This window comes from Agelaius phoeniceus, chromosome 15, assembly GCF_051311805.1.
Source record: "Agelaius phoeniceus isolate bAgePho1 chromosome 15, bAgePho1.hap1, whole genome shotgun sequence".
Classification (NCBI taxonomy): domain Eukaryota; kingdom Metazoa; phylum Chordata; class Aves; order Passeriformes; family Icteridae; genus Agelaius; species Agelaius phoeniceus.
In genome coordinates, this window is record NC_135279.1 from 11,458,957 (window position 1) to 11,747,314 (window position 288,358).

The window sequence follows — 288,358 nt, forward strand, 5'->3', positions numbered from 1 at the left end:
CAGATCCACTGCATGGATCACAATATTAAAGGAAGCACAACATCCACTTCTAAAGCAGAACATCTATTTCAAATTCCTACCAAGCATGTGCCACATCATGCAGTATTTAGTCTTTAAAAAAAGGCCTTTTAATTTTTGCCCCAGCATAGCAAATTTTCAGGGCTCTTCTGATTATTTGTGTCATGGAATGACCTGTCTCCTTTCCCAGTTCAACATTGCCTTCATTGAAAAACAAGCAACATATTTCCCATTGAAGGTAGAAATTATTTTTTACTGCCTGGATCTTTCATTATTTGTTTTTATTTTATCAGATTTAATTGTTTTAATTTTAACAGCATAGTTTTTTTTTTTGCCAGTTCTTACCTTTTTAATAAGCTTTCTGACTTGTGAATCACATTTGTTTGCTGATCAATCCCTCCATTCCCTACAGGCTCTCTGCATAATTGTGTTAGGATTTGTTATAAATAGCTGTGGGGGTTTAGGTAATTCTCTGCCTTTTGCCCAGGTCTCTGGCGGTGGGCAGGAGCTTTACTGGGGTGGCCAGCACCCCAAACCCCACTGTCATTTGCAAGTTCTTTATTAATGGCTGATTTGGTCTATTGTAGAATAAATTATTTATGTAATAGACACAAAACTAACAGACATAAGACATAAAACAAACTAATACTACACAGGAATAAAGAGAGAAGGAAACCACTAGTAGGTAAATGTCTTTGCCCCACTGCTGGCAACAGCCAACACATTAACTGGAACAAATCCAAACCATAAATAACAACACGTAGAACCAATAACTTGCATTATTTTACCTAATAACCTTTTGGCTGCAGCAAAATATTACCTCATCTCTCACACCTGTGATCTTCTTCTCTTGAGCAGTCATTCACCCAGCAGGTTTGAAACTATTTCCTGCAAGAAATTCAAAAGTTTGTAAAGACAACTCTGGGAAGCTGTGCAATATTGATTAATAACAACAACCTCAAAAACATCAAGCCTCATTGACACTGAAGAGTTTGAGCTCTTCAGCACAGCTGAATTCTCTGATGAGCTCCTTTAATTTCTCAAAGCTCGCCCTTTTGAAATAAATAAAAAACTGTAATTAGTAATCCACTTGGTTTATTTCTCTATTAATTTGAAATGGACTTAACTCAGGGTCACTCAATCTTGAATAATTTCCTGGGAGCAGCTCTTTCAGTAAGTTATCTCCCACCATTCAGGCTGCAGAATTACACAGCCTGTTCTTGGTTCAGTGCTTAGTAACAAGTCTGTCATCTGGCACAGTCAGAAACTCATGGGACCCAATACTGTCAGTATTTTGTCTCCAAGCTATACAGAGAAAAATTAAGTGCCCCACAGTGAAACAGTTGCATTCAGAATAATCATTTGTTTGTACAAATATTAAATCAGTCCTGAAGTTTTTTAATAACAATATAACAGAGATATGCCTGTGGCATATTTCAGAATTGTATTTTAAAGTAAACCTAAGCTTGAGGGTTCAGTCTTTCAGGCTCAGTCTAAAACTCTGTGCATTTAGTGTCCAAATGGTCATGAATATTCCTCATCACAAAAGACACCAAGCAAAATGTACCTGCAGGATTTCTTTTCTGCTCATTGTTTCTCTAGCTCACTTATGGTTAAATGTTGTGGTCTGGTGTGTACCAGTTGAGGCTTCTGAGTCATAAACTCGAGGCAAAATATTCAGCAGTAATTAGTAATAGACTGTCACTGAAGCAAACCCATGGAATCTCCCATTCACATCAATGATATCTGTTCACTGTCATTTAAAGTCACAGGTCCCCATAATTTACCATAAACTTGTGAGCATACAGCAGAGAAATTGAGAAAACTACACGTCTCTGAACTAATTTCACTATATTTCATCTAGAAAATTACTCTTTTAATGGATAAGAGTCACACAGACTCAAACATACTAACTGTCTGTATTTGATTCCTCTGCAGCAAAATGGTCTCCTAATATTCATAAAAGGCCCTCATCAGCTTTGGAGGCCTTTTCTGTCATGCACATTCAGCCAGGAATCAGATGTGATGGAATTAATGGATTTCCAAAATTCCTATGGAACTTTTGAAAATTCCATTGAAAAACCCTGATTTAGTCCCCAGCCCTAGTAGTCTGATTTATCTTGATGAGAATACACAGATGATAAGGGTACCAAGCTGAAAAGGGATACAAAATTGTACTGAAAACCTTGATGTTCCCTTAGAGTAACTTCTTAGATAACACTTCTCCATGTGATAGAATTGCTAATGAAAGGATTTCACATTATTAACTAAATGAATATTAAAACTGAGATTTATTTTCATCTAGTTCTCATTACTTTCATGATGAGATATTTGCATGCATATGCATTTGTGTGTAGGATAATGTGCTACACATCATGACTTAAGGACAGATAAAATGGTAGCATGTGTGTTTTCATGCTGCTTGGGGTCAGGTCAAATATGATGGTCTGGATCTATGAGCAGGTTCAACAAGCAATGGAAAACAAACCAAGAATTGCTTAAGAAAAAATGAACTATCAGAAATGTACAGCATATCAGGGTCAGTGAAAGCACTAAGAAAAAGACCTGTGGCAATATGAACAGTTATCCAGTCAAATGACAAGGAGGATAGCTGATTAAGACAGAAAACTTTTTAGTATCTATTATTTTGAATGAGATTTAAAATTATTTCTTACCCACCACTTCAGTCCCTGCAAATCAATACAAAACAGCCTATTGTGTGGCTTGGTGCCTCTGCTTTACTTAGGAGTTAAGCTGCTTTTTAATACCTTTTTTTTTATTATTGGATTGTCAGTGTTATTCAGCTTTGCATAGCCAAGAAGGTTCATTTAAACCTATTTGCATTTAATTGTAAGAACACAAGTAAGTAGAGCTTAACTTTTTCTTAATTAAACTCCAAACAACAAATCACCATTACTACGATACCCTGCAGGGACAGAGATTAGAGGTTCATACCCAGACCTTAAAATCTGGTTTTGTGCCTGCAATGCAATATTTACAAAACTATCAGAACAGTTTGTGTGTTTTTTAAAAAGGCAAGAATATGTTAACAAACTATGTAAGAGTAAGTACTTTATGCAGTTCCATGTTCTCCTCCCCAGGGAAAAAAATCTCCTGTCAGGAAGCAGCAGACACGGCCAACAGTTACATTGCCTACATTGCTAATGACACCTGACCTTGAGTTTGTCCTTCCCTGCTCAGGGACCGTCAGCACAGTCTGCCACTCAAGGCTGGGGGTCCTGGTTCCAACCATCCTCTCAGGTCTGCCCAGCTCTGAGGTGTGTGCAGAACAAACTGCCAGCACCAGGTCCTGTCTTGCTGATAGGCAACTCTGGCCATCTGTGATTAGAAACAAATTCAGGACAGGAGCAAAAGGGTTTCAGGTTTATTTCTGCATTGCCTTAGCTTGGAGCGGTTCAAAGGGATGTGTTCTACTTTTCATTATCAGAGGATGGAAGGGAATCATAGTCTGAGCATTTCAGTGTGGGTCAATAAAATGAAGAACTATAATTTATATGGGTCCTGCTAAGAGTGGCTGCCAGGCAGTGCAGAGGACCACTGGCTTCCTCATTACACTGCATCTGTTTGGCCATGGACATTCAGGTGCCCAGCCTGAGGTGCCCTGGTTGGTTTCTGGGAACGAAAATAAAATAAATACTAATGAATTGATATAGTTGTATCATCAATATTCCACTGAATTATCATGAGGTGCAACCTAAAGATTTCTGAGCATTTATTAAAGACTACAGTTCCTTTCTTTTTAATTTTCTTTTAAACCCTCCATCATAGAGGTTCAGGTCACATTTTCAAAGGTTCATTAGCACTGAGATGTCAATGACCTTACTTATTTTTCATTTTTATTTATTTTTGGAAAGTTGATACTTTTAAATAGCTAATGGTACTTGAGTTTTAAGGCAAAAAAAGACACGTTATGAGTGTCTGATTCAGAATTCACAGGATCATAATTAATCACATTCACTAAAGTGAAGGACTTGACCTGCAAATAATATCTCTGCATGATGGTGTTTGAGAGAGGAAGATGAGGAGAGACAGATAGGTGGACACAGATTCTCTAGCTTGAGCCAATTGCAGAAAGTCAGGAAGCAGAGATGCATGTTTTAGGATTTTCCTGTGAATGTTTTACTTGTGAACTGTTAACTATTGGAGTCTGCCCCCTCAAATTAGTCTTAATGTTCACTTGAGATTAACAATTCACAAAATAGCAATTCCTGCTAGTGACAATCACACATGAACTTTAAAGCAGATTTTCCCTTTCACTTTTATCTTCTGCACCTCTAGAAATGCTTCTGTGTATTGAATTCAATGCTAATTAAAGAACGTGGAGACCATGATGGTACCTGGGGATAAACTTTTCCTTTGGGAGATCTTTTGCCATTATTTGTGAAGAGTTGAGTTGATTGAAGTCAGCTATCCAAGGTTTTAGTTTATTTTGTTTTCCCTGCATTGTACCTCCCGCATTCAAGAGCTGAGAAGTTTTATCTCTTTAATTGCTGCCTTATTCAGTACAGCTAGCTGTAATCTAAGCTTTTGCTACAACTGCCTTTGGTTTATTACTCCAGCTGATTTGTACAATTCATCAGGTTCTTGTTTGCTCTTTCCTCCATTCTAACATTTTCTTTTCCTTTTGCTGGCTTTAGCCCCTCTTACCAGCTGCTTACTTGAACAGTGACCTGCAGTAAACCATTCTGTATTTCTTCTCCCAGTGTAGGTTTTGACTGAAGGCCTGTGTCTACCACATTTGAATTTCAAGTGTGTTATTTTAAGGCATGCTGGGCTATCCAGAAGAGCAAATGGAGTCTCTGTTTAGGAAGATGAGACATCGAGTCACACCTTGTTCAACTTGTGTTACTTGTACTTAAGGGATATTGGCAAACGTGCAAGCCATTTATCATCCATTTATTTAAAACATTTCTGTTTATGAGTTAAGGAGATACTTTTAAGGAACCTTTGATACTTTGCTCCTATGTATAAGATGGTTACAGATGAATGATCTGCTGCAGTACTGACTGTGAACAGAACCTGAATATTGCCTGTGATAATGCTCAAGCCTAAGTCAATGTTGTTATTGCTGAACTAATATTAAATTCTGTTTTGGGTGTGTTTCATATGACTCTTACAAACTTATGTAAATGGTAAAGTTGTTAAGTATGTAAAGAATGTATCACTAATAAAAAAGTTATTATTGCTATTCTATCATTAGCCCTTATGAATCTTATCCTATAGGTCAAGCATTGTTATTAAATTCTGTTAATGATTTTAATGTTTGTTGCACTTAGGCATTTTCAAAATTGGACTACTTACCTTGCAAAGGCGGGCAGACTGAGCCAGAGGTATTTTCCTCATGCCATCTTAAAATACGATGAAAACATGAGTGATGAATGCATATATTTATGAAGCTCCAAAACAACACCACTCTTTGAAGTCTGGAAAACATCAGAAGACAGGATTAGAACAAATTATTATATTATTGAAGCAATCTTTTATTTATAAATGCAGGCTCCCTGTTTGTCAATAGGCAATTCCTTCAAAAGAGGTGTTTGATCTCAACTAGGGAAAAATCAAGAATATTGCACTTCTGGAAGAAAAGCAAACATTGTGGGACATAGGAAAACCAAAGTAATCAATTCACTGCATGTGGTACTTGTATCTCAGCTGCAGACTGTGTCTAACTTAACCAATAGGTAGAATGACTGCAGAAAAATCCAGGGAATGCAAGAATAATAAGCAACCTGGAAACATAAGATATAAGTATTGTTTGAAGGAATAGAGTTTGTTTAATATAGGGAGAAGAGGTGAAGAATAAAAATTCATATACACAGCAAGTGCCTGAAAAGAATAAGAAAATAATCTGTTCTTCCTGTCAACACAGATAAGATTAAAAATACCCCAAAGGTCTTTAGCTGGACAGGGAAGACAGCAGGGATTGCTAAGCACTGAAACAGATGGCCCACATGGGCTATGAAATCATCCCCCAGCTAGCCTGTTTGGACTTTTAAAGTACAACTAATGAACAAAAGGACAGTTTTTCTTGGTATTAGGGGAAGCAAAAATAACCCTAAAAGTGACGCTGCTGTAGTATGCTCTGGCAGTAGGACATGAGAGCTCTGTGTGTGTGTGGGGGTGTTGTAGCACTCAGAAATATAGGACAGCAGCTTCACACATTTTCCATTGTGACTCTGGAGCTATGTAGTCTCCACCTGGTAGCTCTGAAAAGATCACATAAATTTGTGACCAGAAAGCAAAATACAGATGATTTTTGCTGGTATTTATTTTGAATGGATTAATATTAACAGAAGAGGGCAGCTGGACTGCAGTGACTAAATTGCTATGTTTATGTGTTTTTCTATTTTGCTATCTTTTTTTATTGCCTTAATCCTGTGTGGGGTCATTCAAGATAAATTGATGTAATTCCTCTTTTTTTTTTTTTTAATCGATTCTCTGTTATGATACAGCTAGACAACATAAAAAACCCCAACCCAAAAAAACAAACTCCCCCTCCCCCCCGATTGCACTTAAAAAAAACCATTTTCAACAATTTGAACCTGTCAAATATCTGATTAACTTCAGTTTTTAGGGATCAATTCTGCAATGGAACCTTAATGATTACCTTAATGATACATTGATGAGCTACATCATCAATGGAGAACTCAAACATCTCTCTGCAAGAGTGAATTTCCTGGTGCAACTCTCACCCTGATGATTCAGGAAGGACAGACTGCATTTCCATGCCAAAGGTGCAATGGTAATGGTGCCTTAGGTAATACAGGACATTGATGGACATCCTCAGAATAGGCTCATTCATTCTCCTAGGCCTTGTTTTCCAGACATTTCAGGTCTTTTTCATTCAACAAGGATACTTTATTTCTGCTTTAAATGCCAACTGCTGCCTTAATGTGAGGTAGTGGGAAATAAAGGCAGAGGGGAAAATGTGGGCAGCTCTCAGGTCCAGTCTCCAAAGGGATAGGACACAGAAAGGGGAAGGATAGAATGCTTTCTATTTCACATACTCTCACCAGTGGGACAACTTGTTTTCCAGCATCAGATGAAATGTTAAACAGCCTCAAATAATCTGCTTTTCAGACAGGAAAAGAAATGAGACAAAGAGATGTATGTTCTTTCCAGACCTGTAATTCAGGTTGGAGTAAAAGTTGAAAATTCAGCCCCCTCCATTCCCAGGCATTTGCTCACACAGTGGACTGGACATCCTGACTGGACAGAGGATGTAAAGCTATGTTTCCATAGATTGAGGTGATGTTTGCAATTTTACGTGTCCACAGAAGCAAGAAAGAAGAAGAAATAAGGAGTAGGAAATTCAAGGCCTCAGCAAAGTTCTAGCTTTTTACCTCCTGTATGTTTATTACTTTCAAACCTGATTAAAATGATGTATTATCCAATCTCCATATTTTATTATTTTACCCTACTTACCTTTTACTCAAGTCACTGACCATAATTCCCTGCAGTCATTCTGATAATAAAAGAAGTCTCTTGATATGATTTCCTCCATAGATAATATAATATTCATCAGACCTAGATAACATAAATGATTTATATTGTGAAAGTGAAAGGAAGAAGCCTTCAGTTCTGTTTAAAACTGAAATTTTCAGGTATTTTTAACAGCATCTTATTATATCTTTAATATGCCAACTGACCCATTTTGACTTCAGATCAACAGGCAGAAAATGAGCTTTTGGTGTAACTAAGAAAGAGGTGAAACCAAATTATAACTATTATGTAATAATATTGTCTGGTCATAATGCACTTTCTTCATGTAGGTCTGATTTCATGAGGGCAATTTGATTAATATATGAATGGGGAAAAAAGGGTTTCCATAGAGTTGAAACTGCAGAATTAAATCCTGCTTCTGTGGAATTTAATGAGGACAGAATTTAATCTCTCTCCTCACATTTTCAAAATTAACCTCCTAAAAATATTTAAAATATTTAGGCCTGTTTAAATGCTGGATCTAAGTTCACAAAAATCTCCTCACTACCTTGAAAAATGCAACTATTTTAAATTCATGCTATGAATCCATTTTAGAGGGAAAAAAGCATTTACTGGTAGGAAAAGTTTTGGACTTAATATTCTTCCTTAGATTTAACAACACATAGCAAGGTGATAAAACTTATGGAAATAAAGGAGAAAGCAGTGGAGATGTGTGCAGGAAGTGATAATGGAACTCTAACTCTGGAAGGCTTCCTGAAAGTAAATTTAGGAAAAAAAAAAAAATCTAGATTGGACTATTTCATCAGATAGTAAGGAAGAATAGGAATAATCTTGGCAGTTCTCTCTTCTGAGCTCTACTTCAAGTGGAAAATTTTCATTTCACGTAAGCCAGAAATGCATGTGGCATCTCATGTTCTTATCTTTCATTGAATGCTTGAAATATTTGAAACTCTGGAAAAGAGAAAAGGGGAGTTTTTTGATCAAGTACCCTGAACAATGCCAACATTTCTTAGAAAAAAAAAAAAAGCCAATGCCAAGAACTGAACAAATTTACAATCTGTGGGCTACGTTCTGAGAAAACCCACTGCAATTATTAAAGACGAAAAATTAAAGATAAATATATGATGTACTAAACATTTACAACTAAATAGGAATTATGATTTAAGTACCCAGAAATCCAGGAAATCAAGACTTTGCAGCTACTTTAAGACTTTTTACTAGACTATAAAAGAATACATCCCTTTGATAAATTTCAAATTGTATTTGATAATTTGATACTATTAAACATCTAATCCAGCCAGTACAATAACCAAGGTTTTACCACACATAAAGGAAAGAGAGGGTGGCAAAACTCTTGCTAACGATCCTAAGGCAGAGAAATTGTATTTTGTAGTGAAGATTGTTCACTTGATCTCTAGAGCAAATTTACAAGCAATTTTTTATTGTGCTTCCCATTAGGTCACATTATATCTTGGTCCCTAGACCCCATTGTCTTTAGATATTCTTTTTTTTATTAAGTGTAGATAGCTAAATTCAGCTTTCTAGTAGACTGGCAAAATAATTAATTTTAATTTTTTGAGCACATGTTAAAGGAGATTTCTTTTTAAATAGACAATTTTGCTATTTTTTAGTTGATTGTCAGAAACATTTTGGAGGCAACAACTTATTTTTTCCAGTTTTGAATAAGTGAAAAATTTGGTTCAGGGAAACACTCACTGACTCTTAAATGTTCTTCTTCATAACATGTGAGGGAAGAAAACCTTCGAGTCTGAGTCTGTGCAAGGCTCTGTCCTTTATCAAAGTATCCTTTATCAAAGAACAGCGACTTCTGATGTCCTTAACACAACATTGGGCTACAGAATGAGCAGAATGCATGCAAGGATTTTCATTTTAAGAGTAAAGCCTGGCCTGAGATCCTACAACTCCCAAGATCACTCTCTGTTGTTCTCATCACCTCAGAACTCATTCATTCACCAGGCTGAATGAAAAGACTCAATCTATGCATTCAGTTTAAAGAGGGATGGCTCAGACTCGTAACTCATTCACCATCCAAGGTTACAGACATGGATTCCTGGATTTGCTGTTTTATATATGCAACTCTAAGAATTAAAACATTCTTCTTTAAGAAATCACTCACATCACTGGGGGTTTATTATCTTTAACTGTTCACCAAAATGTATGGGAAGAAACATCACATAAAAGGCTGTTGGAGGAATATTTCATTTTCCATGTCAAATACGTGCAGCAAGGTACTGAGCATGGTGTTTTGTATGAAATGTCTTACAGCATCTTTCCCAACCTCCTCGAGCAACTGCACTTACCACTGGTGTAGTAAAACCTGTAAAACAAATTGGAAGGAACTGTTATTTTGTACCCATTGGTAAATTACACGACATTTCTGCCAAAAAAGCCTCACAAACTGCCACACCAGCTGGAAATCCTTCAGTTTAGTATAACAAGTGCAACCCTGAAGAGCTTTTATAGATATGACTAATTCAGTTTAGCTTCATTCTAAATTAATGCATTGGGACAGCCAATAGTAAAGCTATTAAAAGAGTGAAATGCTGGTGTAATTGTCAGAATTTCTCCCTTAGCCTGCATTTAGGAAGACAGTTTTAGCTACATGGGTCTCCAGTCAGTAGCAGAGACAGGCATACATTACATTCAAAGTTACATGAGATTTTTGGGGACAGGACTTGAGGAAAACAGTGCTGCCCACTGAACAGCACTATATGCATGCATATGAAATTTATTTTAGTTAACATGACAAAAGGGATGACACTGAAATTAGACAAGGGTGGCCCCCTGTCAGGCAAAAGCCTGTCCAAGCAGATGGGCTCTCCAATACACTTGAAGGTCAAGAGATTCTAAATCACCAAGTGTGTCAGTAACTGTGGTAGTTTATAAATCTCTCTCTGCTGTAGCTACTGGATCTAATCTGTTCATGTCTCAGCAGTTAAAAGATAAGGTCCTGAAAGCAGCTATCCAAGCAAACTGAAAAAGAAACCAGATCCTCTTTTCTGAAGAGAAAAGAAATCTTGTTGGTTCTATTTGGATCATGATAAATAGGGAAGTTTATTGCCACTGTGGGCTTTCATATAAGCAATCCTGTGAGAATGAATTCTCAAAGACACAGCAGTCTGTGCTGGTTTGCAAGGCCATGTCTGCCAGGGAAGGTGGGAACCTCTCTTAGGGCCCTGGGTTCTCCTCTGGGGCACCCCAGGGGATGGTGAGGGCCCTTTCCAGTGAGGTCAGGGCTTGATAAGGTCCAACATCTGCTCTTAAAAGCAAAGGCTCACCCACAGCAGGAGAAGCATCAGGAGGACAGAAGCTCTGCAGTGGCAGCAAATCCTCTGGGCAGCATCAGGCACCAATCCCACCAATCCCACTCCAGTCCCGAGAGAGAGCGAGGAGCTGAGCCAATCCCTCACCACCAGCCCAAATCTCTCTGCCCTTTCTAAGAGAAAACTCCTAAGCTAAGAGTAGCCAGCTGCATTCTTCCTCCCATCTTTTGGTCTCTTAAGTACCCATTGTTATCATCTCTTAAGTAACAAATATGAGAAAATTCCCTGAGAGAAAGAAAAGGAAAAATCCTGACCTCCAGCACATGCAGTGGATATTTAATCCCAAATAATGATGTCTTAATATTATAGTACAAATAAACAAACAAAAATGCTATGTTTTGTTGTGCTGATACAAATCTTGCATAACAGTATTAAAATAAGTGACATTAAGTCTATGTAAAAGCCATAAATAAAAACATAATTTAAGGTTTTCATGGAAAAGTTCTCCAGGACTGAGTAGTCAAAGGATATCATAAAAGTCAACTACTTTAAATTGTAGTGGCTGATAAACCCACATTATTCATATACACTTTTAAAAATCCATATCTTCAACTCAATTTCCTTTCTGCATTTTCTTATTTTTTATCTCTGTCCCTTGTGTCTTAAAAGACTGCATTTGAGCAAAAGCACCTACAGCCACTAATACTTAAGTCTGTTGCTTTCAGTGAGGTTCTCTTGCCTCAGTCTTTCCTCTTGATTAATCTGTGTTTACTTTCTCTTTACCCACTCTTTCTCTCCTCTGCTTCTTCAAATGTTCTTCCTTTGTTTTGGAAGAAAAAAAAAAGTTCTTAGAATAACTGAAAACAAGCCTGAATTCTCTGATAAATTACCATCATCTAAAATTCAATGAAGAAAATTTTAATCACCTGGAAACACTCTTTCTTACCCTATTAATCAAACCCATTCTTACTCTTGTGTGGTGCAAGAACATAGCAGGAAATGATTTCTGTTTCTTCACTGTCTGAAAGGATGTTCCCCACCATTTCTTCTCTCAACATGCTTCTCTTTTTGTCACAGGGAATCTTTGAATCTACCAAGCTTAACTTGGGCGTGTTAAAGAATGCACACACACTCCCACCCCTTCATCCCCCCAACATGCCAGATGGAAAATAAGGGAGTTGTATTTAATTAAACACTGGAGACAATATGACTCACTCAATCTTCCTAGATGTATACTGACCCTACCAGACCTTATTCCTGATTTCTTTCCTAAATCTAAAGCTACAGTTTGTTTGAGAACCTGAATGTCTGTCACCAGTGTTCTTAATAGCACCCTATTTTGGGATTCCATTTCCTGTACTAACCCATAGTACTAGCTCTGCTCTCTATTTCTTTGTCAAGAAATACTGGAGGGATTTATGTTTTAGAATAATGAAAGATGCCTCTCTGCATACCCAATATCACTGCAAGTCAGAGTAAGGACTGATATTCTTTAAAAGACTCATCCCTGCTGTCAACTCAGCACAAGTGTGCAGTACAGTGAAGGGTTTCAGCCAATAAAATGTCAGTTTTTTTCAATTTAACAAAATGAAAAGTTTTGAGCATTAAATAAATAAATAAAAGAGCTGATGGCAAAACAATATGCATGTTTAGCACTTCTAAGACATGTTTATAAATTCCAGTCACCCAAATGAAAAATATTTTACAGGAAAAACAGAAGTGCGAGGACCAGGCTGACAAGGAGACTATACAGGAGACTATACAGCTGAACAGTAAATGAATTGGAAACTACTGTGGTTTGGACCAAATCTGGTTAAAAACAATAGTAATTCATTAGATCAGCACCACCATCAGATGCACCATATGGTCATGCAGGCACTTGTGCCAGAACAAGTGAGAAAGAAGCATGGGGACAGGGATTAAATGAATGGAAGGATACTGGGATTAACCTTTCAGGGACAATGCTGGCTTTAAATGTTTGCAAAACAGCAGAGTGACTAGATCATGACATTTCAACTCATAAAAAAAAAAAAAAAAACAGCTGAGGAGAAATATAAAGAATGACAATACAAAAATTTCATAACTGAGCTCCTACATAAAATTCCTCAAAAATCATGAAGGTGACAAATTCTTACTTCACTTCATTCTTCAGAATGGGTGTGTACCAATTTAAAATTATCTGGCAATCCTATTTGTACAACACAGCAAAATTATTCAGGCATTATCTTATGTTCGTTAAAATGTATTAATCCAGCTACTTCGAGTACCAGAAGTTTTTATAGACAATTGCTTTCAGAGCTACTTCAATTGTGTTTCAGAGCTACTTTAAAGGACTTGAAATTTTTTCATTAATTTGGTCACCTCTGTGACTAAAAAGGAAAAAGTAGTTTCAGTTTTTTTCTATAAAATTGACTATTTAAAAAAATATTTGTGTTTTTTGATCTACGTCTTGTACTTCTATTTTCTCCCTTGTTAGATCATAGTGAATGAAATAACAAACTGGAATGGATAACCAGAAACCCATAACAGATATTATCTGCAAGTTTCTTTCAAGTTCAAATACTGACAACTTTCTTTTATCCTTCCTCTACAAAACTAAAGGGGTAGTTTACATTTAAAGTTCCATCCGTGACAAATTCCATGAAACACACAAAGGTGTTTAAGCTTGAACATATTTGTGATGTCTATTAAAATTTGAAACTTGTTCTTTCTTTCATTTATTACAGTGCTTTGTTTAGTCACAGGTCATATTAGCAACACTTTTTGATATCCTCCTCATCCTAGAGCAGGGCAAAGACAATGTTCCAGTTTTGCCAAGATCATTATGTCTCCAAAAGCTTAAATGAGAAGAACATTTTCAAAATGAAAAGATAGTTTAGAAAGCAGTTCATATGAGCAACCATTATAAAACACTGATTCTCACAGAAGCTGACAATTAATCACAGTTCTAAATTTAGTTCTGAGTCTTGAAATCCATTTTCCTTATAGTGTTCCAGGGACATTTTTGTTCTTGAGGGAAAATAAACTCACAGCCCATTTACAAGCTAGCACATAATCCTGTGGCTCTCAAAGAATATAAAATAAACAGCACTAAATCTCCTTCAGCTCTTTATCTTTCCCACTTCATTAAAAAAAATTTGCTTCAAGTGAAAATTGTTAATAACTGAGGTTCTTCAGCCTATGAGAAGTTACATAACAACTCAGGGAAATCCATATGGCAAAAGTTTCAAAGTTGAACCACAATTGAATTTGAATCACCAGAGATATCTTTAAATAAAATTAGTGTAGTGAGAGAAAGATTAAGTATTCCAGAGGGCTATTTCTGCTTGGTATGATTCATGCTGGAAAACAGCTCTCTTTGAAACTAATGAGGCCCAGCACAAAGCCAGAGGAATTAGGCACCATCCTGCTGAAGGAAGGCTCTCACTGGCTGATCCTGGTGCACCTGCATGTTCCTGTTACTATACCAACAAAAAAGGAAGTTGAGCCTTATATATAAGGCTCTATTAGCAGGAAGGAGTTTTCATATTATTGCAGAGTGTCTTAGTAAAATAAAGGTTGTTTTTTTTGATTTGCCTGATAAGTCATTAAAACCTGTGTAGGGATCCAGGGGCAAGTGTTGCATAATACAGAAAAAATGCAAAAGTCAGCATTCAGAAGATCCAGTAGCAGACTGAAGTGTGCAAAGCTATAACAAGGGAATTGGTTGACAGTGAGAACATTCACTTAGGGCAGTGCCACACCTTCACCAGTGTCAGAGCCACTCTCATGCTCTGTGCATCTTAGTCCTAAGCAAGATGCAGACCTGAGCTGCATAAATAAAATCCAGAAAGCAAAAGAGTGAAATGTTGTAAGGTAACTTTTAGTTTCTTGTAAAATACTAAACAGCAGGTTTCAAGCTTGTCTGTGTACAGAGAAAACAACTAACTGAAGTAAATCAAGGTGTATTTTGTATTTCTAAAAAAAAAAGGACAAATTCCAGGGTCACTTACAAAAAGCAAAAAGAAGAATAGGAAAAAAAAAGACTAGGACTGTTACAAAGAATTAAGTGATAGGATCATATTCTCTTGTCATTTTATGTGAACAATTTTCAGCCTCTCTGAGTTTTTATAAATGAACTATTTTTCCTCTCCCTTGAATTGATGTTACACTCTGTTGAGAGGATAATTTGTATTAAAACATACAATCATTTTGTACAGCACTAAGGCCTCCCCACCTCTTACTTCATGTTTCATATACTTTTACTGGCCCTTCCTCACAAACCTCTTCTTCTGAATTAAACACCCAGATCTTAAAATCTCTCTCAGAAATGCATGAGCATATTCCCTGGCAGCATGACTCACTCCAGTGTCTTAGCCTCATTAGTAAGCAAGGCAGATGTCCAGATTCCAATGCTGTCTGTAGCACATATGTTTTATATAACATCTCATTATTTATATATAAATGTACAGTGCCTTATCCTGGGAATACAGCATCAATTTTTGGTTGAACATTACTAAGATTCACACACAAGTGTCTTGTTTATTTTAGTCCACTTCATGTTTTTCTTCTTTAAATTTTGCCATGAATTATGCTTATTTAGGAGAAAGCAACCCTCTTTTGGGATATTTTCCCCTGAATGCATTGCATATTATAAAATGTCAGTGGCAGAATCTCTTATGGTGTAGCAGTTGACAGTCTGCATACTTTAATCAAGATTTAAAGTTTTAATTATACTGCTAGAGGCACTGCATTTACATTTATTTTCTTTAATAAAGACTCTGTGAGAAATTTAAAAAAATAAAAGAGTAAAGGTAGAGTTCCTTGGGAAAAAAGAGGATGTCACTCCTCTGTTTCTTAAACACAGACAAATCTGAAGAGTCTCTATTAAAGAGTCATTGAGTGTTTTAGGTTGGAAAAGACATTCAAGGTCATCAAGCCCAACCTTTAACCCAGCACTAAACCATGTCCCTCAGCTCCACATCTCCAGGCCTTTTAAACACCTCCAGGGATGAGGACTCAATGACTTCTCTGGCTCCTGTTCCAGTGCTGGACAGCCCTGAGGGTGAAAAAAGATTTCCTCATAGTAGAGAATCATAGAACATCCTGAGCTGAGAGGGATGCACAAGGATCATCAAATACATCTCCTGGTCCTGCACAGGACACCCCAAGAACCCCACCATGTACCTGAGAGGGTTCTCCAAAGGCTCTGTGACCTCTGGCAGACTGGTGCTGTCACCACTGCCCTTGGGAGCCTGCTCCAGTTTCCAGTGAACCACCTACAGTATCCCACTAGGAAACTTCCTCTGGCCCCACTTCAGGCCATTTCCTCTTTACCTCTTGTACTATCACTTGTTACCTGGGGGAAGACACCAACAACCACTTTTTTCCCACCATCTTTCAGGGAGCTGTAGGGAACAATAAACCCTCCTGTGATATTCCTTTCTGCCCATGCTGAACACCACCAGTCCCCTCAGCTGTTCCTTGCAGGGCTCTCTAGGCCTTCCCAGATCTGCTGCCCTTCCCTGGACCTGCTCCAGCACCTCAGGCTCCTTCCTGAATGCAGGCCCAGACCTGGACACAGCACTCGAGGTCCCTCACAGTGCCCAGTGCAGGGGACAGTGCCTGCCCTGGTCCTGCTGCCCTCTATTGCCATTGTCCCTCACAGTGCCCAGTGCAGGGGACAGTCCCTGCCCTGGTCCTGCTGCCACTCTATTGCCATTGTCCCTCACAGTCCCTGCCCTGGTCCTGCTGCCCCTCTATTGCCATTGTCCCTCACAGTGCCCAGTGCAGGGGACAGTCCCTGCCCTGGTCCTGCTGTCCCTCTATTGCCATTGTCCCTCACAGTCCCTGCCCTGGTCCTGCTGCCCCTCTATTGCCATTGTCCCTCACAGTGCCCAGTGCAGGGGACAGTCCCTGCCCTGGTCCTGCTGCCCTCTATTGCCATTGTCCCTCACAGTCCCTGCCCTGGTCCTGCTGCCACTCTATTGCCATTGTCCCTCACAGTCCCTGCCCTGGTCCTGCTGCCCTCTATTGCCATTGTCCCTCACAGTGCCCAGTGCAGGGGACAGTCCCTGCCCTGGTCCTGCTGCCCCTCTATTGCCATTGTCCCTCACAGTGCCCAGTGCACGGGACAGTCCCTGCCCCGGTCCTGCTGCCCCTCTATTGCCATTGTCCCTCACAGTGCCCAGTGCACGGGACAGTCCCTGGCCTGGTCCTGCTGCCCCTCTATTGCCATTGTCCCTCACAGTGCCCAGTGCAGGGGACAGTCCCTGCCCTGGTCCTGCCCTCTATTGCCTGTGCAAGGGTGGGCTCCAGCCTGGAGCACTGCAGGGGCTGCTGTGACCCCAGACCTGTCACTGGGGCTTGTGGAACCTCAGACCACTGCCCTGAGCCCATCTGTCTGTCCTGTCCAGGGCCTTGTGCAGAGCCCTCCTGCCCTTCAGAACATCTACACACCCAGCTCGGGGTCCCCTGCAAACTCTCTGAGGCTGCACTCAAAATTCTACTCTGGACCATTGATAAAGGTCTTAAAATGGATCATTGATAACGACGTTAACAGCCCCAATGCTGAGCCACAAGGGACATAATTGTCACCTGCCACCACTCTATGGGTCTGGCCAGCTTGTTTTTTACTTATTGAACAGTGCACCCAACCAAGCCATGAGCAGCCAACCAAGCCATGAGCAGCCAATGATATAATTTGGGTTTTTTTACACCAAGGAAGAGAAAATGGTATGTTTGGTACTATTATAATGCTTTTGGATACTATAATTGTTCTAACAATAGCAGGTCCTTTAAATAAAATTCTCCTCCCTCCCCATTTCCCTTTTTTCTGTCTTCTGGCATTCAGTACAGGAGTGGGCAGCCCCATGCAGTTGGGAACTGTGCACCTGAACAAATACAGCTGTAAGAACAGCATGTGCCTTGCCCTATTTAAGCTCACCTTGAACAATTGTTAAGGCAGGGGATTTTAGCTTGGGAAATATAATGTCTTACCAGATGCCTTCTTTAGGAAAGAAAGGCACCATTATGAAATATCTGTTGGCCTTTGAAATTGATTAAAGAAAAAAAAGCAGAAGGACCCTGCTGTCATCTATTGAAACAGAATTTCTTCTCAGAAGGACAGCAAAATTTCTCATCAAAATTTGTTTTAGATTTAAATGTTACGCTATCATCACTGAAGTCACTATGTCAGATCTTGTGGAATTGTATTTTTAATATATATGTATTTCATTAAATAAATTTAATTAATGATCTATTTTTCACAGCCTGTATGTTTGGGGCTGAGTTCATAATTTACCTTATGGTGTTTTTTTTCCCCAAGGATGAGCTCATTAGCCATGGGGTTCCTGATTTCATTCCAAATCAGGTAGTTCTTTCTCTACAAATTCTCTTTAATCTTCATTTGGATGCACTGTATTTCTCTCCCTAGTCTCAAAGTACTATTTGTGTAGCTTTGCTGTTAGAAGCTTTTCCTCATTATTTCCACACCACAGGTATCAAAACTGTAACAGTGAGATAAACAATCTATATGGGATGAATAATGGCTGGAGGTTACAAAGAGAAGATAAATTATATATATAGGACTATTAATGTATGTCACAGTATCAAGATAAGAGATATTTTGATTAAAACTGCATTTAAATACCAGATCAGGTTTCTTCACAGTTGTCTTGTTTGACTGAGCAAATAAATACAGCACATGTAAAATGTTTTAATCACCCCAAACCAGATATTCCAGCTCAGAAAGGATTTAAATGTCTAATACATAAATTACATGGAATTTGAACTCCCAGATGCAAAGACACAACCTTGAAACTATGGATTACACAGACTCTAGGTAGCATGAAATCAAGAGGGAGTTCAATATAAAAGTTCTTCAGATAAAAAAATCTCTAACTTCTCAAAATGATGACAAATAACTAATTCCTGAAAGAGTTAAGTGTCATGTACCTCACTGCAGATGACTAACCTGCATTTCTCTGCCTCCCCTTCTAAAGAACTTGTGCCAGAAGGTTTTAAAGCACACTGCAGACTCATTTCCTCTTAGAAAAAATTCCCAGAAAGAGTTTTGCTTTTCAAAATGACCAGAAAAGGAGTGAGATTTTCCTTTCCCTTGCTTTTAGACTAAAGCTCACTCTTTGGAACAGTGACCCAGGGTTCATTCTCTTCCTGCCTTTAAAATGCTGTTCAAGCCTATGTAATTGCCAGATAAGAAATTGCACAGAGGTAAAGACAGAGGTGCTTTCAAGCTTCCTATGGAGGCTGTGGCATTTTCCATATAAGAATCAGGCACTGCTTGTTGGGTATTTATGGGAAGGAGAAAGGCTGGGTAGTATTCCCTGACCTGGGAATAACAGAGGGCAACTGGGGAGGTGGATTTCTAGGCTGACCTACAGAATAAAAAGATAAATGTAATTCAAAACATTAAGGAAGACAATTAAAGGAAAAGGGATCTTGTTTGATTGTTATCCATCTCTCTTCTTTTACTTTTGGTTCAAATGGAACAAGAAGAATTCCCCATTCCTCGTGCTGTGCTGATTCCAGCAGCAAGTGCAGTTTGTGACAGTGCAGTGACAGCCTGTGCAACACCAGATCTACAACTGCTCCTCTCTGGAACACAGGTGTCCTCTTGTGAGATTTTTTTGGCTAGACAGACAGCATGATAATTTTTTGGAGATCATCCACAGCCATTTCATAAAGACAATTGTACATCTTCTCTGCCACTAATTATAGTAATCATCTTACTTAATAACAAGCCAGGAGCTTGCGCCAGAACAACTAATTTTGCTTTTACTCCCAATTCCCAATTCATGCTACATTGTTCAACCTTGTCTCAATTAAAAATTGTCTGAATGTTTGGTTGGACGTAAAACAGAGGAAGGAACAATATTTCCTTCAAGATGTAGATTGGCTTCCTGACATAGATTGTTAGGCAGTACTGTATTAAAGTGTGCAGCAGAACAAACCACATTTTGAAGTGTTTCTCAGGGAAGTGGAGAACAGTTATTTTACAATACCATGTTTACAAAAAAAATACTCTTTTGGGTTAAAAAGTACCGTTAAAAGCACTGCCTATGTCAGTGACAACATTTAAAGCAGCCCTTAATATTATTTCAGTTTTGAGATGAGAAGGAATAAATAAGTCAGTTGTGCCAGCAATGTAATTCAAGAAAGTGTCAAAAGTTTTATGAATCTCTTTGAAATTAATGCTCAGCATTCTGAGAGCCAAAGAAATGAAACAATGGGATTAAATTGATGATGGATATACTTGGTAAAATCCCTGAAATAATGACATTTTAAAATCAATAGCATTCAGATAATTCTCACACAAATGCCATGACTGATCTGAAATTTAGCTGTGACATTGTAAACTAAAATATATGCAGGAATATGTCAAAAGTTGGAAATTATTTAGAAAAATTTAAATACTGATAATATAAAATATTACATAATTATTGTCTCCTGTTACTTCCTTATGTGATTTTCTGTATTTTTAAGGATAAACATATTTAGTCTGACCTGTAGGCATCATATCCAAAGTCTCCTTATCTTAGTTCTGTTCCGTACTGAATCAATTATAAATATTTTGTAGGTTTAAAATTATTTATACCTATGCAAAGGACACATTTTCAAGTAGTATTGATCATTTTGCCTCTGCATAGACTATGAGAAAAGGCTGAATTCTCTGTAGCCTGCTGGAGCTACATTTCTCTGTTTACTTGGTTAGGAGCTTAAGTTTTGAGCTCAGAAATTATTAGTTAGACATACAGTGAGGGACTGATGTGGCTTAACTCAGCCATCTGAATGCCAGATTAATAAATCTGAACCAGTCACACCCAATCCCTTTCCTAACTGAAGAACAGGCATCTTTAAATGTTTATAATTTGGTCAGATAAATTGCATATCTATCTTTCTCTCTCCCCCAGCCCAACAATTTTCAAATGAAATAATTATTCTTGAAAACTACACATGTGATTACCTTGAAATGATTAAAATTTTCTGTGTCACCATTATGCAGTGCTTTGTTCACAGCTGGGAGGGCAGTGAGAGCAAGAGTTTCTTCAATGATGGTTCAGTATCTCCATATCTTTTCTGTACTCTTCAGTGTTAAAATCATGAATTTACTAGGTTGCAATGGAACTTCAGTTGTCATTCTCTGTTTCTTCATAGCCTTACTGTCCTTAAGTGTTCTTGAGAGATTAGGACAACCTTGAGAACAAAAGAAAAAGCAGAAGTAATTTATTGCAAGCAGTACAACTGCAGAGGGGTTTATGTTGATAAGGGAATAGCCCTGGAACATGACAAATGCAAATGAGGCAGGCAGTAATGTACTGCATGTTTAAGAACCACTTATATAATAGGTAAATACTGAGGAACCTATTTCATATTGAGCATGGCAGCTTTTGATATATTTAGTGAACACCAAAATGCCATTCTTAGAGATGAATCACTGCTTATCATTCCTCTGTCCCTCAACACATAAATACATTCATACATGTGCATTTGGAAAAATTATTAATAAAACCAAGCAAAATCAATTGAAAAAAAAATATATTTTGAGTGTGTCCTTATGAGTTTTAAGTCAGACAACCAGCTCAAATATGCTACAAATTAGTGCAACCACAAAAGGTAATCAGAACAGTTTAAGTACAGGTATGTAACTTCAAAAACATTCAGAAAAAAATCCCCCATAAATTTTATGAAGTCATAAAATTAAAATGGGAAAACATGAATGTTTAGTAGCATAGGGTTTTGCTTAGGGGAATACAACTTTTTCTTGCTCATGTTCCACTGAAAACATTTCAGAACTTTCAAGAGTAGCAAGACATTTCATGGAGCTAATGAACAAAGGGGTTCCATTCCATCCTAAGTGGTGTTAAGCAAGCAGGAATTAACACAAAATAATGAATTCAACATTAATTTTTAACCTTTTTACTCAACAATCAGATCTCCTTTTGCCTCCAGCTGACTGTTTCATTGTAGTGTGCTGGACTCTGCCATGTACAATGTTTTGATATGCAAGGAAGCAATATTCTCTAAAAAGACTTGAAGCTTCCATTGGTTTGCCTGTTACAAAAATCTGCAGGCTGGAAAATAACTCCCATGGGGCACTCTTCTTTAAAACTTTTAAATCTAAAATGTTATCCTTTTCCCCTTGTTTATCTGGAGAGCAGAACTGCAGAACATGCTAAGGTACACATTAGTCACTTCTTCAAGTGAGCTAGCTAACAGAATAGGAGACATTCAAATTGTACAAAATGCACAAAAATGCCTTTCAGACATGTTATGAACAAAGACTGATTGTCATCAAAGCCAAATATTCAAAGAAATTTGATCCAAAGTGAAATGTTTCGCTCGACAAAACTGCCACAGAAGAAACATTTGAATTTCTGTGTCTGTCAGTGATAAGTTCACAGTGACACTGAACATCTCATCCACATCAGTCAGCTGGAACTTGTGACACTTTCCCTGCAAAATCAGGAAGGAATTCAACATGAACATTTAGTAGATTTGGAAACAAAGAAATTTTGTATTTGGTCTTCCAACTAAAGATGAATTGCTCCAGATTTTTGTTTGAGCTGATGACAGAAGTATTTGTCAAAACAAGAAACAGTTTCCTCCATCTTGCACAGAAAAAAGTTGCACTTCTGTAGCTATTCCACATATTTCTACTTGGAAGTCAGCCTGGTTTATCCTATTTTATCCAAAGAACTGGTATGCTCAAATCCATGGTTAAGTTACTGGCATTTGTCACAAAGAAAGAATGAAATCCTTGATCTTTATAATAAAAAAATCTTTGTTCTACTGGCCAAAGATTTTATTTCTGCTTCCTTACAAGTAAAAAATTTAAAACATTTTCATATTCCTGTCTCTATTATCAAATAATACCAGATCTTCTGGATATTTTTTTTAATTAAAACTGCTTTTTGAAACTGACTTCAGCTTTTCAATCAGAATGAAATCACATATTCTTTAGCTTTTCACTTTGTATTTAACAGAGACTTTTCTTACTTTAGATATTCTAATTATTTTTGCTTAGTGAAGCTAAAGCAGATTTGTACAGTATATAAAGATATTGCTCTTTGCTCTACAGACTTGTACCTCAACAATGAAGATATTTTCTAACAAGGCATCCATCAGAAGTTTAGAGACTTTGCCAAAGAGTGTCTACAGGTGCTAATACACAAAGAATTCCAATGCATGAGCTATAAAACTGGGAAGAACTTATTGTTTTCCTCTCCTATTCCCTGGTATAAATCATCTTTACCATACTTATTTCCATATACTAGAATAAAAAATCTTTTCTTTCTCCTTTTCTTAAAATAAGAATATTTTGGTCCACTTTCTGACAGTTTTTGGCTACAATCCACTCACTAACTTGGAAGTAATGACACCCTGGAAACATTTTATGCACTCTCTACTTTTGGTTTTTCCGTTTTTATATTTTTTGGATTTTAGCTATGCCACTGCTTGTTTCCTTATCTTGTTTACAGTGCAGTTGAATGTGTGTGGGCTGGTTCTGAGGCTTGGGGTACTGGGGGATGTGAAGCCCTCAAAATGACTGCTGAAAATGCAGAAAACTAACTTGGGTATTTAATCCCTCATATTTCCATAGTCTAATTTCTGTGTAAGAAAGTTTATGTTGAACAAACTGTGGCTATTGATATTTGTATTCCCCACACTGTCAGAGCACCCTCACTATCGAGCTCATTACAGAAACTGCCTTAGAATGCCTTCAGTGTGAAAGGTGTTATTATAGTATCAGATTCTACTCTAGTCTGAATTTCAAATTCTTGATTAAAAAAGCATTTTGGGCTAACAGGTTCTCTATTAACATCTCACCTATATACTTTACACTGAATAATTCTAAATGATTTGTTACAGCTAGGAAGATTAAGGCTGTTTAAAATAATAGTCTGCTATTACTGCTTCAAATGAGATCTTTATTGCAACAGTGGATTCAATATTATAAAGTACTATAATCTATCAGCTACTGCCAGTGAAAGAAGCTCCTAAACATCTGTGGGGAGTGGGAGCTATAAGGCTGAGATTAGCATCATACACTGGTATCATTAGTTTGCTGAATATACAAGTGAAGAGTAGATCAAGAATTAATTTTGCCATTCATAGCAGAAATAAAACTGGTTACACAAAACTAAACATGCACAGACTGTCTGAGAAGTAAGTATCATGTACAGGTACAAATTCAAGAGATCCTGGTCCTGGCCATATTTTACTTATGGGAACCTAATCAGATGCACTGCCTTAACATATATATGCCCATTAAGGAAACCACAGAGATGGGTTTAAAAGAATTTAATATAAATTCTGGGCATAGAAAGGCATGGCCTTTTTGTGCACTTATGTCCATGATTTAGCACCTCTTGCTGAGGCTAGAAACAGCTCAGAACTGAGGGAAAGGACTCCAGGGCTGGGTGGGACAGCCTCAGGGCTGCCTTGTGGCCATGTCCTGCCACAGATTGCATCCCACTCATAAAGTGTGGCCCAAGAGACAATCATGGGATCTCAGAAGAGTTTGGGTTGAAGAGGCCTTTCAAGGTCATCTAGTTCCAAGTCCCCTACCATGGTCTACAGAAGTTCTCCCTTACTGAGAGCACAAAGTCTTTTATTTCCAGGTAAAGCCAGATTTGCAGTATCTCCCAGGCAGGGTGAGGGTGATGCACCTCACAGAGTCACTTTGTGTAGGTGTAGCTGCCAGAAAATGCCTTGGTTACATTTCTGATCTTCTCTGTAAACAGGAAGGCCCACACCCCCCTGGAGTACAGAAGTAGGAAATCACTGAACCTGCCTCAGGAGGGTTTGCTGCTCAAGCCAGTGAGTAGGCTGAGAGAAAGACAGCTTCAGAAGGGATCTCAGAAATTAGGTCAGACCTAGTTACTACCAGGGTATGCCAATTCCTCCAGTGACTCAACCACTCCTGTAAAATACTTCATCAAAATACATTTTTGACATGCTTACGTCCAGGAAAAATTCTTTTTACTATTCATACAGTTGATTTCCAAGTCAAATCAAATCAAAGGTCAATATTTTTAAAAAAATACATGAGTTTTAAAGGAGATTACTTGTCTTCTTAATTAACAGGTGACAGAACCTCAAAGGAAAGAGTTACCAGAGCTGCAGGCTCATGTGTAGGGGTGGCTGGTAGGCAGGAAAGGGCAGCCCTGGGGATGGCCCATGGTGGAAAGGCTGTGGAATTGCACCTACACAGCAAAGTGCCAGACACCATAGGAGCAGATCTAGAGAAAGAAAAATCAGACACAGATTTAGCCTTGTAACACAACCTAGTTCAGTAATCTTAGAAAATACTGCAGGAATGCATCAGAGAGGTTTTCATCAGCATCTGAAGGAAAACAGCACTGACACCTGAAAATCTGTAACAATTTATGGCAGTTCATAATATTCCAAAATCAACTCTAGCATACCTTGAATTATATTTATAGTTTCAGAAGACTTTTTAAATTAATTAACCCTTTTAAACATTTTACATTATATTTCTCTGGAGAACTGGGAAGATGGTTTTTCACTATGCATCTATGGCAAGGAGAACAATTTGCTGCAGGGTTAGCTGAGTAGTGGGAGAAAGAAACTGAGGACAACTTTTTAATAAAAATTATCAAGGAAAGCAATAGTCTTCATTCAAGTAATCATAAAATAATCAATCAGAATTCAGTCAGAAATCAAGTTCTAGTTTTAGAAAGGCTTAAGCTAACTATTCTGTCACGTACATTTCCTCCATGATAAATCTGAAGTTTGAAATCATGGTTTCCCCCTAGTGATACCCAAGTAATCAGAGTATAATGCTTCTTTAAGAAAAGTATAGAGCAAAAAAATTTCAGCATTAAAGAAAGTTAAAAAAAAAGAACAACTTTTTTTTTACAATCTCAGCCTCAGCTCTGATGACCTTGCTCTAAGCACCTCACAGACTTTGAAACAGAGAACACAGCTTAAAAAGAATGACAAATAAGTTGAGTCCTGTTGAGGTTCAAAGTTTTAAAATTAATATCTTTCAATACAAAATGAAACTTTGAAATGTACTTGGGTTTGCCAGTCATTCATTGTAATTCTCTCAGCATTATGTTCACTATTCATATTTTCTGTCAGAGATCTTCAATATGATGAATTTATCTATGAATTTGAATCACAAGCAAGGAAACTATGTTCAAACAATAATTCAACCCAATCAGATCTAGTTCATCTCTCATTTTTAAGGGGTAAGGAATTTTTGTCCTCTCCCTGACTCCCCAGGTGCTGCACAGCAGTTAAAGTCTCAGTGATTCATGCTCCCCAGGCAGGCACCTTCTCCCTGAGTGCCAAGTGCTGACTGACTCCTGTGCCCTCCCTTGCTCTGAGTTTGCACTGAGTCTTGTTTCTATTTTGGTCTGAAATTCCAGTGCAGCCTTGTTTCCTTGTACTGAAGGAAACAAGGCCAGATGCTCATTGTGCAGCCCATGCACAAAACACAGCCCAAGACAGGCCCAAAGGAATCAAAGCTGCTGCTCTGAGAAAACAGGGAAGGAACCAGCAGTGAAATGTGGTGATGGAGAGGGAAGGGCTGTGATCTGGAAAGGAGGGAAGACACAAAATGCATAAGCCACCAAAGAGAATATAAAATACTGTGAAGAAAAGAAAACTGGTGGGCTCAGCACACCATAACCTCAAGAGTGATTCTGCAAAGGAATCAATAAGCCTGAGAAAGAGAGCCCATGAGTAAATAGTAAAGAAAACAGAGAAAGACAAGCTGAGGTAGAGAAGATATTCTAGAACCAGAATAAGCTGGACAAAACTCATGCAAGGGAAAGCAGGAAAGCCTTTGGCTGTGAGACAAAACTCTTTGGAGTCCACATGGAAGCCAAGATTCCTGACACTTTTGGTTCTGAGCTCTAGCACAGCCATTAGCTGTGCTGCTCCTTCATCACATTTAGTGCTAATGAGCACCTACCAGAGCCATTATTGCTGTCAGTAATTTCAGTTTATTGGTCAAACATCTACTGGGTAAATATAATGGGTTCCATACATCCAATTCTTGTAATATAAAATTAATATATTTTTGTAGTTTTAGTGCAGGTTGTGTGTGTACAATTTGTTATGTTATTTTAGTAAATGTTTTGCTTATGTCCTCAGTGATATAATGGCTAGAAATAAGGGAAAGGCAGCACGTCTGACTACATGCTTTTGAATTGTTGTGTAGGATTGACCAAATCCCTGTTGCTTCATGTTGAAACTTGTTGGAAGGTCTGTGTAAAACTGCAGAAATTGAAGCACTGTTTTTAATTCCTTAATAAAACATCATTTTAAAACCACAAAGGAAAAAGACAACTTTACAGCCAGTAGAAATCAATAGAACTCAATATTCTTTCTGATAACCTTGGGAATGAGCTACAAAAAAATCTGTCAAAAATTTCCTGCATGTCCAGTGAGCCCTCTAAGCTAAGCCTACAGCAAATGAAATTACTTTGCTGTGGACCACAGCTCCTGCATAGAGCATGCAGAAGCACACGTGGGTAACTTGGGAGAGACCCAAATTTTAGAATGCAATCAAGAGTCAAGGCTCCCATGACTGGCTTGCAGTCTTTGCCATTCTTACTTGCTTTTGTGATACCATTTTACATTTCATGTCAGAGAGACAAGGCTGAGATCCCCCTGTACTGACAGGCAGCCCAGTACCACATTTCCCAAAGGTAAATGAGATGGGTAAATGCCTGCACTGGAACTAAACTCAGAGGTTGATGGTGAAACAATATGAATGCAAGAAATTGGATATGATCTATTTCAGGTAATCAGTCCTTCAAATCCTGATCATGCTGATTTTTATCACTTCTATCACTTTGAGTAATTTCTAATGTGTTAAAACTTAAAACCATCCTACTCTGTGTTTCATCCTAATCTGTTTCAGTCCTGTGGCCCACATATGTGATGAAGGCCTCTGTTGTATTTTCCCTTTGCTGTGCAGCTGTGGAGGGCAGTGGCAGAGAGGCTTTGGTGGGTGTCTGGCATCCAGCCAGGGTCAATCACTGCAGGAACAAAACTATTGCCAGTTATTGCCATTAATCTGATTGGAGAGAACTGGGGGAAGCCAAAGAGCTGAAGATTACACTGTGCAGAAGGAAGCAGGGCAGGAGTTGTATTGCCACAGACAGTGGAAATTTCAGAATATTCCCATTGTATATTATACAACAAACTATAGCACTCTCAAAGCTTTTCCTGACAAAGGGAAGAGGGCAGAAGAGGAAGAAAAGACCAAAACTACTTTTGTAGTTACTGTTTGGATGCTCACTTAGGCTGTAGGGAACTTGCATTGTGGTTTTCAATCTGCTGTATTGAGAGCAGGAACTTTGAAGATATTTTTCCTTTCACAGGCACACAAAGACTGCGGGTAAGAAAATTCTTTGTTTTACTCAGAATCAGTCTCTTGGCTGAACAGAAATTACCCTCAGGACAGGAAAATGGCTCTTTGTAAAGATAAGAAAGAAGTGTACTCCAGTAGAATGTTTCAGTTTTTATAAACTTTTCCTTATTGAAAAAATGTATAATCAGAAAATTCCTACTTACCTCTAGGAAAAAATCTTTTTTGCAAGCTTTGTCACTATAATTAAATTATTTGTTTCCTGAGATAAATCTCTTCAAGAAACTAGCACTGTATTTGCATTTCCATTAAATACTCTGTTTTCATGTTATCTTGAAAACACACTGCTTATATTAACAGCATTTACTTTTTCTGCTGTTTGTTTTGAAGGCATAAGATTTTCTTGGTACAGATTGCTATGAAACTTTTAGTAAGTAATTCAAATGTTTGGTTATTAAATGAAACAGTTTCTCATTTCAATTTAGAATTCAATTAGAATTTGTTCATTTCTCTGGTTCAGTGTTTGGAATCAATTTGCTCTGTGCTGACACACTGTTTATTTTAATACTCAACCTTAAAAAAAAGGTTTTTGCAACCATAAATCTATAAAATAAAATGTTTAGGAATATAACCTGTGTTTCAAAGTTTGCCTTCTTCCAAACATGAATGCAAAATTCACACTTCTCAGGATCAAACACAAGCAGTCCAGCTGACAAGGTGTGATATGAAAACTGGCTTACCTTACCACCCACCTCAAGCTAGGATACTTGAAATATTAGTGGAGTAAGAATGCCTAGACATAAAAGCAGAGGTGAAGTTATTCAAGTAAATTTCTACCTTAATTCTTCTACAATGTAAGCACAACACCAAATTGTCAAATTACTAATGAAGACAGCCACGTTCTTTTTCTAGGCATTTTTCTTTAGTCATTCAGCTATTTGCAAGATACTCTACACTTAACAAAATTTCGTTTTGTTGATTTTCAGGAATTGTAGTCTTTGAAAATTCTCAGTTATTTGCTAAATAATATATGTGGCAGAATTTTCTCTCCACTGTACTAATAAAGATTAGAGGGAAATAGAGCTCCTGTGATTAAATTTGCTTGTAAGAGGATAATATATTATAAATCAGCAGCAATCATGGCCTGTTACAATTAAAATACACGAATTAAATGACCACTTTATGACAAAACATTTCAAAACCATGAAAAGTAATCTCATTAAGAAGTATAGACTTAAAAAAAAGAGTAGAGCTGCATATGCCAAAGACTTCACATGATTTTAAAGTCAATGTATAAAAGCAGTTACAAAAATGGAATTTTATACCAAGTAATTCAAAAATTTAAAGGGATATGTTGTCATGTATTAACATAATTTGTATTAATTCCTGTTGTCAAATATAAATAAATGTCAATAGTAATTTAAGTCTTTTGCTAATACTTTAACTCAATCCTTGTACCTTAAAAAACTCTTTATTGAAAAAACCCCAAACCTTAATCAAGTCACACTGGCCTAATTTACAAATACTTAGAAGAAGAGCAGGGAAGGTGTTAATGACTGTAAACTGGTGTGAGCTGACTGCAGGATGTGAGATCACACTGTCACACATCTGAAGATGTGGCCTTTGCTTATTTTCCTTTAGGAACTGTGTGTGATTTACCTTTTTCTGATGAACAGCACACAGGTCTTGGGCTTTCTGCTTGCCAGATGCAATCTAGAATTCTAGAACTGAGTCAGAGACAGTTATTTGGGAGAAAGCAAAAAAGAACAAAGACAAAGCTTCACAAAGAAAAGGACATTTCTGTGCATGCATGTGCAGTTAATCAGCTGTTATGGCCACCATGTCTGACAAAAATCTTAAAGCTAAAACATCCCAGGAGACTAAAACTGGATCTGTGGAAACCAGGCAGTGAGGAGAGAGAGGAGGAAGGTGGTGGGAAGTTCATAGGGCTCAGAGTAGAGACTCCCCTCCCCTCCAAAAATGCACTCTACTCCTATCCATAGAACTTTAGTCCTTTCACACCATCTTCATTTCTGTAGAGTAAAAAAATGCCATGATTTGAAAAGGTTTTGAATGTTTTTGATCAGGTATTTGCTTGTAAAGGAGAACATTCACAATTGCCATATGTACTTTGTACTCTCTTATCCAGACTTCTTAGTCTGGATGTAGAGGACAAGTTCCATACTGTATTTAAATGTAGGGTTACTCAGCTTCAGAAAATAAGTTATTTTTATGTATTATCTATCATGATTTATAAATTATTTATCATGAGAATTGCTCTTCTTGGCAACAATATCCTTTTATTGGTGTAATAAAATAGCTCAGAGTAAAATAAATCTCTCAGTGCAAAGTACAATCATAAATAGGATAAATATTACTCCCTTTAAATAAACTAGTCCTATATTTCCCTCTCTCCAAATAATTTTTTTTCCTTTAGATTTAAATAAGATATAGTTTTTCTCTACAATATATTCTAACTCTGGGTTCACTTGAATAATTTTTTTCTTTTATGGTCAGTTTCAGTGAGATCTTAGTGCTCTGCAGATCCTCCTGATTTTTCAGGTGAATATTTTAGCAAATGCCAAAAACTCTTTCTGAGGTTTTAGTCACAGCAATAATATCAGCAGCAAATCAGAGATAATCCAGGAAATTCTTGTCAATGATCTGGTCTGCCTTGAAGGTTTGGACAAAGGTGAAATTGTGGTCGGGACAGTGTCTTCCTGTCTAATATGTCCAATTAATTTTCTATCTGAATTCTCTTGTCAAGTGCAAAAGTTGTTAGACTGGTCAGACTCAGTTGAAGTCAGTTTAATTTACTTTAGCTTTATCTTGCATGTTTTACACACAGAATCTCAACTGGTGCCTGAATTTAAGAGTTACTTACAGCAACTTGGTGACTTTCTGTTAAAAAGAAATAAACCTCAATGTCAGCCAGTGAAAATTCATGGTATCTCAGTGGGTACTGAATATCTCCAAACCAGATTATGTGCTTTCTCTGAGGGAGAAAAGTGTTACCAATCCAAGATGAAAGAAATGGAAGTCTATGAAGAAAGTGTTCAGTTATTTGAAGACTAACTGCAAACAATAATTCCTGGAAATGGTGTACATTGCTTTATTTAAAGAAATGCCTCCTAATTAAGTATGTTTCCATATTTGTCACTTTTTGCCATTTTAAAACATGAATAATCATAAGTAATCATAAGGGCTTGTTCTGGAAGACACTATATCTTCATTATTGTGTGGAGGACTAAATAAACCTAAATATGCAAGGTAATGCAGACAGTTCCAAGTTAGCATAAATGATAAAATCAAGGCCAGTGTTCTAGAAAACATTCAATGAAAACTAAAAGACATGAATGTGCTTATCAATCAGTGTGAACTAACTAAATGGTCACTTTCTAGAAACTTTCCAGTAAGAATACTTGTGTAAAATTTTGATGCCACATGGCTAAGTCTAAAGCTAAATTTATCATTTAAACTTCAGGAATAATCTTTCTGAGAAATTATGCACAAATGCAGTTACTGATGCCAGAAGATATTGGTATTATTTCTTAAATCCTCAAGATAAAAGCTTCATTCATAAATTATTGTTTGAACAGTTCTTGAATGAATGTGCCTTAAAGTGAATTAATCTGTCACACAAAACCCCACGTGGAATGAACAAGTTAATACCATTTAAAGAACATAGCACTACTTGAAAGCAGAGCCATCCCTCCTAGGTACACATTCCCACTTTTATATTAAAGATTCCTTTTTAAGTGTAATAGAATCAAGAGAAGACTGGGAAGTGAAAGAAGGAAAATGGTTGTGATTCCAAGTGCTACTTGGATTTAGAAATGAAATTATTTTAAAATTAGGCTGTGACTCTGTAGAAGAACACATGAGCTAAAGCACAGAGTGAAACAAAGATTTTGCTGGGAAAATCTGTCAATTTGAATAATTAAGTGGTTCCACCTGTTGGAAGAAAAGGACCTGGGAACTGATTTGGCAAACAATAATTTACCCTTAGTGCCTGGGTAAAGAAGATCTGTAATTTCCCCCTAACCTTAACAATGAATGTGGCTCATATAAACAATGAGAAACATACAAAGGATTTTCCTGTTTTCACAGGTCAGTAGAAATTCTTCTTTTTCAATATCTCTTATGCATCATCACTATGGGCAAAATAGTTTTTTTAGACCTGCACTGTTTTCCATGAATTTCAAGGATACCAAGTACCCTGCAGATCTGAGTGAAGGATTTGTACATTTGAAAGAGGAATACTCTTCATCTTCCTGGCTTATGCAAAACAACAGGGGAATAAGTAAACAAAAAGTATTTACATCTTATGAAAATGTTGTATTGGTATGCTTCCCAAAACATCTGAGAAAAAGATGGGCATATTTTGGACAAGTCATCAGAGAAAACATGAAGAGATGTTAGCTGCTCAGATATTTGGGTTTGGAAGGTGGTAAGTCTGGTTACTGGTTAATGAAGGAATATAAATGTCATAGATTAGATCTGAATCCTTAGAGCTTTAGTATTGCACCAGGGCTTCAACAAGCAAGGTTTTTAATGTGAAAAGACTTTATCAGCATCATCCTTTCAGAATCTCATAATTTAAAAGCAAATTTGGTTTCATGGGCTGGATGAAAGGTGATGTTTCCAACTACTGAGGAGGAAACATTGAAGAGTGGGCTTGTGGAATTTAGGCTTTTCTGAAATAATGGCATTCAGCAAACAGTATTGCTGTTAGAATCCAATAGGGTGGAACAGGTGAATGGAGTGGAATGTTTTTCAAAAATAAGGAAATAGTTGATCTTATGAATATGCAGAACTCAGTCAAATAATTAACTTTTTTCCTGTCTCCCCAGAGACAATCTTCTGGTTAATGCCTGTCACTGCAAAACATTTCTGCAGCTATGTTAACCTGGAATGACAGGATTGCAAGTTACTGCCACTTTCTGAAAGAGGCTCCCTGGGAAGTGAATATCCAATTTCAAGAGGTATCAGCCAGCTGAAACATTTCAGGGTGCTTACAGAGCACTCAGATCTGTTTTGCATACTTACATAGAAAGATCTTCTGCCTGAATGTTGTTTCACCGGCCTAAATTTTGATGAGGATCCCCAAGCATCTGTGTAGCTGCCCTCTTCTGGAAGTCTGCCTCACATTTTCAACCTGACCCCACAAGGAGGTGCTGAAATTCATTAACTTGAAAATTAACACAAAGTACATGTTGGAGCAGTGCAATGTGATTATTGTTTGCTTTGTTGCAACTGGCAATGTAACACATCATTTTGGAATGACCAGATATCCTGCAAACTGTATAAGAAAGGCCTCTTACCACTCAGATGTGAGTCCTGAACAAAATATACCAAGTACTTCAGGGTAGCTTTGTTTTGTTGCTGGGTTTTGCTTTGTTTTGCTTTTAATTTTTAATCAAAGCATCTTCTAGATAGAAATCAAGCAGTAATTATGGGCCAATTATATAAATAAAGTTCCATTAAATAACAAAAGCAAAAAAGAAAACATAAATTACTTTAAGGCAAATCTGTCAGTCTTTCACTGCAGGGTGCACACTTTAGCACCATGTTTGATTCTGCATTAATGCTTACAATTTTTGTTCCCAGGAGACAGAAGTTTCCCTACTCTAAGCAAAACAGTAACTAAATCAGTATTCTGTAACATATCAAACCCATAAGATACTAATGTTTAAGGGGAAAGGAAGACTTTGAAAAAGAGGGGGGTAAAAATCAATTCGACTCTTCTGGCTGGGTTTTTGTCCTCCAGCCAATGTCCATTTTTTAATACCCAGTTAAAGGCTTCCCACTGCTGTTCTTGCCTGGACCACCTGTTCCCATCATGCACTCAAATCAGCAGGGTTTGGCACTGCATTGGACAGTTCACAAAAATGCAGTTCAACAGCAGGCATTTAGGGTGACCAGCCTAGATCCCATGAGCTGAGTGCTGTTTCACTTCCATGAAAACCTAAAGGTTATAATTAGGAAGAATAAATTTGATTGTAGGTCAAGCTGGTGTAAGTGAAGGAAAAGAGACTTTGAATAAAGGCCTCAAGGACATTTGTAGCAACAGTGCTACAGTGAAGGGAAAAAGGGACAATGAAGAGTAAGGAATGTAGACCATAATTTCTGGGGTTAAAGGGATGCAAATGATGTTGAATAAAGAGAAGGGAGAGGAAACTTGTCTATTGATGGATTAGAATAGGAAGAGCAGGGGATAAATCATCTCACATAAAGAGGAAAATGAGTGGTGTATAGAGGAACAGAGATGAGAAGAGAAGGTGGAGTGGTAGATGGCTTGGAGATTCAACAGGCAGGTTAGTTAGGTAAATAATTGTTGGCTGCCAGTCTTAAAAGCTCTCTGAAATTTAAATTTTAATTCAACCTTCATATCCAGCCTCTCACAAAACTTTTTATCCATAGTTATATATTCACATCTGGAAGAAAAAAGCCCTGAAACACAGTTATAAGTCTCTTCTTTTATCTCATAGGAAACTTTTCTAGCTGCAAAGCTGGAGCTTTCTGGTTCCTTTAACTTCCTCTCATTGCTACAGACTCTGCCTGACAGCTGACATGCCATGGAATTAAGGTACTATTGCCATTCCAGGAGGTGAGGAGGAAAAGGAGCTCCTCCTCCTTCTGGAATGAAGAGCTTTTCATTCACTCCCATTACAGTAGCAGCCTCAGGCCTCAATCCTTGGACTTTTTGAGGAGAAAACACTTTATTCCAGCTCTTGGCACTGTGGTGTTCTTAGACACTCAGATAATCCATGGGATGTTATCCCACACACAACACCACACCGAGGGAGAATCCCAAACCTTTAAGTAAACAGCACTAGATCTCAAACATTTTATCCACTAAGTCTGAAATTATTTTTACATACTTCCACAAGTTGAAGCTGAATGTACACCCTGACCAGGTCTGTCCCCAGTGCATATTTCCTGGTAAAATGAGAGGCTTGCTTGGATAGAGGCTGCTTTCTCTGCAAAGAACATGATACTTTGCAAAGAGCTTGAAGAGGGGTTGAGAGACAGGTTAAAAAGTCAAAGTCAAAGGTTTCTTTGTATGAAGTTCAGGAAGGTAGAAAAAATATTAATGATGGAATAGAATAAAAGGTTTTATGAGCAATCTTGTACCTGGTGAGGCTGATGCAGATCCAGAGCCAACAGTCTAATAATCTCCTTGCTCATTCACTCCACTCTCTGCTTGGAGCCTTACAATTATGGGTAAATAGTGGGTTCATTACAGCTGGGTATACAAAGAACTGGCTCAGATCCATGGTCCTCAGTGTTTTCATAATGTACTTAATGGTTTCTCCATACACTTTAAAAGCTTTTGCAGCTCAAATATTTTCTTATCCATAGTTATCTGCAATGCAGAAGATAAGAGTTAAAAATTTGATATTTTAAGACAGTTAAACCCAGTCTTTTTATCCTAAACAAAGCAGAAACTTGTCAGAAAACATTTAAGGAGACTAGCACAACATGAATGCAAAGTATTGCAGTAATATAATTCCTGCTTCAAATACACACCTTCCTCTGGGATTCTGCCCATGTCAATACCACCATATTTTCTTTTTTAAGATTTTGATATGCATGTGAAGTGGTGTTAAGACACACTGCTGAATTTAAGAAAAATTATTGAAAATCTTATTTGACTGAGGCCCAGCTGTCACACAGTTTTTTATTTTGCCCCACCACAGAGAAGTTGGGACTTCTGCCCCTGTCTTTCCCTTGGTTCACAGCTTTCCACTAATTCTGAACATGTGCAATTTCCTACCCTTTTTGACATCATCAAGCTGGCAAGTGTCTCATCCAATTTGCTGGCGCAAACCAAGGTGCTGGCATGGCTTTCTTGAATGGTAAATATCATCACTGAGTGTGTAACAGCTGAGAATTGTGCCTCTAGCATCTGCCCACATGCTGCAGGATTATCTGGCCTATCCACAATCTATCTGCTAGCAGGAGAATAAATTGAAACAAACAAACAAACCCCAAAGAAACAAAAAACCAATACAGATACAAACCCAAGTATTCAACCCTAACTGAAGCTGTCTCTCTTGAACAAATACAGAAATATGACATCTGCTTCAAAAAGTAAAGTTAACAATGAGATCACTTAAGCTGCCCACACAGTGCCTCCTGCAAAGCAGCAAACATGATACAGACACAGAGGAAGAAATTCTGTCAAATTCCATGTGGTTACTGTTGCTTGGGAAACCACTTCCTTGGTAACTACAATGCATTCTCAGCACGACTCAGTATCAATTTCTCTCTGGCTCTGAGACACAAACCTGCAGTATAGTGTGAAGTGAGGACCAGAAAAACAACAAGCCAATAACAAGAAAACCAACCTGAAGAAAAAAGGAGAGAACGAGCAGAAGATTTCTTGTTGTTGTTGTTTCAAATGTGCCTAAATGAAAAATACCATAATCAGAAATCTATCTGGAAGTTGGTTTTAATATTTTTTGGAGGAGAAATCATTGATATGTGTCAGAAAGTGTGTCTTGAATCATAAGTGTGAGGTTGGAGACAGGTTCTTGTGTGGGTCTGGAGAATTGGCACTGAGCCTGAAGGTTGGCTGTCACTGTGTTTTCTCTGCTCCAGCTTGTCAGGACATTTGTTGCTGAATCCGCACTGTAGAATGCAGTTTAGGGAAAGATCTGTTAAGAATAACTCACTAGTATTTTAAACATAATTTCTGAAGAAAATTGTCGTAAAAAGAAGACATAAACCTTAGAATCCTATCCCATATTGCTCCAGGAGAGTGGCTCAGTGAAAGTGCTGCTAAGCCACTGACAGTTTCCTTCCTGCAGGAACACAGGGATCTTTCCTTTAGAAATATTGATTTGAGCTCTCTGCATAGAATGCAAAATTTGGAATTGTCAATGTTTCACACCAAAATCTTGTCTTCTCCTTACCTGGACCTCCACCTTCTCTTTGGCAACAGGCATGTAAGCAGCTAAGCACAGTTTTTGTTCATGGACTACATGAAGGAAATTTAGTTTTTATATGAAACAAATAGAAGAAATGCTGTAGTTATAGCACCAGAAATTTGGGGTTTCTTTTCAGTTTACCTTTTTCTGGGCTTTCTATCAGAATCATTATTTTGTTGTTCCAGTACAGAACATGTGTTCACCGGATGTTTCTTTTCACATAGCTGGAGATTATTAGGGTGGCAAAAAGGAGGCACCATGAGCTCTCTGCTTCTTCCATTTGTATTAAGTAACTTAGCACAGAGTGACTCTAAAAAAGCATGAAAAATAAATAAGGATACTAGAGAAATCATTTAAGTCACCCTCATTCTCAGTGCAATGAACTACTCCTTTTATGTATGTCTATTTAAATATATAGATTTCTATCTGTACATAGACATGCACTTGCCTTTTCAAGGACAGTAATAAATAAGTTTTCTACTTTTTTGCAGACAAAAAATTAACTGGTTGAAGCTATTTTGTTCTTACAGAGGGAGCATCAGCAAAAAACATTAATAGTGTCATTTTAACACCTTTAGCTCAAGCATGCCTTCCACCCACACTCCAAATGGCAGAGGATATACGTAAAACACATCTCTTCCAGGAATTCAGGAACTTCTTGAGTCAATGCAAACACTGGTGCTAAACTGCAATAATATATGTACTCAGCCCATTTCCTGGTGCTGTTGCCTGGATTAAATAGAGGGACAAATCAAGGAATCTGAAATTTAGAAGAGTTTATAATTTGTTCTCTGAAAATACAGGAATTTGTATATCTGCTCTGGAGTATGTGGCTGTGGGGAGAGGGCAGGGGGATATCCCTGGAATACTAGAAAAGGTGTGATGGAGAGCTGGGATAGATCTGGGCAACAACAATGGAAAGGGCACTCTCTCTTTTGGTGCTGACTACCCAGGTCAGCACTAGTTTCTCTCCAAGAATAGTGTCTTAATTCAGAAAAACAAATTAGGGGGTTCAGAGGACTTGAATTGATATTATATTGTGTTACTATGCTCAGGTAGTTGAAATACTTCTTCAGCATATGTTTACAGTGCTTTGAGATGAAAAACAACAGTGGGAAATGCCAAGTCTTCCACATTGCTGAGGTAGCACTTAAAATGTTTTGGCAGAACTCCTTCCCCTCCCTGTGAAATTTAATTACTCCATCCAAAAGCACCAAGTAGCCATTAGGATCAACATTATTTGGACACTGATGCCATGAAAGCTCTAAACTTGAATGGGAAGTTGTAGGTCTCATGGTGCATAATAACTGTCTCCAAACTATTCCTGGAAGAATAGCAGGAAGTTATATACATATAAAAACAAGTCAGACAAAACAATTCCAACAAAACTCAAAGCCAAACGCACAAAGTGATTTGGGATAAGTCAGGTTTTCTGTTTGTTCTGGTGGTTTTAAAAGAAGTTTTCAACAGTTACATAATCCAGAAATGCATATGTAATGCATTTCTTCATTCTTCTGCTGTCATAATTGCTGTACTATAAATTAAATACTGCAGTCATACTACTTCCTTAGTTTAGAGGAGAGAAAAATTCTTGAGTATATCATGTTTACATGTGAAAGTTTACCACTGTGATTTCATATCCAAATTTGTATCTTGTAGAACAATTACATATTTTTCAGACCATAATGTATTATTAATGTATATGCTTTCCTACGTAAAAACCTTGCTTCTGTGCCTAGAGTCTAGTGAATATTTTACCATTGATGTCACAATCAAAAAAAATTAAGGCAAATATTAAACACATGTGAGAATGGGCATCCAGTGCATAGGATGTCAGGCTTGCACTTTGTGGCCTGTTTCAGTAAGCACCATGAAAAACCAGTAAAACCCAGGGGGAGTCAGGCATTTCACATTATCAGTTCCTAACTCAATAAAGTGGGCTACTAGAAAATCAGGGTTCCAGGCTTTGCTGAGCCATTGTCCCTCAGGGTCAGTGTGTGGGATCCATGGGCTGTGAGATGTGGAACAAAATCTGATTCATGCCCTGTGCTGAGGTGATTGCATCTGTCAATTTGCAGTGATTTGGAAAACCACGTTTAGAGAAGTATTTTATCCTACCTTCTCTATGTAGCTTCTAATTCTAATTATAATTTTAGCTTCTTCCATTCTGCTGTTTGACCAAAAAAATAATGTTCTGCAGACTGCAAAAATTCATGTAAGATAAACCAAATCAAGACAGTGTCTTTGAAGTCTCTATACATTGACATTTAAGTAATACTTTAGACAAAGAAAAGGTTGGGGGAAAAAAGAAGCCTGATTTCTAAAAAGACTTTTTTTATTATCTCATAGGATCAGAGTCTCTCTCTGTCACTATGCCTTTAATTAGATAAATACTGCTGCTTCTCACATATTGTTGGCTTGATTCAAGGAAAAGACATCTAGCTTTTTAAAAGTCAGAGTTTGTAGATTTGATTTCTCAGAGGATTCAGTTATGTCTACAGTCTATGGGATTGAACTGAGATAAATATTCTTGCCTTTCAGGCATTCATTTGCAGGCACATCAGGTTTTCAGTGAATTTTTAAAGTATGTTTGCCATACATCTGAAGGAGGAATTCTTTTTACATGGAATGAGTAACAAACTTCCTTTTATCTCTTGCCATGGTGCAGATCAAGGTACTAACTTGTTACCTCACTGTGTGAGAGATACTGGATCGTTTGTGATGCAGTACAGTGTGATTAAACCTATTTCAGGTATGGTTTCATTACACAATTTTGTCAGTTTTTGTCTGTGAAGTGTTCCAAAGCAGTCTCAGAAAGCTTTATGGTTCTTCAGTATTAGAATACATGGATAAATTTTCAGAAGAACTGTTTTCAATATATGAGGCTCCTGTAAACAATTTTTGCACAGACAAACAATTAAGAAGTGTTATTCAGAGAAAACCTGCTGGAATATCAGAGACTTGTACTCAAACCAAGGATTTACACAAAACAGGAACAAATATCCATCTTTCTTGTACCTTTGGTTGAAGTCCTAATCACTGGGATATTGGTATTCTGTGCCATTTCTCAGACTTCTTTAAATATGCATCAAACTAATGAAGGCTGATTTGGAACATCACCCATGACGTTAATGAATCAGGAAGAGCAACATCTCAAACCTTGGGCTCCCAGCAGCCAGTCCAGGGCTGCTCTCTGATGTCTTCACAAACTTAATTTGCATGGTCTTAATTTGTTTCAGTTCAGAATAAAGAATAATGTTAATGTAAATGTCAAACCCCTCTAATTTTAACAGAGCTTCCAATTCTCAGGCAGGCTTCCCTACCATTTCTGAAGGCTTTTCCTCACAAGGACTCACATTGTCATAGACAAAATCCAAACACAGTCCCATGAAATACAGCTCTCCTCCAGTATAAACCAGTACAAATGAGCAATTTGTCTGAACTCTGGTTAAACCTTTCCCTGGGGCTGCAGGGAGCCCAAGCACAACCAGCTCCAGGCAAGGATTGATTTGCAGAGGAGCACACTGCCCTGTTTAGGCCAAACCAAGACCCTGTATCTCCAAACATCCCTCTAAACCCCAGGCAAGCAGCACAGGTGGCACCTTAAGAAAAGTACCAGGGAAAGTTCAGAGAACACCGGTGGGAGCAGCTGTTACAGTGGTAAAGCAGGGAAGCTCCAAGGAAATATTCAGACTCTTAACAAGACTCATTATTTCCAGTCCATGGCCTCAGCTCTTCTGACACTTCCCTTCACCCCCACACCACATCTCTTCTCTCATACCTCCCCAGTAAAATGGATTTTTGTATTTCAGCAACTGCCTCTTAATTCCCTTTGGGTTTCTTCCCACTTACAAGCGTATGTTTTATCTCCCTCATTGGATAAGTTTAAGGGGAGGAAAATGTAGTTGCTGTCATGTTGTCCTCTTCCCTTGTGCTTTTCATCCACCACTCTATTCATTACCATAACCCCCATGACTGTTAGTAAGTAGAAGTATCTAGGGTTTCTGCTGCCACTCACTGAAGAGCAACTGAACTGGTGTCACTTTTAGCAGACAAGTTTCCAAAAAATAGTGGCAAGAGATTAGCTTAAAGCATTAAAAAAAAAAAAATAAGGTTTCTCCCTTAATGAATAAAAATTGACACCCCAGCTGGCAGAACACCCCCTGGACTGAGCCACCTGACCATTTCAGCCTCCTCTCTCCTAATCACCAGCATATTCATGTGACCACAGCCTCAAAGATCATTCCAGTGCATATTTGTGTCTCACAATTTCATATCCAGAGGGGTTCAGACCATCACAAATGATCAAATAATTTTCTAAAGCAAATACTTTAAAGCTATTGAAAATAAGGATGCAGCTAAAATGTTGTGTCTAGCATAAGGTTATTTGCTTTTTGTTCTCAGCTTGGTAAATAATAGTGCTCCTATAACTGACATTGTTTGATACTTCTGCTAACAATTCTAATACAACCAAATATGAATGTACAGCCAACAGTCAGAGATCTTCTCATTATTCAGGTAAAGAGAGAAAAGAAAGGGAGATACAACGGAGATCTATAAAATTGTGAGTATTATGAGAAAGCTTACCAGCAATATTTACTCTTTGTTGTAACAAAATGACTAAGATACAAATTCAAACCAAAATTAGAAGCAATTTCACACAAACTGAAACTATGGAGATTATTACTGATACATGGCATTGACCCAGTTTATATGGATTCAAAAAGTACATTTATGAATTTATGGAATGAAAATTGGGAAAAGCACAGCTTTTCCTTTACTATCCTTAAAAAGTGGCAACTCTGTGGCAATATATTGACAGACAAGAGACCTGAGAGGTAGCCAAGACAGCAGTTATTAAGATGGAGGACAGCAGCTGCCTGAAAAATCAAGTAAAAATTGATTCTTTTATGCAGCTTCTGCCAAAACAAGAGCAAACCACAAAGCAATGTGTTGCTTGCATGAAAAAGCTGTCTTGACATTTAAAGCCTAAATCCCCAGAAAATGCACAGTGCTTAAGGATCTGATTCACACTTCTGCAGATAAGTAGGCTTTTGTTTCATGTAATGGAACTAAATTCTTGAACTCAAGAGTTTTTCCTTAAATGTAGCTTATTTCTTCAAATAATATAAATTGTTCCAGAGACTTCCTTTTCTTAACATTGGGATGACATTCAATTCAGATTTTCACAAAATTGAGTAAAGAGACAGCCTAGTCAAAAATAAGATTTTTTTCTTGGTTATTCCTCTTATGCCACAGTAATGTGACACTGTAAATACAAAACATACCCATAACTTTAGGAAGTACTTATATGAACAATGGGCTTAATTATGTTGCTTGTATTGAACTTGAAGTAATCCCAGTTGCACTGAATTTTCTATACCTTTATCAATGAAATGAAAAAGAGAAATGGAGCAAAATGAACAATTTGATTTTGGAGCAATAGTTTATGAGTAGACCACTCCTTTTTTTTTTCCTTTTTTTTGTTTTGTTGTTGTTGGTTTTTGGGTTTTTTTTAAAGAGGACTTTTTAACCACCGTGTGTTGTTTAAACAGAGCCATCATTTGCCAAGAGAGACTTTCCCCTTTAGCTGTTGCCTCAAGCCTTGCTAGTCCTGCCCAACATACAAGTGGTGTCACAGCTGCAAGGTCACATCACAGACCTGCCCTCAGCTGATTGTCCCCAGGCCACCTTCTGCAAAGCTGATGCTTTCCCGTGGTAGGAAATGAATACTCCCAGCAAAAGTGTGAATATGAACCCCAAATTAATATTCTCATTTGCTTTTACAGTACTGAAAAGGGGACTATTTTAAATACCTTCTGTGGAATCATCAGATTGAATCAAGAAATTCTGGTGTTCCCAAGTCTGACAAGACTTCTAATTAGATTGTTGAACTATTTTCCTATCCAGGAGTAGCCCAAACAAGAACAAAAACCAGTAAGTAATTGCAGTCTACATTAACCTTTACCATTCAAAAGCTAACCCATGAACACTCTGGTTCTTCATTAAAATCAGTTTTAAAAACCTTTTTTTATTATTTACAAACCTCCAGGTTATGCATGAACTTTCGTGAGGTCCCACTGATCAAGTAGAGCTTATTGGCTTCCAGACTCCACACAGCCTACAAGGTTCAAATTTTAAAGCCTCAAAACCTTTTGCCCCAGACTCCTGACATTTTCACTAACTTCATTTGAAATGGTGATATGTATGCACATTTCTTTGACCCTCACTTCTCCCCAAAATACTCTAAAGTCAAAAGAAAGTTGCAAACAGCACTGCATAAACAGTTTTTTAAAATGCAAGCACAGAAAGGGCAAGTTTAGCAAATTGTCTGAGCAAGAAAAGTATTTGTTAGGGAATATGCCTTAGTGTGTGCTTTAGTACTACTTTAACTCCTCACATGAACAAACCTTATTTAGCCCTCACATTTTGAAAATGTGGTTTAATTTTAATTGAAGGCAACTCTTCCTGTGCATTGCTGGTAACAAATGCAACTAATTTAAACCTATTTTAAAAATCAGGAGACAGGACACATGATGTAAAAAGATCAGGATAACCATTCTGAGTTTGAAATTTTAAATTAAAACATTGGGATATATGAGGTTCTCTCTTCTGAATAGTGAAACAGCAGAAGCATTCAGAAACAGTGAGGGGTCCTTCCCCTGAATTCCTTAAGTAACTCTACAATTCTCTTCTGTTTTAAAAAGAGAGATTATTACTTACTTAAGAAGGACTCCAAGAGAAGGAGAGGTAAGAGCAGGGACAGCTTGGTATTTAGTACTGCAAAAACTACCACTGTACCATAGCCCAAAATTCAACAAAATATAATACATGAAGCCAAGACACCTGGAGGAAGAGAACTTCCACCACCCATCTCTGCCTGTCCATACTAGTTTGAAAACAAACCAGTGGGAGATCACAAGTCAGAACTACAGCTTAATAAGAAAAATGAAATAAAGGCTGAAAACACCAGCTTAAACTGACAGAGTCAGTATACAACCTGACGTCCTGGTGGCCAGGGTGGTGGTGACAGTCCAATTAAATGGTGGCTGCAGTCCTGTTGGAATGATGAGTGTGGTTCTGTTGAAGCTGTGATCCTGTGGAAGGGCCTGGTGTCATATTCACAATCTCTGGAAAAATCCCTTAGCCCAGGATTTTTCTCCTGGGAAGCTGAGAAGCCTCAGAGAAAAGTGAAACAATTCCTATCTCATTTGCTTCTCCTATGTTTTGCTCATGTGGAATGTGTTTGGAGATTGTTTACCCACAGGTGATTGTTTCACTGGTTTCTGGTGTGAATTGTTTTGACTCATTGGCCAATCAGGGCCAAGCTGTGTCAGGGCTCTGGAAAGAGTCCGGAGTTTTCATTATTATCTTTTTAACATTCTGTAAGTATCCTTTCTGTATTCTTTAGTATAGTTTTAGTAAAGTATCCTTTAATATATTATAGTATAATAAAATAATAAATTAGCCTTCTGAGAACGTGGATTCATCATTCCTTCCTTCGTCTGGGGGCAATGCAAATACAATAGCCTGGTCTTCCTCTGAGGGTCCAGTGGTGGTTACTGAGCTCTTGTCCTCTGGGAACCCAGCAGGTAAAGGCTGCCTGTGGTGCTCCAAACCTCAGATTGTATCCAGGCAGGAATGCTTGGCTCCTCCCCCTGGGAGGAGCATCTCCCAGCGGGATGATGGAACTCTGTGAGCGATGCAGTGAGGCTTGATGGCCCATTGGTGCCCCTGGACCCCAGAGGGAGTTATCAGGCATGAGATAAGGAGCACTGCCCCGTCTGTTTAACAACTTATGAAGATGGTGACAGAACACACTCTTGTGGTTACATCTTACACTGTAACCTGAGACACTGTCCAAGAGTGGGAACGAAGTTCATGGCCCAGAAGAGTTCATTATCACAGCACATCAGTTCCATGCTTTTCAGGGCCAGTGGATGCCATGCCATTTTCTCAGGACAAAAATGAATTGAAGTGAATTGAACAGAAGAGAATCCTTCAGTTAGAAGGGACCTACAGCAATCATCTAGGCCAACTTCTTAGATTGTGTGCAACCACTCAGGGCCAAGGAGACATTTTTGCCCTAAAAGGAATAAAATTGTTAGTCATCATTTTTGACCATCGTAAGGTGATTTAGAAAACATCAAACCAAAAAATTTTCAAATTTTCTTGCCTCTTTTCTACCCTATGTTCATTTATAAATTTCTACGGAGTGGAATATATTATCAACTATTTAACTGGCAAGAAGCCATATCAATTAATACCATAAATGTCTTATTGTATATTTTTTTAATTATAAATAAATTTTATGGCAGAATTCCTGTGGACATCTTGTAGATAATGATTTATAGTACATAGTGTCCTGAAGGCATTTTAAGAGTTATTCTGCTCCCTTTCTCCCCTCTAAGAGGGTGAAAATTTAACATGGAATCAGAGAGTTATATTTGATTTTAAAAATGTTGTTAAAAACAGGGTGGAATTTGAAGGATTCTTATTCTCATAAAAAAAAGGCAAAAAAGCTTTTAAAATTGTCTCATAGGGCACATTTGAAAAGTATACAAGTAAACTGCCATTATCTATATGTTAGGATAACTTGTGCTTTAGTGTCTTTTCTGTCTATTTGCTGTGCAAACTGCTTAGGAGCAGAGGAAACCATAAGCTCCAGGAGCCAATCTGCCACTGTTGTCTGTTTATGTAGTCTGATAGAATTTACATGGGCTGGCAGAAAATTTGCCCTTTGCATGCTTTGTCTCTAGGGGAATTTGGAAGTATGTCCAAGTTTTATAAAATAATGATGATCACAAAATACACCAAGCACAAATAACAGATTTTCTAAGGCCTTTTCTAAGCAAATTAAGTCTGTGGACAAACAGAAAATAACAGATAATTCCTTAAAAGAAAAGGAAAACCAACCCATTTATGCATCAAAGTTAAAGTGGGTCACTCTGCAACATAAAGCACATTTTTAGTGGATATAAATTTAGCAGCTCTCTGCAGCATTATGCATGACAGCTGTCTTGTGATATTTCAAGTATAGAACAGGTCCCTGGAGACACCATGTAATTTATAATGGACTAACCATAATGAACCATAGCAGCCAGAAAGGAGCTGGTTCCAATGAAATAAGGAATGCTGGTTTACTTGTCTTACAGGAGCGTCATGTTGAAGATCTCACTTATCTGGGATCAGACAGGAGCAGTGGGGAGGTCAGTTTATTGGTCACTAGAAAGGAAAAAACCAAAACAGAAAATCTCCTGTTTGTCTGGAGTGAGAACTTAAAATAAAGAAAACAAAGGATCACAATACACTTTTCCAGCAGACTAATAACTAGCAACCCTTTTCTCCAAGTGCACAGCAAATGCCTTTCTGCTGTTTGTGCTGGCAGAGCTTTATCATAATTGGTGCAGTAACAAAATCCAGGGATACCTGCAGGGCCAAGGGCTCTGCCTTCCTCAGCTGTGCTGCACATTAATTAGGCCCCAGCTGTCTACAAAGGCACTCCTTATTTGTGATGTATCTGTTACTCCATTTTTTCACAGGGTCCTTGCAGGTAGGCTGAGGGTGTCTATTTGTTCTGTTCATGGCTACCAGGGACTGATACCCAACAACCTGCACAGAGTGTGGGACATGGTAAACAGATTAAAGGAGCTCTTTTCCAGAACATAAGGGGATATTTAGCATGTCCATTCAGTGCAGTGACCTGTAGACCTTGTAATTAATGAAAATTTAGTTTTTCAAGGCCTGGAAACTTAATTTCTATATCCTAACTTCTTACAAGACTTTGATGACATGAGAAATTATTAAAGATATTATTAACGTGATGAGAGTTTCACTTAACATTCTCCCATTCTGTCACTTTTTCCTTCAAAATAACAGTAACAAAGTGCTCTAGTTACATAACACTTTGCAATTATCAATTAATGATATAATTAAGGCACAGGTATAACAATACTACTGATGTGATAGTTAACATCTAATTCAACTGCAGTGGAGGTAAAGCAGAGAAGAAGGGGGATGCCACATGGGAGGCAAACCTGAGGCAAGTCCCAATCTGACAGCAGGCTTGCTGCCTATCAAACAAATGTTTCTGGAAATCCCAGAAGTCCTTTCCAAATTCACATTATGCAAAAGTTTTGGTAATCCTAATTTAATTCCTCATAGCAAAGTGTCAATTCCTGCACACAACTGTCATCCTGTTCCAGAGCTGGGTCTCAAACATAGAATCTAGCAAGAGGCATTCAGTGTCTGCTAAAGAATGATGCAGGGGCATTACAGTTTGACTTCTTCTATTTTCCAATGTCCATATCATTCTGTTTCATTAGAATGAAAATAAGTCTCTTTAATTCTTGCAGAAATGAGCAAAGCCAACTCTCTTTTCAGCAGTGTACAGATTTTGCATAAATTGTTGTTTCTATTTCAACAATACGCGTGAGTGCTTGCAATATCTAGGCAAAGCATTTTCAATTACAGGGCAACAGATTTGACTGGTTATCTCAGTTTTTAAAGGAGAAAGTTCTTCCCTCCCCTCCTCCACTGATACAATGGCTAAAATATTTCTCAGAGTGTGCACAATAATGGAATGGGTGCTTAACACGTTTGGAAATCCTTTGGGCAGAGTAAAGGGAGCAGGATTTCGTATTTGCTCTCAAGTATTGTCAAATGCAAAATACACATCTAGGGAAAACGTAAGGACTTGGATGCTGGACATGCTTTCCTTTCATCAACACCAGGAGCGATTATCTCATATCACTTTCCTGGAAGCAGTCTTAAATGGGCAAAGCCAGGTGATGGATGGCTGGGCTGCAGTTAGAAGACAGGGAACCATGTTCTGCCAGAGGAGCAGGCAGTATTTACTCTAAAATCTTACAGCACAAGTGAGGAAACAGCCTTTACTTTCCATCTGCCTTTCCTTCCCATTTTTATGTTTGTTCCTTTTGTCTGGACCCCAGAGAAAGATTTGCCCCTGCCTCTTTTTCTCATCCTTAACTAGTTTGAATGTCAAACCTTCTCAGTAATCACATTGCTTTGGGTAGTAATGAAGGCAAATAAATAATGCTTAACCTTTCTTAAAGAGATCTAGAGACCCTTCCAAAACCAATTAAGGCTTATTTTTTTGCTGGAATTAGCCAAAGTCATCACACTAAATTTCCAAACTTGTCTAAGAAAAAAGCCATTAAAATTAAGGCTGGGAAAGGAGAGAGAAAAATTTTGTCCTTCCTACAGTCTTAAAACCTTCTAATTTTAAAGTGTGTTATGAGTGGGAGAAAAAAGAAGAACATAAATTAGGTGATGCATGTTGCACTTCATGGCTGCTTGAGAGAATGGGAGGGAATTTGCTGGATTTCACCACACTGGTTTTTTTGGTCTCTTTTTTGTCTGTTTGTTTGTTTTGGTGGTGGTTTTTTTTTCTTTTCTTTTTGTTGTTGTTGATGTTGTTTTGGGGTTTTTTCCCCCCTTTTTTTCTGTCCAGCAATTTTTTCCTGTCTATTTGGCACATATTTCCAATTCAGATATCTTTTGAATGATGACTAACAGCAGCAATAAAAAAGCCTTGATTTTTCATAACCTAAAACACAGAAGCACATCAAAAGCAATCCAATTTGTCTGCGAATCTTGCAGATAAATCTTGCTGTCCTGACATGTAGGTTTTGATCTGTTTATTATCCACATTGCTTCTCCTGTCAATGTCTTCTCACCTGAAGAAACAATTTCTTGGCATGACATGGAAGTGGGAATATCACCCTCAGCAATGGAACTGCACTGGCCCTACCATGGCCACAGCAGCTTTTGTGCTGTGGGTTTATCACCCACCTCTTGCCCTTTTTGCTGCTGTCCAAGAGGGTATGACAGGACTTCATCCCCTGTCTCCTGCAGGACACTGCACTCCTGTGCTTCCTGGGATGTCTCTTCACAGCACCTTCTCAAGCATCAATGCCATGAAATTTCAACAAAGGGCTGAAGATTAAAGACTGCCATGATCAGTGAGACCCTTCAGAAAAGGGAACGTTTAACAAGGACATCTCAAAGGTCACAGTCCAGTTTCATGTGGGCTTAGAAAGCAGCAGATTTCAAATGTATCAACCAAGCTGAGAAATCTGAGTACATGTGACCATAAATACTCACAGTTACACAGAGCTCTACTCAAGTTCCATCTCAAAACAAAGCAGCACCAAAACCAAAAATGTGCAGTTTACATGATTTAGTTTTTAAAGTGTTTTAAAGGGAACTTAAGATAGCTGTATTTCCTTGGCTATATTTTTTTCCGAAAAAGAGAAAACTTAAAAAAAAGTGGTCTCAGCTGGAAGTTTGCCTCTAGCCATTAGAGTGCCAAAATGAATGCAGTGTGTCAGCTGTGACAATCTGTCAGAAAGAGAGAAAAAAAAATACTTTTGCTCCAAGAATAAGAGGTGTTCAAAAGTTTTGCCCTTATACTGAAACAAGCACTCCCCCTCTCCCCAAAAACCTGGCCCAGAGCCTCAGCCCAGGGAAGCACATCTCCTTTTATACAATCAATTTTCATCACCTGAACAGACAACCCACATTTCTTGACATAGCCATCATTTTTTTAAAAAACATATCCCTTGATTAGACTCATATGAACACTGTAATAAATGAGTCATTCCAGACATCCCTCAAGAACAACAAGCATTATGGATTAATAATGTCATACTGGTCATTAATTTTGATAACCACAGAATTTATGTCAGTGAACATACTTGCTATGTAGTTATAATGTTGCATTTATTTATATGCAGCAGTTACAATGTGTTAGATGCCAGTTCCCATTATTTCACTGTTTCACAGCCGTTCAGTATTTGACAGATGCATAATTTCATTCTTTAAAATACTCATTTTTCTTTTATAAGTTAAGAACTGTGATGTTAGATAATTTCTCTCATGTTTTGTTAATTTTAGATTATCAAGATATATTCAACAGTGCAATTTACCCATAAGAAGTCACTGTTAAGGTTTCTAATTTGCAATCCAATAAATTGAATGAAGGAGAGGCTATGTCATGAAGTGTTAAAACTCAGAGTAAAGGAAATAAATTATTCGAAAACCCTATAGTACTAGCCTTATTTTTGTGCCAGTTGATTTGATATAACTCCTGTTAGGATGGGATAACATCAAATGCATTTATAAACCCAGACAAGTGAAATAGACATTTTTGATTTGGAAATGATACTCACCAATTAATATAAATATTTATAGTCTCTGAAATCATGAACCAGTCTTAAAGTATAAATACTTGCTTCCTATCTTGTAATAATCCTGAAAATAAGGGGCAAGAGTATATCACAAGAGTTGTAATAAAACAAATGTGCTGACATTTCAGTCTTTTTTCAGAACTCATCTCTCCTTTTCAGAAGCTTCAGAGGAAGATGTGGTATTTTAAACAGTGAGAGAAGGAAGTCTTATTTGAGCTTTCCTTAACAGTCTGGAATACTTTACTTCTCATGTTCTGTGTCTCCTGACACAGAGTCAGCATCCTGCACCCAGCAGCTCCTCACCTCAGTACCATCTCTAAGGCTCAAGGCTTCCCATCTTCCCTCTCTGCAGAGCTGAGCCTTTCATCCACAGAAAAGACAGAACAGATCAATCATTAAAGCAGTGCTGTTGTGGGGCTGGTACAGAGAATAGCCAGGTGGACAACTTCAAAAGGAATTACCAACTGCTGTCTGCAATTCCAGACAAAGATGAGAATTTGGCAGTTTTAGCCTTTGGCAGCCTTTTGTCTGATGGCCATTTGTTCCCTTTTCTGGTGCTCCATCTGCTCCCCCTGAAGAGAATCAACTGCAGGAATGTGCAGCTACAGCTACCAATGAACACCCTGTAGTATCCCCCTTGTAGTAATGCTTGGGGTTTGGAAACACAGTTATGGACTTCCTTTTATTAGAGCTGGGACAGCAGACAAGAAGAAAATCCAATAGCCACAAACTGCTCACCCAGCACAAACAGCAAACAGGTGTAAGTCTGCAGTATATCTAAGGCTCAAGATTCCACTAAGACAGAAAGAAGCAGCAAAACCAGACCTGGATTAGTGGACATTTTACTTCTTTGGAGCACAATGAGAGACCCAGATTCTAATCTCTGTCCTCTCATGAGCCTCTCATGACCATGCCTGGCTGCTCTCTCCTCTGCTCATCTTGAATTGTGCTTCAACTGAACCACTCAAACAGGAAAATCTAAATCCACCATCCTGAAAAGGACAAAAATTTGTCATCCAGAATCTCTCCTGTTAGACCCTAAGTAGGAAGAGGAAGGAATGAAACTTGGGACTTCCATATCTGAAGTCCACAAATTCAGAGTTAAGACCATTCACTGTAAAAGGAAATATCATCCTCCTGCAAACAAACCCTTGAATATTTCTGTAAGGGGGACACAGCAACTCACCATCAGCAACAGCTGCACAAGAGTTGACTCTGAGGAGGTGGTGCTGAACCTCTGGGATTTCTCAGCTGTTCCCCCTGCTTGGAGCCTTTCCTTCCTGACCAGCACCAGGCTTCTCACTGCACATTGCTTACACTCCCCAGTCCCCCAAGGGCTGCACAGGCACATTAACACCATGATATGGTTCCCCCTTCCCATCCTACACCTACATTTCAGGTGCCTCAACACCCAACTTCTGAGTCCCTTTCTGGCCCAAACTCAGAGTTATTCACTTCAGATTAGAACTGAAATCTGCAGCTTTGAGAAAAGAGCCTGCTCAACATAACACAACTACATGTACATATTTTAGGTTTTCTTTATTTATATTTTTAAATTCAAGAATTACACACTAGCCAACATTATTATATATTTACATGCTGAAACTGGCTGCAATAATTTTAAATTCAAGAAAATATCTCTTATGTGCTACTCATTTACAATCATCATTTTACTACCTCATAAATCCCAGAGGTTAGCAGTCCTTTTGAGAAAGACATGAAGATCTGATGCAATGATATCCACTAGTATTTTGCATTTTCTAGCCATTGGAAAATGTGCATTATGTGCATATAAGAAAGGCTACAAGGTCATTAGTAAGGCTGATGATTACTACATTATGAAATAAATAGTACTAAGTAAAAGATAACTCAGAACTGTGCAAAGACAGTACTAACAGAACCATTTAAACACCCATGCCAATAAAAACGTGATAGAAGTCAAATCATAGGCAGTTTGTCAGAATTAATCATGTTTCAAATGTTCTTTTTGTCTTCAACTGAAAGTAACAGGACAGACCATGAACCATACAGCCTGGTGAGTATCTGCCAAATGACAGGAACAGTGAAAACATACAAAATGCTATCAAATTGGAATAGATGACCTCATGTCTGAAAAACATTAAAAAAATACAACCCTTAGTATGAAAGTAGAGGTGAGATTTTTCATCATTTAAGTTTCATTTTTTTGTCAAAGCACTTACAAAGAAAATAATTTTATATTTATGAAATGCTAGTGTTGCATATTCTTGTAGAGATTATCTATTTCAATTTTATATAATGGATATTTAAATTCTTAGTATTTTTACAAAGTAGAATAGGGCAGTCTTTTTGATCAACAACATTCCATTTGCTTCTTAAAAATTTAGACAAAGTTCCTAGTGCATTTTACTAAGCTTTACCTTTGGTGTTAAGCAGTGACTTTTTAGATTTCCCTTTTAAACAATTTCTGGAGTGAAGATTCTTTGGCTTTGGGGGACTATGCTATCTAACGACAGTCAAACATCCTGTGGTTTTTTGTTTTTTTCTTAAAGAAAAATATAAGCCTACTATTAAATACCATAAGAGACAGATTTCAGAATCAGACAGATGCAATATGCAGGCTTCTGTAATGAAATCGCCGACAGCTGAGTTCTCACTTACCTGGACACCTTCACCTCTCCACTCACTGGAGCAACATCAAGGTGCCTTTTGGTAGGTGAAAACCAGGCCCTGTTAGTTTTGGCTAGTCTGAGTACTGAGTGTGGCCTGAACCTTTTAACCACACAAAAGAATCAGCTGTGCCAGCAGGAACGTTGCCACGGTGGCTATTTTACACTACAGCACTTCCTGTACTATTTTATATCTGGAGTCCAAATCTGTTTATGCAAAAGGGTGTTTAAATTACTCTGCTAGAGCACTGCAATTATTGTACTTAGTAAAAAAAAGTCACTAAACAAATACTGTATCTATTGACTGCTCATTTACAGCTTATTTAATTATTTACATAATTTTAGGACACATTAACCTAAACCATAAGTAGAATTAGCTTTTTGCCTTACCATAAAGTACAAATTAGAAGTTAAAAATGTTTAAGAAATCTGATAATATTTACACACGTTCAGCTTAAGTTATGGTTGCTCACATCGTATGTTCTATGTACACATAGCAAAATGTTTTGATCACTACTGATATAGTATTGTACCCTGGCCATCCCACCCTAGATTATTTTCTAGAAATAGTTACTATTTTTGCCTTTTTTTTTTTTAATTGGTTCCCTAAGGAATTTGTTGGTTTTGAAAACTTACTAGTGGACAATGCTGTTATAAAAAGAGAGAGAAGAAATAGGCAAGCAATGTGAGGACTAGTCTAATTCCAGATGCAAGGAGGTACAGTACTATCATCATGTCAAACGGTGCAATACTCCATACGAATCATAAGCATTGATCTGCTGATATAGAAATGCCCAGTTACCCTGTAGAGTTAGTTGTTTGGTTTTTTTTTTTTCTAAATACATTACTCTTTTTTTTTTTCTCAAAAATATATTCATACACTGGTTGATGATAGAAACAAAACTATTATTAGCTTATTCCTTTAACACACCAACATGTGAATGTGTGTGCATATATATATATATACTCAGCACGTGTATATATACACACATATGTCCATACAGACATTTGGGGGTACGTCCATATGCACATACAGTTGGAAAATGTTTCACATCTGTTCACTTATGTTTAGCACTGTGTTATAGGATTGGAACACAGTCTAATATTTATAGTGAAAATATATTGAGGCTCAATTTTAATGCACGTTTTTCTGAAATAAATAGGATATTTTCCCCAGGTATAAGACCACCACTTATTTTCTCAATGCATTGTGCTTTTGTACCTTACAGATTTTATGTCTTTTTTTTTTTTTTATTCGAATGTAAGAACTCTCTGAAGACCTCTGCCACATGCTGTTATCTAGGACTCTTGTTTTCCTCCTGGGAATGAGAAAAGAAATGGTCACAATGTCATTGCTTGAGTCTTTCTTCCCAGTCATTGAACTGCGATAGGATAGAAACATAACATTCCTTATGCAAACACAGAAATATGTTGCATGAATTTTCAGTTCTGAAAATGTGTATCATACTTACTAGCAGTCATGTACAGTATATATTTACAGATTGATCTCAAAGATTTCATTAAAACTGTGCCATGTTATAGTCATAATTCCCCCATGAATTTCGCAAAGATGAAAAACACCTTAATTGCTGGCTATTATGTCTAATAGAACAATAAAATGTGCAACTATAATTATATTACAAGTTTTTATCTAAATTATTAACTTTGCTATTTTGTTTATTGAAACCAACAACAATTAACACGATTAAAAAGATCTAGAATATTTCTTTTCGGTCAATTCTAAAGTAAAAGCAAATTTATTCTAGTTTACCTGGAGGGTAGCACACATAGCAAACCCCATGTCTCATGTCTGTTGGCATCATTTCCCACTTTCACTCAAGTATCTCAGGAGTAAGTGCTTACCTGGGGCTCGAGTTATGCTTTTTCCTTGATAGTGCCTCACCAGCCATCTCACCCCCATCTTTTTATATCACAGTGTTAAGCCTTAGTACAAAATGGTAGAATCTTTCTCTTTCACTAATTTTATACATCACATTAATAGCCAGAAGAACATAGTAAAAGCAAAAGTGCTCTTTCCCCACAGATAATTTATCTTTCCTAGTGACACCTGAGCAGAAACCAAACATTTTCTTTCACTCTCTGAATAGCAATATCAGAGAGTATTATGGCTTGTACTGTAGCTTCAGAAAAGTGAATGTGCAGTTCCAGGATTCGATCTCTGTGATTTTTGTAATAGCTGAAGCAGTTACCAATGCAGAGAGTCAACATATTCCCTGTAAGGTTTTATATTTGATGTGTATCAACCACAGAAAGGCTGCGAGCTCCCTGCAGTCACACTCTGCTTCTATGAAACAATAAAAGGAGCTGTCAGCAATTTCTGAAATGAAAGAAAAGCTTGTACAGAAGAATACCATAAGACTGCTTTCATTTAGGATAATTAATATAATTTTCAAAGAACAGACTTTGAGGAGAAATATTGGATTTTGATATGCTCCATTTCTTAAAATTGGGAAAAAAATAATCCAACGTGACTCATACCTATCAGCTGAAATCCCAAGTGCATCTACAAAGGTTATTGCGTTATGCATGAAATGCAGTCACAAATTTACTATGTGAACAAAGACCATAATTTTCACTTGGAAAGTTAATCACATCAGGGAAACCTATCTCTACATATTGCAGAGTCTGAGCCTGGAGGCAGTGTGTGAATGTACACAACTTCCTGGCAGGTAGGGTGTATTGCAAATCCCATCCCAGGCTCTGAAACTATACTTTTTATTTGAACCAGAAATAAGCATATGAAGTGCTCAAAAAAAAAAGAATATTTGCCTATTAGTTCTCAGAACTATTCTCTTCCTATTAGTTTCATTTACTATCAAATGGGGGAGGAGGAAGGGGAATCAAAAATAAAACCACAGAAACTTGTAAGAAAATTACTCTTTTGAAGAACAAAAAAATTAAAAAATATATTTTATGAAAAATATTCTAAAGAGTTTTTTTTAGTACCCTGAAAAAAACATTTATACTCTCTAGTCTCTTTCAAAAATTTGTACACAGATGAGAGGTAGTATGGATGCAACAGATGTGGCTTTTGCTTCTTGAAAGATTGTGTCAAACAATATTGGGGATCTCATCTAGTAAAAGCCATCAAGAATTTTTACTTGTTATACAGATCTTATGATTGCTGTTTTCACTACAGTTCCATAGTGGAATAAGTGACAAAAATTTTTTGTCTAATTTTTTTTTCCTACTATATATTTTGCTATTTTGTAAAAATAAAGCTCAATGGAATGAAAAAAATCTCAACCTTTTAATTCAAGAAGCTTCCCAAAGAAAACCAGAAATTTTCTAGTTTTTCAATGGAAATCACCCTAAAGCAGGAAACATTCAACAGTGTACTTAAACTCTTAAAGTGATTGCTATGAATTTCTTTCCTTTAGAACAGTGCATTAAGGAAAACAAAAAGTGAAATGTTATTGCCTAATCCAGACTGAGAAAACACCCTGTCAGTACCTCTTGTACAGAAATATGCTCAGATCCTAACTGCTGAAAGAGGTACAGAACCTTTAACCAACAGCAGGAAGCATAATGCTGGAAAGATGAAAACCTGGAAGGAATCACACAACTCCACACGACTATTTCAGATTAAGGTGTGTACAACTGAGAACATTCACCTGCACTGTGTGTGTATATACATATATATATATATATATATATATATGTATATATACACACACATTTATGTATATGTAGCCCCCTGTCTCCCTGCCCCTGCACTTTGTAATTGCTCTCTCACTCTCCCTGCCCTGGAGAAAGGCAGGGCACCACTGGCTTCCTTCAGCCATCTACAGAATTACTATTTGGGCAATCGATTTTGGCACTTTGGACAGATTCCCTTTCCTCAACACAATCCAGCAGCATCTACCCATTCAGTGCTGTTGCATTTTTGTACTGTCCCCACATTTCTCTATTGATCCCAAACACAGTCACTATGACTGAGCATAGGTTCTCTCTTTAAAATACAAACAAACTAGTGCTTCTTGCTTCAGCTTCTGTGCAAACACCCAACCCCAATATCATCAGTCAAAGGTTCAGCTCTTTCAATAAATAAAAGGAAATACCTGAATATGGTTGGGAAACCTCTGACCATCATCATCTTGGAAAGATGATAGGCACTACTTGTTTTCAAGTTTACACATTTAAAAAGTAAAGTGTATGTGTTTCATAAGCATGATAACTTAGTACACTCTCTTAAGTGTATATGCATGCCTTGGATATGCACTTTCCCTAGAATGGCATGTACTGCTGTTGAAATTAATACTTGTTTCTCAAATGCTGCTCTATAATTTGTACCACTAAACTCAAATGGCCATTGGGAAAAAAAAGAAAAAAAAAAAAAAAGAGTGAGGGACAATGAGACAAAAGTGATTTTCAAAACGCAATTTGCCTTTACACTCAAAATGCACTTATATTTTGATAAGGGGATATGTCCATACTGCAACGTAACATATGTATGGTTTAGCAGATACAACCAAAACATTATAAAAACAGACCATAGAGTGGGCCAGCAACTAAGGTGTTTTAAAATAACTTTTTGTCCTGAATAGAATTTTTCCAAGTCCCACTTTTGGCTGTACAACTGATTCGAAGAGAAAATCCAGTTCTTTCTTCCTGCGTGGCTTTGTTTCTTAGTTCACATAGTAAAGCCAATAGACGATGTTGAAGAAGGAAAAAACCACGGGGAAGAAGATGCGGGACCATCGATCTATGGCATTGACATCAGTCAAGTCAGGGATGGTGATTTTCAGCTGCGACGCGCGCCTCCGTAGCCGGCTCTTCTTCTGTGCCACGTGCCGCTCCAGCGCGTTGCGGCCGAAGCTGTGCCGGGGCAGGCCGGCCTTGCGGTACTGGATGCTCGAGGTGTCGTAGGCCAGCATTGTGCTCCTAGGGTCCCCAAGCCCCATCACAGCCTCAGAGGCAGCCATCTCGTTTTTAATTTCCAGCGTGCTCAACAAGATGTTTTCGTGTGGGTCCATCTGTAAGAAAAACAAGGCGGCGGATTTAGCAGGAGGGAAAGGAAGCCCGGTCAGCTGCAAAATGAAGCCATGCTGGTAAGGGCCGTATCTAGCATTGCTAATTGATTGGATGTCAGCCTGAAAGACTCTAAGCATAGCTGTGATTATATTTATTATTATTTATTTGTGACCTCAAGGAGAAATAGGGCCAGTATTTTATAATGCAATAAATGGCATTTCCCTGGACCCAATGCTCAGCAAGCACAAGCAATACCTGGGAACAGAGAACACACTCAGCTCCTGAAAGTGGCATTCTGTCACTGAGGAGGATATCTGGGGCAAATATTGAAATTTTCAGGGGTTTTGGAAGAAAATCCAATGGGAAAAGATCTGCTTTGTTTTGGTTCTTCTTCTTTCGAATGAAAGCTTTGGCTCTGACACAAACTTCCATTATTCACGAGGTCTCTCTGCCTCTATGAATGAGGTACAAAGCACTGCACAAGAGAATGCACATTTTAGGTCCCCATTTTCCAAACAGGAATGCTGGTTACTTGGGGAAAGGCAATGGCATGGTCTAGCTATAGCTATGTGGAAACTCCATGCCCCAGTACTAATAAATTTCTTCAATACAATGCATGCTGTAATAGCATGCTGCTGTAATAGCAGAGATCTGCAATTTCAAGCAAGGGAAAACATATGCAGAATGTAATCACATCAAATGTACATTGAACAGTTGTTTCAATGGGTAGATTTAGCTGCTATGCATTTTTTAAAGCAATTCAGTGAAAAAAAAATAATAAAGCAATATTGTAGAGAAACCCCTCAGACAATCAAGAGGATTTCAAAGATAAGGAACTAACTTCCACTCTTTGGCAATCTGGAGAAGATCTGGAGTGTGGAAGTAGATTCTAAAAAGAATCCATTTATAGAAAGCAAATAAAAGTTACTTAGGCAAGTTCTAATTCTTCTCAGCCTTTTCTTAAGGAATGTATTTTGAATTGTGTGATAACAGATTATAATTAACTAAAAGTTCTTAAAAACAATAATAGCTAAAGAGAAGCTAATTAATTACATTGAATTAGTGATGGTAGTGCAGATACACTCCAGGCCAAGTAAGAGAAAAAAACTGTTCCAGAGCTCCTTTAAGAATAACTCAGTCACATTATTCATTTATCATGTACAAAATATATTCTGTAATTATTACTCAAAGTGCAAAAACTGTGACCTTTGTGGATTTCTAAACAATAACAGGGTATTAGTATATTCTGTAATATTTAGAAACTACCTCTCAGCAGCATGTACCAGCCTGCACTGCTCATTGCAGGCTGATTAACCATTATTAAACCCCCTATATAATATTTACCATGGCAAGATGAGAGAACTGGGTTCAACCAGTTGCATTTTGGTAGCACCCTCTGCCCAGTGTTCTGAACTGAGAAGTCAGACACTCACAGAGGTACTTTGGACCTACTGAAACACTGTCATTTGAGTGATTACATCTGTTCAAGTGATGCACAAAACCTAGTGTTGCTGAGATGACAGATTTCCCTCTCTCTATCTTCCCCCCCTCCAATCTGTGTGAGTTTGCACCCCTCTAGTTTAATTATAAATCAAATGTCATGACTCAATGTGAAACAGACAAAATCTTTCTTTTCTGTTAGCTTTTCATAAGAGCCACATGATATTTATGAAATTCATAGTGTGGGAAATCAATCTTTACTTGAAAAGCACTGGAAAAATGTGAAAGTTGAGCTGGAATTCAAGAGAAATTCCTTTAAGAGCTCAGTAGCATGATATTGAACATAGTGAGGGAGCAGTGCTTCTATCCAGGAAGGCCATCAAATCAGTTCCTACCAGCATTGGACAGGTAATAGTAGTATTCTACTATTGTAATTGCAACAAAAGCAAATATCTGCAAGAGCAAATCAATCTATGAAACTTCTCAAGATAGATTTAAAACATCATTTTCTAATGAGTGTATTTATTTGGAAAATTCTTTTCTGATTTTTGGGGTAAAACAAAAGGGGACTCATTTTTGTTATTAGATCTCAGACCAATCATAAGACTCTCAGGGTCCTAAAAATAAAACAATTAATTGCAGGTACTTGGCATTCATTGATCCCAAAATGTCTAAAATCAGAAGAGGTAAGTTTACTACATGAGGGGTGCAAAGTCATTTGGAAACTACATTTTCTGTATTTTCATATAACCTCAAGAAAAGAAGTTTTAGTTCCAGTGACATCAGGGGAAGTTGGATATAACATCCACTAATGTAATGGGTTTACCCTTTAGCCCAGAGCCTGGGTTATTTTCACCTCAATGTTGTGCATTCTAGGATACTATTTTTGAAAATATTTTAGTGCCAACAATTTTTTTCACATCTTAAATCTTCTTAGGATGAGTCTACTTTAAGCATTTTATCCTTTTGATCTGCAATGATATTAGAAATTTGAGTGCTCTTTACATATTTGCATACATTCTATGCAGCACACATGCAAGAAAGGCTATTTTAGTCTGCTAGAGTTAGACACAAACATGTTTTAGCAGCATGATATCACTCCAGTCAACTTTTTTTCTTAATGCAGCAAAATGCTGCAGATGTCTATAATCTTGGAAGCAGTTAGTAAGATTAGTGATGCTGGGCAGAAAAAACATTAAGCAATATTCTAAACTATCTTCTAGGGAAAAATGTCGTCTTCTGTACATATCACACTCATATCAGAGTTGAAGCACAGCATTTTTCAATATTCCAAGACTTTTTCAGAAGAAATATTGCAAAATACAGTAAATATTAGAGATGGGCGAACCTTCAAGTGTTACAATAGCCAGGAAAACACCACAAAGTTCAGCTGTTTCTTGAGCACTAATGCATCTGGAATAATGAACTGACCATAAGAATAAATGCATTTTCTCAAGATATTTTGAATGGGGAGGGGAGGGGAAGGGAGGGGAGGGGAAGGGAAGGGAAGGGAAGGGGCCTCTTCAACCTTTGCCAAAAGGTTCCCCATCAAATTAGAGAGAGCTGGGACTGTTTTTTCCACCAAGCAGATTCGCCCAGCTCTAACTAAAACATGCTTTTGTAAGGAAGTGACGCCTGAGATAGAATGACAGTGATCTACATTTACTGTAAACAGCACCACCCATTCAAAAGGATCCCAAAGCGCTTTACAAGCATTAGAAAGAAGAACCACTTCACTTCCCAGTGAAGCACAATCACCTCTGAGGTGAAATGTGGTGACTGACAGTGCAGAACAACACACTTTATTTTAGTCGAGGAAATGGAGAATGTTGTAGCCAATTAAAACTATGGGGTGGGTGAGTGGTGGTGGGGAATGTTGGGTAAGCAGAACAGTTACATAAATTGATATTTGCCCAGGGGCTTGGGGTTGAGATGACCACGCTATAAAAAAGTGCCATGGGATCTTTAATGACCATAACCGGTCAAGACCTGAATTTTACGTCTCTGAGGATAAAAACATTAGAAAACAATGAAAGATACCTTTGTTGAATACATTTCTGGACAATGATATGTGCCAATTATTCTTCTGTCCTGTAAGTTAATAAAATCAAGACCAGTTTCCTTAGAGATGAGGCAGCTGTTATCTTTCATTTAAAATTAAAGCACTGTAGTATAATAGTAGGACAAGTAATTAAAATATATAGGGACCTCTAAGCCAACAATTAGCATAGATACATTCTGGCTTCAGAGGTGCTATTACTGCCTTGCTGTGCTCCTCAAGGTAACATAATGTTGTGATGTAAATGTATTTTTTCCAACTGGTCATTTGACCAAGGAAGATATGATGATATGAAAACAATTATTAAAATTATTCTGGGGGGAAAGTAAGTGTAAAAGTGGTTTCAAAAGGAGGTGGAGGAAGGTTAAAAAGATCTCTTGGTGCTGAAGGATTGTTCAACCATAGAACTAGACTCTTTATGGTGAACAGGAGAGTTCAAACTTAATGGAGAAATTCCCAGGACGAGAAAGGAAGGGAGGATGAAGATGAAGAAAAAGCAGCAGCAAGTACTATGGAAATAAAAGGTGAAGGCAGAAGTGGAGGAGAAATGACCAGAGCTAAGCAACCATGCAAGACACTGGGGTTTTTATAAATCAATCTGAAATGTGAACGACAAAAGAGATGATGGAAATGATTCATTTATAGGTCCAGGTCAAACTGAAGAAAAGCTGACTCTGGAGCCTTGAAAGCGGCCATGAATTTTTTTGATGGTTTTAAACAAAGGGAATATAGAGGAAAGCATAGAATTGTTACCATTATATATTCTTCCTATTACCTAGAACTCCAAAATGATGGCTTTCTTGAGGAATTCATCTTACAATAATACATTAGCAACAGTTAAATACAAGAAAATTACAACTCCCACACACATTCATTAGGAATCCTCCAAGGATGACCACATCTCTGAAATTATTAACTTTCAGTAAATCAGTTCCTTGGTGATTAGGGTCTGCTGCTCTGCCAAACACAGCTTTATTGTACAAGAGAAATTTATACTGATGAATTGAAAAGATACAACATTGATATTTCTCCCTTCTAATACACTGTTCATTTTCACCTGTAACCTTCAGCTACAGGCAGGAACTGTATTTTATGGTAGAGTGACTCAGAAACTGTGTATAAAATAGACAGTAGGGATGGAATTCCTGATAGAATAACTCTTGGAAACAACACAGTTTCAAATTGAAAACTTACTTTTTGTTAAGTAGAGCTGCCATTAGATTAAAACAAAATCTGGTGAACTAAACCATGGAGTCTAAACTGGTACCCAGTCTATTATAAAGATTAAAACCTGAGATATAGATGTTATATGCCCTGTGAAGTGACATTCCTAAGAAATGAAGACAGAAATAAAGATCCCTTTCTCAATGAAGACTTAGGTGACATATCTAGACATATAATTGATTTTTGTTATAGATGAAAACCTTACTATCAGTTTCCCACCTCTTAAAAGCTGAGGTTTGCTTGGAAAACCAGTAACATTCCATTCCTAACTAGTCACAGGGGCTGTAGCAAGATCAGATGAAAGTATGATGTGCACTTTACCTGTAATTGGGATCTTCCACCTCATCAGCAAGGTTTGACTATGGGAAGCACTGAGCTCTGGGGACAGCCCTGACTACACAGGCAATGTGTGGAGGTAGACAGCTCTGTGCAAGCTGCTGCTGGGTTCACTCTGGATGAAAAAACAATTAATGATTTTCAATAGGCACCTGCCTAAAGCTACAGTGGTATTTTTGACATGATAAGCCAGTCTGCTGAGATAAAGCTATAGAAATTTATAAGACACGAATGCCTAATATTTCAAAATACCCATATGTGAAACAATATCTTTAAAAATGCAACAAACACTGCATTTCCACTGTCTGTACAAAACTCAGTTTACTGCCAGTATTGCAGTTACTGTATATGAAACCAGGCTAGCATGCATTGTTATACACCTAAAATTTGGGTCAGGCTGTAAAGAGTGCAATTAGGGGACAGTAATGGGGAAGTCTTATAGTTTCAGGTTGTTTCACATGGTTTCAGATCAGAAATTTCAGAGAAACTCTGCAAATTTTATAGAAGGATTTTCTTCAGGTTCTTGACCTTTCAAAGACTAAAAGTCTAAGCACACCCTGACCCTGCAAGAAACCTGTAAGAGTTAAAGAAAAAAACGGAGGTGAGGAAAAAATACAAGATCTGAACATGGAGCTTTAACATTGCTCTAAATAATTGTAAATCAATTTCTAGACATCCATTTTTACCTTCTGATATATGTGACTTCTTGATAATTATCTTTAGTAACCCATCAATAACTTAGTTGCAAGTATTGCAGGATTCTGGAGAAATGGTTGAAAATATAACTTCCTGTTAGTATGCAATACTTAAACATGGCATTCTGTACTTAAGGCACTGAAGAATGAGTGCCCAGATGAAATGTGAGAGGCTAAAGCATCTTTGCTTTGATGACATTTGAAAAAAGCCCATGAAATATGAACTTGTTCCAACCTCTGCACAGAATCCAATAAGCTTGAAGTTTCTATCAAAGTCTTCTCAAATACAATTTTCAGCAACAATTTTTTTACTATTGAGACATTTAGGAGGAAGCAGAGGAAGGTGATCTGGGACAGAAGATTTCTGGGGTAGCAATTAACAACAGTTAAATCCTACTGTTTCACAAAAACCAAGATGTTGGGCAGTCCAGATTTTTAGTAATACTACTCTGATTAAGTTATTGTTATTTCTTTTTTAAAATATCATCCCATTTAAGACTATACAATTAATTTTCTTGAAGATAATATAAATGAAGAACACATCAGCAAGAACCTGCATCTTAAACTGCTCACTTCCATCTGCGACAAAATCAAATTTTCATCAAGCCTTTATAACAATCATAAGTCTCTCATTATGGTGTCTTACAAAATACAATTTAGCAGATACATCTAGCATCAAAAATCTACTACAGGGACAGAGCAAAATTGGTTATATAAAAAAATGTTGTGAAAGATATTAAAAAAATGCATGGAACACACAATTATCACCACAACTTTCAAAATTTCTAGGGTATAATTTGGATATAGTTATGGTTTTGAAATATGAACTAGATGGTAAAAATAAGATTGTTAAGTTGCTCCTGTAGAACAGCATCTGTAAAATATACTAAAGATGTTATTTTTCTTGTTTGAAGCCAAATATAATGTGCAAAGAACTGCACAGCACATCCTTGTCATGAGAGTGGGTGGGCTGAACAGCAGTCTACCAGTTCCACCCGTCTGACCATGATATACTCACTTGTCAACAGATTCAGCCTTGTGGTTTTGGGGAACACATAATTCTTGGGCCCAGGCCAAAGACAAACATGTTCAGAGACAGCAAGAGGTCCAAGGATAAAACTCTGAAGAGAAACTGCAACTAATTCAACAACAACAACAAAACTAAAAGAAAGTTCCTGAGATCTTTCTATGGAAAAATCACTGAGAAGATTTTGTTACAAAGAAAAGAAAGATGAATTTCTAACATTTTATAACAATTGTCCAAATTTAAAAAGATCCAGAAAAGTATTTCATATGATCAGTTCAGTGCTGATGTAGAAGCCTGAAACAGAGACAGTTCCACAGCTGTAGATACTGCAAGGCTCAGAGGACTAGTCCTGACAATATTAAAATGAAAAGTCTTCTGCTTTAAAATTATGAAAAAAAAAAAACAAACCCAAATCTGACTAAATTAAAATGTGTTGTGTTTCAGGAAATCAATTCACCAGATTTCCCTAGCCAGACTCACCTTCTGGACTGCAGGTACATAGATTTCTTCTACTTCACTGTACATAATTTGTCTTTTTTTGTGTCTTATTTCTTCACAACTTGATCTAATGACCTAAACTGCACTAAGGGATTCTTTTATGAACTAAAAATTGTGTTCTGCTCAGGGTCACAGGCTGTAGATGCAGTACAAAAGCCAAGAGGAGAATGTGCTTTTAAACAAGTGTACAGGCACTGGTCTTACATTAATTAAATATGGCATTCAAAGGAGTGCAACTGGGGAAAAAAGCCTCACACAGTTGACTTGACCTTTATTCAGATGTCATGTGGAATACCAGCACAGATCGTGGAACATCACCTTCTGACTGCTTCTGCAAAGTGCTGTGAGCTAAAACTGGAACCTCCTCAAATTTCACTCCTATCCAAGCTCTGGTTTGATAAAACATGAAGAGGCTGGCCAGACACCCTGTGCTTTGCTGACTGTTTCACATGCAACTTGTTCCCTGAGATTGCATGAATGGAAACTTAGGAGAAAGGGTAAGCTTTTATAATCCATGCCTACTTTGTTACATGTCCTTCAATAAATTGCTGTGGAAGGAATACCTTCTGATCCTGGATCAACAATCAGTCCTTGTGCAGCTTCACCTGTACTGCAAACAAAAGGAAAACTCTCCTTGGAGAGAAAGAAAGAGGGTGAATTCTTTCACTGACATCTGGACAGTGGCAGCATTAGCTCCTGCAATATAGAGCAGTAAGGATTTGAGACTGAAATTTTAAGAGCTTCCTGTTGCCTTAGTGTTTTAATATCCTGTTCAGTTTATTAACCAAGTCTGTGCATATAACCAGTTTAAAAATCCTCTTTTTACCAAAAGCTTTTACATCTTGTAATGTTATATATGCTTACTCATGTTTTATATTAGAAGTACCTCTAGTCCATAGGGTATAAAGTGCCATTCTATGCAATAAGTACTGACTGGTTTTAGGTACCTTTGCAATAGTTTCTTCTCCCTGAAGATGCATTATATGATTTCTTCAGATAGAAATGAACAAATAATTGCTATGAACTGAAAAGGCCAGTGGCAAGCCAGCAGTAAATCAGTGGGGAAATAAAAGCATTAGCCAAGCCTAATTGTTTTGCAGCATTGCTTTGGAGCAAGGTCTATTATCTCAGGCCTACAGCCCTGCTAATGCATCTTCACACCACAGCCTGAAAACTGAGGAGAGTGACCTTGCCTGATTGCAGTGCACTGAAAGCCATCACAAGCTGCAAAAAGCCACAGGTACACATCAGGGCATTCCCTTTGGCTCAGGTTAACACGCTCCTTCATCTAATTCACCCTTCCTTTTCTAGAGACATCTATGAATATGACAGATTAAAAAAAAATACAAGGCTCTCCCAGTTATTCTCTAGTAAAGCGGTGAAAAGTTTGGAAGCTGTCATGGGAAATGTCAGGTAGCACAGCAGCCCCTGAACTGACTGTGCCATTTCCAAGTGTGCTGCTGGAACAGAGGGCATTTCTGGCACAATGGACTAGAAAGTTGTCAGTGTCCCTGCTCCAAGAGCCCCCATACATCAAACAGTGAATCTGAAAGCAGGCATCTGGGGAAGGAGGATGCTGTGGGAGCCCCATTTCCTTGCTAGATTACAAACTGCCACTCCATCCTTAGCCTACCAGTGTAGTTGAAATAATTAGATGTAATCACTTGTGAACAGGTGACTGCATGCTCTTATTTCTCTCAAAGCTCTGATACTGCAATGGAGTTCCCTTAGAGTGAAAGATCTGAGGCAAACTACTTAACTAGTCCAGCTAAACTCGGTCAGACTCCTTTCCTTAGTCAAAAAGCTGTAGGGAAAAAAATAGCAGCTGAGACAACTTGAAGGGGAAGAAAGTTAACCGGCCCTCAGAAACACTTGCTAAGTTTCTATTTGTCATTGGCTTGCCATCTCACCTCCTTTAGCAGCCCTGTGCTAATCCAGATATAACAACAGGGGGCCAGGAGGGCAATGAATTGCAAAGATACCTTATTTGTTTAAACCTTCTTACCTTCCTAAGCCCTTCATTAACTTTTTGAGAAGACTTCTATTGTATTCAAATCTATTAAGATGTGTTTAAACTCATTGTCATATTGACATTCCGTGTTCTTGGTACCCAAATTTTGGATGGAAAAATGCCAGTAGTCTGACAGCTTCCCTTGTTCATGATTTGCACTATGAGCAGCAATGCACTGGCCCTTTCAGGTGTGCTGACTTTTTATTACCTTATGTAATAGAAAGAGGTCTGAGTAAAGAATTACTCATTGTTTTAAAAATACACTCAGTATATTTAAAAAGGAACCTTATCTAAACATGCAGAGGTTAGCAATGTCACTTCACATTTATTTACAGAAAATGACTGAATAAATCTGCATAAACAGTTTTACAAAGCATTGCATAATACGCTGACATTTTTCCCCTCTTTCCCAGAGGGAAATTGCTGTGTTACTGCTCACAAGAACCAAGTATGACTGCAAAATTAAAGGTAGTTTTATTCATGTGACTTATGTTATCATGTACTTCAGGTATATTGCCTGTGCATTGGAGCATTCTCTGTGCTTTAAGCTAAGTTGGAAGCATGTAGACTTTAATCATTACTGCAACTGCATGCAATCCAAAACCACATTTAGTGATGTATTTACATGTATTTTACATTATGCAAAATGTAATGCTGCTTCTGTGAAGTGGCAAATCAAATTATTTGAAAGAACATAGCTAAGAAATCTATATAAGGAATGTTAATTTGTTAGCTCTTATAAACCTAGATGATTGAACTATAAAGAAAAAAATTAAATAATATAGAAATAACTTAAACACTACCTGAATGACATATCAGTAAGAATTAGAAGGACTAGAAATGGAAGAAAGGTGCACTAAACCATTATGTGGTAATGCCTCTGTAAGGTTTGATATCTGAGTTGAAAAAAGGAAGTACCATATCCTGTTTGTGGGTAATGCACTAGTGAGGCAACAATAGGATATTGAAGAGACTGACCAGGACCTCCTTAAAGAGCCAGATCTGTAGCTCTTCCTTTGATGAGAGTCTTCCTGTAGGAAGTGCTCCCAATACTCACAATAAGTATCTCTGCTGCCTCTGATGCTGTGGAAGAGGATGGCACAGGGCTGCTTTTCCATGGGAATCACTCTTGTCAAACATCCAGATGGCAAGAAGCACTTCTTTAGAGAGGAAGAACAGTCAGCCTTTCATTTACCATGGTCTTTAAAGTGACAGTCCTGGTTTTACCACTCTAACGAAGGTTTTCTGATCTATCCAGAATAACAGATATAGATTTAATTGATATTGAAAAGCATTTTCACCCTACTTACGTCTCAAGAGTAGTCAATTCATGTACATAGTAGTTTGGATCAAATGAGTCAGATGAGCAACTGCAGAAAAAACAGCAGTAGAATCCAATAGACAAATTGACAATTGGTCAGCTGGCTGACAGGAAATTTAGTAACACAGGAAAACACACGGAAAATATAGAACTTGGCAGGTGATCAGAGAGCAAATGTCTAGAAGATATATCAGACTCATCACAATGGTCAGCATCAGCAAGCCCATCTAAATAGAGTTCCAAGATGGAAACATCCAAGATAAAATTATTAGAATCAACAAATTAAGAGTACATTTAAAAATTAACCAAAAAAGCCTTGGCTCCTAGATGCTGGAAAAAATTTAAGGGGAATAAATCAGCTCTGAGAGAGCACCAAGAAACTAATTATCTGAGCTCTCATAACAGAAATGAAACTTATTAAAATGGGTGGGGGTCTGCGTAAGAAATCATTTTCAGCTGTACCAGGCTCTACACTGGAACTGTGCTTTGGTGAATCACCTTCTTGGAGACAAAGCCAAACTTCACAGGGAGAAAACCCGAAAAATTTTATGACAGTGGCTTGTTTCCCCTCCCCTAGCCCCCTTCTATCCCAAAAGGAAACAAGAAAAAAAAACCTGCAATGAAAAGAAAAACCAGGGTCACAGAGGCTTCTAGACCAAATCTTTCTAGACCATTTGTATGAGGAGATTTGATTTATGGATTTCAGTAAAGCCTTTGGTACATTATCTTAAAATAGAAGGGATAACATGTCCCAGATGCATGTACATAGGAAGACAGGTGAATGATATTGGGAAGTCAGAGGCTGGAATTTGGCCCTGTATTTTAATGTATCTTAATCATCTTGAAGAAGCACAGACGATATTGGCATAAAGATTCATGAAATGCAAAGGATCAAAAGGACACTGATGATCATCAACATTCTTAAACACAAAAGTTCACAGAATAAAAAGACATAACAATGGCTTAGAGTATATAAACCATACTTTATGACATGCTAGGTCCTCAAGCAGTCATAGGACACTCCCAGTGTACCTATCCTTATGTACACTTGTAGTATTTTGTCAATCAGAAGAGACTAAGAAACTTGAGACTACCAAGGCAAGAAAGGCATTTCAAGACATAAGATGGAAAACCTGAAAAGAGATGTGAGGAAATTATGTGAATGCTATCTCAAATAAATGAAGGATGCCTAAAGAAAGAAAAAAGCCAGTGGTTTACCTACAAGCAACAACAGATTGTTTAAAGAAAGTACAACTAGTCTTGACAAGGCAAAAGATGATGGGTTAGACTAAAGGAACAAACTGCTAAATGCAGCCTGAGAAGTTTCAAGAATGAAATGATGATTCAGCCATTTTTATCTGAACTCACTGCAAAGAAAATCAAGCAAGTCCTATATGATTTAACAAGTGTGTGGCAATGTATCTGCTGGTAACCGAGTCTGAATCTGCCTTGAGTTTTATGTTTTTTAAATTTCTACATGATTTTATTACTCAGATTTCAGTATCCAAGAAGTAAATCAAATACAGGACCAATTCCTTCCCTATCTTTCCATTACCACAAACAGGATCAACAATCTTTGAAAATGGAATATATCCTCTGTGATGATTCAGACTAGATATATGGAAGAACTTTTTTAAATAAGAGTGATGAAACAGCAGAAGAGGTTGCCCAGAGAGGTGGTGGATGCCCCATCCCTGGAAACAGGGATCCAAGGTCACATTGGATGGTGCCCTGAGCAACCTGATCTAGCTGAAGATGGCTCTGCTCATTAAAATGAGGTTGGAGTGACCTTTAAAGGTCCCTTCCGACTCAAACTATTCCATGATTTAAAAAAAAAAGACAGAAGAAACCCCAAACTACCAGATTTTGTATATGAAAAGAATATGATGCGAAATTTAAAGAGAGATGTGGCCACACTTTCATCTGGAATAACCCTGGGGAAGCTCTGCAGCCAGCCTGATGAAGTTCACTCAAATGGAAAAAACAAGGACACCTGAGTCACCCAATCTCCAAGAGATTACAATGGATTCAGCAGATACCACAGCCATGGGAAAAAACTTCCCTTGCACGCTGTGTTGTAGGCTCCCTGGTATCTTTGGGATAACACCAAACAAAAATAGAAAGATTACCAGTGCCTGTATCCACCCTGCATCTGTCCATGGAAGAGAATGCAACAGCATAAAGGGAGCACGAATTAACTTCTCCTTTGATTTTGCAAGCAGAGTTGTGGATCAGAGGACTGATCAGCACTTCTCACCACATTCTGTTGATTGAAAGTTTTATGAGATGTTACTAAATAAGAGTGTTTGAATTGCAAGAAAACCATTACAGATTTTCTGGTCTCTAAAGTATAAGCAGAGATGCTGCACTACAAACAGCACTCCAATAACTATTTATCCACCTCTTTTACAGTGTCAATGTTGAATGCAGCAACAGTTTTGTGTAGAAGTTTTCATCCTTATATTGTGAGGTTTATTCCTCATGGCATCAATCTTCTCTTGTATAGTATCTGATTCTTATGAATTCATAATATTGCACAAAGTGATTCAAGAGCAATCTAGAAGTATCACAAAAGAACACTCATACCTTGTAAAATCAGTCCTTCCCTATTGGAGCCTAGTTAAAGATGGAGTGTGTGATCCCATTTCTAAAACATGTTGATTTTTATGAAAAAACTGTTTCTGAACTAATTTCAGCAGTTCAGACCCCTTTTTGATTCTTACAAATGAAAATAATTACATAATATTTGCCTCCTTTTAATAGATAAAATATTCAGGTCCATTAAATATTAATATGTTTTCTCGCTGCTGGTCAAACAACAAGAGCAGCTGTCAGCTCCTTTCCTTCTCCCCAGAGCAGTCTGTGCAGCAGGACAGGTTCTCTGATCCTCTCCTATTTGATTCCCTGCCTATTGCTTAAAGGACTGCAGACCTGATTACCAGATCAGAGTGGATCTGGGTACCAGAGCAGAACTGACAGAGACTGTTCACCATGCTGGCCCAGAATGGTAACTGAAAGGCTCACTATGAAAAAAGTAAAAATCATGTAAAATTGTTCCTTGTGTTCCACAGCATACCTTGTGTCAATCCTGTAAGCTGGCAGAGTTCTTCAACAGTTATTGAAATTAATTTACTCTGCCTAGTGAATTGGATTAACACACCAGCTATGCTTTCAAATTCTGCTTCATGATCAGCAATTTGCCACTGGGTTTGGCTATTCTGTTACACAGCTGAAAGGTCTGTTGTATGAACAAGAATGTTGAGAACGCCACAAGGGAAGCAAAGTGCACAGAAATATACCTCAGCTATTGGTGGCACTCTGACACCTATGGATCTTAAATTTCCATTGATGCTAGAGGAAAGACTTCAGGTAAATGCAAGTCTAATCTTGCAAAATTGCTTACAGGGTAGTTTATAGCACCTTAAAAGTGAAATTTAATTTTAAAAAAGGAAAAAAAAAAACCCTAACAGCTTAAATAAAATCTCACAGATTTTTTCATTGCTGAAAAATCACAAATAGAAATAAAAACATGTTACAGTGTCTTCATGAACTTTATAATGCTAAAAGATGATATATGTAACATAACATCAAAATTAAACCCATCATTATGAGTATGCCTTCATTCATTGTAATATGTTTCTCTCCAAGCAAAAAGAAAAAAAAATAGGTGAGCTATGAACCATGGTGATATAACTCTCCTTAAAAGACTATAAGCTATAATCTAAAAAACTATTTTGTGCTATCAATATGTGATGGATTTTTGGAATAAAAAGTTCTTCTGTCTGCAGACCCACTATGTGTGTAGAGGTTCTGAACAAACATTAGAAATTTCACTATTAGAGCTGTATGAAACTTAAGTTTCCAATTGACAAATAATCCCTTGGTTTTTTCTCAGACAGGTTTTTTTTTTTAAGATTTTGCCTTCAGTTTTTTTTCTCCTTGGTCATGATGAATTACAACTCACTGAGCTTCCCCTGACAAAAAAAAAAAAAAATCCCACAACCCTCTCACCCCTCCAAAAAGCCCCCAAACCCCCAAAGATAATTCAACCTTATTTAACTTTCCAACTTCGCATGTGTGTGAAAGTTTATACAGTTTAGACTGAGAATATTTTTGCATTCAGCACAGATTTGCCACTGTGTGAAATTCATTCCAAAATGGTCAAAGTGATAAATTACAAGTGCTTTATGATAAGTGCCCCATTTTCATTAAGCATAATGGATACTTTTCCCAGAAGTGTGTATCTTGGCAAATACCTTTTCTGCCTCAATTCTCCATCCCCAGGGGGCTACTTTTAGATTCAAAATTAAGTACACAGCACATTGATGGTTTATTTCTGAGAAGTTCCTCATTTAGTCAATAGTATTCTGGCCCATTAGACATGGAAAATATGCAAACTTCTCAAACTTTAAACACTTCTGTGGCAAATATTTCTTATCCAGCTCATCTGAAAGATTTATGAAAGCAGGTTAAATTTAGATTTTAGTTCCAATGTTCCATACAGCTCTTACTAGAATATACAGCCATCATTTTGGATTTATTCCTTTGGAAACAGGTTGTACATATTCAAGTCTACATTCTGACTAAGAAAACACCTCTCAGTAAAACTTCACTGACTGCATGCTTTAGAAACAAGGCATTCAGCTTCCCAGGCTGGAGGGCAGCATTCACTGCTGAGGTGCCTAAGCACACTGCTCTGCAGAGCTAAGACAAGGTCATCATAATTCCACTCCACTCATTTTCTACAAGAAATTACATTTTAAAGCACTGTCTGACAGAAGTGAGAGCCTGTCTTCCTGGGAAAATGCTAAAAATGTATCCCCATTACAGTTTACCTTATTGACATCCATTCTCAACTTCTCATTGTTGGCACTGGCAGCTTTTTCTGCTGCTTTCTTTTGGCGCTGAGGTCCCCTGCCAAAGAAGATGTAGTTGACCAATGCATACTCCAGCAGAGCCATGAAAACGAAGACAAAACATCCCATAAGGTACATATCAATGGCTTTCACATATGGAATTTTGGGAAGAGTCTCTCGAAGATGGGTGTTAATTGTTGTCATTGTGAGCACAGTTGTGATTCCTGGAAAAAAGAATTGAGAAGTCTAGTGATTGAAATAATTGTAACTTATTTTCTAGAATAATAATTTCTACTATTCAAATGCTGGAGTTGAAAAATGCTTTTTTCCCCTGGTGGACAAAAGATATCTCTAACCATTGTCCATATTAATAGAATCCTAGAAAGGTTTGGGTTGGAAGGGCTCTTCAAAACCATCTAGTACCATGGGCAGGGATCCTTCCACTAGACCAGGTTGCTCACAACCCCATCCACCCTGGCCTTGAATGTTTCCAGGGACAGGGATGCCCCAGCTCCAGGCAACTGATCCCCTGTCTCACTATACTCACAGAGAAGAATTTCTTCCTAAGATCTAAACTAAATCCTCAGTCCTCAGCTGTCAGTTTAAAGACATTCCCCTTTGTGCCAAGTTCCTCTCCAGCTCTCTTGGAGCACTTTTAGGCTCTCAAAGGTGCCCTAAGGTCTCCCTGGAGCCTTCTCTGCTCCAGGCTGAACAATTCCAACTCCCTGTCTTCATGGAGAGTGGTGCTCTAGTCACACAATTATCTTTGTGACATTTCTCCAGCCTTTTAATGCCCCTCTGGATGGCATCTCTTCCCTCCAGTATGTGGGCAACACCACACAGCTCAGGAACTTGCCAAGGACACCCTCAATCCCACTGTCCATGTTGCTGACCAAGATGTTAGAGCAGCACAATCCCAACACAAACCCCTGAGGACACTTGTCACTCATCTCCACTTGGACATCAAACTGTTGACTGCAACTATTTGAGTGCAACCATCCAGCCAATTCCTTATCCACTGAGTGGTCCATCCAACAAATCCATGACTCTTCAGCTTAGAGACAAGGATCTCTAGCATAATAGTGCCAGATGCTTTGCACAAGTCCAGGTAGATGACAGCAGTTGCTCTTCCCTCATCCCACCAGGGCTGGGACCCTGCTGTAGATGGTCACAAACTCTCTCAGGCCCACCTTGCCCTTAGTGAAGCCAGGTTGGCTCTCATCCATCACCTCCCTGGTTTCCATGTGCCTTAGCACAGTTGTCAGGAGGATCTGCTCCATGACCTTGACAGGCACCAACGTGAGACTGACAGTTCTGTAGTTCCCCAAGTCTTCTTTTTTCCCCCTCTTAAAAATTAGGGCCTTTGCTTCCACTTTTTTAGTCAGTGAAACTTCACCAGACTGCCATGGCTTCTCAAATATGATGTACAGAGTTTCAGCCAATTTCCCAGCTCCCTCAGGCCCTGTGGATGCATCTCATCAGGTCCCATGGACTTTGTGCTTGGGATCCCCACCTTCCTTAGATGGTCTCCAACAAGTTCTCTTAAGCAGGTGGTTCTTCATTCTCCCAGTGCCAGCCTTTGCCTTCTGCAGCTTGGCAATGTGTCTGGAGCACATGTCCATGAGAGCAAGGCATTAGAAAGGTGTTCAGCACCTCAGTCTTCTTCAGATCCTGGCTATCCAGGCCTCCTGTTTCCTTTCAGAGAGGACTCCCATTTTCCCTCATCACCTTTTAGCACTGATGTACCTATACAGAAGCTTTTCTTGTTGCCTTTGATGTCCCTGGACAGATTTAGTTCTGTCTCAGGGCTTTAGCTTACCTAACCTGATCCCTGGCTGCTCAGATTTTTTTTGTGCATTTTTCACAGGCTACCTGACCTTGCCACCACCCTCTGTAGGTTTCCTTTTGTGCCTGAATTTTTTCAGGGACATCTTGTTCAGTCCTTATCTTGGACTTGGATTTTTTGCATAGCATAAAAAACATTACACCTGCAATAAATTGAGCTCAGTCAAGCAAACAGTAGTTGGATTCCATAAGTGTATTTTTAACCAGATAAACTGCAACTTTCTGTAATGAGTCTCAGTTGAAAATTACAGGCTAAAATTGCTTTATCTTGCTTTCCTCCACATTTTCAGGATGCCTGCAGTCTGATATTCTTAAGGTAAAATGCTACACAGAAAGGTCTGGTAAAACTCAGATGTATTCTATAACATTAAAATGTCAAATTTTCAATGGCATCTTTTATGGGGTTTTACTTATTTTAGCTATACAAGAACTGTACTGGCAGGAATCAGTCTGATTTTGACAAAACTTGGCAATGGATATACTTATTTTTGGAACATGCTCCTTATGATGAGGGGCACAGAATAAACAGATACACATAGGCCTAGTGATGAGATAGACAAATACTCTAGAGATTAATTAGGGAAACAGTTTTGCTTTGGAACCTAAGGTAGCAGTAGGGAAAAAATAATCAGACTCATGCAATAATTTAGGTTGGAAAAGACCTTTAAGTTAATTGAATGCAATTTTTAACTCAGAACTGCCACATCCACCACTAAACCATGTTCCCCAGGCACCAAGTCTTCAAATCTTTTAAATCCCTTCATGGATGTAACTCCACCACTTCCCAAAACAGCCTCTGCCAAGGCTAGAAATCTTTTTGGTGAAGAAATTTCTCCTAGGATCTAATCTAAACCTCCCCTGGCATAACTCGAGCCCATTTCCTCTTGTTCTTTCACTTGGCAGAAGACACCAACCCTCAGCTGGCTGCACCTCTCTGCCAGGGAGTTCTAGGGGGCAAGAAGGTCCCCCCTGAGCCTCCTTTTCTCCAGGCTGAGCTCCCCCAGCTGCTCCTCATCAGTCCTGTGCTCCAGGACATCTAAACTAAATCCTCAGTCCTCAGCTGTCAGTTTAAAGATATTCCCCTTTGTGCCAAGTTCCTCTCCAGCTCTCTTGGAGCACTTCCCCAGCTCTGTTGCCCTTCTCTGGACACATCCCAGCCCCTCAATGTGTGTCCTGTCTCCAGGAGCCAGGAACTGGATTTGAGGCACAGCCTCCTCCCTCAACATAAGGACAAGTGAACTATGCAAACCTAGTAAAACTTTATTTAATTCCTGAAAGGAAAAGCAATTTATAATCCATAACACAATGCTGAACGTGTGTTCTGGACTGCTATGGGCAAAAGCAAACTAAGTGCATTCTTTTCAGAGAAAAAACAAGCAGCAAAAGAACAACAGAATATGTTGAGCTAATTTTGATTACAATGATTATAAAGTTGGCTGATTCAGACATGAAATCACTTTAATTTTTATATAAATTCTGATGTTTTAAATGCTGAATAATATTCAAATAACACAAAGCTTAACAAGCCACACATAAAAAGATCTAACACATATATTTTTTATTTGCAAATCATGCACTATCCACTCAGCCAGAAGCTAGAAAAACCATTCAGCTAATGCACACTGCATGAGATGTGTAAAAATGCCTACCTAAAGCAACTCTTGCAGCTGAAGCATCATAATTAATCCAGAAGGAAACCCAGGACAGGATAGTGATCAGAATAGAAGGCATGTAGGTCTGCAGAATGAAGTAACCAATGTTTCTCTTAAGTTTAAAGCTGAGAGACAGCCTTGGGTAGGCACCTAAAAGAGAATATTTGGTATGGCCATAATTTATTTGTATAATGCCTGAAAACATTTTTTTTTCTGTCATTTTTGTTTTATTTTTTCATTTGACGTAGAGTACACTCAGAGCTGAAAGATCCAGGATATTCAGCGGCAGAATTTCTAGCAAGAATTGGGATTAAATAATCTTTTATGCTGAGGGTACAAACATGCTCTAGTTGCTTATCTGCTGGTAATCATAACATTCAACAATCAACAGCCAAAATACAAATCAGAGCAACAAAGCACAGAAATTCCTCTTCCCTGACAAACTCTCATATGCCAGCTTCGGTGCAACCCTGATCCTAAACGTGTCTCCAAGAAATGCAACACTCCTCTCTTGTCACTGGACATCAGAAATATTGTAGTGCTTGAAACATTTGTTAATATGGGTGCCTAGAAATCATTCTTCAAGTCCCATTTCTGCTTGATTTTGAAGAATTTTCAATGTACAATTATTCTCTAGTCCCTCCAAAGGTGATTTCCACCCATATCTGAACAGTGAGTTTTGAAGATTTTTTTTTAACACACTTAATGGGTTTCTCAAATAGGTAGAAAACACCTCCTAGTAACAGCCCAATTCAACTCTTGCCTCCCTTGAACAATTTAATGTCATTGAAATATGTTAGGGTTTTTTTAATTATTATTATTTTTATTTCATGAAATGCAATCTGATTTTCTGCTCCTTCTCAGAAAGCATCTTTTCAGCCTTCAGAATGTTATGCACTTGCTAGAATAGGCTAAACCAGAAATCCTGAAACAAGCATTTTAAAGATTTTATATTGAAGACAAAGTAATTAGTCTAATACATCCCCAACTTGGCAAAAGGAACATCTAAAAATATGGAGAAAAAGGTTCCTAAATTTCCTACATGTTGGGGAACAGAGATGTACAAGTGGCTTCATCAGTTTTCATGGGTAAACAAAAAATACAGCTCATTTGCTGAGCCTTAACATGACAGATTACACATGTTAATGAGTGGTGCCTTATTCACTATGGAAGCTGTAATAAAAACCTCTGCTTTCCAAATTCACAGCTGCTGCTCTATTTTATTCCTGTTTCTGAAAGTTTTGCTCCTCAACAGCACACTAAGAATTAATCCAGTTTTGAAAGTCTTTAAAAGAATTCCCCTTTTAAGTTCCCCTGCACAAACCTGTAGAGAAAACAACATTCTTGGTGATAAGCTTGTAGTCCACAATGGAGAACTGTGGCAGCTCGATTTTTGTCACTCCTGTGACTGCATTATCACCCCCACGCCAGTAAAACTCAATGTCATCTGTTGTATAGCCATCTATAAAAACAGGAACAAACAAGTGAGATCTGACATCATGGGGAACAGTTCATTTTCTCAAAACATATGAAATCTATTTCTAAAATTGAGCCATTTATAAACATACAGATGCAGGTCATTCCAAACATAACTTCAAAAGGCAATCCTAAGTACATTTTAATATTTGTTGGCTTTTGTATTTTTTTAAAAGATATATTACATGAATGTATTAACAAAACAGACCTTTAAAACTAAATTAAGACTACACATATCCCATCTCTAGAGAGCAACTGTACATCAGCTTAAGGTAGAGACCTCCAGGATTTACATTCCAGCTGATGGCCAAATGCTTCAGCTCTACCCTCCTCCAGGAATTTGTGGTTCAGCTTCTCCCTGGATTCTCACAGCCTTAACACGAAGCAAACATTGACAACATCTTAGGAGAGAGGAATCTTTGGAAACTCCCACCCCAAAGTTCAAACTGAAGATTTCAAACTCTGCACCTCTGGGTGGCTTTGGGGAGAACTGAGCAGAATTCCCTACTACTGAAGGGTCTTATATTGGGCAAATGATAACCTGAGACAGATCCAGAATGACAGGACTTATTAATTAATAAGGAGAATTTCAGGAAGTCTCTTGAAGCTTTCATTAAAATACTTCTCTTTCCAAAAAGGATAAATTATCCCATTCATTTCAGAGTGTGGAGAAGGAGAGCATAGAATATTACAGTCATCTGCACATGAATGCTCTTGTGTGCTGCAAAGTACCCAAAGATAATTGGATATAAGTCTAATATCTGCAAAACATCTGCCAAAAGAGAGAATGGGCCTATTCATGTCTCTAGTGGATGTTTTACAGTAAAGTCCAACTACCTGCAGCTATAATAAACTCCTTCTGCAGGTATCTGGGACTCAAAACAACTCTACTTACAAGTTAAAATTATTTAAAGATCAACCAATTTAAAGTAGTAATAAGCAGTCTAGAAAAAAAACCTGTAGCTCTTGACAAGAAAAAACAAGAATTAATAGAGTCAGTTCAATATTTCTAAATTACCAAACACCACATGTTGGTAAAGCAGAAAGGAAAGCATACTAAACCCAGAAATGTTCCAAGTAATCTTTGCAAGAATATGAGTTTAGCACAGAACACTATTTGATTTAGACTGTAAACAACTGTTGGTTTACTATATATTAAATTGTATGTAGCTCAGCTGCCAGCAGAGAGCATCTGATTGATTGCTTTTCCCTCAGTCATTTATATATCATCATCAGCACAATTTACTTCACGTTCAGAAAGTTCAATTTCTCATTTCTGTCATGCATCACACACTGGCAGTCACCCAAATCAATACATTGTCCTGGTAATATGGCACCAATCCTGAGAGAAGCAAAATATTCTCAACTCCCATTAACAGGGACAGGGAGTTTATCATCCTGTATGCATTGAGGGATGACAGATGATGAAGCACTGTAGAGGAAAAACAAACAACTAATACAACATAAAATAAAACCCCCTTCACATAGAAACTATAAAAGCACCAATTTTTTTCCAGCCTATTCAAGACAAGTCAAAAATAGGAAATTCTTCTAATACAAACAACCTAAAACGAAAGCTGTAACATTACTGACTGAAAACAAAAATATTTAGACACAAGACAATTATCAGAAACACCATACAATGGAAGAAAAGAAGCAGATTTTTCTGAAAAGCTCAGGATTTATCAGGATTCACTGTCTCACAATGCTGCAGTTTATACATGACAGCCAGGAGATATTTTACATCTACACCTCTCCAGTGTGCACTGTGCAGGAATTCAATGCTCCACATTACTGACACAATGGCAGCACCTGGAGATTGAACATAAGGCAGCTGTTGATTTTTTTTTTTGGGGGGGGAGAGGGAAATGACAAACATGCAAAAACAGTGAAAATGTGCCTAAAAAGGGGGAGGATTGTGAGGCCATGCCCTAGCCTCTCTCTGTTGTGAACCATCAGCAATTTGTGTGAGCTGGGGCAGCGCATGCACACATCCTGCATCACCTCTGAGCTCAGAGAGCCACCTCAGCCCTGACCAGGAGCCACAGGAGACAAAAGCATCCTGTTGGCAACTCTGAATGCCAACCCCAGCTGCTGAAGCTTATCCAAATAACTGCTGCTCTACTTACAACCTGGATCTGTGATTCTGAGCACTGAGACCATGCAGTTATGATGAAGCACTGCTCAGCTACTCCACATTTTTGCAGAGTGGGTCTGGAGACTGGTGAAAGCTGGGAGCACCCCCCCACTTTGATCACCTGAGGTATTTGTCTTCTGCTCACCAATAAACAACATATGAGAACTCAGTTTACAGCAGATTCTGGACTTAAACACTATTTAAAAGCAACCATTTACAAGGTGAACAGCCTACACCTGGTGTAGAACAACAGAGCTGCATTATACACATGGCATTTTTGGGGAAAAAATTCAAATGTACATAACTATATACAAAAACCTATGGCCTCATAGGTAGGCAATGAGTAACAAGCTACTTAATTTCTCCTGCTGCTATAAAATGGATTTTCTTTGCCTAGCCACTCACAATATTGTACCTTCCCAAAATAAAAGGAGAGAACCCATGTATGATATCTATACCCAAGAGAAAGTTTTGAATACAACTACATAAAACATCGTTAGCTAGCAACCATAATACATTAATTTATATAAATGTAGGTCATAGAAGAACTTGACATTTACAGGCCCTGTAAAATGAGAGAAATTCTGCAAAGAAATATTAAATTCAGTGATTAATCCTGTTTGTAAAATAGACTGTAGAATACCTTTAATGGCAATATCTATGTATTTAATTTAGTTTTAAACATAGAACCACTACTCCCTCCTTTTTCAATATTTTCTTCAGCAGTTTTACATTTACACAGCAAAATTACTTATAAAATCCTAAGTAACATTCAAAGCATATTTTGAAAATCGGAAGCCTTTCAGATCTCTCAAACTTGTTTCACTGTACCACTTCAGCCTTCACTTATTCATTCAAAAACATAGCCAGACAGAGAAAGTTAGAAGTGTTTCCTTGAATTTGCAGAGATGTTTAAAGCTGAGGAGAACATAAGGCATGAGGTGCTGAAACCAGTGGGGTGATACAAGGGTGAGTAGGAAAACCAGAGTTTGTGTGCCAGAGCAATTGGAAAAATGCATATCACACTTGTTTCTTTCTCTTCTTTCTCATCCCCTCTAAACTCTGTCTTTCTGCATAAAACATTAAAATTCTTCTTACATTCCACTTCAAAGGCTTTTTCCCCTAAGGCTCTGAGGATTTGGATACAAAGAGGATGTACAGTTTTCTGACTGCAGTGAAATTCAAGTGATTTTTAGATTAAATTGGCAACATTCTCAAAAAACAATCATCTTCAAGTTGTACAAATGGCTCCTTACTGGGCAGAGTAGGGTAGGTCAAAGAAAGGGACAGAAATGTGATGCTGTAATTACTATATATAGCTATTTAAAAAAAGAAAATTCCTTTTGATGAACAAGTGAAATAATAAAATTGATTCCAGGCCTTAGAGTGGAATTCCCATTATATTAGCAGAATCAATTTAATTTTTATGTAGGTACTTCAAGCTTTCAAGCTGATTTTTACAGGAAGCCTATAACTTACAGAATAGGTATCCTGGTGGGACTCCTTAACTTTTTTTTTTCCCTAATGCTTTCACTGAAAATTGTTCATACTTTAGAGCATGTCCTGCAAAATGCTTTCATAAATATATTTCCACTGCTACAATATTTCTAGGAAAGGAAAGAGATCAGAATCAGATAGGGAGAACTGTATCCATGCAATAATATCCAAAAACCTTTTATCTCCTGGAACACAACAATTTCACACAATCTTTTTGCTTCTACCAGTTCAGTTCCTCCCACCAGTATGAATGATCTGAAAAGTTGTTGGGTTCAGCACTGTGGAGATGCTGCAAGCCTTGGAGCTCCTCACCCAGCAGGGACAGGAGCACGTGGAGCGGCAGTGCTTGGTGACAGCAAGGTCCTGGTGGCTGAGTGGCACAGGGAGGGTGCCCCAGCACCAGAGCCAGGCTCCCTCTGGGGCTCCAGGGAGAGATGGGCACTCTCTGGGTGGGTTGGAGCTCAGATCTTTCCCACTTGCTGCACACAAGGATGCTCTTCATCTTTTTCCTTCTGATTCCCATCATACTTTTGTCCTGCAGACCAAGTGCCACGTTAATGCATTAAATATATCCCAGAACACCATAAAGTACAACACATCTGGCTCAGTTTTATTTATTTAAATGGCTAAAATCCAGGGATTTCCATCAATTAGAAATTAGGTATCTGATTTCTGTAGGCAAACAAACAGCTTTAGATAATGTTTTATACAGTACACAGAAACATCCTAACCCCCATTTCTGCCACAGTTTGTATTCCCTAACCCACTCACTTCATTTAGCAGATGACCTTTCCTGAGGATAAAGTTGACAGCATTATGTCAGCACATTGATTAAGTCTGGATCATCTTGAAGGTTATTTCAGTGTAGCAGGGGTGACATTAAGCACATATGTGAGGAAAACATGGGTGGCAACAGTTGTCAGTATAAAGTTAGAGCTAAACATATTTCTCACATTCACTACGATAAAAATTATGAAGAAAAAACCCCTTAATCTTTGAATTTAAAAAACCAGATTAGTATACATTAGACTTCTGCAGTCAAGTTTATTATTTCCTTATTACACATACCACAGAAAAAAAGGAGTTCTGGAACACACAAGTGACTACGTGAGACACGACAAATCTGTCCCAGACATACAAGATGGTGGGAAGCTTAGTTTCATTTGCAATTAAAAGTAGACTATGGTAGAAAACTCTGAAACTCAATATTAAGAAACCCAATATAATGAATTATTTTTTTAAATCTCAATTTTATTGTCAGTGACACAGAGAAGCCAAGAAATTTACTTTCACTTCTTGCAATGGTAGAGCTTCAAAGATGCAGTAGGAAACTGCAATATGCAACCATGAAGATGATACCAATCATTGCTGAGGAAAGCAACATTTAGGCAGAAATAAATTTCTATTGAAATGTGAACTGATGTAAATAGGATAAAAATGAATACATGAATACTTAAGTGATCTATTTCAACGCCATTAAATCACAAAATGAACAGAACTCAAGTGAAAACAACCATTGAGAAAAGACAAGTGCAATCAGGTATAAGCAGGAAATAGGCTTTTTTTTCCCCAGAATGATCAACAAAGTGAAAATATAAATTATTTCCTATGTTTAAAGACTGAAGATTTTACTACATAATTCATAGCTATTTGCTTCCACATTTAAATAAATGAAAAAAGTCAAAGTTAAATAAAAAATAATAAATAAATACCTTCAATATCTCACAGACATCAGAAATTGCTTACAGGAAAACAAATGTTGTTTACCCTGGTTCACAGGATTTAATCTCAATCAGAGACAGAACACAAGTCCCAGAAAGCTGAACTGGGAGATCTACATGGAAGAGAAAACTTGGAATGCCCAGAGACCACTCAAGGTCTGCTTGAGCCTTCTGCCACACCCAAAGCCTCCAGTTTAAAGAGCAAGGTAGTGAGGTGCAAATACCTCAATGAACATGGCTAAAAATGTTCAACTGAACAAGTCAGTAAATGGATGGTGCCTCTCATATATTAACTGGATCATTTTAAAAAGTCCACAAATTTGCATTGGCAATCTCATCGGCCCCACAATCAAATATGAAAACTCTATTGGTTATTAAATGAGGGATATGTTTTAGTAATTATTCAAATAGGAAGGACTGTGTTCTTTTTGCATCATATTAACGAGCCAACATGGGTGCAGAGGGAACAATTTTTGGTACTTTGATGCATATATACACACACACACAATTTTCAACTGTATTCTGAAAAGATATTTTTGAAGATTGATGGAAATGTCTTAACCCTCAACTCTCTACGTAAAACTAAACACTGTTTCTGCTCCTTGAAAATAATTATTAGCAACTGTCTTCTACTTTTGAAAGGCCATATTTCAGGAACAGAACTTTTATAGTAAAATGCACATCCATAGTGAGTGGGTGTAATGACAAATTATTTTCTCCTTCAGTAAGGACAAGGATCATGTAGGGAAACCAAATACTTATATTTGCACCCTACCATGAATTTCATCACTGCAGCCTGTATTTCATGATTTGAGCTGGTTCCTATACTTTTATCTCATTTGACTACATGAACTAATTTATGCATAGGAAAATTGCTGTCCAAAGCAATTATATGTAATCTGTAAGTTATGAAGGTCATTGAATATTGTTCTCTCTTAGAAAAACAAATCTCACAACTTGCTTATTTCAGAGAAGACTTAATAAAAAGACTGTGTATGCTGTTTGCTCTCTTATCTGATTTAAGAAGTGGTTTTTTGAAACTGGAAATAGAAATGAGGGGTATATCCAAACAAATGAATCAGCAAAGCATCATCTCCACAAGCTCAATTTTTAATACCTTAGATATGTAAGACCAAATGTTCTAAGTTTCCTGCAACCCACTACCAGCCTACATTTTGAATGCTGATCTACATTTAAAAAAGAGAGGAAAAATGAACAACATCTGGCAACCTTAACCTGATTTATAAAATTGCATTAATACTCCACTCTGCTTAATTATTCCATAGCTGTATTAAAAATACAAGGCCACAAGGAGAAAAATGCAATTTGTAGAAGAAAGCCCTTCTGTTTGTGGCTGTGCCATTTTTTCAATTTAGAAAAATATTTATTCATTATGATATGCTAGCTTGCAATGAAGTGTGAGGTAATATTCTGAAATATTATTCCATCTCTGCCTGAAGGAGATTACAGTATCTAAAACACCTCTACTTTTAGATAAAATCTGGTTATGAAGGTTTAGGAACTTTGGTCTCATAGACTGTCCAGCAGGAACATGCTAAAATGTGTTATTGCCAAGAGTGAAATGTTCATTAGAACATAAAAGCCCCCACAGATTTTTACACATGTAGAATAATGATTGGGTTTGGACACTTACCTGAACCTGCAGAAATTAATTTTCTTTTAGTAATGAGCAAGCTATAATTAATGCTCCTTCTAAAGTCATCCACATGTATAGATTTGGGAACTTTCTCTTTCCTATAAGTCTTCTGTCATCTACAAGTTTTTCAAGGATAATTACATCTACCTTTGATGTGGAGAACTATTTATACAGTACCATGTGAATGAAGTTTATAGGAACTTTAATTATAGACCATGATATTGTTAGAACTACATCATTATTTTCTAAAAATTGCAATAGTCCTGTAACATTTCTGTGTCCTTCACACAGCTTGGTTGGTATCAGAAACCACATCGCTGCCTCCTCAGAATATTTCAGTGGGAGCTGTGTGCCTCAAGGCTCAGAGGACTTTCCTGCAGGAAACTCTCTTGTGACACCTCTATCAGGAAAGACAGCACAGGTTTGTTGGCAGTATCCCAACTACTTTCCTGGGATGCTGAAAGAGGCCAGAAAAAATTCTTTTGACACCCATCCCTCCAGCTTTTAGAAATGGAACACAGAGAACAGTTATTTGGTGGGTCACAAGATGCTAATGGTTGTGGATGGGTATGCACAAGGTAGCAGGGATTGCAAGTGTTTTAACAGGAGATGGGGACAAGGCCAAAGGAGAATGAAAGCTGCTTGAGCTCTCTGCATCTCTCTGGCACAGGAGACTAACCCTGAGAGCCTCAAACACACATCCAGCAGCTACTTCTGTAAATCCAGGGCAGATGCAACCTCACCCCACATTTTTTTTTCACTAGAAAAGTCCTCTTGCCCAAGTCAAGTTTAAAGTTTTGGCTCTTATGTACCAGAAAGCTGCATTAAATTCTGCTCTATAGGTAATATACTCTTTTACTCAGTATCTGGTATCCTCCTCTGATCTCCATTGATGTACCATACTAGGCTTCATGAATACATTTTAGAAGTTTATAAGTTCACAGAATTGTCTGTAACTTTTCTAACACTCACTTTGCTTCTGAGCTGCAACTCCAGGCATTGCTCAAGGCTATGCCTAGCTCATGAAGTAGATGTGACTGAGACAAGATAATGCCAAGCCTTAAAGGGACTTTTCCTTGCAAGCACATTTTAACACCCTGTTGACTTTTATTCTGTTTTCCTCTAGCTCTAGTATTGTAACTGTGTCAATATGCAAATATGTATTACATAAGGTTGCCTCTTGGGCTGAAAAAGCAGGATATCTGCATATAAATGTTCATTAAGAAGAATCCAGTACAACATTTTAACATACATAAAAGGAAATCAGCCTCAAATACAAAAGTTAAAGAACTACAACTTTTTGCTGAGAGCCCCATGTGGACTGCACCTCTCTCGTGCCTTTGAAATAAATACCCTTCTTCAGAAAAAACGAAGAGGAAAAACACATGAATAATACAATAATGTATAATAAACCATGCAGCAATGGAATATGTTATAAGTAGTGCTTCATAGTCACTATACATTCCTGACACAACTGCACAGAATCATTCTTGGAGGAGTTATGAGTCAAAGTCACCTCGAAGCTACAAAAAAAAAAAACCAAAACACGTGACTATTTACAGATAAATCTACAGTATTCCATACCTGTGCCTGTCTGTTCTTTATTTAAACTGCCTTTTCCCTTAAACAGTGACATTAATTTCTAGCTTATCCTTACAACTCAAGGGTTATGTGTGCATCACACATGCCCTTATCTACATCTATATTCTTCTTATTTCCTAACTTTGTCTTTCCTTTGGAAGTGTTATCCTGTGTGTGTCTGTGGGCTTTATGAATCAGAAAAGTTGCTACTTGTAGGGAACACATTGCTTCAGAGCAGAAGCAAGAAACTGAAAGTACAGTGAGCTCTGCTACCATAAATATGAAAATTGGATTCCTCCTCTGCTCTGCAGCATCCTCAGTGCCCAGGAAGCTGTCAGGGCTCAGGAACACCCCTGAGACAGGTATCTAACAGCCACCTTGTAAACAGTGTTATCAAACCATTGTCCTATCTGTGGTGCTCCCAACTTTGCATCATTAAATTACTGCAGTACCCTGTTTATGTTACAAGTATGTGTATGCTGCAGTAATTATAAGGAAATTTTTTATTATTATGATTGCATAAAGCAACTATTTGTCCAAAGCTTAAAATGAAAGGCCTCTTGTGTGGCAAAGAAAAAATGTGAAACAAAACATCTTTGGAAGGCATGGAGTTGAAGATAATGATCTCTGTCATTTGAGCTTTATCATGTCATTCTGTCATGAGTTAGGAGTGGGAACACTGCAAAACTGACCTGTCCCAAGTGGCTTTAAACTGCCCCTGTGACTTGAACACCTCAGGGAGCTGTCAGACAAATGGAAGGTATGCAAACACAATGTTGTCCTGGGCACAAGATCTCTGATAACATCCAATTTGTGTGTAGAGTGGTGAAGCTAAGAAATCCTTTCATTTCCTTCCCCGTACCAAGCATAAATACAGAAAGACAGACTGAGTCTGATTCTTGCTTTTTAAAGTATCAAGAGCTATTGAAACACAAAAGCGTTGCCAAGTCAACAGGGAAAACATAGGGCACTTTGTCTTCAAGGAAACCAAAAACCTTCCAGGTCTACAAGCTCAATAATGCAGTGCTGCTTCAAAATTGTCAGTACAGGTACATGCCAAGGACAAACCTGAAAGGGATGAAGTGGAGCAGCTCTCCCTGGAGGCTCATTAGACTCTTCCTTTGGGTGGCACTGCCTGGCCATGGGTAACAGTAAATACTCATGAGCACCATAAACAGAAATGCACGTGACCATAAAGAATGGGTCATCCCCACCAGAGCACCCAAATTCCTGTGGTCACATGGTGAGTACCAGAAACCCAGCAAGAAGAGGATGGGAGAGGAGCAGCTCTCTGAGAGGATGCCCCACATTCAGTTGTGGTGGTTCAAACAACCTCTACACCTCCTCAGGCACACCTGAACTCTCCATGCAGTTTACTGTGCACATGGCTGAGATCACCAACGAAAAACCTTCCAACATTATATTAAAAAATACATCAACATCTATAGAACACTTATAGGACTTAATAATATCAAATACTAAGTTTACTTCCAAGGTTTATTTGTTTTGATTTTGGATGAAATTGAACATATATAAGGCAGTCTGCCAGCTTAATTACAATAAAAACCAAAAAAACCTGTGCTGCACTTTTGTCCTCTTCACTAACCCAAACGTATTCATGACCTGCCCATTACAGCTATTTGATGCACCATTAAATATAGCAAATAGCTCTATATTGTTAACATTTTCTGTGGGATCACTGCACTTGGAAGAAGGTTGGTAGCTGAAGATGTGGAACTAATATAATACCAACAGTTAAAGAGGCTGACACACTAGCAAACAATCAATTTAAAAGAGTAGAAAACATTAAAAACTATTTTTCTGAAAATGTTTAAAAATATGCCATATTTCCTTCTAAATATCCAGATTTTAAAATGTATAACCACTCTAAATAGCATAATTACACAGCTTAATCCATAAAGCTATGAATATAAACAAACATAACTTTAATATCAAGTATATCAAGAAAAATCCCATACAAACAACAATGAATACAAGGAGAAAAGTAAAACAGGAAATCATGATCAAATTTATAATTATTGTGCATGATAATGGCAACATTCCCATGGATTTACATCAGAGCTGCATCTGCATGTCCAGCAATGACACCTTCTTTGAAAAGAATTTTCCCTGACTTTGTTGAGAATAATCTTTTAAGTGAGCAGAAATACAGAAGCTGCACTTCCATCATCTGTGCTCTGCAGAATTACTGAAAGTCAATATTTCAGAATGATTTGTAATTCAGAAACCTCAGAATGTTGGTTTGATGAAAGGAAATGATGCAGGGACAGCGGCTCAGATGGGATTCATTATCAATAAATTCTTGAGGGTTTACACCTGTTGAAGATCTACCAAAAAATGTTTTTCATACAGAAAGGTGATCAGAAATATTGTTGGGCTCATCCTTCGTGGGTATTTTCAGCTATTTTTACCATCACTACAACACTAGGCTGCATTAGAGACTCGTTCATACAAACAACAGGGTGATCAAGGGAAAAAGCATTCTAGTTTGGAAAGGTTAGATGTGTTTCAGAACTGAAATTATAGGAATACAAAAGGCAAATAAAATGTGGAAAAGACAAAAACCTATTGCAACAAAACAAAGGCCCTTCTTAAAAAGGAAAATTATTCAGAACACATTAGGAAAATCCAAGGGAAACCATTTTGCTTTCATCCTGTCTTTACTTTTCAGCTTTGGTAGATGAAGTGTTTATGTTTCTCTTTTTACCTAAATTCACTTAAACCATATATTTATGCTATGTGCAAATTAATACATAATCTTATGAAGAGCTCACTTGTCTAAAGCATAGAGAAAATCAGTTTTTAGTAGCAGACTTCTGTCTCACAAGAATAATCTTTCAGCTTAGTTTCTTTTGCAGTCTTTGTACTGCAGTAATTTCTTTTTAAATTAGTTCTCAGCATGGACGAAGGTGGGCTATTTTTTTTTTTGCAATTCTACCTGTACATTCCCTAGAGACAATTCTCTAAAACAGTTTTTAGCCAAATAAAATCCCTTGAGAAAACTAAGGGAAACCAAGAATGAGTTTTGTCTGATGAAGATTTCATGGATTTTAGCTACCAAAATAAATACATTTAAAATCACTTCCCAAATTCTCATTACATGTATGAGGGGTTAAGGAGTATGCCAGCTACAAATTAGATGCAGCCATTTAATAGCACAAAGTAGCCTCACACAACAATTTACGGCATACATTGAGGAATGCAAAATCCAATTAAAATTACAGGGGGAGTTTAGCAGGGCAGAATTTAATTAGCAAAGATAAAATTTTGCCAGAAGACTGTAGCTAACACCTGTTCTGAAGTGTAAAGTGACAAGGAATACGTGGTAACAAACATTTGGGTCATAATTCACGTTGGATTGCTAGACAGCTCCTCCAGTGGCATTTAGACCCTTGTTTCCCTCAGACTGGGGAAGTGCTGAATTCCCAGCTCCCAGTGCTGCTGCTGCAGCCTCTGACTCATCCCAAAATCCTAATCCAGCCCAAGCAGCACTGCTGGAGCACTGAAATGCTGATTTATTTTTTTTTTTCCTATTTCTGCATGCAGTTTAAATCCCATTTATTTGCATCTTTGCCCTCCCCTCCTTGAAGCTGCAGAGATTCCTGTAGGCAGCCGTGGGTGCCCACAGGACACAAGGGTTGTGCCAACAGGACTCAAGGGCTGTGCCCACAGCACGTGGGCAAATGAGCCTGAGGCCATTCCCTTGGTCAAAGAACAAGGTCAGAATGGCAGGGAGGATTTCAGTGAGTCAAACTGGCTTCCTCACTGGGGTTCACCCACAATGTCCCACCTGGGAGGATAATCCACAGCACCTGCCCAGACACAAATGCACAATCAAAAAAACTCAGTGCTATCATATTTTCCAAGTTGAATTAATTTAAGATTTTCCTAAAATTCATTATTTACCTTTTGCGTGCCCAAAGTAGCAATAAGGACACTTACTTACCTAAATATTTGAACACCTCCTGAAATACAGATGACTAATTTTTTAAGTGTTCCCAACAGTAGAAATATTAAAAATTAACTAAAGCTATGAACTGAATCATCACCATTTTCTGTTACATTCTTCTGCTATTTTTTTACTTGCTTAGGAGGGTGTAAGTATTTGCTTTGATCCACATGCAAAACATCCCTGGAAACATACCCTTCATTTACAATTCTAGCAGGGATATATTGTCTAATAAGAGCATTTTCTACATCTGGCAAGTTGTTACATTCACTAACATTGTGAATTAAAATCCAAATTAAATTCTACTATCTTTAATGACTACAGTTAATGTTTTCTCTAGGTTCACTAGCAACTTCATTATCATTAACATCAAGTCACTGGACTACCTCCCTGATGAAAGATGAGGCCACTGATTAAGCTGTTCATTATATCAATCAGCATTATACTTATGAGTTAAAATCCTATCCTATTAGTGATGAAAGGAAAGGAATACATATCAGAAACCTAGCATTAATGAACCCTACTGTTAGTAAATCCACATGTAGCTACAGTGCAGGACAAATAAAGCATCAAGATTAAAGCTTTGAGCTTTGACAATTACGTAAATAATGAGAGAGAAAATAATTTTTAAAACCTCGAAGTAAAGAGTGTTTCAAAAAAATTCATTTTTGCCTCAAGGCTGCCCTTTGAATATCAGAAATATGAAGCACCATTACTGTAATTCTCACATAAGAATTTCAATTCAATATAGAAAATAAAAATTTCAATTAATTTTACTGATAGCAAAACAAAGCCTTGTGATTTGGGAAATTGTGAATTAAATCTATATATTACTGCATCTCCAAGTGCTACATCTTAGGGTAGATGAAATAAAAGCAATTACTGGTAATCCTGAACAGAAAAAAGAATGTTTCAGAAGTCCATCTCACCAAGCCATCCAAAGCAATAGAAATTACTGTATGTTCTGAAGGGGTTTTATTAAATATATTCAGCTTTAACAAATCTGATTTATTTTGAAAACATATTTGTTTTTGTAAAGTTGCTCTTACACTGGCAAGAAAGCCTCCAGGGCATGATATGTGCTGTGTGATTGCTATTTGTTTGTGCACTGTGGATTTCCTTCCAACCCACTTCTCACCTGGAGCATTTGGTTACCCTAACTCAGCTCTCAGTCAGCAAGTGACTTTAATTATCTGCTGAAAAGTGGCTGCAAGCTGTTGATTGAAGAAATGCCTCAATTCCTGTGTGTGCACCTAGCATCAATTATAACCTGCACCTATAAAATCAGGTATTTTAACACTTCCTACAGCAGCACTGCTTTTAAATCTCAGCAATACGTAGGAATCAACAATTTTAAGAGACTAAAACATTACTTAAGATTGCTTAAAGGGGGTTTTGGTTCTAAAAACTGAATTGCTCTAACTCTGGCTGAGAAAAGGCACACTGAATAAACAATTGCAGCAGAGGCTTGGATCTCCAGTTTCCATTATAGCCCTGTCTCCCAGCAGAGATGATTTAATTGCTGTTATGCTGATTATTATTGCTATTTTTTTTCACTGTGCTCTCATTCTGCACCACTGGGCTGTGACAGTAAAACAGGACCAAGTTTACTGTTAGTCTACTGTTAGTTACAGACCTGGGGAACTTCAGGATGTGCAATACCCCTCCTGTTCTGGGAGTGACTAGAAGACAGGTAGGTGCCAAGAAAGAAACATCTTCCTGCTGCTTAAGCTGGGACTCACAGAGTCCTTTACTCCTTTCACTCTGCAGTGGATGAAGGATCTCTACAGATTGATACAGGCAGAACCAGAGAAATCCTTTTATTTTATTGTATTTTAAAACAAAAAGTAACTTCAAGGGGAAAGGAACACACTCTAACTTCCCTCTCGCTTATATTCAATAACCGTGAAATGAAAATTCCTGGAAAATTCTCACTCATCTAATTCATCTTTCTTATTAAAATTAGCAATGTGTTACGTGCTTTCTGGCTTTGTTGAAGTAGGTTGGTGTTGACACTACCTGACAGTGAACTTTCCATGCTTTTAACTACACCTAGGAAGAACAGCAAAATAATAAAACAGTCTGTCAGCAGTTCACTTTGGCTGCTCAATACTTTAAACAGCAAATAAATGTTTCTGTGGGAGCACAAAGGAACTTTTGAGTCACTTACAGGCAGAGATCACTCTTGATTTAGATACAGGGCTCTACTTTATAATGGAGCTTTTGAAGACAGACATTCCACCTCTTCTATTGATTTTCTGTACATGAACTCGAATAACTAAACCCAAGATTTCTGCATTCATACATCTATCATTCACCTAGTACTTTAAATAGGGATCTGATGCTTTAGAAGAAACAAAAATGCTACCTCATGTTAGTTTGTATGCATATATCTGTATTTATATACATTGCATATTTTTAACACAGACCAATTTAAAGGATTTAGACTTTATCTATACAGTTGTTTTTTTCCCCACTGAGTGTTTGCAAATTGATCTTATTTCTTTAAGGATATACTGAACTACAAGAATATACCGAAAAATTTGCAATCACTGATAAATCAGAAGTCCATAACCTCAGATCCCTACCCCTGTCCTAATGATGTACTTGAAAAAAAAAATCACTAATTCAGTTCATAGAAAAGAATAATAATTCCAATTGTTTCTTTTCTGTCTAGGAATAACCACTAAAATGGATTAGCTGTTACTGAAGATTGGAGAAATCCCACCTGATTGGCATTTAGATGCCTTTAATCAATATGCAAGGGTGAGAAGTCACTTTAACATTTTATTTTTTCACATAATATTGTTTCTTCTTCATCCTAATAATGAATTGCCTTAATAAGAAAAGGCTGAAAACTGAAGTGGGGCAAGGCAGCAGTAAGAAAATTGAAAAATGTGCAAGGAATATGCTTAAATACATGACTTTGCCTTTATTCATCAGATATTTATCAAACCCATCAGATTTAATCAATAAAAGCTGGGTTGATTCATGGTTTACCAGTGCTGATAAGTACTCTATTACTATAGGCTCTACCTTGGAGACTTAACATATGTGGCTTTCACACAGTGAAGGCAGCCAGATCAAATTTAGCCTCTTTAAAATCAGATTTAAGTGTCACTGATCTCAAGAAAATCTGTTCCACACATTCCACATCAATTTGAGATTTTACTTTGTAAAAAAAGCAGGTAATAGCATAATCTCATCATTTAAATTTGTAACCCCATGTCAAACAGAAAGCCTCACACAGCATCATATCTCTAAATCTTCAGCCCTCAATTGTTCTGACCTCTCACCTGTGCTGTCAGGATTTACACTACAGGAGAAGGAAAAAAAACAAACAAAAACCCCCAAAAATCCCAACAATCCACTCCCAAATCCATCCTGCAAACCAGATGAAAACTCTGGCTGCTTGCAGAGATGAGAACAGAACTGCAGCATCCAAACCAGTGTGACCTTGTTGTGCAAGTTTTCCTAAAATCTCTGACCTGAGGGCTTCTCATTGAAATATTCCAGATCCTCGTGTCTCCTTGAGCTCTGCTGCTATTAATAACATGGGCAGCAGGGCTTATTCTGATCTGGTTTGGGTTTTTTTGTGGCTTTTTGAGTTCTTCAAAGGAACGTCTGTTCCTTGTGACAAACATTTATTCTCATACTTGATATTCTACAGTTTTATAAGAAAAGACAAAGAATTCTCTGTCCTTGTTGGAGATCGATTGAGACACAAAAGCAGGAAGTTTTTTCCTCATTGCAATCTCATTATTATGTGCAAATGCCCTCAATATTAAAAGTGTTTAATTTTAATCAGTCAACTTCCTATACAGTAAAAAATAAAGGGACTACCTGGATGTTTCAGATAAAAGAAGGCTGGTTTGAGCGTTCCTGAAAATTACATTCTCTTAACTAGATAAATTCCAAGTACTTCTCTGTTTTGTAAGAGAAAAGAAAAAAATCCAAATTCAAAGAAATAGAAAAAACCCAGGAATTCATGCATATGTTACATAAATGCAATCAGGTGGAGTGCATTTAATCCCCTGGATTTCAATATACATGCTCTATTTTTCAAATTTTGTTGGTTTTCAAAATCTCTCGATTACCTGAAATAATTTGCTTTTCTTAAAAATACATACATAAATAAATATTGGATTTCTTTTCAAAATGTTATATGTGAGTACTGATATGATAAGAAATATTTTTTTTAATAAATGCAGCAAAAATATAATATAATCTGTTAATTGTGTTCAAGCAGGCCAGACGGCGTATAGCTTGTAATCTTTGGGGAGCAACAAATCAGATTAGTGTGCTCCCATACACTGCCTAATGCTATCAATTTCTGCTTGGAATCTGTAAGAAAGGCAAAAAAAAAAAATTGGAAAATTAATGTGTAACAGTCTATAGTATTATCTTATTATGGAGTTTGCACTAATGGGGCCAATCTGTGCACGGTGTGCTTTCTCCTGGGGAGTCATTAGGTGCCTGAATCAAAAAACATGTGGAATAGAAAAAGCTTTACAAAACCAGCTTTAAATAAAGAGGTAATTACATGCAAAGGGCATAATGTTGACAGCAATTATTGCTGCTAACCTGGAAATACAATTTACTTAAGCAGTTCTCTCACAGTACTACTGTTTCCTACGAGAAGCCATATTATATTTCACTTCTCTTACTCTGGGCAGCTTCTTCCTAATGTTCTGTGCTCCTCACCATCATTCTAGATTACAACAGCTTCAACAGCTACAACAGCCAGAGAAACATTAAGACAGCACACAAAGAAACTATAGCACAGAGAAATGTCACCACAGGTCACAGAGTGACCAAATCAGTACTAAGTGTGGAAACAAAAATCTGTTTCTCAGTCTGGTGCTTTTCCACAGCAGCTGCTCACCCTTACTGGGACACAAAAATGAGCTTTCTTTAAGAGATATACATTTTTGTCAATCTAATAACAACAATCAGTGACTTGACCTACAAAAAGAAATGCACCTTGTTCTAGACCCCAGAGCAGCACTCCATAAATGGGAATTTTCATCAGGTGGAGCCTCCAGGGCCTGGTGCCAGTGTGCACTACCTGGAAGTGGGTTACACACCTGAGATATTGAACATTTCCTGCTCCTTTTTCTTGTAACAATTGTACTCACATATCCATTAGCATTCAGTCACCAGTTTTCTCTACAGAACACAAATATAGCCAAAGAAATACCATTCATATGAGTCTGGCATGATGTCACCAGGCTGGCTTTTCATCCCTGAGCCACACAGGAGGGAGCTGCAGAGGCTCTGCTCAACATTTAGGAAGCAGTGTTGAGTGATGGGCTGTGCTTAGATACCCTGGAAATTGAAAAAAATATCAAGGGAAAAGTGCACACAATGTCAGAGACACTAAGCCTTGCTTCTGACATTATGGTATTAGCTCCTCTAGCCCAGATGACTGATCATTCCAAAGATTACTTTGGAATTAAGAAATTTGCTCTGAGAGAATCTAGAGATATAAATACTTATAACACATAAGAGGTTTTTTTCCCTGCGATAAAAGAAGATGACTGAAGACACAGAGTCCTTCAAATCATGATTATACCTAACCTGAAACCATTCTCATTTTGAATGAATGACCATGATTAAAGCCTCTTAGGATTCAAATATATTTATATAAAAAGACAGGTACTCATGGGCAAGCACTAAGACCCATGATCAATTGGGTTTAGATTACAGAGTTACTGCCTGGATATAAAATGTACATTCCATAGACACAGAATATGAGGATTTGAGGAAATTTCCAGTTTCACCAGCAGAATAAGCAAGATAGAATATATATTAAATGTTCATAGTGCAAAAGGAGAAAATTAACATACTGAGAATTCTGAGGATTTTTAACAGTGCAATTCAGGCCAGAGAGAGATTTAGCATCTCCAAATTCACAATCCTAATCTTGAGACTCAGACTAGAACCTGGACTCCATATGCAAAAACTGGAAAGAATTAACCTGCAGAGGGGTACATCCCCTTGTAAGTCAGGTTTGATGACCTGATTTTGGGGGATGTACAACTTCCCATTGGCAATCCAGGTAGACCAAACAGTTTATTTAGCTAGATCATTGTCCTTAGGTGAGCTAAACACTAACTCATCCAACAAATGCTACTCTAAGGTTGTTTTTTTATTTCTCTTAGCATTTAGAAGCACTCAGCAGAATCACAGAACACAAGGACATTCTCCTGAACTGGGGAGGGATGGAATTGCTTTTAATATTGGTCTCAGATTATAGGGGAAAAAAATTATGCAGACACAGCCAAGCCACAGTCATAAAACAAATATGTTCAATTTGCCTGTGAACTGAGCCATTTTTATATCTGCTGAATATTAATAGTCTCAAGAATGGTAAAGCATCACAGATACAGGTAGTGTGCTGCTGGCACATACCTGAACAACATTAAAAGGATTAATATCCTCCAACATCTTTCTTCTCTAAATGAAGAACAAAACATGGGGGCCCTAAGGCCCAACAGTAGATCCCTCTAGTTGAAATCTGTTCCCTTAATTCACTGTGCTGTGTACTTGCATTATGACACAGCCCACAGTGAGGCAATCACATGGCATTTTACCCACACAACTCTCCCTACCACACATAACAAGCCAACAGAGACTTATTGTTCTCTCAGATACAGAAATTATTTCAACAGCTAAAAGCAAGTGTGTACATGGGTATCTTTTGTGGCAAGCTTGTGCTTTCCTGTTACAGAATCTACAAAACTGGGCAGTGATTTCTCTCACACAATCATGAGAGAGAGAGAGAGAGAAAAGGAAGAATATGTGAAAGAGGTATAATATTCATTTGCATACATCTTTCAGGGTACCAGAAAATCACTCAGAACAAATGTGAATACGTATGGAGTAATAACTTTCATCCTTATTTCAAAGGACTGCTCTTGCACAGCAACATATTAGACAGGAATTTCCTCAGTCCTCCTGTAAGCTACCTAAAATAATTATCAAATTAAAAACCTAGCTTTGAAAGGTGGCAGGGATCTATTTAGACAGCTGTCCGAGCAGCCAGAACGCAGCGTGCCCGATCATTGGGAGAGCTGAGCGCCCAGTGTCAGAGCAGGGGAGCGAGGGCAGCCTCCCCTGCTGGGCACTGAGCCTTGCTGGGGGGACAGGGACAGGGACAGGGCTGTCCTCTCCCAGGAGCACCGGGCTGCCAGGGACAGCCCATCCCTCCACACTGCCCTGCACCTGGCCCCAGAGCCTGCCAGGAGATGCCTCCTCACCCCACACACAACGAGCAGCAGCTGCAAAGGGCCCAAAGGGCTGGCACAAGTGGAGGGAAAAATGGGAGAAAGACTTCTGCTCTCTGTCACAGTATTTGTAAGTATGTGATTAATATTAATGTAATGTGTAAGGATCACCACTGACATAAAGGGTATGAGAAAATATTTTAACTGTGTCACAGGTGGGATTTTGACAAAATCAGATAGTTCATTAGTGATACATTACAGGTCATCACATTAAAAATTGTGTCCATGAAAAAAATATTTGAGTTAAAAACCCTTCCATAACACAAAAAAAAAAAAAAAAAGAAAAAAAAATTAAACTAAGGATCAATATGAATTCTGCAACTCAATATTTCTTTCTTCATTGCTATGAAATCAAGTGGCATAGTAATAGAACCCATGGTTTATAAGCTGCAGCACATTGAAATAATTCAGGATTTTTCTTCAGCATTATAGACAGAGCTTTTTCAATTCCAGTTCCACTGGAAAAGACCTTCACTTGATTATTCCCAGATGAAATTATGGGAATTATTATTATTTCTGCCAGAGCTTTCTCAGAACAAAGTTTTGGTTTTCACCTGTATTTCTATCAGATCTTTTTCCTGGGCACACATGCTAATGCCCAGAGCAGAACAGAAGTCAGCAGCAGCACAGACTTCCATAGCATGCTGCCAGTCTTCAGCATGCTTCAGACTAGGTGCATCATTTCTCTTTTTCATAAACATATAGAGAAAAAAAAAGCATTTTGGTTCTGACACTAAGATTTTTCTGAATAAACTTGTTCTTTGCATTGTTCTACAAGATGGCAACTTTCATTATCCTAATAAATTAACAAGAAAAGACATCTCTGTTGCAATCATGTTACATAAACATCTCACCGATAGAGATATATCATTAGATTATATTTTAAGCTCCCATATGTCACTAGAATTCATGCTGAAGCCACCTTACAATGCAATCTTTATGACAGATTTCTGTGGATTAACCAGCTTCCAGTTTTCTCTGACATTTTGTTAAAACTTTAATACTCTAAGCACTGTCCTTTGACATGCTTTCTGCCACTACTTTTGCCAAGCACAAGCATATGCTACAACACAGCAAAGGCTGCTCTTTGACTTAGGTCTTCCACGGGAAAAATATTTTGCACTGACACTGCATATTGTTTTAAAAGTATTTAGCTGGTTAATAAGTTATTTTATACATGTGGGACTTTGCTTCCACATGTTTTGTGACTTTTATTACAATCTGTTTAGATAGAGCATGTTAATATTATGAAACTGACTGACTCTTTAAACATGCCATCACTGCCTTGCCCTATCACAGCAGAAACCTGCCGAGGTTAATCACAGGAAAGAACTTCTTAACTAAGGAGCAGGACAGAATACAACACCAATAAAATGATGATGACAGAAGACAGAAAACAGGCTCTGTCCCCCTTGTGGCACAGAGCATAGGTCACAGATTTCACAAGTATGCTGTCAGGGGAGTTCCCTGGTATATCCATATTGGAATAAAATGTATTGTTCTCCCTTCCTACAGAAGGCTGAAATTTTTTTCTTGAAAATTCTTAGGTTAATAAAGATGACTTCCAGATTTGAAGCTACAGATAATGAGAAGTTGCGGGGCACGAAGTATCTAAAATTAGATTTCTGTTTCATTCCTACATATTCATCTGAAAATTCCTGGAAATACTTGCTGCAATAGGTGATCTTCAAATGATGCAGCATGCCATGCCCTCCCTTGCTGAGTCAGCTCTGGAAAGAAAAGTGGAAGAACATCATCACCACTTCTTCACAGTGGCCTCCTTTTAGGCATTAGGACTAGCTAGAACTAATACCTGATACCCAAAAGCATGATTCCTATTAAGCAGAAATATCTGAGCAAACTTAAAAAGAAGGTGAACACCCCTCCTTAATTTGCAGAACATTGGAAGAAAAGCAAAGTTCACAGAAATGCATTAGTTCTTAAACAGCAACCCAGAATAGTGCCAATTCCATGAACACCTAAAAGCCAGGAATAATGACAAACTGAAATTGCTCAAAGCCCAGCACTGCCACTGGAAGTTCCTGAGCACATTTTAAATAATATTGCACATTCTTATGGGCTTTTTTTTTCACTGTTATAAGCAAAAGAAATAGACACAGTACTGATGCAGGGTACTGTGCATTTTCCCTCTCAGAAAAAACCCCAAAAAACCCAACCACCAAAACCTCTAGTACTCATTCTCTTTTAAATTATTTTCATAGCACAGAAATTACACATACAAGGTAATAGAGAGGATAACTACTTCCCATTGTTATTCCAGAGGAGAAGCTGAGACAAATTTACAAAGTCACAGCCTTTTGTATAGCTCAACCTGTCCTGTGCCTGCAAATATTAAAAGATAAACACATCTATGCATACTCAAATACTACTCAGTATGTACGGCAGTATACTTGTTATTTGCTGATGCTTGTATGCACCTGAAGAGGGAGTGCACCCCATCACAAGGAGAAAGTGTAGACAACCTACTAGAAAATGAATCAAAACAACCTTTATGATCTTGATTATACTCAGAGACACTTATTCCAGCTCTGCTTCAGACTGGTAGGAGGAAAATGCAAATACAGTCTTTGAGTAAGACATGTTGAGTTCCTCACCTCTTTATCAAGCCTTAGTTTTGGGTTTTAATTAACTGTGTATACAATGATAATTTAATGCTATCATCATATCCATAACTCATGCAAAATCTATTTATCAGCAAGGTTAGGGGCAACTGTACCTCCATAGATCCTGTCAAATGGTTTTCTGCTTGTCTTGAGAGCTCTCCTGGTGTGGATCACAATGAGTGAAAGTCCATCCCTGCATCTCACTGTGGTTATCTTTTTACTTCCCATTCCTACCACCTCCACTTTGAACTTTCACTGCTGATATTTCACATCTTCACTTCTTGTCCTAACCAACATGATAGAGAACAGATTATCCTCTTCCACTGCAGGATATTTTGTACATTACAAGATTCACACTTCTCTTCCTTAAATTCCCCTTTACCAAACAACTCTTATCCTCTAAGTTATGTTTTCTAGGTTAACTTTCTTGCTATGCCTTGGATATTCTCTAATGGATATAAATCTTCCTTGAGGTGCAGCCCTTAGAAGGACATAGCCTGACCACCAGGTATTGCCACTACAGGACCAAACAGAAAAATTCAGTTACTGTACAAACAGCACTTCCACTTATAGACCCTGATGTCAGCCTTACTATTGCTGCCAAGCAATCAGTGTCACATCACAATCCATGATATCTCCCCAAGGTTGGGCTTTTTTATTTTGTTTTGATTCCCACACCCCTGCCCTGGGCTGCCATTTGAACCTTGTTATTTCACCATTCTGAGATGCCAGTATTAGATGTAAAATTGGGAATTTGATTTTTTTTCAGGCCACCTCTCTAGTGAGAACCATGAAAACCTAACTCTATCCTTTCAAGCTGCGCAAATGTTTTGAAAGTTCCATAATCTTCAGATCATTAAATGAAAATAGTGAAGAGGGACTTGATAAAAAATTGTTTCTTTCCTGAAAACCCAATAATCATGTTCATGTTATTTTCCAAATGTGGTTTTCTCTAATCTGTGTTTCCTCACCTTGTTTATAATAATGTCGTTCAATACAACATCAGGAGCCTTACTAATGTCAAAATATAGGACATCTACTGCCTCCAGCAAACAACTCTGCTGTTCAGAAATCATCCAGGCACCACCACATGGGATCCACTCATGAATAGGAGTGTTAGGTTCAAAATGGAAAAAGCAGTCACAAAAGAGATATTTGCATTGGCAGGGGGGAGATATAGACACCTGACCATTTTTTCAGACTAGAGGTTTAAAAATACTGATTGGACAAATAATTCTGTTGCTCATTTAAAATCATTAACATTTCCAGCTCTTACTGTGACTGCCCAGAGGTGATTTTTCTCTGGAGACTGAGCCTCTAACAGTGCCATTGTACTGGCAGCAGTCTCAAGGGCTCCTCAGCTGGCACAGAGGGCAAGGTCTCACCGTGCTGCCAGCTTTGCAAACACTCTGGTGAATGCTTTATTAAAGAAGGTTTAGAAAGGAGAGCAATCCCTTATTGATGATTGAAACACAAGAACTCAGAAAGCAAATCTCAGGATTAGCACGGAACCATCAGTGGCGAGGTGCAGTTATGGGGACACTGCCCATGAAGTGGCAGAGCAGACACAGCAACTGCATTGACTCTTGACATGTGTGCCACAGCCCAGGGCAGACTCTGAAAGGCAGGAAGGAAAAACCTAGAAATAACATTTCTGAGGGAGGTATGTTACTACTCCACTTAACAGAGCAGGGAGGCAAAGACATAGATGCACTTACTGCTAGAAAGGCAAGTGATGAGAGAAAACAGAAAAAGGCAATGAAAATCAAAAATCCAACCAGCACAGAACTGCTTTCATAGCCATAAAGGTTACTTGCCAATTTTCTGTGGGATGACATCCTTTCAGGAAAATACTCAAGAAAGAATTTCTGGTCTGGTCATAAATATGGGCATACTCCACAGGACATTTAATGTTATGATACAAATCACAAGGAATTCAAGTAATCAGCATGTCTTGAAATAACATGGGAACATGAAAGGAGTCAACTTGGTTTATAACAGATGGATAACATCTGCAAAGCTGGTTCTGGGCTCCTATCCTGACATTGTGGGATTACCAAATTGTTGGGCTGAATGTGGACTTTGTGGAGCTTTGAAAAAATTCTGATAATTTAGGGATAGGTGGAATTTTAAAGATATGTGCAAGACTTTTTTTCATTGCTCAAGAGGCCTGTGATAACCTTACCTTCTTTTATATATGAGAAAGAAAGTGGTCATCAGTGTTCCCCCTCTTTCATGCACTAAACAATAAGCAAGAATGGATTCTCAGAAATTTTTATATTTCACTCTAACAACCTGAAAACTCAAATCAACATCAAGCACACAGCAAGTGAACTGGCTCAGTTCCTTTTTAGGAAGATCAGAGCTCTTCATGTTCAGAAAAGAGAATACTGAGATAGGCACCAACTCCAACAGACCACCTTTTCTCTCTTAAAATACCCTGAAAGTTACAGAACTTTTTTATACTTTACTATCATCATTTTTCAGAGATACCTGCATACAGACAGGTAAAAAATAGATATGGAATGAATAACCTGTCCCCTAGATGAAATATTCAACCATTAGCAAGATTTATGGAAGTACAAGCATGTGCATTCCATAAGCCAGCATGTCTACCCTTAGAAAACAAATTGCTGGGAAATATATCTGATCATACACTTCCCAAGGCCTTTTTGCACTAGTTTCAACAACCTAAAATGCAAAAATACGTAATTTAGCTGCAGATACACAATAAATAACACCCAATAATTTCCTCATCAAAAGCTGTTATAACTAAAGAGAACTTCTATTTAAATGTGTTTAATTAAATTGTAACATTTATTCTGAAAACCAGACCTATGTTAAAAATTAGTACTTATGGTCAGCCACTGGTATCCTGATAGGTTGAGAACTGTCAATCAAGAAGGATTTCACACTGTGTACACTGAGACACTGATGCCAAATTTAGGAAACAGTCACAGGACACAGGATCTCCTTGAGACAACACAAAGCACCAAACCCTGCCCTGTCCAGATGGCAACTGGAGCAGACTGACCTCACACCTTAGGCATCTATGAGCAGCCACCAAGAAAAGACTGGGCAAATCTTTGTCTGAACAGTAAAAATCTCATTAAGCCACTCTGCCACAAGGGTGACAGCAGAATGCTTCCATGGCTAAACCTCCATACACTGATGACATGTTCCCAAAAATCTGGAATACAAACCCATTTATTAAATGTGTGTGTGCTGATACTCTGGGTATCAGCACACACCAACAGTAACAGGTTTTATGAGAAACCAGCAGCACTCAGCTCAAAAGAAGGACAACACACTTCAGGCTGCATGTTCCAGTTCCAACAACAATGACTTGAGATGGGAACATCTCTTATGCAAACCTCTTTAAAGGGTGAAAGCTTTTGGTTAACATTTATTTGATCAGATTTTAGTGAGATAAGGACTCTCAATCTCTTTTAGCTATGTTGACCAGAAAACTACATTGACATCAGCTGTTCCTACACACGCTACAGGAAATAGCAGTGGCTTATTGAGAGATCTGCCTTCTGCAGACAGCTGCAATGCAGTGGACAAAATCTAAGACAACCAAGGGGCTGAAAATAGTCCAGGTTAAAGTACACAGAGCTCCACATCAGCTCATCTGCCCTTCTTTGATTCTGTAAGAACAGATGTACACTATCTGCTAATTATCTTCCTCTATGCAACAGACTCCGATATTTTGCTCAGATATTTTTATAGCATACTTTGATATTTTTATCATGATTGGAAAAACAATTTAGATAAGGAAAGATCTAACTAAAAGGCTTGCCTAGTCATCATTCTCATAATTATTTAGGGCTTACATTCATCCTTCCTATGGAAGCAGTTTGCAATCTATTCTGAACAGCTCACTAGGGATGATAGTGCTTGAGCTGAGAGCTGAGCTTCTTCGAAGGTCAGACACTCATGGAATAACCATTATGCAAAAGCAAATCAGGAAATTTGGATATATATTTGCAATAACAAGGTATTGCCTCCTTTTTTACAGACTGAGTGAATTTTTGGCTGGTCAAGAGGCCTCATGTGTTGACTTATGAACGTGTGGAACCAACACTGCTGTATTTTCAGTCCCAGCTGGAGTCTCCCTAGTGAGCTGTGTTCTACCTTCTGGCTAAAATACTTGCCACAATCATCCAAATCCCTGAAGGTAAAGATGACTTTAAAAAGCCCCAAAAAAGGAAAAAAAAAAAGAAAGGAAAAAAACCCCAACAAAACAAAAAAACCCACAAAAACAAACAGCTGCTCTAGGTTGCCTTGTGTTTAAGGAAAACATGCTGCATTCCAAACCACAGTATTTTCCCTGGAAGAGAAAGAAAAAGCACAAAATGTCATTGTTTCTATCATCCTACTCACCTCTAGAGCAGCCATATTAACATCTCAGTACTCATTCACAATAATACTTTTCTAGTCCAAGAAAAAAGAAACTCAAAGAAGTAGTCAGAGGAGCTGGACTTGGTGGGAGGTACTGGCTACTGCTCAAGCAGGAAAGATGTGCTCCAGCCCTTTCAAAAAAAAGCTCATCTTCCAACAGCAGATTTCATGCCCAGAAAAAAAGTGCAGCTTTAATCAGCCTAGAGAGCTCCCTGTAAAAGCAAGTCATTCTGAGATATCAAGTATGAAGACAGGTTACAATGCTTGTTCATATGTGGCCATTACAACTATGAAAATCATCCTTAAATGATAATTACATCACTGCTTTTGCCATTTAATGTCTGGCAAAATTATGGCCATACCATATGTAACAGGCATATTGACCTAATTTATCAAATATCTTTTCTTAAATTCCTTAAAATCAAAAGCAATTTGGCATCCAGCCATAGAACAAAGTGTCCCTGAGTAGAGCTTCAAGGCCAAATATGAGCTAGCACATATGTAAATATGTGCAAATAGGAACTCACTGTTCAGTTACAAAGACCTATCTTCAAAAAAAGGTGACTGAAAGTCTCTTCATGGATGACTCAGCAGCACAAGTTGACAGGAATGTGCACAGTAGAAATGCTACTTATATTTGCATCACTTTCAAGAATCCCTACCCAAAATAATTTTTTTAAAGTATATTTTTATATGTATAAATAGAAGAATTAGCTGGCAGACATTCAGACCTCACAGTCATCTTCTCTCAGCAGATTTCAAATATTTTCCATGTTTTGCTGTGTCCATAATTGCATTACACTCATAAAGAAACACACAGATATCAAAGTTAAAACCACCATTTTATTTTTTAAAGAAAGTTAACATATTTAGTAAGCACCTTGTACTTTTATAATGCAAGCAAGTTACCCACACCTATACAATCAATTCTACAGTAGTATCAGCAGTACATAAAGGGTCATTGAAAGGGGAAAAGGGGAAAATGGGAAAATGAGAAAGATAAAGAGGAAAAGAGAAAGAGAGAAGGAGATCAAAGGGGCAAAAGACAAACAAAAGAAGAGATAGCTATGCTGTACATAGCACACTGTAGGGTAAAATGCTAATTTTGGACATAGTGAGATGCCAGCTTTTCTGCCATCATGGCAAAATGTGAAACCCAGTTCTTGAGAACCATCTTCCCAAAAATGAATAAAAATAGAGAGAAGTAAAAGATAGTTCTTCTTGGGCAGCAAGACAACAACTTTGACAAGAAGTTAGGTTGATTTTGCAGGAGAAAATGTCACACATTTACCTATAATGCTGTGGAACCTGCAGAACTTGAAGAAAGTTGTTCTTGAAACCTGAAAGGAAAGCAATAATCTAACTAGTACATGTGCACAGTACACCACTACCTACCTGTGCTACAGCAACATAAACAACTTACAGAATAAAGGCATTATTACACTTGCAGCACTTTGGTGCACACCTGCTCCCCTGAACATTCCTGTTAGCTGTCTGGGGAGAATGAGAAGTTCCTTGGCATGGATACCATCACTATGATAATAATTCTAACAAGATAGGAGTCACTAATGTTACTCTTTATGTCTGCAAAGAAAAGAAGATAGAGAGGGACCATAGGTAAAATGAAAACTGTTCTGCTCTTTGTCCCTTTATAGAATTTTCCCCAGATTGTGTGTCAGGAACAGGTTACAGGCTTCCAGACACAAAAAGCCCCCATAGGAATAAAATCATAATTCACAAGCAAAAATGTAACTTACCAGCATTTCAGCATCACTCAGGTTGTCTGTGTAACATTCTGGTGCAGATCATTGTCCCAGAAGTCAGCTGTTGAAGGGATGATTGTTCCACCAACAAACTGCTGGTTCCTTGGAGTGCCCTGATGGGCTCCCACAGACACAGGTGCCTGCTGTGCTTTTATGGAAGCTGTTCCCACAGCAGCCCACAACAGGTGTGTTTGGCTTGAATAATGCTGGGTCTGATACTGGACAAATGGTCACTTGTAATGTACGCTGACTGCGAATTGACTGTTTAAGGAAACAGCTAAAAGTGGTGATTTTACTGGGAAACTAATGTGTAAGTTTATTCAGAATTCACCAAATACTCAAATAATCAACTTTGACACATCAATAAAGTGCCTGGATTCAGCAGAGTACTTGATTCCATCCATTGCAGACTCCTCCTGTTAACAAGGTGTTGTTCCCATCATGTCAGAGTGGAAAGGTGTGTTCCTACACATACAGCCAAACACTGACTCCCACATTGTTTTTTCTGTTTTGTTACCATGTTTTTATATAAGATTATTGGCTGGGCTCAGATAACATCTTGAATTCTGGCTGCAGTGACACATCAGTCACCAGATGAGACAAGCCTGTCTGAGAGAAAATGCACACAGTGGATTGCTCTGCAGCTGAGGAGAACAAGTATGACATACCACAAGTTCAAAATCTCTGCATTTCCAATACATTCCTGCAAAACTGACTAATTATATCTGTGTTCCATACCCAATAAGGACAACTTTTATGTTGTACAGTCACAGAATACAGAGAATTGCCTTTTAAATGCACGTAACAACGAAAATGTTACTGAGCCAAACACCATAATGAAAATTCTGAGATCATTATCCAGGGAAAAGAACCCTTATTTTGAGAGTTTTTAAACCATAGCAAGCATTGACAGACACACTATATAATGGGAATAGTACCTGTGTACCTGAACAAAGAGATATGGAGCAGATTATACCACACCAGATTGTACATGGAAGAAAAACTGCATTGTTAACTCTTTGTTAAATTACAGAGCTACTTGCACAGCATAGTGATTTATTCAGAGCATTCTCATGGTATTGTCATTCTGTTCCATGAGTCAGGAACTTTTTCACAATGCAGGTCACGCAGCCCTGAGGTTCTATTTCAGACCAGTAATGGTAAATACTTATTCCTGATTCTGTAAGGCAGATGTAGGATCCCAGGACAGGATAAATCAGATAGAAAACTTCAATTAAAATTCTTCACTGCTATGGTCAGGCACTGGAACAGGTTGTCTGGGGAGGTTTTTCAATCTCTGTCCTTGGAGGTTTTCTAGACCAGACTGGACAAAGCCCTGAGTAACTTGGTCTGACCACAGAGCTGACCCTTTTTAAATAGATTTGACTGAGGACCTCCTGAGGTCCCTTTCATCCTGATTTATTCCTGAAGTATAACCTGAAATGTAAGTACATATTAATCTACTTAGTGACTTCTCTTTCCTCACGTAAAAAGCCACTTTAAAAAACACACCTTAATTATCGCATAAGAAAAAGGACAAAAATAAACCCCAACTCTTTTATAAATACAACATAAATGATAAAGACTATAATCTTTATTTCTCTAAACCACTTAGACATTATTTTCTTTATAAATGTTCATTCACAAAACGTGTTTCAGGCTACTTAGAGTAATAACAGTATTATTCATGTTTCGTTTTTGCTCAGAAAAAATGCATATCATGAGAAAGTTTATCTAAGAATTAGAGTATTTCATATGTAAAAGATACCTTGCATTTCCATCCAAATAATTTTGGAGAGTGTGTCAAAACCACATTGGATATTCTGAGTGGCAGAGGTATCAAACATTTCTAAAACTGGAACAGTTTCCCTGTGTGGACCTGCACACCAATGCAATTGGTGAACTATTTGATCAGCCTGACTAGCAATACCAAATAACATGAGCAACTGAAAACAAAATTAACTTGTCTCACAAAGCTCTCATCATTAGCAAGGTGTGATCAAGAGATGAAAAAGTTGTAATTTTTAACTTTGCCAAAGCTGCTTCTAATTCAATTTCTTCTCTGTTATTCCACCAAAGTAAAATAATGTTCCCTAGACTTGTCTGCTTGGAAGGTCAAACCTTCCTCAACTCAAATCTAATGTCATAATCAAAACTGAGGATGATCTTATTACTCGCTCTGGCTTCTACTTGCTGAAACAAAACCAATTAAATTGTTTTCCTGTTCAGTGACCAATGATGCAATATTCTGCATTTGAGCATCAGTAAGAAAAAGTAAAGAAAACTTGGAGTTTGGAAAAAAACCAAAACTAAATCACGCAACCAAAAAAATTACAACCCTGCAGGAGAATACAGCTATTTCTTTTCTTTAACAAGAGCTAGTGAGGAAGGTTAAGCTCATATTTGAGAGATGAATCTTGAATTCCTATTCTAGAAACTTAGGACAAATGGACAAGTATAAGTGACCAAAATGCAGAGCACTCTCACCAATCTGGTGATCTGGCTTGCTCCTCAAGCAGTAAACTGAATTCTGGTCAGAGCAGGAACCTAATGAGCCTCATCTCACCCCAGCCCAGCTGTGCTGCCCATGGGGACACAGAGGACCCTTTGCCAGGGTGGGTAAGAGTTGATCCCATTTTGGTTGTTGTTGCCTTGTAAACAGGCCAAAATTCCTAATCAAATTTCATCTGAATCCACAGTTCTGCAGTGTCTCAAATATTCATTTTCATTCTTCCCCCACTTCAGTAATTCAGCATGAGCTGAAGAGCAGTAGCAAGAGCACTGGCACTACTGTTGGAGTTGCTGCTAGCAGTGACCAAGGGCAAACACAGATCAGACTGACAACAGACTCCAGTGCCCTCCTGCCCCTAGATGTTTTGAAAGCTAATCTGAAAAAATTGAATTCATTCTTTAATGTAATTGATGAACAAAAGACAATTGTAATTATATATAGGGAAAAAGCTCTCTCTCTTAGCAAGTAAAATGGCTGTAGAAACATTTCACTTTTCACAGGTATGTGATCACTGTGTGATAGTCAAAATTTGCATTGTCTTCTAATTTTTTCCCAAACCTTAGCAATTATATTTGAGACTTTCTGAATATGAACTTTTTAAAAAGGGCCATTTATCAATAATCCCTTGATAAATGTAGGGTTATTTGTAATAAGGAAAAATTTACTATTGTTCAAATTGAATATAAAAGACAAAATGCATTACAAATTTTAAAATTGTTCTCATTTTGTTTCTCTCTTTTTGATTATATATGTTCTCCATATTCAACTATTGAATGAGATGACAAAAAAAAAAGGCAGTCAAAATTATTAATTTCTCTGTGGAAATCTGTGTTGCTGGTATGGCCTGGGACTGAAAGGCACAGATTAGATATTTGTATACTGCATTCCCTTTTAGATTTAACTCCAGGTAGCTTGAAAGCATTAAGAGTCTGTTTCAGAGCTCCTGCAGAATTCTTTCTTCATTTGCAAACAGTACATCACCTTGTTAGTGCTATGAGAACTCCCAGGAAGCAGAGACTGCTGCAAAGATGTACTGAGATGAAATGAAAAAAGGAAGATACTTCCCTCTTGCCTACCTTAGGGTAATAAATCTCGGGTGTTATTTGAGCTCCAGCTGAAAGCCCAACCCCCAGCTGGGTGTGGGGGTGTGTGTTATCAAACCCTACAAACACTGGTTCCCTTGCACACAGCCCACCCTGATCATATGCACTGCTGGTGAGTCTGAATTTCCTTCCCCTCTTCAGGCGACACACAAGAATCATCTACTGCTGGGGATTATTTTAGCTCTTCCTGAATCATCCTATCTCCACACTGAAGAGGAGTCAAGGATTTCCTGTTCATTTTCAGTGTGCATTACACCACTGAAATTATACCTTTTCTCTCCTCAGCATCCTTGAGATGAAATTACTGAGGACAAATAAAGAACAAAGTACCTGTCCCAAGGAAGCCACACCGGAAGCTGATGGTGCCAAAATGGCAACAGACATGGATGGAATTCATCACTGTTTGTTAAACAGCACATCTCTGCTCCACACACTGTGCTGTACAGCTTGGATTGGCAGAGAATCCAAATTAGGAAATCTGAACATGGAGATTATGAACAAGATGAAAATAGGGGCACCTTGATAAAACCACCTTCTGCTGATAGAGGAATACCCTCTCTGCAAGGGCCATGATGCAAAACAGTCTCAGCTGAAGAGACAAAGGGGATGGAATACACATTAACTCAGATAAAAGAAAAAAAATTAACAACTTTTAAAATGGTAGCTGTCAGTGTTGCAAGAGTCATGAGTTTAGCTCTCCATTTGCTGTGCAGTTGTTGGAAGCCATGTGTTGCCATGGCATCCAGCTGTGCTGAGCACCCCACTGCCGGGGACCGCAGCTCCTTGCCTGGCATCCAACACATTGGCCTCTAACCCAGAAAAGCCCTGCCTGGGCAGCACCTGGAGTCCCACCGTTTGTCCCGTGTGACCTGATTACAGCTTTGATCGATGGCCAGAGCAGCCATCTGCAAAGTACTCAAAGCTCCAGCTAAAGGCTGCTTTGATTTCTTTTCAGCGCCTTAAAAGTACTCATAAAGTCACCTTGAGCACACAAAGATGACTTCTCTTTCTCTTGTTGATGAGATTTCACAGATGATCTGATTAGGAAGTGTTTGGGACCGGGCTGCACTGCCACGGGCAGGAATGACACTTTTTGACTCTGTTTCTGGCTTTTTCCACATCCTCTTACTGAATGCTGTGTTTTACCTTTTAACCTAGTGTGCTTCTCTGGTGGTTTTGTCGTGAAGTAGAACAAAAATTCTAATGGTTTCTGCTCCAAACACCTCAGGCTTTCACATAAATGAAATGTCCTGAAAACAATTATTTCTCATTCATCAGCAAAAATTCCCCCTGCCTGTCTGTGAGTGCTTTTCCCTGGTCAGTACAGCCACATGGGGAGCTCGCTGTCTGCCAAGGGCTTGGATGTGCTGCTTCAATGCCACACACCATGGAAAGTGTTTCTGAGGAGAAACTCAGTGCATCCTTGTTTGTTCCACAGCAACAAAGAAATGAAAAAAACCCCAAAACCGCTGTCAAAAGGCAGATTCTGAATTTTACTCAGCATACCATAAATATAGGCAGGCCTAACTCATTATGAAACAAGATAAGAAGGAATTGAATAAATTTTTGTCTTTATGTGGCACCACATAATTGAAACCGACAAAGGTCCAGATGTACCACATGAATCTTGAATAATTGTGTTTAAGAATAGTCAAAAGAATCACAATAATTTCTGTTAGGCTGAGGATGTGCAATATGATATTTTATTAGTTTATAGGAATATGAAGTATTCATCAAATTGTCTTGTACTTCTTATTGCCTTTGAGCTCTCACTAGTCTTATGAATGATTAGCTGAGACATTCCTCTCAACAGTTACAATTCCAGGGAGGCAGGAAACAGCAGAGAAATAAAATCATGCTCATGAATCATCAGAAACTCAGCAATACCAACTGCAGTGGCCGAGGTAGGGTGCAGAACAGACAGGTATTTACTGAGTCAAGTAAATATTCAACTAAAAAAGAAAAAAACTCTGTTTCCTGCAAGTTGGGAAACTAAAAAATGAATATTTAGGAAAATTGGTTTCCCTCTGGTATTATAACCCTGCTGTTCAGTATGTTGGAGAAGAACAAAAGAAAGGGAGAAGTAGAATAGCTCAGAGTAGGCCCCCTTGGACATGACAGCCCACAGGTTCAGAAGCATCTTAGCAAAATTGAATATTCAACAAGCTTCTGCTTTTAAGGGACCTCAGAGTGTAACTAGCTATACATGGAAAAAAACAGGATTTCATTCCTCACAACTGGTACTTTTTAAACTAATGGGGAATAGATCTCTCCTACACTTTTCAGCATTTCACTAAGACTGCCCTTAAAAATGCTGTCTCTTGAATCTTAATAGATGATATCACCCCCTCTATATCATGTTTTATATTTTATATACAACCCCTTTGCACAATAATTTCTAATTTGACAATTAATCTATATTGATGCAAATCCAGATTAACAAAAACTTGATATTGGCCACAAATGTCAGTAAACACTGTGACATGAAGGAAAAAAAAGTTCAGGTACTTTAAAAAGGCATTCAACTCTGGCATCAGTAAGAGGATGAGGGGAGGAAAGGAAGAAGGAAGCAGAGAAAGAATGGAAGGACTTTAGAGACAGTAACATGTATTGAAACAGAATAAAAATATCATTACAACTCAAATGACCTGACTTGACAATAACTTCTTTTTTAAACAATGCATAGCTGAACTGGATTTCATAGAAATATTTTTATAAGACTAACTAAGAAAAGACAACTAGTAAAGGTATGTAAAAGATGTGCAGGAAATTTTACTGCACTGAAAGGTCATGCTTAATACAGAGAATGACTGTAAGCAAAGCTCTTCCTTCTTGACATTAATATTCCTTAGTATTTGTGTGTTGATGAAATCTCTAATGAAACAAAATCAGCAGGCATTGTCAGGAACAAGGATGATCAGAACAAATATAACAAGAACTGGATAACCTTGAGGACTGTAGCAACATTAAGAACACTGATTTATGTGAACAGTGTTATGAAATGCCAAGTCATGTGCTCTTAGCATTATGCAAAAAAATTCTTCAAAAAGCCAGCAAGAACCTGCTGCTGGAAAATGAGTGAGGAAGGGAAAGACCTTACTGTACTTTTTGTTCCAGAAAAGACTCTCACCTGTGATATGCAGTAGTGAAGAAAGGCAGAGGTGGCTTTTTGAAGAAAGGCAGGAGTAATGCCATAGCGTAATACAAATTTCATCTGGGACACTGTTCATGGTGCTAGTTATTCCTAATGAAGAACTAATGCCAGTTCTGCATTTCTCTTCACATACTCCTGCATGAGAATGCTAAAAAAGACTGGAATAATCAGTTTAATGAAATGAAGTCTATGAGAAACTGCAAGTGTTTTCATTAAATGTGCTATGAAGGTCCCAGTAGGGCCAGAGGAGACACTGAATTTAAAAAAAAAATGTAGGTCCAAGCAAAGAATATTAATTTCATGCCTTCATAGGCATGAAAAGACCTGGGTAGGAATTCATAGAATATCTAACCACTACAAGAAAGAAATGTTGAAACAGCCATCTAAGAGGATCAGAAGGGCAAGAAACCAACCTTCTTCAGGCATGCAGCTAAAGCACTTTTTAGCAGTGATTATGACTTCAGCACCTGCATTTAATAACTTGCAAAGTCACTTTCAATCTTATTCATCCTGCCCATCTACCTACCAGCACTTTTGCCTTAAGTGATTCATGAGGAGTAGACACAGGTTTTCAGCAGGACAAAATGGTGTTTATGAAGACCAATCATTTTCTGAAGCAGTCTGACAGTGCTTCAAAACACAGTTCAAGTGTTACTTTATCCCCATTCTTTAGTGGACTTTATTATTGCCATGACAGACAGGCTGGCTACACTTAGTATCCTGATTTAAATCCATTTTACCTTTGTGAGGCTGCAACAGAGCTCACAAATCCCCAAATGACCTCTGCTCCAGGCATCCCAACTTCTATGGTAAATTCTTCTACCCTCTCTAGGATATAACGAGCATTAAGTTTTCATACTGAGTGGAACAACAACTTTGAGCACTCGATACCTCAGTTTTTAGGATTGTTTCTAGAAAGATAAGTGATCTGCATCAAACCTCTACATCAGATAAAAGGGAAATTTCAATTGACAAGTCCCACATTCTAAGTCTGAATGAGAACAAGTGCTCTCATTGAAAAGCAGAGACACAACTTAATTTTCTTCTTTGCCCAAGGACTGACCTGACAGGTATTTCCTGGGAATATTTTCCAGAGCAGGTTGTGAAAGGATGAGAGGAGGGATATCTACTTTGTGAATCCCAATATAAGACTTAGTCATCTCAGCAATGCAGAGAGATGGCAAGCCCTTGCTGGCCATTTAAACAATGCTGCAAACAGAGAGAAAGCATCTCCTTTGACTCTCCAGCTTCCCACCTTACATACACAACTGGAAAATAGAAAAATACCAGGTCTTTGCTACAAGAACAATTAAAAGACACTGTCACAGCAAAAATTTTCTCAATAAAAATCTCTCTAAGCCTGAATTATGCCAAGAGTTTTCTCACACATTATAATCAACCTAATATATATACACTACCTATATACTGGTTGCATAATAGCAGGCTGCAGGTATGAGATCCTGAATCAAAGGCTATCAATGGAAATTGTACACAGAACTACAAAGAACCTCAAACAAACTAGATTTTATCCACTCTCAGTGCCAAGTCCACCACTGTATTTGCTGCTTGTGAATATCAGTACATAGAATTCTAAAGATAGTCTCAACTCTCCTTACTTATGCATGGAAATTATTTCAGGCAACAGTGTCACAAGAATTTTAGCATATCTGTAAATTCCAATAAGATGAATGAAATTTAGACATAAATGTAAAACATATTCTTAAATGCTTTCTCAAACAGAAGTTCAGCTGTAACGAGTTCTTACCAGACTGTAGCAGAAATCAAACACAGAAATCCCACATATTTCATAATACAGAACTTATTTTAAAAATACACATACTTGTATGCTGTATATTAAAATGTTACATTAATCTTGAAAGTTTTACATAATCTTAATTAAAGTGTTAAATAACATACTTACAATATTGTCATTATAAAAGTGATCATGAATCTTTTTCAGAGAAAAGAGAGATTTTACTTGACAAGTTTTATCTACATAAGTTCAATAGACACCAGCCATTAAATCAGTATATATATACAGACTGTTTACATGCTTTGAAAGTTTAACTAGAGCACAGTGGTTAGGAAAAAACCCACAAAACACCTATTTCAAGGACAATTTTAACCTCTTGCCTTCACTTATAAATGGAAACAAGCTGCCACACAGTTCAGCAGTAAAGGAGGATAAAGAACTGATAATAATCCTTGTGCTCCTCACATGAACTCCAACAAGGCATTTGAATGAGACTTTTAAAGCTGTAAATTATCTATAAAAACACAGAATAACTTTTGCTAATCCTTGTGCCACAAATTACTAATCCATCTGGAAAGCTATTTTTTTGCTTGTGTTTACAAGGATCTAAGCATCATCAGACAGAAAGACAACTGGGTTAGTAGCATGTAAAAAAAAAAACTCAAAAAAACCCTGAATACAAAACATGAAAAAACCAGAACTCAACAGAAATAAAAACTCCAAAGCAGTTGAGCAGAGAATAAGTAGGATTTGCAGAAGTACTTACAGCTCTCAATCTCCAGCGTGCAGTTCTGCTCATCCAGCGGATATCTCCGCAGGTCCATCATACAGGCAGCTGTTGTTGTAATTCTGGGAAGGAAGGAAGGAAGGAGAAAAGTTTGTTAATGTGCCTTGCTCCAATCTTTCCACCATCACACTGTGCTCAAAGAAGAATCTGGATTTGTGCATAGCTGATGCTCAGCCTGGTTTTGCCTGGGTGCCAGGTCTGCTGCTGGCCGGTAACCAGCGCTGTCCCAGCCAGGCTCTCCCAGCACAGCTCCCCTCAGCACAGGAGGTTTCTGCTGTGTGCTAAGCACAGCTGACCAGCCAGAGCACCTGGGGAACCTGTTTCCACACCATGAGAAAAATGAGCAGCCATTTGTACAAGCTTTCTTCAAGCTGAAAGGCTGATCAAATGAACGAGCTCAAAATGTAAAATCCAACATGCTGATCTCCACAATGGAACCCAAGGTGGAGTAGATGGAGTGCCTGCAACACATGCAGACACTAAGACATTAAAGGATCAATGTCTTTCCCAGGTATTAATGAGAGATTGGGTGACCAACACCTCTCTTCTCAAAATCCTGTATCATATATGAGGTTTACTACTGGCCTTTCATAGTAGATATCTAGAATGTTCAATATGAGTTCAAAAACTTCTTGGATATTTGTTCTGGTAAAAAGACTTCAGAGAACTCTTTCATTTGACACATTTTATTCTTTCTCCTTGAATACCTAAGAAAGTGCTCATTAGTGGCAGAAAATTAGAGTTGCCTCGTCAAAATTCACTCAAAATTGACTGTAGCAATCATTCCTGCAAGACAGAAATTAAGAATCTTCATAAGTGTGCTTACTGTCCTTTGCTATTGGTTTCTTGGAGAAAAGGAAGATCTTTTGGCACCATGTCCTTTTTTCATTCCATGTAGGTGTACTCATAGAATACACCTACATGGAAAATATAATGGTTTTAATCAGTGTGTGTTACCAGAGATGCTTCACAACAAAGTTTTTTGGAGTGGGACAAAAGCACGGGGAGGAAGGCTCCTTTGGTGCTCTCAGTGAAAGCCTTCCAGCTTTTAACAAAATCAGACTGCTGAGGAATGCATGTGAGTTGATAGAAAATGCAAATGGAGCAAGCAGCAGCACATATTGGTAAATAAACCTCTTGGCAGTTAATAGTTGGTTCCTCATTTTTAAATTTAAAGAAAAATCAAAGAAATCACCCTGTTCCAGTATCAATGTAAGACTGATTATTTTGGGGCAAACTTCAAGAAAGGTATTGTGAGACCAGAAAATAATTAGAGGTCGTGTTTTCTTACTGGGTTATGTTTGGGTTTTTTGTGGGGAGGTTTGTTTTGATTTCCTCAGTACTTCCATACTGATCTGTATATTATAGCCAGGATTTTACAAGAGCTTCAGTAGCTCACAGAGGAAAAGGCAGAGCACAGGCTTACAGCCAAGGTTTAAATGCACAAAAAAGTTATGGTAAAAGCTAACCTGGTTGACTATTAAGCTTCTCAGAGCTTTCTCTGCACTGAACACTTCATTTCAGGGTCTACCAGAGCCAAGGGTTCCACACAGAGACAACCCCCAGACCATGCCACCCTCTGCAGAGTGTCTGTACCCACTGCTGGAGCAGAGAACTCACAGCTCTCACACATTGCCAGAGGAGTTTTGGTGCAAAAACCAAGAGGGGCCAAAGGCTGCAGACAGCTGGGATAAAAGCTCTGTAGGGAACATCAGGAAATCTTTAAAGGACACCATGCCCTGCACCTCACTAGAAAGTAAAGGGAAAAAAGTGGCATGGTAAGGAAAATGATTTGTAGAGCAGGGATTTAATCAAATCAAAACAGAAGTTTTGAATAATGTATTAAATTCAACTTGCTTGTTCCTTCCTATCCATAATGCAAATCCATTGAAATAAAATCAGTAGTCTGTCCTTTCCTCTCCTCTTACCTCCCTCATATTTTTAGCCTGGCTTCTCACATTAATAGTGAAGTAGAAAAAGTTCTCTTTCATCTTCATAATTAATTAAACAGCAGAACTACCTGTGGACAATTCTTAGTGGTTCACAATTAATGGTGATTAGCTAAATCAATTCACCAAAGCAACAGAGTGCAAGAATTACCACCTTGGAATACTTTGAAAGGCAAGAGACATGACCCACACCTTTTCAGACAGAAGAAGAAACAGAAGTTCATTTTAGAAGTTGGGAAGACTTGAAACAGGCCCAAAGCCTCTCCCCCAGAACAGAGCTACTTCAATTTTCACAGCAGGATTAAAAATATTTTTATACAGCTTGTACTAGTGCAAAAAATGTAACATTTTGTTTTGCATAATGTAACCTTGAGAACAAACAGTGGAAAAGTGAAAGCTTTTAAAAAAACAACACAGTGACTCAAGGCATGGCAGTCATTGGGGATGATACACAATAGCAGGACTCAGAGAGGCACTGCATGAAATGAAACACATCACAGAACTGTCTCTCTCATACACTCATCTTTTCATCTGTTGCTAAAGAAAGAGAAACCTTGTGATATTTTATGATTCCTAACAATGGAAATGAGTTTTCATCTTCCTCTTTTATGAACTTTATTTTGAATGTAGACTGATTATGAGGCACAAAAAAAAAAGCAAACCCCGAAGCACCACTACACTGACTAAATAAAGTATTGTGAAGTAGACTAGAGAAAACTTCTTGTGTTAAAACAAGCACAGCTACACTGCAAAAAATCTGCACCACAACTGGCTTGCAGGGAAAGTAAAGTTTGCTGTCAATAATTCAAAATAATTCAGATAAACTCTGAGAAAGATGAAAATCTGCTCACTTTGGAAGGTTTTGGATTCAAATAAGAATCAGAAATTCTCACTACTTCTTTAAGAGGCAAAATGTGAAGGCCATAAAGAACTTTTTTTAAACACTTGCAAACTTAAAGTGAGGCAGAAAATAATACCCCTATTATAATGCTATCCCAGAAGTGCCAGTAGGTCTTATTTTGCAGTTCTATGCAGGGAACAGTTTTTCAAAATCCTATACATTTTGCTTTTCTGACAAGTTCAAATATGATTTGAAATCCAAAATAGCAACTTAAACAGTTCTGACATCACTAGTGGGGGAAAAAGAGCACTGGAAGACAGGAGAGCAATGCTAATGCCATGTGGAGATGGACAGAATCCAATTCCCTCTTGGAGCTGCAGTGGCTTTGCAAAGCTGTGGAGAATAAAGCAGTAAGAGAAACTTATGTCTGGCCTGGAAGCAGCCCTGCCCTGTAATCACAGGCTCACAGACACACAGCAGTGATGAGCAAGAGGGTGACAAGATCAGTACAAGAACCCTGTCACACCCTCCTCTCCTGTTCTACCTCTAACAGGCCATGATCCTGTGGACTCAAAGAGCTGAAGCCCAGGAGGAAAACACAAAAACTAATTCATTCTCTAAATGTATGCACATATATCCTGTTGAAAGCAGAGTGAAATTCTGCTTCAGCTCTGTGTACCTGCAAGCTGAGTGCCGACCATTAACAGCACCAGGAGCAATCCAAAGAGCTCACAGGGACAACAGACTCAATCTCTTGATTGAGAACTTTATAAGAATTCTCTGTGTGTGGTGAAAGAGTCAGGAACTCTCTAAATTAGTCACTGAAATAATTTACTGCAGGTAAAGCCACTGTTCACCTTTGCTTCTTGGAAAAAGTCCCCATGCATGACAGTTGGAAATACCTGTGACAGCAGTAGCCAGCAGAGCCAATTTAAAATACCTGGAAATTCTGGGAACAAAACATCAGGAGGATCAATCTCTCTCCTGGATGATAACATTGGATTTAAACATATGTCAAGGTTGATAGACATACTAACAGATCTACTTTTAAATAAAACAAATTTATTGCTAATTAGAGAGTTCACAGAATTTTTCTCCTGTTTATTCACAGAAAAGAAAAGCCTCCCTTGTGTGATCATAGGTAAAGATTTGGCTGTAGGAAACGCCAAACCATAGTTTCTAAAAATTCAACGTTAAATCTAAAAATTCAGCTACTGAATTTTTCAGCTATAAATCAGCTATAGACTTTCAACTGTAAACAGCATATAGAGTCTCAGTGTAGTTTTATAGGAAAAGAACAGTTTTTTTATTAATGTTGATGTCTGTATTTGAGATGAAACAATATACACACGCTACCCAGAATCTGTAACATGCTCTCCTCCAACACTACTCCTCAACATTTCCTAAGTATTCCAACCTAAGTGCCAAGAGCTCACTTTTCTTACTCCATCTGGAAGTAATGACATGTAGATATTTCCCCCTTGATTCTGTAGTGTGCAATCCTTAGACAGTAAGGTGTTCTCTGACAGCACTAAGTATATTTGTCAAAGCTGAAAGGCAGAACCATAATACAAGTTAAGAATATGAAGGATATTATACTACAGCATTATCTAAATGTAATACAAGAGAGGAAAAACTTTTGCAGCTGATAAAGCACAGGGAGTCAGAATTCACACAGAAACTTTGACCTCATTAAGTTTTGTTGTTGCTGAGATTATTGGCAAAAGAAGCATATGGGATTTTTAAAGGAAACTAAAATCTATATGCCTCAGATCTTTCTTGGGAAGATGTTCTGCATTTCTCTGCTCAAGTACAGCCTATTGTGCCATCTGCATGTCAGAAGGGAAGAGTCCTGGAAAACCAGGGCTCTTATTTCATGGTAAAAGAATTCTGTCACAGAAGAATCAGAATTTTGCTGCAGGGTTCCTTTTTATCTCCTGCTATATATGTAGCTCTATAAATTGTTCCTTAAGTGAGATAGCATTTCCTACTATCCTGTCACTGTGTCCAAAATTCAGCCATAGCACCATTGTAATTATATCCTTGCAAAAAGCATACATCACAAAGCAGTAAAATCTTCTGCTACAATAACCTCAGCTTTAGACTGAATTCATTCAAACCTTTCTCTGAAGTAATAGGTTCTTCTCCAGAAAATAATACCTACATAAAATGGCAGAAAAGCTCAGAGGAGCACTTCATAATTTTAATATTTTATCACTGAGAAATGTATCCTTGTCTTTCAGCATTCACTTCACTTCTCCCTTTCAAAAGAAATAAATAAAAGGGAGTATGCTAAAGTACTACAGGACTTACAGAAAATGAAACAATATGAGCATGATCAGTACCATGAAACAAGCAACCTTGGAATAAAGAGTTTCTAAATCTCCATTATCCAGAGTTTGTAGCCCTTTTGCTTTACTAACCATCACTGAAAACATCAAAGTCTTATTTTCAAATATTTCACAAAAAGATATTTCTTATTCTGGTTGGGAAAATTACATGCCTACTTCACTCAATGTCAGCATTGAAATAAAAAGTGCATTATTTCACTTTCTATCTCAAAAAGTTATATTGTTACCATCCAAGTCACACTGCATAAAATAAATCTTATATACAAAACATTTTTAAACCAGTTGTTCTGATATTACACCACATCAAATACAGACTCTGAAACTAGGGAAGAGAGCTAGAACTTTTCAAGGGGACACATGAATTTAGTGGGTTTTTAATCAGTTCTCACCACCTAAAATAACGTGCTTATCTCTAACAAGTACATTGCACTGTAAATGTACCCTAAATTAACAATTTTTACTGCTGACACAACCTGCACCTCCCTCTGTTAGTGAGGAGCTTGTGCTCTGGATAATGAGCTCACACAGAAACTGCAGCCACTTGGTTGTGTTTGTAACCCATGGTTTCTGTGTGTTTGATTTATCAGATGTATTTGATGCATCAGATTCCAGGAAACTGACTGGAAAGTGTTTTCACTGTTCTGGAGGAAAAAAGTTCACATTAGTTTTTAACTCAAGTGGAAAGTCAAAACAATATTCAGTAAGAAGTTTTATGATTGCAGCTTATTTAGTACATTTTACAGAAATAGTAAGGTAAGAGCCCAAAACTCCCATTCCTCTGGCTTTTGTGAGTCAGACACTCATTTCCCACAGGAAAATGTCAACAGAAATCACAAATGCAAGTGGAGTCTTAATAAGCAGAATCACTCCCAGATCCAAAAAGGTTAAAAAAAAAAAAAAAGCTGTCAAAATAAACAATACAACTGCTGTCAACAAACCTATCATTTTATCCCAAGTGGTTTTAGGTTTTGCTTTTTATTGCAAAAAAACTACCATTATTTGACTGGAAAAATGTAATAAGTATAATTGGACTGGATTATTCTTTTTTCCCCACAGCTCTGATGTCAGCAGATCACACACACTGCACACAGAGACCATTGGCCAGTTTTTAAAACTGTGTTTAATGCATGCCCTTAGGAGTGTCTGCATAGCAGCACCAGGGGCCTATTTCCAGATATTGGAGTGGTACAACTGACATAATACATAACGACCTGGAACATCACACAGAATTAAAAGAGGCACTGTAAAATTACAGAGGAGCCCTTGGGGAAAGCTCTGAATGGCTCTTTTGCAGCAACTGTTATGTCCATAGAGTAGTGATCACTGAATGGTGCCAGTTTCTCACTTAGGAATGAGAGCATTTTTCACTAGAACAGGGAGAATTTTAGTGGGTCAACAGCACTCCAGGTAGTTAGATACCAAAAAAAAAACCTAACAAAAAGCCAGAAAATATACGTATAATAAAATCTAGTTTTGATACTGGTGTTAATGTTAAGGCTGCACCATACAGGCAGTACTTCATAAGTACAGGACTGCAAGAGCTGTGGATCCAAGTGTCCAAGCACACTACAGGCATTGACACCTCACAAAACTGCAGAGGAGCAGGATGAAGACATTTTTAAGGCAGAATGAATACTTTCAGTGTCAGAACCTCCATTAGGATTCAAATCTTTTAGTCCAATGTGGCTAATTACAGACGACTTTCAACTACTTTTCTCACTTTTACTCCTCATCACCTGCTTGCCATGATCTACAGAAAGGTCTACACTGCACTCCTAAGTGGGGGGGAGGCAGTATTAGAAAACAAAAAAGGATGAGCAACTCTGCTGCTAATTGCTTTTGAATTGCCTCATTTTGCTTCAAGTGATGCTTTTGTTTCCAGAAGATTTGTTTTGGTTGTATCAAGGATATCACATCATTTATTCTGCAGAATATACTCTTAATTAATATTTTCAGAAATATGTATTGTTTATCAATTAAAGGTTCAGTGCCTATATTTAATCCTGCAAATTACCTAAGCAGATGTCCATGTATACCAAATCCTGCACAGAGTAAATAAGATCTGACAAACATGGATAGTACAAATACAGACAGTGGGTATTCCAGAACAACATTTTGAATTTATAGAAGAGAAATCACTCCCTTAAAATGACTACCAGAATTGTTAAAGAGGGCTACAACTTATTCAATTAGTATTAAATTATTACCTATAAAGCACAGATGAAAGAGACATATTGCATATATCACCTCTATGGGCACACTAAGAATTAACTCCTAGGGAAATAAAGCTACAGATCCTCACCCTTCACAGTGTGTCCAGAGTGTCAGTGGGACAATTGTCAGTTATCAATTATCCTGCCCAGTTATCAGCTGGATCTGAGGCTGTTGAAGGTGTCTTGAACAAATCACCCATTTTCACTGTAGTTATATATCTCAGCTCAACAACTACTTCCATGTGAACAGTACTTAATTGAGGAAATGAATTAAAATTTAGGAGATATTTTTAGGCCTAATTCACAGCAAATAAGTTTCAAATTACAAATTTCTATTATCATCAAATGACTTTAGGTAAGGCTCCTGTAGAGAGGGGAAAAGAAAAAGACAAGAAAAATACCTACAGATGATTTTAATATAAACGCTGTAATGGGGAGTTGGGAAATGAAGATCCTCCTTATTCATATAAATGCTTTAGGATAGGTCTGACATGAGCAAAATATAAACAAGCTTATTCTGTTCATTTTATTCTTAAACATTGCTATTTTTCCTGCTCAGGCTAATCTGCAAGTGGAGATCTGTGGGGAAAATCCATTTTGCAGCTATTTCTGATCCTACTTCCTTTTTTCTCTCTTCTGACAGATAGGTCTACTGACATGCCCAAGCCAGTACAATTCTTTTTTATATTGACAATGAAAAAATAAATTACTTAGAATTGCCTTCTATCACATTCCAGATGTCATATCTGGCCTCAGCACTCTCCTCATCTGTTTTGTTAGGCTTGTATTGCCCATTTCATATCTGATCCATTTGGAACACCAAATACTCTTATTGCTTTAATGTATTATTAAAGCAGCAGGAATATTATTTTGAGAATGGGAGGCCATGTCCTTCTTGAACATTCCAAAATCTGTACCTACATCAATTCAACTCAGCTTTAGCTAAGAGTTTATTGGATGTGTGAGAGAAGCATAACAATGAGTCAAACCTAATGACTAAAATTAACAAGGCATCTAAGTTAACTCCAGCCATCCTTCTGGAATCCAATTCCCAAGGGCTTCATCTCCTCCTGTGCCAAAATTAGGATGCTCAGGCACAACCTTTCTCTTCCTCATCCTAATTTCAGAACATTCATATCTTTGTTCCAAACAGAAACAGGAAAACCACCCAAAACACTTCTGTGCATATCAGCTGCATCATACTGGCAAGAGCTGAAAGCTTGCTAAGCTATGTAACACACTGAATGCTGAAAATCTAAATAGAAAATCTGGATAGGGAATATTCAGTTGGTCCTGTCCTGTTTATAAAATAAAACCTTTGAAAATTCTCAGTAAGTAGATCTCAGTTGCCAGAACTCTAATCCATACACTGCAAAAAAAAACCCCAAACACACACACACACAGAGTTTCCTCTTCATGACCATATTTTCCTGCAAAAAATGCTTTTAAATAAATTAAATCTGTATTCCCTTAAGACAAGCTTCAGAAATCTTACCAAGGTCCCTTCTTTTCCATTCTAAAGCTTGCTAGATCCATCGGTTTCTGCAGTCAAAGTTATTTGCATTTATGATCAATAACGCCATTAGATTTGGGAGATCCGTGACTCTGACCTGCCAAACAGCCCGGGATGATGCTGGTCACAAGCCCATTAGCAGAGAGGGTGTGACCTGAGGCAGATTAGAATCACTTGAACTCAGACTCTCTGACACCCTCAGTCTCAAAGAGAGTCTGAGTTCAACAGATTCTAATCAGAGTTTAATCAGGTCTTGGCTTCCCATAGACTTAAGCAGACAGTGGGGATCCCTTTCAACATTCTGTGCAGCCAGAGCTGCATTTTAATGCTTCACACTGCACTGGAAGTTGAATCAATACATGGGCTACATATGAAGGATTTCTCTGTGGTGTGTACTTATATAATTTAATTTAAAAAATATGTCCCCCATTGCTTTTTCTGTTACCTTGTCTATACACGAACCTTCTTTTCTCCAAGAAACAATTTAAAACTAGTTCACATTTGAGGTAGATGAAAAGTCAGATGGAAAATGTCAGTCCTACCCAACACAGCAAACATACACCTGATGAGAAATTAAATATTTATCTCAGATATGTCAGATTTGTCTGGGTCCCATTCCTCCAATTCAGGGAATTTTTAAAGTGATTATTTTGCTGTAGAAAGTGCACCTTTTTCTTTCTTTCTTTTTTTTTTTAAACCAATCCCTAAAATTACTCCTATGCTTTACTTAAAAGTCTTTTATACATCAACAATAGGACAACACATGCTGCAACTCAGTAAATCAAATTGAGAGCCTTGGGAAGCATTTACTTGATTAAATGCACAGGTGTTTTGAGGTGACTGCAAACACTGGCATGGAGCAAAAGCACCAGTGGCACAGCAGGTTGAGCACAGAGCCATCCCTGAGGCACAGCACAGGGTTGGTGGCTGCTGTGTCCCCTCCACTCATCCTCAGCACTCCTGAGCCAGGCATGTGAGCAATGACCAACCCCAGCCATCAGCCCAACCCACAGAAGCACAGAACCACGGCTATGTCAGCACTGCTGTCACTTACCATGCTGAAAAGTCACCACTGCCCACCTGGCCAGACCTTTCAACTTTTATAGTGTACAAGGATAAGGCCAGCACAGTAACAAAAGCAGCACTCCCTCCACGAGGCAGAGTGCTCATGGCAAATTGCTGAAAGAGATTTTTAAAAATAACTGCTCAGCAGCAAAATCTTAGCAGGGATGGGGAGTTCAAGTTGGTGCTGCCTGCAATATGAGGTCAGAAGGAGAGGACACTGTAACAAAACAGACACACTGTCATGGGCAAGCAGGAGACAAACATGGGATGATACATGAAAATTATCTGTGCCATGTTTTAAATGGGTAAGACAATTCTCTTTAAGCCAGTTCAGCATTTTCCTCATTTCCCAATTCACCCTCTCAAGCCTGCATTTAAATGCTGTGTTAGGAGAAACATCCATCTATTTGGGTTTTGCTGGGTTCATTCAGGGTTTTTTAATTGTCACAACGTATCACTATTTTTACTTTCAGATATTTCAAGCATTGGCCAGAATTTATCACTTCTGTCATGCATTACCCATGTTCATTTAACCTAATGCTAGAGCCAGTGACTGCAAAATCTCTCTCAGGTGGTAAAATCTCATTTCTAACCATAGACCAGAAATTTAGTGAACAATTTCAGCGGTTTAAAAACTCTCCTGTTCAGGCTAGATGTTTTTCTCCTGCTGCCCCTCCAAGCTGACAAAAGAGAAGAGTAACCACCTGAACATCAGTACTGAAGTACAGAAATCATTCTTAGGAATTTAGATGGGAGTCTGTTCATATTGTGATCCACATTTAATGGAGACAAAGAAACTGAGGCAATAACCAGCTTGCTAAAAATGGCTCCACTTCTCAGCATTTTCAACAATTACCATCTCAAATTTTTAATGCTGAAAGTATTAAGAGTTTGATTGTGGTGCAGTGGATCTGCCTTAGCTTTCCATTTACTCCAAGGCTTCTTCTACCAACAGATTCAAACGTGACTGCAGTGCCTTACAAGGGTGTTAATAATTTCTCTGTTCTTGGAATAGCAGAGGCACTCCTAGATCCACAATACCAGCACTTGACTCAGAGACCAAACTGCATATTCTGCAAAGCATTTTCTGTGTTAGGTAACAGAAACCATGCTCTGGGTCAAGCCTCCAACTCTATATGGAGGAAAACCAGGCTCTCTTCGGTTCATTCTACTTTTTTTTAGGTCACTTCTTCATTCCCATTTCTGTTTATATCTTGGAAACCTTGACACATGCCAGACACAGCCCTGAGTCCCCTCTCTCAGCATCACTTCTTTGTGTCACTCCCAAAGGCTCAGCATCCCCCAGCCCCTGCATGCAGCTTCAGGTAGAGGGGAATTCAACTCTGAATGGCCAGAAACACCAAACATGTACTTGCTAAGGAGACACCTGTGTCACAACTCATTGCTAGAAAAAGAACTGTAGATTTTAAAAAGTAATTATAAACTTTAATTGCACCTGCAGCACAGGATCTTTCCTAAACAAAATTAAAAAAAAAAACAAACCCAAAAAAAAACCAAAACCAAAACAACAACAACAAAAAAAGACCAAACCAAATGGCCCTAGCATTTGCAAACAATGATCAGGTACACAGCAGTGATACTTAAAAGAAAGCAAGCCTTTAAATTATTAGTAAAATATATAAGATGTGTGACTTTGGAGAACAAGCCCAGAAAATGTTTGAATACAGAAATGCCAATACTATTGTGTGAAAGAAGCAATAATAGAAAATCTGGGGAGCAGAATGGCCATGAAAGACAGATGAAATCAAAGAAGAAATAAAATTTTAAGGAATTTTCTTCATTAGTTGTGCCTAAATTACTCCTGTTGTTTCTTGCAAGCCATAAAAACAAATAAATGCATGAGTAGAAAAGCAAAACAATCAAGCAGTAAAAGTATTTCTTTTTTACCTGTCACACACAAATTAGGCTCAAATTCTAGAAATTAAAAAAGAAACGCTTTTAGTGAAAATTCAACATCTGGAAATCCTCACTTAAGTTCTGGCAAGTTCACCAGCTGAAGAGCCTGAGAATCTCTTGAACACGTAAGGAATGACTTCCAGTTACCCACATAAAGCTGGCACTGCAAATGTCACATGTTGTTAGCAGGAATGAAGATGAAATTTCAGTGCTCCTGGCTCTAATTTGCTCCAAGGTTTCAGGCAAAGCTTGGCACAGGTGTGCTTTAAAGAAGAAAGTGCACGTGCAAATTCTGCCTCTTAGCAACAAGATGTGATCACAGTATTGGGTTTAAAAGGCAGGTGATGAATCACAAATCCTGCTAAATAATGAGATGGCAATACACCCTCTTTGCACAGTGTAAATGCCACCAGAGGAGGAGATATCACACAGCTAAGCCACTACCATCTGCACAATTAATACATGCTCTAAGCAGTGAGGGAGTAGGAGGAAAAGCATCATCACTTATGACTATGTAGTCATTAGCCAAGGTCCTCATCTTCATTAGACAAATAAATTAAAATTCACATTTACTGAAGCTGTCACAGTGGCTCCAAAACAATGCTCTAAAAATGGTCTCACTGGATTTGGATGAAAATGATGCCTTTTGAAAGGGTAGTTGGTAAGCAAAAGCATGACATCAAATCCACTGACAATCCAGTGCTATTAATCTAAGGCAACCCTCCTCTCTCCCTCACTCTTTCACAATAAGGAGAAAGAAAAATAGAGCCCATGCGAAATTTTAGTGAAAAACAATAACTCAGGATAATAAAGGTCTGCAATTCAATGAAAAACTGACTACAAAACCACATTGCTTTTCCAAATGTTTCCTAAAGTTTTAGAGCTTGGAGAGATTTGACATTAGAAAATTGCTAGATAGAAAGCATGGCTGAGCACAGTGATGAGGTGGAATAGTAAAACTTATCCTCTCTCTTTCTGGCTTTGCTAATGCATTTTCAAAACAATAAGAAGAAAGCAGGAAAACTTGATCAGTGCTAAGACTATATTTGATGAATTAAAATTTCGGGGGCAGGGGAGGGGTAGGGGTGCTATTTTCATTACTACTCAATATTGAAAATAACACAAAAGTTATGCTCAAGCAGAGGAGGGGAATGGTTTCACTAACACTCATCCTTTGTACCAACATTGAGAGGGACTTGTTTAACTAAATGGAAACTCTCCCATGTTCCTGGGCAGAAAACATCATCACTAAAACTTTTTCCTTAGCTCAATCCCCTGATGCAGAGCTGACACCCTGTTCTCCTAACTGGCATCACACCTTCAGAACAGAGGATAATAGAGTGTCACACTAGGCCTGAACTGTCACTGTCTTTTAAAAAGCACTTTGAACATCATGTTTTCCAGGGCTAGTAAGAGGTGCTGAACAACAAAGAACTGTGAGGAATAAAACTTTTCACTTTTCATCCCTGTCTAAACTAACAAGCAAAATGAATCCTGATAGCCTGCTCATTTCTCTCAACTGAAACAGAATTTTAAAAGTCTTGAAGTATAAGGATACTTTATTTCTATAAATAGGGGGTTAGTTTAGGGGTTGTGCCAAGGGCATAATATTACATTTGCTGCATTCCCACTCTACGTTGCAGGAGTGTGAGATTCAGGATTCTAGGAGTGATATTCAGCCCAGCAGTTTATCAGTTTGGCCATCACACATCTCACATCACACAATCTGCTGAGCCAATACTTGACAAAGCAAAACAAAATCCTGTTTTTACTACGTATTGCACCGACAAATATAACTTAATAAAAAGGTCATACAAGTGCAAAAAACTGCTTCACCAATGTTTTTTTTTCTTTCATATGGATAAGTAATAATTATCTCTGCCTATCTAAAGTTTGAGCATTTCATCTACTAGTCATGAATTTTCTAATTGCTTTATATTGATGTAATATCCCTACCGTCCTCTGAACAAATTACTACTCAAGTTCTGTAATATCTGTAATGGCAGGTAATATTTAATAGTTAACATTTAATATTTATTTTCATTCTTGGCATTAAACAATAACTACACTCCATGCTCTTTTACTTGTCTTCAGTTTTGTGGGGTAGTGTTCCCCACTGTTAACAATTTCAGTGCCTTGGTTCAGTCTTACCCCTATTTCTAAAACCAGGACACAGCCAATTTTCTTAGCAGTCCTATAAATCATAAATATAGATTGTACTGAAATTAAAGCCATATTGAAATAAAATGGAAAGATGAACCTTAATGAAAATTAAATGAGGTGAACCAGGGAAGATGTGACCAGATAAGACAGCTGGGATGGGAATCTATCTCCTTCAATACCAGAAAAATACCTTCAGTACTCATGGAAACAAAATACTAATACAGAAAAAGAACCCCAAAAAGTGCAAATAAACAAAACTAAAGAAACTACCAAAAAACTTACCATAATACCCCAGTATCAGATTCTGAGATATCCCTACACATAATCTTTTTTACAAGGCTTTCCTTAAGTGTTCAGTTATAAAAAAAGACAGAGCACCATGATAGAAGCTTTGGGTCTGTCCAGTTAAATCAGAGGAGCAGAAATGAGATGATGACTGGAGGCCTGACTTAAATGGCAAAGTGCAGCTGCAGTTGATTTGCATGAGTGGGACCCCACCTGCAGCATCAGGGGTAACCTCCAGAACCACCTGTGCAGGGAAAGGTTTCCTCCTAATCCTTGTCTACAAACATCTCTATACCCTCAATCAGATTTCAATTTCTTCTAAGATTGTAACTTAGATTTCTCAGGTTTTTATTTAACTATTTCTTTAAAAAAATCATAATTCTGAATACTGCAGTATATGCACCTGGAAATTACTCTAGGACCCTTTGAAGCCGGGCTAAGTTTTTTTTGTATTTGTATTATTACAGACATATATAACTGCAAAATAAAAATACCTTCCTGAACAACAGCATTCAACATTTTATCCATATCCTTCAGTTTTAATAATGGGCAAAAAATTTACTTGAAATGATAGTGTGAGTTCTTTATAACATAAAACCAGCTTGCATTAGAAGATGAAGACAGAAGGCTATGAAAAAGTAATCTTGAGTTTATTTTCAGTACCTCTTGCCTCAAAAAGAAACAAAGCACTCTGGTTGGGAGAAGGGGTGGATGTTTCTTTAACACATGGCAGTGTCCTTAGAAAATTCTTTTTCAGATAAATATTGCAGCTCTTGAATGCATTTCTGGAAGGCATAGCAAAGTTACATGGAAATGACTAATGGCATATCTTTCCTATAGCTACTCTACCACCTCTTTAAAAATCCAACAGCAACAAAAGTCATCTCCTCTCTGCTGCATGTGTCATTTCTGCAGCAACACTAATGCTGTGAAACAATATTCAAAGGCATTTCAGGATAACCATTATGGAATATTTGTACATTCCAACCATTGGTGCTTTGGGACTCCCCTGGAGAAGCAGCCCACAGATTGGTGTTTAAAGATGCACAGTGTTTTACTCTCAGTTGTTTGCCAAGAATCAGATACACCCTGGGATGGAACTATGAAATAGCTCCTGTTGTGTGTAATGAAAAATAGAAGGAGAGAGGGGTGAATATTCAGTATTTGCCTCCTTGCCTTTGTCTTGTTTTCCATCTCATGCACTGATGGTCATCTCTGCTTTTTACAGGGAGAACCAAAGGGAAAAGCCATGAGCCTTCTTCTAGAGAGTGAATGATACAGTGAGAACACAGGTGATGATATCACCCTGGAAGGATAGAGCTTATCAGCAAGGTAAATTATCAGCAGGTAAATTATCACAATAATTTACCTCCTCAGCTGAACACAAACTAATGGCCTGCAGTCATCTAAGCTCTTTCCAAGTAGTTTTTCATTGCCTGAAATTTGTAATATTTCAGTAAAAATATCTATGAGGTAGACTGTAACAAGCTTTATGATTACAGTAAATTAATGTTTATTGGTTTCTCACATCAGCAGAAGTATTCCATATTTTGTTGTGAGTGTTTCTTCCTATGCAGTATCAGTCATATTGCCTTGTTAAGGTACAAGAGTATTATTTTAAGGCACAATCTTGGTTTTAAGTTAAAAAACTCCAAAGCTACAAAGATGTATTGCTGATAGCTAATTTTTGCTGGCATTTCTACCAGTTACAAACACTGTTAAAACCTGCACAACAAAGAAAGTTCACCATTGCAAAGAACAAAAAGAGAGCACAGAATTTGTGGATGTCAACATTGTGATAAAGAAAATTTTCCTTCTTATTCCAATATTTCTGATGGTTACCCAGGTATCTCCAAATGGGAATAGGTTCTGGATTGACAGAAACAGCACTCTGAAGTAGGTTAGAAAGTTATGATCCCTGAGAGAGAAGCCAGCCAGATAATGCTGGTGCACTTGGTCCTGACCCTACTCTGTTCCAGTTTGATTAATGCAAATTAAACTGAGATCTCAAAGTGTTTCCCCAACAGCTACATATCCCCTGTTTTTCTCCATTCTGACACTGAAGAGGATGCACCACAACATTCTTCAATATATACTGAATAAATTTTCCATTATCACTTTAAATAGGAAAAAAGCAGGATGCAACACCTTCTATAGTAAAGATATCTCAGTCTTGCAGGGATTGTTAAGGTCTATCACTACATTTTTTATGTGAAAACAAATGTTAACTTTATAATCCCCAGTGGCTTTACAACCCTGCAAAGGGCTTTGGGAAAAGGATATTTTTCCACATTAAAAGGTCTTATGCTTTCATATGCCTTTCACTTTTCAAGATAAATTTTTGGAGCAAATATTTTAAAATGTCAGAGTTTTAATAAACAGTCCTGAGACAGCTCCCTGTCAGTGAATGAAAACAAACCCATAAGCTGTAAGTACTTTTTTGGACAACACACATGAGGACCAGGGGGCCATTGTGCAGCAGAAAAATTATTGTATATATGCCATAGTGGAAAGGGATTGGGATGACTGACACAAGTGCAGGGCTCAGTTCAGGGCCCCTCCCTGCAAGGAAGAGGGGCCACAGAGGCATTGGAGCAAGGCCAGAGAAGGGCAGTGGAGCTGGGACTGGGTTTGGAGCAGCACCTGAGGGACCTGGGGGCTCAGCCTGGAGAGAAGGAGCCTCAGAGGAGACCTTCTCCCTCTCCACAGCTCCCTGGCAGGAGGACCAGGTGAGGGTCACTCTCTCCTACCAAGCAACAAGCAAAGGGCAAGAGTAACAGCTCAGGCTGAACTAGGAGAGGTGTAGAGTGAGCATTAGCAAAAATTTCTTTGCTGTAAGGGCTGTTAAACATGGTAACAGGCTGCCCTAAAGGGGTGGAGTTGCCATTCCTCAAGGGATTTCTAAGATGTGTAGATGTGTCAGCAGCAGCCACCACAAAAAAAATCAAGGTAAACCATTGAAGGATGTCACATGTATTCAATATTCTGTAATTGCTGTGGTTTTTTTAAAAAGTGCTCTCAAAAATGACCCACTGCACCACATGAAGGCAGAGCAAACAGTGACCTCTCAACTCAGAAGCTGAGCAGGATAAGGCACTCTGGCCAACCCTCCCTGGGAAATGCTGAATGTGGACTTAGAGCCATATGTGAGAACCATTCAGGGTCCTGAACATTTGCTTGTTTCTGAGCAAGTGCCAGGAAAGATCACATCCAGAGAACACCAACCCTGGGGACCCTTCCCTGTGCTGATGGCACCACCTTGCAACACCCTCTGTGCTGGCCCAGCCATGCTGGGGGAGCAGCCCCCAGGCCAGGGCAGTGGGGCACTGCTGAGTTGTCCTCCTTGTTCTGACACAAGGAACATGGCTCATGGAGCTCTCTCCTTGAGATGTGATCTCACAGCCTCCTCCTGGCCCTGAGACGTTCTTGCCATCTGCTCGTACAGATGGCACATTCATGTACGTTTTAAAAAAGGGTTTTCCAAACGTTTTCTATTCTCTCTCTTCTCAGATAGTTCTAGACTAGCAGATGCACTAAATGTTCTAGGAATGACTATTCAGAAAGAGAAAAAAAAAATATGATCTTACACAAGTAATTTAGAGGAGGAAAAAATTCTAGTCACTGAGCAGCAAGTAGAAATATCTGCATTATCATCTAAAAATCACTGATAGACACAGCTCTAAATGCTCTTCTGCAGAGGCTTACACACATCCTGAGTCTGGAGAACATACCTGGAAGCACAAACCCCCAGAATTTCTTATAATTTATCCTAGTTTCTTTCCTGCTAAGCAGGACTGAAAACTGTTCAAGGAAGAGCTCTCTTCAATTACTTTGCACAAGAAATTTGGATTTTCAGAGAAATAAAGAAATGGATCCAGGAGATGCAAGAAAAGAGACCCCAACAAACCCCTTACACCTGAGGAGTTTAGGTAATCCTTATCTTTCAGAAAACATTTTACCAATGTTTAAAGTTGAGTAACAAAGTAGGATAAAACAATGGGTGAAGAAATCAGTAATTATCTTCCCAGAAAATGCATTAAAACATAAAGGAAACGTGTCCTGGGTGAAAAAAATTACCCAAACTAGATATTTAACCAGAATAAAAACTAAATCCAAGTACTTACACCTTCAGATAAGACATTTGGTAGGGGAAAAAACCCCATATTCTTCCATTCAATAAATAGTATTCTACAATGACTTACATTAAAATGTCAAAGAAAAGCTTCATCTCTAAAATCACAACAACTTGAAAGTGATTATGTGTGACCCACAAGAGGTATTATTAGTTCTACAGTGTCCTATATACACACAAGGACCCCAACCCTGCTCCTACTTCTGAGATCCATCAATATGTGCAAGTAGAATTTATACATATACAAATATAATGTATTTGTTTATGAAATATATATCATATATGTAAGCATGTGTTTGTATACACACATTTAGCATCTATCAACCTGAGTATTGATCAGAGAATTGTGAGATTTTTATGTGTGTCCTTCCAACTGGAAAATCTCCCTTCTCAGGGTCACCAACTATTCACTCAAATATGATCAAAGACATTGCAGAAGAGAAATGATAGATTGCTGTGATTCTAAATTATATAAATTATTATATTTTAATTTAAGACTAAATGTTTGATGACCTCTATTTGTTTTTTGGAATATGCAATACCCTTGGAGCAACTTAAACTATTTCATGGTTCTGTAGCTGATGGAGTTTCTCTTACTAATAAAGACTAAATGCCACAGTCTGTCTGTTAGGCAATAAAACTCTGAATTCTTTTCACTTCATTGCAATGTAATAATTTTGGATAATAGGGCTTTTAATGGAAAGGATTGCTGTGACTTAAAGCTTTTTTTTTATATAAGCTTAATTGAATTAATTGTTCACATACTAATGACTTAACAGCTACTTCATAAAAAAAATAAAAGCAAAAGACCCTTCTGAATACTTATCCCATACTTAAAATCTAATAAAGGAACTGAAATAGAAAGATATCTTTGTTTTCTTTCAGATAGGAGAGATATTTAAAACACAACTACTCTCCCTCCTGCTGAGAAGGAATGGTGAAAAGATGCCATTCCAAATCCTACAGAAAAATGCATAATAATCTATGAGTCTTTAATTGAAAAGAGATATTTATGAGAGTCAATGATGTCCCTTTTTTTCCCCCCCCCAGAAATTGCATCTTTCCTAAAACTGGCTCATTTTGTGAATGGGCTGCTATGTAGGGAAAGTGGAACAATGGGATTCTGAGAAAATAAAGCAGATTTGTATCCATAACCCGGCCATCCCAAGGTGCACATGAGGGCTGGCATTTTATAATTCTTCATAATAATGCTTGGCACTTGTGTAGTGTTTTATGGGATCAAAGCACTTTACAAACTAATTAATTAATCTTCACAACACCCCTGTGAGAAGGTAGGTTTTAGTGCTCAATTCACCAAATGGAACAACTGAGCAGAGAAGCTGGATCATTTGTTTCATGCCCAAATCTTCAGTTCACAGATACAGTGTTAATAGAAATAGCAGTAGTTGCATTTCTCCGCTTTATTCCTTGGAACTTACAAAAGAACTATTTGCATGAGAAAGGAAAATAGCATCTGGGCACACCTTGGGCCAGAGCTGATACCTTGTTTATTTAAAACAACAATTAATTCACTTACGAGACACACTGGAATTTAAGTTCCTTTCCTTATGCTGGATCTATATTTTTGCAAGAAAAGAGCCATTATCAGACATGTCCTGCCCCAGGATTTCCAAATAATCAGATTGGGGTGGTAATGATTCCTTGTTAATGCAGAAATTCTTTGTACTTGAAATTCTACATAATTATACAATATTCCATTTTTTCAAGTCTTTGCAACAGCTACATGACTTCAGTTTGAAATGATGTTTTACTACATTTGCATTTATTTCTCCAAGTTGACAAAAATTTCTTGCTTTGACCACCTGCATACAAGATTTAAGGGCTCTTACACATGTCTGTGTACACTAACAGCCTTGAAAACCTGGACACAGAAATGGAATTAACCTCATTTCTTGTGCAAGAGTAAACAACTGCATGCCAGACTGTGAATTAGCTTTGGCAAGTGTTGGCAAATGAAAAGTCAGAATTGCATCTATAGGTGTGAGCACCAGCACAAACAAATTAACACAATGAAAATGCTTTTTCTCAGACTGATATTCTCATGTTCAAACAAGTCATATAAAAACTACTTTTCACCTCCTTTTTGCAATGCCTATTTATCCAAAATTAACAAAACTTGTACTTTTAATTGGAGAACAGAAAGCTACTGACACTTCAGACATCCTAATAAAAATACACATAATATTCACTTATTTATTTTAACAAACAGCAACACTACTCTGAGATACTGTTGGTGCTATTGATGCTAGAGGGTACCTCATTATAATGTTTATTTCCTCTTCTCCTCTGAGGCTGGACAAGGCCCCAGTTGGTGTGAAGGGCTGCACGGCCAAGAGAGGCAAAAATGTGATGGAAGCAGAAACACCTGCCCCCTTGACAGGCATCATGATCAAGAGCAGAGCATCCAAAATAATATATTCTCCCCAAAAAAGAAGTCCAGGTTCTTCTTATCTCTTCTGAAATCCCCAAAGTGAAAAGATTTTGAGAAAATTTTTTGTTTAACATGAATGTGCGTTAAAAGTCCTAAACACCTTCTGTCCAGCTTCTGGAAACATCATATTGCAGCAAAAAGACAAGACAGGTCTGCTGCTTTCTTGCAAAAGATATTTTGGAATAACAAGGGTATTTGAAATATTGCAGGCAGTGCAAAAACTTAATTTTAATTCACAGAATCACAAAATTTAAGGGGTTAGAATGGATCTTAATAACCATCCTAAAACCCTGCCATGAGCAGGGACAGCTCCCACCTGGCTCTTGAGCCCCCTCACACCTGGTCTTGAGCACCTCCAGAGTTCCAGCTAGTACAAATTATTTTATTATTTGAAAACTGAAAAATGGATCTGTACCTCCAAATTATACTTAGCATTCAATTAAAGTTAAGCACTATCAGGAAAAAAAAAACCCAAAAAGCAAAACAAAAACCCTAACCCCCCAAAAAGACAAACACACCCAAAAAACAAACAAAACCAAATGAGAACAAAAAGAAAAGAGTAGCAAAATAACATCAAATGCTTTACTGAAGGGTAGCTGGTGTGAACACTTCACCTCTCAAAGAACGTGGTCTGAGAACTAAAGACATTTGCAAAGTAATTGCTTTTAAAATTGTCCATGGGATTCCACAGACAATGAGCAGCCTTTGAGGAGTTAAACTGCTGAACAAGTCTCAATGCAACAAAAATGCCCAATGCTGTCTTACCAGAGAAAAATATGGCAGAATCTATTTTATTTGCAGAAGTGAAAATTTCCAAGTAGCTGAAACTGAGTGAGCAGACAGCAGAAGGCACAGCTGAGACAACACAAAACAGAGTCATCCAGGACTGTTTAGGATTTTGTGACTCAATGCTGGTAGCAGGAAATGGAGAACAAAGCAAGTCCATCATACACATAATTCTCTCATTTGTGGGAGATTACTGTGTTCCATCAGTCAAACAGGAATTACTGCTGGCTGAGTTGGAGACTCATAGTTGGTAATGCATTAGATGAACCTTGGCAAGTAAAACTGCTGGACTTTCAAAGGGGAAAAGTCTTTAATTTCTAAAAAATTCTCCTCTGTTCTGCTTCCTTTTATTTTCCTTCTGGCTAAAAAGGACAGAACATTGTTTGTATCAGGTGTTCTGTATATATGACATTTTTCTGTAAAAAACACCCACAAACTTCATTTACAGAAAGCATAAAAACATCCTACTGAAGAGATACAAAAGCATACAATGCTCTTGGTCAAATAATTACCAGTTCTCTACCCACTGTCACAGAGCTCTCTGGTGAGGAATATTGGGAGAAGTGTATGCAAGGGTCAATATCTCTGTAAATAGCCTGGTAACAAAACATGGTCTTCAGCCACTTCTTCAACTATTTTTAATCCTTGTATTCTAAACTAAATTTCCCCCTTACTCTGACACATGGCATCACAAGACTCTACAAGCAAAGAGGCAAGTTCCAGAGAGACACCATAACATGGTTACTCAAAAATCAGTAATTCTAAATTGGCAAGTTTTATTCAACCTATACTGTTTGCTATCCTAGATTTGAATGCCTAAATTTACTGTTCTAAATGTTGTCAAATCACTAATATCCTCTTGCAAGTCATCTTAATTTCCAACATGGTAATTTTCCCTGTAATGACTCTTCATTTAAGACTACATGTTTACAATTTTCTACCATTTAGGTGATTTAAGTATATCATCTACTGCATGTCCTGGTCTTGGCAGCAGTGAATAATTTTCTTGACAGATGGAATATGAAAAAAAAACTAAATAAAACATTTTCCCAAAACATAAATAGCTGGCAGTTATCCCTCAGAAATAAAAGTCCTTCTTAACCTAAAAGCAACCAGCAAGTCATGTTCTCTGTAAAAACAAGGTCAAGAATTTAGATATGCCCTTAACTCATGCCCTGTGGCAGTGGAGAAGGCAGGCTATGAGGACAACATACCAGCCATTTAGATGTCTCCATCCATTATTAGCCATTTATTATTAGCCATTTCTCTTTTTTCTCCCCACTTTCAGCAGCAGCATAATCCAGGTGCTCACAAAACTTCCCCTTAGTCCTTCCTGAAATTCACCTTCCCAACATCAAATCTAATCAGACATAGCATGCACACCATGTATGGGCTCTGCTCACAAAAGCAAAGAGAACAACGTTAAGGGATCACTGCTTGCTGTAGGAAATAGAAATTCAACTGCAGGGACACAAAGAAAGGGATGGTTACATTGGTACTGATAAAATCACTTGCTGTTCAATGGATTTGGTTACAGCAATCAAGGTAAATGCAACCAAATTCACAGCAACATTTATTCATGTGTCTATGTTATGATGGTTATAAGTAGATGTATAGGGAGGTGAAACATTTCAGACTGATACTTAAAGGGATCTCACCTCAGAAAAATGAATCCCACAGTAAGAATATGTGACTGCAGGTACAAGCTAAAGTAAATTAATGCAGCAACAACAGTAGATTTTCAGAATAAATAGTGATAAGGGGTTTTAGATATGTGAGAAATACAACTCCCTAAGCAGGCATTTTTAAGATGTGGAAATTACTAATAAGCAAGAATTAAATATATCAGTTATGTGGACATTTGAAATAACAATAAATCTGAGTTGAATTTAGATTAAATAGATAAAGCTACTTAAAGCTATAAAATTAAAACCTTCATATTAGAATGAGATCATTGATTGCCACTTGATCCAGGGAAGGCAAAAAGCAGAATATGGGCAGTGACATAACCCTGGTGTATTTCCACTGGTGCATTTTCCCCATGCAGCCCAGGGGGTTTTAGCCACAAAGACTTTGAGCCCTAGTGGGCTGAGTATGAGGAGCAGGAATCAATTCTACATTTCTCAAGGCATGTCTGGGGTTCATTAAGAATCAGACCTGTAAGAAGCAGCTCTCTTCCCATGTCCTCTATTAAGTCCCTGCTATGTTCCACAGTCCCCAGCCCAGAACAACAAGAACCAGCAGTGCCCTTCACCTCTGTGCTGCCCAAGGACAGAGCTGCCACAGCACTGAGGCAGCTGCAGTCCCCAGCCTTGGGTGACACTCACCCTGCCCCTAGGTACAGTTCACAGCCAGCATTCACCCTGTGCCAGCTCACAGGGCAAACAGCACTCGGGAAATGCACCACGTAGAGCCTTAAAAGAGATTTAAGAACTGATAATCTCAAATGTGAGACTGCTAGGTATGCCAGAAAATTATTTCCTAAAGTCAATTTTTTTGTACCTAGGAAAAAAAGCTGTCTAAATACCTTTAACTCTGGGCCATGCACAAGTCCTACAATAGAAAAAAAAGTCCACTTTAGAATTATTCTAAAACCATTTTGGATAACATGTTGGGATTGCAAGTATTGAAGAAAATAACTCTGGGAAATAAAGGCTCAAAGCACTAATAATGATTCCCCTAATTACATTAAACAGCTTTAAGTGAAGAATAGATACCATTTCACTTTACTGCATCTCATAAGAGATGTTAAAACTGATTTCCTACTTATGCTGAATGAAAAGGAGGAAAGGTTTCACCCAAAACAATCAAGCAGTATCAACACTGGTGCAGCTCAAAAAAAAAAAACAAACAACACCCTCAAAACCTTAAACAAAGTATATTTCATGAAAGGTTTTTAGGGTTTTAAGAAACAAACGAGCATCAAAAGAAACTCCCAGAAAACAAAACTTCTTTTTACTTGATTCTTCTGTGGACAATTTTTTGTGAGCTCTACTTACTGTTTACCAACCTTTTAAAAAAACAGAAATGATTACAGATGCTTAAGCACTCAGAATAAAAAATGGGACAAATAGAAAAAAAAGTTAGCATTATTGAAGACATTAAATCTGATATTTATTCCTAATTTATTCTAGAAGAAAATAATAAAGATTATGATTTCAGAATCTTAAATTGAAAACAAACCATTGTTATGCTGGCTCTCACTCCATTAATATAAATGTAGCTGGTTTATATTTCACTTTAAACTAAGCTGCATTTCAAGGAACCAAGTCTCTGTTGGTTCACTGAACAATCAACTCCAGACTTGCTCACAGCCACAGTGCCAGAACCTGAACTGCTCCCACAAAAAACACAACTGGACACAGGCAACTTTGGTAAACACAATCCCCAGCTCTGCAGCTTTTCCTGTTGTTAACCCAGGCAATGCTTTCCTGCTGTTTTGGTACCTACCCACACAGCACTGGCAGTCACCTTTTTCAGTTGTATTTTTAAATCCATTTCTCAGCAATAATTTATCCTGCTGACATCACTAAACAGACAATTTCCCAAGTTTTCAGAGCTTCTTAAGAGTGAAGCCCTTGTGTTGATTTTCCCAGTCATCCCTCTCCATACAGTCACACAGAACAACAGGCTGTAAAACATTTCAAGCCATACCACATCCCAGTGAAAATCAGAAAACTGATACATCTGGGTAGCATTCAAACCAATCTAATATTCAATCAAAAATATTTTTAAAGCATATCAGTTAAACTATCAGTTCAGCTGTCATATACATTTTCTGTTTTCTCTAATCCTCACTTTGTATTTCATATTTCAATTTCTTTGAAGAAGCAGTTCTAAACTAGGCTTTCAATCTAGAATGAGTATTTCAAATAATATTTACAGTCTTATTTGTTCTTAATACAAGTCTCTGAACTGTACTAAAAATAGTTTATCTCAAAAATTTGTATAAAAATCCTTAGATTTGCAATACAAGCTTAGAATGCTTTTTTTTTTTCTGGAATATCATCAGTTATATAGAATACAGAAATAAAAAGCATTAAAAAACAAACAAAAAAGAACAAGGAAAGGTTTTTATTTTTAGTTTTTAATCATGGTTTTAAATTAAGAGGCAGAAGAGTTAGAAATGTTCATACTGACCTGAGCCCATAAAGGACGGTTCCATCTGGATGCAGACGAATCATTCTGTTCTTCACAGTAACACCATGAACAAATGACTTCTTGTCATTCAGGAAATAGGTATCAGGCACCCAGAGCTGATCAGCTACTCTGTTGTCCAGGGTAAGGTTTAGAGGTATTACATTATAGGACAGCCTCTTGTCCCTCCACGCTTGCTGGAAGTACATTGTCAAGGTATAGTCCTGGGAGCAGAAAAACAAACAGAAAAAGTGTGCATTGAAACACACATATGCAAAAAAACATCAATGCAAATACATATGTATGCATTGTTACTGTTCCTAAAGGCAAACATTTCTGTTCAGAATTTCCATGAGTAGATTTATTTACTTTTACAGTACTGAGCAACTTGTATGTGCTTAATAACAGCAGTGAGAACACAAAGAAGATGGGGCACTTAAATTTAATGAATGACTTGAAAGTTATTACTTCAATATTTAAAAATAAAATTTAAAAAATTGTAGACATTTAACAGCCTGTAGCACTTTACAAGCCTGGGAGTTCTAGGAAATAGGAACATTCACAGATCCAAATTTAACTTCAGGGTCTCCACTGTATTCAATAGAGCTCTGGATCAAGTCTTCTGTCTCTTGCAGTCACCACTCAAAGACTTCCCTAAATTAAAATTTCTTCCAAGTCTGTTAACTTTTCCCTGGGCACTGAAACCAATGGGAATTTTTGAAGGTTCCTAAGCTAAATACTTTGTCTTAATTTTACAGATTAAGTAACTCTGGTTACTTCAGGGGGACAATTCAGAGAGCACAATTAGCATCTCAGTAATTATTCACAGTATTATGAGACTTGTACTGTCTTGATGCAGACCACCACTGTACAGTGCTTCAGAGATGTTTTGACCTCTTGATTTTTAAAGAATAATGCATTTACAAAGGTTATACCTTGGTCAAAATTGTTATCCAGATGCAGAATAATCATTATATTTAGCCAGTGCTAAAAAAACCTCTACAAATAGTACAAAAAATATATTGAGAGCAACCCTGTGGAGAAAGACTCACATAAATGGCAATATCAGTTCTTATTCCCTGCTTTATATTGTAAAGGAGAGTCCACTATTTAAAGCATTTTTATTACAGTTGGAAAAGAAAAATTTATCTTCCTGCTGAACTACTTCAAAAGCATATGCCACAAGTGTATTTTACAAGCATTCTCATTTAGAAGGATATTTGACATGTGAACGCTATATAGAATGTCTCAGATAATACAAAAATAAATTTTTCTTATTCTGCAGTTTCCCAGACTGAACACCTCAGTAGGAAATCACTGAAATTGGGTTTCTGTAGTTATTCTCTTTACAATGTACAATACCCACCCTTGAACTAGGGAGGGTCTGTGAGAACTGTGGCTATTTCAGCAGAATTCTGTAAGCAATGACACAGAACCCTGGAACTAAGTGACCCTGCCTCTTCTGCAGAACAGTGTGCACTCAGAACAATCAGTATAAACTATTTCTTACAGAAATGTGCATTTCAGTGGAGGAAAGACTCATTGTTTTTTTCTCATCCCTCTCCAGAAGAGGCCATGTACATGGGCTTGAAAATGTCTCTTCAATTTTCAGTGAAGCAGGGGGAAATACATGTTCTGTTGTGAATAGTTGCTGCATTTCCTCCTTCCCAACACAAAGCACAGATGGTATCACTGCTGTCCCTCCAGTCTGCACTGGTGCCAGGCCAATCCCCTTCCCTTGCAGCACCCCTGGCCATGCCTGCAACCCCAGCACCTTTAGCCAGGTGCCACAACAGCCACTCTGCAGGGACCAAAGCAGGCAAACACCAAATAAGCCTTTCCAGTTATATATAAATACCAAATATATTCACCTGGTGCTGTTCTACAATCTGATCAGTTTTAATGATCTGAAATCTCTTCCCACCTCCCCAGGGTCAGGATGAAATTCTGCTTGCAAGTGTTCCACCTACATCTAAAAGAATTTTACTGTTATGCTTCATCACTGTTCTGCAGGATTTGATTCATAACCAGCAATCAGAAAATCTCCATTGGAAAATTTATTAGTCTTCATTATACTAATATATCACATCATCAAGTAATGATCTGCAGCAATTGATTCTCTATTATCCTTGGAAAGCTGCATTTTATTCCTATTCCAAGGAATAACCTACATGTATTAATATATTGCATAAATGCATAGAACATGCTTTCCTTTTTACACCTCAGTAAAAGAGGAAAAGAAGAGGAGGAAAAACCCTAAACATACATGGTTCATTGCATAGAAGTGAATTACATAAAACTGTAAATTTGGAGCACTGGCATAGCTGAAAGAAAAGCCAAGTCACCAGGCTGGAGTTTAAAATCAAACACACTGTGTTCCAGAAAGAGCTGGTGTTCTGACTAAAAATTATTTGTCATCTGTTGGCCCTAGTTTTCAGACGTGACTGGAGTTTCTGATGGTCAAAACAGAACTCCTTTGAAATTATTATAAAACTGTCACAAGCTTTTGAATTTAGGTTTTTATTTTTAATGATAATTTTAAAAAACCCCAAAGATGTTCCAAGCTACATATTTCAAAGTGAAATTGATAAGATAGAAAAAAGCAAAACCTGTAACGTAAACTGTGATCTATTCCTTAGAAAGGAGAGAGGCATCTGTTTTCAAAATCCCAAATGAAAAAGTAATTCAAAAAAGGTGTGCTGGTACAAAATGTCCCTAAAGTATCCCGAGACCCTTTACATGTTGGCATTAAGAACACTCTCATCTAGACAAGAAAAAAGTCTGTTAAACTCACATGAAATATGGGCATTCCCCTCTATTCTAGGGATAAATATCAAAACAAACATGTAAATATCTTGTCTCTAGGAAGAGAGGCACACAAAAGAAGTAGAGGAATAGAAGGAAAGGATGATTTTATTTTGTTAAGGTTTAGCATCCTTTTAAATTCAAAAGATGAGACTGTCAGAACCAGTATAAGTTAGAGGAAACAGGAGCAAATTCATTTTCACAGCCTTGCACAAAGAACTAATTCTAATGAGCTGAGAGAACTGCAAGCCCAAAGCTCCTGATGATGGGGTCAGTGTAAAGCAGGGCACAGACACCAACTGCAAAGGCACTGACTGTTTGCAGTACAGCCACACTGACACTTCTCCCATAGAAATAAAGAGGTTCCTCAGCTGCCCTGGACATGAAAAACTGTATAAAACTCTACTAGTGTTGACCAAGTTGCAAGAAAAACCTAGACTATAAAGAAGCAAACATATTTTCTGTAAATATTATCAATTTTGTAAGTTTCATTATTTTTAATGATTTCATTATTATGCCATCGTTTGCCTCGATTTAAATTTAATAAAGTTTTTTTGTTCTGTCCAGAGCAAAAATTGAGGCATCAGAAAATGGATCATTACCCCTATTCTATTGTGATCAAAGAAAAGATATTTCCTTTTTTCCTCACCTCACCCTTTCCACTTTCCCTCTTCTTTATTTCATACAATGAACAAAAGAACAGCAAATATAAGACAAAGTTAATGTTTATGCATATTTTTCTATATGAATACAAAAGTATCAAACAGTTTCATTAGTATTAGCATATTCATGAGTAACTTTTATTCTGCACATCAACTCTGTGCAGTGGTTGCCTGCAAACATTTTAGCTGCTGGAAGTGTAAATACACTGAGGATTTAAACTTGCATTTAGATAAATAGAAGAATAAATAGAATAAATAGAAGTATTACAGCCAGACATGGTGTCAGAGAATGGCCATCAACTTCAATTATGTAACAGAAGATACTGGACAGGAAAGCATCAAATCTGAATACTGGCATTCTCATTTATGTTCTGACATTTCATTCATGCTCTCAAATATATGTTTAAGAAAAAAAAAACCAAGAAAAAAATCAGTTTGGGCCTATTATTAGTTTAAAAAGAGTAGAACACAGGCCTTGGCTAAACCTACCCATGGGCCAATAACTGACATATTGCTGATCCTCTTTTTATTTTGGAAAAAGGATCAAGGCAAAAAAGGGAATAGAGGTCATGAATATTCACAATGACAGTGGGTGTCTAATGCAAAAGACTCTACCAGATGTAAATTTTTTCAAAGCATAATAATAAGGTCCAATGTGAGAAAACACATTTAAAATATAGCTCCTTCTTCTGCATTACACAAATCAGGACTGATTCACACTGCAGCTTAAAACTGTAACCAACACTTGTATTAACAGGGCTAGAAAACAGCTACTGAAACACTGGAAGCAAAAAAGGCAGGAAACTTCAGAGGAGAAAAAAATAAGCAGAAGAAATATACAATATCTAATGTATATAATAAACATTCTGTATATTGTAAACCTAGTATAAGACAGTGAAGTTGAAGAAACTATTAATCACTGCTCTGCAGTAATGAATGGAAAACTCCTTTGTGGTTTGGCTTAAGTCCACTCCTCATCACATTCCTGGGTATTACTAACTTGTAAAAATGCTTTACTACATTTCCACATATGGTTGTTTTAAAACACAATAATTCCCTTCTGAAGATGCTTGAAGCTGAAGATTTTGCACAAGCACTATATTTATTTAATATGTACATTTCAAAAACTGTTGATAACATTTAAAACTGCTGATTGACAATCCTTTCAATCCTCTCTTTATTTAAAACCAACCACTACAATGTTTGATTCAAAATTATCTCTCAGTCTCTCATTGAGAAAAAAATAATATAAAAAGTCTGCTTAATGTTGGAGACACCACAAAATACACAAAGTGACATATAAAAGTAGAAAGAATGGTTGAAGGAATGGATGATACCAAAGAAATGCCAAAATAGTCATATGCCCTTTCAAAAAAAGTATTTTTCACATTCTGTAAATCTTCAAAATAAAAAAAAAAATCCGCAAAACATATAAAAAAGCCACAAACAATGACATCAGGAATGTTACACAGAACCCAAGTTGAATTCTCTCTATCAAATCTGACTTGCCAAACTGGCTTAAAATCTGTGAAACATTTGTAATTAACTGAGTGTCCTAAAACTTACTAGGGAAATTTTCCTTGATGGGAATTACATCTTCACAAGTTTATGATCTTTCCAAAAAGAAGATCCCAACACCAAGCTTACCATTTATTTTGCTGCAACTCTCCTGGAATTATTCATCAGCAATTCTCATTTGTCAACTGAGCAAAGCAGCTGAGATGGGCTGTTTATCTTCCACCCCAGCTCTCAGAAAAACCATGTTACAGAAAGAATCAAGCAAGAGACTTGGCTCTGAAAGCCAAATGAGTGTCAGCAGAGCTTGACTCCTTAGCAGCAAAGTTTTGACCCTGATATATGAAATCTGAAACAAGAGACTGGAGGGTTTCAGCATCAAGAGCATGAATCTGAGTCTCCTGAGGGTAGCCAGTATTTATAATATTTCTGTTATATTTATGTTTTTCCATGGTGATTTAGATAATGGCGCAGCCTCACAGTACAATGGATTTCATGCACTGAAGTTAAATGGAGCAGTTCTGGCTGATAAGCTTCCTGTAACCTTAATTAGTTTAGCAAGACTCTGTGACACTCGATTTTAATTTCTGACAGGTCACCAGACTGAATCACGACACTGCAGCGCTCCTGAGGCAGCAATCTGCACATCACTGAAACCCCTGAGCTTCTGCCACAGCTCTTCCAGCTCTCTCTGCTTTGCTGTCTCGGGATAATAAGAGGAAGATTGATTAAAGTGAACCTGGAGTGGAAAATGTAATCTAACTGCTGCTGGGTTGAGACAGTCATGTGTCTGAGATCCTGAGACTGTTCTCCTGTAAAGGATCTCATCACCCTGATCCAGCACCGCAGGATTCTCAGATGAATAAAGCAAATCCCGAGTACAATGAATAAATGCAACTACTCTCACTTAAAGGAAGTTATGAAAACAGCAGTTTTCTGCCTCAGACAAAATTATTATTTAGTTGTGTCTTTGAAGTAAAATAAAATATTTTAGGCTACAAGAAACATCAAAAAGTTTATTTATATTTGAATTTCAAAGTTTTCTTTACTTGTGTATCTCAAGTTATTTCCCAGAGCTCACAGGTCATTCCCTATGTTATTATACAATTCCACAGATCTTCAGAAAGGTAAATACCTTCAACAGAAATCATATTTCTATTGTTTGCTATTATAACCTATTATATAATTGCCTTGCAAAATGGTAGAGAATTTGTTGAAAATACTAAAGAACAAAAAAAAAAAATTAATAATCATTAAGTAGAGTGGAAATAAACCTGTGGTTAAGAAGAACTGGAGATCCAGCTGAAAGGTTGGTGTGAGCAGATGGTGGCCTAAGATATTGTTTTGCAGAAGAGACTCAAAACTGAAAAAATAGAAACAACGACCAGAGCCCTGAATGTCTGATACTTTGGGGAGGACAGAGGGGGCAGAGGGAGGAATTCCAGGGTAAGAATATGGCTGTTGATAGATGAACTCTGGCTTAAATCTGAGAATTCAAGTTTTACCTAGATGCAGAAGTAAACTGGCATAACATTTGAATAAGTGCTCTTTTTCCTTATGCTTTACAGATTCCCAAGTTCCTTCACAAACCAAGCCTTAAGAACTCCTTCAGAGAACGAAAGAACTGCAAGTTAATGCTGCTCCAGATCATTGCAATTAACTTCTGAAAAACGCACTAAATGAGTACTAAAACTATGAGGCGTTAATCTAAAGCACAGAATACTTATTTTTAAGATAAATATTTCGCAATATTTTTCAAGGAGACTTATGAAAATGAATAAATATTCCCAGAATCGATTTATTTTTAAGCATAGCCTAGCTTCCTTCAATCAAGGAGCTGTCATTGCATAGGGGCACGGAGACTCCAATGACAAAAGTGCCATTACTATTCCTGTTATTACACTACATAGCAAATGTGTCTTTCCACATCTAAAAGGTTGTGTCACAAATCTCTAAATTTTCAGTCACAGGCTTAATACTGAAACAAGCCACAGTTAGCTCAATTAAAAGTGGAAATTTAGTTTCAATATTAAAAATTTAAGGGAAATAGCTATCGAAAACTTCAATATCTGAGCTTTGGACTGAAGTTTATGCTTAGTGGTGTTGAGAAATGCAGTGTTCTAACAAAAATATTTCTCTTGTGTGCTTTCATTTAATTGAGCTGCCTAAGGATGCAGTTCTTGAAAAGGAAAATTATATGAATATTTTATTGCATTGATTTTATAAGCAAAGGAATTTACTTTGCTATGTTTAGTTCGCTTTAAAACAGATTAATTTTCCAGTATTTCCTTTCAGGTAAAAAGCCAGCTGCCTCCTCAGTCAGCAATGGAGAAGTTTCTACAAGAAACAGACACACTCAAGACAGCATTATATGTATATTCTTCATTTTCCTAGATCTGTTCAAAGTAATTTTTCTATTCTGGTAATACTGTTACCCTTGGCTTGTCCAACCTACATCATATTACCTCTGTGTCACAGAGTACCTGAACAATTTCAGTGGCTTTCAGCTAAGCTTTCTGGCCTTTGATATTTTCCTTATAAGAACTCTTTCACAAGTGAGAACACTATTAATTTTGCTTTGCTTGTGATGCAATAACTGTCAGATTTAGACATAGAAAATCTTATCAGTCTACATGAAGATTGCCTTTTGATTAAGAGGGCCAAAGCCAACATCCCAGATAGCCTTACTGTAAGACAAACAGTTCTGTAGAAAAGAAGGAGCACATATGAATATTAATCAGTGCTGAGTGAATATTAGCAGTCCTGGCATTATGCAGTTTATTATTAAACATCACCTTCATTTTAATGATAAAAATTAAAGAGAGAGCAGAGAAGCTCAGATGAAAGTATCGAGTCAGATTTTTAGGAGGCATCAGAGTGAAATTCCTTATCAAGATGGACAGTCCTGTAACTTTTAAAAATTTAACTGAAATTGTGGGTAATCAACAGTTAATAAAGCCCTGTTATATTAGCACTGGGAAAGTGGACAAAGTCAGGGTACTTTTCCCAGTGTTGCCCTAAACAAAGAGTTGGATATATAGATAAATTAGTAATTAATGAAGTAATTGCTTTCCATGGTGCTCCTTGACACTAAACACAGTCAGATTTTCTGTTCTGACTTAAAGCATCCTTTAGCAAGATACAGACTCGGCTATTACAGTTTTTTCAAAGCAATTATGATTCTCTTATATTTGTAATGCTTGTAAAACTAGATCAAGGATATTTTTCATAAAAATAATAATTTAAAGCCAGATCACTTCAAAAAGCAATGTTTACACAGATTAAGCAACAATCACAGAGCAAACTGATGTAAGAGAGAGGCAGTGAGTGAGAGAGCATGAGTTGAAGGAAAATATTTATAAAATAATCCAAAACATTTTGGATAGTTCATTGCAGAATTACAAAAACAATGGGATACATAATATTCCCTTGAATAATGTGCAGTTTAACTGAAACACAATTAGACTAATGTATTTCTTTAGCTTATTATGGTCTCTAAAAGCTGCTGATACACAAATTTACAGGACAAAACCAGCCAGGTCTGTGCATGACATTTCCTGAGTTGAGTTTTGCTTTATTTTTCTTTTAAAAGAGCTCAGAGTCCTTCTCCCTCTGTCTGTATGCATGCATTTTCTCACATACTATACTACTAACCATCATAGATTTTTATGCTGATTTTCTTGGCAATTTTTTTTTGTTTCGCTTTATTTTTTTTTCTTTTTCTTCTGAATTTTTGTCAAACACATGCACTTTGGAACCAGAACCAGAGCTGTTTCTGGGCAAGGGTGACCTGGCAGTTTTCTCATGCCATTCCCCAGTCCCATGAGAGTACCAGCAGCAGCTCCCTCCTGTTGAACACTGTCACATTCCACACCACCTCATCCTCTGCCCTGCTGACTCCCAGCTCTCTAAAACGGTTCATTAATCCAGCAGTAACAAACTGACACCTTGAAGGGAGCAAAGCACCCTGGAGAGCACAAATCTCCCCAGAAACATCCCCAGAAGTGTTTCTGTATCTTGGTGCAATATGCCAGAGGCTGCGCTGCAAACTGATGTGTGTGCTCCCTGTTTGCACATCAATCTTGTGGGAATACACAAACCACCCTGATTCAGCCCCTCCTCAGCCAATAATCTCTTGCATACTGCAACTCTGTGCACAGATTTAATGAAATATGAGCAGTGAAGAGCAGGAAAATGAAAAAAAAAAACCCAAAAAAACAATAGTGTCATGTCACCTAGACCTTTTCCTGTATTTTAAAGCTTTCCTCCCTGAAGCCCACAATGTGACAGGCTGTTTCCTCTCAAAAATGTCAGGCGCTGCAGAGAACTGCCAGCACTGAAGTAAAAAAGACAACTTATAATAATACATATCATTTCTTTCAGCGATGACAAGCCTGTGGAAGCTGGTAGAAGGTCCAATTTGCATGACAGCACAACACTTCAGCAAAGAGAATACACTTAGTAGAGACACTGCAAGAGAATAAATGATGTATTCAGATGAAAGAAAAATTATTATTATTATTATGCTCTAGGAAAAAAAAGCTGAAAAAAACCCACAGGTGGAAAAATTTTTCCATCTCTAACAGTAATTAATTATACTCTAAATTGTTCCTGGCTCAGCAAAGCTAAAACTATGGGTATATCTCACAGCAAAAATTTCATTACAAGTGCCTCTGACACAAAAGTGTATTTTCCTCCAGTTCATCCTCACACGCAAAGCAAGATCTGCTGTGAGGTCAGACCAAGTTGCTCAGGGCTTTCAAGCCTCTTGGAAAGGGATTAGAACAAAACTTTAATACCAATGAAACTGCTACTTGCATTTAGAAAGAAGCTCCCTGTCCATCAAAGAGGAAAAATCAGGATGGTCACCCTAATCTAGCAGTGACTGAAACTTAATTTCAGTTTGATTCAAAATCACCATTGTCTGATTTTTAGAGCCACTGCACACTACCACTTTTATCTGTTCTGTTTAGTGTATTATTATTCCAGTCTTTTTGTGTCATTTTCTCAGCAATTGCCTCCACACTTTATTCTCACTACTATTTGAGACACTTAGAAATCAACAGGATTCTGTTACCACTGAGGTTTTGAATGCAGCCATTGTTCACTATTTCCTATATTCTTCAACTGGCACCAACAATTCCTCATGAAAATATTCCCTGTCCTTATACAGTACATAATTTTTGTCTTTTTTTGTTCTTTCTCTCTCTTAATCTTCAAGGTTTCCATCTCTGCCAAAGAACTTTCTATGCAATTAAATAATTTATTCCCCCTTTCAACACTGTTAATAGATATTTTGTAAACAATCCTGATTATATTTCATCAGACTGAAGCTATCTTTTCATCAAGACCTAATAATGTCTCTATACTTGTCCTGTCAGTTCAGAAATACACTCCAAGAATTAAAAATAAAAAAAATGATTTGGTATCCTTTACTACCAAATGGGTTTATTTATTCGTGTCTCATTAAATACCTCATCTCAACCTTCAAAATTTGTCACCTCCTTTGTGGTTCACTATTTCTTCCAGGGTTCAAGTCAGCCTTGTATTTCAGTGACTGAGTGGATGTAACTGTTTTTACAGCTGAAAAGATCAAGAAGACCCAAGAGAACCTTTTCTCAAGGAATGAAAGGTATATGGAAATGGCATGGAAAGTATTTCTTACTTGGCATTAATACAAAGCCTACCTATTTTAACAAAATAAGGATAATTAAGGATTCCATACTTTTTTCTTTTTTTTTTTTTTTTCCCTGGTCAGACTGCTTGTTGGGGAAATGGCATTAAAAATATCACTGGTTCCATGCTTTTTAGCCCTTCTAGCAAATACCCATATAAGTGCATCAGGAAATTATTCAGGAAACACAGATCACATTTTAAACCAAGCTGCTTCATTATAATTGTACTTTAAATGTATTTGACTTGGCAGACGCATGGATGGGTTTTAAGCAATTTTAAGATCTTGCACAGAGCAAACTTTCAACTTGCACAGCACTTCCCTCCAGCTCCTCTTACTGGAAGGTATTTACACAACCTGCTGGGACTCAGCTTGACATCATTCCTTCCATCTGGACACCCAAACCAGCAGTCTGGATACAATATTTCCTGCCTTCTCTCTACTTCACACACTTGACTTTCATTGAAATTTCTGGAAAATGAGAATCAGAGTTCTATGAATACTTCAGAACCCCTTGAGAAAGGGTTTTGCTTTTTCTTCGCAGCTGAAGGAACACCACACCAGTGTTCCCAAAAGCAGTAGTCATTTTTTCCACAGGTAAAAGAATGCATTTGGTTCCTTTTTTGACATGCAGAATTGGATTATCATTCTCACATCTTCATATATTCAAAAATAAATAAAAATTAACCAAGTCAATGAGCTCAGTTTTAAAGAACTCCAAGGACATATTCCAACTTACAACCTGTCAATTCTTCCATTAAAAACTCTCAAAAATTTGATAAAGATATGGAAACCAACTAATCCATGGATCAGAAACAAACACTAAATTTGCAGGAGAAACTAATCATTGAACATTCCCTAAAGCTTACACAAAACAAGCTTTCATTCATAAGATGACCTGGCAAAAGAGTTTCAATCCTTTTTTATGACAGAACCATTATTTCCCTTTTCCTCCAATGGTCAGAAGATAGCAAACCTATTTTGCAGTCCTACTATAAGGAATTTGGAGAGAAATTAAAATAAAAAATAAATCAAACATACAAAGAGACAAAAATAATCAAAAAAGCTCTGTTATGACTCCACTGAGATTGTCCTGAAAACAATGACTCATCTCCTGGCAGCTTCATCAGTCCTGATGAATTTCCAACACTGGATTTTCTACCTTAACCATAAAGTTTTTTTTTTTAAACATATTATTCATAATAGGTTCAAAAATACAATAACTGAAATGCTTTGCTTTTTCTCCCAAATTATTAGACCATAGTAAATAAGTGCAGAGCCACAGCAACAAGAGCAGGGCTTTAGCAGGTGCTAGACAAGTAAAACCTCCAGTAGCTCATACATTTGTAGCCATGACCTCATGTGCTGGATGCAGTATTTGTGCCTGAGCACATTCCCTATTAGCTGGGAAGCAGCACACATGGGTTTGAACCCTACTGGCTAGCAGCTGGTTAATCCATGCATGAAATGCACTTAGACAGCAGTTCACTGGTTTGATTGATGACACATCTATTCTCCTAAGATAACAGCATGCTTCCTGTCTCAAGAGTCATGAAACCGCTTTACAACATATTCTCATGTTGCTACACACTGCCTGAAATTTAGGATTTTTTTTTAAAGAAACTCTTCTTGGAGATGCATTCACCATCATGTCCAAAAGAAGTAGAAGCTCTATAAATTTTTCACATTAGGAATGATTTTGTTTTATTTTAAAAAGTTAATTCCTCAGTAATGCACTTGTCAGAAAACTGTCTCCTATGAAACAGCCTATTCTCTTTGTCTTCCTCATTTTCCTCCCTCCCATTAACTAAGCAAGAAAAAAAGTAAGCCCTAACACCCCAGCATTACACACTAAACTTTTTTTACCTACTGGGCTTTGCTTATCAACACTCTATTCTTGAATTCTGATCACCATTCTTTCCCAGAAAGTCACAAGGAAAATGAGGAAGCATTCAGATCCACATTTATAAGCAAACAAGAGAACCCAAATTTGATACCAGCACAATGGATAAGAAACCCTTTGTTTTTACAAGCAGGGCTTGGGATTTTTTAATGGTCTTGTTTCTAGCTAACCCATAATCAATCACTAGGAAGCTTGAAACCTTCTTTGCTGTGAAATAATTAGAAAAGAAACACAGCTCATAATAATTTTCAAAAAAGGAAATTACTAAGTAGTGCCCTATATGCTCTGCCCTGTTCTTAAGGATAGATATCTGTATAATTCTTTTGAGACAAGAGTTCCATATCAAGGGTATTTAAATTAAAGGTATAAATTTCTCAGAAACTTTGTTTGGCAAATGAGACTGGTATATGGGAATATTCTACCCACAATTCTTTCTGTTGTTTGTAGTGCTTTCCTGAAATAATTGTTACATCTCTGTTCATTATAATAAGTAACATACAGAGTAGATTAGGTAAGGCTTGCAGATCTGAAAAAAAGGAATCATGCTCGTGAAAAGTTCTGGTGTTATATTCTTGCAACAATATTCTTTCTTCCCAAAGGTCTAAAAATCAATTTAAGTAAGAAGAGAGGATATATAGACATGAATTAAATCAACACAATGACTAACAGCTGTTAGCATGGATAAAACTTTTTTGTTTTGACTTAAAATATAAAAAAACATTATGAGAATAAACCATGTTTTCAAACACCAATTTGAATCACAAACACATAAAGGATTTTGAAAATCCTATTGACTAGATCTTCCTGTTATAAACAGGTATTTATGTTTTCTCATGGCTCTGTTATCCCAGTACCTAAGCCAATCCTAAAGTTAAGCAAAAATCTTGAAACAAACAGCAGCTATTCATTCCAAACAGCATTTCAAAACCAGCACTTACATACTCCTCCCAAAAATGTCGATTGATTCTCCTCAAAGTAGCTCATTTATTGTCATCATTTGCATTTAACTTGAAGTTCTGATTTAGATTAATGCACGTTTTTTACTGTTTGTTTTTGTTGTGTCACTTGATGCAATATTTCTTCATTACCTGTAGCAAGGTCTCCTCCTGAACACTGCAGGATGCTGCAGATGCCTGGAGGATGTTGTATTGGCAGTGATTTCACTACTGAAAATATTACCCAGACTTCATGGTCTTATTTAGAAAACTGGTGCACAATTTGGCAGGTTTTTATTTGTTTGGTGGTGGTTTTTGGTTCTTTTTCCCCCTCAGTGGGTGTGAAGAGGGAAGAACAGGGAATATAAGCAAGTACTTCTGATCTTTTGAGGTCCTTCCCAACCTGGGCTGTTCCATGAGCGCTTTGAGACAAGCACACCCTAAATTAATTGCTTCATTTCTTGTATTAGACAACTTGTGATTAATGTCACCAAATATTACAATTAAGTACTCCTCTCAAATTATCTCCTCATCTCTGCAGTGTTCAAAAAGTCAAGCTAGACCTCAGCTGGCCTACGGCATAACATGATTATCTACAGCAGCTCACAATTAACCAATTACACTTGGAATGCAGCACTCTCACACACAATTATTTAGGAACTCACTGAAACATGAATTTAGTGCCTGCTTGTTTCAGCTATTCAGCAAGGAATATTTACAGCTGGAGATGCTCTCTGAGCCTGGGAGAATTAAAGACTCTTTAGATTAAATAGGAAAAAATACACAAAATTAATTATAGCAAAATCTGCACAAACATAAATAGCACCTTTATAATAATAAAGCATCTAATAATAGCACCACCTATAAAATAAAAGCACCTTTCCTAAGAAAAATATTAAGTGCTTAAAACTAAGCATATCATTTTAAAAACAAAGGAGCACTTTATCACATCAATACTGTGAAGGGTATTAAAAAAAACCAAAAAACCAAAAACAAACAAACAAAAAAAACCCCAAAAAACAAACAAAACAAAAAAAACCAACAAAACACCCTGGAACCAAACAAGACAAACCAGATAAATTCTCAGGCAAAACCAGATCTCTTTCAGTTTCATGCAGGATCAGAGATTTTAGGCAAGAAGGTTCACACGTCTGCTAATCCTGCACCGAGTGAAATAATGGATTCACTTCAGAATAGGGCTCTGGAAAAAAACAACCCAATCAAAACTCCCATGGAATTTTGATGCAGACAGAAACAATTCTGAGCTTCTCAGAACAGGAGATAAATGTGAGCCACTTAAAAATGGATTCTTCATTAGATTCTGTTTGATTCTTAGGTTTTAGCTTGATCCTTATTTCTCTAGATAAGGGTGCAAGAAAAGCCTTTTTGCACTTTAATTTGTGTTTTATTTATTTATTTATTGCTATCATACTTTGTAAAAAATGTACCCATTAATCAGTTAAATAAACAGTAAATACATTTTTTTATTGCCTAGTCTATTCTAAATCCTTACCTGAGTGTGATTCCTTTGAGTAAAATGGAAATAAAAATCAAAACACTACATGGCCCTGAACTAATTTTTCTTAGCAAGAAAAAAAATTCTCTCTGCACTCTGCTATATAAAATAATTGTAAATAAGTCTTTGGATGATTTCATCAAAAATGTAGCCCTCTATATCACAGACCTCAACTTTTATGATCACATCACGTATTTAAAATTTAACCTCCTCTTCTACCCAGATGAAGTTACAACAAAACAGACAGAAGTACTAAATTACTGAGTATCATTCTTAAGGATATCATGACCCTTTAGTACCACAACAGATGGGTTTTCATGACTTGAGAACATGACAATACAACAACTGCAGTGAGTGGACTGGGAAAAGCTGCTATTGATAAGTTACTTTTTAATTTCTATGTTCAAGAACAGCCCAATCTCACAGGAAATTCCTAGTTAATAAGTTAATAGGGAAACCTCAGTCTATTCATTACTTCATGCTTATTTGTAGCACAATAATAATTTTTAACATTCATCTTAGTTCAGGATAATTAACCATTCTGCTTAGAATTAAACAGAAAACAAAAAAGAACGGGTAAAAGAGGATCCAGATTGCAACCACTGGATAATTTACACAATATACACACGTATTATCTATTATTAACATTAAAAATCACATTGTAAAACCTGAATATTGAAATCCAATATTTTTGGCTGCCAGCCAAGCATAGAAAACAGACAGGCTAATACTTAAGAAAACAAATTTTTATTCATTTACCTTCTGTTGGAAATGAACTGTGTAGTGAATTTTTTACAAGATGAAAATTGTAATTGCTTGTATAATAAAGCTGAAAATTAAGGAGAAACAGATGGAAGACTAAAAGGTTTTTTTTGTAAGTGATAAGAGGATGATTCATAAGTATTTGACATAAGTTAAAATTACTTATGGAACAAATGTTTATGGAAAATGTTCTGCTTAGGACAATGTGCCATCATACAATCAGCAGTGAATTATTCCAATTGCCATCCCTAATCAAAAAGAGAAAAGGAAATAAACTAAGAAAGAAGAAAGAATCGAAACTTGTTATTTTCTCCTGAACTTCAGTGACTTGTGTCTTACAGTTCTACCTCAAGAACAGAGGGCACTCTCAGAAGCATTGCAGGTCACAGTCATTCTATTAATTTGCAGTTTTGAGATCACTTTATAAAGTCACTAAGTAGTAATTAACTTCCTAAGGTCAGCTCAACAGAATGTGAGAAAAAACAGGTGGCATGTAAGTGCATGAGACTCGTGGTGAAGTTACCACACCTTGTGGCAACAACACTATTTTTAAATCTTCATCTACTACTTGTAAACAAAAATTGACAGGAAAGCCAATGATCTTACCCACATTTACATGGGTGCGTACGACTTGAAATATAATAAGTGAATATTTTCACATATATCTAAATACGTAAAGTAGCAGATTAAAAATACAAACATTCATTTCTTTTCATTGTTTTCCTAATGCTCCACCATGAAAAATGTAGCTACCATCCAGATGATGGTTTTGTTCAGGGTAAATGGGCCAACACTTGGATTATGCAGTCAAGAGTTCTCTTTGGCATTGATGATTGCCAGGCAGTGCAGCACCAGCCTTGCTGTAGGAGCAGAGCAGAACAAGACACAGGTGGGTTGTTGTGGTCTTCAGCAGCAGAGTAGGTGCCTGTCCATTCTGGTGTCAGCAGTAATCATGCTGAAACCTACATCCAAATCCACAGGTCAAACCCAAATTGTATCTGCAGCCAATAATGCTGGAAAGTACATCTTAATTAATCCATGAATCTTTAGGTTTAAAATATACAGCCGAGTGCTGCTGTCTCTTCACAGCACTTCCTCCTCCAGGTCACTTTCTCAGTCACTCACAGATATATTGCTAGGCAATATAGGTATTTATAATATAATTTAATCATGTCACATGTGGAAGGGTTCATCGAGAATTTCAATAAAATAGATAACTTTCAATATTTTATTAACAATTAATAGGGCTTAGGGACTGATGTTTGGATGCTTCTATGCATTCATTTTAATTAGTTGTTCTTATTTTTATTTTTTTTTTTTTGCAATGATCCATTTGCCTACATAATTTCTTTTTTTCTGTCTTCCCATAAAATGGGATTTCAATGAATAGATCTTACTCTAACTGAACAGGTTATTGAAACCTAGATCATAATATCCACATTTTACACATTACATATGCAAAATTGGTATGAGAAAATGGAGGAAATTTTCCAGACTACAGCACAGAACACAAAGTCTGGAACAGCCAAATAATCTTAAACAGTAAGTTTCAAAATGTCAGTTAAAGCAACTAAAACCCTCACCCTGTTCTATGTCTGATGAAGAAGAACCAAACATCACACCTAAAAGCAAGGGGTGCCACTGCTACACATGAACAACAAGCCTAAACATGGACAAAACAAAGATTTAAGAAATCACTTTTGTACCTCCAATTCACAGACTGTTTCCCATCTTTCACTGGTGGATTTTTCTGCATCTATTGCAGACTTAGCACCTCCTGTTCTGCATGGCTATTCTCTAAAGATATAATTTTGTTACGTCAAGCAAAGTTATCTGCAACTAGCTAAGGGCACCCCACATCTGGGAAAAACTTGATAGTGACAGTACATTAGCAATATTAGTTCCACAAAAATAAACCACATATTTGCACATTCAAGGAAGAAAAATTGCAACGAGGCAAATACAGGAATAGATGAGCACAAATTGTGGGTTTTGAGAATATAGGTCATTCTACAGAGATCTCCAGATACAAATATCATTTCAGCCATAGAACAGGCTAAGTTTATTCTCTTTTTTTTTTTTTTTTTTAGATTTCTGAGTCTAGTAGATGATTTTTCACCAATCACTTTAAGTTTGGCAAAAAAAGAAAAATAAACAGGCAAGAAAATTACTGCAGAATGTGGAAGGCTGGTATCATAACCCCTGGCATAACTCAGGATCTGATGCAGTGAGGGGTGAGAGCTGTGCCAAAAGCCTGGCTGTTACCAAGGCTGAAGTCCAAAAAAAAACCAAAACAGAAAAGGACCAACAGAACCAGAGAACCCCATATCATGATGCAGCTTTCAAAAAGGAGAAGGTTAGCTATGTGGCTTTCTAATTAAAGCTTTAAGATCCCACACACACTCCTCTAAAATCATCATAAAAATTTCCCTTCTTCATTTGTTAATACCTTAGGAAAATCTTAACACAAGTGTATCCCAAAAAGGGAAAAAGCAGATCAACAGAAATTAGCTGCATGAACTACCATAAACTTTGTCTTCTGTATAGAAGGAAACATACCTGGAAATTTCTTTGTGCAATATGTGTTACTTAAGAGATAGTGTCAATGAAATAGTGCATTGTTAGAGGATAATGGGCTCCTGCTGCTATTAAATGCCAAGGCACAGCTAAGCCACTTGCAAAGCAAGGGACATTATTCCAATGATAATATTCTAGTACAAGTGGCATTTCTACTACACTGAATAGGGTACATTGATTCAATCATTTGATCTGATACCTGCTACTGTGACAGAGCAACAGTTGCTCACAAGTGCTGCTCTAAAATTGCAGATTTTGAACTGACCACCTACAGAACCTGCAGCATTTGCACCATTTAATCCCAGCACATAAACATCAGCCAAGCCTTAAATAACACTAGATTTATATTTTTATGGCCATTTAGTGCATAGAGAAACTAAGACTTGCCCAACATTATAGTACAGCTTAGCAGAACAACTAGAAACAAAATGGAGAAATATTTAATCTTACAAGAGAGGTACACCTTCCTACTGGGGTTTGCAACCATTTGCTAGCACATAAATACTTGGATGTACTTTATACCAGCAGCATAAAGAGTTTGCATCCTTTCACCTTCCAAATGAGGTATTCTAGATGCCAAAATGAGAGCATGGAGACATCATATTTCCAGGATTTCACATATCTAAACAGAGGAGATTGCTCTTGCCTTCAAGTTATTGTTTATTACTCCTGCACAAGATGGACCTCAAAGCATTCCTAACTCAGATTTCTTCAGTCTCAGAAGCATGACTTGAAAAATGTTTGGTTTTTGAATTTTTGCACTATGATGAACTCCTTGAAAAGGTCCTGCAACCCTTCTTCACCTGAGGGCAAATCAAATGACTGGAGTGAGGCTTCACCGGTCCATGAAGCAGCTGTACCTTCAGAAACGTTTTCCAATTTCTTTAGGTGGATGGAGATTTTGGGATGGCCTGAGGGGAAGCCTAGTGCCAAAGAAGACAGAACTGTGGAGGCAGGGCTTGTTGGCGATTGCCTTGGTGCCTCCTGCCCATGGATCTTACCAAGCAGCAGCAGGTAGAAAGAGCCACTGCAGGCAGTGCCAGCTCATCAAGAGCCACCCTAAAACACACAGAGCACGGGCAAGCAGGGAGAGCAACAGCTGCATGGTGGTGTTGGAGACAGAAGCACTTATTCCGTATTGAAAGGTAGCTCAAAAGACTCTTCATAAGAAAATAGAAACCCATCAGGCATTCCAGAGCCACAGAGGACAAGACCTCAGTGACAGCAGAGGCTCTTGACTCTCTTTAACTCTCAGACATTTCTAGCACAGATGTCTGCTAGTAAGGAAGGTCTGCCCAGTGCTGCTGCCACTGTGGCTCCTGGCACACAAACGAGGGGCAGCAGCAGCTCTGCTGACCCACACAGTGACCTGTGGGCTGCCAGGGCAGCTGGGCCAAGAGCCTCAGCAGCGTCACACCACCAGGAGCTGGGAGCTGAAGAACCTGAGCCTTGCTGTGCACCAGTTCACAGCCCAGTATTTCAGTTCTGAATAAGCACCTCCAGGTTTCAGAAAGAGCTGCCAACTGGCTGCTTTTCTTCCCTAACAGCTGGTGAGCTGGTTTCCCAACACAAACTTGACAGAGTGGATAAGCACCACAGCGCAATGCAAACGCAACCATGATTGGTTGTGTAAAAACATAACTGAAAAGCAATTTACTAATTAAAGCAAGGATTCCCCTGTGGTCCAGCTGAATAGAGAAAAAATTAAACTTGACTATAACTCAGACACCAGGCGCTTGAGAACAAAGGCACAAAAGCTTTGTTTCACATTTTAACCACTGAAAATATCTTGAAATTTGGGAGCTTAAATCACATGCATATTCACAGCAATACACATATACAGACAGTCATGGGAAGGAAAAACAAGACTGTTCTAATGATAATCATGTTCACATAAGCAACTAGTAGAAGAGTGCTACGTTATAAACTTCATGATTTTTATAAGCTTGCTTCCAATAATTCAATTTTTTCGGTACAATTGTCATTCAGTTTTCTCTAATGAACTACCACAGATCTCATGTTTAGAATTACATGTTACTGTATAGCTTCAATTCTTCCTATTAGGAACTTCGAGCACTACTATATTGCACAGAACTCTACTGCATTATTTTTGTCTTCCAGTTTGTATTTGAATTATGAGTAATTTCTCAAGGAACTTACACAATAAGTGAAAGCACCAAACATGTCACAAGTAAAATCATGCATATTAATCAGTTATTCAGAGGCAACTTATGCCATCAGCACCCATCCAGTTGAGACCAGGAAGTGGTGCTGTGAAGGCAACGTGACATAAAATCTTGAAATGGTCCTCTCAAGGAACTCCAAAGCATACAGTCTTGATAATTTTTAAGTTTTCTTTCACTTTTTTAATCTGGGAGAGCAGATTAGACCCAGGGCATTTTTATCCTCTTCTCTTTTATGCAGACCTCATTTTATGGTCTAATGTTCATCTGGTGATTTGGTCATTAAATCTAAATTATGTTCCTCTGCCTTCTTCAAACTTCTTCTGTGATCAGGAAGAAACCAGTTAAGGCATTCTGTAAATTCACTATATTTCCCTGCTAGCAGAAGTACATTATATGACTTGGAAATGCTAGAATTTGACCAGAAATCTAACAATACTTAAATTTATCTCAGCAGACACCAAAATACCACTAATGCTCTAGAGGCAGACTAAAATTGCACGTGCTGCATGTTTGTGGTTTTGCTTGTCTCGATAAAGGATGGTTATTTCCTTTTTTATACTCCCTGTGGCATAAGGTAATGTGGCAGCTAAAGTAAACAACACCAGACAGACTTAAAAATTGATCCCACAGTTCATTCTGTGTGTTCCTAAGGGCTTCTCATTCATAGCACTCAAAGAGTAAAAGCATAATTTACCTTATGTGAGGTCAAGTTAATTATTTCACATTAAAGCCCCAGTGACCAATCTATTAAACAGCTGGTAGCATCTATTTTCAATTGCAAAACCATTGTCTATCTATCTTTTTTGTTTCCAGAACATTACAAGCCATTTTTCTTGGTAATTTTTGCCTCATTAAAAGCTGACCTGACTGTCTTCAGATAATACTGCATTACTAATGTCAGAGCTAAATAGAGTCTATTATGGGCAAAAAGAACCTCCTATAGTTCTTACTAAACCATTTCAGATGGTTCAGAGCATCATCTAGCCATAAAATATGCTTATTCTTTCAGGTCTGTCTCATTTTTAAAAAAATTCATTGTGCATATAACACCAAAACAGATGGAAACCTTTGCTGATACTAAATACACAAATACTGAGAGCCAAAGAAAACTCTTTCAGAGATGTATATTTATGTTATTGCTGCATGACTACACTTAGACATGACTATGTGGCAAAGTTTACCAAAATTATTTTCTCACTCATATTTCTATGGATAAGAAGAGAGCTCTGATGAGAACAGAACTTATTCATTTTTCTAAAAATGCAATGTAACACCTTTCTTTCATTTTTCTGTCTCACGTACTTCAAAAAGTCTAAAGCACTTCTGAAAATAATAACTTAAAACCTGCCACTGCTGCAGAAATGTAGAAGTGATATTACTGGTGTACTACAGAAAGAAATCCCATAATAGTAGCAATATGTAACAGGCACAAAGGGCACAAAGACAATGCCAAGTTTTAATTTCAAAATGTGGTGATATATATTAATGAGGTACTGTGAAAAACTCCAAGAGAAAAACTTGGGGATTACCACATATCAAAGGGGAAAAAAAAAAGGTCAGAAAAGGTCATATGAAAAGAAATTGGTGACCACATATATGTAGTCATAAATAAGCTCCTATAATCCTAAACTCAATGCCAATGAACTCATTAGTCTGAAACAGAGCAGGACAATGAACAGAAAAGACCCTTAAACACAGGTGCTGCCGTACCACCAACCCAAATGCCTTCCCCCTGCTAAAATTAAACCATTGACATTTCTCTCTTTTCTCACCATTCTGGATCATTCCCCCACAATAAAGATGTGTTTTTCAGAGTACATAAAACTATTCAGATTCCTTCTGCTTCAAATTAGGTGTGAAATTAATGTACAGCAAATACATTGATAATTTGGCCACTGAGCATCTAAAGGGGTGGATAGGGAAGTGTCCTCTAGTATTCTCAGTAATTCATAAAATGTAATTTACTGTTGTAATATGCTTAAAAGCGGTCTTTGAAAGAAAATTATCTCTTGAGCAATGCAAAATTCTGAAGCATTTACAGAAAAATAGTGATCAAAAAATCTTTTACGGGTTAAAGTAACAATCTTTCAGTTAATGTCTCCCCTAACAGAAGCCTTGCAGGGCAATGCAAATCTCTAAATAACATGTTTTTGTTCTTCCCAAAACCAGATGCTCACATGAATTCTCCCTTGAAGCTGACTGACTCTCCAATCAACTGATTTTTACCCTAGTTAACATAACTGCAAATGCTCTCAGAAATAAGTCAATTGAAAAACAAATGAAAAAACCCAAAAACCAGAACCAAACCCCAAGCCCCTTAAAATGGTGCTCAACCAGCTCTTGAGGTCCAGACTTGTCGATCTTGACCATTCCTGTGTGCTGCTTTGGCTCGACAGGACATTTGTGTTTCTGAATCTCCTGCCCTATAAGTAAGACCTCCTAAAAGGCACTTTGTAGCATTTATTACATAAATTACTCTTCTTTAAAAAAAAATTAAGAAAATCCTGAATGGAATAGATTTTCCCAACTGTGATTATTTCTGCCATAGAACATTCTCAGGGATGCAGGTAAGGTTACAAAGTTCCTCACCTCGTTGAATGAGTGAAGAAGGGAGGATTATGCAGAAAGGAGGGAAACAAAAACAAAGAAAAGCCAGCATCTTTACTGCTACTGAGGTGAAAAATTAATTTACTTTTATCTGAGGCTTTGGATTTGTAACTACTGCTAATTCAATGCTTTTTAATACTTCTGAAAGCATGGAAGAAGCACATTGATTCCACTAAAATTTCTAATCTCAATGTTCCTCCAGACAAGCAGCAGCTTTGTCTGCCTGAAGATTTATCATGAGACGATAAAGAATATTACAGTGAGAAGAATGTAAATAGTTGCAAAAAATGTATCCCTTTCTCCTCAAATATGGACAGACCAGAGCTAAAACTGACCAACTACCCAGCTTTGGGCTAGGCAAAATTGCAGGATCTCTGAAAAATTAACTATTTTCTTTCTCCATAATAATTCTTCATCCCTTAACCGAAAGGATCCATTAAATATCTTCTTTGTTCTTGTTCAAGCTGCCTTTTTTTGTTTCACACCTCCTGAAGTGTGTGGACCTATACAGGTCCACTCATTTCCATTGAGCCACTGGGAGCCTTACAGCAAGGTGTCTTGCATTCCTTACCTCCTACCTTCTAGCAATGTAATGGCTCTTGGCATCCCTGCTGCTTTCACTAATGACTGTATAGGAATCTTTCAGTGTCTACTTAAACCCCTCAGTGTTACAGGTTAAATTGTGATGTATGATAATAGCTCTGAAAAGAAATCTGCTGGTAATTAATGGCTTTATCCATACAATTACAGAGTCATGCCTTTTCCCAAAGTCCACTTGCCTCAGGTTCTTAGTGTGACAGCAGTAACTGCACAAATGTTACTGTGCAAATGTTATTGCCTGTGGATAGTGCTCTAAAACTCTCATTGCAAATTAAAGCCCCAGTAAGCTTGGACTGGGCCAAACACATAACAAGAGAATGGTCTATGCCTCAAAATGTCCATGGCATATCACACCATTCAACTGTTCCAAATTTTCAAAGCTGCATCCTCACAGACTTGGACCTCAAAAACCAGAAATGCTGTGCTTTTCAATTATACATAGCTCTTTCCACCTGAGTCATCAGTTTTGTCTGACTCCCCACAGGCACCTGCTTGGCCTCCTCTTGTCGTGGTGCTCAGTTAAGTACCTATATGTACCTTCTAAAATAGGTCTGACTCCCTCATCCAAATCACTCTCTAAACCAGCCTCCTTGGTGTCATTTTGCACTTTTCAGCACTGGCCAGATAACTTCTTTCTGATTGTAGTGCTTCTGAATTAAAATGCAAATTCATCAACAGGAACATGTGCTATTATATGTACATCAGAATGCTCCAGAAATTACTGTTTCCCTCCGTAGAAAGTAGAGGTACCTTACATTTTAAAATCAACATTTTGTCTTTTGTCTCAACATGCATTTTATGCAACAAGGTTCAGAATATAGCAGGTAGATGAGAATAACACACTTCAAAAGAACAAACCTTCAAACTCGGTGTGGTTCTGACACAAATACCTGTGTCACCACTCACCTGCTTCTAAGGATGTTGCAAACTTGAAAAGACATGCTCATGAAACCACAGCTCTCATTTCCCATCAGAAAATCCTCAACAATCTCTCTACTAAAAGGTACGAGAAGTCACGAGTAAGAGATGGGGAATATTGCAGAAAGTGAATTCCCTGCAAACAGGAGGCAGCAACTGCCAGGTCACAAACCCACAGAGGGGTGGGGGAGCAAAGGCAGGTGACCTTCAGAAGGGGAGCATGCCAGAGGCTCAAAGCAAAATCCAACTACCTCTCTTTTTACAAAGGTTAGCTAAGGGTTAGCAAGAACAAATGAAAAACCTGAACCTCGGTTTAGAGCACTTAAATCCTCCTATGTACCTCCCAATTTATAAACTAAACACGTGACCAGAGAGGAAAAGGTGGAACTGCCCAAAAAAGGGAACATATCCACATTCAACACTGAAAAAAAATCCTCATCTCCAAAATGTCCAGATAAAATAAAATATGAGGACAGGAAGGTAACACAGGTGATATGGCCAGTAAGATCAGTTATTAATTCATAGAGATTACAGACGAAACAGATCTCTCCCCTTACTCTCATCTCATCATGAATCAGTTATACATTGCTCACAGCAACAAAATGATGTCACTAATTCGAGTTTATTTTGTTAAACTTCATTCACTTCTTTAGCTCTTGGTTCACTTGACTTCCTGTCATAAAAATTAAAAGTAGAATTAAGAAACAAAGCACTTTTCTGACTACTAAACATCAGCTAAGAAAAACTGACAACATGAAAGCTAATGGCTCCTGCTCTGAAATGTGTATTTCACAGTTTTCAGACTCCAATGTTTTCATTCTTATCTCAACTGAAAACATTTCCACTGAGATATTATGCAAATGAAGTGTGGAAATAAAGACAAAATTTTCTACCATGAGGTCTATTTATGGAATGGAACCAGTCCACACTGATGCTGAGGAGGGGATTAAGGCATGCAGCTGTAGTCTAGAGGAACCATCCATCACTAAGAGCCTGCTGGTTTTATATGACTCACTTCACTTGTAATTTTTTTTTTAACTTTAAATCCAAAGTCAATTACCAAGATACTGAAGCTTTCTTGAGCCACACTTTTCATATAATTAAGGTCTTCTGAAACGACAGTGATTTTTAATTGCATTGCAAACACAAGTTTGGAGTGTGTGCCCAAAAGCAGAGGTGACAATTTCTAATATAGTACACTCTTCTGTCTTTCATCATTACTTTCAATCTCCAATTCAGACCTGAGAGATAAGAAGTAATTCCTGGGAAGCCCAATCAGCTCCAGCACATGCCATGAGGATGCTACTCAGCTCCCTGAAAACAGCCCCACAGAGCTCAAAGCACAGATTGATGATAACTAGTCTGTTCTCAGTAAAAGTGACAACTTCATCAGGAGTATAGATCTGGAATTATGTGACAACTCTAAAGTGCCAGAAGAGGTTTGGAGTGCAAGGATTTTTCTGGAGATTTTTTATATATGCTATACTGAGGTTTTCACAATACATAAGACAAATATTTCCTTTACAGAATAACAGAATAGTCTGGATTAGAAAGGACCCACAAGGATCACCCAAGTCCAACTCCTGACCCTGCACATGACATCTCAAGGGTCACAATGTGTATTCAAGAGGGTTGTCCAAACTCTCCTTGAGCTCCGTCAGCCTGGTGCTGTGACCCCCTCCGTGGCAGCTGTTCAGTGCCCAGCCACCCTCTGGGTCAAGAGCCTTTTCCTCTTTTCCAGGCTGCACCTGCCCTGACACAGCCTCAGACCATCCCTCAGGTCCTGGCACTGCTCACCTGTGCTTTCCCTCACGAGCAAGTTGCAGATTGCTTCAGCCCTGTGTGGACTTTAATGGAAATTGGCTGCAGTCTGCCAGCACATCACTTGTCAGCTGCACATGGCCCTGAACAACAAGCAAGCCATTAGCTGGTTACTAATTTTAGCTTGTTCTATGCGTTCCCTCCTTTTTCTTCTTTCTTTATTTTCTGTTACAAAAATTACTAAATTTTTCAAGAGGCTTCTTTATAATAATTTAGGAATGCATAAAGAATGAGCTGTGTTTTAGGCAAGCAGAGCACAGCCCTACTGCTGACTTATTTCCTGCATTGCTTTCTACAGAGTACAAAACATGCTTACACAAATGTGCAAAGCTATGCCAGCTTTTTTACATTGCAGTTAACTGAGATAATCAGCTGGCAGAAAATATTCAGAGAAACACATTTCTCAGCTCAATGAAAATGTTATGCATTATAAATGTGTTAGACAGGAATAAGGCATACATCTTGTACCTTGAAAACAGAATTTGATGCTTACTTCTGAAAAATGCCTAGCCATAAATAAAACTCTACATAAAATAAGGTACTCCCAATGTAAGGACAGCTACAGTGCACAGTTCCAAGTTAAATTTTCTATTTCCAATTTTCTTATCCATGTTCCTGCACACATTCTTTCTCCATCAGAATGTAATGACTCTAAAGGCTGCTTATAGTGTATGCGTGTATGATTCAAGTGCCCTCAAACCCAAAGTGGAATTGTTTTAAAAGTGCATCTGTATTTTCTATTCGGAGGATAAGACTGAGATAAGAGCAATGTACTTTTCAATATACTTCAAGAAGAGCAGGTAAGATTCTGCTGCAGGCAACTACATTCATTTCACACATATTCATTTCCATTTTTAAAAGTACATTAACTGTAGACAATCTGCTAAAAATAACATGGCATTGTACAACTGTAGAATATTGATAACAAAACAATGACATATTGGTCAAACTACTTTTATATGTCCATTATTAGTCAGCTGAATTCCTCATTCACATCACCATTTTTTATACAACCTAATACACTTACCCATATAATAAAGTCCTCCCAGACCCATAACACATCTTCAAGGCCACTCAAACTTGCCCTCTATCAGCATGAGAATAACCTCAGGCTGCACTGAAGTCTATGCCACAGGACTTAAAATATTGAGAGTTCTATGAAAATATAAATAAAAGCTCTCTCCTCTTTGGAGAACCAGCACACAGACATCAAAGGCACATTATTCTTTATTACAAGTGTCTCTCAAGATGTGTTGCTCCCCTGTGACAAAGTCTGTTGCAATCACACTTTTAATAACAAGATCAATGAATTTACCTTGGCCATAGAATAATGGCATGTGGAAAGCTGCTGAAGCTGAAAATTATGTTCTCCCAGCAACTCGAAGGATAAATTAAATCACTGAACAACAATAAAAAAGCATGACTTTAAGATAATCCTACAGATCTAAGGCTCAACCACTGTCTATCCTTAACTTGTACCATTTAAAAGCAATAACTTAACTGTCATTTGCTGACCTAGATACTTGGCTTGCACTCCAGATGTTCTCACATTCCTTGGTGCTGGATTTGTTTTCTTTCTGGCAGTATGAATGGGTACTCCATTAAAATCCTCAAAGCACTGGATAGTCACAGTAATACAGAAGTGTTTTTCACATTCATTCCTAATGCTCTTATCTTCCTTTTTTTTTTGTCTTGCACTGTTTTCCTTCAGCAATAGAGGTTCGGAAGGTGTTAGGGAGAAATTCAAAACCAGCTGTTTAAAAAAAGGGGCTAACACTGTCACTACTTTTTAGTTAACAAAACATGCATTACATTAGTGATTCCCTCTGTGCTAAAGACAGCCAAGCACCAGGACAAAAGTTCATCATTAGCCATTTAATGTCAACTAGTCCTCTCATCTAATTTGCCTTTCAAGCTCAAGTATTCAAAGCAGAAATATGGCTAAAGGAAACTCAGGTTCAGCTCCAAAAACCCAAGGAATTTTATTTTTTTTACAGAACTGAGAGGAACCCTGCAACAGTGTCCAGATGATCCAACAGATGAGGCACTAAAATTGCCCTCAGATTATTTTATCAGCCCAGAGAATTGCGTGCTGTATTCCAGATATTTTTCCTTCTCCAAGCACACTGACATTCTATTAAGGAGCATTTAGGAAGATGCAAGAGGAAAAGGGATAGCATGAACAGCATGCAGTTGATAAAAATAAAAACAAACTTTATCTACATGGAAAAGATAGAAGGGTGCATTAGAAGGGTCATAAATGGAGATGGCAGTATTTATCTGGAGCTGGTACTCAATGATATTTTAGAGTGGTTACTTCCAAACATACAAATGTTCTAGCTCAAATACTCCTGTATATATGTCACTAGTAAGTGATGACTTTTTAAATGCAGTCACTGCAGAAACTATTTCAAATCTTTTAAAATAACCAAGTTGAAGTTTATGGATAAACACACATAAAGCTAAAGGTCTTATGTCCTATCTGAAGACTGTTACAGCTCTCAAATTGATATCTGAACCAAAATAAGTTTTAACCAAAAAAAGGGGCACATGCAGCCAAAATGAATAGCTCCCAGAGAAAGCTGCTGACAGCAGATGCCTAAAGAAGACATTTCATAAGTCAAACCTCCTCTACCACAGCATGATGAGGAAAGGTTTCCCATGATTACAAACACTAAAAGTACCTCCAGAAAAATACTTGGGTTAAAAAATAAAATAAAAACCACCAAACTAACAAGCAAAAAATCCCCAAACAAACAAACAACCCTGAAGGAAAACCCAAAACAAAAACTACACACAAATTAAAAAAGCACCAAAAGTAAGAAAACTAAAACTTCCTCCCAGTTCTTAACTATGAATCTCTTTCTACTATTGCCATACCTTAATTCAGAAAAGAAAGACTATGGGTAAGATGGACCCAAAAATCAGAAAAAAATTCACACAGAAATAAAGAACTGCAAAGTAACAACAGCAATGGAGCACCAGCCAAAGAGATAATCCTGAGGATTTTGCATGTCACTGTCAGGCAGATGAATTCCTGGGAGAACTGCAGCCCACAGTTCTGGTATGCAATGTAATGACAGCATAACCTTTCTCAGTAGAAGAGAGGAATACTGAACAGTTACCTACAAAATTTGAGTGATAGTAACTAAAGGAATGCTACTTTTAAATGACTGCCCTCACATGAACACCTTTGCAGGTCTGAACAGTGAGAAAAGTTGGATTATGATTAATCATTCCAAGCAGAAATACTAGTTATTTTATTTTGCCTGTGTCCACCTAAAGGACTATTTTTATAAAATCAGTGATTTTGGAAAACTGGCACTGCTGATATGCGGGAACATTTGGATTAGCTGAGTTCCACCTCTTGACTTAAAACCTCCCTCTGTCTGCTACTGTGGTTCACCTTCAGAGAAATCATTACCCTTTTCCTAAGCTGAAAAAAAGGGGAAGTGAAAATCTCAGAGAAAGGTGAATAATTACTGCTCTCTCAAAATTAGGTCTTAAAAAATATTTTGAAAGCACTTCCACGATTGGGTGCTATAAACAGAAGAGAGGCACAATCACCAGTATTACAAAACCTCTTCGCTGTAGCTCGTTGATAATCCTGTCTTGGTTTAAAAGGGTATTTCCTTATGAAATTATTTTCAATTTTGCCAAGTTTTGCTCACTTAAAAAATAAGTGACTAATAGGATATTTTATTTTCTCTAGATGTATTAATGCAGATGGCTTCAGGAACCAGACTGCTGTTGAGTTATATTTAGAAAACATGAGGGCAAATAGCCCAACACAGCAATTCTTTTCAGCTGAAGACTTCGTTTGAGACAGAAGCAACGTGGCAACTGTTCTGACCTTCCTGATTATGATTATTACCTTCATAATCTATGTAAATTCCAGCTGTGAATTAGTAATCAATAATTTTAAAAGAAAAAGGGGCTGAAGGATGGGAAAATTTTCCAAGGTTGCTAATAAACCATGTTTGAAGGTTTGCAACTGTGAAACTGAAGCCTTATTGATAAGGTAACCATTTGTGCAAAATCCTGCCTCAGTGGTGCACAGAGGTGATAGAGGGAACAGAACCATTGTTCCATTGCATATAAAAATATACAAGTAGCATTTTGGAAGCCCAGGCACATAGGACAGAAAAAATTAGAGAAAAATCTGCTCTAACATAGCTTAAAACTATTGGATGGGTAACAGTCATGTTGCTAAAAGTCAAGCAAACAAGCTAATTCTGTGAAATAGGATTGAGTTCAGAAGGATGGAGAGGTCTTTCTGAAACCCACTGGGGTTTTTTCCAAGATTTTAAGATTTCATCATCGGATAATGATAAGCAATGATTATCATCATATTGATAAAAGCTGAGACATAATTGCTAATGCCCATTCACAATTAAAGTAATCAAATAGCTTTATCCTCTCTCCCATTCTTTCTTTAAGTAGATGTAAGGGTAAATTGGAAGTAAACAAAAACTCACTGCCCTCCCTCACCTTGTCCAGCTTTAGAAGGTCAACCAGTAATTTAGAACAAGAGATTTGAAATGGGTGAACTTGAAACTGGGAAACAACAAATTCCTGTAACATTGGCCTAACTTGAGAGAGGGCTCCAAGGTTTAACACATGCTCAAATTAAAAAAAATTACATTGAGGTCTTCAGAGAGGAGGAATTAAAACCTTATTTCTCTATCACACCATTGCTTTTTATGACAATTCATCTAAGACAACTCGAGTTATCTTAATATCAGCAGTACAGCAGAGACAGAAAAAAAATAAACTAACACACCCCAGTAAAATACTGCACATAAAAATATACAGCTCCAGACATTTTACTACTGTAAATTGTAGGCTTACCTGTGTTCTAAGGTTTCTGAAAAGTAAGTTTTGTATGGGCTTTTTTTCCTGAATTTTTTGGTTTGGGTTGTTTGCTTTTATATACAGAAAAAACCCCAGATGAGATAAAAGTTGGCCTCTCTAGAAGGAGGAGATGTTTCCAGAGTGGAAAGTTTGCAAACCTGCACTACACTACCACCAGTTCTAGAACGACTTTTCTCAGCAGAGCTTTAGAAAAAAGTTTATCACGAAATACTGCATTTAGTGACAACCCCACGATGTTTCTCTTGCTTTCGGTAGAACCTTTTAGACACACTTAAAAATTAATCTTTTGGGGAATCTTTTAGATAGCTTGGGAGCTGGATTATTAGTTGTCACTTGAGACAAAAATTGCAGTTCAATCTCCTTCAAGCAAGAGTTCTTTGTCATTTTTTTACAAAGGAGTCATTACCACAGCTTGGTGGCTGCTACTGCAAAATAAAAAGGAACTGCAGCTTTTCATAACCCATAGTTTGGAAACTCTCATTGAGACAAGAGGAAGCCCACAATGCTATCAAGCAAAAGTTAAAAGCTGACGTTAACTTTTACAAAAATTGAATTAAGTCTTAAATTAAGCAATTGTTCCACTGATAATACGTGATATAGTTATACAAATAATTTTTCTTCCACTGCTGTTCATATATTACCAGTGATTCCATATGCAATTGGATTGTTTTTCTGTTCTTTAAGACATTTGTGTCATTGGGCCAGCAAGACAAAGCTCTCACTCCCAAATCAACACCTTCCTCCTTTTTTCCCCCAGAAGAAACTGGTTGAAGTTTTACTGACCTCTCAAGAACTAATGTTTCACCTTGCAGTTCCAAGGTTCTATGTGGTACAAATTGACTAACTTTGAAAATTTTTAGTTTTGATGCAAATAAAATCATGCAGGAGCGCTTGCCTGCAATGACGTCAGTGACATGTTCCTGTATTTATAGGAAGTTCAGGCCATCACAAAAGCAGTAAATAACAAAGGTTAAAACTTCCCATGCCAACCAGATTAAATGATAACTGCATTTTTTTTCCTCAGAGAAAGACTCTTTTTCCATATTTCCACTTGGCCTCCAGTGTACCTGGACATGTTTAATTCAGCACAGTCAATTATTTAAAACACCAGTTATACCTAGCTTTACAAATTGCTATACTCCTCTATGTTCTAAATGTAACACTCTGCAGCAAGGTAAACTTTCTAAAAATAATACTAAGCATATTTTAAAAAGTCTATGGAATCTGATGACTATAATCAAAACAGTTCTTAAATTTGCAACTCAGGAATTGTGAATTTTTAATACATTAATTACTTCATATTTGCTACTCATGAGTCAGCTTTGATCTGCTAAAATAGCATGCAAAAGGCATTCTTTCCCCTCTCAAGATTTTTATTTCTGCATTATAAACAAAATACTTTTGTTAGTATTTAAAAATGACATTAAGATGACACAGCAAAGTAGTGTGGGTGAGAATGTGTGGGAAGCTGATCAGAAGCACAATGAACTTCTTGGATGCTCAGAGAACAGCGGATCCCTCCAGGGAAATTTGGAAAAAACATTCTGCATAGAAACAACTCTGCCTATATATCACATTTTATCTTTTTCTCCTAAGGTTCTTTATCACTTGGAATATTTGCTGGGAAACAGATTTTCTGTCTTGATGGTTGTCTAGTCTGCTACGTACAACTCCAGACATCATCCTGTTTGTGACATTGCCATTGGTGACAAGAGACAACTCCCCCCACATCCACCTCCACTCTGTGGTCAGGGGGATCCAAAGGACACAGCTCAGCAGAACTCTTCCAAGCCTAGCCCCAAACATAGGCTTCTGTCTTCTGGGTGTGTGTCCTCACCAAACCAGGATGTGAGGGCACAACAGCCACAACTCCCATTTTGGGCTGTCATTGCTGCTGCAGCCAGAGCCAGCATCCAAGGGCAGGGCCAGGTCGATGAAGGCTGGTGGTCAGACATGTACACACTACAACTCCACTGGGTTTGCTTGTAAACATGCTCACACTGATGCTCAAACACAGCATCCTTTTACTCCATCAGCCAGAATGAAACAGAGCCAGGTGTGTGGGCCCTGGGATCTCTCACACTCACGTGCAAGGGGAAGAGGCAGACACAGGCACTGCAAAGCCAGGCCAAACTGGCAGAAATTAACAAACAACAAACAAGAACAAGACCAAGCAGTGGAGGAACAGATCAGCTACGACCAGGAAAGCTTTGCACTCCAGTTAAAGTGCAAATAAAGAACTCCGTGACTGCATTTCGACTTATATGAGTTACTCATCAAGAAAATATGTATAAACATCCTTTGTTTTCAAAAAGTTTAACTCAAGAGGTAATTTAAGTTACATAAAATATTTCCTCAATAAAACAACTGAGACAATGATTAAAACAAGCTCTCTTTACATATCCAAAAACAGCAATTTTGATTGAAATCTCATATTCTCAATCTTTACTAAATAATTGCTGCCTTCATCAATAAACAAAACTGTTATCCAGGCAGCATATTATTGGGACACAGGTATCTATCCTAAACTCCCATATGCTATATCAAAAGTTCACACATTTGCATTAACAAAAAAATCAATGCAATTAAAAAAATTAATCAAAACTTAATTCAACACTTTAGACTTTGCACTACCATCTAGCTTAGCCAAGATGACTCTATATAGTAAACAAGGTGACACCTGTGAGGGGGAGAAATGATGTATCTGACTCCATTGATATCAGAAGTCTAATTAATTACTTTATTATACTATATTATTCTGTATTACATCTAAACTGAACCTGCCAAGCACTCAACTGCCCTCATGACTGTCAGCCCACAGTCCCAACACACACACACACACCTGGATCCAATTGGTCAGTGAATCACAGCACTCACACCGCAATCCAATCACCAATTCCCTTCAGGTGAACAATCTTCCACAATGCATTCCACTTGTGAACAAGAGGAGCAGCAAATGAGATTAAGAATTGTGTTCTCTTACTCTGAGATTCAGAGAATACGAATCCCAGAATATCCTTGGGAAGTTGTGCCTTGCTTTTCTCTGTGAAGAGAAACGCGGCTACAATTCTATGATTTTAAAATGTACATTTTTATTCATTTAACTGAAAGTGGAAAAACGATGCCAGAAAGATTTTGATGTCAAGTGATGTCTCCCATTTAACACGAGGCAAAGTTTGGCCCTGGTAGGAACCACATGAACCTCCTAATGCTGCCTCAGAAATGCATTTGGTTACAGCACAAACTCAAGACCAAGAGTAAAAAAAGTGTACTCTTCCTATGACTGGACTAACTGGGCTTTAAATATCCTTAAATCAAAACTGCCAGCAAGGTTTAATGACTTTCCAGCCAATTAAAACCACCAGTAACATCTCACTTCAGAAGAGCGCCTATTATTGCACAGCAACATTTTTGGAGACTATTACCCAGTCCCATTTACACTTCGTGGCTGAGGCATTATAAGAATCATCTTGTATTGCATTTCAAGTCACTGAAATGCCCACAAATCTGTGAAACCCATGCAGAAATAGCCTCTGTGGAAAAATCAGCATCACATTTTAAGACTTGAAAACAAGGCTCACGTGGGACCTGAGCTGACAAAAGCATTCTGCAGAGCCTATGCACAGAGGTGGGTACTTTTAACAGCAGATTTGAATGCAGCAGGCTAACTACAATTATTATAGATTTCTCTGTAACTGGTCACTTGTGTCACATAATAGTAGATTAATGAAAAACTGTATTTATTTCCAGGCATTTACACTAACAGGAATGATTATAGTTAAGGGTCCCCTGGAATTTCCATTACAAATCTATTTTTTCAGGATTTATATGTCAGCTATAATAATATATTTTTTAGCTGAAACTCAATATGAAAGGTCTCAGCTATGCATTATTCAGGAAATGTTCCCACACCTTTGAAAAGGCTTCCTACAAAATTAGGAAAAGATAGTAATTTTACCTCATTTTCCTATTTATTGTGGTTGTTGAACATTTTATTTTCAGCAACCTAAGGCAGCATTTGCTACAAGATACAAATTGTAGCATTGTTAATTCTGGATGGACTTCCTACAAGTATCTCACAACACAAAATGTCAGTGAAAAAGAGCAATTGGACAGTAAAACAGATTGAACAGTCACATAAGCTTAAGGAAGATTGCAGGCTGATTAAAATTATTCTTTGGTCATTTCTGGACCTTCATGATTAAATGATGGAATTAGTAGAAAAATGCTCCTTTTCATGTGTAAAAGAAATTCATAATTGTTTAATCTTATTTCCTTCTTCCCTGTGTATTATCTAAAAGAATAAATAATTTCCTAATAAGGAATAATGAAACAGTTACACTCCTAAATTATTTAATTTATGAATTCAATCTACTGAACCTTCCAACTACTTTTGTTCACTTAAACATTATGCCTCCTTTGATGCACATCTTGTCAAACATGGATTAACACTCTCATTCTGACACACCTGAGAGAGCCAGCAGAGCCTATTGGGTCACCAGTCCTTTGGACAGGAAAAACAACCCACAATGCTTTACAAGTTCTTTGGAACTGCAGGGCTATTAACTCAAAAACACACTTATAAAAGAAACAAATAAGGATTAGACAGTGGACCATAACAATTTCTGGGCTATTGGGTGATAACTGTTATGCAAATGACAACATATTCACCCTTACTGACCAAAAAGAATTAACACTGTTTCACTACTTTCACTGTGGTTGCACTAATGTGCCTCCTTTTTTTTTAACAATATTCAGTTTTAAAGGTCTATACAGAAAATTTTAAAATTGGAAATCTTTAAAATTTCCAATTCCAATTATTAAAAAACAATTCAAACTTCCATGGAAAAAAATTAAATCAATTTACAATAGAAATTAGGATCAGATTTTCCAAAGGCTTCTACATCCATGGCAGTGAATGGTTTTCAAAAACGCTTTACTATCTTTTCCAGTACTTAATTACTACATTTTAATAGTTGGTTCTCACTGAGAAATAGATGCCTTCAATTCCTTGAAAGCAATAGGAACTTCTGGCTACTTCAGAAGCTGTATATAATGCGAGAAGTAGAATGAGAAACTGACTTCTGAAATCTAAAACACAAGTCACCATTCTGAGCCATCCCAAATATATGAGTATCCACATGCATTTCTGGAAGACCTTCTCATCTCAGCTGGGCTTAGCATGACCTTTACTTAACTCTACACCTAATAACAACTTCTCTCCAAGGGTTGTATCTAAAAATAAACAACACTTACAGCATTTTGCACATTAGGGCCTTTTGCCCAAACCAACTGTTCAAGGAAATTGTGGTGACTAATCTCTGAAAAATATTGCTTTCACCCTGTTCTTCTAATGTTTACGTTTTTATTATGGAGTTTCTCACACACTTCTATGTAAATAAGGATTGGTTTTTCATTCCTTTCTGGAGGAGGAGAAATTTGATAAACTGATAGTTTGACAAGTGTTGTTAAAGAAGTAGCAATTTCATCCTCCAATCCAGAGTCATTTTTAGAATTCTATATATATATATATATCAAAGCCTGTTGCAATCTTAATACAAAGCTCCTATACCTTCTCGGTGATTTCTCATGGGCATCTCCTTGCAGCACTGACTCCTTCTTCCTCACACCCCAGCCAACAAACCCCAACTCTTGCCTCACCCAGCTCACCCACCCTATTATGGCACTCATCCTCATTGGACACAGCTGTGGCCTGTCAAGGGCAGGCCTGTTCCTAATCTTTGGTCATTAGTACAGCTGCCACTCCTCAGGGGTGAGACTGCCTTCTGCACTATCTTTATTTCCTTACATTCTATCAATTCCCCCTTTTCTTTTAATGACCAAGTTGCAGCATCTCTAGAAGATATGTTCAAGTACATTGATACTATAATATATTCACATATCTCACTTAGGACTACCAGTTATGCAAATGTTCAGGCAACACGTCACAGTAAGAACATACATTTCTAAGTTCTGATTTAGTTTTGCTTTTCACAGTCTAGAACATCAACCTAAGACTTTTCATAAACTAATGTTGTGTTTACTATCTTTTATTTTCCTACATTCTATCTGCCCACAGAGGTTGACAAATAAACTGTCTTCTTTTTACCTTCAAAGTTTCCGCGTGCGTGTCATTCATTCTGTCCTATTACAACATGAAATTTACAAGTTTCTGCCATTTTGATGATTTAGCTTTCCCATTTCACAAAGATCTGCAGTGCACATCTACTCAGGAAGGAGCTGCTCCAGGTAAGCAGGCATGTTGTTCCTAATGAAGCCCATTCAGACAGGTTATAATATTTAAATCTTATGCAAATATAGACAAAATCATTGTGCTTAGGTAATGTCCAACATAACAGAAAGTCATGGGTACTCTGGCTCAAAACCATTTCCAGTGACAGAAAAGGCAAAGGATGTGTTGTCAGCCTTTCATGGGTTAATTTATGACATGCAAGACCTGTTTTTCTGGTCCCCTGACACCTGAACTCTCCCACTCCCAAGCACCCCGGGCCAAAAATCCATCTGGAGCAGAGGTTCCTACAGCCAGGCTGCTCTGCAGCAAGGCATGCAACACATGGCCATGCAAAGAGACAGTCACAAGCAGTAATAAGGACACCCAATTGTGAAGGAAAATTCTGGGGTTTAATCCCTTGTTGGTTAATAGAAATGCCTGTTCATGAAAGAAGAAACAGTCCAGAGAGCAGACACTGGAACAAGGACTTTCACTTCAAATTGCTGAATTTTTTGAGTAAGGCTTTCATCAGGGTAATTTAACATACTGCTCCTGTCAAAGGCCAAGCTTTCTGTAATTTTTTTCCACTTGTTCAAAATTTATAAAGTTCAGTTTGTCTTTCAGCACAATCACAAAGAATCAGTGGTTTGTATACAGGAAAAATCAGTGAAAAGACTCAGAAGTGACACATTTACTATAACAGCACACCCATGAGCTGCAAAATGCATCTCTCAGAAGGGTTGCTTGTCTCCCCATGCAGTTAAATTATTACTTGAAAACTAATAAGTAAATCCCTCTGCCAGTATTCACAGAATAAAAATTAATAGGCCTTAACTTTGATGGAGATATGCAAAAAGAAGCTCAAGATAGACAGAAATAGCACAGGCCCCCTGTTCTTTTAAGTTTGGGGACAGGGGAAGAGGTCACACTCCCAATGCTTTATCTGACCTGTGATAAACTACATTGAATATGATCTACATATTCTATATTCAGTTGCATATATGTCAATTTCCTGAATATTAAATGCTGTCTTATTTAGAACAGAACTTGTCATTTTTATTGGGAATTAATTACACCCTTATTTGAAAAACTCATACAAAAACGTCACGTGCAGTTTGTGTGATTCCAAGTCTTGGGAGGATCTTTGCATTGTTCAATTAATTTGAAAATACTTAGCCAGAAAATTTGCATGCAAAGATTTTTGTAGGGAAAAGCTGTGAAGTGAGAGCACTGCTACTTCTCTGGCCCTCAGTCAGGCAAGACTGAAACTGTAAATATGCCCCTATGTCACTATTCCTCCAGGGCTTGTGCTGTCCTGGCTGCTATTCATCCACTGTACACAGCATCTCTGTCAAGAAATGGGAGCAGAGTGGGAATCCCTGTAGAAGCACAGTTAGGGTAATTACAGTAAAGCACAAAGGATGATTCTGTCCTGGTTTTCTTTTTGCAAACCCACAATTGACAATATTTGTTAATGGCTACAATTCATATATAATTATACACAGGTACAGACAGATTGCATTCTCTCATAGTAGCAAAGTTTTCAGTTTTAATAACTCCAGACATCTGACTATTTCTGAAGTTATCATCTCTAAAGACAAATAAGATGCCATCTTCCATGTCTTAAAAGGGGGACTCAAAAAAATGACCTTATGGATGAGCACCATCCTTTGAAATGAGGGGACTTAACCTTGCTTACTTAATTCTTACAAGCACTATCTGAGAACTACAGCATTAACCACTGGAAGTCTACTAGGAATCTGGATTACTTCTGGAAAAAAAAAATTTACTATACAAGACTGTTCTTCAACATGATTGAATACTAAAGGTTCTATTATAAACCTTGCAGAGGGTTGCATGATGTATGAGGATAAAAAAGGGAGGGAGGAATAATAAGGATTTAGTCATGATGCACTGACAGACTTTGGAGTCACTAAGGAGCACAAATACAACCACTGGAACAGCTTAAACTTGTAACAAGTTTGTAGAGTACAACATAAAAATCTTTTATTCTACTCCACAGCTCATCTATAAAGATTTTATGTGATTTTCAATAGAGGAGTTATGAAATAAAGCAGCCTATAGCAGGAGCTAACAAGTGCACTTCATGTTCATTCCCACGCATTAGCACCAAGACACTGCCCATAAAATACATTAAAGATAAATTTATCTTTCCTTCTGTGGCAAGAGCCAAAACACTTCAATGTTTATAGATCAAGGCTTTCTTAAGGGAAAAAAACAAAAACAACAACAAAAAAACCACCCCAGAATACAATAATTATTAATTCAGTAGTACAAATCATCTCCAAGGCAATCTCTTTAAATTTCTAACAACCATGCCCTGGTCTGCAGAAGGGAGCGATCACTTTGAAAAATCACCACCACCAACCAAACGGGAAGATTTTTCTACTTAATAAAGTCTTGCAACACTGTAGCACCCTGAAAGTGCAATCCAATTAACAAACCATTTATACTGACCTTAAAGAAAAATGGGAATTAGTCACCCTTCTAGAGATGTATAACATAGATACACATAATATATATAAATATACATAATAATTTATTACTTGTGAACTATCTTGTAAAAGTAGCTACAAACTTGCTATATTCCTCCATATATGTTCTAGATTAATCTTTTCATGCTCTGGCTACATATATGCTAGCAAAACTAGCATGAAATCCACATATAGAGTATCAATAGGAAGACTAATTTTGGTCCTCAAGAATAAATATTTTATTTGGACATAGGAGCTCTTATTTATTTTCACACACCTTTAAACTGAGAAAGGAAAATGTCTGAATTAGAGACACGTAGTAACAAAAAATGGAAATCCATACTAATGTAATTTAGTTCAGTTCAAAAATGTCCTGCAATGTTATTCCAGACAGTAACTGAAGGAAAAGGTGAAACAAGGTTTTCAGTAAAAAGAAGTTCTCACTTCTAAGATGTACCTCACCTGCTCTGCATTCACAGAAGTCTCTGTAGACACATTTCAGTATGAGTCAGTAATGCATAAGCACAATAATTTGACAAGAGCCAAATTCAAACTGTCTGCTGAGAAACGCTATTTTATGGGAAGAAACACATTCATTTATGACACAGAGAAACTAATAAAACCCACTGTCTCTGGCAGCAGAAGTATTTAGCAAGGCAGCACCTTCTCAATATTCCAATATTTCATTTTCAATGCATTTTCAGCACTGTTTTTTCCTTTTTCTCTCTATAGAGTATGTGCAGCAACATAAACAACTAGGAAGAATTAAAAATAGAAAATATTGCCGACAGAAACCATTTTCATTACCATTTTCCTCATCTCTTTCTACACCAGTGTATATAGGACATTTTTTCCTCTTTTCACTTTTTTCTATCAGGACTTTTCCATGAAGTTTTGGGGTTTGGAACAGCTCCACCCTATTTTCTTACCACTTAATCCCTATTTGTTTTTGTATCACAAGCCATCTATTCCCTTTACACACATAAAGATAATTGCTGCTACTTGAGAGGCAACAACACAGGCCCTGTTGTTTTCATTATCTAAACCTGTTTAATAATCTAAACCCTGAGCTTTGTTAATGTCCCCTACTGAGAATACCTCAAGAAAAAGGAGAGATTTTATGTAAACCAGTAGTGGGCTTCCATTATCAAGAGCAACTCAAAATCTGAGGTCTACCAGCAAATTACAGCTATGCCTGCACATTTCTGAGAATATTCTGATCTATAAGAATTATACTTATTGTTTTGTGCAACTTTGGCATAACTCAAATACAGAAGCGAAATATAATATTAGAAAAAATGAAAAGCTTTTTTTTAGAGCTTTGAAGCTATTAGGCTCTGCTATGTAAAACTTGGCACACACTAAGAAATAAACCTTTCCCTAATAGATGGTAACAGCTCCTTTGTTTCTCCAACTCCCACTTGATGGAAGGATTATGCTCTCAATCAACAGTAATGGCCCCACTAAGACAAACCAATATATCATCTCTAACTCCACACACAGCACTGACTCCATGTGCCAAAACCTGCACACTAGGCAAGCAAACACTGGGAATTAAATAAACACTTCAGGGGCCTCTCTGCAGACCCCAATGACCTACAGTGTCAATAGTTGTATTTAATTATACTCATATCTAGACAAGAAAAAGAGACAATGGTGATACTGGACCATACAGCCACCCCAGGACACATATACAGCCCAATATCTCAACAAGCATAAATTTCCTGAGTCAAATCTGCAGCTACAGAATATTTCTCTCTCTTTTCAAGACATTCTGTACTAGAATCCCAGAATAGCCACAGACCAAGGGGGGGAAAAAAAGGAAGGAAATGTTGACCTATTTAATAGGGAATAAGCCAAGACATTGAAAACTAACACATGACCAACATTATCCATAGAAATCCTCATGTCTTATCCAGATAGATCAAATGCAGAACATGTTACACAGAATCTTCAGGGGTGTCTAGGGAAGAAAATTTATATCTCTACTTTTTAATGAGCTTGTAACAATTTTTCAAAGAGTTTATAAGGGAATAGTTGGGAGAAAAAGGGAGAAAATTAGAATGGGGAATAGTCTTCATTGCTACATTTTCAAGGCGTCTATTCCAAAAATTAACTGAGAGGAAAATGTGGAAATGTGAATATTGCATTAGACTCACTGCACTGTAGCTAATCTTACATAACATCAAATTCATTAGCCCAGGAAAACCATGTAAGTTGCCTTCACAGATCTCCATCTTTGTTCTCCATTGTTACCTGAATAAGAGAATCCCTAAGAAAATCTATAGTATAACTACAATAAAGGATACACTCAACAATACTGCAGGACTTGGCAGAATTAGCCATAACCATTCCTGGATCACATAAAATGCCTGCTGTAGATGTTTCCTTTGCAGAATACAAAGGAATTAGTCCAAATAGTCATGCTATTTGTTGATAACCACGAACACTTGAAGTTCTCACTTTTCTCATGTGCATTCAGTGTGTTCCTCAGAGCTGGAACAAACTGTTTTCACAAGTACCAGTACTTTGAAATCATTTCCGCAAACTCAGACAAATACTAGTTCACGTTTCTGACTGCCCTAGGTAAACAGCTTACAGTTTCAGCTCTGTTGCATAAAAGAAATAATTCTAAGGCACCTGTAAAGCCTAATACACTCTGAGTCTGAGTTCTTTATGAGCAAGTGCTCATCACCTCTTTAAGAATTCAAAGTCAACAATTATATTCTTGAACATCCTTAATGTACTTTCTATCAAAGCAAGTCTAAATTATCCTGTTCAACGAAGTGCAAACTTCATGATTTACTCCATGACACTGGAGTGACATAAACACTTTCCCTGCAGGATGCACAAGTTTACATGGTAGTTGCAATATATCCAGACTGAGAAAGAAATGCAATTTTACAATAAATAAACATTAAAATTAATAGAAGTTATCTCAAGCTGAAGAACTATGATTATTTAGCCTGTCTCCCAAGGCATAAGTTTGATCCTAATAGTCAGTACATGAGTCCAGGCAATGATCTGCCTTTATCTAAAGTCAGTAGTGTTTGCCATGACTACAAACAAAGCTACAACAAGGCAATGCTTAGAAAAAAACAGGTCCATAAATCCAAAAGGTTCTTTCTGTGTCTCTTGTTATCTCAGCTGGCATTCCATGGTATTCCTCCTGGTTTCTACTCCAAATTCTGGTGAATGTGCAAGTAAAAAAGCCAAGGCCTTGCACACTAAGGATTTTGTTGTTTCCTTGTATGCCTCTCTCCTCATTCATTTCAGGTTACATTCAGGGTATATTGGGACTTGCTATGTTGTACAGATCATTGTAAAATCAAGTGTTACGTTTTGCAATTAAGCAGATTATAATCTTGGTTTGGTATCTCTTTTGAAACTCTAAGTGAAAAAAAGAAAAATTATGTAACATGATTGCCTGGGTATAAGAAATAGGTGGCTTCCTGGAGTAAAATAAACCCAGAGCTTAAATGCTTTAGGCAAATTAGTAGGACAAAACTGTAGATACAGTTCCTCCTCTGAGTTCTGCAGATAGTCTGAAAAGACTTTTCAGAAAGGTCAAACATTTCATTATAGAAACACAATAAACTGACTACAGAATACTAAAAATAATACTGCCTTAGATAGTTAGGCTGTAAGTGTATTCTGATATGCTATCACCTTTAACTGGAGACCAAATGTCTAGAAACCATTTAAAGAAACAAAGAGAAGAATCAGAATATTTTCAACAATTTTTTCACATTAACTTTCCAGTTCTGAAGGGATGGGAGAGTATAACAGTGACCTGGTAGATTGCAGCCCCACCAAAGAACCCCCATCCTTCCCTCACTGCTCAGGGCTGGCTAAGAAATAAATCTGTGTCCCCTTTTCTCCTACCTACAGTTCTCTTAATGAAAAACAAGTGGTTTAAAATACAATGTACTTTTCTTCCTCTGCACTTAAAGCTCCTGAAGGCAGAACACCAGATATCAAGTTTAGTGATACAAAGTTTGGGAGCCCCTTTTAGCCACTTAGAAATTTCTCAGAAGTAATGTTTCAGAAGGTGAGATTATTCAGGTCTCCTGGTGTCTTGAAAAAGACCAGCATCAAGCACTCAGTCACCAACACCTCCCTGTCCCACAGTAAAATCACCTGTAACATTACCCTCAAATTAGGCCAAGGGCTTTATTCTACATTATGAAAAAACTCCTGTACATCACTCAAGTCATTCAGTTTCAGAACAAATGTTTGCCAATTCATCCAGTGCAACATCTCTGAGAACCCAAGCATGACGGTGAGGAACTAAATATTTTAGTAGTACAATGTTATTAAAACAACTGATAACTTCCCAAGCGTTATTTTCAAATGCATGGTTACAGCTACAGCAAGAGCCCTAAAATCACACCTGTGATTTTAAAGATGTTTACTTGAAATCTCTTCAAGAATAATGGAAATTTTGCTTCAAACAACAAACTTGCATTCACTAATACTTGACAAAATCACATTTATTTTGCATCACTTTTGTATCATGTGCTACTATGTTTTAGTGTCTTTTGTTTTTCTTTATAAGCCCCTATAAATGCTAGGCCAAATTCCATGTGCTTAACCAACTGGCATGCAAATTAAGATAAAAAGTTCAAAACTTGACCCCAAACTTTCCAAATAATAAAAATGAATGTTAGTAAAGTTTCATCTAAGTAAAAACCAGTTTTTTCTTAAGTATGAATCAGACTTGTCCAATTATCTCCACACATCATTAGTCTCCCAGGGGATGTAAGTGAAACACAGAAAGCAACATGTCAAATTACTACGTTCTGAACAAGTTCAGTATTTGAGGACAGTCAGTTCTAAATAAGAGAGACAAACATCTTAGGAAAATTAAACTCCTAAAATCATCGACTCTTTCATCACCATCCAAAAATATATCAGGCTAGGGGGAAAAAACAGGTAAATTTTGAACACGCGCAGAAGCAAAACCCTATTTTTTTGTTTTTAATCGGAAGTGCACGGCTCAGAGGCCCCGGCAATCTAAATTGATTATTATTTTTGATTATTATTTTGTTTTCAGCCAGGCACACAAGGAGGGCACCGGGCCGGGGCTGAGCTCCAGGCGCGGCGGCTGCGCGGGGCAAGGCTGCGGTGCGCGCGCGCGGCCGGCAGGGGGCGCCGTTGCTCGCTGGAAGGCGCTGAGGGCGGGCGCGCCCCCGGAGCTGCCGCAGGAGCGGCCCCGCGCTCCCCGCTCCGAGCCGCCGCTCCCCGCCCGGGATTCGCCGCTTCCCGGCCCGGGATCCGCTGCCGTCAGCGGGGGAAGGCCGCCCCCGACCCCCCAGCAGCCGGGTGTGCCCCGCCCCGGCGCCTCCCCGGGGCAGGAGGCCGCGCCGGGTCCCCTCACGCCCCGCTCCGCCTCGGCAGGGGCGGGGGAAGCGGCAGCCACCCCCTCGGAGAACAAGCAGCCCCGAACCCCAAGTACTCACCATGTTGACTTCCGAGACCATATCTATACTGGCAATGTCTATGTTCATGCCAACAGCCACTGGGGGACCTGCAAACCAACAAGATGGTCCGCAATGTGATCTCGAAGAACTTAACTCGTTCTTAGCGGAGTTAGCAGGGCGAACGCGCAGCGCACATAGGAAACGACGTTTAAACACAACCAGAAAGTCGGGAGGGAGGCATGAAGTGCTCCCCCCCCCCCGTTTGCCCTCCCCAGCGGGGTCCCAGCGCGGCCGCGGGGCCCGGGCCGAGGCGGTGCTTTATGTAACAGCGCACACGTGCGGCACCGCCGCGCCCGCTCCGCGCCCGCTCAGCCCCGCGGCCCGGGCACAGCGAGCACCGAGCCCCGCCGAGGGATGGGGGGAACGAGGTGCGTGTGTGGGAAAGGGCCACCCACAGAGAACAGAACACGTCCGAAATAAACAAACTAGTTGGGAGTAGGAGCGCGCAGGGGGTTAAATGACATTTTTGTATCAGTTAACGGCACGTCTTGTACTCGAAAATAGTAGCTGTGATCATAGGCACGTTAGGCTGAAAGGAGCAAACGTTGGGTGAACTTAAGAGAGATTTGTATCTCGATAAAACCAGTTAAACAAGGGTTCAATTACAGGTTGGTAAAGTGTCATCACAAACACACACAATGAGGGACCGATTAGGAATATACAAGTGATTTAAGTGATCGCATTAAGAGCATCCTTTGCTAAGAAAATTGAGAAACAATGGGCTTAACTTTGGATCAGCTACAGGAAATGGCAATACACACACCCCCCAAAGCAACAGCACCCACAAGACGTTTGAAACCGCCCCCATACACAACGCACCCAGCCCGGATATGCAACCTCTCTTATGCAAAAGCAGTCAAATTACCTCCAAAATCTGGCCTCAAGCGAATATCATAGCCCTTCAGCAGTCTATCCACGGTCTCTTTCACCAGTGACATGTTACTAGGGTCATTGACACTAAAGAAAAAGAAAGAATAATACTGTATTATTTCTGATTTCTCAGCCCCCAGCTGTACATTTCTCTAAGCAGCAGCATGCACTGCAATTCAAAGTAAAGGAAAAGAGATACCTTAATCACTTACCTCTGTGCACACACCGCAGCTATTATTAAAGGGAATGTCCAAATCCCAAAGTAACCCTTTTTCCGGACTCTCAGCATCCCTTTAGCTTTTGATATGATTTAGGGTTTCAGTGAAGAGAAGAAGAGATCCAACTTATTCTGGCCAGTGCAGTAATTCTAATGTGAAGCGCATGCGCACGGCGTACCACAACATCAAAAGGAGCAGTGGTTGCTGCTGGAGATGGAGCAAATTTCCTTGAAAAAAAAAATTAAAGGGGAAGAAGGAAATGCATTATTTAAAAAAGAAAAAAAAAAGTAATCCACAGGAGGATCCAGTATATTTTTGTTGTCCTTTTTGTTATTATAGAATATAAATCACAGCAAGAAGAGAAGTTTTAGGAGTTGCAAGGTACAGCGGCTTTGCAACCTAGTTTAAGCGTTGGGGGGGCTGGACGGTCTCGGATTAGGCACAGGGAGAATAGTTAAAAAGGAGAATGCACTGCGTACGTATGGGGGCAGGTGGGGGGAGAGAGGGGGCAGCTTAACTTTTTAGTCCCTGGAAGGAACCGCCTGAAGCGAGGAGAGGTGCGGGCAAAGGAGCCGGCGCTGGCAACGGGGGCGGGCGGTGGGGGAGGAGGGAGATGAGCGCCTACAACATTTCTCACGGAGGAAAAAAAAATGATGACGAATAGTTTCTTGTAAGAGGGGATTAGGCTGTTTCTTTCCTTACTGTGATACCAGGCGCTATTCCCGGAGCACAAGCGCTGGGAACTGAGGGGGTCGCCGGCTCCCGCTGGTCACTGGCTGGTGCCCGAGGGGCAGCACGGAGCCTCCGCGACCCCGCTGCCCCCCGGCGTATTTTCCCTACATCGACCGATGTTTAACCCAGGGATGCGAGTTCTTCAGGTAGAGCGGAACCTGGCCCCGGAGCTGGGGGAGGGGGGCCAAGGGGAAGAAAAACACCACCCTGAAAGGCTTTCGGTGACCATCCAGAGCCCACGGAGGTGCATAAGCCCACTTACCTTAGCGGGTAAAATACCCAGGCTCTTCAAATGCAGCGTGTGATCCAATTAATGCCTCGGAAGAAACCGGAGACGAGCGGAAAGCTGATCTGGGGATGCTTTGAGTGACATTTAAATCCTGAGCAGAAAACGAGATAGAAAGGAGAGAGAGAGAAGGGAAAAAACAAACCCATGAAAAAACAACAAATACCAGAGTTAAATTATTCCTCTCAAATCTGCTTTGTGCCCGTCGCTCCTTTTACACCACCTCCTCCTCCTCCTCACGCACATACCCGCTCGGCCCCGCGGATCTGTGCTGCTTCACCGAGCGGATCTGGGCGTGCACACGTCCTCGGTCGGCCCGGGCGGCGCGGGGAAGGGATTGGGAACACTTTGGGCGTCAATTAACAAAAGAAATATTTAACTCGCTGCGGGAGAGTGAAGGAGCGAAAAAAAAAAATAGGAAAAAAAAAAAAGAGGAGGAAAAGGAAAAAAAAAAAAAAAAAAAAGAAAAAACGGCGGGTGGTGGGGGAGGGACAAGGGTGAAGGTGTTGCTCAGAGATCGAGGCGGGCTAGAGAGCCGCTCGCTCCCCGGCACGGCGCGGTCCCCGGCGCGGGCTGAGGCGCTCCGGAGCTCCTGCCCTGCCCTGCCCCGTCGCCCCCGGACCGGCCACCGCCTCCTGCTCCCCGGGAAAGCCGCGATTCGCCTCGCACGGCCGGGCCGGCCCCAGCCCACATCCAGGCGCACCCTGGCCGGGAGCAGGGGTCAGGAGGGGTGCGGGGCCGGGGGGAGGCTCGGCGAGAAGAGGCGGCGGCTCCCCGGGAAGGGCGAGGGGAGGAAGGGCTGAGGCGGGGGCGGACGGCGAGGCGGTGGGATGAAGCCTCACCTAGGGAAGCAGCGGGGTGGAGAGGGGGGAGCTGCCCCCGAGAGACAGCAGAACTGCCAAAAAAAAAAAATAAAAAATAAACAGCCAAACCATGAAGCAGGCGGCAGCCCCGAAAAGCAGGCAGCCATTTAATAGAGAGCGACAGCTACCCCGGCCGGAGCGCTCGGGAGCGGGGAAGCCCCGCAGCATCCACCTGCCGCTGGAGCGGGGCCAGGGCGGCCCCGGCCTCCCCCTTGGCCCGGCCCGGGCTGCCAGCGACACCCTGGCACCGCTCCCGGGGGGACAAACCGGGCCCCTGTCCCTCCCTCACACCGCCAACGCTGTGCCTTGCGGCTCAAGTAAGGAGCTGCTCGGGTTTTCCTCCCAGAAACACAATAGCCGTCCTTTAGGGGGCTGGGGGCAATTCGTCATGTCGGTTTCTCTACCTTTTCCCATTTGTAAGAATCGGAATTGCACAGAGTGAGAAAACACACTTTTCCTGCTGAAACAGACAAGATTGTGTGGGTGATAAATTTCTCATTTATGTATTCAATAGAAAAAAAAAACCCAAACAACTAAGTTAAAGAACGTTTAAGCCTTTTTAAAATCAAAACAGCCACGGCCCCCACCCCATTTTTCAGCTTTTCGTTCCGTGGCTGGTTTTACAGAGCCACTCTCCCTGCTCACCAGCGGAGGTTTCTGTTCCCACACAGCCAGGCTGTTTCACTGCCAAACCTCTTGAAGTATAGCCCTGAAAGGAAGATGGTGGATATGCTGTGCAATGAATCATTTGACTTTAGATGTATAATAGGCACTTTTTTTTTTTTTTTGCTTTCTGCAATCTGCAAAAAGGAGGTCTCAAGATAAAGCGCTTTAATCCTGCACTGTGAAATTCACCTGCAAGTGCTAACTTGGGAGCACATCTGACACTCCTGAGCTGTTTCTGAGTCTCTGCTATTAATTGCCATTACACCACAGAAATGTGTCATTTGCCACACCTGAATATGACCAGGTATCAAGATGAACCTGATGCTGAAGGTTGGTAATACTTGGTTCTGGAATGACAAGAACTTTTGATTTTCATATTAAAAAGAATTCTAGCAATGCCAAAATATCTCTGAACTGGTGTATGCACTGATAGTCAGAGAACACTTGTTCCAGGCCCAGAGCACCCCTGTGCAATGTGTAGTGAAATATACTGTCAGTCTGGCTGTCCTAGCAAAAAGCAATTGAACATATCTCAAGCAAATTCAATATATGTGGATATCACGGTGCATTATGTGTGGAAAATTAATGTATATCCTTGGGTTTTGGAAATAGAAAGGTTCCATTGAGCCATGTTTGGGCTGATCTGCATAACTCACTATTTTTTGCTAGCTGTAAATACACCACTATCTAAATGCATCCGTAGCAGTACCATTGTCTTAGCAACCCTGCAGGCTCTGTGTGCCCAGACAAGCCTGTGGGGTAGGGGTTTCATCATTACTTATTGACAGTGTGCAAACTCATACAACACTTTTCCTTTTACAAATGTGTTCATGCTTTGCTATACACTTTTGACAATACCATTTGGACTATGGGGTTGTGGTCTATCTCTGCCAGTTAAAATTTCTTATCACCTTCAAAATCTCCCATTTATTTTAAGCAACTTGTCAAATAAATTGTTTCCCTCTTGTTCTCACTTGTGTCTATGTGTTTGATTGAAAAGTGGAGGAAATAACTGGTGTGAACACCAGTATTGGCAAATGCAGAACTGTTCATGTGGTATGTTTAAGGATTGCTAAGATTTTGGGTGTCTTACAATGGGCAAACAACCTGGTTCCCAGCTGGGTGCTTCTGGTTCTAAAAATATCTCAATTAGACTACAAGTACTGTAATCTCACAGAGAAGCCAGCAAAGATGGTCCTATTTTAAATGGCAACTGCAGAGTATTTTGATTCTTTGCTTTCAAGATGGAAAAAAAATACCCCTAAAAACTGAAATACTCTGAACTAATGGTGCACAGTCCTTGGTGAGCAGTGTGTGATACTATGCAAAAAATGGGCAATAAAGTAACATCATACTTATTCATCTTGTCAACCCTTGGCTACAGCATTATTTTCCTGTCACCACAAGTAATATCCCACTCCATGTGCTAAGAACTCTAAAAGGTTTTCAAATGGGTTGCTGTAAATGTGTTCGTTATGCAAAATAAACTCCCAGATGGAGTAAGAGTTTCATGATAGATTCAGTCACTCAAGTCAGTAGAGACAGAAGAGATGCTGATTGATATACCCCAAGAACAGTAGTCCTGTATCACAAATGGTGTGACTAACAAGTGAAAAATCCCACTTAAAAAAATTTATTTTCACTGCACCTCAACAGGCTTTTGTGTTCTGTCAAAGTCCTGAATTTTCTAGCATTTGGATAAGATGCAGCAGTATCAGAAATATGCAGGTGAAAGTTGTTTCCATGTATCAGATAACAATTGTCTAATTAACAGAAGAATGTTAATAATAAACTATTTTGATTATTTCAATTTCCAAATCCTATAAAGATATAAATTCATGTGAAAGACAACACAATATTGTCAACCTTTGTAGACATTTCCTGAACAAGGTTTCAATATACTTTATTTAGGTGTCTTTACTTTCACTGTAGGTCTTCAGATCTAGTGTGTCACCATACACCATCCCATTGGCAATCAGCATGTCAGCATAAAGATACCTGTTACATCACAAACACAGAAAAAAAATATTCATGCAAGTGTCTGGATTCTGCTTTTCATGGGCAATGGAATTCACTTTTTCATAGCCCCAATTTTCTGAGATTCACATCAGCTTCAACTACTGTGTATCTAAAAGAATCCAAACCAATAAATTTATTGACAAAAGCAATTTTGCTCTTGGCCCTGAAAAATATGAATTTCTCAGTATTGTACAGAAAATCAGTCCAATCACTTGCTCAGGAAACAAGTAACTCTTGATACAAGCATGACTGTCACTTAACTGTAAAAGAGCAAATGGGAGGGGCAAATAATAATCTCGGTCTGCATAATTCTGTCAGACTTTAGATTTTGGAGCACCTGTTTTTTCATTCTGTCACTCACTACATGCATGTCCACAGGGTTAAAGATACCTATAGGTAAGACCTTACCCCAGTTCTGGACCCAGGCAGTATTTTATGAGTCAAGGATCTGCTATATCTTTAAACAAAAATCTTTTGTGTAGTTTGAGGATCAGAAGAACTTAAGTATATATTGAAGAAAGTCTTTTAATGTGAAATTGAATTACAGATTTAAAAAAAAAAAAGGCAAGTAAAAGGTTGTACAAAACATCCCCAAGTGTTTTGATTGCAGACAGTTGGAAGCAACTCAGTGGGGACTGGAAAAATACAAAGTATCAGGCACTGAGAATTAGGATGGATTGAGACCTGAAGTCCTCTTATCAAATCATGAAATCACCACAAAAAACTGACCTATTTCATTCAAGGTGGTGGAATAAATTAGTTTAACAGCTATATAGACAGCAATTTTTTAATTCCTTTATTTTAGCTAAGAAATGTCTGCACCATCTATATTCTTTGATAGGAAGGCAGGGCAAGGCAGAATGAGTGATTGCATAGGGCAAGGATAGTAAAATGCTTAAAAGACAGCAAAAATGTGCACTGAGATTATGTCCCTCTGTGTCTAAATCTCTTTCATGATGTTTGTGTAAGATTCAGCTGAAAGCAGATTGCAGAAACCTGTTATGTTTCATGGAATCAATACTTGCTTTACCTGGGATCTGCCTCTGTTTCCAGATGCTAAAAGGTAGAAATTTCACTGAGAGATGTTTCTGTTCAGCAGCCATCACCAAGTCTGAATAAACCAGTTGTGTTGAGTTGAGAGTGTTTTTAAAGAGCTGCATTATCCTCTACAGAAAGAGTATTGTTGCCTAAAGGGAGAGCATGGAGATGGGCTGGGGGCCAGTGAAGATGGCAAGGCACCTGTGTAACTCAGGCCTAAAGGACATTATGATAATCCTGGGAAAATTCAGAATGCCAGGACAGGAAAAACAAAACCCACTCAAACCAATCACAAAACTTACTGTGGAATAATCTCTTTCAAGAAGCTATACACAGCAAAACCCCCTAGGAATACTGTCAGTATTTACCACTGGGCATTCAAGGATCTCTCTTTAAAATATTTCAGTGTTCCTGTGGAGAGTTCTCTTTCATTCTCTCCACCCATCCCATTTTGTGCTGAGACTTGGTAGTTTACAAGCAGCTGTGATCTGGAAGAGATCTCATTCATGCCAGTTTGTACAATATCACCATGCTGGGTTCACAGGTGAGGTAGAGGAAGCACACACCGGCTCAGCACCCAAGACAATCCCTACTGAAACTAATGGCAAAATCCACATTCAGGTCAGGAACAGCAACATCAAGGCCCATCATACAAAGCATTGTGTTAAAAAAGCTATAAGACACCCAACAGACATGATTATTCAATCTTTTTACCAACCTGGTCCCTACCACATTTACAGGAAAATTAAAAATACTTTCTAATTTTTATCTAATGAATTACTAGATGGAAATGAAAACATCCTCAGGTTGTTATATTTTTTTGAGGCTACAGCTTTCAAACTAGAGGGTGTCTTGGATCCTCTAAGGTCCTTGGTCTTTCAAACTAGATGTCTTATTAGAGAGGTCAAAGGCACAGGTATGCTGAGTCCTCCAGCAGTGACAGGGGGCTCACAGAGGGTGTGAAGCCTTGATGAATTTGTTTTCTATGACCTCCCCTCTGATGCCTAGGGACATTTTGTATTGATTCCAACCATGAGGTCACTTCAACAGCTCCTATTGATTGCTTTGCCAGAGTGGGCAGTTCAGGGAAATCTTAAACAGGCTGACAAAATTGTCTTCAGAGCCACTTGGAAAAGCTGTGAATGAACCAGTCAGAACAAGAATCTGTCACTGGAAGCAGCTCTGGGTAGTCATACTAATCAAGGTATTAACTTTGTAAATTTATTCTCATATGTGGCAAAAGCAGCTGAGTAATACCCATACTTGATGTTGTTACACAGCAAATTCAAAGCACTGCTTTGCATTTTATCTCTCACCATGGCAACTTTGGACATTTCTTGCCAGTGTAAATCAGGAGCAACTCTACAGGTTTTACACCATTACAAAAACCCCCAAATCCACACACCCACACCCACCAAAAAACAATCTAAAAATAGACTTAAGGGAAAGACCTTCTCTGCAGAGTAACATAATTATGCCTCTTTATTTATATATTTACCCTAATTTTGGTGACACGTCTGTTTAGCTCACTATGAACAATTAAGTATGCTTCATGCAAATTTCACAACAAATCTCCATAATCCTAACTCTATACATGAATTACTTGCATATTCATTCTGCCTCAGAGTTCAAGCTCAAAAAGAGCTGGACTGTTCTTTCAAATACCTTTTCATTTCTCCAGTTATACTTTATAAATACAGATCATTTGCCTCACCATAAGGCATCAAGAATCACTTGAACATATTAAGAACTTATGAGTTAAACACTTTCTTGTCTAGTTTCCTAAATTTTAAGTCCAGTTTTAATTTTTTTCTGTTTTGAGCTTGACCATCTTCTTCCCAGTATAAAGTTTTATAAGGTTTCCCTATTATAAGGTTTCATTTAAGTCAGAGATCCAGTTGACACCATCACAACTTTCTGTTGGGGCTATGGGCAAGAGTTCTCTTTTCTGTGCTGATGGATGTTGCAGTCATTCATTTGCAATTTTTTGGAAATTGGTTTTCACAGAGATTAGAACAACCTCTAACAAAGTTTGTTAGGGCAACTATCATCCCAAATACATCACAGCATAATTTGGAAAGACAATTTTGAAAGTAACAGACAATTGCATCTTGCAAGAGCTAGGTCTGAAGCATAGAAGAGGCTATTCTTGACTTTGCCTTAAGTAACTTACTGAAATAATTCCTGTAAGTAAGAATGATTGACCTGCTACAGAAAAAATATAATTAAATTTGATATGTTTTGTGAGACCAAACTAAGTGGTACTTTGCAACACTGGAATTCAAGAGCCAAATTATTTTAAAATGAGAAGGCTATAGCAGTTCAAAAGACAATGAAGTAAAAAGAATAGAAAACTAAAATCCATAGGAAGCAGCCTGGACACTGTGCTGTTAGAAAGTCAGGGGAAAGCTCTGAAAACTGCTATACTAAATCCACAAAAATGCAATGAACAGAGTAGGTTTATATTTAAAGTTGGCCTTGAAGCCACTTTTTATCAATGAAACTCAGATTATGGCAGTGAGTAAGATTCCTAACAAGGGCTGCCTAGGAGGCTATAATTCCAATCTGATTGCCAAAAATAAGAACTAAATACAGTAAAACCCAAATTTTGGAAGCTTAGCAGAATGCATGTGGGATGTCAGTACCCCCAGAGAACTTTTAGTGAGACAATCATTTTACTTTGCTCTTTATATCTAAAGTGAATATGAGGAACCCATATACAGCCCTGCAGTAGAAAGCAGCTTTTGAGGCATTCCCAAAGATACAGATATCAAAAAGTCTGCAAGATGTGGGTATAATGAGAAGACTGAAGCAGTGCCTTGCCTCTGCATTTTGTACCTTTCAAAATACACATCTCCACTACTGTATCCTTGGAGGGCTTCTTGTGGAATTATATTTAGCCTGGGTATCAGGAGCTCAGCTCTAGCAGCATGAGGCTCAGCATGCACTAATTAGTCAGGCTCCTCAGAAAGCTCTTGCAGGCCACGCTCAGCCCTGCAAGGCTGCAGGCACTGCTGGCATTTGAAACCCACACCAGCCCAAACAGCTCATTTGGTCTTCTGCTAACTGCACTAGAGAAGAGCCTGCAAAAAGATGCATTTTACCCTTGTGTGCAGGTGTCAATGTGCTTGAAAACAAGACACCAGGCAGCTGGGCATGAACATGCACATTTATTCCATGTTATGTCACATCTTAATTACACCTTCTCTATTTATGCATATAGAGATACCATACACCTATATCATGTCTTCTGGCTTTTTCTTTGCTTTACTTAGCTGGAAGTTGTATGTTATGCACAAAACAACAGCTTAATGAATAACAAAAGCATGTTATTTAATTCTCATGGGGGAGACCAGCAATTACTGTATACTGACTGTTCAAGGGTGTTATTTTTGTAAACAAGAAAGAAACTAAATGAGCATAGAATTCATCATTAGGAAATCATCTCTTATTCAATTAATACACATTCAAGAGAGCCCCATATGCATGTGCTCTAGTCAGTGAAGTACTGCAGGAAAATAGGAAGAGATCTCCCAGGGTGCAGCACACCCTGCTTTCTCTACCATATGCCCTCTAAATATGTTCCTCTGTGTCACTACACTCACAAGGCAACTTGCTGATTGTTGGCAGATTGATTCTGATACATTAAAAACATACAATTCCTAAAGAATAGGTTTTTCCCTTATCAAAAAAAACACAAAAAAACAAACCCACAAAAAACAACAAGCAAACAAACCTGCCAAACCAACAAAGAGAAAAACACCCTTATGAAAGTGATCAGTGAATTCTGGCAACAGGTAAATACTTGCAAAAGCTGGAATAATCTACTCTTTCCAAATTGTGGTCTCAACAAGATCCTGAAAAACAGAGCTTGAACAACTTGAGAGACTCCATGGTGCATGAAACATATCAGGAATATTTATTGATTTATTGATTATTATAATAAAAAAGTTTCTATAAAGAAAGTATGACATATACAGGGTAACCATAAACTTCCTTGAGATTAGCCTAAATGTGGATAAAAGAAATTAGTGAATTTTCAAGAAGAAAATGCTAGAGGAAGGCTAAGGAGTTCAAATAATAAGCTGCTTGTAAAACAGATTTTAAATAATATATGAAATTCACATGTATGGTCTTAACTTTCAGCACTGTTCCATAAAGTTGTACAACAAATTGAATAGGAAACTTTGTTCTTAAAAAGAGACTTTTAAAGGTCCTCCAAATAGTCATAGAATAAGGAACCACTAATTAAGAGGAGATGGGAATATAAGGATAATGGAAGAATAATTGAGTTATATTAAATTCAAGTTATATTAATACATTTTAAGATGTGTATGTGCCTCTGTGTTATAAAAAAAGAATAAAGATGAACAAGGAGGAATTAAGGCTGGAAGAAAATAAAAGTGGTAATAAAACAGCATCTACAGGTGGTAACTGAGATTAGAAATGCAAGAGTTGAAATATTAGCAATCACTTTTAGAAACTCTTTGAGAATTGAAGAGGTCGCAGTTGATTAGAAACCAGTGATTTGTTTCAGTACTTTGAACAGCTTTCTTAAAATTATTTAAAATAGCTGCACATCTGCAAGTTCTACATATCTTTACTGTGGGCTTTAAAAACACAAAATTCAGCTTCTGTGTTGTCTGTTTGATTCCTAAAGTTAAAATGAGTAGGAATGCTTTTCCCAACAAGTCAGGAACCTGAATTTCTAACCCCACAGCCTGAGAACTGGCTGGATTTGGGGATACTAAAATGTTCTAGTGCTTAGCATCCCTTTACCCAGCCATGAGTCCCAGAATATTTCATCCTGTTCTATCTGAACTTTTGCAGTCGCTGACATCCTAATTACAAACTGTGCTGGAAAGGAGTTTTAAAACCCATTCTATAAAGCAGCAAATTCCATTGAGTCCAATGGGCAGAAACAATATTTAAAGTGTGTATAAATTTAGTTATTCAAGAAACAGACTTGGAAATAGATACAGTCATAAGACCACACATTATGCGATATAATAGATTTTTTTTCAATATCAAACAAATAATTCTTAATACAGAACCTTTTTACAAATGGCTGTTTCAAAATATGAGCAGAAAAAAAGTCCATCTGCAAATAAGATAAATCAGGGACATAGTGAGTATTCACTGGGTAGATATGATTTATTTCCACTGTGCTCCAGAGAATCCATCAAAATCTATCACATACAATGTAGAAAAGATGGGATCTATGTTAAGAAGGTTTTAGTATTTAGAAGGCTCAATATAAATCTTTTTGCAAAGTAAAGCAAAAGCTAAACAATGTATATTATGGTAAAGGGAGTCTAAGGAGGATTCTGGTTACAACTTGACAGTGACTCCTGCCAGAATATCATGACTCTTAGAAATTAATCATGTCCATTTTGAGAAATTCAACCATGTCATAAAATTCTCAGAGGAACAGAGCTGTCTTATTTTATATTCATAACAAATCACATAATGTGCAACACATTTTATTTATCTTGACTTCAATTTTAAACAAACAAGGCCTTAGTTCTAAAATAACACATAATAACAAACTATTCAGTGACCACTGATAGCATCAGCAATATAGGGCATTGCTGAAGAGTTACTTTTATTTTCCATGTTTGAAGAGTAGCTTTCTGTTGTTTAGAAAAATACACAATTGGACATTTGAATCTGAGGCTTCTGTTGTGCATCTATAAATAAATCTGCTGAATACTACATGGCTTTCACTAAGTTTGCACCTATAATTATTGTGTTTTACCTCTCTGTCCTTGGCACCAGTGAGTCCCTGGCCTTAAGACTCGTCTGTTCTTCATACTCAAAGTCTCCAAAGCAACAAAAATTCTTATTCAAGCATTTTAAGAAAGTTGCCACCTTTGACTACAGGAAAAAATGTAAAATATTTCTCATTATACTGTTCAAAGAGATTGGTATTTAAAGTAATTTTTTAGATTAAAAAATTGCAAGCTGTTTGCACACTCAAAATTGCATTCCAGTTATTCCATGATAACAGTAACTCTTGGTATCTAATTTTTTCTTCCTCAAATTTTTGTTCCATTTTATCTATGCAGATATTTCTCTGGCTATTCACATTTAAAGATCTTTTTGAGACCATTTTGAAAATGCAGCCGCTAATGAGAGGGATGATTAAGAGGCCTTGTAGTTTGCTATTAGCATATGGAAAAGTGAAACAGTTTCCATCTGCATACCTATTTTTATCTTTCTGTTTCTCCTCCTGCCCTTAAAGTAGAACTATTACATTAGGTAATCTGCCTTGTTAAGGCATTGGAAGAGCAATCCAAAGTGAGAAGCATCCTGTGACTGCTGGTGGAACTGCCCAGAGAAGCAGTGGCTCTTCTGCACATTATCATCTTTGTGCAGCACAGCTGTCTCAAATGACAGCTTTGATTTTAAATAAGGGGGGGTTTGGTCAAATTCTTTGACTGTATTTCAACATTTCACACAAATAAAGATGTGTACAAAGATGTCACATATTAAGCTACGTTAACTGCCATGTGTTGTATGCTAAGGATTTTCTCCAAGTTCATAATTTAACTTTTGGATTAGAGCCTATCACAAATAAAATGTATTTGAAACTTGTTTGTGAATACTCAATGCAGTACATCAGGCCTAATCTCCAGCCTGCAAGGTTAAATCTGCTAACAGTTTCTTATTAAGCACCAGACAAAAAAGTAAACAAACCCATCTTTAATTAGACCTTCAAACTTCCCCCTTCCCCCTTTTTTTTTTCTTAGTTACAAAGTCTAACCAATGCTTAGAGAACTAACAGATTGAAGAGTGGTAACAATCTAAAATTTCAAATGAAAGGAATACTGGATTCAACTTAAAGACAATAATTATTCTTCAACACTGCAAAATGACAATCATTTCCAAAACAACATGCATACTAACCCCCCAAACTTGATCACATTCTGAAGTACTGGCTTTGGATTTCTTGTGTTCAGGTTGATCCCAGAAAAAAGTTGCTTTCTCTCCCTTACACATTGTCTCTTTATTAGAAGGGCACAAAGGGTCCAAGCTCTGACACATCATCTGCAGATGGCATCTTGCAGTGAATATGCATCAATGGACTGAAAGAATGTCTGAATTCCCTTTCTACTGCTTGACCATTCCTGAGTCAGGCAAAACCATCCTCAAACCTCACCTCAGTGCCCACCTCTGGAGCAGCTGCAGTCAGGAGAGCTATAAGAACTTGGAAGTTTGAATTGTGTAGCCTTCCTACATCCTACAAGAAAATGCCTGTTCATTACTGTAAGGTAGGAGTTTCAAATTAAAATATCTAATGATGTTACTTTAGCACAAGTGGTTTTATGACTTTTAAGCCACTATAGATTGTTTCTAGTCTGCTAAGCAAAGAGGGACAGGCAGGTATCCTTTTTCCATTCTGTAAGCAAGTTTCTGCATTTATTTCAATAGATTGAAATAATATATTCAGAAAGTACTTACAGCATTTGAATCAAATATTTTTTTAACATCAAGCTAGCAGTCAAGCATGTGTGCTTTCATGGAAATTAAAAAACCCCCACAAAACAACAAAAACCTAAAAATAAACCCCCCACACAACAGCCTGACCAATGTTGCTTGCCTGGGACCATGAAAAATAGTAACAAGAACAAACAATATGAAAGACAAAGCTACTTTTAGAGAGCTAGATTTTTCTTACATTGCTAATAGAATACTCTGTCCAGAACAGTATCTATAACACAGACACAAGAAACTGAACTCAGGCTTCAGGGTGGCATACAGAAAGGTACTAAATGAGTAGCAAGCAGCTTCTGAACTATTTCAGCACCTGCAATATTATCTACTTAGTATAATACAGGAAATAAGTTGCCTAATTTCAGTTAAAAGGGAGATAAAACCATGTTTCATAGCAGCATCTTCATAGATAAGGAGAAGCATTTCCCTTTGGATTTACCTCTTTCCCCTTGAAAAAAAAAATTGCCTCATGAAGCCAGTCACTATTTATTTGCATTCTAACAATGTCTATTATCAAATAAGGGCTGCAAGGAGCAGCCCTGCCCTTTCTTACAGAAATCCAGACAGGAAAAGATTTAGTTTCACAGATACTACAGGCCTGTACACAGCCTAAACACAATCAAACATTGATAGACAATCACTGACTTGAGGGTGTTGTTTTTGTTTTGGTTTGAGGGTTTTTGTTGTTATTGGGTTTTCTACCCACCAGCAGCTGTAACAGCTGCTCTGCATCTTCCAGTTCATCACAGTGGTGTTTCCTAGGATGCAGATATGAACTGATGCAAGTACAATCAGGCTGAGAATTTTACAGCTCTCTTGATGGAGAGATGATGACTGAAGTCAGGCACAGCCTGCCAGGCACCACTATTGCTAAGTCAGCTCATTCTTGCTAACTGGTGAGGTGTTACAGGAGACAATTTCCACTCTAACTGCATATTCAGAACACCGTCTAGTAAGTGCTGTTGTATCCTCACTGTTTCACACACAGCCACAGGGACTTGTTGCTTCAAGCAGCACCTAATACCCTGTGAAATCACTTGGTACACAAGGATGCTTTTTCAGAACTGCCTGACACTGCAGGTCTTTTTTTCTGGGACATGTGTTTCAGTACCTCCCAAACTTTTAACACTTGACGTGCCCAAGTAAATCTTTGGGATGTGGATAAGGTACAGACAAAAGAAATAATTAAACTATATTTAGATATGCAAGTTAAAAAAACCTTCCTCATATCCAAATCTCATTAATTTCAAAATTAGTTGAGAACCCCAAATCTTTACAAAGTGAGTTGGCACAGAATGCAGATTGGGCAGTTCAATCCAGACTTGCCCAATCCTGTGCACCAGAGGACACAGCTGGGGGGCATGAGAGAACCTTAGAAACAGAGAACAACAGCAACAAAATGGTAAGGAGAAAAGCTGAAGCAAGAGAGCAAGAAGCAGCAGAGAAGGCAAATGTAGAGACTTCCCAGGGGGCCAGAATGCAATGGAACAGGCAGAGATTCACCGGGCAGAAAACCAGGCAGCAGCAGTTGCTGCCTTAATGCAGTGCTGAGTTTTCCTGGCAGATGATACCTGATGGTGCTTCTCTGTGTCAGAATCTGATCTTAAACACTTCATTATCCATTGGAGAAAGCACTAATCAACATTCCAGGCCCTTGAGATTCCATTAAAGAATTCTGCATAGGCATCAGGACTTTATAGAATTGGAGATATATAAAGGAAATACTGCAAACCAAGTAAAGGTAAATATTTGTTTAGTTTAAGATGGACTAGATCTTAAGGGGGAGGAGAAAATAAGAATTATGTTTTACAGCTCTTCCAATGAAGGAAACAGTTGTATGAAGCTAATGATATGAGTTTGTATAATATTGAATAAAGATTCCATGAGAAAGAAAGACTGAATGAAGCAACCTGAACTTTTATATATGAGGCAAACTTTCTGAATAGAGGAGTAAAAAAATCATCAATAAAGCATTAAATAATACCGTAATTGAGATGCTAAATGTGTTAGGTTACAATGAAAGGTGCAACCAAAAGTATGTATTCCATTCCCAGGCATTCTATTCTACTCTCACTGCATCACTCACAGAGTTACATCATCCCATTGGGAGATGCCTCACCCAAGGGAGGATTGAAGTATTCCAACCTGGATGTAATCTGAGACCTGGAACACCATGAGAGCCCCACCACTGGATTCAGAGGACAAGAGTTCAATAACCACCACTGGACCTCCAGAGAAGGAGCAGATTTTACTACAGGATCACAGCTTCAACAGAACCACATCCATCACTCCAACAGGACTGCAGCCACCATTTAATTGGACTGCCACCACCACCCTGACCAACAGGGTGTCAGTTCTTGTCTTAGGTTGCAGTGTAAGATATAACCAAAAGTATGAATTCTATCACCCTCTTCATAAGCTGTTATGAAAGATAAATTGGAAATTCTCCTGGATGAGGAACAAACACATATATAATTGGTATTATTGCTGCTGGTGGTCACCAGAATTCAAATCCCTTTAAATTTAAATTTTAAATCTATTTAAATTAGAATACAGATGGAAATTCATCATTTGTTTCAGAGAGTCAAGAACCTCAGAATTTTATTTGTAAATGCATATTTCATGCTCTCAGAAAGCCAGGAAGGTTCATCCCTGAAAAGGCCTACAGAACAGATCTTGAACACCAACCCAGAATGGATGGGCTCAGCAACACGGCAGGAGAATTTCCTTGTGGCAGATGGACCAACAGTGTTATTGTGCAGCCAGAGCAATAAAATGTTATGTTTTCAAGCACTGCAACTGAACCTATGCTGGACTTTGCTGGTCTTTTAGTAACTAACTATCCCAACCAGTTTCTTTCAGCATGGACAAACAGGCAGCACTCCACATCTTCAGTGCTTACGAAGGGTCATTTACCTCCAAATAAGAAATCCAGTGGTTGGAAAAAGATTGAAAATTCAAAGGTTCCTAAAAACCAGAATATGAAAAGTTCCAAGTTAATGATAGTGCTAGAAAGAGGCAACTTCATTTCAGTGATCAGGTGATGGTAGAAATAGGATTAATAAAAAAAAATGAAGATAGCAAGTAATAGAAATTAAAAGTTATGCAGCATGGATAGAGATACTGCCCTTAGCCCAGCATATCTTAAAGATATTTAAGCACATTCTTAATTTTCAAGTTTGGTTTTAGGATTAATTCTACAAAGAACTTTTAATAAGTTCAATTCTTCATGTTTCAATAGGAAATATAATCATCTCAATCCACTCTGTCTCAGTTTGATTTTAGGATCCTCTCCCAGAAAGTCAGACAGCTAAGATTAAGTTAATTCTGTCATTTTTAATTAATCATAAATTTTGGAGGGTTTTTTTAATAAAGGAGAAAAAAATAGCCACAGTATAAATACAGTAACAAGTTACATAATTCATAGTATAATAATTAGAGATACAATTTTAAAAAGTACAACCATAATGCTTTATATGAAAAAATATACAAACAACAACAGCAACAAAGCACAAACAAAAAAACCCCAAAGAGTACTAAAGGAGAGGAATCAGAGGCAATCTCCTGTCTGCTAGCATTAACTTTCTAATAAATCATGGAAAGCTGGAGTAACTCCAGAAGATTAGAAGAGAGGCAATGTTGTGTCCATACTAAAAATGCCAAAAGGGATGAAACAGGTAACCACAGGCCAGATGCCCAACTTCTGCTCTTGGCAACATAAAGGAAAACTGCTGCAACTGTTTGATAAATTATAGAAAAATATTCAATTCACAGCTTAATTATTTTAGAGGAAATTGGTCTGGACTAAAAGCTTGATTTTATTCTTTCAAAAGATTACAAACTTTGTTGATGAAGGTAATCATGTGCATGTAATAAACTTAATTTTTGCAAGGCATCAAAAACAAGCACAATTTAATATTGTGCTCCATCCATGCAGAAAAAGCTATCTGATTGCTCTGGAGGCTTAGCCCTTACATTCCTGGGACTTTCTGCTTTCAAAGACTGAGTGATAGTAGCTGCAGCTGGGCTGAGACTGGAGCAGCCCTGCAGATCCCTGTGTCTGGCTGCCTATGCTTAAAGTCTGACTGCCCAGCTGGTGAGGAAAGTTGTGAGAAATACAACAGAATTGACTTCAGATTCATTTTTTCACACAACAAATAATAGCTTAAGAAGTCACACAGAAAATTATTTGATCAGAATACTTCTGATCCAGAGATCTGTTTTGAGTATTTTTGACCACCTTGAAACAAGAAATGTGAGAAGACTTCTGTGGCCACCACTGAAAACTCCAAAAGGGGAATTCTGCACCCTGCTCCAATGTATGCATTTGAAGAAAAGTTGACTTATTTTGTGCTGTCCTGTCCAAGGCAAAATAGAGCAAATGACTTAGAGGGTAGACAAACCAAGTGTCTGTCCAGCTGCTGGTCTTGAAACAGGCTGGGAGCTGGTTTGCTTGTTGTATTTCAGTACTCACTTATAATGAGAGACACATCAAGTACCAACAAATTCCTTCACAGGGCAATGAGCAATGGAAACCAATGGTTAAATGCTACAGTCAGATAAACATTAGCTGGAAATAAGACACAGTTTTCAGTGAGATGGTTCACAGCATAGGATAAATCAGGCTGGAAGATACCTCAGTGGTCATTTAGCACAATCTTCTGCTAGAAACCAGATCAGCTGTGGTCACTCAGGGTTTATCCAGTCTGGTTTGAAAACTTACACGTTGGAGACTGAAAGAGCTCCTTGGCAACCTGTTCTACTGCTATTTGCTGCTATCAGGGCTGAGCATAGAGGTCAAGACATACTAGAGCTAGACATTGTTTTCTGAATTGAAAAAATGTCTACAATTCTGAGAATACAGGAGTTATTCAAGGATACAACTGAAATGCTACAAAGAAAGGAGCAGCTGAAAAAGATAATAAACTATCTCTGAATGGTACAGCAGTTTAACTTTAAACCCATTCTTTACTCCTAATACAACCATACATAACATCCAAGAATAATTTGGGCCAGTAACTCCTTGCAATGTGATACCAACTCTTCACTAAAACCAGGTGTTTCTGTAGGCAATGATGGTCAAGTAACATCAGATACTGAAAGCACAGGGGAACTACATTATCAATCATGACTTTCTAAACATACTCTCAAGACAATGACTTTATGCTATACACGTTGCTTTTTTCAAAAGTAGCTGAGAAAACTGGACATAAGGAGGCCTTGGTCAGCAACACATTTTTGGTTGAAAACAAAAGATGTATTCCTGAGTTGTTAAAAAAAAATGTATGTAAAGCCTAATCAAGATATTGAATGCATCACTGCAGACTATCACTATTTATCAACTCATCAACGGGAGCAGGACAGGCTATTAAACAATTCTTAAGAATTCCAATATCAGATCTTATGATATAAAAAAGGGGAAGCCTATAAGCAGCTCAATGGATGTGAATTTCTATTCTCTGACAATATAAAGTAAAAGATTATATTTTGTAACAGATCTAACAAACTATTTATTGTTTCAGTATGGGGTTCTGAGTTTGTTGCTGTGGGGGAGGTTGGGAGGTTTTTTTTCTCCTTCCTCTCAGACATACTGTGCATGTTCCACAGTAGAAACAGCCAGGAAGAACAAGAAAAACCAAGGCACATCCCCCAAAACACTATAGTTTCTACAAAGAGGAAATTTGCAATCCATTACTCATTCTAGTCAAACTTCCAAGGCATTGCAGATGTACTGCTTCATGTGGCTTGCTTCAAAATAAAAGAATCTTAAATTGTGAATCATTTAGTGCTACTTACTTGTGCAACCTATGAGATGTCTGGCACTTGAAACTGCCCACGACTTTAATAATCAATTGGAGGATGCAGCCAATCACGTTGTCCCCCATGACAGTTTCCAAGGTAACCACCAAAGATACTGACATGGGCTGCATGCAGTGCAGAAATGCACAAAAACACTGCTACATCGCCACTTTTTTCAATACTTTGGATTGTATATGATAAAATGCTAAAAATCCCCTAAATTAGTATTGACAAAACCAGTAGCAAAAAGGCCAAAGCAGAATTAAAAGACAGTGATGACAAATTCCTGTCTGCAGTGATTCAGGAGGATTACAGAGACTTCTTGAAGCTCTGTTTTTCATCAGCTACGGTATGGACCCCTCCCTTCCCTGGTCAGTCACAGAAAACGAGAGCTGCAGCTCATTAACACAATTAGGACACCTTCTCTGTTTTGTTCCTGTAAATACTTGGCTTAATTGATATTTGTTTGTGATCTGCCTTCATCATGAGACAGTATGACACATTGTTTTTTACATAGATATGTGCTAGAACTTTTAGCTCTCAGCCTCCAAGAAAACCCCTCCAGACAATAAAAAGATCAATAGTACTTTCCTATAAAGGAGTCATCAAATTATTCATTAGAAAAGCTTTCCTCTCACCCCTTCTTCCTCAGTCCATCTGTCAATCAAAGCACAATATGCAGGGGAAAAAATGTTGGTATTTTTGTTTGGTTTTTCCCCCCCTTCACGTTCACACCAGAATTTCAGGCCCTAGTTTCTTTTAATTAAAATATCTCCAAAAAATCATGGTCTGGGCAAAATGAATCTTGGAGCCAAATTGAGCTTCTGTTACTTAAAGGCTTAAAATTGGGATTTAGCAACACATGGGTTCTGTGAAAATAGAATCGAGCATTGGGACTTTTTCAATAGCTATTATTAAGAATAAATAACTGACACCTGATAACTGGCTCTGGTACATGAATGTTTTCCTGAGAAGCACCCTGGCACAGCTTCTCTAATTCTGAACCTTTCCTGATCAGAGATTGTCAGTCACATTTCTTGGTGCAAAGCCACATCGTGGACAGACATCACTTTCCCCAGAATCTAATGCAATCCTGAGGCTTGAGTTTTCTTGTGAATTCATCAAAACCCAAACCTTTGATCTCCAGAAAAAAATTCTTCTGCATCAGGAAAAGGATGCTTGGCCTTATCCAAGAAAGCCTCAAAACCAAAGCAATCACCCCCACCATCCAAGGGTCCCTTAATGATGTTTGTATCCCCAGTTGTCTGTTCTGTTTATGCTGGATATTAAGTTCTGCACCTTTAAGATAGGACTGGTTCCCAGAGCAAGGGTCTAATATTATTCATTTTTTATGCTTATGAATATTTTGTTGTTAAATAAACAAATTTTTTCCACTTTTCCCCAAGGAAATCTTTTCCTGAACCAGCTGGGGGAGTGCTGCTTGAATCTGCTTTCTAGAGGGTCCCCTTTGGAAGTTTCCTCCCAAATTTGCCCTAAACCAGGACACCCACACCCAAAAAACCAAAGCAGAAAACCAAATCCAGACACAAACATACACAACAGACTCCAGTCACTGGACTATTTCTCTCTAGTCTGTATATCATGAAGGCAATTTCTTCATGAAGATATTCAATTGTCTTTTGTTTATAAAGTGCAGAATGACACAAGCTCACAGATTCATCTAAGTAGCTTGAAATGTGTTAGAAACTAAAATGATTTGAGTAATTTTAGCCAAACTGGTTAGGTTATTAAATTTAAAAACTGTGCAATAATTACTAAATAATTTAAAATGCAATAGTATTTTTCAATTACGGGAAAATTTAATACTAGCACTCTCTAAGATAACCAAATATCTAAGCATGAGAGTAGATCTGGTGCTGGCAAATCAAGTCTTAATTTTAATTACATGTACATCCTATTAAATCTTGCTGTAAGATAAAATGATTTCAGAACATAACCCTAATTCATTTATATTCTACAAGCCTTGTGAAAAAAGCAGCACAGCGAAATCAACTTCCTGTGTTGTTTAATAAACAGCTTTGTAAATAAAAGAAAGGCCAAAGTTTGAAAGCAAGGTGTAGGCAATGAGACTGCAATAATCCTTGTTTGCACATGCAGACAGGATAACAACATCCTCAGCCATCTGTCAGCAGAAATACCAGCTTTTATTCTTCAGCTCTGAAAATAGAATTTTAAAACTGTACCCTGAAACTTCATAGACTACAATAAAAAGTAAGATTTATTTTTATTGTCCTCACACTATGCAGTAGTAAACAATAACAACATTTCTTGGAAATATAAAGATGCAATGCTCCTAGCTTGCCCATTTGCTTTACATTTCCCCATCTATTCTGTCTGCATTGGGTGGGAAAAAGAATGTGTTTATTAAAAATTTGTATGAGAACAGATTGACCCAAATGTCTGTTACAAAAATAGATTATATTAGCTAGAATGAAGTGTGTTTCTTCCATGAAATCAGCAACAGCCTTATGAAAATGTCAGCTCTTATATATACATTCTGATGCAGGATAAGTAAAACTCTTTTTCAACTCTGAAAATAAATACATTAGCAATACTTTGCTTTGTGCTATGAGCATGCAATATAACTTGCCTAGAAATACTGTTCCTGCAATCAGTTTCCTTCAATGCTGAGTTTTATTCATCACTCTTGGTAGACTACCAAAATAAATCAGTTTCAGACAGTCCTTTAAAGTCACTAACACTTAAAATCAGCAGCTGGGCATTTGCCATGATCAGTGGTGATCCCTGGTAGACCAGTCTAGAGCTCCTTGTGTCTGCTCAAATCATCCCCAGCATGAAAGCACAGCAGCTTATTCTTGTAGATTTGGGATATTGTATAGTTTCACTGTAGATTCCAAAGAATAGGATTTCAAAGGACAGGACAAGTCCCTTGCCCTAAAAACCTCTGCAGTGCTTCCAGTTCATCCTGCGTGTTCGAAGGAAGCCAGGACTCCCTGCCTACCAGCCACCATTTGAGTGTATGAAGACATTACACCTGCAATGGGTTGCAACCTGTCCTATCAAAGATTGTCCAAATTGCTGGATTCCACCCTTTTTTTAATAACCATTTCTCATCTAGGATTTTAGTTAAATGCATTAGTTATTTTAGTCAGGCACAGAGGGGAGAGCAATACCTACTCTATATATATAACTCTCAATAAGTTACAGCTATTTATCCAGGGTTTTCTAACAATTAGCTAATACAAGAGCTGGGAGATCTGGGTTAGATAAAACTCATTGTAGAGTTAGGTGTCAATTTATTAATAATGATCATGTTTCACAGTGGCACAGAATCATTTGCAAATGGTCAATCGATTCATGCTAAAAAAAACACAGCAGAGAAGGAAACAACACAAATAAAACAGGAACCTCTTTGGGGCCTAAGCATCCAAGAGCAGCTGACAAGAGTTGATAAGGTCACTTACTCTCACTGTGTGTCATCCATAAACTTCCCCTCAGTAGACCCTTCTCCCCACTGCTTGCAATTGCTAAAACATTTACAACTCTATATTTACGTGCAAATGACCAATTCATTATTATTTCTTCTAGCAAAATATTTTGCAGGCCATGACTATTTAACCACCTTCTGCTTTATACACATTTATGAAGGAGAAATGCTACTGGCCTCCTTAAAAACTACTAATGCTGCTGCTTTATGTGTTCCGCCTTTACACCTTTCAGTTAATTTACCAACATCACAGGAGTTAGCTCTTATTTCTTTCATTTCCTGAATAGATTATCTCAAAACCTATTGGGAAGCATCCAAATATTTACCAGGTGGAGTCACCTGCTGTTAAATTTATGTGCTACCTTTTCATTAATCATCTTGCATACAGCATTTTCTTATTGAAATGCAGGTATCAACCTGTTCTGTGTTTTATATGAAATTATATCTTTAGACACCCTTAATGATTGATATTAAGGAAAACTCCCTAGCCTGAAAGCTCAAATTTAAGTATTAATGTTAAGGCTCTAAGTTTCTGGGTTTTGTATGAACTGATTCATTATAAGAATAGATATTAAAAATGAGTAAGTAGAATTGGCCTGAGACCATACCAGCATCCCCACTAACCTTATATACATTTTTAAGAGTGAAGATTTGTATTTATTATGAAGCCAGGCATACAGTGCACAAAGATTTAGCATTATATGATGCATCTGCAACTCTCTTCCATGCATTCAGTTGACTAATAGTAAGAAAAACAAATGGTAGCACCAATTGAGACTAGAAAGAAAAACCTGTCCACTCTTCCCTTCTGTGTTGGGGCATGTCATCATAACAGACAACTGTACATGAAGATGGCTTTTCAATTTTATTGTCCATATGAGTAATCTGTTAAATAAATCCATAGAATTATTTGGATACTTGTTTTAGAATAAAAACATTGCAGTGTGGGCTTTACTCATCCCTAGTCCCTACTAGTGTGTAAGCTTAAAAGTAGAAAAGCTTAATATATATATTTAAAAGGAAAAAAGCAAACACCAAACACAAATTTATGTCTCTCATTCTGTAGGAGTTTGTTACTTAGCAGATTATTCCATTCCTACAAGAAAATAGCTATACTTCCTTAGATTTATCATTATTTAACTTTAGAAAATATTAGAATTGGTATTCAGCCAGCAACATTTAATAGTCCAATTTCTGAAAGAAAAAAAGAAATGAGAAAAAGGAAAGCTGATGAAAGCACTGCAGTTGTGGTTACATTTCTTACCAAATTAATTATGTTAGTGAAAAGCAATATGCACAGATGTTTCTACCAGGCCATCCTGACTAAATGTCACAAATAATTTTAATATCCCCATTGAACAACCCTCTCTAAGGTTGGAATTCTTGCTAATTTGAGGACTAGCCTTAAAAATGTGATTTTCTTCCAGCAGCAGAAAACAGAAGTCTGCCTATAGCTTTAACAGATTTTCAACTAAAGTTGTGTGCCTAAAGATGCCTAAAGATGTAGAAGATACATATGGGATTTATAGAAGTGACTAAGTGAAATTCAGTGGGAAGTAGATACTGCTGTCTAAATTTCCTTTAAATAATTCTGTTAAACATCTGACTGTATCGTCAAAGCACCTAAATAGATCTTTCTTTAGTAAATGCTTCTCTTCATCTTCAGCATTGCTGGACAACGTGCTCAGCTGTTAAAGAGATTTTCTTTTTGCTTAGCAGTCACACCAACTTTGAGATGTTAAGAGGCAATGGGTTATTTAGAAACATTATTTCAAGTAACTAAAGTAGAGTTTCTTGGAACCCAGAAGTCATATTCCATTGAAGTCTCTCATATTCAAAACCAGAATACTGCCAAATTTTTTTCTACATAGCCTTAATTGTACAAAATAAAGTCTTCATTTAGTTTCACTGCTTTCAAAATAAAATGTCTTTCCAATCATTTGATTACAATTATTTTATCATCATTTTTTGGGGGTCATGTCCAAATGATGTCCCTAGGGGGAGAAAAAATAAGAAGAAAGGAAGAGGTGATGGTATCATAGATATCATAGACACATATCTGAGAGAGCAATTGACTTCTGGGTTCCTTGATTTAGATTCTATTTACAAGCCAACAGGAAAGTTATTTTGTCATCATTGGACCTGGGTAATTTGAGAGAATTCATACCAAGGCATCTTTGTCATCAGGCTCTGCCCTGGAGAGGATGGGACATGGAGGACAACAGCTTCTGCCTCCCTCCTGCTACAGGGGCCAGGTGCCCATCCCTCCCCTCTTTACTCCCTCTGCAAAGTCTTCTTCAGGTCATAAAGTCACATTTAAAGTAGGAAAAAGGCCATGTGCCCCTATCAGAAAAAATTAATGCAACAGAAGAAAATATTTTCCAGCTGTGTCTTCCACCTTGTGTTCCATGACTGAGATGACAGCAATTATATGGGACTTTTTATCTCCAGCTGTGGAAATCCTCAGAACTGGGACAAAACCAGCTAAACAGCATCCACCTGTACATGGTCACTCAGAGTCAACACTTCCAACTCAAATGATGTGAAGAAAATCAAGTGTGCTTACCCAGAAGGACTTGAAAGACAAGTGAAAGACAGGAGCTGTAATTAACAAGCCTACTAATTTTGAAAGTCACCTGTCCAAGTCTTGATAAAAGATCATATTTGCTATCAGGAGTTGAAGTTAACAGTGAAAGGCAGCAAAAAACTGTTGAGAACTCAGTGCAGTGGTTCTTAAGTGACTTCTTAAAAAAATTAAAAAGATATTTTGGTTTTACAAAGGCAGATGATTAAAACACACACCCTTTGAGTACTCTAGTTATCACATATGGCTTTCCCTTCCAAAGGTTTTGTTATTCCCACTTGAATGAAGGGAAAGAAGCAATTTCTAAGGCTCTCTGAAAACCCAAGGCAAAGTGTTAACTATTTAAAGTTAGGTTCTGGCCCTATACATTCACCAGAAAAGCCTCACTTATTCTACTCATCTTTCTCCATAGATATTCTGGCAGCCATGAATGAAATTTTTCCTTCCAAATAAGTTGCTGCCCATCATCTGACAAAAGAATAACTCTACAGATCTAAAGACATGTCTGCAGATTTTGCCCACTGATTTTACTACAGCTTATAGCCCCAAATGTGATGAAGTTTTGTTGTTATTGGTGAACTTGTGCTGTCAAATTTGTTCACAATCAGGAAAAAGATATGTGCTTTAAAATTGGAGTAATGAGAATGTTTTAAATAAGCAATGTTAAAACAACACCTTGCGCTCCAGAGTACTGGAAAAGTCACCACATATTCCGATTCCATGACCCTATCCAGGGATCCAAACAGTGGCTATTTATTTCAAATTATCTTGTGATGATATAATGGCAGCTAGAGTTTAGTAAACCTCTGCATGATGACACTTTGAGCATCTGACTGACACGTTCCATTCTGGTTATGCCATGGAGAAAGTGACCTTGGGAACTGGACATTCTGAGCTACCACAAGCTGCAGTAGGGAAGGATGGCAATGCATCAACAGTTGATTGGTACAAGAATTGGAATTGTAGTATGGTAGTTCTGGAACACTAGAATTATTTTTTTTTTAACATTCAAGGTCATAAATAAAATGGTAGGAAAACTGTGTATGAAACAGCTTAACTTACTTGCATACAAAAAGTAAAAAAAAATAGACCAGTAGGGGAAGCCTTACCTTACTTTTACTAAGCAAAAGATTTAGAGGCTTTGAAATGATTAGGAGAATCAAATTGAAATCTTTAGCAAAAGATTATAAAGTTGAGAATTCCAATTTAATTACTGTAGGGGTAGTTTTCCCTTCAATTATGTTTTAGCTTTAATTTGGACACTTCAAAGCAGAAGACAATTTTGTGAATTCTGTTGATTATATTATTGAATTCCAAAATAAAACCATTACTAACATCCAATGCTTGCTCACTTACCCAAGTGAGTTCCCTCACAGTGGGATAGTCATTGTTTCAGAAATGAGGGGCAGAAAGATTTGTAAGGAGAATTTGCTTAAGTTGCAAAGGCTCCTGAATTCTCAGTCTTCTCATGCAATGGAGGTCTTCTTTAAATAAGGAAGAGTTATTCTGAATTATCAGGTCTCCTTCTGCCCCATTAACACAGTTTTAGAATTTAAAAATCTCTCTCATTTGCCTCAAGAATTAATTTTTAATACCTAAACTGTATTTTCTGACAAAACTGACAAATTTATCACTTGCAAGAACTAAAATGATCATCAGTTTGCAGTATTGAAACTGAGAAAAATTAATTACCTTGAATACACACAGGTATATTCACCTGTACTGAACATAACACCTGAGTGTGCTGAAAGAAATGACTGTCCTTATAGAGAATGAAGCACATGTAACAGATGTAATTGTACACATCAAAAGTTATACCAAAAAGGCCAAATATTTTTCTTTCAGTCCACCTGCAAACTTCTTTTTAGTTTCAGTTAAAGTCTTATGCACCTTCAGAACTATTCCAAAGGATCTGATTTTCTTCTTCAATTACCTCTGGCATTATTCAGGAAATTTAGGTAATATATGCCCTAATAGTCATCCAAATAACTGACAAGATTAGAGGAAAACAAAGATACATTAAACATCCCCACTCCAATGCTTTTGGTAGAGTTGTACTGAAAAAGACAAGGTGGGTCCTAAAGGGACTCCACAGATTGAAAGTTAAATCATTATCATGTATCTCTGCTGTAGATCAACTAATGATTTTACTGAACTGCACTTAAGCTTAATCTTTAATGTTTCATTAAACTGGACCATTTATTTGTGCTATGATTCTGGAAAAAATTTAAAGTCTCATTTCTTATTGGAAAAAAATGGTAATAATGGAAAATTAACAATAAGATTTATCAGAAGACAAAGTATGAGGAAAACTCACTAGAAACATTTTTTTAGACTATTAAAGCACTGCCTGCAAGGTAATCACAAAATTGAGACTTCTCTTGGTGCATGAAATTACAATATTTTAGGAATTATGCAAAGATTCAGATTTAGATAGGGCCAGTTTTGCAGAGTAGGAGAAAATTACTACACTTGCCTGTAGTATACACATTTAAATTAAGACAATCTGCATTTCAGTTGGTTATATAATATCCAACTTAGCTGATTGTTAAAATAAACTGAAAAACTCAGCACAGGGCAGTGAAAGACCAATGTAACTTTCTTCATATCTTAAACATCCTGATACCATTGTTACTGACTTTGGATCAAAATGAACAAATCATGATATAACGAATGCACATCAAAACTTGATTTTGATAATAATTCAGCGTAGTTCAGATAGAAGAAAACACATAAACACCAGCCTGATCTTCATCTTGGAAGAAGTAACAAAATTTTCAGACTGCTAATATAAAAAAAAAAAAATCAGGATCAGTACTCCTAATGAGCAAAAGTTACATAATGATGTTCAGATAAAAGTAAAAATAAGCTGAGAAGTTCAAGCAAGAGCTGAGTAGATGGCTGGCTGGATTCACATGCAGCTGTGTACAGAGTTTTTTTCTCAGATAAAATATTTCAGTAAAATATGGCACAGAGTAAAGGCTGGGCACAAAGACATTCTTCTTGGATGGTTCTCTACACTCAGTCAAACTGGGATTCTATTGTACCACAAAAAAGCCAACCTCAAGACCAGCAGCTTTGCTATCTGGAATTTCTAGTGCTTCTAAAACAGCTGATCACCAATCATCATGCAAATCTCAACCTATGAGCTAAAGATGTCAAACCCCACTTTCCTCTCTACCTACAAAATAGAAAGTCAGCAGATTGTGGATAATAAACTAAAGAACACAACCAAACTTTACAAATGAAAGTATATAGTGGACTTAAAATGTAAAGTAACTTTGATAAGGGTATAGAAAATAAGAAACATTTTATTAGGACAACTTGGAAGCACTAATACCTCTCATTTAGGGAACTGATGAGTGAAATTACACAATATTTGCTGCTGTAATCATAACCAAACTGTTAAACTTTAAAGACCCCTATTGCAATAATTTTTTGTGAAATATTTAATAAGGGCACATTAGGACTAAACCAATTAATTAATGCTATGAAGCAAAACCAATTAATAAAAATCAGTGATGCATCAACTGTTAAAATCAATAGATTTCATAATGAATGTTCCTCTTCCTAAGATTGTGCCTATATATTATAGGGCAAAGGAAGCTGAAAACAGGATTTTTTCAATAATTTGAACTAAACCAATATGGTCCTTATGCAAATGATGCTAACTGGCTGTAGCAGACATTTGATGCGCTGCAGAACACGGAGGTTGGTTTATCTGCGTGCCGAGGCAGAGGCTGGTGAGCCCCCGCCGGTGCCGCACCGTGCAGGGCTGCCTCCAGCAGATGGAGACAGGCAAACAACCGAGATGGGCGCAGCCAGCAGCTGCTGGGCAGCTCCGGACAGCTGACACCAGGGACCCGCGGCTGCCAGAGACATGGAAATAAACGTGTTTTCTTCTATTGCTCTTCTTGCCAAGGACACTCTCTCCATCAGGTACCTCACTAGGAATATTTCTGGAACTGCACTGTGGCCTAAAGGAGGCCGGCTCATTGCTACTCTGTCATTGATATGCCTCACTCCTCTCCTTTCCCATTTCCCTCTGGAATTTCACATTCTCTGCTAAACTCCGCCACACAGACTGTTGCTGTTTCCTGTTCCCTGTGTGAAATGCTGGTTGTGTGTGCTCTTTGTGCAGGTTGGCAGCATGTGCATGTGCAAGGCAGATCAGAGAGGGTGGGAGGAATCCCAGAACAGCTGGAGTTGGGAGGGGTCCAGAAGGACCGCAAGGTCCAACTCTCAAGTGAATGGCCCAAACAGGGATGGAACCCTCGACCTTCGTGTTAGCAGCACCACACTCTGACCATCTGGAAAGTTCCATTTCATACACAGAGTTTTTCTGATGAGAGAATGAACTTTTGGTGCAGGACAGAAAGACTAAACCCTAATCAAACCTTTCCTCCCATTTCTAGATATGTTTTTTCTTATACACGGAGAACATTTTTCTTTACTTTCTGGTGAACAGTATTAAGGCACTGATATAAAACATGAAGAAAACAAAAACAGCAAGAACAGAAATTCCAGCTAGATAAACGGAAATAAAACTTCATGGGAAGATTGGTCAAACAATGGAACAGACTAGTCAAAAATGTTCTGCAAGTCTATCCTTGGAAACACTCAAAGATGAGGTAGATTTCAGCATAAGCAAATTGATTTGACATTGAAGCTAGATCCAGCCTTTGAGCAGGGGGCTAGAACAGATTACCTCCAGCAGTTCCTTTCAACTGAAATTATTTTAGGTTTTTATGATACATATGGCTCCTTTTCTTATCTCAGATATACCAAACAAGAAGATAACAATATCATTATAACAATACCAGGTAAAGGTGAGGAATTACGAGGTTTTTTAAAAATATTTCTTAGGACAATATTTTCCTAGGGCAGAACTGTTCGCACAACTAGTATTTTTATCTGTTGATAAAAAGCTGCTTGTCAGACAATGACAACTGGGATTATTTAGTAGTCTTTGGTTGCTGAAACTGACAGACATTCAACAACACTCCCACAGAATGAATTTTTGACTGAAATTTAGCTGTTCAATCTGCCATTGGTTTAGAAAATACATTCTTGAGGAAAGCTGGCAATTCCCATGAGGCATTTGATTAATAGTTTTCAAAGCTGCAGTAGATAAGCATTACCACATCAATGAGGGCTGTCATGCAGAAACACCACAAGAGCCAACTGTAGCAGCACTGCAGAAACTCAGATTATCATGGACTTCTGCAAGCTACATCATTGAACTCAGAAAGGCAGACATATAAGAGAAAAGAAGTAAAAGGAAAGCAGTACCATAATTACCTTTGAGAAAACACAAGGGGTTTTTGCAATGGATTCTGACATTTAGATTTATGAAAGATAACAAAATCTTGAAACACAGATGTTTCCTGCAAAACTTTGACTTTAACCACAGATGAGGAAAATTCTCTTGGAAGGCTGCAATAATGGGAGGCCAGTCAATAAGACATGGCAAGAGTTCAGAGCTGCTGTTGTAAGGACAGAGTCCTTAGAGCAGGTTTAGATCAGGTTCCCCTATTTAGGGGACAATGTGCCTGCTGAGGACCTGGGTCAGCAAAGCTTCCAAAGCCTACAGATGCTCCTCATAGGAAGGAGTCCAAGATTGTCTGCAGCTGAGACAGAACTTGAGAGTTCTCTCAGAGTATTTATTTCAATAAAAAGTCATGCGTAAGAAATTTTATTATCATCATAATTTTTCCAACTGGCTATTGCTACAACTTATCCTTCATCACTAGTGTAGACTTTTATAGAAATTTTTACATGAAAATAAATTTTAGGAAGAGCTGGGCCATTAACAGACTCCCATATCCTCTTGTCAGCTGTAGTTTTATCATGAAACAAGATTTACCTATATTAGTTCTTTCTCCTGAATCAATCTTCTTGCACTCTTGTGAACTTAAACACATGTTCTTGCAGGTTCACACTCAGTAATATTAAAATTGGAATAGGATACCCAAACAATTACACCACTAAAAACGTCAGAATTTGGGGTAGATAAGCTAAACCAGAAGCAGTTGAGGCTTCAAAATGTAAAATGATGAGCCTGCAGAGAGGCACTACATTTACTGGGATACAAAGGAGGATGTAACTCACTGGACACAATAAAAGGAGGCAAAAGTCAATCTAAAATTACTGCTGCTGTATTTTTCAGGCACTACTTTTAAAGCAAATGCTACCTGGGAAAAAGTTTAGAGCATGGTGATGGACAACTCTATTCACATAAATTTTGAGTAAAAACTGCATAAAAAATAAGCCCAGCAATGTACAAGTAGAGGAATGGCAATCTGGCAAAAATTAATTAGGCAGGAGCTGTTTTTTATCCAACCCAGGTCTCCCATACCTTGTTGTCCTCTCATTGCAGGGGTTCCATGCTGTTGTCTCCTATCACCAAAGTTCCATTCCTTCTTGATGTTTCCTGTGGGCATCTCCTCAGAGCACTGACTCTTTCCTCTTCACAAAGCAGCCACTGACTCCAGTTCCCCTCTCACCCAGCCACCCCCACTCTTTTATAGCATCTTCTGCTCATTGCTTACAGCTGTGGCCTGGTAAAGTCAGGCCTGTTCCTAATCTTTGATAATTGGCCCAGCTGCAACTCCTTAGGGGTGAGATTACTTTCTACACTATCTTCATTTTCTTATCTTCTATCCCCCTACAATAAACATAGAGGAAACACAGCATTGCCACTTCATCAGTTCAGAAATTATGCGCAATAGTTTTCATCCACTGACCACCACTTGCACCCCTAGATCTCAAGGCATTTCAAAATAGACCCAGTATCCTTCTTCCCATCCACTCAAGCACTCAGACTTTAGAAAGCTGAATTTATGTTAAGAACTTAAGGCCACTGTGACCCAATACACTGATTAAACTGGGAGGAACAGCATCTGTATCTAATTTTCTACAACTGTAGCATTTGCATAGGGAAATCACATGAAAGATTCAATTAGGTATACCATTACTGTTGTGAAGAAAGGGCTGACATGTCAACATTAAAATAATATAAGCATTTGAATTTTTTTTTTAATGCTATAAATACTTTTGTGAGAAATGGAGAAAACGTAGCTATGCAAGTTGGGGAAAATAAATTGTAAGGATATATTAGAGTAAAGGAGAAAAAAATAAATCAGTATCTTCACAGAAGCCAGCATCCAAAAAGGAGGACACTGATCCAGAAATAATTATACTGGGAAATAGGATAAAGAAGATAAAAATAGCTGTCATTAAACGGTTATTTTTCTTCCAGTTGTCCTATAATATAATGGGTTTTGTCCACTGCCTAAACTATTTTGTCTCTTATATACTACATGTATTAGCACATATATGAAAAAATGCTGTGGCTGAATAAGATTGTATGTTTATATGGTTATATAGAAAAACATATTACCTACTATATACAAGGAGTGATAAACACAATACTGAACAAATAGTGGAGGAAATAGAAACCATTTAGGTGAAGCAAATATGGACTTTCAGATGGATTTAATTTTAAATTGATGGGCTTTTTCCCTATGATCAAGTTTGAATGAAGCTATGGAAAGTAAAATTATCAGCAGCAAAGCAGAAGGAGAGGAATGGGAACAGAGGGGCACAGTCCCATGAAACCACAGGTTTGATAGTGATCATTGTAATAAATCTGCTAAACCATAGCCTTGCTTGATTGGAAAATCCAGTGTCCATGCTTATGCTGCACCCACTCCCTGTGCAAATTAGACCTGTACAGTCTGGAAGAAAGCCCATGAGGAGTTTCTGGTTGTTGTTAGCAGTCATAGCCACTACATTGCCCTTGCTGTGGGGGCACAGCTCAGCTGCTGCCTTGGGCTGTCCTTGCTCGAGGCTCTGAGGTGGAGCCCAGCTCTCTCAGGGCTCTGTGCCCAAGGTCTGAGCCCTGCACAGAGCAGTTCACTGCCCTCCCTTCATGGTGCTCAGCAAAACCAGCAATTCTGCATCACATCTCTCCTTCCTTAGGCCTATCAATAACAATGTTCTGGATGAAATCTCATGTTCCAAATCAGATTTCCTAAGCTTTGTCTGCATTTCTTTATTTGCAGGGGTCCTGATGATGATAGCAGAAGATGGAGAATTCACTAAGTCATATGAACAGGTTAGGTTATATCATGCATATGTGAAGAACTATCAAAGATCCACTTCAATCCACTCTTGACATTGTGTTTATTTATCTTTCTATTTAAAGACTAAAAGGATCATTTTTCATTAAAGTAAAAGCATCAGCAACCTGATAAGCCTCTAAGTATTATATCTGTTGTAATAAAATTAAATATACTCTGGAGTATATTTAATTCTTTTACCATATATCATGTCAAAGAACATCTGGCAAATATTTGAAGCAAATAATTTATCTATTTTCTTTCTCTCTCTGTGTCTTTCATTTCAGCCACTGCCAGATCCCCTTTCTAGTAAAGGCTATAAATACCTAGAAAGCACTTATTCTAATTAGTATTTCTATATTTTATAACCAGTGTCAAGTTACTGATTCCAAGATGCTCATCCAAGAAATACAATTTTATCCACTGTAAAAATAGTAGTAAATAGCATATACAATACCACAAACTTCCAAAGATAGGAAAAAAACTACAGGAAGTTTCAATTTTGAAGGCTATTGTAAAAGAGGGGCAGATGATTCAAAATTCTTAAGAACTGGAGGACTACTAATCAGCACAAGATTAAAATTTTGATAGATTATATGGGTTTATGAAATTCAACAAAAAATATTTTACATGAAATATGTGGGAAAGACATGATCAATACAACAATCTTTTTTGATTCCTGTAATTTTCTATATAAATAAATCTGCATGAAATTTTTGTAATAAACCCGCAACTTTAATTATCTTTTTATTCAGGATTGCATTGGAAAAAGGCACATACTATATTTATTGAAATTAAACTACATTTTCTTGGTTTGTTGTGCTTGGGTTTTTTCCCCTGCAGCTCACACTGTAATTTTGGTTGGGTTGTTTTTTAAACACTTCCACATAAACAATGCTCACTTTTTAAGCTAAGAGAAGAAACAAAAATAGATACTTCCTTGAACTGCATTGCATTTGGCTTTATCTGAAGCTTTCAATCCATATGTCAATTGGCTGAGATATTGGGTGAGCTCCCATTTAGAGTGAGGCACGTTATCATTTATGGCTTTAACATCTGCATCAGGCACCTTTGCCTATTACAGCAAAACTGAGCTACAAAAACTGCAGAGAAACCACCACACCTTCCACAGCCCTCCTGACCTGCACTGCTCATTGACAGAAATAAAATCAAGTGATTCAATTTTGGGCTGTCTTTGCCTCTTTTACTATTAAATAAAATATGCCAATATTTTTTGGCACCAACATCTAACCTTGCTTGGTTTCATCTTGTTTCTTGGATATTTTTTGAACTTTTCTGGGTTTAATCTGTTTTATTCACACAAGCTCAGTTTCCCTCACCCTTCTGTGTTTAAACTGGTTTGTAATAGGCATTTAGGGACAATCTTTACAGATGTGCACATCAAAGTCACAAATCTGTGGTGTTCTCTAAGGGACCTAACAACTTCTGTTGGAAAACAAATAAATGCAGCACCTTGCATATAGATATATAGTGATTTACTTGCAACACAAGAAGGAGCAGAAATTTTTTGCAGTATGAGAAATTAATATTTTAGCACACCTGTTTGATAGTCTAGAATATTTACAGACAAGTAAGCAAAAAAATTGACTGTAAAATACCTCAGGAGATTTACAAAGGCTACATTTTCCAAGATGTTTGGTGAGTTAATATTTCACAGCACCATATCTTTGATGATGCTAGGACTGGTGTAAAATAAAAAGCCCATTCAATATTATGATTAATATGCAGGTTGGGCGAGTACTAAGGTGGAGAGAAAGGAAAAGTTACTAACTCCACAGGGAAAATGTGTGACAAATGTAATTTGTATTGGTATTAATAGAAAATGTATTGTTGTTGTATTTACTGACATTAAAACAGGAAATTTCAGAATAATTTTTTTTGTATATTTTTTTTTACTAATACAGAGCAGTACATGTGCATCTTGCTGCTTTCTATAATGCAAACATCTAATCTTTTCTAATAACTTCAAGCAACTGTTGGGAATGAACCTAATTAAGAGACACTTAAGTGGCTTATCTCTATCCAAACAGTCAACAAGAGGGAAAGATTCAGATGTCAGAAGGGGTGGTTTATGCAAGCATCCAAATACTCTCCAACATGCAAAGCAAAAGAAATTTCAATGTTGGGAAATGAAGGAAAATAAGGAGAAACCTTTAAGGATTACCAAGTAATCCACAAGTAATACTTTCAGAAATCTTGCTCCTTCCCCCTCCCCTCATTTTTCCCCTGAGATGGCAAAGAAGCAGGGGAAAGCCTCATGGTTATAAGGACAGGAAAATTATTTGCCACACTAAAAGGGACAATGAAAATTTTTTATTTCAAATACTTATCTTAACATATTTTGTATAAATGGTGCTCTACAGTATGCAAGATTTAAAAGCTGGTCTAACTTGTGACTGCCAAACAACTTACAAGAGGCTCTTGCTTTCTGTTCGAGTACCCAGCTAATGGCACATTCCTAAATGCAGAGAAATACAAGTGCATGACTTTGGAACTCATGCATTTAAATTATGTATTTCAATTATATAACCGTTTTTGAGAGAATATATAAAACAGAGACAAATATAGATGAATTAATTTTGCTCAAGTGCTTAGGTGAGTATCTACAGGGAAGTGACATAAATCCAATCTCTGATCACAGGCAAGGAGTGGGAGCTGGAAGGGATGATAGTGGTAACCAATGTATTCCTCAGTCACTCCAGAGCGAAATATTCATATGTTTAGTATAATAAATTCTATATTTAAGGCATTCTGGACCTAACATCTTATTCAGAGCCCCTGCAATAAAGTAACACTTCTACATTAGCTTATTAGCTAAAATGCAACCCAAAAATCAGTGACTATGAGATTCCAAGAGAAAAATATGGATTCACTAGACATGAAAAAAGTCATCCAGGCAATGTAGGGGCTTAAGTGACTCTGAGTAAGAGACAAATAAGCTCAACACACACACTTTTTTTTAAAGTCTTGTGTAAAAGCAAACAAACAAAACCACCTGAAGATGAAATCAGAAGTTTATTTTTTACCTTCCTTTCAGTTTAAAATAAGTTGAAGAGTTTTAATCATCTTTTTGGAAGAAAAAATCATGTAGAAAAATATCTATATCTCAGGAGTAAATCTACATGTAAAACTAACATGAAAACAAATTAAATTTAACCCTAAGTCTGTACAATTACACAAACCTCATTAGGCAATAGTTGGCAAAGTCTTATTAAACACACATCTGAAAGTTGGTTTGTTCCTTTAGGCTACTTTCTAAATGTGGGCTCCTAAAGGCATGTGCTCAAGGAAAAAATACCAACCAGCACATTACAATCCCTTAAATAATTTGTCTAATTTATGTATCTTGTGCAGCCAGGCACATATTTAACCAGACTGCTTTATCTTTACATTAAAGATATCAAATGTGTCTATGCTCTGTCTGTACATCCTTGGCAGTCCACCACTTCCCTGGCTGAATAGAAACCCATTTAACCCCTACCACACAACTAACAGAAAGCCAGCATAGACTTGCTCGGATTCTTTTCACTGTGCATTTGGACTCAGCATTGTCTCTAGGCAATGTAAAAAAAAGGACTGACTTACAAAAAAGCAGAGATCTGGAGACTTAACAATTGGTGTTCACTGATTCTTCAAACGTGAAGGATGCCAGGCTAGAGACCATCTCTCCCTCATCCCAGAGTTCCTGTTGAGTGAAAAGAAAGCATGGCCACCATTACTACAATGATATAACCACAGGCATTACTAGTAGTTAACACTGTTGAATTCACTAAGCTCCAACCAAGTCAGGTGCAGTGAGCCTGCAGTCCCCAGCACCTCCCAGCCCAGGTGCTGCTGCTAAAGAAGGATTTCCTTCTCATTTGGAGCTTGGACCTTACACCTGTCCCAGACACTTCTCCAAACAATCAGAGAATCAATGTGGCCTGGGTTGACAGTGACATAAGGAGAACTTGCTTCTGCTAGATTAGGACTTGGACACTTGCCAATACAGTCAAGACAAGAAAGTTTATGCAAGATTCAGAAAAAACAGAGAATGTGAAGTAGAACCTGTCTCTCCCCTACTATAAATGTTTATCCTCAAATAAAGGAAAAAAACAGAGAATGTGAAGTAGAACCTGTCTCTCCCCTACTATAAATGTTTATCCTCAAATAAAGGATTCCTGAAGAATTAATATTAAGCCTCATTCTTTAGTTATGAATAGCTCTGTAAAGATTACTTAATTTGAAATAATAATGGATAGTTACTACTAAGTACAATTAACACAACCTAGGGAATCAGATTTTTACTTTCTGCATTGCATCTCTGAGGTACAATAGAACACCCTCTTTTAGGAATTGGGAATCTGACTACATAAATGAGATGATCTGGAGAGCCAAGAAGGCTTCAAAAAGTTCAGGGACAGAATGATCACTCTACCATCAGCTCTGCTGTTGGAGATGGTGCTCAAAAAACAGATGACTGAGACACATAGAGGCCCATGATGCCACAGTAGTATTGCTGTCACTCCCTGATTCCTTCCCTCTGCAGCTCAGGACAGGAAACAGTGGCTGCCCTCTTGTCTGTTAATACTGAGATGTGACTGGAATGGCACGTGGCAAAAATGCCAGCAAAAGAAAAGGTCCTTCTGATGCCTCAAAGAATCTATAAATGAAACAACACACACTTTTGAGATTATATTGGTATAGGAGGTAATATAAAGGCCCCAGGAGCAGATATGGAAAATGTCCACAAAAGCCCACCCCTCCATAGGGTGAACACTGTTTTACAAGTTTAGTAAATTAGCATTACTGACAAAAATTACCAATTAGGAGCACCAGTAGTGATGCAATTCCCCCCAGTTCAGCCCCTTCTAAATCCTCTCCCCTTAGATGGGACTAAACTTTGTTGTTGAAAATGTGTTTAAAAGAGCTGTTTTTCAACCTTGGTTTCTAAGGAGAACCAAGATACATAGGGGTCTTGCAATGTGTTTTGCTTTCTGCCCAGCAGGGCAGGGAATAGTACTGGGAGAACTAGCTATGAATGTAATAACAGGCACAGAGCTCCAAAGAGATGTGTAAAGAATACACAGAATGCATAAAAGAAAAAAAGCAAAAATCATTAGGCATCACTTCAAGCTCTGGGGCAGAGGAGGGTTGCACAGTTTGTTCTAATGTGGTTCCTGCCAGGTTTGTTTTGTAGTGTTTCACCTCTGTACAGCAAGGAAGGAGCCCAAGGCCTTCAGTTTGGTTTAGGTTGTTTGAAGATGCCTCAGTAGGAATCTAGACAGAACCCTCAGCTTTCACAGAATGATTCATGGATACATCACATTTCCCAGAAACATTCAGTTCCTATGAGGACAGAAATACTCAGAAAACCAAGAAACCACACAATACTTGTATTGATTTGTACACACAGTGTCAGCCAGCTCCAGCTGTACTTTAAAATGCCATTTTTGTATCTGCATGGTAGGTGGAACAAGGACTAACAACTGAACAGCAGTCTGTCCCATATCCTTCAAAAATGCTTAATAAAGAATTTGTTTCATTTTCTGACCAGAAGATCTGCCAAAAGCAAGCTTCTTTCCATTACTGAAGTGTGTATCCTAGACTGCACACTAAATAATGCCTAAGAACCAGACTGAGATTTGAAGTGTTATGGTTTCTGTCTGTTTGGACCTCTGACTTCCCCAGACATAAAAGCAAACTCAAATATGCAAATAGGCTCAAATGTTTCAGCATTTAATATGAAAAATAAGAATGCATGTCTGCATATGTCTTTGCAGGTGCATAAATTTGTTTTTCCTAATTACAAAATTTTTCCCAGTCATGGAGCTTTGTACAGGACAAGAATAAATAGGACAGCAGCATCTTTACCTCAGTGTGTTCCCTCAGCTCTGAGAGCTGCTCTGTCCTGTGCCAGCTCCTGGTGTTACAAGGGACCAGGAAGGCCATTTGTGAGCAGATGACTCATCCACACTTGGAATTGTGTGTGGCAGAGTGGGGTGAGCAGCACAGGTAACAATATGTGCATCCATTCTCTCTGAAGGCTTTGGAAGGCAGAGGAAACATTTGAAAGGGTAAACAGAGTAAACATTGGCCTCTGACAGCAAGATGAGCATCAAGGAATACCAATCTGGCAGGCATTCCATTTACACAGAATTGTACAATCTAAAAACTATTTGCCTTATATCTCTGCTGTATATTCCCTGTAAAAATAATTAATTCACTGGGAAATAAAGCTTGTAAAAAGAAAAGTCAACAGACCTTGAAATGCAAGCTTTTCCCAAAAAGCAAAGACAGTTTTAAAATAAAGTTTCCCTATGCCCCTTGAGTTAATTTATAATCACATCCACAGCATAAAATTTTATTTCTTCTTACATAGGTATGTAGATGCTGAACAAATATAAACAGGGGATGCATTTCTCTGTCAGGGGCTGAACAGATAGCAGGTATCAGATTAAATGCAACTATGAGAGAAGCAATTGCAATCTTGTAAGCCTTTGTGCCAAATTTGTCATATTTTAACTTCCTAGTTGCCACAGAAACTCCAGCCAGACTATTTTCATTTCAAAATGCCTCAATTTCAAGAAGAAAACAAACACATTTCTCAAGAAGTTTTCAGCTGTTGCAAAAGATCTAATTTTCAGTAACAGTATTCCCAAATGAATCAGAAATCTCATTTTTCATCTCAGTGCTAATGACACCCTACAAGGTGATAAAATTAGCAGCTGGAAAGTGTAATCTTGCCACCACACTTCTCAATTTGCCATTCACTTTTTTCAAGCCTGTTGTTCGGCTCATGCCATTTTCTCAACAAATTTCCAAATTGTTTGTTTAATTAAAAGCCCAAAGCATATGTTGCTGACAAGCCTTTTATAACATTTTCATTATTCTCATGAGAGCTTTGTCTACCAAGAAACATCTCTTCCTGTCTCCATGATCACTATTCCTTTTTAAAGTGTGCTTGGTTCACTTATAAAATTCTAATTTCAACTGATTTTCTCAGATATGCTTATTTTCAAACTGGTTTGATAATCAGCCTCATACAATTGGCTGGTTTGATCTTCTCTGATGATAGAGAAATTTGTACAACTGATAGTGTGAACATTTCATAAACAGAAAACAAACACAAGAGTACTCAACTTCTTGGTGCAGAGAATTTCAGAACTGCTGAGAAGGGGAATGTATCTGTTTCACTCTTAAAAGTTTCAAATCCACACAAAGAAAACATTAACAGAAATTTCAAGGTAAATTAGATCTAACAATCTGTCCAAAGCTTCTTTCAGCTCCTGAAACCATCTAGCTCTGTGACAATAAAGCCCCTTCTACTGCCTTTACCAAGCAAAGGCTGCTTTATCATTTTAGAAGGTAGGCTGGAATATTTTGAGTGGCTTAAAGTTTTTTTAATGCCTTTGACTCTAACTGCAAATTTCTTATGAAGAATATTATCATTATTTTCTTGCAGGGGAATCCCATACTGAAATGATACAATTTATTCAAAGGATGCAGCCCACTGCCCAAGTTTCCTGCTTTGCCATCAGAGATCCTTCCTGCCATGCAAGAATTGCTGGGTTAGACCCAGAGGTGAGATAATAACAGACAATGAGGGGAGTCCAGAGAACATCCCAGCCTGGGATGTATCCCAACTGGTCCAAAAAGCAAATGTTAAACTCCCTATCCAAAATGCAAATGTTAAACTTCCCCAGTTTCCAGGTAAAGGGAAAAAATTCTCTGTCTGGCTCCCATCCCAATCTACTCCTAGTGAAAGAGACAAATAGTTTGTGTGTTTGCACAATAGGAGTCTAATTTGGAACAGGGTGCTATTGAACAAAAGATAATTGACAATTATGCAATTAGCAGAAAATGTGGTTTACCTAATTCACAATAAAACAAGTGAAGTAAAAGAAGGAAGGAGTGGTTGGTGGCCCCATGTAGCACTGGCCTTTTAATACCCAGGAGATGCTTATTAAAAGAAGCTGCAAAAATAAACCTTTTAAAAGAAGACAAATTGGATGTGTTCTATTCAGCTGGGGGATGCTGATGGGACACAGCATACGCTTAATTTTATAAAGTTAACTCTTCTTGCACGTTTTGTGAAGGAAATTTGAATACTCCTGTTAATATTTTGCCAAGACTTTTTTCCCTTTATTGAAAAAAGAACAGGCCATTATGCCAAGAGGAGATGCAAGGTAAAACACAGAACATAAAACCCTTAGAAGTAAATAAAGTGATCCAATGGGTCCAGAAAAATAAAAGAAAATAAATAAGGAGCCCTAAACTTTCAAGTGTATTTACATATTTAATATTAATGTGAGCATATTTACAAAGATGAATATTAATGATGTTTACATGCTTAGTACAGTTTTAATATTCTGAGAAGAGTGATGCACACAAATAACTCAAACATGTCTCAGATTTAACATATGTGAAAAATGGGCTCAAGTTTCAAATGGTAGATTTTAATCAAGACCAGAGAGAACATAACCCCAGAAGGTTCTGATTTGTTGAATTTCCTTTCCTTCTTTTCCCTGTTCCACTTAGTATTTCACACAAACCTTTGATTTTTCATAGATGCAATAGTATTGTCCATGAATAAATTAATGCAGATAAATGGCTCTGAATATTAACAAAAATCCTGAGCTACACAGCCCATGGTGAGCTCACAGAATTCACATTGGTGTATTCAGAGAGCATTTCCAGGGACTCTCAGGAGCTCATGTTCCCAGCTGTTCAAAGGCAGACCTGGAGCTCGGGCAGAATGCAGAGCCCACCTTTGTGGATTATGTCACATTACTGCCCATGGCAAAAAGGAAAGGGACTTAGTGACAGAGGATATCTTGTATTTTTAATTACATCACTGAATTATCTTGGTTTTGTAGTATCACACAGTCTCTCTTAAACACAAAACTTGAGCACAGAACCCCAGTGTCGGTCTTAATCTAGTTTTACTCCTGAATAAATACATGACTTTCCTAGGTTCATGTGAATACTTCCCATTTCTTGATAATTAAAATATTTTCTTAGGAGCTGAGAAAATGAGGTTTATGCAAGAAAATATTATGAAAAAAATTAATTTATTTTGATGTATTTATTAGTCCCTCTGTATTACCATATAAAGAAAATGAACCCAATTCCTTTGTTTACAGAGTAGCTAAATGACATACATTCACATCATTCTTACATCATTCACGGTTTTCATCATTCACTGTTTTCTTGAGAAGCAATAAAGCCACAAAAAAAGCTGGAGCAGTGTGAATTTTTTTCCTTTAGGGCAGACTACATTACTACACTCTTACTGAAGGAAGGGACAGTAATGATCCAGTCAGTACTTATCAGGACAAAATTAGTAATGATATATAATCCCAGTGGTTTAGAAGTAAGGAGTTCCAGTTCTAACAAAAGTCCTGGTAATGCCTTGGTTTAAAGTCTGAGCGAAATCTGTGCATGTAACCCTCCAAAACAGCTTAGTATTAACAAAAACAAACAAACAAAAAAGAAAACAAACAAGCAAATCTAGAAATCTGAACCAGAACCAACTTTTAGTGTCTAATGTCCAGATATCAGCGTTTAGATACTGGACATCTCTGTACAATTCTGAAGAATTGATCATCAGGAAAACTGTTGAGAAAGGTTAAAATCCCCAACAAATTGCAAACTGTTGGGTCCCCCCCCCTCCCCAAAGTTCTAATGATGTGGAAGCTGCATAATAATCTCCCTGTGAACCATAAACATAATAAAAGCTGAGGCCATTTCTAACATAATCTCTATCAGCAAGATGCCAGCGCTTTTCCAGATTTCCTAACGGGTCCCTGCTAATTCCATGCCAAAACTAGCAGTGGATTTCTTCCTTTTAATCTCCCCTAATGCCTTATTCGATTATTGTCACTGCTCTCCGGCCGCGCACCGTCCCTTCAAACCCTAATTCCCCCCGTGGAGCGGTCAGATGAGGCTGAACGGCGGCGGCGAAGCCGAGGGACGAGCACGGCCGCGGGCACAGCCCGGCCCGGGAGCGCGGGGCCGGGGCTGAGGAACCGGGCAGAGCCAGCCGGGCCCTGCCAGAGCCTCACCGGGGCTGAGGAACCGGGCTGAGCCCGCCGGGCCCTGCCAGAGCCTCACCGGGGCTGAGGAACCGGGCTGAGCCCGCCGGGCCCTGCCAGAGCCTCACCGGGGCTGAGGAACCGGGCTGAGCCAGCCGGGCCCGGCCAGAGCTTCACCCGGGGCTGAGCCAGCCGGGCTGTGCCAGAGCCTCACCCGGGCCCGGGGGAAGGATGAGCGCCGACACCGGCTCCAGCTGACGGGTCTGAGGGCACTGGAGCGTCCCCGCACACACCTGCGGCATGGCTCTGCTGCTCGCCTGGGCGTGTGTGGCTGTGAGGTGAGTGAGCCCCCACCACCACGCCGACCCCCGAGGGCTCCCCGCAGCCCCGGGCTCTGCCGTCCCTCCCTGCTCCCCCCGGGGCTGACGGGGACTCGCCTCTGCCCGCAGCGTGGGGACGGCGCTGGGGGACCAGGGCGACGGGGCGGACCTGTACTCGGAAAACATCACTCGCATCCTCGACAAGTTGTTGGACGGCTACGACAACAGGCTCCGACCGGGATTTGGAGGTAGCGGGGAAGCCTCGTCCCCTCGGGGAGCCGGCGGGTGGGGAAAGGCGAGCAGCGTCCCGGCTGCCCGGGCAGGAGCGGCTCGTCCCGCACCCGCGGCAGGAGGGAGGCGGTGGAGCCCCAAAAGCGGCGGCGAACAGCAAAGTTTGCCGTGCCCCGCAGCCCCCGCGCTTGCGGGGCGGCTCTGCTGCCCTCAAACAAGGGGTCCCGCTCCTCTCCCAGCCCCTCTCCGTATCCCGCAGGCGCCGTGACAGAAGTCAAGACGGACATCTACGTGACCAGCTTCGGGCCGGTGTCCGACGTGGAGATGGTAAGGGCCCCGCTCGGCGCCCCTGCTCTGTTTTCCCGGGATTCATTACGGTGGCATCTGAGTTGACCGTCATTAAAGCAGATTACGAGGCTTAATCTCTTTGACAATCTCTAGGGCCCAGCAGAGCAGTTTGGCCAGAGCTGCATACAGCTATTTCCCGGCCGCTCCAGCCGGGGCTGGGCACACACAGCCTCAAGCGAGGGCACGGCCGCAGGTAAAAGATGCCTCTTGAACCCTGAGAAGATGGTGAGCGCCGTGTCCCAGCACAACTCTGCAGAACGCTGCCTGCTGGAAGGACACCGAATGAGCAGCTGCAGGGGAATGGTGCCACTGCTGACACAGCTGCCCCTGTGCTGGGTCGTGCTGGTTGCCCCCAAACTCGGGCAGCCACAGACTTGGGTGCACTCAGGTTATGTAGACAGAGGTTCAGACTTGGGTGCACTCAGTCTGTGTAGACAGAGGTTCAGACTTGGGTGCACTCAGGTTATGTAGACAGAGGTTCAGACTTGGGTGCACTCAGTCTGTGTAGACAGAGGTTCAGACTTGGGTGAACTCTGACTATGCATCAGTAGCCCCCAGGAGCACATTAAGTCATGGAAGTGAGGATGGCATTGCTGTTCTCTTTCTAGACAGTGACTTGGGCTGCTATTTTTGCCCTTGTACACCCCTTTAACACCAGCTCACCTGAGCCTGCAATCCAGCCCAACTGCGGGCCCTGAGTAACACCAAAGTTTTTCCACTGCTCTTCATCAGTCAAAGAGAAGGCATAATTTTGCATTCTTACAAAATTTGCCCCTGGCCAGGTTTAGCTCTGTTTCCTAAGCAACTTCTGCAGATACCTCTTTTCTGAAGAGTTGTGAAAATATTAGTAAGAATTCTTGGAAAAAAGTCCCAGTGATTAATATTAACTTGACACCATAATCCTGCTGTGATGTGACTCAGATCAGTCCTCACTTTCTCACTTTGTGAATATCCAAAGGAAGCTGCAGAAGAGTCACCAAGCGTGTCTTTTTGTTTCTGGCAATTAAACATTGATAGCTTGGTCTTGCACTTTGAAAGGTAGACATTTGTATTTGCTTAGACCTCAGTCACTTTGAATTAAATTAATAGCTATGAGAGTACAATGAGGGTTAGGTTTTTTTTCCTTACTCCTGTCCAATTATCTGTTCAATGATTCATTTGTAACTATTCTTTAAATAATAAGAAAATAGGATACATTTTCAGGGATGACTTTTTTAGTAACTACTTAATGATAATAGGATTGAGTGTTTAAGCAGTAAATGAAATGCCATTGACATGTGTGTTAAATTGTCTCATGGAGTTACTGTCCCCACAGCCATTTGGGCCTGCTGACCCCCACACAGATGTCAACCCCTATTTATTTCCCACAGGAATACACAATGGATGTCTTCTTTCGTCAGACATGGACTGATGAGAGGCTGAAGTTTAGTGGGCCAACTGAAATTTTGAGACTGAACAATTTAATGGTCAGTAAAATTTGGACACCAGACACGTTTTTTAGAAATGGAAAAAAATCAATTGCTCACAATATGACAACTCCTAACAAACTTTTCAGAATTATGCAGAATGGAACTATTCTTTACACTATGAGGTGAGAGCTTGCCCTGCTTTTGGTTGACCTGTATTTTTGATTCTATCAGCATTTTCCTACATACCATATTTTTTCATTATCTACAACTGTGTGTTCTAGACTAACCATTAATGCTGACTGTCCTATGAGGTTGGTGAATTTCCCAATGGATGGACATGCTTGTCCACTGAAATTTGGAAGCTGTAAGTTTTTCTGTATCTTCCCGTTTTAAAGTAACACATTTGGTCAGAAGATCCTAAGATATTACTTAGTGACATAGCTGAAATTTTAAGTTGTATTTTTATACTAGAATTTTACTTTTTTGTCTGAGACTCAGACCATTCATATGGACATTGATTTATCCACTGAAGGGTGACTGCTGAAGCATGTTTTCTTGTTTATTATTCTTACACTTCTAGTAGTCAAAGTTGGTCCCTCAACAAATATTAAAACCTCTGCTACATTTACTATATTACTTATAATTTTGAAAATATGTGGTAATCAATTTTGAAATATTGTGGTAATATAATTTTGAAAATATTTAGTTGAGCTGTGGTAATCAATATGTTTGTTTTTTAACAAATTAAGAAGTGACAGCTAGTTCCTCTCAGGTCCCACCACAGCCATTCTCTTATTGTTGCTTTTTTTAAATTTTGTCATTTATAAGGTTAGGAACTTCCTGGAGTAGGATGCATGTTTCTGTGGGCATTTGAGCTACAAAAGGGATTATTCTATATATTTTTTCAATTGCTTATAAAGTACATAATTAGTAATGGTCATTTTCCCCTCTGTTACTCAGATGCTTATCCAAAAAGTGAAATAATTTATACTTGGAAAAAAGGACCATTGCATTCAGTAGAAGTACCACAGGAGTCTTCCAGTCTTCTCCAGTATGACCTCATAGGACAAACTGTATCTAGTGAAACAATTAAATCTAACACAGGTAAGATGGAGCCATGTAGAAACTACTGGTTTGGAACATCTTGATAATAAATTACATGTTTTTTTTCATATAGAATGAATTGATTTATCTTTTGCCATTTTAAAAAGTAAAACCCTTGGACAGATTCTAACCATTGTCTCTTAAAAGACAGCTTTTCAATACAGTCCCATCAAACACAAAAAATTTTCATGATATTCTTAAGAATTCCCACTAACTCTCTAGCCCAGTAAAAACAGTGCATAAAATGAATATTATTCTGCTTTGTTTCCATAAGGTCACTTTACCTTTTTTTAAGCAGCTTATTTTTATTATGCACTAAGAGGTCTGTGATTTCACTGGAACATATTATGTTGGGTTTAAGCCAATAATGTTCACTCACATGTTGCCAGAATAATGCTGACATACTTGTCTCTTAACAGGTGAATATGTAATCATGACAGTTTATTTCCACTTGCAAAGGAAGATGGGCTACTTCATGATACAGATTTACACTCCTTGCATTATGACAGTCATTCTTTCTCAGGTGTCTTTCTGGATTAACAAGGAGTCTGTTCCAGCCAGGACAGTTTTTGGTATGCTGTGTTAAGGTCTTTGAGCTCAGCATCACATCTACCATTCATTCATTCATTCATTCCTTTCATTACTTGTTTGTTTTAGGGGAATATTCACTCCAGCTGCTCTATTTCCATCTGCAAAGGAAAATAGGCTACTATCTCATTCAGACATACATTCCATGCATCATGACTGTCGTCTTGTCTCAAGTTGTGTTTTGGATTAACAAAGAATCTGTTCCAGCAAGAACTGTGGCTGGTATTTGTGTTTTTCCTTTTGTCTTTCATTTCATTCACTGTATTGAATCTGTTCTATCAATCAGATAGTGCAAGCCAGGGGGGATTAGGAAAGGCAGCTAGTAGGTTCAGTCAGCAAAAGTAAATACTAAAGGGAAATGATAGTCACTTTGCCTATGGGGGTCAAAATTCTTGACTCAGAATGCTTGGGTAGCCAGACTTGTTTGTGACAATTTTCAATTGTATTCCACTGTGTATTTTTGTATGCAGAAAGGGACAATTTCAAAGTAAATGCCATTTTTTCAAGAGGATTTTTTTCCTATGGATTTATTGTCTCACGAAACCAATATGAGTTAAAGCTTTAAAAGGAAAAAAAATCACATGGCATGGAGTTATTATCTGACAGAAGGTACCCCATCTAACACTCCTTCTGGAGTGCTCTCTTCCCCTTGGTTACGAAGGTATCCAAACAACTAACAAGGGCTTTAGATGGATAAAGATCAGTGAGATGAATAATGTCCCTAGCACAGGTTGAAGTTATAACGACAGAGATGTATCCATATTGCATGGCAGGGCCTTTTTCTTTCTTTCCAAGGGTTTGAATTAATGCTCTCAAAGCTTTGAGTCTCCTGGTTCATACCTATCTGAGGTTTATACTCCAGATATGATGCTACCTGATTTGGCTTCATGTTGCATCTCTGGATTGTAGAGTTACATCCTCTATGTTTGGAGTAAAACATACTTGCAACATAGTGGGCATGGAAGGTAACTACATTCTTGAAGAGATGTGCAAGTAGTTCTGTAGCTGGTTTGGTAATAATTATATAAATACCCCAAACACTGGAATAACAGCTCCTAGGTGTTGTACTGAAGGGTAATGTGGACGTGAGAAAACCTTTTATGAAAAGACTACAATTAACTCCTTTCTGTATTGTGGAAAAGAGTGATAGCATTTTAAAAGAATATTTCAATCCTTATTCCATTTGTATTTCTCCCAGGGCACAGTCTGAATTTGTAGTCCAGACTTGTTCAATATCCCATGGATTCTGAATACCTTAATCTAAGGAAAAGAGTGCAAATTTCTTATGAGCAAAAAAAACTACTGGTCTTTTTCACTGAAGAAGAAAATTTTAAAATGCATCATATTGCAAATACTTGAATTGTAAATTTTCACTTGTACTTGTAAGTCTGAAAGCTAAGTTTGAGAGAAGAGATATTAATAGTAGAAGAATAATGATGTGCCTAAACCAGTTTTTCAGCACAAAATAATTCAAGGACTTTGTTTACCTCCAAAATGGATGCCAGCTATCAGATTTCAGTGTTTGCATTATGTAACATATTCTTCAAGACTTACCAAGAAGTGTTCAAAATGTAAAGACAAGGGTAAACAATCAGCAGTTGCACAGTTTACCAACTGTAATTTGGTATTCAGTTTGATGAAGTAGCTTTCCACAGTGCAGAGCATTTCATCAATATTCACTCCACATGGAGAGAATTCTTATCTATATCTGTAAAAGAATAGGAGACCTATTCCTAAGTTAAATTCCTGCTGCAGTAAGTTTTTATTCAGACACAGAATATGTCTATTTTATTACTAACTAGCACATGGACAGATTCTAATCTAATCACACATCTTTTCAAAAAGTTCATTCTGGACCTTTGAAATTAAAATGCATCTCAGCATAGTTGTATTCATATAATAAAATGAGTCTGGCAGATTTGGGAGAAGTAGGAATCCTACATATTTCTATACCATCTCCTATTTGTATTTCATTAAAATGTGAGAAGTAATGACATTGGGATGTAGTTAACCTCAGACAGCTGGCAAGCCACATCATGTGAAAGAGTTGCAGAGAAACTCTGAAAATAATGTCACCCTTTCTGGATGCTGCAATATGCTATGACACTGCATCCTTTCCTCTGAGCATCACTCATAGCATATTGCTTCATCGACTCAACATGACCATCACAATATGACATTAAAACATCTTTCACTTTGCCACCTACCCTTTCCCAACTGCAGAAAATAGAAGAGGATATTCTCCACCTTACTGTCTTTAAATACCCACAGTTTTTACATTCTAGCAGGCATAATTATAAGTAAATATGAGTCACAGAGGCTTGTATGTAAATGATTGAGTTTGTTCTTGCATTTTTTGCTTGTATCAGGCAGCAGTAGGAAGTAAGTCTATTTCCTACATTATTAATGCTGTACACTCCAACACAGAAAGAATAAATTCATGAATTCATGTGAAGAACACCATGGGGCCCATGAGCTACATGACCAGATTTTCTCTGTGAAAATAGATAAGCAGCTCTAGAGAAGTAGCTTTTCTGTCTTTCCCTATCTGTAGCTAGGGGAGCTTTCAAATCAAGATACTCTTAGTGAATCTTAAAAAATGTATCCAGTGATTAAAGACAACAGCTCAGGGGACCAAAGCATTATTACTTCAAATGTTTGGATCAGGCTCTGACTGTTTTTCATGTAGAATTTGACTGATTTAGTGAGGGTTCTGTAAGCCATGTGTTGTGCTACAACAGGAGAAAGAGAGGATCACTGTTGGGGAATGACAATATGTGAATCCAGGTTTCTGCCAAACATTATACTTACTAACCCACCAAGGAAAACCTCCTTCAAATTTTGAGGCTGGATTTTGTTATAGCCATATTTATCCAATTCTAAGAAGCTGTCCCATCTAGAATATGTTGTTATCTTTCAGTCTCCTCAATGCATTAAGGAAGTTTTCCCAGACCTTTTAGATGCTGAATCCAGTACACATGAGTTTTTAAAGGATACAAAATACTTAGGAGTCTTGTTGGGATGTAGGATGACAGCTAAAATCAAAAAGGGTGCTGTGCTTTGGTTTTTCCATGTATGTGAATTTAAGAGTGTCAGGGCTGAAGCCAAGTTCTAATGCCCCCCATTTCTTTCTCCTGTTTCCAAGGAATCACCACAGTCCTCACCATGACCACCCTGAGCATCAGCGCTCGCCACTCTCTGCCCAAGGTGTCCTACGCCACCGCCATGGACTGGTTCATCGCCGTGTGCTTTGCCTTTGTCTTCTCTGCACTCATTGAGTTTGCAGCTGTCAACTACTTCACCAATCTCCAGGCTCAGAGAGCAATGAGGAAGGCAGCCAGGGCAGCAGCACTGGCAGCAGCACTATCAGCAGCAACTGTACCGGCAGAGGACGAGATTGTCTCGGTAATTGCTTGCTTTTCTGATAATAAGCATCATATAGGAACAGGCAGCTGAAGTACTGAATGCAAAACAATATTAAAGTGATCTTAACCTGAAGCAGATTATGTAAGCAGATTGTGTATATTTATCAAAGACATTGTTCTGATTCCAGAAACTGAAAATACTTCATTTATTTGTAGTGTTTATTTAAATTTGCAATATGATTTTCCAGGGTGATGTTTATTTGGCTAGGTATTTAAGGAAAGCCATTAGACTATTATCCATGGTACTTCTCCTGAGCAATGCTGTAAGGCAGTGTGGTCAGGCAGCTGTTGTTCCCAGCAAGTCTGCAGAATTTGTGGGACAGTGTACAATGGATTGAACATGTGCATTGGCCAGATGATTATGGAATCACTGTAGTGCAAGGGTACAGACCATAAGTGAGCCATTTGGAAGATGGGTAATTAGCCTATACATAAACTTGGCATCTCTTACTGAAATCTGTGTTGGTAGAAGCTTTGGGGGGAAAAAAACATAAATGAAGGATAGATTTTGGTACACGTGAAAGAGAGGAAGTCTTTCTAGTATCAAAATCTGTGCCAGAATTGCTTGCAAATTTCACTCTGTAAATCTCATGCTAAATTGTGAATGCTGTCTCACAGCATATGTTCAACTATTTATCATTGTGGCCTTCCTGTTTCAAAACCAGTTTTACTACCACCATGATTTCCCTTTTTAGAGAAATCACAATCTGAATGACATTTTGCCAAACCTCTGAATCCGTAATTGAATAAGGGAGTCAGGCTGAGAGGTGCCCATACCAAGGCAACACCCTACCCACCACAGAGTAATTTTTCCACATTTGCTGATAAATAGCAGTTAAAGTTACAAAATTTAAGTACTTTCAAACTATTAAAATCAAAGTCGATAAGTTTTGCTGACTCTTTTTTGGAGGACAAGCTATCAGAAAAGAAAAATCAAAAAGTTTACCTGGTTTTATATAGCATGAAGAAAATACTGATAGCTGCTACATCTTGAAGAGGAACACCAGCTTGGACCTGTCCTTCACACACTTCCTTATTCAAGTTGGAGTTAACCATAAGGAGGTTTTCTAGAAAGGAAAAAACAAAACAGAAGTACTACTTTTGTTTTCCCTGAAAGGTCCCTACTGAGCAATACAAAAACAATTAGGCTGACTGCACGTGCTGCTGGTGCATTCACAGCCACTGTGGCCACCCCCTCACATTCCCAGTCTCAGGAAAACAACTGATCCAAAAATAACCTCTTGCTTCTGCCCAGATAAGCTAAGACAGGGCTCCTCCAGATCTACATGATCTGTGAATCACAGCAGACCAAGGTAGGCACCAGACATAAAATTTCTGTTGAAAAAAATGAATAAAAAATAAAGAAGTTAAAAGGCTCAAATTTCTTATCAAGGTCTTCAGCCTTAAGCAAAGAGCAAACTGAAGACCCTCCTTCCTGTTTTGTAAATATTCACTTGTTAGGTTTTCCAAGTAAAAATCAATAAAAGAAAAAAGAAAACATCTAGGAATAAAATACACATCCAGGAATCACCCTGCAACAATCTGCTCAAGAAAACTATTTACATCTAGCTGACAGCATACAGATTTATAGGAGTAGTAAATCCCATAACATTTAGGCCCCAAAGTAAACTCAGTCTCTTAAGCAGCCCACAAAATTCCACAGACCTGATCTTGCTCAAAGCAAGACAGCCATTTTCAAGCCCTGTACATCCACCACGTTCTTCTCCCAGGATCAGTTGTCTATGAGAACTTCAATAACAGAAAGAGCAAACTCAGTGAGATCATAAAAACAAAGGGTACTTACAACTGAAGGCAAGATGATGTAGTCAAAAAGGTTTCTAGAAGAATTAGCTATTGGATTTAAAACGTTCCCTTCCAGAAGGGCATTCTGGGAAAAAGGAGTGATTATGGGATAAGAGATTTTAAGAAGCTTTTCTTTTTTCATTCCTTTTTTTTCCCCTTTGGTAGAGATAAGGGGGAAGGAACTTTTGTATGTTGACACATCCATAGATATACTGCAGTCAGTGATATAATTTCATATGAGAAAGACCTGAAGTGTTTAATTTGAATGCTAACAGTGTATTTAATACAGGCTGATTGCATGTGTATAACCATTTCCTCTGGACTGTCATTCTTCCTGAGCCTTGTGCTTCTATAACTGCATTACTGATCCTAGGGCAGATATTTTTAAGGCACACAGCATAAGACTCAGTTTCCTGCTAGAGTGAGGGCCCAAAGTCAAGATAAACATATCTACAGAATATATATATATATATATATATAATTTCAAATTAAATGCTTTTTGAAAAAAAAAAAAAACAAAAAAATAAAATACTAAGCAGCCTTCTTTTCCATCTAGTTAACTTTATTTAAAATTTTGCCTTATTCAAATAGACTAAAGTCTCTCACACAGGTTTTTATAATGTAGAGAAAAAACCTCTACACTCAGAAAAGAAATCTGTCAGAAGACCAAATTCTGCTCTAGTGTAGAATGAAAGTAGGAGAAAATGCTGCAGCCACTGAACTGTGGTGGGGTCAGTAAGAGAGATGAGGCTGTGCCCGTGTGCTCAGCAGAGAGCTGAGAAGCCCAGCAGGCCTGGGCTGGCTCCAGGAAAGCCTCTCTATTTACCTCAGTTAACTGAGAGCAGGGTTTGGCTTGCTCTCTTCATCAGCTGCAGGCAATCCCTGTGTGAAATACAAAACTCTGGGTGTTCCTCTGCAGAACACGAGGGCAGCAAGCTGAGCCTTCATCTGGACCCTGACACAAACCTGTTCTTACTCACACTGTGGCCAAGCTGGCTTTAGCATGTCTAAACCAAACATCTTATACATACACATATAAAACCATGATGCCTTTTAGCTTTTAAATCCATTTCAAATTGATCTCTTCTATATCAGTTGCATTGTTTCCTCTTGATGGCTTTCTTTTCCCTGGGAGATCCCAGTCCTGGAAGTTGCAGGGGAGGGGAATTGGTGATACTGTGAGGAGCACACCATTTGCAGAAATGCTCTGTGGGATGGTCAGGGAATGACCCCGTGGATCAAAAGACATGCTTTCCATGTGAGAGGCTACATGTAAAAGACAACAGATTACCACCCTGTAACAGCTTGCTCACAGCTGTGTTCTAAAAGTCCTCATGTTTTAACAGAAATCAGCACAGAGCAGTGCAACACCTCTGGGAGAGCTTCTTTCTCCCTCCAGCCTTGTTTCAAAACAGCACAGCTTGGGCAGGAGAGGATTCTGTTTCCCTTTAACCTGGCCAGTGCAGAACAGCTGTCACTGGTATAGAGGATTTAGTTTCCTACAATTATGTCAGAATATACTGAGTTTGTTTAATGAATATCCTGGTGTAACAGAGTACTTCTGTCTGGACAACAACCCCCTTTAGTATCACCCTAAAACAGCTATATGCTTTAAGGTCTTCACTGACAACATTGAGACATAATCCCAGCAAATTTTTTGCAGGAGGGTAGTGAGAACAAAATAAAGTAAATATAATTATAAGAAAAAAAACATATGGACAGACACTGATAGATTTAAGAGCCAAATGTGGCTTTGAAAATTTAAATCTGTTAAATGTAAAAACATATTTTGACAGCAGAGAGGCTCTGTGCCAATTATATGTTTTTTCTGGCATGCTAGAAATAAATGTTATGAAGAAACTCTACCATAGCTCATTCCCTTTGAAAAGAGAATGACCAGGGTTCCAGTCTCTGCTCTCCTTACTGCATATCTGGTTTATATGACAGCAATTTTAATACAATGGGAATTGGGTATTTTTCAGTTATGCTTCCTGCCTATATAGATCTTTAGATTTTTCCATGCAAAATAAAATAGCTTTAAAGTAATAGGTAACAGCCTCTCTCCTTATTCACCTTCACTTGATGTTTAGGCTATATTCTGAGAGAAGTGAATTTCATTTCCTGGAGGTTAAGAAAGATTTTGAACATGGTTTTCCCCTGCTCCAAGTGAGCAATTTAACCTAAGTGATTTAACCCTTTTACTAGGGTAAAAAATGATGAAAACAAGTCTGCATGTTTGTCCTCAGTGTTTCTAGCAAAGGTAATTTAAAATTCCTTAAGAGATGCCTGAAGCTAGAGCTGTTAATGACTTCTAAACTATACTCAGCTTTTGATTATGCAGGACACTGTTTATAGCTATTTACACATTATTTGCAATATACTTTTTTTTAATCAGATCCCACAGATGAGGCACTCAAAGAAGTGTCCAAATTAGGGTTTACAGTGAGTCTGTGCCATGAGATGGACACTGAAACTGCACAGGACTCTGTTGAAGGAGGTTCCTTAGTACATGGCCAAAAGATGATGTTGCATAGTGCAGTGAACTTTCCTGCTGGAAGTTACTGCATGTAGATTGCTCAGTAGCCAAGGAGAGGCTTTGCAGATCACCCTGGTGGATGTAGGGGCTAAACCATGGTTAACTCCCCCTTTGGGAGATAAGTCACTAGCATGCTGTTATGTCTGTACTGGTTGAAATTTCTCAAACTGTATCCACTAATGAGCAGAGGCAAAAAATGTTATATGTTTAATTAGGCATTCTGCCTTTTACAGACACTGAGCTCTGCTTCTAGGTTGGTTTCTGTGTGGGTTTTGATATAAGGAAAGTTCAGTGTCTTTAATCAAATAAATTATGAAGAAATGAAGAAATACCATATTCTTTTTATCTAAACTTCTAGAGTTTATTGTCATGAACCGCTTTTTACTGCATTGCTAGCAGGAAAAAGAGATGGGAGTAAAAGAGAGATAAGGAAGGACATACAGATATTTGTTTTTTAAAGTTAGCCAGTATCTGGGTTGCATATATAAGAGACTGATGTTACTGTTAGATCATAAACTAAACTGATAGTGAGAATATGCATTTGCAGTGCAAAGCAACAGAGAAGAGAATTCTACAAATATGAATTACAGAAATCTCTTGAGGGAAAGAAACATGAGAACAAAGTGCATTCATAAATCACAGTTAGCATGCGCCAAAGGAATCAGAGAGAGCAGACAAAGAATTTTATTTACTCCAAGGTTATGTGGGATGTGTTTTTTTAGATCTGGAAGGCAAGAAATTTGGTGAAAGCCTCCTGAGATATTCTGAGTATAATCAACTTCTGGTGATATTGAGGAGTGTTGTGAGAGAGCAGAGCTTTATAGAGAGGATGAGAGTGCTGTGTGAGCTTTGCAGGGGATGAGACAGCTTGGCTGCAAAGCTCAGTGAGAAGGCAGACTGTGCCTTACAGGCCATCTCCATACCAGTGCACTGTGGTGCTGTCACATTCAACAATGGACTGGCAATCTGCTCTGTGTCACTGCCTGCTCAGACAGAGCTGCAAGTTTAATTGCCTGATGGGACTAACATTCCACATGAGTGCAAGAGTACCTCTGAATCAAGGTTCAGTAACTCCAGAAAATCCATTATTTCCTTACGACACAGTGTGCTGTGCCTCAGGCTTCTTGTTCTTGCTGCTTGTAAAACAGTCCTTACTTGAGTGATTGGCTCTGGGAGCTATGCAAAATAGGCTATTCATTTCCATTTTCTCTGTTTTGTTAACATTTCATGATGTTATTGTATGTAATCGTTGTCAAAAGGAGAAGTTAAATCTAGATACAGTAGACAAATTACTGTAGCTGCTGCTCAGAACAACTGTAATAAGGAATTATATTCTTATCCTCAGGCCTCCTCACTGCCTCCTGTTCTTGGTTTAGCAGTGAATTCCCCCAGTTCTGGGGCAGCAGTCTGGTCTACAAAAAACTCCCATACTGAGAGACATCCTCATTACACATCTAAGATAAATTTTGGCTTAGAATTCTATATCCTGAGTAGGGATTTAGAAGAAAATAGATTTGACCCTGAGCTTGCTGTTATGGGGACACAGGACTGTTAAAGACAGTGAAAAGAACTGCTCAGGGTGTTTTCTTGAGAAGAAATCACATTGAGATAATCCTCCTTCTTTAGCAATCTCCCTTCTATAGGAATGAGATTTAATAAATATAAATAAAATAATGACCAGGATTACACTTTTCCAAGTGCTTATTCAAATGATCACAAAGATTTTCCTACCTCCACTTTCTAAATATGTTCAGTACTAAACACCCAATAACCATACACTACATCTGTTCTGCTTACTATTAACTCCATCACCTCAGCACTGTAATTCCTGATTCATGCTTGAATAATCCAGAGTAGAATTTGACCAGCCTTGTACCAGAATATTGTAGATTAAAAGGACTAAGATTCACCTTAACACTTGTATTTTTAGGAACCACACAGTCTCCACAAAAGGTCAAGTTATTCCCCAGAAATTGAAAAACAAGATGGAGAAAATGAGATGCCTGACAGTTTGTACAGTTCTGTTAAAGCAGGGCATGCAGGCAAATGGAACAGAAGTGGAGTGAAAGCAGGAAGGCAGGCTCAGCCAGCCAGTCTGTTCATAGAGGGGGATTATTATTATTATGATTAGTGCAAGTGGACATGGATAACCCTCTTTCTGTTTCTGTGACACATCTGTAGCTCATCCTCCATTTAAATCTGTCTGCTGCTTGCTGTGTTACTGCAAAATACAAAACGAAACATCTGTGTTCCAGATAGGCACAGAGCAGGAATGCTTTTTAATACCCATTCACAACATCACACCAACCATATCATGTATAGAGGGCAAATTGGAAGTGGTGGTTGGTTGTAGGGGAAGAAGAGGGCAAGAGGTAAGGGAAATACATACAGAAAAAGTACCTTTTTCCTTTTGAAGTAAGGAAAACTTCAACTCTTCACCTTTTGTTTAGACTCAAATCAGCTGTGAGAAATCCATCTCTCCCTAATTTTAGTTGGATACCAGTCCATTCATTCATGAACAAAACTTGGCATCCTGTTGTGGAAATGTCAATTGTTCTGATTCTCTGACAGTTACGATGACTTCGGGAAGGATAATTCCTGTTACAACTATTCCAAGTCACCCAGGAGACACCAGCTGTGCTAGGTTAGTCTGTTATCTAGAAATTGTGGCCCAAGTACAAGAGTGGAAAATGTATTTCAGAAAATGCTTCCTTTCCTTTTAGTGACTCAGTCATTTATCTGATTGACTAAAATCTGTTCCCATGCTTAGAAATCCTGCAAGATAAATCCCAAAAATGCTGACAGCAGGCTACATTTATGTGAATGGTTGTCATTAAATCACTCCCAATGAATGGCTTTGGAAATTGCCTATCTAATAGCATTTTTCTACCTTAAAATCATTCCAATGTTAGTCTTCCATTTCACTGTAGATGTATGTGCTGTTATTTTGGGAGTTATTTACATTGTCCAAGACTTCCCTCATCTGCTTCAGTCATTTGGTCATCTCGTTCTGCCGACCAGAAAATCTTTGTATTCAAATCCAAGAACATCTGTGTACATTGTGTGATTTTTCTGCACAAGATTTTTCCTCAATAATCAGGGAAATGAGTTTTATGGACAAAGTTTTAGGCTTAAGCTCCATACTAACAGAACACTACAGTACTTCATCTCAAAACAAAGTCACTCACATCATGCCTCTGTATTTTCTCAGCCATCAGATGAATCTTAGAGCTGCTGCCATGCATCCACAAATGGCCATCCTGGGGTATGGCAGGAGCAGCAAGGTTTTTTACTATTTCCTCCTATTTGACATTACTGTGAAAGTGAGCAATTGATATCCATTAGAGCAGGCTTGGAACCTGGGGTGGGCCTGTTCCTAATCATTTCTGGAAGGAAGAACTCCATCACTTCTACTCTTGTGAAAGTAAAATAATGGCAATGTGGTCCCAAATAAAACATGTACAAAATTAATATACATGCTAGCCTAGTAAGCTCTCCATGTCCCTGAGTTCTGGCTGAATTTTCAGAAGAGTTTTAATACAGCTTTCTGAAGAGTAATTGGACCTGGCTGCAAATGCTGCACAAAATATGGGAGTAATTTGGTTTCATTTCACCATAAATGAAAATAAAAATAGTCCCATTACAGCTGAGTATATTTGTCTTCAGTTGTATGCATGGAAGTGCTGTGGGAATTATGAGATATATTTAAAAATGAAACTTTATCCTGGAAAAAACAAGGACAATTCAGCATTCATGTCTCCAGCAGCTGTAAAGTTAGTCAATTGCCTTTGGTGCAGCAGTTTTGTAGCTCTTGCATGACTCCATTCAGCGTTTACTAAACTCATCAATGGGTTCAGCCAGGAAGATTGCACCTGAGCCAGCCCATATTGTTGCTTGGTTTAATCTTGATCCATATCTGCACACACTTCAGTCATACCAACCTACTGCAATTTGGATACACCATTATCTTCTTTCCCATTTAGCTCCATCTTCTCTTTTTCTCTCTTGGAGCTTCCACTTATCACAATGTTAACAATGTGAAAAGCACATATTCTTTCATGGCTTTACAAGAAAGCTTTAGGCCATAAAAATATAAATCCTTCTGTATAGATGCATTATTTTTATGATTTTCTGATATTGCACTATAGCAGAGAAGCAACAGTAAAATCAGAAAGTTAAGTTAAAAGGTGGAAAGAAATGTAAAGATCACAAAACCTGAGACTCTGTATCCAAATATCACCTTTTTTTTCCCTCTTCTTTTTTCTTTCCCAGCATTCTGACTCCAACTCTAACCTGAAGAAGAGAGTGAACTCCATAGCATCTCAGGCAGAGCAGTCTCCTGAGCCCAGCATAATATCAAATACAGCATCCCAGTGTCAACCTCTGCCTGTTCCTCCACCAGCCCCACCACAACCACCAGCTATTGGAGGTGCAAGTAAAATAGACCAGTATTCCAGGATCCTCTTTCCAGTGGCATTTGCAGGATTCAATCTGGTGTACTGGGTTGTTTATCTTTCAAAAGACACTATGGAAGTGAGTAGTAAATTTTCTGAATACTCAACTATGATATGCAATATGTTTACTTGGCCAGCATTATTTCAATTGTTCATTTACTGTTGCAACTCAGTTCATCAGCCCTTTCTGAGTAACACTAGAATGTTTTATCAAAAAAATCAGCTGTAGCACTCAGTACAATGCAGAAAGGCTGTTTGAAGAGGGCAAATGTAAACACTTCTCTCTAACACATGCTGCACTGAGCAGAAAATGCTCTCTAAGACAGCACAGGATGATATTCTCAGCAAACAAACTGATCTTAAATCCTCTATTTCTTAACCTGTTGAAAGGAATGCTAGAAATGTCTGTTGAAGCAATGAAGTGAAAGAGATAAGAACTTTAATATCCCAAGGTATTCTCAGGGAGCTAGTACCATAAGGTTCCCCAAAAAGTTTCTTGTATAGTACAAATGATTAATAACTGCAGTATAAAGTTTGTGAATCAAGAGTCCCTAGTTTTGTACATTTCAATACATTTTTCCTGGTTTTTTTTCATATATATCATACTGTCTTATGCAAATAAACCTGAAAAATCTTTTCTTAAGTTTCTTTGAATCAGGCAGAGAGTGATTACACCTTTAGATATCCATGAGGTCCAGAAGAGACATGTGCCCTGCAAATTGAGCGTGTCTAGAATAATCAGTCAGTAATCAGTCATTAAACTTTAACTCTTTAATGCTTTAAATCTCTATTTTTCCCCCTTTTTACCTAAATAAAGTTAATAGTGTCCTACTTCCTTGGTAAAAAATATATTCATTTGCCTCGTTGCTATAGAGTTTTGGATCTCACTGTACATTGCAGTCAATTTGATTGGTACATTTAATTTATTTAGGACAGCTAGGAGATAATGATGGTATTTAGATAGCACCAAATGCACAAAGTCCCTACATCAATAGAAACAGAGGCTGGAAATCTGGTATGAGTGGGGATCAGGCTGTACCTTTATTTCCTAGATCAAGGGTAAGGCAGGCTGAGGGAAATCCTGTGGGCAGCCAGGAGATGTTGCAGTTCAAAGAACCAAGGCAGTGCTGATCAGCTGGTTGGTGGCACCTCACCTCTGCTGAGGGCTGCTGCTCTAGCAGACTCTAATTTTTGCTACCAATATGATCTGAAAACGCTGTCTCTCAGGGATGGGGTGTGCTGCCAAGCAGCTTCTGTGGAACTGTGAGGGCAGGAAGGTAGGAGACACTGTCTCTCACAAATATTCCTGCAGATGTCTCTCAAGAGGTCACAGCTGCCAGCTCCTGGCCACTCCAACCCTGCCCAGTGCTAAATTTAGCATTTGTGCCAGAGTTACTGATCCTGCTGTTAAAATATTGACTATGTGTGCAAATGACTTATCTCAGAGAAGGGATTGGAAAAGCTCATGTCTGATCATGACAACTTCTCTATTTAGAGGCCAGCTCCTCAGCTTGCCAAGACTCCAGTGATTAAACCATTCACATTCTGGATCTGGAAATATTTGGAACATACTTGCCATTTCCCCTGGTGGTGATGAAATATTTACACTAAACCTCGTATATTAATAATAACATTAGAGCCAGGCTTTTAAAATACTTACAAAATCTAGGACTGAGGGCTGACTATAAATATTTTTAAATGCTACTGTGCAAGCTCACAAACATGCTCAGAGGCTGAGAAATGATGTTCTGTAGTAGCATTACAGAATAACAGAAATCCAGCAGCAAGACTTAGAAAAGAGAATAGTACTGACAGCTGGAGTGTTTTGAATCATGAAGAACATAAACAATTGTGTAAATTTTGACCAAGCTCTTCTTAAGTTACATTTCTGCATTTGTGCACTCAGTTATAACTAATAATAATTGTGATATACACTGCTAGGTTTCTAGTTCAAACGTTATCACCAGTTGTTACTTTCAACAAACAGGATTCTTTTTGCTTTAAAAATATATTAAAAATATGTAAGCTTTTAATTCCAAAGAGAGAAGATAGAAAAGTTGGGTGAACAAAGCATGGAATGCTTCAAGGGCAGTTAAACTTAATCTTTGGCTCCCTCAGGCCCAACAGATTTAATGTTGTTACTATATAATTCAGCTTATTCAATTTAAAAAGTGCATTTTGTGCATTATTTCAGGTATATTAGCTTTTTAAAGTTACTTTTTTGAGTTCATAGGACTTTTGTTTAAAAAACAAAAGGAGGAAAAAAATCTAATTAATTTATTGAAATAGACAAATTTCCAGTACACCAGTTCTTGCACTGCAACTTTCTAGGATTTTTATTAGTGCAGTTTGGAGCACAGAAGATCATTCACCAATTCATGTGCTCCAACCAAGCAGGTACCTCCTGTCTTTGGAGGTACACAGAGAATGAATCAGGCATTTCGTGGCCCTGTTTGTAAAAGCAGGTTATTAGCACTGGAATCAAAGGTGATTTTCACCTGCTATCATTATTTTCTGGCCAGGCTCTTCCTTTGGCTTTGAAGGAGGAGCAAGCAGAGTTTTTTATTTCATGTTGTGGATTCAGAGCCTTGGCTGGAAGGAGCAGCCTTGTTAGTGTAATGACACAGAGCTGCATGAAATGAGGAGCTCTTTTCTGAGCTGTTTGGTACAAGTTCAATACACCACTAAGCAATTTTCTTTGGCTTAGATAATGTGTTACAGAAATGAAAAAGCCATTTTTATGTGCAGTATCTCATAAGATTTGTGAGAACTTTGGGGACTGACAACTTCTGAAAGTGCTCCTTGGATAACTTTTTCTTCCCCTGCCATTAATAATTTTCTCTTCAGGTTAGATATCTTTTCTCTTACTATACATGTAAACTAAGAGTATGTAAATTACCCAGACATTTTTTGATTTGGAAGTTTGTATAAAGAAGAAAGTGTTTTTAATGAAATGTACACCTTTAAACATTTGAATGTTATCATCATAGACTGGTTTGGATTGGAGGGGAGCTTGAAGATCACAGAATTCCACACCCCTTCCATGGCAGGGACACTTTCCACTAGACCAGGTTGCTCCAAGTTCAATACAATCAGATCCTGGAAACTTCCAGGGATAAAGCATCAACAGCTTCTCTGAGTAACCTGTGCCAGGGCCTCATCACCCTCACAGGGAGAGCATCCAGGATTGGACAGACACCAAAGGTGTCTTAGCCTGAACTCTGTATTTATACTTCCACACATCCTGCACCAAGTCAAGCTTTGCAAACCAGGAAGCTTAGTAGCAAACTTTCATTACAAGATGAATATTTTCTATATTTTACATCAAAACCAGCACCATTCTCTGAAGGAAAAAAGAAATGAGAGAAAAAAATCCAGCTTAAAATTAAGTAATTCACCTGAATGCTTTTTTCACATGGATGGGGATAACATTCATCTTCTGGTCTTAATACTTAAATAAAGGGCTCAATTCTCTATTGGAACAAGTGGGAAAACATTCTTATTCAATAGCAGTCATCCACTGTGCAACTTGATACATAAGATATTTCAGTGTAAATGGGTTTGCACTGGGGAGTAGCAAGAGCATTGCAGAGCATCAATTGTACTGGTCAAAACAAAGAAACTAGCAAAGTTCTCTGTCTGGATCTGGTTAGACTGTGTATTGGTAGAACCTAATAGAACAAAAGGACTACAAAATGTACAAAATAACTGATGCTACTTTCAGAGCACAGAAAATGCTGTAAGATAGCTGTAAGATAAGCCCCCTTTTCTCTCAAAAGGTTTTATAAGTTAATGCTACAGATGCTAACTATAGTGATATCACTGTGCTATTTATACTATGAAAAAAATAAAGCATCAGAGTTACTCTAAGAGGACTTACTCCCTCTCTATGTAAGGTGAATTAAATTAGGTGGAAGGTTTGAGGATGTAGCGTCCCCATGATTTATACATGGGGGGTGGAACAGGCACATTTCTATGGTCCATATTCTTCTGTAGGGTACAGTAATATCTGCCATCCACAAAAAGCTCTACACAGTAATGAAAAAGACACATTTGTCTAAATTAGACAAATAGAAAGGTTCTTGAAAGAAGATCAAACCTTTCTGACAAATGAGGAAAAAGGTATTCTAGCTTTTTATTTTTTTATACAGCATATTTTGGCTTTGTTTTCTGTTGTAAAGCTTCCTTAGTCCTTGAGCTGAATACTAATTTATGACAGTGACCTTGGTGGGTGAATTGCACACTTAATTTATTTTAAAATTTGCTTGATTTAGAGTGCAAAGAGTCCCCTTTTAAAGAGCTGCAAGTACTACCTTTGCCACATAACTCACAATGCATATCCCACATCATCTTGTGCACCTTACTTCTAAATTCACCTATCTTAATTTTTATATGTAACATTATATTACAGTTTCTCGTGTCAGAAAACATCGAATAATGGAGTGAATCAAGCTAGATAAGGAGATGATGCTAAAATTTTGATGATAAATCCAGAAAAAGAAGCAGAGGCAGCTTTTATGTTTGGGAGCACAGAAAGCTACAAAGTCACTGAATGGACCAAAGTTGCTGAGTCCTGGATATTATTTGGATGCAGAGAACATAGCAGGATGGCAGGAGAAGAGTTACATAATAAGTCCAAGATGCTAATGATGTCAGGTGGGATAAAAAAGAGAAAGAAGCAAGAGCAGAAAAAGTATTTAGCTTCAGTACATTGGTATTACAAAGCTTTTAGTGCATATCATTGCATCATTTTTCAGTTTAAACACTGGAAAGAAAAGTAAAGGTTAAGAGGAACAGTCAGTGCCATACATACTAAACAACTGAGCTTTGATGATCCAGGTAATGAGCATCAAATTCTAAGAGGATTCTCCTTGTAGTGCAGTTCTATTTTGAGTCTGCTGAGAGAGTCAGAAATCCCATGGGTTTGTGGGTTAACTCAGTTGTTGTTAACAGTGGTTAACAACTCACAGCTTAAACCTCTCTAAATTTTTCTTCCAGTTTTTTGAACCTTCAGCAATGCATTTTCGAAATGACCCTCAGTCCAACTGAAGAACAGCTCAAGATTTCAAGGAAATCACTCAAGGTCACAGAGCACTGAAGAGACTTCAAAGGATTTGTCTTTCCACAGGTGATCTCAGTTTTCAATCAGGGAATATTTTTATTGGACATTACCTGGATGCAAACTCTGGACAAATCAAGAGCTGCAAACTTCTTAGGGATCTAATTAATATTTTCTTAATATTTTGTACAATGATTCTACTACAGAAGTTCTTGTCAAATTATTTGTTTAATTGTCAAAGGAAAGAATGTTCATTTCTTCTAAAACATTTGTAAACAATTGAATGTTAAATTTATATGAAACATCAATAAAAGGGTTTGGGGTTTTTTAATAGAATAAGGATTGCTAAACTCAGTTGACTCTGAAATGGTAGAACTTGGCATAATTGCAGTGAAAATCTAGGAGTTGTACTGATTTCCAGCATTTGAAATTGACCCAAAACAATGTTGGATGGAAATCCTATGAAAAGGAGCTGTAGTTCTATCCTGTTTTAACCTTTTCATATAAAAGATAAGGGATTAGTTCTTAATTATTTTTAATTTAATTTTCATCTTTGAGATGACACTTAAAAAGAATGAGATACAAGGAAAAAAAGGAAATATAAGCTATTTTTTGTGTGCTTTAGCTGTTTGGATACCACAGTGTAACTTTCTTTGTTGAAAGTCACCATTAAAGTACAACCAGACTAATAACAAACAATTTCTTGGCAGGATCTAGAAATGGAGGACTGGAATTTCAGGGAGTTTTCAAGGTCTAAAGCTGAATAGACAGAAAGATGCAGCTACCAGTGAGGCTGAATGCAAGCCTCCAGTTCCAGGGAACTTCCTGGAAGCAGGTCTTGATTACTAGTTAAGGAACAGCTTTTTGTCAGCTGATTCTACTGAACTGCATGGAGCAAACTCCCTAGAAATGTTTTCTAGAGCCAAAGAACTGCCAGCACATTCAGAGTTTAAAGGTAATAATATTTTGTCACTCTCAACACAAACAGTTAACAGAATTCCTTCATCTCCATGATCCTTCCCAGGAATGTACACATGCCTAATCAAACCAAACCCAAGACCAAATTATTGCAGTGTAATGGACATTGGGAGGAGACTGAAGTACACAACGAAGTTTTATATGAAGCAAAATAAAAATTAAGGATTCCATCCTATATTGAAATTTCAGTACGATAAAATTAAGAGAAACATGAAATAATGCACAGATTCAGAATATTCAGGGTCAATTGCTTTGTCTACACAAACATCTTAATTCCTGTGAGGAAATCCTTACAAGCTGACTAATTGATTCCACTAAGTCACCAACTCTTTTATTGGTACTGTGACCATTTTAACTCTTTGAAGGCCTTGCTCCAGCTGTTTTCCTCCTCCTGTTTCTAGAGCTTTTACTAGGGTGGTGGCTGGAGTGGTCATGGGAAATCCTTTTTGCACACCCTGTTCTCTAACTCTGAAGGGCTTAAATGGAACAATTTTAGGATTTTCCACAATAATAAATATTGTTTGTACAGAAATGTCACATTTGCTATTTGCTTTTTTCTGACTGGCTGCAGGCTGGCACTTGGATGTATTTGTAAGTGCATGGAATTCTATCTACATTTTCCTTTCAAACTGAAGTGGTAAAAAATTTTCCTATTTTCAGCCTTTTTATACTGTTGTAAGAAAAAAATTAAACTATGGATACTGGGCAAATATTTTATAATTTGTAAATACATCTCATTTTGAAAAAAGGAAATTATGCAGTAGGGACCCAGAAGTTATTTTTTTAAATAACTATACTCACTCTTGCTTCACTGACTAATATCTATTTTGAGTACATTAATATCTGTAAGAGTTTCCAGAGGATTTTAAAACTGGTTTATGCACAATATGAAAATTTTTAAAAGCTATGGTAAAACATGTGACACTAAAGGAGCTAAATTTTGTATCTGGTCTTTGCTTAATAGAATTCTGAATACTAATTTTACAGCAGATGCAGAGAGTTACTAAATAGTGACTATTTCCTTGAAATGTAGTATTTCAATGTATAAAATGGTGGTAACTTCCCAATTAGGAAGCTGTATCATCATCTTAAAATTGTTTTAGTAGCTCTTGGTATTTAAAAACGCATTTCAACATCAGCACAAAGACTGCTTATCTTTTTTCTCCAAAGAGCTTTTTTTGTGGATATGACAGAAAAGGGTGGGCTCTCAGCTTTTTGAATGGTAGGAGGGGAATGTGTATTTTTCCTGTTACATACTTTGTAGAGACACAGCTGTAATCAATAATGTTAATAATGTCAAGTTATATCTTAGAATAAATGCAATTTCTTAAAATTAATGTCACTTCTTAACAATCCTGGTTATGGTCAAACACTAATCAACCAAACAAGACAGTAAAAGAGCAGAGAAATAGAAAAAGGTTATATACATATATGTATATATTTCTGTATGCATATATACATATGTATTTCTGTAGAAAATATAAATAATAAATAAATTACACCATAATAAAGAATATATATTTCTTTCTGTATCACAAATTGAAAGGAAATTGAGGGATATGGGTTTTTCCAATATTTTTGACTGTACTGCAATAGGAAGAGCAGAAGCTAAAGTTGCTCTAAGATGGGAATTCCTATGTGTGGAACTGGGCACTGTGGGAAGGAGATGTGCAATTACATTGAGCTGTTGCACTCTGATGCACATTATTCACCACCAATTTCCCTTTCTGTGGATCTTGGTTTAAAGGATGCTCTGGTGTCAGCCCACACAAAGTGACCAGATGTAGCTTACATTCAGTTTTAGCATGTTTTGCTTGATCAGAAGTGCAAGAAAAAGCATAACTATGAACAAAAATACAGAATTATTTCATAGTAAATTAGAACCTGTGATTACATGTAAATCTTTATTATTCTTCATCTGGGCTCTACCCCTCCTCCCCCATTTTTTTTCATAATTTCTAAGCCAAATGAGAACTCAGCAGTTTTAAGACATAGAAATTATGCAAGGGCACTCTAGATCAGCCTTGAGATCATCCACTCCTGTTCAAAGGATAGTCCTCCCCAGCAGCTAAAACAGGAGCTGCATAAACCCCAGAAATGTGAAGAAAATGTCCTGATAAAGGGAAATGTCCAGTGTTTTGATATTTTGATGCTACCTGTCAGGTAACAAACTCAAGGCCTTTCTCTCATATGCAAATAAAATTCAGAGGTGACTTTGTCATTGCTTAGTTCATTACATTCTTGGTTCTCTTCCAGTTCATGACAAGAGCACTATTCCTCATCTGCCTTCTCTAATGAATTCATTCTTGCAGGATTTTCCTCTAATTGGTAATCAATCAAGGCCTTTCAACTCTCTGCATAAATGATGTCTGTCACCTGGCTTTATGGAGAAATCTGTGAAGGAAAAAGTCCTTATCCACAGTCAGAATGGGTAGGGATTGAGAAGTCAACAGTTGAGTTCTGCATCACTGCCTCAGTGAAATCATCCCTCAGCCAGTGCTGGAGTGATGCTTGTGCACACAGAATGAAGCTCTGCAGCTCATTTCCAGGCAGCACTTGGGTACAGCCCACAGCAGCTCAGAAAAGTGTATTGGAAGTAGAAATTGGTGACAGAGCACAAATGAGACTCAGCCATGCTTTGAGATAAGAGTCACAAACCAGAAAGTTTTACCAAGAGAAATGAAGGAATCCAAAGAAACCAAAGCATCTCCACAATTGTCAAGTAGGAAAGAAATTCCATACTTAATGAGAGTCCTTGAAGAACAAACAAACAAACAAAAAACCAAATAAACAAATTCTTATTCCTGCCCAAAACCAAATAATATATGATCTTCCAGTCATGGTTAGGGAAAACCCCATACCCATGTATTTAATGCAGTTCTACAAAAGCAGGACAATACCAGGCATCGAGGAATGCCATAAACCATGAGACATGCACCTGTACTAAAGCACTCTGCAGCACACTTGGCTGGTTCTCAAAGGAGTCATTAGTTCATGCAAACAGGATCTGGCCTCAGTTATGACTAGACTATTTGAACCTCCATAAATAAGAGTAATTTTTAATAGTTTAAAAGTATTAAATTCTTTACATGCCTTAAGGAGCCAATAAACCTCCTCCAGGCCATATATAGCTTCATATTTAAGTATTAAAGGAAAGATTTTTCTCCCCACCTCATACCTCCTTTGTTTATAATAACAAATGTTTTTAAATGCTGTATTAAAAATGCCCATTATGTACTTTTTATAAATAGTGAAAACAAAAAAACCCAGGCCTTTGTTTATGCCCCCTATGAAGCCAGCATGAGGAGATTATAACAGTGAACAATGGACAAAACCTCATAGGTGCAGGAAGTTAGAAGTCAGAACCACCACAGAAACATGGAGTCTTTATAAGAAGCTCTATATATAGGAGTGGACCTATTTGTACTTCTCTTCTGCAGATTTTATAGCAGAAATTCACGTTTTATGTTTGAGATCTGTTCATTAACAGCTCATTATAGAGTAGTCACAGGAGTATTATTGTGTGCTTGAAATAAATTAAAACCACCAGGTAAATGTGCTCCACTCAGGACCAATAAAGAACAAACAAAGCTAAGATCTTATAATTCCAGCTGCATTACAAGGTAAGATCCACATGACTCTGAAAGCCTGCCTTTATTTTAAGATTGGAAAATAATTTATTCACTCACAAGGTATCATTCCTTTGTGGGCTGATTGTGGAGTCACCAATTTTATAAGTGAACACCTCAATGTTCTGAAATCATCAGGAAAATATCCAGGTCAGTGATGTGCAAGCTAAGACTTTTTCTCCCTGCAAGTTCCATTTGAAGGTGCAGCAATCTCAAAACATCTCCCATGATACCCTTGCAAGGAAAAAATAGTTTCTGGAGTTGCTAATGGGAAAAGAGTCACTGAAAGCTGTTCTGATTTTAGTCCTAAAAGGAGAAGGCAAAACTGGACTTTGTATTTCTACATTTCTGCAAAGCAGAGTTTGCTCATTGAGATTATTCAAATAAATGTCCTTTGTGATGGTCTCCAAAAAGGAACACTGACAATTACAGACAAATTAAAACTTACATTTGCCATCTGAGCTATATTCCTTATTGGCCACACTAACATTTTCTCAATGGCTGAGAAGATGGAAATGTGTTGGCTTAATTGCAGAGAAAACAAGGAGCAAAGAGCCATTTTTTTATGGTGTTGAAGGACAGGGAGCCTTCTAATTCCTTCACATCACTGGAGCAGCAGAAATGAAATAACACTTGGACCTGAGTGCAGTGCAAGCACGTGCTGCCAAGTGTTCTTGCACTGACATGGCATTGTCCATGGAAGCCAAGGTGTCACATGAAAAATTAGCATCAACAAAGGTAAGCAGAAAGCACTCAAGTCAGCACAACTCTGCTTGACATTGCTCTCAAAGAAAAACATTTCATTCTAGAGACAGTAAAAAATTTCCTCGGAAATTATCAGGGCACAGCTTTCCTCTGTCAGCTCTCATTTTGTTCTGCATTCTTTTCTAGGCAGTTGAATGAAAACTGGAGAGGTTAGGTCAGTCTGTGGTGGCCAGGAGTGACACCACAAATGTGTCACTTAAGCCATTTTTAATACAAATGCAGGTCCTTCTGTCTAGGAGGAACTCTGAGTAATCTTTTTATTTCTATGAAGTCACATGAAAAACCTGTTTGGATCTGCATAACAGGACTGCACCAAGGCTGCTGGATGGATTCTCCAGTAGGGGAAAGAAAAAAAAAAGGGCTGAGGATCAAACACACAGGAGAAGTTCTTGAACTAGAGAGCTTAAATTAGAACTGGACAGAGAAAAGAGCCTGCCTTCCCCCCTTGGGAGATTTTGATGAGCAGAGATTAAATCAGAGTATTCATGTAAATTGGGATTCTATTAAAATCAAAACATTGGTTATCAGACCTGTTTCTTTTGCTCATTTTAATGCTTCTGGCTAAAATTTTTTCGGTTTGGGTCCAAAGTGTATCACCATCCCCACCACAGCTTCCCTAAAGATGCTGGATGATCTTTCACTAAAAAAAAAAATACTGAAAGCATTCTCTAGTGAACAAAAATTTTGTTTGTTGAAGAGAACAATTTTCCATTCAAAAACAATATCACCAGAAATTCATCAGAACTTAGTTACCTATAATTTGTCCCAGAGGCAAGAGAGTTGGGAAAGTAAAAAAGTGACATTCAAGGAAGTTACTTCTTTCCTAATGATGGTACAGGGATCACTTCATAGCAGAATTAATGATAAAATGCAGAACACACACCCAGAACACTATTCCTGGGATGGCATGTCTTTCACTATGAAGAAATTCACAGGGTTGTAACTCCTTTAATTTGAGACAGCAATTCTTGCTGCAAATTTAAAGGTGAAACAAAGAAAATTGGCAGGACTCTCAACACGCAATGCCATCCCCACACAGCAGAGCTGTATAAAAATGTAAAAGTGCATGTAAAAATGCAGTAAAATGCATATAAAAAATGCAGTGGAATCTGGAGGAAGAGCCCACATGGACCAAGAGGAATGTGGCAGCCTCCCCAGACTTTTCCAAGATGCAGAGACAAAATGCAGTCAAGGGTGTCAAGAGACTTTCAAAGGGCCACAAATTGAATGAACAAAGCAGCACAAATGTGCCAGCAATGAAATCTGTTCAATCTGTGGGTAAGAGGAGGAGGTGAGGGCAGGCATGCACAACAGTGAGGAGTGATGACCTAATTCCAGAGAATGGTTAGAGCCTGATTTAGGCAGCCAAAGGTCTTCTGTTCCAGACACTCCCTGACAGGGACCCAATGGCTCATTATTGGTGATGAGCTGCTGCTAGCTGGGACAAGCTGGGACTCTGATTCTCTCCTAACTGTGAAACCAAGCAGCCTCAGCTATTTCAGTCATCAAACTAGCTGGCTGAGTCTGCCAAAAAAGGGGTTTTTTGTCTTAGAAGGTGTCCAGGAATGTTCCAGTTCTGTGAAGCTGACTGGTTCACAGATTCCTTGCTTGCTGAAGTTCACAGCAGTTTTTGATTTTGTTTGTTTGTTTTCCACTTCATTCCAATAAAAATGATGGAAAGAACAGCAAACCCCATTGTAGCCCATTGAGGTGTATGGGACAGGCATTGCTGTGGCTTCTATAACAAGGCTGTCCCATCACCCACTGTCGTCCCCTCAAGGCCATGGCAGTCAGTCTCAGCATTTCTTCCTCATTTCTGCCAGTGTGGTTCCCACAATCTCAGTCTCATTATCTAAAGCAGCACTCAAGAATTTCCTTCCAAAATATGAAGATGTTCATAATGCCAAAACCCCAAACTTGCTTTCTACAACTACTTAATCTCTTTTTTTCACATTATATTCTTTGTACATGTGGCTGAGTAATACAAATCATTGCTTTCTGACATTTTTGTCAACTGCTGAATACATTATTCATGAATGTTTATTTATTACTTCTGAATCAGCTCTAGAAATAGTGAAATAATATCCACTAAGTAGTTTTAGTGTGCCTTTTATTTTTATACACCAAATAATTTGGGAGTGTATTGTTTTTTAATCCAATGTGCTACGTTCATTTTAAGGGCAGTGTACTCTGGTTAGATTTTCATAAATGCCTTCCCACAAGGAGCTGGACAAGCACATCTCCTGATAGCTATTTAAAAGACAGAAAGAAAATATTCCAAAATATGATGCCAGCTATGTAGCTATGGGCAGACAAGTGATCACCCTAAATCCCATAGTCCTTTTTGGGTACACAATTCAGTCAAATAATTATGTTATTCTAAATGCTGTATTTTTGCAAAAACATGAAGGTACATATACTGGGACAGGCCAAATTGAGAAAAAATTGAGATATTAAACATTTCATTACCTTACCACTAATTTAATGCCAATTCACACCCAAGGCTATTAACATGGTTTTAATAGTCCACATTTGTCACATAAACAGTGGTTTATGCCCACCTTAGAGTGAAAGGTTTAGGAAAAGACAGATATCTCTGTCTTTATTTAAATACAGCATTACTTTCCATGAGAAAAGCAATATGAGCCTTTAAGTTTTTATGACACATACAATGGGGAAAAAAAATTAGCATCATATATTTAATTTCTATCAAAATTTAACTGCTAAAACTTGAATTATCTGCTGCTACAAACTGTAGGAAATAGCACCTCTGATACTGCCAGCGAGCTTTTCTTCATTAGCACCACACCCCCTCAGTTTTCATGTCCTTCCAGTCCTTTAAGCAAGTTCTAAATAGGAGAGAGGCAACTTAAAAGAGTGGAGATATTTCAAGTTTTCATGAAAAAGGCCATGGCCACTTACAAATTGCCAAATTCCAAACAAGTGCCTGTCCAATGCACAGCTCTTTACAGAAAGGAAACCCTCTGTGCAAGTCCCTTCATGATTGCATCCAAATACAGATATTTATAGTAAATCAAAATTAATTCAGTGTTACAAAACCTTGTACTATACTCCCATCAAATTGATGCTGTCACTTTGGCTTAAATGTATTTTACAAATGACTCAAAGCTACTTTTTCATAATAGTTTCTTCAAGAGTTCATTTCTACCTTGCCCTATTAAAGGTTTTGATTGAAAGGCTTATGAGGTCCCTGTAATTTATTGAATTTTGTGTAACTTGTAGACACACTTAAGTTCATCTGGTGTTTCAGTGAATGCAATTAAGTGCCCATAATGCTGGTTTATGAAAAGAAATGCCAGGGTTTGCTGGAAACCAGACAGTATTTCAGGTCAATACCTTATTGAGTTGCTGCACTTAAGTAATAGGATAATGCAAGAGTTGAATGTAAGTGCCAGTGAACGCACAGATTAATTAATCTCACAACAAAGTAATTACTCAGAAAATGTAGAATTTAAATGTCTCCAGTCAGAACAATGTAACAGACAAATATGCTGAGAGGCCTCTAAACATCTTGTCATGCAGCAGATGGATTAACAATTGCAATTAAACTCTCCAGTCCTATTTCTCTAAATGGTATCTATGTAAAAAGTGCAGACTAATCTGTGGTGAACAGGAAGAGGAAAAGAGAGCTGGGAGGTGCTTTTCAAAACTGAGAAAAAATCTGAATGCCCAAAATCTTTTACTGAAAAAAAACCCCCTACCTAAATTCTTACAGATTGTCAGAAACATATCTGTAAATTTTAAATATACCAGGGCTATCTCATTCTAATGCTGTAGTTGTATGTTATGTAATGCAGGATATAAAAATGCATTCAAGTGCATCATGAAGCACTGATGAGTCAAAAGTTCAGCACTAAGTCAGCATCTGATTTTCAGTCTAGTTCAGCTCCCAGTCTGCTATCAAATCAGATTGAGATAATCTGGGACTAAATAACACCCATTAACTTATGACCAGTATTTTCTCTCTGGAAATATTTAGAGAAATTTTAAAATGGAGTTGTCATTTTTCTACTGCTAAGAGCAAAGTGGTTCACTTCAGAAAGTGCCTTGCGTACCTCTCTGGCTGCAAATGCCACTTTGAGGAAGGTCTGAGCAAACATTTCCTTAAAGTGTCGTTTACATCTTGTTTCTATCTACTTGGCATCCATTTTGCACATTTGTTAACCCAGCTGCTTGATCCTTTAGATGTATTTGTCATTGTAGGGAGAGCAGTTTTGTGTCTCATCTATACCTGCTGACCTACCTGCTATCAGCTCTTCAGGCTGGGTTTATTATCCTAGTTAAAATATGAGTACCATGACAGCTTAAACCTGCAGCTCATTACTAAGCAAAAACAGTTCTAGCAAGCCTCATTTAATAACAAAAAGGAAGTTTCTTTTCCTTCTAAATCTGTTAAATTGCTATATGGCCTTTGTGGTGATACTTTCTAACTGTAGATATATGTATAGTCAAGTCACTTAAATTGTGAAGCTTTTTGGACACATATTTTTCATGCTTCTGTTTAAGTACACCTACAACATCCCTCCAGTGCAAATAAACTGGCAAAAAATTAATTTCCTGCAGCCATTATTATTATTACCTTCTATTTCTTCACCTTTAAGCATAACTGACAAGTGGCACACTTCACCCCCAGTTTGGGGGCATAAGGACAGTAAAAATAGAGTATTTTCACAGTAATTTCTCAAGTTTGGCTTGAGTATAAGGCCAAGAAGAGGCAAAAAATGCGGGAGGATGAGGGCATCATTGCATACACAAAATGAAAACAAAGAAACAAATCCAACAAAATTCAAAACCACCAAACCCAAATAGGTCAAATTCATGGAAATCCGATCACTGGCATTAGAGAATAACCACTTATTTTGCCATCTCATGTAATACTTTAGGGTGAAATTCGCTACCACTGCAGGAATTGCACAGGCAATGAACTCTATGATAATCCTAAACTAACCATGAAGACCCCCTTGGCACCATTGTTCTGCTATTTGGAATGAGAAAAAATAAAAGAAGGTACAAAATACAGAATATATATATATATACAATCAGCCCATATTCAAAATTTCCAAGCCAAAGAAATGCTATTTGGGAAAATAATTCTCAAGCAATTCAGGTTACTAAACTTGACAGGTTTTTGTGAAGGGAACAGTGTTCCTGCTTTAGGCTTGTTGGTCTTACATTTCCATCTCATTACTTCCTTGCAAATTGTGCAAAATTTGCAGTTGCCTACTAGCAGCCAAAAGCTGGTATCAAAGCTCTGCTTTAATTAACAGAAAACTGTACACAGGGCTCAGGGGCTTCACTCATTTTCCTAAACAGAGAAATTGACAGAGGTACTTGTTAATATGAGAAGATAATTATGGAAGCTCATATATAAACATACCTTTCACAGAAATTTTCACTTGGTGGCCTTATTAAAAGTGCTCAGTACTATTGCTAGCAAAGACAGGCAAAGCCTGAGGGGTGAGTGGAGAGCATCTCTCTGCTGGCTCCATTCAGCACTTCTGAGACTTTACCACTGAATTTTTCAAGGGTTAGAAGAAGCAAATTTAATTTGTATGCTGATAAATAAATTTTTACATTTAATGTAACATATCCCACTTTCATGGTGACATTAAAATAAGGGAATTTCCATAAGCTTCAGCAATGTCAAGTTCCCCTCATTGATTTTCATGGAGCATGAGAACTCCATGTGGAAGTTTGGAAGACACTGGCTCTATAACTCACAGTCTTGATTCCAAAAGCACAAAAGAGAATTGTGAGAGTTTTCAAACCTAAATTCTGCATGCCACTGAATTCCTTTTAATTATAATCTCTCATCATCTGATTTACTTCCACCTGATGCAGCTTTCATTATGTAATTCTAAAAATCTGCATTTGTATTAAACATTTTTAAGATGAGACTATTAATGTGGATTTAATGTTCCATGCAAGACTGTGTATTAAATGTATGTATTAAATATAACAGTAATTTGAACATATTGTAATGACAGGCAGCACCAAATGCAGCAGCTACTGGTCATAGGAGTTCACCTCCAGTTGTGAAATATTTACTATAACAAAATAAAACATAATTGTTTGCTTTGCAATTCAGATTCTACTGGCTGCTTGTTTCAAAAGAAGAGGGAAGTGTTCTCTGATTTTTGGTTTCTACCTTTTTAATGGTTGTAGTCCTGGTGTGGATTTGCATACCCCCCCCCTGCTTCCCCCCAAGCCAATAAACTAATGTTTGTTCTATGCTTCTTGATTAAAATAAGAAAAAAACCACATTGTGCTGATGAACATCTGTTCAAGACAGTTAAATGCAGATTCATGTTTATTGTTTAATTTGCTGGGTGGGCTCAACATCACTGAATTCTCTGCCCATGGGAATTCTACACCTATTGATATTCAAATAGGCCTGCATTGCTCACCCCTCACCCAGTCTGCACATCCAAATATTGACAATTTTCTTCTGCCACTGCCACACCTGTAGCTGCAATGAATAAGAATAAGCAACGTCCTTTGGAAAAAAGGCATTGATTATGTCTATAAATAGGGTGAAGAAATTCAAATTAGAATCCATGTTGGAAACAAGGGGCTTTCTGAACATAAAACTTGAAAGATCTGGGTCCAAAGTCCAAAGCCAGACAATTTTCACTAATGTTTTTAAAGAATGCTTAAAATTAGAGCCATCATTTTAAAAAATCCACATTATTTTGGTCTTGTCCAATTTTACAACATAATTATTTTTAGTAATAGATTTTTTTCAGAAGACTTTTCTAGATAAACTACCTAATTTTACATCATTCCTGTGAGGTGAATACCAATGTGGTCGAGGTTTTGTTTGGCTTTTTATTTGTGGGTTTTTTGGGGTTCTTTAGGTTTTTTTAGCTGATGAGCAAACAAAGATGGCAGGGTCACCACTTCAACATGACAGTCAGTATCCTATGCACTGGAAAATGCTAATTCTTAATAATTTAAGGTTGTGTATACATCTCAGATGACATAAGACATTCAAAATTACAGATCTCAATGCAATTTTCAAGGTCTGGTGAGTCAAGACAGAAAAGAAATGAGAATTCATCACTTCCCTCCTCTGTGGCACATTTTATAGTTACCAATAGACTCACAATAACCATACAAGGAACTCCAAGGGTTGTACCATTGCAAAATAAAACATTCTGCAGAAAAGTGAAGTCCACCTGCTCCTCTTTTAGCTGGAATATTTCAACCCTTTTTTGTGTATTCAGCAAAAACTGAATTCTGGTTTTAAGGAGGCAAAGGACAGCACTCACCTATGCAATGGGTGGATTTGCTCCAGGATTTACAGAAGTGAAGAGCTAACACACAATTTCCTCAGCCACAGTCCAGACTCAGGTGTAGCAGTGAGGACCCAATTTTCATCCCAAAGAACACCAATTAGACAGTGAAGTTTCCAGTAAATGCACTAAACAGGACTGAGGACATTTCAATTTCTTTGCTGATGCAGTCAAAATTGTCACATATGACCTTGAGAAGTTCATGATTTCTCTGGAATTTACATCTGGGAAATCCTCACAGTAATGATTTCTGTCTCCCCTACATACACTGTAAACTCTTCAAATCAGGGTCTGTGCCTTCTTATGTTTATTTCACCAAAAATTCCCAATTAGCACCAGCCCATCATTGCTCTCTGAGTTTCCACAATATATAAATACACTAAGAATTATTTGAGTATTCTAAATCATGCAAGTCAATGTCAGGAGACATTTTATCTTGTTAAAGAGAATGTCAGGAGCCTCTTCATCCCACTTATTCTGCAATTGGTGAACATTCATCCACCTCACTGTGGGTAGAAACACCTCTCACTTTCAGAAGATATGATATTTTTATGCACACACTTATATGCAGCTGTTATTAAGAATGCAGTCACATCATTTTTTATTCTAATAGTGGGAGTACATAATCAGTTCAAGTGCTTCACTAGTAAGGAGAATTCAAGACAAATTATAAGTCATAGATAATTACTATTAATAGAAAATATGCCTCAAGGAGAATGGAGTTATTAGATAAACATCATTGCAGTGCTTAGTAGCTTGGGAGTGGATAAAAAGAAAGGAGAATGACTTGCTCTGGGATTCCTTCACCCTGTAATAGTTGAAAGGATATTTTTTTTAGAATCCTTTCAGTTCCTAGTCACATAAATGCAGATTTCCTTCAGGAGGCATGAGGAGCTCCAGAAGTGCCATCCTGGAGCAGTGCAGCATTTGGTACCTGCTGTGGGAGATGTCCCAGCTCCCCAGCCAGAGCCAAGGCTCTCTGACACTCCTGCCCCAAGGATCACAGCAGCACAGATAGAAACAGGAATCACCTATCAAAACCAAGGTTTCATCTACATGACCTGGCTGCTTTAGTTTGAATTTCCATAGAGGTGACACATTGTGCTGCTTTTTGCCCTGTACTGGATGAAATGTTTCCAAGTTTGCTCCTCTTCTCTTTTTCTGAAATCTCTTATAAATTTTTTGTCCCTCCTTTTCTCCCCACCCCAAAAGCTGGACAGAGTGTCTAAGTGGGGCAGTTTAACAGCAGGGAGAGGATCCCTGTGGAATATTGCCCTGCACAAGACTGCTGGAGGCTGAGAAGGAGCTCTTAGGCAGCAGGAACATCAGAGCTGACATTAACACCGTGCTCGGTGTTTTGTGAGTGAAAAACAGTCTCCATGGGAGTTCCAGGAATCCCAACCCACATCTCTGCCTGTCTGAGCCTCTGACACATTCCATGTGACTTCCCAGACACATTCTCAGCTTCTTTATCAGCACAGCACCACAGACCCAGACCTCCCCCGTTGGACTGAGCAGCAGAGCCCAGCTTGGCACGCTTTGATCCCCCCCTGTGTAAAGATGTCTCGGGACATCTGTGAACTCAAGTGGGAGGCAATGCTGGCCCTCTCCTGCCAGCTGGCTGAGGGGCAGCAGGGATGGCAGCTATGAAACATCTGCTCCTCCACCTGCAAGAGCCATGGTGGCAAAGCTGCCTCCTGACCAGTGGGGGAAGAGACAAATGGATATTTTCTAATTATGCAATTGCACTCTCCTGCTTATTTTCCACTTGGGAAAGCAGAGAAAATTGGCACAACTAGAAGTTTTGCTTACTAAAGCACACATGGGATCAGCATCACATACCAGAAACAATAGTAAAACAATTCTCAACCTCTAATCAAAGTAATGACCAGAGTTATGACATCAAGTAATTTGATGCAAAGAAACTCAGCAGTGGTGTAATAGCAAAGAAATGACACGAGGAAGTATTTGAAGCCAAAGGCTAGATTTCATTGTACATATAAATGTTTCCTTTATAAGTCACAGCATTCAGAATTTGTCATTGAGACACTTGAGAGAAGAGCTAGTTCATGAATCCAGGAATCTAGGGAACTTCATTTATTCATTGGAGGTGTGCCAGAGCAGCCCTGTGGCCATCACTGGCCACAAACACACCTGGGTGGAGATTTCAGTGTCCTGCACAGCTCAGCAACACTGCAAGGTACACAAACAGGTACTCAGAGTAGAACCTGTAACAGCTGGTTTTGGCACTCACAGCATAAATATTCTCCACCAAAATACAGTGTATTTAGAACCCCTTATTGCAGGTTTGGATTGTAAAATACTTCATACAAATATAAAGTAGAAAGGTGTGACAACAAAGACTTAGGCAGCTTCAGCAAACCTTCTGAGTTTTCATACTGCTTTCAGACTCACTGAGTGCCATCCTAAAATCCTCAGTTGGTCATTCCTAGAAGGTATCATATGGAATACAGTGCTGTATCACACAGTAATAATTACCTAAATTTCCCCCTTTAAATAAATATTTTTAAAACAGGTTCTCAAATAAAGGAAAACTTTAGGATGAAATCTTGGGCAAACAAAACACAAAAGGAAAGCAAATAACTTTCTGCCAGCATCCTGGTGATGGGTGGCAGGCCAGAATGAGAATGTGAACATTGTGAGCAATGTGAACATGTACAGAAAGTGGAAGGATCCCTGTTAAGAAAAGTGAGGTGGGAATCGTTAGATAAGGATTTAATATTTCTGAATGACCCCCCCATTTAAATCAGGGGATGTCCAGTCCAATCCATCTTTGGAGCTGTGCCTGCCAGAAGCTCTCAGGTTTTCCAGCTCTCACTGTTGATGTTTGGAGCTGTGTTGCCAAGGGAGGAGAGCTGACAATGAAGTGCTGTCATTAAAACCATAGAGCTAAACTCCTCTTTCAGGAAACAAGCACCAATATAACATAAAAATAGTTACAGATATTCAGGATTGTTTTGCTATTGCTTTATGTATGTTTGGTTGGCTTTCTTAAAGATGGGAGTATCTCTTCCAAATCTGATGTTTGAAAAGTACCCTCATAAGGCTGGCTAAAATTAGAGTGAATAGAACTAGAATAAACACAATTTCATATTAGTTTTCATCTGCTATTATTTTCAGCTCTCCATTTAACTGTGAATGATCATGAACAAAATTTATTTCTCTTACTAATGATACAGTCCTCTTACTCTTTCATGTGGGATCACTCAGATTGAAACACACTAATGAGGCTTTCAGAGCTGAGCTCACATTTCCCATTTTCTTTGAGCATTGCTTCAGAAAGCAGATTTGCTATTCGTGGAAGTAGAGAAGATGAAGAAGCTTTAAAAATGAACCCAGGGTGGGTCCAGGGCATGATCCCCAGGATGCACCAAGCAAGGATGTGGGGGTGAGATGCCAGAGGAGGCAGAGTGAGCAACCTGCACCCTACAACATTGCAGCAGTACCCAATGTTCTGCTTTTCAAAGGTGCTCACTGAGTGCTGACCCATTGATTCATACAGAATCAGGGATGATGGGCCATGCAGGTCCAGGCTGCACCAGAATAATTCAGTGTAAACCCCACACTTCCAACAGGCTGGGAAGCACAGAGACACCAGGAATGGGTAAGAAAGAATCTCCAGGAGTTCATTTGTATCAGCAATAGCAAAGCACTCTTGCTCAAACTCAGAATAAAACCAAAACCCAGAACACTCACACAGATACATTTTTATTCCATAATTGGTTTTTGCTCAAGACAAAATAAAAGTTAGAATAATGCAGCAGCAGTAGATTTATTAATAACAAGCAAGCTATACCTGAATGTTTTAGGTTGGGAAGCTTTTTCTACTCTTATTTGTATACTGGAAATACACTCAAAAACCTAGAATAGAGTGGTCAGAAATCAAAAAACCTACAGAAACAGTAAAATAAAACAAAAGAGAATCAGAAACTTACACAGAAAAAGATTTAGAAGAATGCAGTTCTATAAAAGGGCAAAAATAAAAACCTGTGAATATTAACAGGAAGGCAGGAAGAAAAAAATGAATACTAAACATCATTTCAAACCCTTGAGAAGGTGATTTCAAAGGAAACAGGGAGATAAATGGATGACAACATGCATATTAATGAGCCCAAAGCAATTCTCAATTACAGTTCATTATCATTAACCATTTGAAAAGTAAAAAGCAGATAAACAACTCAGTCTGCTCCAGCAGGAGTTGAAAATTGCCTGGCAAGAGATGCTTCCCTCTCAGGAATTGTAAGTTAAGGCAAAGAGTGTTTCTCTGGATGTAACCCTAAGGATTCCACTCAGATAATAAAAAAAGACCTGGAGAAAGGGGAATTGAGTTGCATTATCCAGCACACTACCCACAACATTCTGAACCCTCTGGTAAATGCATCCTCCCGTGCTGGCCTGCAATAAGCAGCTGGTCTGAGCACCAAGTGCAACTCCCCTGACCTTTCCACCTTCATTTAACCTTTCCATCTCTCACCCAGCCCAGCTCACTCTGAAGTAATGCCCTGTCAGCAGCTTCCAGGGGCTGTTGATTGTTTTCCTGGTGCTCACCACTGCAGGAGCCTTCCCTGAGGATTGCTGACTAAATACAATTCCCATGCAACTGCACACATGCTGGGCATCTATTCACAGCACACACATTACAGGTTCAATGTCAAAAATTTCCTGCCTTGTAACTATAAAATGAATCACCTGCCTTGCTCAGATAAAGTTTTGGAAGGGACAAGGATATCAGAAGGGGGCAGGATTTAGAAACTAAACGAGTGAAGAGACTGGTAGAGAAACTTTGGGAGCCAAGGACTCCTGTTACTTGCTGTAAAGAGTAAAGTGTGCTCTGTTTGTCAAACTGAAGTTTTAGAAACTCTTTCTCCTCTCAGGGCCTGTGACTGGCTGCTCTGGCAAGCCTAAACCATCACAATCTCCTTGGAATGTCTAGAGTTGGATAATTTGCAGAAACCTGGAAGGATTTTGGTGGCCTGCTGGAGCTGGAAATGAAGGAAGGGAGCTCAGCAGCTCCTGAGCTTCACCATCTACCAACACAAACAGGTTTTGGTAGTCTGACATCAAGCACTTCACTCACAGAGCAGATGAGGCACCTAAAGGAAGATTCTAGAGCACCTTCCTACAGCATAACCATGGGTTTGGCACCAGTGCAGGGATGCCCAGACTGCTGCCTTGGGCCCAGCCATCAGGAGGGCTGGACTGAGCCTCCCCAAGGGCCCTGCCCTCCCTGAGAGCCTGGCAAGGCCCTGGGCCTGGAGGGTGCTCTGGGTGTCCCTGTGTGGCACAGGGGATCCAGCTCCACCTCCCCAAGGGCCCTGCCCGCCCTGAGAGCCTGGCAAGGCCCTGGGCCTGGAGGGTGCTCTGGGATCCAGCTCCACCTCCCCAAGGGCCCTGCCCACCCTGGGAGCCTGGCAAGGCCCTGGACCTGGAGGGTGCTCTGGGTGTCCCTGTGTGGCACAGGGGATCCAGCTCCACCTCCCCAAGGGCCCTGCCCTCCCTGAGAGCCTGGCAAGGCCCTGGGCCTGGGGGGTGCTCTGGGTGTCCCTGTGTGGCACAGGGGATCCAGCTCCCCAAGGGCCCTGCCCTCTCTGAGAGCCTGGCAAGGCCCTGGGCCTGGAGGGTGCTCTGGGTGTCCCTGTGTGGCACAGGGGATCCAGCTCCACCTCCCCAGCTGCAGCGCCCACAAGGGGATGGGCCCTTCTGCCATGGCACCAGCAGCAGCTCCCAGCCAAAACTTCATTCATAATCTAATTTACCAACATATTTCATCCATATTCTAAACCGATTTCATCTGTATTAATAATTTATTCTTTCTATGCCAAAGCTTCATAAATAAACAATTTATAAGCTTTTTTCCCACCAGACTTTTGACCACACAGAGATAGGAGTCTGATGAGTGACAATTTCTGTTTCCATCAGAACAGATGTATTTATGCCCTAACTGTTCCTATAAAAGTCTGTGACAAGAAAACAGTGGGTAAGAACTTGGCAAAGAAAGAGAAGCCTTGCAGTAATTTGGTGTGAAAACCAGAGGGGATCAATGCAGTACTTATTTTCATTCTTTTACTTACTAAATCTTATTTACAAACCTATAACTTTTGAAAAATTCTATGCATTCTTGATATTTTTCCTCTTTTGATGTTACAAAGTCTTTTGCTTTCATAGCTCCATTGTAGACAAAATAGAAGGCCATTTTCCTAGCCTCTAAATTTTGTAAGATTTTCATAATTGGAGCTTGAAAGAAATTCATATCCTGCCACTGGGTCCTCAGTACAATAATTACAATGATTCCCTTGATGTGAGAAACATTCATTTTAACTTTGTAAAGTAAGTTGCTTTAAACTTTTATTGCCATCATGCATCTAGTATAGAGAGAATAAAACATTTGTTGAACACTAGACCATTACAATTTCTAGGAACATTTTATTTCTTAATCAAAAGCTGAGAGTTTGTGCAAACCATCAGAAACAGAAATTGTTTGGGTTTGTTTAATGGTGCTGTCTGATAAAGTAACCAAAGAATTTTTTCCAAGATCCATTTCTTTCAACATTGCAATGTGGTTCTTGTTCTTTGTGGTGAAATCAGGCAATAATTTGGGTCTGTACAATACACACTTCATAATGCTTTTCTTACCAAAGCTGGTATTATTGTCCAGTCCTAGTCAGAATTTCAGAACAAGTGCTAAGACTTGGAACAAAGGAACAAATCTGTCCTTTTGAAACCTTTTCACTAATGAAGTCAGCAGCTTTGATGCCCAGTTCTACACAAATTCTTTCAACACTTCTAAATGAGAATGATCTAAATTTCCAATTATTTAATAAAGTAAGCAGAAAACTGCGTGTATGTAGTTGTTCAATATTTGCATTTGATCACTCACATTTAGGAATTGTAACCGGATATTTTGAAAGCATTTGAGTATTTCTTGAAAGAATTTTTTAAAACTAATTACACAGCAGCTTCTGTGTAGTACATAAATCTGATTTTGTTTTACTTTTTAATTTGATGTTGGAATACTGTGGTATGCTTTCCCATAGGAATAATTATTTCCCAAAACAATTGAAATGTATGTGGTCAGCACAGGGTTTGGGAAAACAGAGCAGAAATGATTAATCAGGATAAAGAACCTGAACTGTAACACTTGTCCATTTGTGCAGACATCTTTCAAACACTTAAACCAGAGTTAACCTGTTATAAACTCTTGGATGAGAAGGGCTCTAATGACATTTCTTTTAGCAATTAACAGTACCTCTTCTGAATTCAAATGTGTTTAACCAGGCAGGGCTAAGGTAGAAATCAAGGAACAGAGAAGCACAGAGTTACAAAACCTATTCAAATAAAATACTAAAGTACCTCCCTATGCACCAAGTCCACCATGTTCAGGTAGCAATTGATAAAAAATGGTTTAAATTACTTTCTGAAGCAGAAATTTCTATATGGAATCAGGAATTATCACCATTTTTTTATTTGGTCTTTAAGCAACTTTCCACTTCACTTACAGGAGACCTACACAAATTCACCCAACTCACTGGCATCTCACAAAATTATGAGGTTTCCTTTACTCTTCATTGCAGCAGTGTGGTTGTCATGGCTTCTGGCCAAAGGGGTGGTGTGGAGAAATCACACAGCTCTTTACCAAAGCTTCTAGAGAATCCTCAATAACAGCTACTGTTCTCCTACACCTAAAGTCACTATCATATGTGGCATTAAGAAAAAAAAAAAGGGGAAAAAAAGCCATCTATAATTTATTTCATATTCAATTCTTTTCCCTGCAGCTTTGATTAACAAAGTTCACTATTGAGGGCATTTTCTGCTTTATTGCTCAATATTACAACCACGCTGTATTTTTTCATTTCAGAAGACATTTCAATGTAACATTTACTATTGAAAATGTCTTGATGACTATCAAGCCAACAACAGTTTCTCCATTAATTTCAATAGGAATCAGCCTTCAAATTCATATTAAGAGATATATTTTGCTGATGTGACAGTAAGCAATGTGATTAGGGGGGTATATTACCCACTGATCATTTCAATGCATTGCTATTGCAATAAAACATTGGGTTTAACTAAAAGCTTTGATGTCATCAGCATCCATGAAAATGGAGCATAAAAAATGTGTGAATGGGAGACCTCTCCAATCTGGAAGTTAATTTGCATGACATTATGACCTTGTTTGCATAGCAGAATATTAAAATATTCCTTTTAGCAAACACTGGCATTTTGAATACCCAGGAAATGCCATGCTGAGATCTTAATAGGTTATTAGTTATATTTCAGCTTCCCCAGATTTCTTCCAGATGGGTGTAATAAAAGGAAAGAAATCCTTATTGTGAGAGAAAGGGTAGGATTTTTTTCCCTTTAAACACCCAGAATGATGTTAACATATATTAAGGGACCAGTATTAATCTATTGTCAGTCCTCCTTGTTAATATTGCACTGTATTTTATAACAATACACGTTTTCATTTTCTGTAAGAATGTCTGTTGTTCAGGATAAAATTATTTCCTTTATAAAAAGCTGAATTTCTCATATTATTATATTTGTTAATGAATGAACAGAAGGAAGTAAGGCAGGAATACATCCATCAGCACAAAATCTTCAGCACTCAAGTAAGCAATAATGCCTTATTACCCTCAAAGACAACTGAAAGGAAAAAATAACCTTGGCTCACAGCCCTGGCCCTCAGTTACCACTTTGGGCTGCCCTGCCCAGCTGCTGAGTTGAGAGCAGGCCCAGGGCTGCTCCAGGGAGAGCAGGGAAAGAGGAGCCTTGCACTGGCCAAGAACAAGCTGAGCTGCTCCCAGTGGTGGCAGCAGCTGCCAGCATTCCCAAATGGATCCCTTCAGCCTGTCCCACCCCGCCTCTGATGGGGACAGACTTGACTTCAACAGGAAAGCCAAGAGAGAGACAGGAGATGTACAATCACATTTAGTGTTTGAGGCAAATGGCATTTTTATGTACAAAAGTCTTTGTTATTAATGGAATCTAAGCTTCAGAAATATTTTCAGAAAGTATCATAAATCTCATCAATCTCTCACTTCTATACAATAATGTCTCTGCACATGCATATAGAACTTGTACTTGGGAACTCATCAGAAGATTCAGGATGAAAGATATTTTTCCTAAATGCCCAGCTTCCAGACTAGCTCTTTGGAAAGAATTCATTCAAAACATACTGAGAAGGGGAAAAAAAAAAAAAAAAAGTTCTATGCCCAGGTAAAGCATTCCAAACTGCCTCAAAAAGAGACATAAATATCTCAGAAGCAGGCAGAAGATTATCTAATGGCAGTCCACAGCTAGACTCCTATTTTCATACAGCGCTATCTGCTCCTTCAAAAAGAACCCAAGAACAGCTCTTGTTTTCTGGAAAATAGTACTTAAATAACAGTCTGTTCTTTTCAAGAGTTTAGAGGTGTAGAATATTCCAACCGATGGCCAAAATGTTCTTGTTTTTCTATTTATTTTTTGCTTCTATTCTCTCCAGTATGTTAGCATGCTGCTGCTAATGAAAGTGTTACAAACCATTGTATGATTCTGTGGTTAGCAGAACTTCAAGATCAGAGATAAGTGGAATCAAAAACCAGGTGGGTCATTGCCAATCTTTGGATTGGAGGGGAATGCAGAGTCCCTGGCAGGGACAGCCCAGGCCCAAGGGCAGGCTTAGCCCAACCCCTTTTGAGAAGGATTCACACATGGCTTAGACATGCAGGACACCAAGGGAGCACAGAGTCTCTGACATCAGACCTCTATGTCCAATTTATATGCCATGAGATTTTCCAGATATACAGTCATTTCATCTGCAAAACAAATATTAGCTGAATTCAGGGAAGGGGTTGAGCATTTCACTCAGAAATGCAGAGGACAGAAATTGGAGGGGAAATCTAAAGCTCTTCTCAGAAAGCTTTAGGGCTTCTGAGGTTCTGACAATGGGAGGACAGGGGCCCCAGCCATTGCCAGGCTGCTGACAGAGCTGCAGGGCCATGCACCAGTCTCTCTGTTTCCCTTGTACTTATTTTCCCTTTATTTTTCTGCTGTGTTGTTCTTTCCCTGTGCTTGTTGCCTTTGCTGCTTTCTAGACTGTTTGGACAGTGTCCAGCTGCCAAGTGTCAAACCCATTTGACTGTGAGATCTCCCCTTCCCTGGGGAAGGACAGAGCCTAGGCTAATATGGGCTGGTCCTCTGACCTTGATGTTAGAGAGACCATCTTGTGCTAATTGTCTGGAAAAAAATTTTAAAAAGTATTTTTAAGTGACTTCAAGACTGACAATGCCACAGAATCCTCATGTCCATGTAGGACATGGAGCTGTTGTTCAAAGGCAAACCTTCTTATATTCTTTATGGGCATAGAGATAAGTTCTGAAATGTTTGAAGAAAATGATTGCCTGCAGCATGTGCCAGCAGGTCTGAGTTTCTGTAACAAATGTGATAAATGCAAAGCCCAGCTCTTCCCAGCACACAGGCACTGCCTTTGAGGACTGCTGCGTGCACAGCAGGAGTGAGCCAGTGCTGGGGAGCCCCGGCTGGGTCTGGGCAGAGCAGGGGGAGCCACAGCAAACTCAAAGCCCTGCTCGTTCCCATCATCTCAGGAGTCACAGCAAACTCAAAGCCCTGCTCGTTCCCCATCATCTCAGGAGTCACAGCAAACTCAAAGCCCTGCTCGTTCCCATCATCTCAGGAGTCACAGCAAACTCAAAGCCCTGCTCGTTCCCCATCATCTCAGGAGTCACAGCAAACTCAAAGCCCTGCTCGTTCCCCATCATCTCAGGAGTCACAGCAAACTCAAAGCCCTGCTCGTTCCCCATCATCTCAGGAGAAATGGAGACTCCATCTCTCCATCTGCATTGTGCCTGCTGTGTGCAGCACAAGGGACTGAGGTGGCTGGAGGGACCCAGGTGTCAGTTCCTGCCATGCTCTGGGGACACTAAACCATGCTCATCTCCCTAAGGGTTTCCTCTGGTGGAGTGTTATTGGGAAAATGCACTCTGTACCATCTGAAATGAAGCAATGAAAGGTCAAAGAAAAGAAAGTGGACTATTTCCCTTAGGAAAAGGGAAAAAACCCCACCCCTTCAATGGAGGTGGCGTGCCATGGCTGCTTCAAGGCTGCTGTGCTCTGCAGTTCCAGCTCAGGCTGCTGGATCCAGCCAAGCAAACATCATTCAGCTGCTGCTGTATTTATAGGGGAACTGAAAAGGAGACTGCTAACACACATGCTGCTTCTGACTTCTGCAGCAATATTTGAAAGAAAATAGTCAGACCTTTTTTGTGATTTTTTTAATGGAAGAAGACAGTTGGACTTGAAAAGGAAGGACTAGAGCAAATTTAGCCCCAAGACAATTTGAATAGTGACTACAGAACTTAAAGGTAAACTACAGAAAGGTCACTTAGTAAATTTTCAAGATTTGGGTACTTCATAAAGCCTCTGAGGTTTTGTAGACTACTGACCCAGCTGCTTCCAGAGAAAAACACATTCTGATTGAATGCTTGTTGAAAAGATACCTTGAGCAGAATGCAATGTTAGACTCTTTTATCAGTGACCTGAAAATGGAGTCTTGGCTGCTGCTTCCTGCAGTGCTCCTGAAAGCATTATGCCCACTTCACATCAAAATGGGACAAACTGGATGGGCCATAAGGGCAGATAAGGCCTGGAGCAGTTTGTGTTTGGTTAGCAGGTATGATCAGGAATGTTCTACACAGAGCCCAGGAACTTTACAAATAAAATAGATTTTTTCACCTTTTTTTGTTGTTGTTGTTTTTCATTAGAAGAAAATAATGAACTACTGAAACCATAAATTCTGCAGAATTACACAAATAATTTGAAAAGTTTTGGCTACATGAATCTGTAAATCAGCAAAATCAGTCACAGACATCTGATTTAACTTCCTGCAGAAATAGATGTAGATTTAACTTCATGCAGAAATATAATTACATGCATTTAGAAGGAGAGATTACCATTTTCTCTCAGAAAAAAAACCCAACCAAAACCTACAGACAGTTCTTTCTGTTTTGATGGTTTTCTGCAAACAGCATATTTGAGACTGTTAGCAATGAAAGAATTTGTTTTTCCTTTAGCAGCAGATGAAGGAGTTGCTTGATAAGAGTTTGTTTTAGAGAACAAAATATGAACATCCTTATTTTTACTGTGCAGATAATTTAGTTCCTTCTGCTGGTCAGTCCAGTCATCCACTTATCCAATCCCATCTATAGGTAATCCTAGATCTTGTCTGGGGTATGTTTGTTACAGCAAGAAGCCAAAGACTTAAGGGTTTTGGCTGAAATAATGATAATTTCAGATTTATTTGCTCTGTAGTACACTACTCAATACCTAATGATGAACCTAATCATCAGTACCTAATGCTACCACTGCCATTTAGAAGTAGATATTAGATATAGGATATCAGCAGTGTTGCTGACAGCTCCCATCACTCCAGTCTTTTCTTTGAGTCAACAAATATGATTTTATCACTGCATGGCATGCCATGTCCATTCAAGGGGCGGGGTTTTTTCCCCTTTTCCTAAGGGGAATAGTCCACTTACTTTTCTTTGACCTTTCATTGCTTCCTTTCAGATGGTACAGAGTGCATTTTCCCAATAACATTCTGCCAGAGGAAACCTTTAGGGAGATGAACTCTACTGCAGCAAGGAATTGTGAATAGAATTGTGAAGTGCTGTGTGGGACCAAAGTGAGGTTCTGTACTGAGTCCTGTTGTGACTTAGGACCACTTAACAAGGGAAACTCTCCAAATTTGGTTCAGAGGCCTTTGTGGAACAGCCATTTCCCCTCCCTTTGCAGGGTGCCTGGGGGAAGCAGCAGATTGCTCTGAGCTTCAGTCACTCGGCCTGAGCAGGTGCCTCCAATTTCAGACATGAATTCTGCCCATGGTTAGATAACACATCTGAAACCCAGAGGCTCTGCTGCCTTGAGATGGCCATTCCCCCTCCCCCCAGGCTTATATATAGCAAGAATATTTGTGTGTTCTGAATCATTATTTTTCTTTGAAACATCTAAAAATACTATTGCTGGAGGAAGCCAGCCATTTGAACTATGTATATTTAGTCTTCTCCAGCTGCTGGAAATGCTGATAGGATTTGAATTTATCAGAAATTTGGTTTAGGCTGCAGGTTTTTTTCTTAGCAACAGTTGCTATGCAAATTATTCAGAGAGTTTCTGCTGCAATTGATGCTGGATAGAGATTTGGAATATCAGATTCTTAAAAATCTTTGCTGCAAGACACCAAGTTCTTAACCTTTCACTTTGCTGAAATTTGACAGCTATATAAACAGAATCACTTGCCCTTCCTCACTGCTCTTCAGTCATGAAATCTTAATATTTTCTTGATAATACATAGAAAAATTAGTTTCTGATCTTCACAGTATTACACAAGAGAGAAGTCAAACAGAGATGAAATGGTCTTTTCTCTACCCTTTGGTTACCACAGAGGGCTCAGTCCTTTGTAAAGGGGAAAAGATCATTCCTGCCTAGTGACAGTGCCAGACATGAGGGAAAAATGGGGAAAAACCAGAACTCCTATCTAGCATTATGTCTATTAACATCTTTGTGAAGTTTGGTTCAATTTTGCATTCACTGTACAGAGACATAATTCAAGTCATGACTAGGCTGAATCAACTGTTAAAACAGCACAATGGAAGTAGGAACAAAACTATCCCAAATTTCCAGCACACAATACAAGTCTGTAATAAAGAAATACTGATCATCTTTCTCAGGTCATCTCTTGAAGGTGTTGAATTCCTATTATCTGCTACTATGGATTTATGCAAAAGCATTGAATATAAACCCTCTTGTTCTGCCAAGAGTGCCAGTGGGGGAACTGACCTAATGCTACCACTGCCATTTAGAAGTAGATATTAGATATGGGCTGAGTTCTAATCATATTTCAGTCCAGTTTAAAAGCAAGGATTCAGTGTTTGGGCTTCTGGGTGAGTTAGAGCTATAGTTCAATACTCAGTCAAAACTTGTCTTTCAAAAACCCCATGAAGTTAATACCAGGGCTTTAATTACTCAGAGATTTTGTGTTCAGTCTAAAACAAGAAAATTAACCATTAACATGTTGAGCTCATGGACATAAGCATGTTTCTAGAGCTACATATCTCCACAACCCTGCCTTAACCTAGGAAGAGGATGACTTAAAGAGACTTTTCAGCTCCCTGAGAAATTTTATATGACAAACATTATCCCTTTGCTCATTCTACTTAGATCATCACCAGTGACCTATTGATACTTCCTGAGCCACGAACACGTGGGAAGGTGTGAGAACTGCAGGCCTGTGGTTATATTTGCATTTTGCCACAACACTGATCAGCTTAGAGGGAACCCCCAGCATTCAGCTGGAATCAGTGGCAAGTCCAAGCTGCATCCAGAGGAATGACTCAGGCAAGGAGATGCTAGAGAAAAAAGCTAACCCTGCCAAAGCTAACTAGGAAGTGAAGAGTCAAATTTACAGAGATCTTCAAAAACTGAAGTTGGGCTGCTCGGAAAATTTCCCCCAAGTTCTAGTTCTGTACCTCTGCTGGATGCATTGATATTGTATAACTGGAAAGTCTGAGCTCAATCTCTATATGCCCTTCTATAATCCCTGATTACTTCTGCAAATGTCACACTGATTAGCCAGATTCTTATTGTCAGAGACTTGTGCATTTCTGTTTTGTGTAAACAATCAATGAGCAAGGAGTCCTCTTCCAAGGGCATGACAGGCAAATACATTATGTAATATCTTACATTAAGCAAGTGGTAAGCATAACACTTGGGATCTTCTAAACTCTCCAGATAAAAATGTGAAACAGAAAAAAAAAAATTATTGTGAAGAGAAAGCTGTAGATTTTAATTATTGTGTGAAGTAGCATGCAGTGGAATAAAATTGACAGTTTAATAATTCCTGTCCTCAGTGCCATAAGCCATTGTGGCTCAGCAGATGTGGCACTCACTCAGCCTCCTGTGTCAGCAGGGGAAGATGGGTCCTGGGAGACAGCAATGAGCAGCACAGGAGCCTTTTGTAAAGGTAGCTCAGGGAGAGGGAAGGGGGTAACATCTATTGTAGTAACTTCTTTGTAAGCCATGAGCAATGAATTTACTCACTGAACTGAACTAACAGACAAAATGTTAATAAAAGCTTGCCTTGGGCAACAGCTTTTTTTTAAAGTAGTTCTATTGCCATCATCTCAGAGCATTACAAAATCTTCCTCTGACCATTCAGCAGAAGGTTTGCTCCTGTGGCAGGAGGGCTGCAGTGCCACCCTTGGGGTGAGCACCCTTTGCTGGCAGGGTTCAGTGCCCCTCGAGGCAGATGTGCTGGGAGAGCAGCTCCATTTCCTCAGCAGCTCCGACTCCTTCAGGGACAAGGCACAACCAGGTTTGGGCACAGCACAACTTCCCCCACTGTGGGGCACTGCTCTGAGCCAGCAGACACAAATTAAACCCTAGAAAGGAGTCTGTGAGGAAATCTAGCTGAGCAGCTCAGATTTAACTCCCTATTTGGTATGGAGTTAAAATGAGGTGAGGAAAACTTCCCTACCATTCCATCTTCAGTCTCAGCCTAGTGCTTACCTGAAGCCATAACATATGGAAGAAGCTCTCACACAGATCAAAAATGAGCATCTTAATACCTGGTTTTGAGCACTGAGTATCACCAGACAGGTTCCTTTATTCTGCCAATTCCCAATATCAAGGTAGAAGGCTTCCTTCTGTCTCAAGAATTGTCTGTTCTATTATAGCTCTGTCCATGAACATATTTCTGATAATTTGTTTCTCCCAGGAATGAGCACAGTTCTTTGAAGCCTTTTGGTGTGTTTTAGGTACATCATGCTTCACAGTCAGTCACAAAACAGGGCCTTTCACTAATGGGTTCATTGGATGGGTCACCAAGGAAAAAAAAAAAGAAAATGAGGAATATCCACTTGCATTGTGTCCCCTTGCACAATAGGGATTAATTGTGCTCTCTGAGTGAAGAGTAAAGAAAATTACTCCCTGTTTCTTGTCTGGGCATAACCATGCTCATTTAAGACAGGTAAAAAGAACTAGCTAAATTTGGCCATTGAATTTTGAAGTACTGGCCTTATGTATAATATGTATTTGAGGCAATGGAAAATCAATTTTATCTTCAGGATTATTTCTAGAAGCACAATATAAAAATAATGAAAAACCTACAGGTATATGCTTAAAGTTATAATATGGTGTCTGGAAAGATTGAAGATAAGCCCAACTTCACATAAAGGTTTCAGCACAATAGACTATATTTATTTAAATATTTATTCACTTTTCATTTCTTGTAGGAATTAAAGTGACCTATTATCTTATAACTTATTATAAGTGAACAAGTTAGATAAAATATAATATAGATCATTATCACATAGCAAATTTAGTGTTATTTTAATGACTTTGCTGCTAGACTGTAGGTTACTAAGATTCATAGAGAGATTTGAAAGCTAAAGTTGATTTTCCACCATAAAAGACTCTTATTCCATCCTCCTCTCAAGCCATTGCTTAGATACCTCCTATTTTGTCTTTTTACACAGCCTCAGCAACCCCAGCCTAAGAAAACTAATTGCTTTGCTGTTTTTGAAATTGCTGTGAGCATTCCACTGTAGAGAAGCTGCTTTTCTAAAGCAAACATATATGAGTTTCTGAGATAGAAAGGCTTCAATTGACATCAGAGGGCTTTGGAATTGCTTCTTACTGCTCACATACTTTTTAACAAGGCTGAATTCCCTTTGTAGAAATCATTAGTGCAAAATTCTTTAGCAGACCACATTCACTTCAGTCATTTCAGTTGCTGTTTATTCTGAAATGATTTAACATTCCAAGCAAATAAAGGCCTGCTGCAGTAAAAATACAACTTCTTTCTGTGCCTCTCTGTGCCACTGCATGCAATAAATCCAGAGAAGACAGAACAGAATCAGAGCAAAAGTGATTCAGACCACAGCCACTTCTCTGATATGTTCATTACTGACCACTACTGCTTGCTATGCTGATTTTAACTGACAGACTTGTGGAATTTTGCATCTCTCACTTCCTACCTGTTTCTGTAGAAGTCAGATCAATTTATCTGACCTTAATCTCATAGCTCAATAAAATGCCAAAATCCTATGCTAAGGAGTTAAATACATTTTCCAATTAAAAGTTATTATTTTCTATGAATCTGTCTCTGGTGAGAATCCTTTCCTTATGATTTTCAACTCCTTAAGGTAGGTTTGGGACAGTATTATGTCAGACCTTCTCCAGCTTCCACAGTCTATTGAGCCAGCCTGACTGATCTGGTCCTGACAGCTGCTATGAATTGAGTAACAACCAAATCCTTCCCCAGTTCTCCCAACAGAGACCCTTCCTGCCAATGGCAGGGCCAGGCAGCCCAGCCTGCAAAGCCCAATGGTGCTACCACTCTGAATTTCACAAACTCAAGGCACAGGAATGGAGGGGGGCAATCTCACATCTTTTACCTTTTTATCTTTTGGCAGCCACCAGCTGCTGAATTGAGTACGGACCTGAAGAAAGCTTTCACTTCAGGATAAAATAATAATATATGTGAAAATCTAGAAAGAAACAAAACCATGTAAAACTTCTTTTATATTAGCTTTACTGGATTCCTAACTGAAAAATTCTCAGAGACAAGCACAAGCCCACAGAGCAGTGCATTTAGTGATTTCAGTATTTGATAACCTACTACTTAAATGATGAGCCAGACTTGGGGAATAAACCAGAGAAGTTTGACATGAAGCAAAGAGGGAGCTGAGCACGTCCACTTCCATCAGCATTCCTGCAGCACAAGCTGTGGTTACCTGGAAACAACTCCTGTGGTCCTGCACAGCCCATCCTGGTGCTTAATGCAGCTGTGGGAAACATCAGGGCTGTCCTTTGCAGCTGGAAAAAGGCTGGGGCTGCCAGGGCAGGACAATATCAGATAGAAGACTAAGAGACCCTCAAACAACTTGGGATGGAGGGAAAAAATTCTTCTCTTTACCTTCAGTTTCTTTAAACAAAAACAGAGGAACTGAAAAAAGGAAATTTGACTCTGCCTGGAAATTTTCAGTCTTCAGTAAAGGTGTGTGTGGGAGACAGAAGAAAATTCCTCTGAACTGTTTGTTCAACATTTTAAAATGCAACAGTTCCTGTTATTTCTCTGCTCTTTAAACTGCTTTGTCACAAGAGGCTGTCCTACACTTGATAAATTCCACTTTAATCAGCAGGTGCCTTAATTTATGACTCAGAAGAATAAAAAAAATTGGTTAATCAGTCAAAAATGTATATAATCAAATAAAGAAAAACTCATAGAACCTCTGGGGCACAGTGTCTGGAGGTGATTAATAATTAAAGTTCCCATTTTCAAAGGGAAGTTTTATTCTTAGATGTGACTAATTTTCCAATCCAAGATTCCATTTTCCTTATTGCTTTAATATCTTCTTGGAGTGAGGAGAAATGTTATTCACAAAAAATCATAATTCTCAAATAAAATGAAAATGGAAATGCATTTTAGTACCAACACTTGCTTTCCTGAGGTTAATGTGGAAATAGTTTGTCATTTCCCTCACTTTATGTATTTCAAAGGAGAGGAGGCTGATACTGTACAGGAAGAATATATTCAGAAATAATGAAATTAACTAATAATAAACACTGCAAAAATATATTCTTACTTGTCAAAATGGCCTCCATCTTAAAACAATGCCTATAGCATAATATTTTCCCCAATGCCATTCACAGCTTTCTCTATTCTCTCTCACTCCATACAGAGATGTTTGAGAACTGAGGTGGATGATTAAAGACTGTGCTCCCATTGTAATATAAAATTAAAAAACAAATAGGTGAGGTAGAAGATATTTGATACATAGTAAAGAAATCAAGATGCTGCAACATTTTCTCCTGCCTGCAGAACAGATTAGCAGAACTGTGACAAACTATCCCTACCTAAAAAGAATCCACTTAACAGTTTCTAGTGGACCATGGTCAATAGAAATTACTTGTAGTTTTACTATCCAGAACTCTAACGCTTAAAACTCTGTGACTTAATGAAAAGCACAGCATAACCTTCAGCAATAAACCTTTCTCAGAAAGAACTTGTGTGCTCAGACTGCCGAGTGAATTGAAATACCTTCCTATGAGAGAAACAGAACTGCCCCGTGTGGAGTGAGCAGCCCCACCCAGCTCCTGCAGCCCAGCTGTGCCAGAGGCTCTCAGGGCTCCCCAGCCTTCCTTGGAGTCCCACCACCAAAGCCAAGGCAGGAGTGATTTCCTGTGCCCAGCACAGCACATCCCTCACTGGATACTGCTTCATCATCCCTGCTAGAAATGACTTTTGCCTGGAGCTCAGGGCGAGGTTTCTGCAGAGGAAAATCTCTCTTTTGCAGTGTATCAGGCTGCCCCAAACGGCAGGCATTTCACAGGACTTGTTCCTGAAGGAGGATAACCTCCCTACAAGGTCTTTACTCCTCTGCTTTGCCCATCTCCCCCAGCTGAGCTCTGCACCAGCATATTAGCATGCACAGCATCCCCTTCTGAAAAGCAAAACATTTCCAGCAAGGGCACTCTCTGGGAGTTGCTCTGCTAAGTGGCTTTGCCTTCTCCTTAAAATATGCTTAAAAGAAAGCGGATCTCAGCAAAATAGTTCCCTGTTATTCCTCTCCCTGTGCGATGCATTCAGAGCAAGGACATTTTTAGACCCTGAGTGTGCACCCAGCCCCTCTCTCTGGTTCTGGAGAAGCTGCCCCAGGCTGTGGCAGCAGTTCAGAGCAGGCAGCCCCTGCCCCTGGGCTCTGTCAGCAGGGCCAGCCTGGGGAGCAGCTCTGTCACCTCAGGCTCAGGACAGAGGACAGGGGTGACCTGAGGGCTGCACATGGCCCTGGAGTGGCCTTCAGTGCTGCTGGATGCTGCTCTCCACCTGGGGGAAATACCAAGAGGAAATTTATGGGCCCTGCTTAGTCTTCATGTCCTAATTAGCAATCTTCAAGGGCCAAAATCGTTTGCCAGATCCTTTCAGATTTTGCCATACAAAGTAGAGTTTCTGGGTGGGTTCACAACCACTGCTGGCTTTAACATATCAGAAGTTGTTGTGCTCTTTTCTCACGCCAAGAAGAGACTTCACAATTAGGTTCTGCAGCCAAGGCTTTCTTGTCAAAGATAAATTCAACTGTGACCTGAAGCTATTACTATTAATTTATAATAATTATTTTTATTTTTCAGTAATCATGGCCACAGATCAGAAATTCATACCAGTTTGCTTTCAATTAATAAAAAAAATATCAAATGAGGCCCAACATTTACTTATATTGCTACATTTATATACATCTCTGGAGATTCAAAAGCCACCTGGATGAGTTCCTCTGTCACCTGCTCTGGGTGACCCTCCCTTGCACTGGACAATCCCCAGAGGTCCCTCCCAACGCCAAGGATTCTGTGCACATGCATCCTGCAGGTCCACATCTACTTCAAAGAGCAGATACTGAACAAGACTATTCTAAATACAATTTTTTTTAATGCACAATGGTACAACAAAATCTCTGATTTAATGTAATGACACAACTGGATTTGAGCTACTAAAATTTCATCCCAGCAGAAATATCCATTTCTTACTTTGTCATAGAGTATGGATTATATTCTGTTAGATCTTAACTACAATTTGAAATATTTAAAATCCTTTACACAATCCCTATGAATTTTATATTTGCCATTTATCTTTGACACTGCACAGAGGAGTTAAGAAATTAAAAATATCTATTACATAAATAGAAACAACACAAGACAATCAAAGACAAAAGATCCAGGTGGATGTTTCAGTTCAGTAAGATACTCAAGCTTCAGCTCCTCTGAATTAACTGTGACTATTTACATACTTTATTATATATTAACTTTATTATATATTATTTATTATATATTTTATATATATATAATAAATAGTATTATATATATATAATATTTATTATATATTATACTTTATTATACTATTAACTGGGACTATTTACATACTTCAGGCTGTGTGCTTTGGGCTGAAGGCCAAAGGAGAGAGCGGCTGTGCTGATGATGAGTTTGGGAAGATTTCCCTTTGTGACCCTCTCGTGGCCCCAGCTCAGCCTGGAGTGGCTCTCAGAGCCCAGAGGGGCTCTCCAGCCCGACTACACAGCTCTGACTCCAACCCAGGACCAAGAAACTCAGGAGCAGAGCCAGGCTCTGCCCCCTCCAGGGGCTGCTTTCTGTCCCAGCCAGCGCAGCTGGAGCTCCAGCAGAGCAGATGGAAACATCCAGGCAAGGTTGGTGTTTGCTACTTCACCCCTCCCAGGTGCTCAGACTTGATTATGCTGAGCACAGAATAGCAATGAGACTGGCAGAGAATAGAATACAAGCTTAATGAAGAATACCTGTTAAAATACTGACTGGTATCTTTTTTAAATTGTTATAAATATAGACAATACAATCTCTGGCAAAGCCCTCAGACCTTCAAATCTATACTTAGCTCATCAAGTGAGCAGGAGTAGAAGCTAAAATGGAAGTGATGGTATGTATTTTAAGAGAGCTAATAAATCATTCATCAGTCTCTAATTATCCTACTCTCTAATCAGAGAATCAAGCAATAAGTATTTTGTACCCAAATTGAACACTTCTACCTGGCCATTGACTAAAATTGGGAAGCACTTAAAGACTTCTGTTTTGGTTTAATTATAGACAGCCCAATTTCAATCTATTTATTATGTCATTTGCATCTCATCCTGAAAAACCCATATGCATTTCAGCATCTTTAATTGTGTGATTAGACCAATGACATTAATATCTGCAAGACTTTTTCTTTTATTTAAATAACATTACTCTGGTATGAGGCTTAATCTGAAAATACTTAGTCACACTTTACTGTATTTTAATAATATTCTTCAATGTGAGGGTTCTCACTCAAATGTGAGGGTTCTTATTTTGCTGACCTGCTTAGACATATTTGCAGGGAAACTGGGTTTTCTGGGCATATGGTAAAATTAATATTAAAAAAACAATAATATCCATCCCCCACAAACAAACAAAAAGCCCATTGCCTAAAGATAAGGTCCAGATCTCCTAAATGCTCTGGCAGTAGATGCCTCCAGCAGGGCTGGGGCTTACCAGCCTCATCTCAGAGATGCTGTTGACAAAACAACTCTAAGTCTTGAAAACCTTCCAACCAATTAGGTCACCAACACAACTGAAACCAAGAGGAAAAATGTTCACTGATATCAAAGGCAGAATGATTTGGCTGATTTATTTTTAACCTGCTTAAAATATGAAGTCCTCCAAGACTGTGTGCGGGCACTGGATGTAATTGGATCGAATTTTGAGGAGAAGATATTGGTAACAAAGGTGCTGGGAAAAGATTTTCATATTCATCTTTAAGAAAGACTTTCTTTAAGTGTTTTTAGACCTTCCAGTGAAGGATACTTGTATACACTGGCTAAATATACTCTAGAAATTGTAGATCTGGATGTGATTGTGTAAACTGAATACCAAAAGCAGCCTATGGTCATGCTTTAAACAGACTATCAA

The 288,358-nt window shown here is 38.2% G+C and overlaps 2 protein-coding genes across 3 annotated transcripts; one reads left to right on the top strand and one right to left on the bottom strand.

Moving 5' to 3' along the window:
* Positions 1–51,783: 51,783 nt before the first annotated feature.
* On the bottom strand, positions 51,784–190,161 carry GABRB2 (gamma-aminobutyric acid type A receptor subunit beta2). Of its 2 annotated transcripts, XM_054643086.2 has the most exons (12): positions 190,023–190,161; positions 189,751–189,868; positions 188,751–188,983; positions 188,534–188,625; positions 187,648–187,715; positions 142,106–142,326; positions 116,278–116,360; positions 78,195–78,332; positions 76,868–77,020; positions 73,353–73,597; positions 61,387–61,437; positions 51,784–57,908 (listed from the first exon to the last, which is right to left on the bottom strand). In XM_054643086.2, exons 3-12 carry the CDS (start codon positions 188,825–188,827, stop codon positions 57,561–57,563), a joined length of 1,476 nt encoding a protein of 491 aa, XP_054499061.1. In that variant the 5' UTR covers positions 188,828–188,983; positions 189,751–189,868; positions 190,023–190,161; the 3' UTR covers positions 51,784–57,560. The 2 variants fall into 2 exon arrangements, with proteins under 2 accessions (XP_054499061.1, XP_054499062.1); XM_054643087.2 differs by lacking the exon at positions 61,387–61,437 and having other exon boundaries at positions 190,023–190,160.
* A 41,558-nt stretch (positions 190,162–231,719) lies between these two features.
* GABRA6 (gamma-aminobutyric acid type A receptor subunit alpha6) lies at positions 231,720–255,531 on the top strand. The gene is made up of 10 exons (XM_077186637.1): positions 231,720–232,207; positions 232,319–232,437; positions 232,680–232,747; positions 234,139–234,359; positions 234,459–234,541; positions 235,138–235,281; positions 235,701–235,853; positions 239,015–239,274; positions 247,906–248,166; positions 253,086–255,531. The coding sequence occupies exons 1-10, from the start codon at positions 232,170–232,172 to the stop codon at positions 253,134–253,136; spliced, it is 1,398 nt and encodes a 465-aa protein (XP_077042752.1). The 5' UTR covers positions 231,720–232,169; the 3' UTR covers positions 253,137–255,531.
* Positions 255,532–288,358: the final 32,827 nt, after the last annotated feature.

Bases quoted from the DNA above. Each gene is read 5' to 3' on its own strand.
- GABRB2 (XM_054643086.2), bottom strand. From the start codon at position 188,827: ATGCTGAGAGTCCGGAAAAAGGGTTACTTTGGGATTTGGACATTCCCT. The intron at 116,361-142,105 runs GTCAGTATGAAC...CTTCCTTCCCAG, and splicing joins ACCGTCCTTTATGGGCTCAG to AATTACAACAACAGCTGCCT. The intron at 73,598-76,867 runs GTAGGCATTTTT...TCTTTTTTCCAG, and splicing joins AGCTGCAAGAGTTGCTTTAG to GAATCACAACTGTGCTCACA.
- GABRA6 (XM_077186637.1), top strand. From the start codon at position 232,170: ATGGCTCTGCTGCTCGCCTGGGCGTGTGTGGCTGTGAG. The intron at 232,748-234,138 runs GTAAGGGCCCCG...TATTTCCCACAG, and splicing joins CGGTGTCCGACGTGGAGATG to GAATACACAATGGATGTCTT. The intron at 235,854-239,014 runs GTATGCTGTGTT...CCTGTTTCCAAG, and splicing joins TCCAGCCAGGACAGTTTTTG to GAATCACCACAGTCCTCACC.